The sequence below is a fragment of the Polypterus senegalus genome, chromosome 6 (genome assembly GCF_016835505.1).
Source record: "Polypterus senegalus isolate Bchr_013 chromosome 6, ASM1683550v1, whole genome shotgun sequence".
NCBI lineage: Eukaryota > Metazoa > Chordata > Cladistia > Polypteriformes > Polypteridae > Polypterus > Polypterus senegalus.
Genome location: NC_053159.1, coordinates 134,846,966 through 135,135,323, shown reverse-complemented (window position 1 = coordinate 135,135,323; position 288,358 = coordinate 134,846,966). Strand labels below are relative to the sequence as shown.

Sequence of the window (288,358 nt, the reverse complement as noted above, 5' to 3'; positions counted from 1 at the left end):
ATTTATTGTATTTTTTTCTAAAGTCTTTCTGTCTGCATCTTTTATTTCTTGAGGCAAGGTGGTGCAGTGGTTTGCACTGCTGCCTCACAGCTCAGATTACATTTTTGGCCACAATAATTGGTCCAGCATAGCAGGAAGTCTCTTCACAAGGGGTCTGGAACACAAAAAATAATCCCACTCAAAACTAGTTTCGTTCTTCCTTCCTCTTTGATTTCAATACATTTTGTGAAGTTCAGTTCCCGAACATTTCCATAATTTCACCAAACTCCACAGGGTTCACACAACATGAGTAATGACAGACCACAAATACACAAGTGAAAGGATGAGTATGTTGCAGGAAGACAGGTGCATAATACCAGAGTAGGTAAGAAGAAAATCAGAGTATGCAGTAAAACAAGTCACACTTGGACAGGTAATGAGAGATTTGCACTGTGAAGTAATAAATTTTACACATCTGAGTGAACAGGAGACATCTTTAGGGCTCCTGTAATAGTTATAATACCTTTTATTCCACCCCCTGGATCTTAGGTTGGAGTTGTCTTTTACTCCTTTTCCCATTTTGCCCCCAGATCCTCGTCTGAAATGGTAATCCTGCCTCTTACGCCTCAGGTGCCATATAAGAACTGCCACCAACAGAAGAAGTCACATTCAGGCTCACTTCTGCATAAGATGCTTAGCCATTTTATTCATAATTTTTTTGGCTCTCAATCTGACAATTAAACAGAAGACACCTCTGGTGCCTCAACCCTTAATGTTTTCTTACAACATGTAGGAGAATACTGGCTACTTGGCAACAGAGGTTTTTAAATCTACACAGATATGAGGAGAGTTATTATATGCTGAAATGTAAGAGGAGATTCTGAGTATACAGTAAACGAAATGTAGACTAAGAGCTAAGAGCATGTCAGATTATTGTAATACAACTGGTCAGGGAAGTAGAGAAGCAAAGTACACAAGTAAGAGAAGAGTTATGCTGCGTGTTGACAGATGTGCCACATCCTGGCAGACAAGAGGCGAATTAAAGTGTACACCTGAAATATTTTTGCATCTAGACAGTTGAGAGTAGAGTCAGGCTGTGTGGTAACAGATGAGATACATCCAGAGAAGGAAAGGTCAAATCTATCTTTATAATGACAGGCATGCCATACATTCACAGGTGGGAAAAAAATTCCACCAGCTGTCTTGTAGAATATAATAGATGTGCCCATCTATGCAAAAACCATTACAGCATGCAAATCCCTAGTGATACGTCAGTCTATACATATCAAAAAGACAACAGATGAATGTCACCCATGTAACCTTATCATATGGACCTAACTAACCTCCTGCCAAACTTAAGATGCCAGATAAAGGGATGACATCTTGCCATACAGCTGTGCACCCAGTATCTGAACAGAAGACAACGATAAGGCTGTGACCTCCCCGTAGCTTATTTTCTTCCTTAGCATCAACTGTTTTAGTTTTCAGTCTACTATTTGATTTTAGATCAGGGCTGTCCAGCCCCGGTCAGGTGGGCAGCAGTGACTTCAGGTTTTCATTCTAACCATCTTCTTGATCAGTGAGCAATTTTTGCTGCTGATTAACTTGTTTTGCCTCAGTTTTAATTGCCACGACTCAGGCCCATTAGTGGTTTCTTTTTCCTTAATGAGCAGCCAAACAATAATGAGACACAAAACAAGCCACCACATGATGAGCTAACCTGAAAATAAAGAAAGGTGAAGGTCTCGGACATGTTGGCCTGCTCAGGTCACCAAAACATCTTGATGGTGGTCTTAGAAAATCCACAGTCTGCTGTGGCAGAATGAGAGCAGCAACAAGTCATAATATTCAATAACGGCTTTAATTAGCAGCAACAATTGGCTTCTCATTAAGAACCTGGTTGGAATGAAATTGGCTGGAGTTTGACTTTGAGTTTAGCTGGTCATCTGTTGGCTCGTTTCTCATCTCATTTCTGTTTGGCTGCCATTTAATGAAGAAAAAAAATTAATTCAGAGGATTGAATCCTTAAAACCAGGGCTATTAAAATTAAGGGAAAAGGAGTTAATTAGCAGTGATTAGGAAAAGGGTTAGAATGAAAACCTGCAGCCACTGTAGTCCACCAGGACCTGGAAACCCCTGTTTTAAATGTGTGAGCGGTGGACAGACTGTAAGAGAGCCAGCAAGAATAGGTGAAGCACCAGCCAGGCTACCCCATTTATTCATTGACATGAAATATAGCACAGAAAAATAAAATAAAAACTACATTTTGCACTTTTGCACTCACATGTAACGTCAAAATTACAGCCAAATCACACAACTGAAGAAAGTAAAACACTCATTGTGTTAGAGGGAGCACTGCCTGTTTTACCATTTGGTTCCAGAATGAGCTGCCATTCTCTGGGGGTAATCCGTTTTTATTGTGTCCAGACTGGAAGGGGCGGAGCCATCTCGAGGCTGAAGGCGGGTTCTAGGCATCATCATGAGGCTGCCTATAGTAACTGCAGAAGTGAATAAGACAGTGTTAGTGACAGCACCCCGTCTCGTGCTTACCTTGACAGAGCCAGGAAGATGACCCCCAGGCACACATATGTGACAATGGCTATTTTTGTTAATGTGGAAGACACAATTGGTAAAATATATGAAAACTGTTCATTTAGGTGTGCAGCAAATCAGGCAGAGCAGTTCAGTGCCGCTCCAGTATCTCAAATGAAGTCCTGGAAAAAATTCACAGAGGCATATGCACTACTATCTTGGGCTAGGAATATGTGGGGCTTTGAACATTTCTGTTTTTTTGCAAGTGACGCTCGTCTTTCCCCTTCAAGCAACTCCTGGCATTAGATCATGCAGCCTGTGTGCTCCAGAGAGCCTGATGCATATGGTAAATTTCCTGATTAGAACGTCGTCATAGGCCATTCTGCCAGTGGCAAGTACCATATTGGCCCACTCCCATGAAAGAAATGCTAATTTCAAAGTGTTCTGCCCTGATTCAGAGTGCACCTTGCAATTAAGGTAGCAAAAGCATTAAAAAGGAAAAGAAAAATGCCTTTTGAGTTTCTCTTTCTCCTGCTTTGTGTCATGATAATTTGCAGTAAATTGGCATTTCTGCAGAACAGACTCCAGGCATCCTGCCCAGACTGCTGAGAAAAATAAATAAATAAATAAATAAAATCAATAAATCTTACACCTAATATGTAGAAGGGACACAACCTCAAAACACAACCTCCCTTAGAGGTTTACAGAAATGAATAAAATAGATAGCCCCTCTCAGTTTAGATAACAATTAAAGTAATAAGAGTGAATTAGCAAATGGAAGAAGAAAAAAAAGAAATGAGTGGGAGGATGGCAGATTAACGGGCAAACAGATAAGATAAATGTATTCACTCAATATTTACAATTTCCCCTACTGTGGAGTGAACAGACTCATTAGTGTTGGCAGCAGAGATGGAGCAGCACTCAAAAGTTGTCTTGGCGAAAGTGGCCTTGGGTTTGGATTGGACACGAGACATGTGGCTTTAACTTGAGAGAAATGTTACACTTTAATTATATAAACGTTTTATTTTTACTACTTTAATAACATTATTATTAGGTGTTTTATTGTATATAAAATCTTTTCCTTTTACTCTTGTACCACTTTACTTAGGCCCTATTCCACGTAACATGACCTATATATGCTAGAATTGCCAGATGGCTTATCTGGCCCTGGCTATTAGCAACAGTGACAGTGGCGTGGTGAGTAGATGTATCAGCACTAGCACTGAGGGCAGCAGATGTTTGGAAGCAGCTGTGGTGTGCAGCCTGCTCAGAAGAATAAGCAATGAGGATGAAAAGGAAGAGTACTAGCAATGCCAACTGTGAGAAAAACAGATGTTTTGAGTCAGCTGTGAAATGGACATTCCCAGAAGCACTAGCAGTGAGGGGGATGTGGTAAGGGATATCACATTTAGAAGTACTAGCAGTGAAAGTGTTGATGCTTCTAGGCAATTGTGAGGTAAACAGACTCAAAAGCACTAGAGATGTGGATGTGAGAGGAGGCCAATAGCAGTGCCAACTGTGAAAAATCCAGGGGCCTCATGTATAAACGGTGCGTACACACAGAAATGTTGCGTAAGAACTTTTCCACGTTCAAATCGTGATGTATAAAACTTAAACTTGGCGTAAAGACACGCACTTTTCCACGGTACCTCATACCTTGTCATACGCAAGTTCTCCGCTCGGTTTTGCAGACTGGCAGCATCCAGCGTCAAAGCAGTGCTACTGTTCCTGTGTGGCTACACCGTATTGTCCTGACGCAGCTTTATAAATACACTGAAACTAACCGCATATTGTTTATTAGTGTAACGCATCTGATTGTAATTAACTTGTAACAATATAATGGTCCAGGGAACAACCATAGTATTCCAAATACCATAACTGCTTTAGCGTTGTTACTCTCACTTCTCCTTCTTCTTCTTCTTCTTTCAGTTCTTCCCATTAGGAGTTGCCACAGCGGATCATCTTTTTCCATATTACTCTCACTGCACCACTCGGAGTATTTATATCACTGTATCTGAGTGTGAATCACAGCAGCAGCTGATCGGAAAGAGAATTATCGGTATATAGCTTCAAGGACACGCTGTCTCAGCCACTGCAAAACATTTTAAAGCATTTCCTGTACAGACCTCACGGTTCAAAAACAGTTTCATCCCAAGAACTTTAAATGCACTCAATTAATTGCACCTTGTAGAACTGTTTGTACTTATAAGTACAATCACCCCACTGTAAACTTGCACTACAGTTATAATATCGCACAACCTGAGCCACTTTATAAAGCGAGTATTTACATATGATGACGATATCATTTTTAAGGTGAAATGCAGCAAAATATGTTTATTAAATTATACAGATAAAACTATAACTTCATTTAAATAATCTATATTCTTCACTGGGAGTGTCGTGAAGGACAGAATAATTAAACATGTACTACGAAGATATTTCAATGTTCCTTAAACGTTTTGAAGAATCAGCGCTAAGCTTACAGATGGCTTAACTTCTATTACAGAGCTGATTGTGTGGCGATCGGTTACTTGGGGAAAGAAAAGCAAGGACTGCAGTGGCGGCTACGCTAATATATATTGAATATAAAACAAAAAGAGAAAATAACAACACAGCTAAAAACGCAGCGACAAATTTCGGGAAAAGTTAAATGCTTGTGTCATGAGCACAAGGCGGCTATGCAGTGTCTGTAACGGACGTGGCCATCCGCCGTGCATAAGCTACTTTATTGACATTGGCGGCAAAGGAGCCACCGATTCTTCCTCTGCCCAGTGCCACCACAAGCCTAGAGCCGCCCCTGAGTACTGCTGCAATAAATTATTTCATCGAAGTGAAACACATGTTTAATAACGTGCTTTAACTCCTATCATCATAAACATGATATCACGTATACATCTCAGTATTTTAGTTATTCAGAGAGCTGTAATATCACGAATGTAATGGATTCTGTGTCCAGTTGGAGGAAGAGAGCCGGTTTAAGAAGCAAGTAGTGATTCACACACATAGGCACATAGAAGATCAAAGCATTTAACGTGCTACTTTAATTACGATATGATTTGAGAAACTGATTAATTAAAAGATTTTAAGATGAAGTTTATGATGTTCTACTTTAATGACAAAATAAACTACGTGATTAAAGTGGAAATGTAGAGATTGAAGTTGACATTTCGTGCTTTTTCCCCACTGTGTGCCTTTTTTTCTCTGTACCCTAATAAGCTTTCATATGACACTCAGACAGTGGGCTACAACTCGCCTTTTCATGGCGACTTTGATATGTGACTTCTTTTTTATTTCCGGCACTGTGCGATTTTGTGAACGTGAGCTTTCAAGTTTCTCCAACACGCTATGTCACTCGATCAACTTCCTTTTGTTGACTATACCACGGTTTATTTGAACAAACAGTATGTTTTTCATTTGCCTCCACTTGGTATTCGCTGAAATTCTTATATTTTTCCCCGAAGGCTGAGCTTAAGGGCGATTTATATTGATTTGCATATTCAAAGAGGCGTAATTCTGTGAGGAATTGGAGCGTTACATAAAGCGCGTGCACGAGTGTTAGTTTTCCCGCTGATCGGGATTTATGTAGCGGAAGAACGTGGAAGTTGGAGTACGCACAGATTCCTGCATCTGGATTTTTCTGTGCGTAAGCACATTTCGGCTTTTGTGCTTACGCCATGTTATAGTGCAAGTTCTACGCACGGCGTTATACATGAATTAGATGTACAAACTGTGAAGAATCCAGATGTTTTAGTCAGTTGTGTAGTGGGGTGACCCAGAAGCACTAGCAGTGGGGTGGGGCATGATAAGGGTCATCACATTTAGAACCATTGGCAGTGAAAATGTTGAATACTTCAAAGCAGTTATGAGGTATGCAGACTTGGCAGCACTAGGGATGTGGATGTCAAAGGAGCTTATAGGAGGGTCAACTGTGAAAAATCCAAGTGTCTCAAGTCAATCAAGTGGTGAGCAGGCTGATCACCACTAAAACTAAGGAGATCTTCAGATTTAAATGCACTAGATATATGAATACTACATAGTCCTAAGCATTATCAGTAACATTAGCAGTGAGGACACCAGGCATTTTGAAGCATTCCTGTGTGGTGGAGCAGGCCTAGCAGATTTTCTGATAAGAATGAGAAAACATACATTAACTAGATGTACAACTTTTGAAGAATCTAGATGTTTCTAGTCAATTCTGGGGTGAGCATCTCAGCAGCACTAGTCGTGAGATGGCAGTGGCAATATTTTTTCAGATTTAAATCCCAATACTGACACTATGTGGTTATGAGCAAGTCACTTCACCTTCCTGTGTTCACATTGGAACACCAAAACAAACATAACCAATTGTATCTCAAATGTTGTAAGTCACCGTGTTTAACACATAAGTCAAATACATAAATAATAAAATAAATAAATGCACAAGATATAAGGATTGCCGATACTTCTAAGCAGTTGAGGGGGAAGTGTAAGGTGGTCATATTTGGTTGCACTGGCAGCGAGAGTACCTAGAGGCAGCATAAAGGCAATCAGATTTAGCCATGGCAGCAGTGATGAGGTCAAAGCTGCTCTGCTTGTGCTTTTTGTCCGCTTTCAGGCTGTAGTGTTATCCATCCACAGCTTATATGAATCACATCTAATGGCATATACAGTAATTACATTAATTAGTTGGAAGTCATTTATTTGAATGATGAATCAGTGCATGTGGAGAGGATGTGGGAATCAGCGCATAGCAGATGGGATCATCACAATGGCTTTGTATCCTTGCTAAAAATACTACTTTCTTCTGGCTAATTGGGCTGCACAAATACACCCTTTGAAGTTTTACAACTATTCAGCCAGAAAACTGTAATGAATAACCATCACTGTCCCTCATCAGTGTTTCAAATGGTGACCCAGCTTCAGCTCAGCCATCACTCTATGTGGTCCTCTCATTACGCTTCTCTGTAACCTTAGTAGTTCTGGGAGGAAGGATGTGGAATACTGTTTCGAATTTCAACTGATTATACAGCACCACTTAAAATGAATAAGGTTTTATAGTGCTGGCACCACCCTACTTCTGAAAGTGGGTATTTGTAGGGGAGCTTTCCTTCTCAAGATTTCACAGCAGACCACTAGAGGATTCAAACAACCCACCATGATGATTCACCCTAGGCATCCGTGTAAAAGGCAGTCTACCAAGGTATGAGTTTGGCACTAGTCTACATCTCACAAGGCACCACTTCCCAGTCAAACAGCCATGCCAGACCTATGACAGAAGGGTCTACAATCACAGACCACTAACCAATAACACATGCTAAAAATCTTTGACAGATGGAAAAAAATAACTATTTTATTTCTGCCATTTATTACTCAACCATTATGCAAGGTGTCTATTTCAAATTGCTATTTATAAAGAAAAAATGTAGGATGCAAAAGTAATTTTAGTTATTCACTTACATCTAAATCAAAGTACCCAGAGTTCCACAAGTACATTTGTATAATGGGTTAAGGTAAAATAGAGATATACTGCAATCACCATCATATTTTCACCTCATCTCATGTTTTCAACCTGTTTCATCTGGTGAGGGTTATGGCGCATATTATTATCTTAATACATTGTAAGATGTTTCTTGTTCCCTTTCTTCAAAAAATGCTTTTCTTCGGGTATACCAATTTTCCCTTATACAAGTATGTATGCCCTTGCATCATGCTTCTTCATTGAAAGGCTCTTTTGATACAAGGAATGTTATAATGGTAGTATGGACAGTACTTTCCTCCTCATGTCAGGATATTTGCAATCACCTGCAGCTTTTATAAAGAATATTTTTTTGGATGCACATATAAACAGATTCTAACTGTTGCTGAAATGAGAACATAAAACAACCACACTGGCCCATGTAAGAAACAGCTAGATGTCAGATTATTCTTTACCATTGGCTGGACCTTTTTGTGTGATAATGACATTTACATTTTGCACCTGAACCCCCACAAGAACAACACTATTTTTCAATGGAACATTTGAAAAGGCTTAAAGCCTAGATTTGAAGTTGTATCAACAGTAATACAATATGCTGTTGTGATGCAGCAACACAAGAAGGAAACAAGATGAGACTTTTGAGCAGGCCTGAAAATAGGCCTCACCCCATGCAACCAGACCCCAAACTCAAGAGGTCCAAAATGGGGCACTGTTATCAAGAGTGCAAAAACACTTTTAAATGTCCCATAAACAGGACAGGACATTTAGGACAACACAAAACATGGTATCTTTATAAATAAAGAGGTATTTATTCAAAATAAAAAAAAAAGTCAAAAAGGCCAAAATAACATGAACAAATCCAAATAAATGGTTGCAAAAATGCACAATAAAAGAAGATTCAATAATACTCATTGTAGGCATGGGGATGTATAAAGCGAAGTCAGGCACGGGTAAGACGTGTGTCAAAGAAATCCCACAGTCCAAAAGTTCATTTTAAAATATTTAGTGAAAGTTAAAGCAAATAATCCACACAAGAATAAAAGGAAAAATAGTTACACACATAGAATAAAGGCAAAAAAAAAAGGAACAAATGTATCTTCTATAAACTTAGCTTTTCTTAAGAAGCTTTGGTTATTTCTATACTTAAAGGTTATTTATTTCTTCTTCTGTATGCTTTAAACATACGGTTCAACACTTAAATCTTTTATTTTAAGAGTTACTTGACACTCAACAGGCCCTTAGGCCATTGGCACAGAGACATGCGCCCAGGCACGGTCACGTGCGCGAGCACAAACAAGAACACGGTTAAAAAACTGTATGCCTCTGTACCTTACACAAGGCGAGGCTAAACACTAACTGAAGAACATTGTTTACTCAAAACTGTTAAAAAATAACAGGAAAATACCAACTCAATTCTATTCACGAGGGTGAATATTTTATGCATTATCATCTAATAAATATTCATACATTTTATAGAACTAGGAAAATGGCTTTTACACTCATAATAGATCTTTACTCCACAAACTCCAAAGACACTGTACTGGGACAATCTCCTCCATGCCCCACACCACCAACCACCCTTCCAGATTAACTTCTTGAAAAAACAACATGGGGCCTGATTTTTAAGTTGCTTCAGCTTTATTATACGTGCAAAATTTCATTAAGATTGACTAAACTACTCATTTTGGAGTAATGCACAATTTTTAGGTGAGCGCACCCTATTAAAACAATGCCATATAGCCTGTTTTTTAAATTGAACCAACAGCAACATTTCATGAAAGTTGGTTCAACTGTTTTGGGTTATTGATGAACAAACAAGTCAGGATGTCATCTGAAAAATAAAATGAGGACTCTAGTGTGCAAAATGGATAAATAATATTAAAAGTAGGCAGACCGAGGATATTACAATTTTATTTATACAAAACACTGGTTAGCATTGCTGTTCACAGGTCATTAACCTTGGGTTTGAAAGTTGGCCCTGCCATTTTCCCTTTAGGATAACTTTAGACATATCTCTAACTTACTTTTTTCAGCAAACTTACATAAAATGTGATCGTTCAAATAGCTACTTGAATAAGAATTCAATTCTTTGAAAGTATCAATCAGGTTTTAGATGTAATCGTATAACAGAAACATCTTTGCTCAAGGTAGTTAATGTCTTACAAGGTAAATGTCTTACTAGGGTGTTGCTAGCCATTATGAATGTAGTGTGAGGAATGGCCGGCAGTTTATCCCGGCCAACACCTCCAGGCTGCTAGATGGATTCCCGCAGGGCATCATGGACATTGGAGCTCAACTTCACAGCCCTGCTGGATACTGTGGGGGCCACCAAGGAGCACTGCAGGGATGTGCGAATGTTTCTATTATAGCCCAGAAGAAATTAAGTACTTTCGGGCTGAAGAAAAGAAGTTTTCATCTTACCCGGAATTGCTATGGAATCATGGACTGAAGGACAGCAGCACTTCCGGGTTACGAACTATATAGAGGACTGTGGGAAACCCAGCAGACTGTGACAGAGCTGTATTGTATTGATTTATTGATTATTATTGAGTATTTTTGTGTACTGTGGAGGTGAAGGTGCTTTGTGCACATTATTACAGAAATTAAATTAATTTCTTATATTTTACCTGGTGTTTGGACATGTTGTCTGTGGGTTTGGAGGAGCGACAGCGCCCTCTACTGTCATAGTAGTGAGAAGTCAAGCAAAATGACAATTTTTATTGGCTAATGAAGTGATTAACAGATCACAAACTGCTTTTGATATTATACTGTAGATCACAGTATTTTCATTTTTGCCTTTTCTTGGCCTTTCTGGTGGTGCTTTATACTGGTTTTAACCCTAAACCTGCCCTAGTGTGTGCAACTCAGAAGATAAAACCATAAATGTTTCAGACAAAAGTGCAGAAATTAAAACAAGTCATGGGAAAAGAGAAGGAATGGACATGTGCTGAGTGCTTTTAAGGTTATTCTTTATTCTTTTATTCATCTGTGAGCTATTCCAATGTCCTGAAGTTTTGTGGATTCTGATCTCTGAGAGTGAGCTATCACATACTATCATTCATGCTGCGATCAGTGATAGACGGTTCTTCAAGCCGTTTAGTCCTGCTGTGACTGTGTCCTCTGCTCTTTCAATACAGTGCTGTTTGTTGAAGTGTCGGGTTTACAGATCTCAAATAAACGTCATTGTCTCTTCAGTAGTGCTTTTTCTGTAGATTCACAACTCTTACACACAGAGTGTTTATGGCATAGGAGGATGACATTTCAAATGGCACAGAAAAACAACTACAGTTGTTTTTTGTACTGATCACTTTAATTTTTTTTTTTTAAATTAAACAAACAAAACATTTAAAATTGTGTTTTATATACTGAATATTTACTGAACTTGTTAAGCAACTCACAACTATGCTTACTAATGCATAATTCATTTCACACATGCGTACTGCAATACTACTGCCAGATATACTTCACACATAGATGATGTCATGACTCAGTCCACCCAGACTTACACCCCACATATTAAAAAAAAATAAAACTTGAAATATTTTCATTTATCTAACCATAATGAGGACATTATGAGTAATGCCACTGGATATATTACACTGATTCATGTGCACTCGTTCAGACTCTTGGAGTAACACATAGTCATTTATGGATGTATAATTAGCCATGTGCAGTGAGACCTCCCCAAGTCAGAATGAGACCCTGTGAAATAATAATAACAGAAAAAGATTTATTATTATTTACAAAGTGTTTTTTTCTTCTTGACTGAAGACAAAAATGTGAAGTTACTGCATAGATGGATTGCAAACAAAAAAAGATGTTCCAGCAGCACCCACAGCTGCGACTTCAAACAATAGAATAAGCCATTGTCACTGGCACTTTGATTGGATCTCTGTAAGCATAATGATCAATATTTGTTTAACTTATTGCCAGTTTTTGGCTATTTGTTGTATTTTGTTTGTGGTTATTATTCTTTGTCCATTGTGGCAAACAGCTGGGGTCCCTACCCTGCCAGGACACCTGGACAGGCCACGAGAGGGACAATACCTCCCTTGTGCCACAAGAGGGCAGCTGCCCTGGTCTGCAGGGGGGCCACAGGAACAGAACTTGGAAGCTCATCCCTGTTGGGGCCTGTGGCCACCACCAGGGGGTGCACAGAGAATTAGAGAGCCCTGGAATACAGCACTTCGGCCACAACTGGAAGTGGTGCCGGAACTAATTCCAGGAACACCCAGAGTGCTTCTCGGTGCTAATACGGCACTTCCGCCACACCAGGAAGTGTCGTCAGAGGACTATCAGGAAGCACCTGGAGCACATACGGGGTGTTATAAAAGGGGCCACCACAGTCAGGGGGAAGGAGATGGAACTTGTGAGGAGGAAAATGGAGGCGATTGAAAGAGAAAGACAGAAGTACAAAGGACTGAGCCTTGTGGTTTGTGTACTATCTTGTGGGTGCTGACGTATTTTTACAAAATACAGTCGACCCTTGATACACAACTGGCCTGACATGCGAACAACTTGGTTTACGACCAAAATTTTTGCTTTGAAGTACGACCAACATCTTGAGTTACGACCCGAATGCGGTCACGTGTATCTGCTTGTGCGATTGTAAACAAACAGCCGAGAGCGTTCATGAGCATCAGTCGGAGCCCAGATACGTGTGTTTGTGGACGTAATTTTGGTCAGTGCAGTGATTTATATAATTTATTTCAATAATTGCTATTAAAATGGCCCCAAAAAAACTAGAAAAAAAGCTAAGGAAGGAAGAGAAGGTAACGAACATAAAGAAAGCGATCACAATCGAAACGAAGAAGGAAATTGTGTGGAAATATGAGAGTGGCGTTCGTGTGACCAATGTGGTCATGTGGTGGGTGCAGCATCACCCTGTATCAGTGCATGCTCCCTAATCCGACCTGACCTGGAGGTGGGAGGGGGAAGGGAGTTTTTGTCAGAGAATAGATGCCATTTTGGCAGATGAAGGAGAGTTTTGCGAAAGAGTGGATGGTGCTTGGTCAGGGGAAGGGAGGGAGGGTGGAGTTTTGCTTGTGGGAGGATAGCATTTTTATAAAAGTAGGAGGATGTCCTAACATCAACAGAACAGTCATGATCTTCTTCCACATTACCTTTGCTAAATTAATTTTATTAGTACAATAGTATGTTAAGCCTCTTCTAAGTTGTTCCAAGGATTCCTGTAGGTCTACCATGGTACTAGGTTGTCAGACTGTTTCAAGGTTATGCACTTTCTGTGAAGTCATAAGTTGATGATGACAGGTGAAATCTTCTTGAGAGAAGTGCTCTCCATATGAGTGTCCTAATTCAATTCCTGGACAGGTTGGGAGTCAGATTTATGTATTTATGTATCAGAATAGTCTTCAACCAGAGAAAGACTTGATTCATGTATCCACTTTCGGGAAAGGCATTGGGTGCAAGGCAGAAATCAGCCCAGGGTAGGACTGAACTTCTTCTCACACCTACACACACTTTCATTTAATCGGACACTTAAGACATTTAAACAGACCCTACAACTTGACTGATTCCAAGGTTGTCCTCAAGAAGGTGCTTTTTATTTAAGCAGACTTTTAATTGCATTTTTAATCAATAAAGGTATTGGAATTTTAATTATTAACTTGCATCCTGTTTTATTTTGTTTTGTGGCCAATTTCATATTCTAAGCTCCTATTCCTCTCTGCCTGCCATTGTCTATGACAGCTTTCCAAAAGTAAAAATGTCAAATTGTTTATGAGTGACAGAGCTGGAAATATTCTAAGCCTGCCTGAGCTCAATGAGTTGAATACTTCATGGAGTCTATCAAGCCCCCACATTTGACAGAATTAGGCTCCAGCATGCTTCATCTGTAAATCTACTTCACAGCTGCCACCATCTGTAAATGCAGGAGGCATTAATTATTCAATCAGCAGAACATAAGTTTAAACTAAAAACAAATTGTATCGTACAGGCACCTTAAAAATATGAAATAAAAAATCCCAGCTTTGCTTTTCCTAAAAAGCACATGGATTTCAATTATTAAACATTTACCAATAGAACGGTCAGTACATTAAATCTCAAGAACCTAGGATCTAACTGTAGAAGTCAGCTTTTAAGATGCACTTTGGGTGATAGGAGGTGGGAAGAGTGTCAGAATGACCGGAGCAGCTGGCTTCAGGGATTCAGATTTCAATACAGTTCACTCCCACTTCAAAATTCCTGAAAGATAGAGAGCTTTTTTAATGGAAATAGGATCTCTGTGAGCTGCACCAGCTTCAACTGCCCAAGTAAGTAATTTTAGATCAAACAGCTTACATACAGTAAGCAACTAATGATGCTCCTTTCCACATAATCCATTAAAAGCTATTTCTGAAGGTTTTCTGTGTCCCCTTGCAGCTAAACTGACCTATTTTGTTGACTGTTTTTCCTGTCCTGCATCTAATTGGCATCACTTTCCGTGTGGTAAATCAGAGGTGTGTCTTCTACTGGTTTGGACTATATCTGAGCTGGCAAACTTGTTGAGGGGTAATAAGAAGGCTTTGAGAGGTGTTAATTGGAGTAGTTTCCCTGCCTTTATTCCACTAAACCTGAACTGGCCTGTCTGAATTATTTGAGGCCTCTTCTCTGTTTGATCTCAAAAACTAACTGACATGTAACTAGTAGGTATATATCCTATCCTGAGGTTAAATTTATAAAACTGGCATACACACAAAAAGAGGCTGGAACTATACATATGCAACTTTCCCCAGAAAAGTTGTTAATTATTAAAAAAAAACTTGACGAGAAATCTTATGTTTATTTACAACAAATTTGACCCATCCATATGCAATATTTCAGAGAGAGTGGGAAACAATGGCACCCTTAATCAAGCAGGGAAATGCAGCCAAACCAGCTAAACGATGGTTCATGGATATAATAATGCATATTAGAATGTGTATTGGACATGACAAATACAATGCAATACAATGCAATTTTGTATAGCCTATAATCACACAAGGAGTGCTGCAATGGGCTTTAACAGGCCCTGCCTTTGGACAGCCCCCCAGCCTTGACTCTCTAGGAAGACAAGGAAAAACTCCCCAAAAACAACTCTTGTAGGGAAACAAAATGGAAGACACCTTGGGAAAGGCAGTTCAAATAGAGACCCCTTTCCAGGTAGACTGGGCTTGTAGTGGGTGTTAAAAAAAATTAAGTAAATATAGTACAAACATTTTAAAGCTCATGAATATGATGTACAGACTCTGTTTTAGTTCCCTTTTAAGAGGGCCAATGCTGTGTATTTGGAGTGAAGAGCTTTTTTGTTTTTCCCTCAGTTTAGTGCTTTCACCTTTCAGGCTCAATTTAGTTTCTACCTATGATGTGTGTGAGCACATATAAAACATAAAATACTTTATCCAACATGAAAAGCAATTTGCAGCAGTGTCTGGTTTTCCTAACGTAATCGGAGAAATTGACTGCCTCATATTGCAATAAGGGCACCTAGTGAGAATGAAGCTGCTTTTGTTAACCATAAGCAGTTACATTCCATTAACGTACAGGCCAAGATAAGTCTAGCAAACATCATGGCTTGGTGGCCTGTGTCAACCAATGACTTTATTTTGTAGCAAAGTAGCGTTGGAAGACAACTTGCTGATAGTGCTGTACATGAGGGCTAGCTTGCTAGTAAGGTAACTGGTTGAACCCTCAGCGATACATATAGCCTTTACTATTCAATGTAATATCAATCATGTCCTGCCTGCTGGCACGCTGGCACCTTGCTCCTTTCCCTGAGCCCTCAAATGCAGGGGAGATGTGCTAAATTGCAGTGTATGCTCTTGTGCGCTCAGTTGAGGATCCCATCATAGGACAGTTGGGCGGCTGCTCTACCAGCCACTGAAGGTCCACAGCATCATGATTGCACATGTGTGAGGCTGATTAGCATGGTCCATATATGGTTGTTTCAGGGTGGCATTTGGGTCCAGTCTGAGGCACATTCACGCACACATGACTTAACAGGATGAATTTTTTTGGCCTACACACTCGAACCCACACAAAGTTTAATAAATAAAATAAGCATTTCTTCATCTGTTTCTTTTCATGACTTCTATCTTATTTACATTTTTTCACACTCGCTGATGGGTAATGGAGGTGTTTTGTTTCTTTGGTTTCATCATCATAGATCATTTAATTAATGTTTTTAAATAACCACTTTATATAGGTTGTGGTCATCCAATTAAATGTCAGGCTCAAACAAGAATACATTTTCGGGTAACAATCCAGCTGTCCCTATTTACTTAACTGTATGAACAAAAATTATGCTTGATGCCATGAAAAGGAAACAAAAAGTGGGGCCACAAAAATAACATGGCTGGTATAATAATGGCTGTTTCTCCTGAAGTCAAAAGGTTCATCAGCTCCTTTGCTCAGGTCGCTCGAGCAGTTGTATTGCCCTCGTTGTGCAGTTTTTCTACACTGTGGAGGAAGAAAAAGACAAGACAGCTAGCGGCAGCACCCCCTCTCAGCCCATGCTGGTACCACTTACCTGGGAAGAACTTGAAGGGTGACCCTCTGACACACATGCGTGAGAAGATGTTATAAAGTTGCCTTTTCTGCATCCTTACTGTTATGTTTTCCGTAGTTCTCATTCACTTATTTTGAGTCTTCAGTTAAGAAAAATCTAAATTTACCAGCTTTTTTAATTAATGATTTGTTTCAATGAGCTAAAATAATGCAGGGTTCCCAGTGCAATTTTGTTTTCCTGAGCTGTTGGAAATTTTGTTGCCATTTTGTAAGGGTTGCTACAACACTGATGGGGAAATCACAGAGAAATGTGTAGTAATGTGGCATCCCTGGTACAACATCACCATTACCATATACGTTTGCAGAAAAATCCCTTAAGGTTTGGGCATGCAATTTTAAAAAATATTTTCTCTGTAAAGACACTTCAAAGTTTTTCCTTTGATTTTTGGTTTCATTTTGGAGTTAATGACAGTTCTTTTTGATCTCCAAGTTCGAACCTTGCTTTGATTTTTAGCACATTTCTTTCTTCTGGTCCTTTCATTGAAAACCTCTGCTACTTTTTCCTGCCCTAGCAATACAATTGGAGGCCATTCAGTAAATCTGGGTGGTTAACATATGCAGGGGAACTGCTTCCCTCCATAGCTGCTTCTCTGGTCTAGGTGTAAATTTATAAATGGAAATGCGGGATGCATGCGTATTTTGTTTTGTGTTGTTCCATAAAGCTAATAATCTTTTTCCTTTTTTGAAATATTTTCAATGTTTTTCAATAGGCACTGTAATTTTGGGGCCACTGATATGGAGCGTTCCAGGGCAATGTGTCCCCCATCGGTGTGGTGTGTGTGATGTCAGTACAATTGCATTATAAAAGAAGCAGACTGAATTGTCTAAACATTAACCGTTTCCTTGTGGAACAGCTCACAAAAAAAAGAAACAGTAATTGTATTTTTGGTTTTGAATCTTGAATTGTTAATGACTTTGAATTCCAGTTAGCATTTTGCTTTTGATAAAAGATTTTTCAGCCTTCATTGAAAAATGACCCCTGCTTGTTAAATGATTACTCTGTTTCATCATTTAAGCAATATGTCTGAATTACCTGCTCTGGATGATACTGTAAGTATCTTGAGATTTTACCTTTCCGTGTTTCCATTATATCCGAGATAGGTGGCTACCTGGAAGCCTTTCCTCTCCTGGTACTCTGCAATGGTGTGATTGCCACTTTGAACAAGGTGTAAATAAGACTTGTCATTATCAGATTATTTGTCATGAGGTTCTCTTTTAGTTGTTTTTCATTATAGTTATCATTTTCTGCTGTTGGTTTAACAGTTTCCATGGTGGTCACCATATAGTTTAGACAACAGCACTCCAGTTGCTACCTTGTGATGTGATGTAAGGGGACAGCAAACATTTTTAAGAGGTTCAGGGAATGGAAGAGGAAATCCTTCTCAATAAACCAAAAGTTTAAAACCAGGAAGTTAAAAAAAACATTCACCAAAATCTTAATCACTGGAAAAAAAAAAAACATTTATGTTTCAGAAAAACAGAGTGAGCCAAACCCTAATCAGAAATTCAAGTAACAAGATATGTTTCCAGAAGTCTAATCTAGAAGTCTGCTCAAGGCACACAACACAACTACTTTTAAGAATTATCTGTAATCTTGAAGTGTTATGTTTCAGTCAGGGTTCTTACTCTGGCTGAGATTCAAATTCATGTTTTATGTCTCTTTTTTACTTTCTCGTATATGAAGTATAGGGAAAGTATTGGAATCCTCCAAAAATTCCATTTCGAGATTTTAATGAATCTTGACGTTTTAGACCTCCAAAAATACCATTTTTGAAATTATGTATGTGTGTTTGTCTGTGTGTGTGTGTGTATGTAAACATGATAACTTGAGTACACTTTCACTTAGGTCAACCAAATTTTGTATACAAGTATTAAGTACAAAACGTAGATTTTTATCAACTTTTGGGCTATTTTCGTTAGCCGGAAGTGGTACTTTACCTTTTATTCATTCAGCTGCCGAGTCCGATTTATTCAATTTTACTTTTATAATAATTGTTTAATATATTATTAACTAGCAAAATACCCACGCTTCGCAGCAGCGAAGTACTGCCTTAAAATTTTTATTAAGAAGAAAATTAAACCTTTTTAAACTGAGGGAAAATATACCAATGATTATTTGTTAAGGATCTCTTTGTATACCACATTGTGAGTTCGGCCCTCCGGTTGTAATATGACCAAGAGCTTACTCTTGAGCATGCAACGTACAGTTGGCCATGTGAAAAGTAATCTTGTCTCAGATCTCACAGCTTGGATTGCTGCTGTCATAATCGGTTTGAGTTTCATTGTTTGTTTCAATTAGGACTTGTGTTGAAGTGACATTCGGCATCTGTCAAGCGTTGTAAGCATACAACCAGTTTCATTGATAACTTCACATCCAGCTTTTGAAAGTTTAAACATTCATAAACATCAAAGTGTCCACTACTGAAATCATCACCTGTGAATCTAAGATGTTTAAGAGGCATTGGCGGTTGTCGAAAGGTGTAAAATAATTGGCCATTTCGGTAAACTTGAAAGCGACAACCAAACAATTCAGCGGCAGCCATCAACTCACATGCAGAACCATAGGTGAAGGGCTTAACCATTTCACTCTTCTAGTGCTCCTGTGTAGTATAATTATCTCCTGTACCGTCATCAGTCCACACCTTGAACCTGTCCCAGTCATTCAATACATAAGACACAATGTTCCTCCGGATGTCAAGGGTGAGCCTGATATGGCCATGCAATATGTAACAAAGAGAATGGAAAAGGTGGGTGCCATCTCCAGGCATGGAAACCACTCAGTAAGTGACAGTTCTTTGATCGATGGTGATCACCTCGATAGACATGTTAATGGGGTTACGGCTGGAATGATAAAGGAAATGGGTACCTGAACAATGTAAAGTGAGTCTAAAATACCTACACAATAACTATAATCGTAATAAACGAACAATAAAACAGCAGAGAAGCCATGGATTAAATAAAAAGGCTGTAGTTATCAGCAGGGAGACGTGAATCCCGTGGCGAAGCAAGGAAGGGAATGTAGAGACTGGAGAGACAGACGGCCTTATATAGGCAGGCAGCCAACAACGTGGGAGGCATTGGGATGGGGGACCCAACGGCGCCTCACACGGTGACCGAGCTGCAGGCTATGGATGTATATGTGTACATAAGTAGGATTCAGTTAGTGTTGGGAACCCGCGTACTATATTTCTTGAAGATGGGCCCATAAGTAACAAAGACCGTTGAAAAGTTCAATATGGCGGCCGACAGTGGCATCATACCACCGAAATAAGTGCGTACATTGGTTTCGGTTAGCACAGGGAAGCCGCCTACCAAATTTCGTGAAGATGGGGCCATGGGGCCGTTATGACCGTTACGCGTAGAATTTCGAAACCTGCTTAACTTATTTAAGTAAGCTGTAAGGAATGAGCCTGCCAAATTTCAGCCTTCCACCTATGCAGGAAGTTGAAGAATTAGTGACGTTGGAAAGTTCAATATGGCGGCTGACAGTGGCGTCATACCACCGAAATAAGTACGTACATCGGTTTCGGTTAGCGCAGGGAAGCTGCCTACCAAATTTCGTGAAGATGGGGTCAGCCTTCTACCTACACGGGAAGTTGGAGAATTAGTGACGTTGGAAAGTTCAATATGGCGGCTGACAGTGGCGTCATACCATCGAAATAAGTACATACATCAGTTTCGGTTAGCGAAGGGAAGCCGGCTACCAATTTTCGTGAAGATGGGGCCATAAATAAGAAAGTTCAACATGGTGGACGTTGGCGACCGTTATTGACCATTATGACCGTTACGTGTAGAATTTCGAAATGAAACCTGCTTAACTTTTGTAAGTAAGCTGTAAGGTATAAGCCTGCCAAATTTCAACCTTCTACCTACACGGGAAGTTGGAGAATTAGTGATGAGTGAGTGAGTGAGTCAGTGAGGGCTTTGCCTTTTATTACATGTAGTATAGATTTTATTTGACTTGTTGTTGATGGTTCTTTAATATATATAATGTAATCATTGTCTTGTGGTTTACTCCTCAAATATCCATCCCCGTATCTGAGCATACGATAAAGTCTAGGGGAGACCCCTCCTGATTTTATTACTGATACTTTTCATTTGCATTTTTCATTATTTTGTTTTTTTTTAATGTATATAAGCTGCCTTTGTTATGTTCCATGTGTTTCAAGAGCAGTCCTCCAAAAGGCACCACCTCCTAATCACTGCTAGGAACTGCCCTCTGCCCAGTAAATTCAGAGGTTCTAGCACACTTTCAGGCAGTTCATTGTAATATGCTCAGGAGTTGGTGACTTATTTGGGTTTTGCTGTTTTGGATTCTGTATTGTGACTTCCATTTTGCATTTGTGCTCCACTGAGCTTTATTATGATTGAAATAATTATTTTTTGTGAAAAATAAATCTTTTAATTTGTGTTTGTCCTTATTTACTAGCTGGGGTTTGTCTGTGATATCCCTGTTTAGTGCGAATTATTGTAAGTGTTTGGGACTTTGTGCATTGGAATCTTTAGTTCTCATGACTCCTATTTCACAACATGGATAACCTGGAAATGCACAACATTCATTTTCATATTGTGGCAATAAGCATCATACACTTCCTGTTGTCACGTGGTGTCAACCACAAACTACAGTTGGCTCCAATGTAAAAATAAAATGGTGGAGCATAACAATAGACATATACAGTAACATAAATTGTTTTAAACTAAGTCAAAACCATATCAGAAGCAGAAAATAGTAATGGAATTAAACCCATTTTAGCAACAAACCCCTAATTAATTCACAAATATGTAGTTAAATGAAAAATTAAACATGAAATGAGTAAAAACTCTCCTCAATCATAACAGCTATTTAAGATTGCAGTGCCCATGCTTTGTTATGCTGTATGTGGCCTCAAGATTCTAACAAAAAAGAAAAACAAGCTCAAGTGCAGTTAATAGAAAGATTTCTAAGTTGCTAGCAATATCGTGGTTGATCGATTTGTAGGCTCATTATTGTCATGTGTAAAGTGTACAGTGAATTCTTACTTGCATGTGCTAAATAACATACAACACATAATTTCAGAGCTACCTTTTGGTTTAGTGACTTTGATTTTGGATATGCCTTTTTGTTTGACAGATTATTTTACCTTTACTGGCTTTAAGTCACACCTGTTATTTGACCACACTCTGCCATGTCTCTTCTGCTCTTTCCTCATTTCCTGGTAAAAAAAAATCTCACAAATCACTAATCCAATCCATACTGTGACATCCCATCGAATAAACACACTCAGGAGCCGCTTGTCTGGGGAAGTCTTCCAAATGCAGACTGGCTTTTTATTCAATATGCCGCGTTATAAACAGTGCCCTACAGTCGTCCGTTGTCTGGATCATGGGGACACCTCCAAAATAACAAAGACTAATCACCTTCGTCCTATGTACCTCTCTTAAAAACAGTTACTTCCCTTCTTTACACCTTATGCTGTTCTCCTCACTTTCTCCAGCTTCTCCAACTCACACTTCCGGCCACACCACCCCTTTTTATCACGCCCCATTAATTAACCCGGATCCCTGTCACTCATCTCTCTCCAGGTAGGTGCCCCAAGCCCTTAAAAACAGGGTTCCCCCAAGACTCCACCCCAACACTGCTTCCCTTCCCTATAGCCCATGCAATGGCAAGACACGTCACAATACATTTTAGAAACCAAGAAAGACTGAATAACTAACACAAGCACTTTTAAAGCTTTTAAGTTTGTATCCATTGCCTTAAATAACAAGGAAGTGCATGACCCTGACCTTTAAACCCTCACCGTGGTGACATCACAAGACACAACCTCCACTCATTCCGCATGGCAACATGGTTAGGAGCTCTACACAGAGAAAGCCCAAAATAGTGACACCCACAAAAAAAATAGCATTGCGATAAGACATTATTTTAATGACTGTTTAAATCATAGAATAAACCTTAAATGTATTTTCCATATTCAACAATCCTCAAAGACACACAAAGAACATTCAATAAGCTCTACATTAATTCATAAGAAATCTAATAAAACCGAATCATAACAGACTGGTGTTAGGACAGCAGACAGCAGTGTTAGGAGCAGAACTGGATAAGAAGGTGACGCATAGTGGTTTTTGAAGATGAAAAACAGGCAAAGGTCAGAAGCCAAAAAGTCAACAATCAAGTTTAAGATATTAATTCAAACTAACAAGATATCTGTGATAAGTCAAGTCTGAGGGTCTTTTAAAGGTCTAATTTATGAATTAATTTCAATTGGTTTTAGAGCACTCCCTTGGTGGCTTAACCACTGATAAGCAGCTTGCTTGTCAGTTCTCAGGTTTAGTTAATTATGGGAGGAGAAATGGGGGTAATTAAGAAACACCAGCTGGGGTTGCCATAAAATAAAAGGGAAAAAGGAGATAGATGAGAAACAACAGAGCAAGGATGGAACAGGCAGCATTGGCTTTGTTGAGCTCCAAAAGGGAGCTGACTGATGGCTGGTTTGGAGTTTCCATAGTGTAGTTACATCTGAGTCTGCTGATTTTCAGTGAGAAGATGAGAGTGAAGAGAGCCCGCAGGAACAATAAGCAGACAGGAGAATACACAGTGTAGCGGCAAACATATAGCAGGCCAGACATTATGTAAATTGCTGGGCACCAACTAATGTGTCAGATCAGGACCGGTGGCAATTTGGGTTTATAGGGCACTGACTGAGGTGGCAAATCGAGATGAGGAAGGCGAAGCAATATGAATATGTCATGTTGCCCTGACAAGTGGAAAGTGGAATATCTCATGAAGGACTTCTTGTTGGATTATCTGTTTATTTATTTTTCACCCAAAGACAGTTTTTATGCTCATGATTTTAAAATGACTTTTTATTGAAGCACTGTTGTTTTTAATTTAACTAGGGAAAGAAAATCTAAGCACATCTCTTCAGTTTTTATGTCACTACATTGGTTACCCGTGACATTTAGAATTGAGTTTAAAATACTGCTTATGGTTTACAAAACCTTACATAATCTTGCTCCATCCTATATTGTGGAATGCCTCTCACCTTTCAATCCAAATCATAACCTTAGATCTTCAAAAGAGTGTCTGCTTATAATTTCAAGAGCTAAACTTAAAAGAAGTGGTGAGGGAGCCTTCTGCTGTTATGCACCTAAAATATGGAATAGCTTACCAATAGCCAGGTTAACAAGATGGAGCACTTTAAAAAACTGCTAAAACCCCTTAATATGGCTTTCTTATAGCTTAATTTTAGTGAAACCCTGATATTCTGTATATGCATTTAATTATCATTCTTATCATGGCTCCACAATCCATACTAACTTCTACCTTCTCTGCTGTTCTTTTTCCAGTTTTCTGTGGAGATGATCTATGCTACCACCACCTGATCAAAGCATCAGGATGTCCTTACATTGATGGATTGAAGGCCAGATGTCCACATGACCATCATTATCTAATTCTTCCATGTGAACTCTGAAAACCATTGGTCAGATTGAGATCATTTATGTTAGGTAGAATGCCCAGTGAGGGCTGGATGGTCTCATGGCCTTGGAACCCCTGCAGATTTTGGTTTTTTTTTTCTCCAGCCCTCTGGATTTTTTTTTATTTTTCCTGTCCTCCTGGCTATCAAACCTTACTTTATTCTTTGTTTCTTAGCATTGCCTAATCTTTATAGTTTTTCCTTTTTCTTTTTTCATCTTGTAAAGCACTTTGAGCTACATTATTTGTTTGTTAACATGCTGTACAAATGAATGTTGTTGTTGTTAATAAACTTCTGAATAGAAAGATTTGTCTGCCTCCTGACTTTCTCTGGTCCATCTTTTTCATGAGTATCAGATGTCCAGGGGTTGGTGTCCATTGGCAGCGGGTAATACAGCATCCCAATATCTCCAATTTAGCACACCAACAGTCATTTCATTGCATTGCATTTGGTCATGAAAAATAACAACATGGTGGTGATGTATAATCATTAAAAAAACGTTAAAATTAAACAGTGATACTGTGGTGGGGTGGCGCCCAGCCCAGGGTATGTTTCCTGCCTTGTGCCCTGTGTTGGCTGTGATTGGCTTTGGCAGAGCCCCGTGACCCTGTAGTTAGGATATAGCGGGTTGGATAATGGATGGATGGGTGGATAAAAAGTGATATGAAATACTAAAAATAATAAGAAATAATGTCAAGTTAAATAATTTCAAAATGGGTCTACAACAATGAATAGTATATGGGAGATGTTGCTCTTTCTGTAGTTCTGATTGGGCCAGTGTGGTGTTTCTTCTTCTTCTTGTCTGATAAGCTGAGATGGCTAAGTTGAATATAAAACTCTTTTCCTTTTCTTTACTCCAACACATCTGAGCTGGTAACTAATAAAACTTCCATTCCCTATTAACGCTATTGCACAATGATGTACACTGTGAGATGTATAGGTAGAAGGTGTGATCTCTCCTCATTCATCCATTGTATCTCAGGTTTGTGCATAACAGGGGCAGATTTACTTTTCTTGCTTTTTCAGGTTTAGCTGCATTTCATCTCAATGTTTCCACCATAACAATAATAAGCAATCCACATGAAAGGTTACTAGAAAAATAGTTTTCTAGTGTCATGTAGCCATTTATCATTTGACCACCAGTGGTGATGGATAACTTAAATTGATACCTTCTTGAGTATATAAACCAGGCAAGACAAGTAACTAATCAGTGTTTCTTTTCATTCATATCAATGTAGCTGAATGGAGCAGACAAACTGAAGTGAAACTAAGTATCATTTCCTCTCCCAGCGTTCACCCAAAGCTGAGTTGTTCAATCTGACTGTACAGATATGTCTACTTAATAGACTGTTATCGGAAAACTGTTTCCTATTGTCTCCTTTGCTTCTTTAGTGACTTGTCAAGTATTTGTATGTATGACCTATCAATTTTATAACAACAAAAGACAATAAACTTGAAATTTTACTTCTCTATCGCTCTAGTGTGGAACAGGAATTTGAATGGTGGTCCCAAAGTTCTTATACACCATGTCTATGTGACCAATTGAAGAAGTATGGATTTGCAGCTTGTCTGCTTTCTCTCGCCTGCCTTTGGAAAGAATCCATTTTCTCCTTAAAAATCATTTTAAATAAAAAGGATGCTTCATCAGTCCTTTAGTGACCATTAAACCAAATGAATCCTCTAGGCCATTAAAAGGCTGGAAGCAGATGAAGTGAAAAAAGCAAAAAAAAAAAAAAATCATTCAGTTTAAAAATTTAACAACTTGGGACAAAGATGCGGCTGTTTTCAGAATCAGTTAAAATGTTTCATTTTGTGCTGTCAAGTATGAACACGGGACAAGAATTTTAATAGCGGCTTTGTGTCTGCAGCATGGTGTTTCCTCACACTCATAAAATATTAACAAGCAACTTTGAGAGAACACCATTAATATACCTCTGTCATTGAAGAGGTTTTAACGTTTTACTTGCAAAATCTTTATGGAGCAACCACAAGCCATCTTAAATCTCTGGCATCATTAGATAAGTACAGAATTCTTTATTATTTGCTTATCTGCTTAGATTAGGATTTCAGATAAGGAGCAAATAGAAATGGGAGATGACCTTTCATGAGACAGATGCCTGATCACAGCCACCAGTGCAATGGACAAAAAGAAAGGGGTGAGGACTTAAATGTAGCCAGACCATCATTCTACATTAACACCATTCTCTGGATGGGCACAGTTTTATACAGTAGATGTTTCACCAAAAAGGACAGATAAAGGCACACTTTAAGCTCCAAGTATTACAGACTACTGTGCTGCCTGTCATTTATTTGTGATATTTACTTGTATATACACTCATTTCTTTATTATCCAATTTAAAGCTTGGACATCTTTCATTCACTGGCACCCTGCCTTGGACCCTGTGTTGGCTGGGATTGGCTCCAGCAGACCCCCGTGATCCTGTGTTAGGATATAGCAGATTGGAAAATGACTGACTGACTGACAGTTATTATAGCTATATATAATATAGTAATATAAACTGTATTCTGCTATCTGTATAATATAAGTCAATTTCTACCCACCCTGCAGTTACAATTAAAGGTTTAAAGCAGCTTTTCTGAAATTCAAGGAAACCCACTTTAAAATTAGCACTTCAATCAAATTGTCAAGCATATTTGACCAATCAGTGATGTCAAATGTGAATAAAGATAGTCTAAAAAGCATTGCAGACAGGTGTGCGTCAATCTCAAATTGAATTGCCTGAAAAATGCAAAGCAATATTACGAAGAGAAGATTCAGCGAAGTGTACAAAGTGAGCAACGGTAACTCATGAAGAAATACTGAGTAGAGGTGAAATAGCAGCACATAATCATGAGTCGCAAAAAAATCTGAAGAAAGAAAAACTCACAGAGGTGGGACAGAAGCCACAAGAAAATGAAACAAAAGAGCCAGTGAAACTCTACATGTGTTCAAAACGATTACAATGAGATGCCAGTTATCATCAACTGAGAACATAAAAGTAATTAAATAAAGATCATAGACCCTGAAAAATATGGAGTAATTTGCATTAACAAATGAAAAAATGATTTCAAAGCATTACTGTGATGACATGGATCTCTGTTGTGAATATTGCGTTTATATTAACTTTGCAGATGAGAAGCCCGCTAACAGAAAGTTTACTCTGTGTTATCCGAAAGGACAAGTTCCCCTTGAGAAACTGAAAAAAGGCACAAATTCATTTCATGGAATTAATGAAAAGTTAGGCCAGAGAGAGTAAAAATATTTTAGTTAACATAAGATCAATCTGCAGTTCTTTTGTTTTTGCCTTTATGGGTGTTAAATTTGCTGAACATTCAAAGAATGGACCATACGGCTTTAGAATTAACATTCAGATATAACATGGAAATGCATGCAGGTTGGTGCAGAAGGGGGTCAGCGTATCCTTTCTTGTGAAATTTATTTGAATGAGTTGACATTTATGCACTCAGATTTAAACACTGGACCAATCACCATGAAATATCATGGAGTGGGCCAGCTAGAATGTAATGAAGAGCAATTCATAGAAATTACAAATCAAACCAAAGACACTCAAAAGGTATTAAGTATCAAACAAAACATTACCATAAGTGTGGAGTCCACGATATTGGGACAATTCAGCTATCAGCTACCAGACGTGTTAGATGGACTGTCCTTATGTTGTATATTACTAATATAGACTGACACTGTAGAGTATTAAACTGTTACTTCATGAGGGCGCTCAGATTCCCAGGTGTGGGTGGTACACTTCTGCTTGTGTCCTGTCAGTCTGAGGCTGTAGGTGTGCTATATTTCATAGTAGAATGTTAGGGCAATAACATAAGGGCAGGAGTTGCCAGCAGACTTAACACATTAATTGGGAAGGCTAGCCATTTTCTGGACACTTGCCTGGATTTCTTTGTAGCTAAGCTGCTGGGCAACCTGCCGAGCGCCCTCAACCCATGGCTGATTCTATGACAGTGCTCTAGAAAGTACTGCTGTGTACTAAAATATAACCTCTGGCTAGACTATGTTTTTTGCAGTTTAAATGCTGATTTTAAAGAAATACTCAACCCAGAAACCGCATACTTTTATTTATTACTTACTCTGTGTTGTTCATAGTGATGGCCAAGAAAAAATGTTACTCACATGTTTTTATGGAGGAATGAGATTATAAAATTCCTAATACAAAAAGAGTCAATAAGGACCAATGCCGAACAAATGCAAACAATATTAAAACCTCTTCTTCTTCTTCTTTTGGCTGCTCCCGTTAGGGGTCGCCACAGCAGATCATCTTCTTCCATATCTTTCTGTCCTCTGCATCTTGCTCTGTTACACTCATCACCTGCATGTCTTCTCTCACCACATCCAGAAACCTTCGCTTAGGCCTTCCTCTTTTCCTCTTCCCTGGCACCTCTATCCTTAGCATCCTTCTCCCAATATACCCATCTATCCTCTGCACATGTCCAAACCAAATCAAAACCTCTATGAAAAAAATATCAAATTAAAAGTGTCACATAAAATACCTGTCAGGATTGTGTTTCAGTGACACCAAAATGGCAAAAAGGGTGAGCAGACCTCATTCCAGACAGCCCAAAATGGGGTTCGGGGTTTTAAAGTTCAAAATACTCAACAAATGTTCTTCAGGGGAGAGGATGACCATCAACCTCTGGCCTAAAGGATACAAAACATTTCTCTATACATAAAGAGTTTATTTAAATAATCAAGATTGAAACATTAAAAGGCAAAGCATGGAAAAGTGAGATACAAAAGGGTTTTACCTAAATAGGCAAGCTGAAGCAAAGAACTCCAGTCCATAATCCAAAATGCAAAAGACAGAAACAGTGCAAAAAATTTAGAAAACAGAAATCCAAAGAATACAATAATGATTCTAACTTCACAACCAACAATGACTCTCTGAAGAACCTTAGCTCTCTGCCAGAACAAATAGGTTGAGAATGGTTCTTCAACAGTAACAGCACATTGTACAGAGGATATATGTAAACACAGAATAATTAAACAACACAATGTTAACAAAAATCATCCCACGCAGGGAGTAAACCTGGGTCTCCTAACTGCGAGGCAGCAGCGTTACCCATTGCGCCACCATGCTGCCCGTTCGAAAAGCAAACTAACATAAAAGGAAAAATAATATTTGAAAAATAACAAAAAAAAATTTGAATAAAAGAAAGTCTACTTCAGCCAGGGATCACATTTTTGCCCAAACATAACAGTTATGTATCCTTTTATATGCTTCAAATGTGTATTTGGGAAATATTTTTTTTTCTTGTTATCAAATTTGTATTAAGTAGACAGAAAATAAAAGTTACAGAAAATCAAACCTAACCATGCAAATGTCAGCACTAAAGAAATCATCCATCTCAAGGCACCTGCCCTACCCCACCATTTAGAAAAAGATATTTTTAAATAAGGCACTTTGAGAAAATTGAAGAACTGTCTCCATCCTCATTTGTTGGTCATAAATTTAGCATTTCCAGGGTTTTCCTTAGCTGTTTGGGAAACTGCAATGGTGAACTGATGGTTGAACTCTCTCAGAAAGGCACAAATGTGAGGCATATTTTCGACTTCATAAAGATTTCACAGATCATGTCATTTTCTAACCTGCTTAATCCAGACCAAGGTTAATTGCTGTAGCCTATCACAGCTAACATTGGGTACAAGTCAGGGGCAACCCCTAGACACGTCGTCCATCCATCAGAGATGTTTTCATATGCCCTCCTTAAATTTGTATTCTGCAGCTGTACACGTCTCTCAGACCACACTCTGCATTGTTCATATCAAGTGAGCAGATGGTAGACAATGAATGAGCGATTACTGAACAGGTCTTCTGACCAGTGAATGAGGGGGAGTAGTTGGTCTTCAATTTAAAAGTTTGTTCTCATTCGAGTGTGTTACATTTTCCTTCACAAGACGACTTTTGGGAAATGGTTTATTTAACAACTAGGCTGACCCGCCTTTTAAAGCGACCGACTTTTAAGTTGACCACTTCTTAAGGCAATTCAATATGTAGATCAATTTGATATTTTATACAAACTCATTAATTTGGTTATATTGCATTTGAGCGGTATTACTTTAATACTCGTAGTTTCTGTTATTTTTGTGATGAAATTTAAACTTTTTTTCTATATTGAGGTCGCCCTTTTGAACCCCCCTGATAACCCCCCAGGCATTTGTACTCCATCAACATTAATTATTTCCAGAGACATAATTTTGTCTATTTTTCCAGCGCATTGCGCACAAAAGCAAGGGAACGATGGGAGCACCAGAACTCTGCTCACATCATGTCGCTTCGTACCGCAAGCTGCAAGTAGTAAGTCTTTGATAAGCGGAATACCACTACGCTTTCCACTCACGGGACGGAAGGACAATCCCAACCGCTTTTATATAGTAAGAAAGAAGAAGATATCACACAGTCTGGAGTAGAAAATCATCTTTTACCTGGAAAAACGAAATTACAAATCCCATCGTGCATTGCAAAATGGACAGGGCGTGTGTGAAACTCCGCGCCTGCGTAGCACTCACAGGACGGAAGGACAATCCCGACCGCATTTATATAGAAGAATACCTTAGCAAAAAATCGCACAAGTTTGATATTATGAGCATAGGACCGGATACTTGACATGTGGATTACAGGAAATGAGTCAGTTGTTTGCTATTGTTCACCATTGATGTTTTTTGTATCAAGAATTTTGTAATCTCCATTCTGCATAAAATCATTCGATTAACAATTTTTTGACCATAAATACAAACAACCGTTTTAAAAAATGATAATTTTTGGGTAAAGTATTCTTTTAAATCTTATTGTTTTACTTTGAGTGTATTGTTTTTTGCAATTGTGAGTCTGTCTATCTATCAATTCTATACATTTCTGCAACTAAAAGAAGCTATTTGGAGAAAATGTGTCCAAGATGGATGGGATTTTCTATATCCTGTAGTAGTCCAATGGTAAAATATAGACAGAGTACAAGCAGTAGGGTGTTGTGTCTTCTCTTTTTATCATGTTATTCAAATATCATCTCTATATATATATATATATATAAAATCCAACATCTGTCTGTCTGTATGTCTGTCTGCTTTTCACGAGAGAACTACTTTATGGATTTAGATTTTTTTTTTCAACAATTTGCTTGAGCATTCCGGTTGATTTTTCGACTTCTCTCATCATATCAGTATCATAGTTTGCTTGTGGTAGTGATTTATTTGCGTTTATCTGAGACAGAGGCATGCTGGCTGAGGGGAGGGAGAAGTGTGACGTCAGGAGTGGGGTGCCGGGCAGGCTCTGTTCGAGTCGGTTTACCTCTTGCCACATTTTGAAGTGTACCTTGCCTCTGCTTAGCTAGCAATACTTTTTTTGTTTATTGATTTTTAAAGTTTGTCCTGTTTCACTACTTTGCAGGTGGAGCCACAGGGGACAGCAAGTATACAATAATTACTCCTATCAATTGACCCTTCATTTCCTCCTATTATCCCTTTGAACTGAATATTCTAGAACATTCTTGTTACCTACCGGATGTTATATTTGACTTTGACGTCTTGATTTTAGTTTGTCTGTAGAAGTTTACACTTGAGAAGGACCTCATATAATAGCCTAAAATGTATTTCATTGAATAATTTATATTCCGAGTACAGGCTAAAATACTTTTAAATGTATATGAATGAAAAATGAACCTATGTGTAAATATATAAATATAATAAAAATGAGATATATTTATGAAAAGCCATTTAATGTGTACATCACAGTGGTGTTTTAATTATTCATTATATTTATGGCTAACAACAGACTCTATCCCTGCAGCATGAGGCAAAATGAAAGCAAAAACAAATCCCCAGATGCACATTAGTTCATCACAGGCCACACTTCCAAACACACTCATATCATTCCAGTTTTAAAATTGCCAATAATATGCCATGTATATTTCTAAAAGAAAAAAAAACATAATGGGGTATGGAATCAAGCCTAACATCATGGAGCTGTGAGGTGAAAATACACAGAATAACATTGATGCTAAAAGAAATCATGGCAGCAGAGAATATATGAGGTGAGGTGTTAGCACATTCATATATTTAATTATTAATATTAAAATGTGCAGGAAACATAGAATTGCAAACCATAAAGCCAGTGATAAACACTAGAAAAACCTCCAAATCTTATACATTCTTATATGTATAGAAAAGGAAAAGGACCATTTCAGAGCCCCACCAGATAGTAGTTTGATAAAAAATATACTTCTAAACCTTAAAAAGAAGCCCATTTGAGACTTGGATTCACAAGTATATTATGGTAGATGGTGTATAAAAATGTAATATACTGTAACAAAGCTGTTTCACCAATATATCATCAACACTTGCAAAAGCCACATTAGGTTCTTACTGTGTTCCTTATAGAGAAAGATAAAGACTATTTTTGTTGGCAGTACCAGAAATGTAAACCTATGTATTGGTATTGCAGAAAATGTTTTTGATTGTACACAGTAAGAGACTTCTCTTCATCCCCAAAGTCAAATGTGTCTTTTTGTTCTCCGTTCCCTTCAAAAGACTCAGATCTCAAAATCCTGCCTCTAGTTCCACCAACGTGCCCTGCCATAAAAGTCCTCAGCGGGATGGAGGAGGTTGTTGGGACAGACTCTCCACTAAACAGTGAGAGATAAAAAAAAAACTTTCTGTTTGGTTCAACAATAAATAGGAACCCAACAGGTACACCATAGTTTGAGCAGAATGGAATAACGTGTAAAAAAGAACAAATGTAATGAGTTCACGAGTGGGAGATGAAGACTATAACCCAATGCGCAAAGCACAAAAGTAGTCACTGAAGAGTCAAAAATAAAAAGAAGAAAACACAGACACCACGACCATATGTTTGATTTTTTTAGGATTTTTAATACAAAGCATGTCAGCGTCATAGATTTCTTTTTAGATGGTCCATCTAAAAGCTATGTCACATTAGACATCTTTTCCAGTGATTTTCAGTAGTAGCCTTCATTTACAAAATCCTAGCGAGAAGGAGGCAGTCTGTGGTGTGCCCCTGTGAAGCTGGTTGTGTAATGTGTCATGCCCATAGACTCAGTCCAACTAGTCTATGACTGGCTCTCATTAAATCATTTTGTCTTTAGTTGGAGGGGTGAGCTATGTGTGCATGAGAGCTAACAAGCAATGATTGTTCATCCAGAAGTACAATGTGTATAATGCAGTGACAAAGAATAAGGAATGTGAAAATTTTGACCCACATTAGAGAAGCTTGTCTGTCTGATGTCTCATGTTTTACATACTACTACAGATTGGAAAAAAGGGCACAGATTGTGGCTGAACTCACTATACATACCTATTAATCCTACATAAGATGCACTGGCAGGCAGCATTCAATTGGCTGTCACAAAAAGGTGAGGTGAGTAGGACTCTGCTGGAAGGTCAACATGCAGTTGATAAATGTGGCATGACCTGCGATTTTCAGTCATTTAAACTGACATGGTATGGTGACAATGATCAGCAACTGCAGTTAGCAAGTCTGACATGCCCCACAACTAAAAGTTACTTAATGTTACATTGGCTTAAGTTTGTTTTATTACAGTAGCTCTGTTGTCCTGACTTAACAAAAAAATTCTGGAGCTTATAAAGGCAAAGGTAAGAAATGTACATAGTAACTGCCAGGGAGCAATTAATCATCTTGCAGACTATGGAAAGTGAATTAGAGAATTAGAAATATAAAGTAAATAACTAATCACATGATCAAATCATCACCTTTTTAAGGTGTGTCTCGTAGCAATTCTTTATCACTCAAAAGCAATATATGAGTATACACATATAAAATTAGAAATATTTATTTCACAGTCACCATCTGAAATAATGTTTCCATAATAATGTCATACATACTGTGGTGATAAAGTCAAAACATGTGACCGGCATAAAATAATTGCAAAAATGATTATGTCATTCCATTTCTTTAAGCCATGATTGACCTGAATATTTAACACTGGACACAATTCTATATAGCTGAATAAATGAAGTTTTTTATTCAAAAAGTGTATAGTTTGTTGAAAATAGACCCAATGGCTCAATCCTCAATGACACTCAAAACTGTGTAATGGTAAAACATCTTCATCCTCCTGCCAGTGTAACTTAAAAGATACCTTAAATAACATTGAGCTTCTCCCTACAGAAGAAAGTGGTCACAAATGTTTTAAAGTACAAAGATTAGGAGTGTAAAAAGAAAATTTCAGTATCCATCCGATTTCTAATTCATTTATCAAGTTTAGGGTGGTGGAGTGGCAAGTAACTTCCCAGCAGTAGATAGAAGGCAGTAAAACCAATCCTGGATGAAATCAAGGAGTCAAGGCACAAAGTCACAGTCATGTGTTTAGGATTAGGAAGAAATCCAAAATATAAGCCACACAAGCACGAGGAGAACTCTATGTATGCAGTGCCTAGGCCTGCATCAGAAGCCTTAGTATCTCTGGACTGTAAAACAGCAGGCAAAAATATCAACATCTCTGCAGTGCCATCAGAGGTTTTAACTGGGAAGTATTCACGTATCGATTTATAACTGTCAGTGGGTCTATACTGCCTGCAAGACTTTCAGGGAGTGATATTTTTTCCAGTCTGTCTGACTTTTGACCTTTTGCAAAATAAAATAAGGAACTCTCACCTCAAAATAATGATTCTAGACCTTTTGAATATGTCACAGAAGGAGACTTTAAAGAGCAGTTGGCCAGTAGAGATTACTCTTACAGACCTTTTTTGAAAGAAAAAAAAATGTTCCAGTTAGTTTATCTGGATTTTTTTTCATTTGTATTGTATATTGGCCCTCGTCATTCATTAGACATATGCACAAGACTTAACTGGTCAGAGGAGTGCTGGAACAGCAGCACAGTGGGAAATAAATTAATATTTTACTTTGAAGTGAATTTATATCCAAAGCTAATCAAGGAAAGTCAGTAGCAAAATTCCAACATCAATGTGAAGGACACAGACTGGTCAGGTGTCTTTCTCTGTTTTTCCTTTCTATCACTACATGTACACACACACACATATCTATCTATCTATCTATCTATCTGTATATAGTCCCACACGTGCATCAGAGGGACACCTTCCAGGCTCATCTAAAGTATGCAATAACCTGCTGGGGCAAGAGAGGCACTTCGCTAATGGTATCATCTCTTTTCATCTCCACAGCGTCAAGAAGATGCCATTTGAGGGCAACTAACACCACCCTTTCTGCTCAGAAGACTATACAAAGCAGCACAAGTCAGACCCACTCTTAAGAGCCTGGCTTTTTGTTTAACAGCTGCCATGCAATTAAATGGCTCAAAGTGGCTGGCACCCTAGTATTTCTATAGACTCACCCTGTGTTCCTTCTATCCACTCTCTCTCTCTCTCTCTCTCTCTCACTCTGTACATATACAGTATATATATATACTGTATATACAGTATATATATATATATATACAGTATATATATGTATATATATAGTGAATCTATTCAGACTCCTTCACTTAATGCACAATTTTAAATGGATACATTTTCTGTTTATGCCCATTAATCTACACTCAATTACCCATATTTAATAAGCCAATTGAGGCATTCCTTGTGTGATTTTGGGCTATACAATAAATAAATTGTTGTTGTTGATGTGTTCTCAGACTGGGGTGATGCTTCATCTTTCAGCATGACAATGACCAGAAGTGTACAGCCAAGACAATGCTAGAATGACTTTGGGACAAGTCTGTGACTGTCCTCGAGTGGCCCACCCAAACCCCAAACTTAAATCCCATAGAATATTTCTGGAGAGACCTGAAGATGGCAGTTTACAGGCACTTCCCATTCAGTCTAATGGAGCTTGAGAGGATCTGCCAAAAAGAATGGGATAAAGTCCAGGTGTGCAACACTTGTTTAGACTTTTACAAGATGACTTGAAGTTGTAATGGCAGACAAAGTGGCTTCTACAAAGTACCAAATTAAGGGTATGAATATTTATGTTAGTGAGATTTCAGTTTTTGATATTTAATGAATTTGAAGACCTTTCTGAAAATACATTTTCACTTTGTTATTATGGGTCATTGTGTGTAGATTGAAGGGGGAAAATGTAAAATTTGTCAATTTAAAATTAAGTCTAAACCAAAACAATATATATACGATACAATACAATACAATACAATTTATTTTTGTATAGTCCAAAATCACACAGGAAGAGCCGCAATGTGCTTTAACAGGCCCTGCCTCTTGACAGCCCCCCAGCCTTGACTCTCTAAGAAGACAAGGAAAAACTCCCAAAAAAAACCTTGTAGGGAAAAATGGAAGAAAGGCAGTTCAAAGAGAGACCCCTTTCCAGGTAGGTTGGGTGTGCAGTGGGTGTCAAAAGAAGGGGGTCAATACAATACAATACACAGAACAGAACAAATCCTCAATACATTATAAAAAATAAAAATTTTAGAAGTACGGAGCAGAATTTAACAGTAGATGATATCACATAATAAGATTTGGATATTTTAGAGTCCTGGAGACCTCATCCATCAAGCTGCCTCCCCCATTTGGCAATTCCACGGCTAAAACAGTGTGCTAGGCCAGTCAATCCGATGAAAGGACCCCTCTTTCCCTCAATTCCTGCAATCCTCCATCAGGGATGACTTAGGCAGGCAAAACAACTTGGCAGGTGGGATGTGGCACGAAGTGCCACATTTGAGTACCAAGGAGAGAAACAGAATAGGTGAAGGTTAGTATCAAATTATAACTATCATGTTACTTATGTTTTAGTGCTAATGACTAACAACAGAGATGCAGTCTGTACAGTTAATCAGCAGCTCTAGTCAGGATATGCTAAACTGAAGTAGTGAGTCTTCAGCCGGGATTTAAAAGCTGAGACCAAAGGGGCACCTCTTATAGAAGCAGGCAGACCATTCCACAGTTTAAGGGCCCTGTAACTAAAAGCTCGACCTCCCACTGTTAATTTATTAATCCTTGGAATCATAAGCAGACCGGCATCTTGAGATCTTAATGTGCGCTCAGGTTTGTAAGTCATGATAAGGCCGGACCTTGGCCATTTAATGCTTTATATGTTAAAAGGAGGATTTTGAAATTTTGCCCTAAACTTAACTGGGAGCCAGTGTAAGGATTTAAGAACTGGAGTTATGTGTTCATATTTTCTTGTTCTTGTAATAATTCTTGCAGCCACATTTTGGATTAACTGGAGGCTGTATAAAGAACAGTTTGAACAGCCAGTGAACACCGCATTGCAGTAGTCAATCCTACTAGAAATAAATGCATGAATTAATTTCTCAGAATCCTGTTTATTTAGAAAGCGCCTTAATTTCCTAACATTTTTAAGATGGAAGAAACATGTTTTGGACAGCTTTGTAATATGCGCTTTAAATGACATGCTAGAGTCAAAGATAACTCCTAGATTGCAGGCTGATTCAGTAAAACTAATTGTGATTCCAACTGAGTTAAATAATGACAAAATATTGTTGTGATCAGCATCATTCCCTCCAACAATTAACACCTTTGTTTTATCTGTATTTAAAGACAAGTAGTTCTCATTCATCCACTCCTTTAATTCACTAACACAACTAATTAAAGACAACATCGGAGAAACTTCATTTGATTTAAATGGAAGGTATAACTGGGTGTCATCTGCATACGAGTGAAAATTAACATTATGTTTCCTAATGAGAGATCCCAGTGGAAGCATGTAAAGTGAAAACAGTAAAGGTCCCAGTACTGAGCCCTACGGGACACCATATTGAACTTCTGTGTATAATGATGGAGTACTGTCAGCACATTTCTGTACATATTGGAATCGATTTGATAAATAAGAACTAAACCAAGTGAGCATGGAGCCTGTAAGCCCAACATCGTTTTCTAGCCTGTGCAGTAAAATAGAATGGTCAATGGTGTCAAATGCTGCACTTAAGTCCAACAACATAATTACAGTGGAGTTTCCTTCATCAGAGGGTATCAGAATGTCATTTACAACCCGCGTTAGTGCCGTTTCTGTACTATGACCAGTGCGAAAACCAGACTGGAATTTCTCAAATAAATTGTAACACGTAAGGTGTGACTGAAGCTGACTGGCGACTATATATATATATATATATATATGCCCTGTGGCGGGCTGGCGCCCTGTCTGGGGTTTGTTTCCTGCCTTACACCCTGTGTTGGCTGGGATTGGCTCTAGCCGCTCCCCGTGACCCTGTAGTTAGGATATAGTGGTTGAATAATGGATGGATGTATATATATATATATATATATATATATATATATATATATATATATATATATATATATGTATATAATATAATATAAATATATATATATATATAGTCTTTGTTATAACTCTTAATATGAACATATCAGATAAACAGTCCAAGTCTGCCTGTCTCCAAGAGGCCATTCCTCATTTCCTAAAACTTCTCAGTGCTTATGTATTCTTGTAGTATCACGATTATCCATTAAAGCAATGGCATTCAAAGAAACACTATTTGATGTTTTTGACTTTTGTGTTCACATTAATAGTCTGCATCACCCACTTTTGGCCTATTATTTCTGACTATTGTTTTTAATTTTTTCATAATTTTTAAACAGTCCCCACCTTCAACACACATTCATACTCAACACTAACACCACCAACAACCCAACTCACTCCAAACAAAGACATGCTGTCCCAGTAGATCTGACTGATTTTTAATTAACACTGATTCAGTAATTAAATAACTCAGTGTGTCAGTAACCAACACTCATTGTGCCTGTCAGTGGTAGATGCCTTTGTATTTATCTTTATTCTCAGCAGGGAGTCCCCTATCTAATCTTAAGCATTTTTTGTTTTATTTTTCATTTAGAGTTATTTTAGACATCTCAGATGATGGGCAGGCAGAACTTAATCAGACAGCAGACTTTAGAATATAGAAGCTCATTATAAAATGAGAATGCTTTTGAACAAAAATGTTATGACTTGCCTTCATTTTATTAAGCTTTATTTTTTAACCCATCCTGCATTTGTGGAAAACATGGCAGTACAGTGGTTAGCAATACTGTGAGGATACAGACTGGATTCCCAGGCTTCCATCTGGTTGTGTGGAATCTAAATGCTTCCCCACTCTGGATTCCAACCACATCTGAAAGGCATACATGTTATGTATTTAGGTAATTGGTCTTTCTAAACTGGCCCTATATGTCTGTCTGTTATTGTGTGCCTGACTGGAATCTCATTTAGTTGCGTTTCCTTTCCTGCACCTGATGCTGCCAAGGGTCTAGTTCCCAGTGGCATTCATAGCTGATTAACTTGTGTTTTTAGCTGCTTTACTGCACAAGTCACAAAGACAACTGAGTTCTTTTTATAAACTTGTGATGAATAAAGTAATTTCTGAATCTGGTTGGATGCATTGATCATGATTGGTTCAATGTTTACCTTTCACAATTCCAGCAGCAGCACATTTGATGATTTGCATGAGTTGAAAGATTAAGTTACTATTAGAGCCTACTCCACAATCAACCCACATTCCTTCTTTCACAGGCCTTTGTCCAGCATAAGAAAATGTGTCTTTCATAGTTTTTGCAGAAGCTTGGTATCAGAGTTTAGAAGTGACATGGGTCTATAAGAAGTAGAGTTTATTGAACTATAATTATCAATTTTAGAAAAAGCCTGCTGCATGTTTTTTGGTAAACTATGACATCAGTAGCATTTGTGATGATAATTTGCTGCCAATTTTAATTCATTAAAACAAGGAGAAGCATTGGGAGATGTATAAACAGTGCAAGCACAGTGTATGCCAAAGGGTTGCCTGGAACTGTAGCACTGCTAAGACGCTGCAGCAAATAAACTGCCCCATCAGATACCTCCACAAGAAAGTAAGTACAACACAAGCAGCGATAGGGCAACCCACCATGCCAGTGACATAAAATGGATGCTATTAGTGGTTGTAGAACCTGATACTGTATGTGTGGTGCTCCAGAGTTAAGAATTACCTAAATGCAGAAAGAGACTAGATCAACCAAAGAAGTAACTTCTAGTGCTTTGAGTAGTGAGAAAAGCACTATATAAATGAAAAGAATTATTATTATTAATAGTCTCAAAAGATGCTAAATTGAATGAATTCCTGGTTACATTAGAACGTACCTGACCTTCTAATAAAGAGATGATGTGATCAAAGAATTGCATGAAGCCACAATTCCTCCCAGAAGAACAAAGGCAGTGAATGGCTCACTGCTTGGTCAGATTGTATGCTGCTGCCTAAGATAGAGATGGCAGGTAACTGGGTACCTGCCAGTGAGGCATGGCCCTTTAAGCACTAAGCAAAGCCCAGAAGTGCAGATTCACCAGAAAGAGATAAAATCTCTGTCCAGCAGTACTTGGACTTACCAAGTGGTTTTGGTTCTTGGATGGAAATTGACCAGGAAGTGGTTAAAATTCACCTCAAGATAGAAAAATAATACATTCAGAGTTGAAAGGTGATTTGAGGCGAATGTTCTATGACTGAATGAAGAAATACTATTGTATGAGCAGTGGCAGCTGGTGGCCTTTCAAACAGGGGAAGCACAATTTTAGGCCTACATCACAAAAGCAGTCAATTATTGCATCATGTTATTTATATTTAAATTTAACCATCCTTTGTTTCTGTAGAAAATAGTCTGTAACCCTGTCATACCAACTGGGAGTCTTTTCCAGAAATTTGACCAGTTTCCTCTCAATGGCTAGCAGAACAAGGTTGCTTAAACTGTTTTGGCCCATTCTGTTGTTGCTGTACAACTTGACTCAATTTAAGTAGGAGAAGCTCCTCTCAACACCTGCTGATGTGACTCCAATTGTTGCCACTAAAGACAATAACTTGTATAACTGAGACATTGCACTATCCAACTTCATGTCATTAAAAAACACCAAGAAATCATACAGCTTACCCCTGTTACCCTGCAAGTCACACTTTGAATATAGGACTTGGAGTTCAGGTCTGCCTCTCCCTGAATCAAAGAAATGGCCATAACTTTTTTTTTTTTTTTGGAATGCCTTCTCAGAAAACACCTATCTCATTTCATCAAATTTCCCTGGATTGATTCTTTCTAGGAAGCCTATACTTTGCAAAATTTGAAAACACTGAAAATTCTGCTCCATATGATTTTCTAGGATGACCTTGTACAGATTTTTGAAATGCTCCTGGGGATCAGACACCGATGCTTTCGCCTAGGTTCATTTTGAGGGTTTGATGCGAGACTTGCAGCTTTTGCATAAATAGCTTTGAAAGCCTCCTCTGACCTCTTCTCTTTTTCAAAAGCAAGAAGATTCTCAGTTCTTTGCAAAAAAGAACACCCATAGCTCTCTGCTGCACAATGTCAAAGATTACATCAGTTTCTGAGAATATTTGTTTATACTGTATATGTTCAACATGAAATCAAACTCAGAATCCTCCAGTGTCCTTAAGAAGCCTTTGGCAGCACTGGGTGTGTCATCATCTACTATGGTCTCAACCTTGATAATTGTTTTAGAGGTTTGTAGGAGCCCATCATAGTTGTTCACCACAGTGCCCACTATTCGAGATGTAATGTTCCACTGAGTAGGACCATTTCTGAGCTACCTTGAACACCCAGCAGACTCGAGAAAAGAAAAAAAGAGAGAGAGAGGTGCAAAAAAACATTCCGGATTCATACAAGCATTTTTCCCCTTGAGACATCACCAGGTTGAGTCTTTGTGCATAGCAATGTACAAACATTGCACTGGGGCTATTGCTTTAACTTTAGCCTGTAGTCCATTCAGCGAGGAAGCCATGACAGCAGCCCCATCATAGGTTTTTCTTTGTAATTGTAGCCCTGCATGTTTTCATTTAAACCATTAAACACAGACTGGGCATCTCACCTCCCCCTCGAAACATCAAAAAATCCAACCTGCAGTGTCAACATATGGAACTATGACAGACAGTTGTGCACAACATGAAATGTCAGTTGTCCCATCTACTTGCCATGCAAAAAAGGCAGCAGCTTGAACTTGACTTTTGATTTCATCAACAACAGTGGCTGCAATAGCAGAAATCAAATTATTTTGAATGGAATGGGACAGGCCAAAAACACAGACGATGACTGGAAGTGTGTGGCCAAGACAGAATCATAATTGGATAATGTTTTAGTGAATTCTCTATAATTCCTCTTGTTAGCAGATTCACTGCCCCCATCATGCCCTCCGAACGTCAACTCTTGACAGCCAAGCAGTGAAGTGACATCAATTAGGCAGTTAAGAAAGGCTCTGTTTTTTTTCAGTTTCATCGTGTTTTGCCACCATCATTAATTGCATGTTCTACTCTGACTCTGCCAAGACAGCTTAACTGTGCACATGAACTCACATGTTCACATGTCTTTTGTATGCTCTGACAAAGTTAGCCAGATCCCCAAAACCTAGCTTTGACCAAACAACCTGAGATGGTGTCATTAAGAGGCATGGCCTACAGTACATTCTCTTTGTCACAGCATTTCCACTCAGCCAGCTCACCTTGTCATACCAGGAGAGTTGAAAAGACTGGTTGTTTTACGCTGACTTTTGAACCAAATCAATCTTGGGCATTTATCTGCCCTGCTTTTTAATATTGAGTATCTCACCATAAGGAAGACTATCAAATGGCTTTGCGAAAATTAGGTCAACAATATTAGCACTGTCTGCCATTATGCGACCTTGTTTCAAGTAAACGAACAAACTTTACTAAAAAGAAAAAAAGAGCAAACTCAAGAATGCTATATTTGTGTTTGTATTTACAGTAGGACATGTATAAATGAAAATAGTGTGCTATATCACTAGCAAATAACAGACTACAAGCAGCAGCTTGTCTCACGATTTCACTTGCCAAAAATCCGCATGGGACTGAACTTTAAATGCTCTGATGGCAAAACACTGTCAAGCAAAAAGAGGCCCAGCCACTTTGACAATTCCTCCAATCATCATACAGCTGCCCAGCGCCCTGGCCAGCCCACATCCCCATTCACTTACAGAGGCGCTGCGCTTCCCTGGAAATGATGTTCTGAAGCATTTTTCCAATAAATAGCTAGCTTTGCTGCACTGAAAAAAAAGCATATTCTGAAGTGCCACAGAAGTCCTGCACTTAAATGGGTTTTAATGGATTGTGCTGCCATGTGTATGTATGAGAAAACAAAGCACACTCTTTGTAATAGCAATGTAAATATAACAGTAAATATTTGACAGTTTCTTTGTGACATTTTAGACAAGGCAGATCATCCCATGTAACTTTAGAGCAGTTGCCTCTGCTCATGAAATAGAATGTGGCTCTTGGAAAGAAGGCAGATAGGCAGATGCCTGGATAAAGACGCCTGTGTTAATCAGGCCTGGTGGACCTTCAAGTTCTTCTTATCTAAAAGATGCATTAAACAAATTGGGACAGACAAAAAGCTATGACTGAGTTAGCTCTTTCAAAGCAGACATTTTATTGGCGCTATAAGAAAGGGGTCAGCTATGGAATAAAATGTTCAGGAGATGTAAGACAACATTATAATCAAAAGCAGACCAAGATCAAAACCAGGAGAAGAAAATATCAAATTACCAAAGCCCAATATGCAGAACCAAAAGGAAAGTCAAATAAATGCACTGGAAGTATTTTAGCACTAGCATATTCACTCACCAATTTGTTTGTGATATCCAGAAAGCTTGACACTCAAGATTGCCATTGTGGATAGTAGAGGGTGCTGTTGCTAATCAAACCAGACACAACAGATACATAGGGCACAAGTTAAAAGCAAAATGATCTTATTTATTACGAGAAAAACTCTTAACAAGCGTTTCCCACTACCACAGCCAAAAGGAAATATAGGCACAGCACACAGTTATTCTTCTCTTTCTCCTCCACTCCTCTCAGCAAGTTTCATCCACCTTCCACTCGACTCTGGCTTGTTTCTGTGAGGTTGGGCAAGCCCTCTCATATTGGCCAGGTTAGGCGGAACCCTCATGTCATATGGCTCCTCCACTTTCACAACACCCCTCTTGCGGCACCCACAGCACCCAACAGGGCTGAGATATCGAACTCCAAGTCCCATGGTGCCCTGTGGAAATATGGGGTACCGCTGCAATCCAAGGAAGCTGCCATCTAGCATTCTGGGGGAGGCAGTGCCCTAAAGAAGCTACCTTACCCCATCCTTCCATCTCTTGTGTGTCCAGAAAGGGTTGGGCTGTTGGTCGTCTATTACACCATCAAAAAGATTACAGGATGAGAATAATTTAAAATGTCGCATGATTAGCAGCAGGCATATCAACCTGTGAACAATATTGTCACGACCATGAAGAAACCCACAAAATAGTGTAGTGAGTCTCCAAACAGCAGCACAAAATGGCAGTGGCCATGATCCTAAACAATATACAAAATAGTGATGTAAAAAACATCGTGAACGTACTTGAATATTCTTCAGCAAGGTTAAAAAAAAAGCAAAATCATGGCATGACTTGTTTGAATTACTAGAATGTCTTTAAGGTCTTAGTTGTTAATGCTTCCTGACAGATTTTAACACATGAAAAGCACCTCATAGATCTGAATATCTAGCAGTATAAATACTCGTTCATCTCGTAGTACAACTTTTCATATTGTGAAATGTTTGTTTTCTTTAGTTTCATGCCATTTTTTAAGTTCTTAGTTCTTCTGCTCTTATTTTTCCTGTTTTCACAGCAGCAGGAGTGCAGCATCCCTGTTCACCTGCACACTCACTCATCAGTTTACTTACCTAATAAATAGAAAAGATAGAAAAGGGCTTTGAGAAAGTTGTGAAGCACCGACTCGACAGATGATAAATATTACATGAGCAGGCTTCCCTTCTGGCAGCATGATGTTTGCTGCTGAAATACTAAGCACAGTGATTAAAGCAGGGCAGTAAGATGCTTATCATACTTGAAGAATCTTGACGCTGCTGGCCGTAAGACAGTCTACAGGCTGCTTCACAGAGATTCAACGTTTGAATGAATTCTGTAGCTTTCAAGAGGCACTTATGGCAATGGATTCAGATTATTTCAGCATCAACATTATGAAACTATGGAGCCCAACATGAATGACATTTATGAAGCCCCCACTTTGCCAATGGCAGATCCTTGTGTCACTGCTGAAGTGCCTACAGTCACTTGGCCTGTCATTACCCTTCAAATATTTTTCACTTACTGTTTACAAAAAAAAAAGTTGAAATATAAAAATCCCCAAGGTGTTACTTTGAGGCACACTGTCACTGGAGGTTATTGCTTCTGTGCATCTGGAAATTTCCAGGCAGCAAAAAATCATCTAATACAGTACAATACAATTTATTTTTTGTATAGCCCAAAATCACACAAGAAATGCCGCAATGGGCTTTAACAGGCCCTGCCTCCTGACGGCCCTCCAGCCTTGACTCTCTAAGAAGACAAAAAAACCCTTGTAGGGAAAAAATGGAAGAAACCTTGGGAAAGGCAGTTCAAAGAGAGACCCCTTTACAGGTAGGTTGGGCGTGCAGTGGGTGTCAAAAAGAAGGGGTCAATACAATACAATACACAGAACAGAACAAATCATCAATACAGTATAAAAATAAAAATTTTAGAAATACAGAGTAGAATTTAACAGTAGATTATCTCACATAATATGATTTGGATTTGTTTAGAGTCCTGGAGACTTCATCCATCAAGCTGCCTCCCGCATTTGGTCATTCCACAGCTGAATTAGCGCTAATCCAATGAAAGGACCCATCTACCTGACGATTCCTGCGATCCTCCATCAGGGATGACTTTACCTTAGGCAGGCAAAACAACTTGGCAGGTGGGCCATGGCACGAAGTTCCACATTTGAGTACCGAGAAGAGAAACAGAATAGATGAGGGTTAGTATCCAGTTATAACTAGCATGTTACTTATGTTTTAGTGCTAATGACTAACAACAGAGATGCAGTCTGTACAGTTAATCAGCAGCTCTAGTCAGGGTATGCTAAACTGAAGTAGTGAGTCTTCAGCCGGGATTTAAAAGCTGAGGCCGAAGGGGCATCTCTTATAGTAGCAGGCAGACCAGTCCACAGTTTAGGGGCCCTGTAACTAAAAGCTCGACCTCCCACTGTTATTTTATTAATTCTTGGCATCATAAACAGACCGGCATCTTGAGATCTTAATGTGCGCTAATCTTATCCAGCTTCCATCTGTGCTCTACTGTCACATTCTTGTTTCAAAATAACAACTTGTATCAGCTTTATTTACCTGTACATGCTTTCTCTATGCTTGGTTATTCTTAGTTAAGTTTTCAAGTAACCAATGATTACTCTGCCATTAAACATCACAAGACAGTAACAAGCCATGGCTGGAACACTAATCTGTCACAAGATATGCTTCGTCCAGTACTCCTTCAGATCAAAACTTAACGGAAGCTGAAGTGTTGTCATATGTCAACACTACCTGCTGCTCCATTGTCCAACCTGAATTTTACTGCTTCAGAATTTGAAACACTTAATTCAAGGCTAATGTCAGACTCTGTAGCAGCTCATCCTTGTATTTTCTGTAGTACTTGTATGTCTTTTTCATAATACAGTATAGAGGTCTAAACTGTATGTTGTATTGATTTCAGAAGTATAGAAATACTAGTAGTAGTAATATTGTCACATGTATACTGAAGTTCTTTCTTGCATAAGTGACTAACATGAGGGTTCTGGCTTTGGTTTTACTTTATATCATTTGTGTTGGACTGTTTCTTTTGTTTTGTTTTTGGTAAATTTTGTCTGCCAACTTATTTGTTTTTTGTATTTTTTTGTAATTTCATCTTGGTGCATTCCCCTGTAATTAATCTAATAGGTTCTTTAGTTGTGATCATAAGCCAATGTTACATTATGGGTAACTTCTACTTGTAGGGTATGTCAGATAAGCTAACTTCAGTTTCTGATCAGACCGCATCAGTTTATACCTCTGAGTAATGCCAGGTATGTTATGTTTAGTGATTCCATGATGATTTTCCAGCACAGTCGTGCTCATCCCTTTTTGTGACAGCCAATAATATACAGCCTGATGTAGCAGGTACAAGGTAACATGTATTGCAAGTTCAGCCAAAAGCTTGGCCATGTTTAATTATTTTTTCTATTCTGTCGTAGTACATAAAACATGAGACATCAGACAGAAGAGTCTTTCTTCTATTTGCAAGGGCTAAAACATCTGGAACATTACTTATTCCTCATTGCTGCATTATATGCATTGTCTTTCCAGATCAGCATTCATGGGCTGTCAGCTGTCATGCACACAGAGCCCACCCCTATGACTAAACATAAAATCAAACCTGTTTGATTTTATCAGGATGAGTCATGAACTAGGGCGGCACAGTGGTAGCGCTGCTGCCTCCCAGTAAGGAGACCTGGGTACCCTTTCCCGGGTCCTCCCTGCATGGAGTTTGCATGTTCTTCCCGTGTCTGCGTTGGTTTCCTCCGGGTACTCTGGTTTTCTCCCACAGTCGAAAGACATGCAGGTTAGGTACATTGGCAATACTAAATTATCCTTAGTGTGTGCTTGGTGTGTCTGCGTACACCCTGCCCAGGATTTGTTCCTGCCTTGCACCCTGTGCTGGCTGGGATTGGCTCCAGTAGACCCCGTGACTCTCTGTTAGGATATAGCAGGTTAGATAATGACTGACTGAGTCATGAACTAGTTAGAGTGAGTCATTAAATATGTCATATGAGACAACCATCCTTCATTGGAGTGCACCAACAACTGCCTCACTAAGATTATGTAAATGAAGGCTGCAACTGAAAATTGCTGGAAATGATTGCTATGATTTTAGGGGGCCATTGTTAGAAATACTTGTTGGTCACAGATCAGTGCTAAGGCTTTAGCATTTCCAGCCTTGTACTGTTCAGAATCTCTTTTGAGCTTCCCTTTGCTAATTGTAAGTTTTGTTGGTCTTTTAAACATTTAATAATATTTGGCTTTTTGACTTGCTTGGTTTTACAGATTTAAGCTTTAATTACTATTGGATTTCCTTTTTTTAGTCTATATAGATTTTAGCACATAGCTTTGGTACTTTTGAAATTCATTCTTGTCTTGAAATTTTTATATTTTTTTAAACTTTTGTTACACCTGAAATTTTCTGAGACTTTGGTTTGTTTGTGTTTTAAAGTTATAATGCTGATTAAATCGTTTTGCTATTTTGTGGGCCAGGCGTTTTGTCCAAGATTATGAATTAAAACCTTGAACTACATTCGTTTTGTGGTATTATTGTCTAGTTTTCTGGTTAATGTTTCATAGAATTTAGCTTCTTGCCCCTAGTGACAATCTTCTTCTTTTGTTAACTTCTTGCTTACACTTCATATATGGTTGAGCACTCTGATTATTGGTAAAGGTGGTTCCAGATTTTGACGATGCTCCACAATTCATTGCCACTTAATTTTCATGTTTATTGAAGAACAAAGGAATCTGCCATATTCACATTACATTCTGCCATCCTCAGGCTAATGGGCATATACAGATTCTAAATGGGATAAGAGAGCATTTAACAGATTAATGTCCATAGCCTTTGTCTCTTCTCCAGAAGCCTCTATGCTGCAGAGTCACACAACTCTTCACTACAGACAGTTCACCAGCAGCCCTCATTAATGGCCATAACCTTCAACTTCCTCAAACAACCCTTCATACTTAAGTGATCATAGACAAAAATGTGTCAAACAAGTAGCATAAGTTGAAGAAGCATTTTGATAGATCACACCAGGTCAGAGTGTTAGACATAACTGTTTCCGATTGGGTCAGGGTCTCAAGGCTCTGTTGAATTTATAAACTGAAATGTTTCTGATCTTATAGAGAACAGATAAACTATTAAGAACAAGACTGTGTCATCAGCTGTGCCTATAAAGACAGAAGACGCTGAGGTTTTTCTGTCTCCAAAATTAGCACTTCTCCAGACCTGTATGAGGCTGGATTCTGACAGTTCATTTCAAAGATTTTGATTTTCTCACTTGAACAGAATTGTAAAATGCTTTTTGAAAGAAAAAAAATCCACAATTTTTATACAGTTTGAGTTATTTCTTTAATACTTCAATTGCCATCCTATTCTTCCCTAGGGGCTGTTATGTTTGTAATATTTATAGTTTTGAGCAGGATGTTTGTTTGCCATAAACCATTGGTGTCCTTGGGGAAAGATTTGGCAAGAATGAGGTTAGAAGAATAAATGCCATTGAGTAATAAACTGCTGTTGTCCACAACAGGTGACCTCAGAGTCAGACAAATGAAAGAAATATCTTTTCATATCTTTCTTTGAGTCATAAAATCAAAGCTAGAAAACAAGTTAAAGTAAAATAATGTTTGAATAGGAACATAAAAAAGAATACCACAAAATGAGTTATACATCAAGACTAGGCTTACATTGAAAGTGTTGTTCTGAACTGGAGTCACAAACCTGATAAAAAGTGTGTAACAATCCCAAAAGCATAAGTAAAAATACCACAAAACCAGAAATATCAAAAGAATGCTGTTACGGTCAAGCCAGGCTCATGTTTAGAGTGCTTCTTTTAATCTTCGTTATTCTTTCCTTTTTGATTATCATCCATTGCCTTCTGTTGTTTCAGATAATATTGTTCTGTTCATTTATAATTTGTCTAATTATATAATTTCTGTTAATTTTATTCTATTTAGTTATTATTTAGCTTCTATATATGTTATCTAGTTCTGTCATGTTCCTCGTATTCTGTGGGTGGATTCCCAAAAGACGGGACCACCCTTCAATGAGGGTTAAGGGACTGCCCCCCAAGCCCTACAAAGGCAAACTAGGAATTGAAATCCAAAGTGGTTCATACAAATGCACTCTGGTGTTAGTGGTTTTGTATGTATTGTTCTCTTTGTGATTTCTGTTTTTTTTTTTTAATTTTGGCTTTCGACGTTCTTATTGATTATGTTTTGTTATTGTTTGCTAGAATTGTCTTGTCATCCCTATTTTTTCTCTGTTGAACCTGTTGTTATATTTTCCATTTTATTCAACAGGCTCTCCTTTATAAAGATTTCTTGTGCCCTTCCTATATACAAGACAGGGGTTAACTGTAATCCTCTCCCTTGTGGGGTATTTTAAGAGTGTTTTAAGACTTATGGAATATATTTTTGAGCTTTGAGAGTGAAGTACATTTTTGCTTGGTGTAGGCCAAAGCGAGCCATTCAAGTAGAAGCTATCCTGCCTTTTGATTAAGGTCAACAATTCTTGAGCCAGTTTCAGGATATTGGCTTTGCGAAATTGGGACACAACCAGAAAAAACACATGACTTTTTTATTGGTAAACCAAAATACAAAATAACTTAATGTATGTACAGTACATGTCCCTTCTTGCCATGTCTGATTGTTTTTCAAGTTCCACTCAAGAAAGGACACATTCTTTTCATTTTTCAAATAAAGATTATGTGAACATCATTGCCAGTGATATGTCAAACCATAAAACTAGAAGAAGGTGTATTTTTTTGCATGATAAAGTGGCAGGTTAGCCAATAAATTTCAATGACATTTAGACTAATATCACCTGAAAGTTACCTTAGAAGTCCATCTTGTGAAAAACGTGATAATAAAAAATGTCCCAATATGGTTTCACTCCCTGTTGGGCTCTTTACACATCTCAGTTCATTCTGCACAGAGCACTGGATGACCCAGTGTGTCAGAATTGCCAGTGGATTTGAAAATGATATTCAAATTTGGCCAGGCAAAAACCTAATTTTAACAAGGGTATGTCTCTTAACATAAAATATCGACAATTACTGTGGCCCAATGCAATTTGCTTATTAAAAAAAAATGTAACTCTTTAGAATGAATGTCAAATACCACAATTCACTGATATAGAAAAGAAAGTGTATCAAGCTTGCCAGAAAATGTAATTTGTGTACCTGCATTAGACTGGGCAAAATTCATATACAGTGGAGCCTCGGTTTGCGAGCATAATTCGTTCCGGAAACGTGCTCGCACTCCAAAGCACTCGTATATCGAAGTGAATTTCTCCATACGAAATAATGGAAACTCAGATGATTCGTTCCACAACCCAAAACTATTCATATAGTTGATTAATATGATTAATACAAAATATAAAGTAAAAATACATAAAACAAATTAACCTGCACTTTACCTTTAAAAAGAATCATGGCTGTTGTGAGTGAGTTTCTAAACTCTTGTGGGATTCCACCCAACGGAACGACATGCGGAAGAGTGTCCCAAAGCAATCACAGTCTCCCAGCGCTGTAGCAGTTCGCCATATAAGCACATCCAAAAAGATCGCGGACATGCTATAAGGGCCTGCCATCGATGGGTGATACAAGGAACATTATAAAGATCCTGCTACAATAAATAAACTGCGCTGTTGCTGTTTCAAGCTGAATAAAGCTGGTGTTGTTAAAGTACTGAGACTCAGCTTCGTGTTTTGGGGTGCAAGATGAGGACTCGCACTTCACAGCACACACGTGTGCACACACACACACATTCACAATGCTGTAGTAAACAGTATACGCTCGTACGGCTTTTGACTATATGAGTGAGGCACGCAGACTCAGACAGAGAATAGGAGACGATTGCCCTCAAGAGAAGAGAGAGACACACGCGCGCGCGAGAAGAACAATCTGCTCAGTTGTGATCACATGACGCTCAGCAGATAAAGTGTATCCATACTACCCGTACATTGCTTTTTTTTTTTAAATTTAGCTCATCTTGCAAAACACTTGTAAACCAAGTTACTCGCAAACCGATTTTCCACTGTACAGTCATTTAAATTTCTAATCAAAAGGTGGAATATAAACAGCTCTCATGCTTTGTGTGAATAAGAATCTGGCTGTGAGCTAAAAAGTAATTGCTGGTAATTAGCTAACTAATTTAATTATCTTTTACTACATGGTAGTGCAGTGGTTAGTGCTACTGCTTTACAGACACAACAACCTGGGTTTGAATATATACTTATTTACACTTAACTATATGTATTTTGGTAAAGTGCAACTGTTTATGTTACATCAAACTATTAAGCAATATGTTCTGTTAAAAAAGAAATGTTGTGTGGGTGCACACAATAGCATTTTGTGCTCATCTGAAGGTATTTTGTGCGCGGCTTTTATGTATTAAGTTCGCATGAGATAGCATGTGGTATGCAACAGATTTTTTCCCAGTAAAAAAAAATAATACACAATGTACCCTCAGGAACATGACCACATAAATAATTAAATAAAAATCTTATCTTATTAAAATGTTCAATAATAATAAAGCAAATAACATGTAAAAATAATATGCCTGATCGCTATATTCAGGGCACATTCTCTTTCTTCTGTTACAACTGCATGTCTAACCTGTCTGGCTGGCCCACAGTGTACTCTACTCTACATCAAGGCAGGAGTATGGTGGTAAAGGGAGGGAACTGACATCAAGGCCTTCTTCCACGCTGGCCCACTCCCTGTCCTCTCTTACTCGTCCCTTCACTCTTCTCGTCAGGCTTCTTTCAGTGGGACAATCATGTTATGTGACAAACCAGGACAAATGGCATTCTTCCTAGAGCTCGTTCAGGATCCCTCTATACATAGCTGAAAATCAGGATGTCGCATGAAATTCTGGAAAGTTTCCTCAACCTAGTTTTGGTGAACCTCCTCTGAGAAGGTTGGTTAAATTCTGGCCTGCTCCCCTGGGTGTTTTTGACAGTTTCGCATCACCTTGGCCAGTTGTGAGATACAACATTACAAAAGCAATGTTCACAAAATCTCCAAACACTACCAAATGATCCCCTGCTAGGACCATCTCTCTGACCTCCATATAAAGGTAGAGGGAGGACCTAGTCTAAGTGACATCGGGGTGGCCACATCTTCTGGGATAACACCCAGAAAACATGAAAAATGGCAGAATATTTAAAAATACAAATACATAATAAGCAAACCTAATAGAAATTAAAAATGAACAGCAAGAATTCAAAAACAAGAAAATCAACAATAAAACAGAAAATAAACCCGACTAAAACAGGAGTAACAAATCTCTCTATTAAATAAAAAATCTAGGGACGAGACAAGACTTTTTCAGAGAGTCGAGACAAGACATTTTTAGAGAGACAATTTCACGTGAGACAAGACTTTCTGCCAAGAGATGAATTGAAAATCTAACAGGTACAAGTGGGGGCAGAGATAAAAGACAAACAGTAGAAGAAGAAAAGACAAAGAGTAGAAGACAAAGTAGAACATCATAAAGAGGTTCAAGAACGTTGGCACGATACACATGCAGAGCAGCTTAGAGATTATGAAAGTAGTAAAATTAGATTGTCTCAAAAAACTGATAGTAAAGATCGCATTAGCGCTAACAAACAGAAATTATTACTTGGTGAAATAATGGAACAGGGAAAAGAGATCGAATATATGGACATGATATGACAGAGATACTACAAGTTTAATTTCAAGGAAACCACAATTTGGTCAGGTTTATATTTATGATCACGGAAAAGCGATGCAACATTGAATCAAAAGAGTTAAATGATCGGACGTATTAGAAATTCTAGAGCCAATAATGGATACAAATCCATACGTCCAAAACTAGTGCACTTAACACAAAATTTATCTGAAAAACATGGACAAAGAAATTTTCTTGGATTTCTATATGAATCCGAAAGATCACGCTCGCATATATAATAAGCCAACATGTGATGAACTGTCAGTGGTAATACTGTAGTTTTGAAAGACAGATATCAAAGACAGAGTTGATCTTCATGTTTATCCAAAAGCACAGCACGATTCATCGCAAACGGCAGATCTGGGAAATGACTAGTGCATAGGGACAGCACAGGGTTTGGCAAGCGAAGCGAGCAGAGGGCAGTGCCCCCTAGTACACTATAAAAAAACACACAAGAAGAATGAGCAAGTAAACTTCAACATAGCATGTACAGTAAATGGGATAAGAAGTAAATCAGGAGGTGAAAGTTTATTTGTGTTGTCACACATGTGCGGCTAGGGAGGCAACCGAAGGCTTCATATCAGGGTGTTGACATGCTGGACCTGGGGTTGGACTTGATTACTAATATCTCTGCTTCTCTTCCCACAGACCTCCAGAAGAAAAACCCAACTAAACCTCTCACTTCCGCTTATTCCTGATATTACCTCCGGCCCCAACAGATGACCTCACTTCCAGCACTTTCTTATGACCTCATGCTAATTCCTGCCCTACAACACTCCCTTCCTGCTCTCCTGCTATAAAATCAATTATTCAGTTCACCTATTCACACCGATTGACAAATAGTTTCAGCTTCTAAAATTTTTTAAGTAACAACATACAGGGTGGATCCCAAATGTTTTTCTTGTGTTTTGTGCTTGTTTTACAGTGTTTTCCATTACATGACACAAAATTATGTATTTTAATACATTAGTGTTTATGATTGTACTGGAGCAATCTGTGTTTTTTCGCACCAGCAAAATCTTTAAGGACTTGCTCTCCCAACAGTGAGTCATGTAACCCATAGTCTGATTTATAATCTGGTACACTGTCTGGTTGTGATCAGTAAGAACCCCATTAGAATGTTCATGTCTTCTTCATATACAAATGTACATTTTATGCACACATTAGGGATGACATTATATAATTCAGACCTTGACTTGATGTTATTTTGGACAATCCAGTTGAATAAGATGGACAAGCTGTTGGGCTATATGGCCTGTTCTCATCACAATTGTTCTAATGTTTTAATGTTCTGCAAACTACAACCCAGGACAGTAATCCTTGAAAACCACTATGTGTACATATATTTTACAGTTTATAAGTCCAGACATAGTGTTGGCCATTCAATGTCTAATGACATTGTTACTTTTGAACAGCATCACACAAAGGGGAGCAAAGGTACTAATTAACTAACAGAAATAGAGCTGAAATGCCAGATTAAATGTACAACAACAGAATTTTTTTAGCAGGTGCTCTACTAGCTAGAGGAAAACTGGATTTTACCATTGCCATTTAGTTCGATTTCAGGTTCAATCGCAGCATGTCTTCAGTACTTTGCTCTTTTTTATTGATCATCATATTCTCTTCCTGTGGCATCACTGAGTCTTACAGTTTGAGAATTTCTATACAAGGCCAGCTCCCTAGAGGCTTAAAATGCAGCTGCCAAAAATTTGACTTTCTAATGGCACTATATGATTCATTTTGAATTAATGTATTTTGTTAAAACTGTTCTTCAGAGATTATCCCTCCCAGTCAGTGAAGAGATCAATCTTAGGGCATTTTGCATGACACCAGCAATATTAACAGAAGCGGAATAAGCGGTCGCATAATATTACTGATACTTTCCCCCCTAAGCAGAGAAGAAGAATAACCATACCAATACCTCCATGGATAACAAGGCATTTCTTTCAAAGAATAAAAAAAGCAAATAATCTAAATGATGTTAAGGCAAAGGTGGCAAGTATAAAGATTTTTAAAGGGTAAATAAGAAGAGTAGTCAGGCATAGCAGGATTCTATATACTGAAATGGCAAATACAGAGCAACCAAGATAAAAAGGACAATTCAAACTGGTAATCGAGCAAAACCACACCCTAAAACAGAAATGAAATTGCTTTCCCTTCATTAATTAAAAAACAGCATAGACAATTTTGGAGCCTATATCTTGACCTTTTAAAAATGGTAACCATGAAAATTTCACCATGTTCCTTTAATATCACATGCTCACACATAAGCAGGTTATGATTTTTAACAAACAAATAACCCAAGAAGAAATAATAAAAAAAAAACAAAATTAGCTAGAGTGAAAGGATCAAGAGTGGTGCTCTGAGCAGTTTGAAAACCATGCTTGGATGTTAGTCATGTCTGTTGGTTTTCCAGCTTTCCTCCCACACCGCCAAAGACAGTGTGAGTTTGAGCAGACTGGACTGGTGACCTTTTCAGTGATATTTACTGCCTTGCTCTCAGTGCTGACAGGAAAGGTTTCAGTCCCATGTGATCCAGGACCGACCAACAAAATAGAAGGAATTTGTACTGATTTAAGACCCATTTGTTCATATCAAAATGTAATGACCAATCTATCTGTGTTGCAGTAGATAAAGCAGAGCGTGTTGCAATACCTGCTAACAAAACTACAGTTGTGCTTGAAAGTTTGTGAACCCTTTAGAATTTTCTATATTTCTGCATAAATATGACCTAAAACATCATCAGATTTTCACTCAAGTCCTAAAAGTAGATAAAGAGAAACCAGTTAAGCAAATGAGACAAAAATATTATACTTGGTCATTTATTTATTAAGAAAAATGATCGAATATTACATATTTGTGAGTGGCAAAAGTATGTGAACCTTTGCTTTCAGTATCTCATGTGTGACCCCCCTTTACAGCAATAACTGTAACTAATCATTTCAGGTAACTTTTGATCATTCCTGCACACCGGCTTGGAGGAATTTTAGCCCATTCCTCTGTACAGAACAGCTTCATCTCTGGGTTGTTGGTGGGTTTCCTCAAATTAACTGCTCGCTTCAGGACCTTCCACAACATTTCAGTTGGATTAAGGTCAGGACTTTGACTTGGCCATTTAAGACATTAACTTTATTCTTCTTTAACCATTCTTTGATAGAACGACTTGTGTACTTAGGGTCGTTGTCTTGCTGCATGACCCACCTTCTCTTGAGATTCAGTTCATGGACAGATGTCCTGACATTTTCCTTTAGAATTCTCTGATATAGATTCAGAATTATTTGTTCCATCAATGAAGGCAAGCCATCCTGGCCCAGATGTAGCAAAACAGGCCCAAATCATGATACTACCACCACCATGTTTCACAGATGGGATAAGGTTCTTATGCTGGAATGCAGTGTTTTCCTTTCTCCAAACATAACGCTTTTCATTTAAACCAAAAAGTTCTATTTTGGTCTCATCCATCCACAAAACATTCTTCCAATAGCCTTCTGGTTTGTCCACATGATCTTTAGCAAACTGCAGACAAGCAGAAACTTTTTTTTTGGGAGAGCAGTGGCTTTCTCCTTGCAACCCTGCCATGCACACCATTGTTGTTCAGTGTTCTCCTGATGGTGGACTCATGAACTTGAATATTAGCCAATGTGAGAGAGGCCTTCAGTTGCTTAGAAGTTACCCTGTGGTCCTTTGTGACCTCATCGACTATTACACGCCTTGCTCTTGAAGTGATTTTTGTTGGCCGACCACTCCTAGGGAGGGTAACAATGGTCTTGAATTTCCTCCATTTGTACACAATCTTCTGTCTGTGGATTGGTGGAGTCCAAACTCTTTAGAGATGGTTTTGTAACCTTTTCCAGCCTGATGAGCATCAACAACTCTTTCTGAGGTCCTCAGAAATCTCCTTTGTTCGTGCCATGATACACTTCCACACACATGTGTTGTGAAGAGCAGACTTTGAGAGATCCCTGTTCTTTAAATAACACAGGGTGCCCACTCACACCTGATTGTCATCCCATTGATTGAAAACACCTGACTCTAATATTATCTTAAAACTACAGTAACTGCTAATCCTAGAGGTTCACATACTTTTGCTACTCACAAATATGTAATATTCGATCATTTTCCTCAATAAATAAATGACCAAGTATAATATTTTTGTCTCATTTGTTTAACTGGTTTCTCTTTATCTACTTTTAGGACTTGAGTGAAAATTTGATGATGTTTTAGGTCATATTTATGCAGAAATATAGAAGATTCTAAAGGGTTCACAAACTTTCAAGCACAACTGTAAATGGTGATAGACCTCACAGAGAACAACGACGACATTTATTTATATAGAAAACGGTCATCCAAACAATGTAGCTCAAGGTGCTTTACAAGATGTCAAAGAAGAAGTTGTGTGCACAGAAAAAAATTAAAATTACATAAGAATTAATAATGCATAAACAGCATACAAAAATAATGCACACTTACACAAGATAAATATATAGTTAAGACAAAGAGTCCTCAAATATACATTTTGTAAAATCTTTATTGACAATCTGTTGATAAGGCCAAGGTGGACAGAAATTCCACACAGGTCTGAGCCAAATGTGTAGGCCTCACTTATTTACATTTGCCTAACCCCTAACTCAAGAAAGGATATATTATAAAAAAAAACTTTAACAGCAAAAACAAAACTTAGCACTCAATATCAAAAAGGGTTGTCCACAAAGATTGAAAAATCAAAAGTTCATAATCCTAAAAAAAAAACTTCATAAAGCAGAGAATCATTTCAAAATCCCACAAATCCATAGACAGAAAAGGGCCGGTGCAATGAAACTGTTCCAACAAAAATGGCAAAGCAGTGTTTCTAGGGGCTACTAGCCCTTAAGTAGTGCTGGAGGTGGCTCCCCAGCTGCAATGTCAGCAAGTCCCACCCATCCCCTAGGCCACGGGTGTCAAACTCCCGTCCTGGAGGGCCGCAGTGGCTGCAGGTTTTCATTCTAACCATCTTCTTAATCTGTGACCAGTTTTTGCTGCTAATTACCGTCTTTTGCCTTAATTTTAATTACCTTAACTCAGGCCCCGTAGTTGTTTCCTTTTTCTTAATTAGCAGCCAAACAATAATTAGACACAAAACAAGAATCCGTATGACCAGCTCACCTGTGCCCATAACAAAATATGTAAAAATAAAGAAAGGTGGAGGTCTCAGTAAGGCTGATCTCTCTGCTCACCAAAACATTGTGACGGTGGTCTTAGAAAAAACTGAAAAATCAAAAGTTCTGGAAATGTCCGCTGTGGCAGAATGAGAGCAGCAACAAGCCATGGAATTAAATGAGTTTAATTAGCAAGAATCTGCTTCTCGTTGTGAAACTGGTTGGAGTCTGAAGCCCCAATTTTGCTAGTCATCTGTTGGCTCGTTTCATGCCTCAATTCTGTTTGGCTGCCATTTAATGAAGAAAGGAATCAATTCAGAGGAATGAATCTTTAAGAACAGGGTTATTAAAATGAAGGGAACAGGAGTTAATTAGCAGCGAAAACTGGTCACTGATAAGGAAATGGGTTAGAATGAAAACCTGCAGCCACTGCGGCCCTCCAGGGGCCTCATGTATAAACGGTGCGTACGCACAGAAATGTTGCGTAAGAACTTTTCCACGTTCAAATCGCGATGTATAAAACCTACACTTGGCGTAAAGCCACGCACTTTTCCACGGTACCTCATGCCTTGTCGTACGCAAGTTCTCTGCTCAAAGCAGTGCTACTGTTCCTTTGTGGTTACACCTTATTTTCCTGACACGTTTTATAAATACACCGAAACTAACCGCATATTGTTTATTAGTGTAATGCATCTGATTGTAATTAACTTGTAACAATATAATGGTCCACAGAATGGTCAAACTATTCTAAATACCATAACTGCTTTAGCGTTGTTACTCTCTTCTTCTTCTTCTTCTTTCAGCTCCTCCCGTTAGGAGTTGCCACAGCGGATCATCTTTTTCCATATTTCTCTCACTGCACCACTCGGAGTATTTATATCACTGTATCTGAGTGTGAATTACAACAGCAGCTGATTGGAAAGGGAATTATCGATATACAGTTTTAAGGACACGCTGTCTCAGCGACTGCAAAACGTTTTAAAGCCTTTCCTGTACGGACCTCGCGGTTCAGAAACAGTTTCATCCCAAGAACTGTAAATACATTCAATCAATTGCTCCTTGTAGAACTGTTTGTACTTATAAGTACAATCACCCCACTGTAAACTTGCACTACAGTTATAATATCTCACAACCTGAGCCACTTTATAAAGCGCGTATTTACATATGATGACGATATCATTTTTAAGGTGAAATGCAGCAAAATATGTTTATTAAATTATACAGATAAAACTTTAACTTCATTTAAATAATCTATATTCTTCACTGGGAGTGTCGTTAAGGATAGAATAATTAAACATGTACTACGAAGATATTTCAATGTTCTTTAAACGTTTTGAAGAATCGGCGCTAAGCTTACAGATGGCTTAACTTCTATTACAGAGCTGATTGTATGGCGATCGTTACTTGGGAAAGAAAAGCACTGACTGCAGTGACGGCTATGCCAATATATATTGAATATAAAACAGAAAGAGAAAATAACAACACAGCTAAAAACGCAGCGACAAATTTCGGCAAAAGTTAAATGCTTGTGTCATGAGCACGAGGCGGCTATGCAGTGTCTGCAACGGACGTAGCCATCCACCGTGCATAAGCTACCTTACTGACGGGTGGGCGAAGGAGCCACCGATTCTTCCTCTGCCCAGTGCCACCACAAGCCTAGAGCCACCCCTGAGTACTGCTGCAATAAATTATTTCATCGAAGTGAAACACATGTTTAATAACGTGCTTTAACTCCTATCATCATGAAAATGACATCACGTATACATCTCAGTATTTTAGTTATTCAGAGAGCTGTAATATCACGAATGTAATGGATTCTGTGTCCAGTTGGAGGAAGAGATCCGGTTTAAAAAGCAAGTAGTGATTCACACACATAGAGCACATAGAAGATCAAATACAAAACAAAGCATTTAACGTGCTACTTTAATTACGATGTGATTTGAGAAACTGGTTAATTAAACGATTTTAAGATGAAGTTTATGATGTTCTACTTTAATGACAAAATAAACTACGTGATTAAAGTGGAAATGTCAAGATTGAAGTTGACATTTCGTGCTTTTTCCCCACTGTGTGCCTTTTTTCTCTGTACCCTAATAAACTTTCATATGACACTCAGACAGTGGGCTTACAACTCGGCTTTTCACGGCGACTTTGATATGTGACTTCTTTTTTATTTCCAGCACTGTGCGATTTTGTGGATGTGAGCTTTCAAGTTTCTCCAACACGCTATGTCACTCGATCAACTTTCTTTTGTTGATTATACCACGGTTTATTTGAACAAATACAGTAGTATGTTTTTCCTTTGCCTCCACTTGGTATTTGCTGAAATTCTTATATTTTCCCCGTGCTTTTCCCATTGTCTTTTCACAGAAGGCTGCGCTTAAGGGCGATTTATATTGATTTGCATATTCAAAGAGGCGTAATTCTGGGAGGATTTGGGGCGTTACAAAATGCGCATGCACGAGCGTTAGTTTTCACGCTGATCGTGATTTATGTAGCGGAAGAACGTGGAAGTTGGAGTACGCACAGATTCCTGCATTTGGATTTTTCTGTGCGTAAGCACATTTCGGCTTTTGTGCTTACGCCATGTTATAGTGCGAGTTCTACGCACGCCGTTATACATGAGGCCCCAGGCCTGGAGTTCGACACCCCTGCCCTAGGCTCAACATATAAGGAGAAAGGTCTCTTGACAGATATATAAACATAGGACGATTAAAAAAAAAAAAAAATCATTTTTATAAGGAAGTCAACCACACATTTAAAAAGAACATATATAAAATCATACTCAAAATACAAGAAAAATGTAAACAAAGAACACTTAAGTGAAAGATGAACCTTGTTCTGATTTTCTATATTTTAATTTATTTTGGAATGATTTTTAATCAGCTTTATAACATTACCTTATACCATTACAGGTGCTGACCTCCATAATTCAGAGTCTTTTGGTAGTCTCTGTGTATCCACAATCCCCCCTCCTGCTGCAGAGACTTTCTATAGTTAAAATAATGGCTACAATAACTGGAGTACTGATAGTTTTCCAGATTTATGTGTGATCTTCGTCATATGTATCAAAACATGATGAATGATTACAAGTGACTTTTATTCTATAATTATTGTCTAGTTGTCTGCAAAGCAGAAACAGCAATTCACACTTGGGCAGCAATGTTCAATAATGTCAATAACAGCAGCAGGAGAGGATTTTTTTTAAGTTAAAAGGATAAGCAAATGCAGTCAAGTACAAGCAAGGAGAGAAGCTGCAATTCACACCTGGGTATCAACGTTCAGTAGCAAAGCGTATAACAGTAATTGGGGTATTTTGTGTAAAACATAAGCATTTGAACTGTAGTTATAGAGGGAATTTCAAGACAGAATAGCTGTATGACAACATGAAACAATTAAAAATTCAAACACAACATTCACGTGTAATGTAAACAGTGCTACTACAAACACAACATTTATTAAATAGCACATTTTCATATAAACACTGTAGCTCAAAGTTCTTTACAAGAAGTCACACAGAACGTTACAAGAAAAGAGAAACAAATAAGATAAGGCAATAATATTAAATAATAAGTAACAAAGAAAGGAAAAAAGCAAATGAATGAAGTGGAAGAGTAGTGTCCTTGTATACAGTGTCAGGATGTAAGTCTCTAAGGATGAGCCCAGTGATATGGTCAGAGGGCTGGGAGGACAGAAAAAACAAAAGATACTTCAGTTAGGCGAGAAAAAAAAATCTGCAGGGGCTCCAAGGCCAGAAGACCATGATGGCATAAAGATCAGTTTATGGTAAAATCAAAATAAAAAAGCCCTAGTGTTATTATTAAAGAAATCTCAGGTTGTGAATTCTTCTCAGCTTCTAGACTTTCATTTATGTCTTGCATTTTGGCTTAGGCTATGTGAAATATTTTGATTATTCACTCACTTACTTACCCACTTTTGCCTCACTTCCTTGCTTTCATTCTATTTGATTCCTGCCCTCCCAGTTATAACCTGGCCTTGTTATTACTATTGCAGTCCATCTTCTGATTCCAGCTTTAACTTAAACTGCTTCTGTTGTGTGCAGTAAGTACATCATGAACAGAATCTCAGAAGCTCAAGTCAAAGTGATGGCTTTTGCTTACACCCTTTACATGTAGAGCACTGAAACAAAGCAGACATTTCATGGCAGGGGCCTGTTGCTTAACATCTGGGCTAGACCTAAAAAACAGAGAATGACTATGCTTAGCCAACCCACATCACAATAAGGAGAATTAGAGTGCTGATCATTAAGGGAAGTATGGAGAATCTGAAAAAGTGTTGAAAGACCTGGAAATACAGGACTCTCAGCAGCACTAAGGCCTTAAGACTTTCTGTAGAACTGCCATCGACTTTATAGAAAACTAGGCCTCCATAGACTGGGTCGTTTTCAAGACTGTTTCTACCTTACACTCAATAATGTCAGGAAAGGCACTAGCTTCCCATGCCTCTGAACTGGATAAGCAGGTTAGAAAAAATTGGATATTAAACAAAAAAATTAAAATAAACATCAGTAGGCATGTTCTTCTATTTGTTCTGAGACTTACAGTATCTCTCATCTCTCTAGAGCATTTCAGTTTATTTATTAAAAATAAACTTGCAGTAAAATGTTAATAGAAGGCCTAAGGAACCGCAATCCATGACAGCAGAAATGATTCACTGAGAACAGCTTAAAGTCACTAGGCTGCCTAGATGAGTAAGGGGCTTTTAGGCAGAGGGCTTTGAGCACTACAAAAGAACCCAAAAATTGTATAAATATAGCAAATAAGCCCCACAAAGTAGGCAATGGCCTGTATTACTCACGGTCTGTTTTTTTGCTTTGATTAGACACTGCTTTCCTGGAATCTGTTTCTGGCTCACAGAGCTCATGTTTATTTGTGGCACCTTTTTACCTTCTAGAAGATTCCATCTTAAATAACTCCATATACAGCCCCCCAGGAAATACAGTATATTTAATATTAGGATTCCCCTGTCAGCAGAGTTCACAGAAATATTGTCCTATAATGGACAACCTGTGGATGTCTTGTTTACTTAAACAACATATTGGGCCTGCTCACAGCAGATGTGAATCATGCCAAAGCATCTAAACTATGCCTGACGGCCAAAAAGAGTCACTCATTGAGCTTCTAATTAAAACTGACTTAGGTAAGATATTAGACTTAAAAGAAGACAGAAAAACAAAATTCCCTGATGATCAAACAAAGTTAGACTTTAATGATACATAAGCTTAAAGTAACCTTAAAACACAAACAACATACAATCCCAAGGCTGGTGTAGTGCAGTGTTATGGTTCAGCCAGCATTATTGTCCTGGCTTATTTCATATTAATTTTTATTTCTGTTTTTGCAAATTATTACTTTTCATATTTGTGTTCTGGTTATTTCCTTAATACCCATTCATCCATCCTCTTCCACTTATCCGAGATCAGGTCACAGGGGCAGCAGCTTGAGCAGAGATGCCCAGATTTTCCTCTCCCCGGGCCACTTCGTCTAGCTCTTCTGGGGGAATCCCGAGGCGTTCCCAGGCCAGCCGAGAGACATAGTCCCTCCAGTGTGTCCTGGGTCTTCCCCGGAGCCTCCTCCTGGTTAGACGTGCCCAGAACACCTCACCAGGGAGGCATCCAGGAGACATCCTGATCAGATGCCCGAGCCACCTCATCTGACTCCTCTCAATGTGGAGAAGCAGCAGCTCTACTCTGAGTTTCTCCCAGATGACTGAGCTTCTCACCCTATCTTTAAGGGAAAGCCTAGACACTCTGCAGAGGAAACTCATTTCAGCCGCTTGTATTCGCGATTTCGTTCTTTTGGTCACTACCCTTAGCTCATGACCATAGGTGAGGGTAGGAACGTAGATCGACCAGTAAATTGAGAGCTTTGCCTTATGGCTCAGCTTCTTTTTCACTACTACAGACCGACGCAGAGCCCGCATCACTGTGTGACTTCATCCTCAGAGTCAGCTTAAAGGCAAGGACATTCTATTCTGGATCATCCAATTTTACAATTCCTGTGCACTTATGCATTGTTTTATTCTAATCTCTCTATTCCTTGTTACAAACAAATATTTTTCTGTTTTTCAAGACTTTAATTTCTGGTTTGTGTTTAAAACTTGAGGTTTGATTGTCTGTGACTTCCAGTTACAGCTTTGTCTGTTTTTCAGCTATAGCCCATCTCTCATTCCTATAATTTTAAATAAATCTTTACTACTTGTTCTGTGACAGAATTGTGAATAGAATTGTCAGTGTTGATTTTCTGGTTTCTGGATTTTCTACTTCTGTTTTTGGTTTTAAATTATTGGAATTACTCTTGCCATTTGTTTGTTGTGAGCTGCCTTTTTAGTCAAACCCTTTGTTTTATTTTTCCAATTCACCTTTTCTGCTGTTGTTCTTCTTCTTTTGTTAAGTTCAAAAAAATTCTTTCCTATATAAAGATTCTTAATTTGGACATGCCTCTCATGACATTTAAAAGTCCCTATCCCTTGTGTGGAATTTGTGCTGCATGTTTGTGTATTTAAGATAGTTTTGACAATTTTAAAGCTAGCTCCCCATTTTACACATATACAGGCTGCAGCCTGCTTCTGGAGTTTGGGGTCAGGCTGCCTGAGGTGAGACATCTCATTAACAAGGTCTTTTAAAAGCTTTTCACTGTTTTTGCTATTTGTTCTGCACTTTATCATAACATGCAGACTATTTGAATGCTAGATGAACTAAAGTAAACTAACGTAAATTAAATACACATATGAGATATGAATGGAAACCTCAGTTATGACCTTTAATTGCATTTAAAGATTTGTCAGTTTAACTTCAGTGTCTATCTACACAAAAGTTATGCAAGACACCTTATAGCAGTAAAAATGAACTGCAAAAAACAAATGTAAAAGCAAAATACAAGGCTTATAAAGATGCAGTTCATGATATCTTATAATCAGGACTTCAAACCATCATATTTAGTAATGCTACTGGCCACCCACACCCAATGGAGTTTGTCACACCATATTGGAAACATTTCATAAACTGCAAATCTTTAGATACCTTTCACCTGACAGGATGAACATGAAGGGTAGGGAAAAGTGTAAGTTTCTTATGTGGACTGGATAAATTTCAAAGTTTGGAATTTGGTATGTCTTTTATAAGATAAACCTTCAAAGTTAGTAAGCATACTCGTTTCTCATACAGAATAAGATGAAGCTCAAATTCAATAAAGCCGTATATAATTCACAACTGATGGAAAGTGCCAGTAAAAGGCTGTAAAGATGCAGGTTTCCAGCCTCTAAGCGGATCATACTTAAAGGTAATAATCATAGAGTAAGTTAAACCTCAAAGGTGCTAAAGCTGCAGGTTCTTCTCATCAGATAAGGTAGGCATCATTTATGGGAAAGCTGTAGGATATAATCTTGAAGTTACTAAATTCAAAATTTCTCATATTTCAATTTCTTATATTTCAATTTCAAATTAAAAAGCAGAAGAAGTTAAACATTCTGTTAATTTCTTTATGACCGTACAGCTGCAGGTTTCTAATATTTTGTAAATTTTAATGAGGATAAAGCTGGGGGAATCTATAAATCTGATGAGGTAAACATGAAAGGTAGTAAAGTTTCATCCTTATAGGTTAAACCACATTGACTGTAAAACTTGCATTTTCATGAACCTTAAAGATAGTAGAAATGAAGGCTTAATGTTCATGCCTTTGTAACAAAGATTGTAATGATTTAGGTTCCTTACATCTGAAAGGATAACTTTCAAAGAAAGCACTATTAAACCAATGTTATATTACACAACTACAAGTCAGAAGACATGAAAAATTGATGACTGCAGTTGCTGATTTTGTGGAGTTTATCAGTTGACATGACTAGAAATCAATGATTATGGCAAATTAGATAACTGCATAATGACTTTACAGCATAGTTTCACATTAACCATTGCATGCTCACCTCTTTTTCTGACGGCTAATAACATTCTGCCTGGCAGAGCTGGTGTCCATGCAAATGGCTTACAGGTATGGCCAGTTAAGCCGCAATCTTGGCCCTTTTTTCATTCTACTGTACATAAAACACAATACATCAGATACACAAGCCTTCTTCTGTTTACGTGGTCCAAATTATTTTTCACCGCTCCATTATATACGTTGTAATCATTTAATCATGAGAGTCTGTGAGTCGCTGAGTGGTTGGACCGAGTCACTACTTTGTCACACTACACAACTGGAGGTCATGGCAGTAACTAGCACTAATTTGTCAAGGTTATGTAAATGAAGTCTATGTATGGAAAAACTCTGGAAAAGTTGTGTAATGTGCCATAGAATTTAGGTGAACCAAAAAGGTACTAAACCACTGCTTTCATACATTTTATAAGATTTTATAATTTAGAATTTTACTATATGTATTATGGAGAGCAGGCTGTGTGTTGGTGGTTAGGACTGCAGCGACATCTGAGACTAGTAAGGGGTATTTTAGGAGGATGGACACTGGAGTTTCAGCTAACATTTCTTAACCCAGTTGTGTTTACAAAGGTGTCCACTGAAGTAGTTCCTGACTAGAGTTAAAATAAATCATGGCTAAAGCTGTGAAGTCACATACTGTTGTTCTGACTCTAATACTGGCAGGGGCTATTGACGTGGTAAAAAGCACAAAAATGAACACAGGTCAGTTATCAAATATCACCACGAAACAGAGGATTGATTCCGTAGGCAACAACAAATGGGTAACAATCACTAATAGACTGAAAGAATTGTCTGCTTAAGCATTACAAATGGACGTTGTCATGGAGGGAGAAAAAATGCTCGCATGTTGACTTTTTTCTACATTTGAACGTCAATCATAAGGACAATCTGTGTTGCTGATAACCACCTAGACATGAGACAGCACATGAAATGTTTATCGTTTTGCCTGTGTATTGTTCAAGGGAGAATAATTTGACCAGATGATTGTATGTTGCGCTGATGGAGCAATTACTATGGTAGGTCATCAAGCAGGCTTCGTACACTGATCAGGGATGTCTCACCCTCTGTAATATGGATGAAATGTTTGGTCTGTGCCCTGTCCTTGGTGATGCTTGAGAGCAGGTGACTTTGGTTGTTATGGGAGGTATTTTCTGCAAAAACGGAAGTCTCTCTTTTGCAATTTCATTTTCAAAGTCTGTGGACAAGAATGCTGCAAACATTAAAACTGAAATGAAACAACCCCATTGACAATTTCATTTTCTGCCTGAACTGCAATGAAATTGCAAACATGAAAAGTAACATGCAAATGAACACGGCGCCACCTGCTGCTCATTGAATTTTCATTTTCCCCTTTGCGTTTTCATCTTCAAGTTCTCAACATGTAAATAGTGAAGGTCAATGGGTGTGGCTTGGCGAGTTTCCACAATTTTTTGTCCTTTATAGCTGAAGAGCCACTTCAATTGATAGAATACTTCTCACTTTGACTGTGTTTGATTCACATGATTTTGAACTTTTAACCCCTGTACTGTGAGCTTCACAGCAAAACTGTCTCACAAAATTAAAATTAAAATTCCCATTTTTGCAGAAAATACCTCCCATACCATTGTTAGTTACATTTCATTACATGCATTTGCTTGCAAAACTGTGCCATGTATTGGATGGACTCTGAGCATGAGAATTTATTCCTACACACAACTTTTAAGAAGTAGGTTGTAAGAGTGTTATATTGAGCTGAGGTGTAAGTTTTTACTGTTTGCCATCAACAGAAATTTTACATTTTCTGTGCTTTCTTGTCTATATAACATATATTTTTGGAATGCTTCAAACCTGAACATTAGCATGTAGCAAGAGAGCTTTTTAATGGCCACCTATAGCCCTTTTCCAACCCTCTCAAAATTTCTGAAAGATAAAGGTATCACTTACAACAGCTCCTGAGAGGCATTGAGGAGTACTTTGCCTCTTATTTTCCCTAAGTAGACATGCCAAAGTTTGACTGAGTGAGGAGACAATTCCATTCTGAAGCGGGCAGTGCAGACCTGCCTATCGGCAGCTGGTCGAAGTATCATGTGATAGAACGCTGCTTAAAATGCCCTCCCAGTTGTCCTTGGAGGAAATTTGGTTTGGCTCAAAAAGGGAACACTCAGAATTGTCATTATGTGCCCAAAGTGCATTGGACAGTTTTCCAATCATTTACTTTTGTGAGACAGAATTCATTGCCCCTGTGTGTATCACATCAGAATGCCAGGATAAAGTGTGATGTAGCTTCACAGATAAGGAGAACATTTTTGACTACATCCCCCAAATCTGATAACCCGCACAGTGACATACAAGCTCAGGACACCTCATCAGAAGAGGTGAGTGAAAATGAACAGGTGATAAAGACAGTCCAGTTTCTCTCACTGATTTAATCAGGCAGAGGATTGTTTTAGCAGACATTGAGCTAAAATACTGTATCTTATTAATGTATACCTGAAAAATGTTATAGTAAAATGTTTTGCTACTTTTTGTCTATTACACATTTATGGAAATTGTTTAAAAGCACTTTGTTTGGCAAATATACTGTATACAGTGCTGATAAAAAGTATTCAACCCTTGGAAGTTTGCACATTTTATTTTTATGCAACATTGAAATTCAGTGGATTTAATTTGGCTTTTTTGACTCTGAGCAACAGAAAAAGACTATTTAATGTCAAAGCTAAAACAGATCTCGCAAAGTGGTCTAAATAAAGTAAAGCACAATATATGCCTCACACCTAAATCATCCACTGTTGCTGCCAATTGGTTTTAGAATTCATAAAATTAGTTAAATGGAGCTCACCTGTCTGGTGTCGAGGGGTTTCAATGGGTGGCCTAACCTACACAATGAAGACAAAAGAACACTCTGAGCATTTCAGTGAAAAGGTGATTGCAAAGCATGTGTTAAGGGAATGAGACAAAAAAATATTCAAGCCACTGATCATCCCTGGGGGGGAGACCAGTTAAATCAGTCAAATGAACAAATGACAGTACAAATGAAAAGAGTGTAGCACAGCTGTAAATCTGCCTGGAGCTGACCATCCACAAAACTGAGTGATTGTGCTAGAAGATGACTAGTGAGGGAGGCCACCAAGAGGCCTATGAGACCTCTAAAGGAATTGCAAGCTACAATGGATGAGGCTGTGCAGATAACAACCGACAACTGAGAAAGTAGGAAAGAGAACATAACTGATAAAGAAACGCATATGACAATTTGGCTAGAGTTTGCCAGAAGACACATGGGAAACCCTGAATTCAGCTGGAAGAAGGTTCAATGGTCTGATGAGATATAAACTGAGCTTCTTGGTCATGTTTGACATAAGCCAAAACTGCACATTATCAAGTGAAGCACCACATTATACTGTGGGGATGCTTCTGTAGAGTAGGACTCGGAAAGCTTGTGAAGGTGGAGGGTAAAATAATGCAGCAAAATACAAATACATCCTGGAGGGAAGCCTGATTATGTTCACAAGCAACCTTGGGAGAAGATTTGTTTTGCAGCAGGACAATAACCCCAAGCATAATGACAAAGCTATACTTTGATGGCTTAAAAACAAACTTTAATGTCTAAGAGAGGCCAAGTCAGAGTCCATAATGCCTACCAATTTGTGGCTGAACTTGATAAAGGGTACTCGTACATAATCCTCATGCAACTTGACAGAACGTGAGTAGTTTAGCAAAGAAGAATGAGGAGAAATGTCAGTGTCCAGATGTGCAACACAGATAGAGAGGCCTGTGCACACAGACACAAAGCTGTCATGGTGACTAAAGGTCTATCTACTGTAAAAAAAGAACGAGTCTCAACACACTGAAAATGGTTTGGGGCAGCCACCCATATATTATTCATAGCTGCAAAGGTATGAAGTCAAGACAAAGTTGTTGTTGGTTTGAGTTTCCAGAATGAACTGAACATAGTTTGGCAAATGGAGGATTTATATGCTGTAAACCGGAAGTGATGTCATTTAACCAGAAAAAGAAAGTGACGTCATGCTGGGTGCCGGCGCAGGAAGTGACGTCAGTCTGGGCGCCGGAACAGGACTTGACATCAGTCTGGGTGCCGGCGCAGGAAGTGATGTCAGTCTGGGCACCGGAACAGGACGTGACATCAGTCTGGGTGCCGGAACTGAAAGTGACATTAAATCAGACAGATTTTCCCTTATTTGGTCTGCAGAGATAGCAGAAATAGGTTTAGAGCACCGGCGGGTAATGATCTCCACTTGGTCCTTTCAGTTCGCTCCTAGTCACACGTGTGTGACACGGCCCCCCCCAGCCCAGACCCATCTGTCCGTGAGGTCATGGCACCGGGAAAGGGCATCAGCATTGGCCTGCAGCAGACCTCAACGACAAATGACCGAAAACTTGTAAGGCTGTAGGTCTAAAAACCACCTTGTGACTCGTGGATTGGAATCCTTGTGTTATGTCATCCATTATAAAGGTGCATGGTGAGTTACCAGGGTGAACTCACGTTCCAAGAGGTAGTACTTCAGCTGAGTAATCGCCCATTGGCACCAAGACCTGTGTCTGAAGCATCCGTCTGGAGAACAAAAGGCAAAGAAAAATCAGGTGCTTTCAAAATAGGAGCTGACGTAAGGGCCTGCTAGATGTTGGAAGGTAGCGAGTGCCCCATGTAATCCGAATGGAAGTACACAATACTGCCAATGTCCGCTAGGGGTGCTAAACGCAGTCTTTTCCTTTGCAGAGTCTGTTAAAGGAACCTGCCAGTACCCCTTTGTCATATCAAGAGTAGTCAAAAATTTGGCATGTCCTAGCCACTTGAGGAGGTCATCCACTCGCAGCATAGATTAGGCATCGAATTGGGAGACTTGGTTAAGCTGTTGGAAGTCATTGCAAAACCTCCAACTTCCATCTGGCTTTCGGACCAACACGATGGAACTGGACTATGGACTATAACTCTCCTCTATCACACCTAGATCCAGCATTCATTTGATCTCCAACTCCACTTCTGCCTTTTTTGCTTTAGGAATCCGATAGGGTGTTCTCTGACTATAACCCCTGGTTTTGTCACTATGTCATGCACAACTAGGGAGGTTCGTCCAGGATTTTCACTCACTACCTCTAGGACAGACAGGATAACTGCTTCAAGCTCCTGTCGTTGTTGGCGAGTCAAATCATCACAGAAGTTAAGGTGCAATTTATGAGTGAAGAATGAGCAGGGCTGTCCGGAGGAGGGATAGGGATCCCTTTCCTTCCACAGTTTCAGCAAATTGACATGATAAATCCGCTCTCTGGGTCGATAATTAGGTTGGATAACTAAATAATCGACCAGACCCATCCTTTTCTTAACTTCATATGGGCCTTGCCAATGGGCCAGTAATTTGGAATGTAAGGTAGAAACTAATACCATGGCTCGATCCCCCGGGCGGAACTCCCAAAGAGACATACCACGGTTATAACAACAAGCCTGGGCTGCTTGCGCCTTCTCCATGTGAGATTTTAGGATAAGTCTAATTTTTGCAAATCTATCTATCTATCTATCGTAAATACGTGATATACTCAAATATATTTATAGAGGGGAGGGCCTCCTCCTCCCAACCTTCTTATAATATATTCAATATACCTCAGGGTTGTCGTCCATACAATAATTCAAAGGGTGAGAACCCTGTGGAGGCTTGTGGGACTTCTCGATATGCAAAAAGGACGAGGGGGAGGAGCTGATCCCAGTTCCTTCCATCCTCATTGACTACCTTGCGTAGCATCTGTCTGAGAGTTTGATTAAACCTCTCAACTAGACCATCTGTTTGAGGATGATATACAGAGGTCTTTAAATGCTTTATTTTCAGTCACTTAGCTGTCTCCGTAAAGTCTCCGAGGTAAATGGCATCCCTTGATTTGTCAGGATTTCTTTAGGGATTCCGACTCGCGCAAAGACCCCTACTAACTCCCGTGTGATAACTTTGGAAGTGACTGAGTGTAATGGAACAGCTTCAGGAAATCAGGTGGCATAATCCACCAGGACCATTATATATTTATGACCCCTGGCTGAAGGCTCTAGGGGTCCCACCAGGTCAACCCTAATACATTCAAAAGGGATATCAATCAGGGGTAAAGTGATTACAGGAGCATAGTCCCTCATAGGAATCTGCCGTAATTGACATTCCAGACAGGACATGCAAAAGCGGCAGACCACCTAATTAATCCCAAGCCAAAAAAATCGGAGCTTGATTTGCTCTAAAGGTTTTTTGGGGCCCAGATGGGCTCCCAGGAAGTGGGTATGAGCTAGTTCACAGACTTGTCGCCGGTAGGTCCGTGGAATTAAGAGCAGTGACATCACCCTTCCTTCATGTTTTGCCACTCAATATAAAAGGTCATTATTTAATACTTTGTACAAACTGGGGACCTTGTGGCATGGGATGTGTTGTGCACTAGCCATCTACTAAAACAACTGCATTTTTTGCAAATTTAAGGGAGTCATCGTTCCACTGCTCCCTTTTAAATGAAGCCGGGGTCTGCCTAAACTACAACTACAGATGACTAAGGGGATCAGACTTGACCTCAAGGGGCGTGGTTTCAGTCCGAACCAGCACAGCACTTTCCAAGTCATTCTCCAAGGCCGCATTCTGTTTCCCTACCAGCTGTGTACACGGCGTGGAGGTAGTTGAGGATGCAGAATCAGCGTCCATAACAAGACCTAGTTTCTTTGTAGGGATAGCGAGTGTTATGCCATGGTTTTATCTGACCAGTCTCTACCCAGTATCACAGGGAAATGGAGGATTGTTGTGTACCGCCACTGTCATTTTCCTCAGAATGCCGTTTTGACAGATGTAACAGCAGGCGGACTCGGACGACTGGACATCCCCATGAATACAGGTTAGATGGGTCTTTACTTTTAATCTTTGTCACAGCAACACTAAATGGCGAGCAACAGTGGTAATGTTACTGCCAGAGTCAAATAGAGACGCTACTTTAAGGCCATTGACTAACGCTTCTTCCGTATGTGAAAAGGCCACAGGATTAGCAAAAGTACTCTGCACCCCTCCCTGCGTCTCTCCGCAGACCCTCGTGTCACCTCACGAAGCCCTCCGCCGCACATTGGAGTTTTCCAAAGCATGCTCTGCTATGTAAGAGTACAACAACAACAACAACAACATTTATTTATATAGCACATTTTCATACAAGAAAAAATGTAGCTCAAAGTGCTTTACAAAATGAAGAATAGAAAAATAGAAAACACAATAAGAAATAAAAATAAGTCAACATTAATTAACATAGAATAAGTAAGGTCCGATGGCTAGGGTGGACAGAAAAAACAAAAGAAACTCCAGACGGCTGGAGAAAAAAAATAAAATCTGCAGGGATTCCAGACCAAGAGACCGCCCAGCCCAGAGTAAGACTATAAAGTAGGGACATAACTCCCTCTGGGTTCACAGGGATCCCGTTCTGGTTCTCCCAAGAAGGTTTCCTCCCTCAAGGTGCTTATAATCCCCACGAGGGAAACTATGTCATTATATGAATGTCCCCAGGTCAGCTGGGAGAGTTTATTGGGTTGACCCTTTATTATTATTGCACAGGCCACCTCCTCCACAATCCTTCGGGTGTGTTTATTATTAGGCCGTAGCCAACGCCCGACTTTCTGCCATAGTGTCATGGCCTGTTCTCTGAGGGGCTCTTCTGGGTTGTATTTTCATTTCATTATATCCCCCACCTTTCTCAAAGAATTTTTTCATTGTGGGGATTTTTGGGTCGGTCCCCATTCTCAGGAGCCCATAATATATCTCCACTGTGTTCCTTTCAGAACCCGGCCCTTGTCTGTAGGTCCTCTGCCTACGGTCCCAGGTTCTCTTTAGGGAGAACTGGGTCAGAAGAAGCTCCAGACCCCCCTCGACACACACTGTCAAACCCCAGCTCAGCAACACGAGAACAGTACTCTCCTACCTGATAGTTCTTCAGTTGTTCGGGACAATAGTGTTTTGAGACATGATTTTGGTTTGGCTTCCGATTCCACAAGGATGCAATCCTGCCAACTACGTCACTGTAAAAGAACGAGTCTCAACACACTGAAAAAGGTTTGGGGCAGCCACCCGTATATCGTTCCTAGCTGTAAAGGTTTGAAGTCAAGATAAAGTTGTTGTTGGTTTGAGTTCCCAGAATGAACTGAACTAGTTTGGCAAGGTGGAGGAGTTATATGCTGTAAACCGGAAGTGATGTCATTTGATCAGAACAGGAAGTGATGTCAGTCTGGGTGCCGGAACAGGAAGGGACGTCAGTCTGGGAGCCAGAACAGGAAGTGACGTCAGTCTGGGTGCTGGAACAGGACGTGACGTCAGTCTGGGTGCCTGAACCGGAAGTGAGGTTAAATCAGACAGGTTTTCCCGTATTTGGTCTGCAGAGATAACAGAAATAGGTTTAGAGCACCCCGCCATCCCATGGCCCAGCGGGTAATCACCTCCACTTGGTCCTTTCAGCTCGCTCCTAGTCACACGTGTGTGACACTACTAAATACTGACTTGAACGGGTGAATACATACCAATTATGTTTTTGTTTGTATGTTATGTATGTGTTTTATATTTGTAATTGATATAGATCACTTTCTAGAAATCTATTTTCACTTTGCCATTAAAGAAACTGTTTCTATTGATCAATGTCAAAATAGCCAAGTTAAATTCATTGTGAATCAATGCTGTATCACAATAAAATGTGAAAACCTCTGAAGGGTTGAATACTTTTTATAGGCATTGTATCATTCTTTGGTGGGGCTAATTATGTGGACTTATTAATCAAAGAGTAAAGGCAATTTGAAAATTGCACAGCAACTGCAATGGATAAAAACTGACGCAATACAAGTTTGCGATGGCTTATGGGTAGTTTGAACATGCACAGCACAGCACTCTGCTAGTCTCTTGGAATCAAGGGCAAATGAACATGGACAGTTCATTACGAGTTGAACAATGTGCTGTAGTGAGATTATTTGGGCAGAGGGGTGAAACCTGCTAAATTTCACCAAAGGATGTTAGCTCAGTACAGAAGTGAAAACAGCATTACTCAATGAAACGTTTATGAATGATTATAAAGGTTTAAAGGGGAAAGAACAAGTTTGACCGAATAAGCTCGAACAGATCAACCATGAATAAACCCATATCATGCACACAAACCCGATCGACATGGAGAAGGCTGATGGATTATGTTGTCCACTGTTGCTGCACATTTGGGTATCAGCTATGGATCTGCACATGCCATAATGCATGACAAAGTGCCATAAAGTTTTCACAAGATGAGAACACAATTAGCTCACTGATCTACCCAAGCCAATATCCTTTGATGGGTTTTAGGTGGTTGCACCCCTCTGCCCAAAGAAATCTCACTGCTAAATTTTTGTCGACAAAAATTCAGGTCCAGTCCTTAAATTATACATGATTTTCCCACTGAGCTCACTTGTCAGTTTTATTGTGTAGTCCTGCTTTAAGAGCATATTTGACTCTACAGATTTGGTTACTGGTCACCTAGAGTTGAAAACCATTGCATGAGATACTTGTAAGCTAGAGATTAATCCATTTCACTCCTTTAATGACTTTATTTTTTCTTTTTACTATTCATACAGCAGTATGAACTACACTTATGTATGAAAATGTTCTATGTAAATCAATGCTGTTTTACATGTTGTTCTCCTTAAACAGTGTATTAGAATATAATTATGGCTGCATTAATATTTTTTTTCTTTCCTGGAGCTTGATTCCTGCTTGACACATTCTGCTTAGGGTTCAGCATGTGCAAGTGATTTAGAAGACACTTGGGAGGCTTTTGTGTTTATGTATTGTATTTAAAGCTATTTTATTCTTCCAAGCCTCCTGGGCCACTGCTGCTTTTAATACCGGGGTGGCATTACTTGTTGTGCATTGTTCAAGAATGCCTTTGAGGCATTTATTTATTATACAGACGATTGACAGATTTTGTATTTGTGATGCCTATGAGCTATGCAGCTCAATAAATTTGAGGAACATTGTGGGTCTGCTAAAAGTGTTACTGGGCCCAGAAAAATTATTCATTTTAATTCTGCCTTTCGTTCATCTATGCATCTTCTTACCTGCTTATCTAGCAAGAGTCACAGGAGGCCAGAGTTCTAGTAGAGCTCTAAGGAACCAACACTGCAGAGGCATCAGGGTTAGGATTAGGGTAGGGGATGCTTGCCCCAAGGCAAACGCACGGGGTACACTAGTTTCGTAGATAAAATTTTATTTAAGGGTATATGCCCCTCTACTATTAAATACCTACAAAACACTCTAAAACCCCATAAAAGTTGTCCTAAACATGTCTACTAGCTATTATTTAAATGTTTCTATCAATTCCAATTATTTTTACACTAGAATTTGCAACTTGATTAGTGGGCTCTAAAAAGATGCCCTCCTACTGGTCAAATTAAAAAGTATGTAAAATTTAGAATAAAAAATTAATTAAAATACTACTTAAGTAGACTGTAAAAGGCCATTAAAATTACGGTTATTGGAGAGTTTAAAAGCAGTTAAATAAGACACTAAAGTACATTATAAAAGCAGTTAAACATTGGTTAAAACTAAAAGGCCCTGAAGGCAATTTTTAACATCGGGGCCCAAAATACTGATTAAGATTAGGGCTATGTACTTACAAACTTTAAGATTAGGGTTGTAAAATGGGGAAGGACATAAAGAGCTAGGGTTAAAGGTAAAGTTTAACATAAGGAACCTAAGATGACAATCTATTTAACCTCAGGGCCCTGTTATGGTGAGGTTAAGGTAAGGAAAGGGGATGGGGGATGAACTCCAAAATTAACATCAGGGATCCCAGTAAAAGTAATTTTTTAAAATAAGGGCCCAGTTAGGCCAATTCTATGGTCTGGGTAAGAAATGGGAAAATATTTAAGCTCTGACTGTTTTAACCCAATACTTCAACAGGTCACAAGCCAAATCCATGGTCAGACATTGAGGCTCGTCCAACTCCCCCTCTGCAGAATGAACTTTGGTGCCAACAAAACTTTGGCATTCCGAACCCTCAACATATGCTCATGGAACCGAATTATGGCCAGACGTGTACAGAATCTGTGCAAAATGCACTGTAGCCATGGTAAAAATTGTATTTAAAAGTGAAACCAATGGGTGCAAGTTGATCTTGGCATTCTTAATGTTCACAATGTCCCCATATCCAATTACGATGATGACATTTCGAGTGACTGGAGTAGGTGGCAGGTTTTGCAAGTGTATTAATAAAGCCTGCACCATCATATTCTCAATAACTGTAGTTTGAAATCCCTCATAGCTACAAGATGATAAACCCCCTAAGGTGCTATCTGAGGTAACAACATAAGGATTTAAAATTCAGGGTGCCTTTTAGTTATAAAAGCAACACAAAATAGTCCCAGTCTACCAGACAGCCCTCATAAACCGGAACCAGCACTGGCACCCATCAGTTCCAAATGTCATGTCTTATCTTTTTTAAACTATGCCCTCCCACCCCAGCAATCTTAGGCTTAGAGTTAGGTCGGGTTGGATCATAAATCCATTCTTGAATATCAGTTGATTCCATCCAGATGCCTAACTGAGAAGATAAGGACACAGAACAGTCATACAGGGGACGGGTAGATCACAAAATCACCACACCCACAGAAAAAATAGCCAGATGTTGTAACCTATAATTTTTCATCCGTTCCAGTCCAAAATCACAATAGAATTAGGCTTCTGAATGCATAAAGACCAAAGAAGTTTTCCCACCAGCCTATTCCAGGCACGTCCATTCTCCAACATGAGGTAACACCTCATCTGAAAAGCTGATCGAGCCCATCTCCATAGCCTGTTTTAATTTATTTAATTGAGCTAAACCAGTTCTAGTATCTGATAAACCTGATTGTACCTCATCTTTCCACAAAGATAATCTAGGTACTACTGGAGCCTGCCCAAAATCGACCATTAGGGTTAAAAAAATCACGTCGCTCCCCCCTCTTTTAAGTTCAGGGTTTGGACGGGTTAGATCATCCATATCTGAAAAGGTCCCAAACCATCCAGAAATCATGTTTAAATGAAGAAAAAATTAACCTAATAAGTTATATAAGGGTCCCAGAGAACACAACGATATCACACTCCTAGGGATTAAAGCCAAATGCTGCATATTGCCCTTATCTGTCCTATTTGATTGAAAAAGAGAAAAAGGCCAAACCTTGAAATACACAAATACATCCAAGAATTGCATCCCAGAAAAAATAAGGTCCCTTCCACTTCACAAACATGCCCCCCCAAGACTGGAAAAATGGAAGGATTAGCTCTTTCAACATGAAGATACTTGCCTAACTGATCTAGGATCATCATTAGATCTACCCAACCCGATTGCAACCTACTTTCCAACTCCACCAAGGCTGACACAAATTGGTTTCCACTAAAATAGGTCACGTGTTCTAAAAAAAATCACATCTCCCCCACTAACCTAAAGTTTAGGGTTGGACGAGGTAAGACCATAAACCAATCCAGACAGGAATTTAAAAAAGAATGGAACCTTAAGGTAAGAGGATCGGGTCCACACATAGTCGTACAGGGGTAGGGTGGAACCAGAAAATGCCACACCACCAGACCCAATGTCAAAATGGACAGGAACCAAGGAATTTAAGTTCCAGTTCGTCTTAAAAAAAGAGAAATAACCTAATTTACATAATCTGGTAGTTAAATCTCCATCTACCAATCCAAAATACATCAATCCAGGACACTGTATCTGATACTCCACTACGTCATCCGAAGTCGCAGAAGGTACCAAATCATGCATATCCAGAATGCGTTTCCATATCAAAATCCCTCATTGGTAATTGTAGTCTGCCCACATTTTTATTGATCGGGGATGAAACCTTATATGCATACTGTGAAAATGTTTGTCATATTTCATCCGCAATACCCATAAGGAACCTACAGGAATAATTTCTCTTGTATAGTACTTGAAATAAGGTGTGGATGGCCCTCTCCACATCCTCCAAATAAGAGTTAACCGTATAAAAAGTGAATAATCTGGGATTTCACTATCTCCCTAAAAGTATGTATACTTTTGATAACTTGTTCGAAATAATAGGGCATGTGAGTATGTTGGCTTATAAAAGATTCTAGAATGGAGATGCCTGAAAGAACCCACCGTTGGTGAAAAATAGATTTCCGTATCTAAAAAAGTGACCATAGAAAGATCTAAATTTGCCTGTAATCTGATAGTAGGGTGATATTGGTTCAGAATATTAAGGAAATTCTCAAAATCATCCTTTGAATGGGTCCAGACTTGAAACAATTTAACAAATGCCCCGTCTCCCATTCTGCCATGTAGATGTTCACGTAAGAGGGTGCAAATTATTTGCCCATGGCAGTTTCATGTTTGTAAATAGTATTTGCCATTAAATTCATAGTTATTATAGATTAAATTAATCATAAGCAGTTCTAATAACAAATCATCAGTCCTACCTGGATCAGGGAACCTTTTGAATGCGTCACGTACTGCACTTAAGCCCAAAGAGACATCAACATTCGTATATAAGGAATCTATATCCATCGTAAAGAGTAAGGCATCAGCAGAAACCTTATGTTGCTTAATAATATGAAGAAAATGATACATATCCCTGATGTAGCTATTATGTCTTTGTGAGATGGGGTTCAAGTGGAACTCCATGTATTCACAGATATGATATGACTCGGAGGAACAGTCAGAGACTATCGGCCTTCCAGCCGGTATCTTAAAGGGCACAGGCCAGGACTGAGGTGGCTTATGAATCTTAGGCAGGAAGTAAAATTTACAAACCAATGGAACACTAGGACCTGAGAAGTATTGTTTCTGCTGACATGTAATAAATCCTCTCTCTAAGAGCTGTACCAAGATATCCTCAATCTTTTGTTTCATCTGGTCCTGAATTAATTGAGCCAAGGGCTGATAATGTAATGCATTACTTAGTTGTCGTTCGGCCTCGTGAATACATTGTGCCCTGTCCAGGATAACCATCATAGCCCCCTTGTCCGCCGGTTTAATAATAATGTCCCTGTTTCTATGACGATATTTTAATGAATCTCTCTCTCCCGGTGTCAGGTTATCCAATGGTTGATCTACTGGTGTCATGTCATCAATCACCTACTAATCCACCTTTATTAGATCTAAATCTGGCCGGCTAACCCTAGAGGATCTAGGGACCCAAGTCGATGGTTCCATAAAACGACTGGACTGATCATTCCAATTATACTCAAAGTAATCCAAGAGTTTAAATTTTCTATGGTATCTATGCACATCGAAACGCACCCCTTCCATATCTATATGCAATGGTGTTGGGACAAAAGACAAACCCTTTTGCAATAAGGAAACATCTGCCGATGTTAATTTAAATGTTAACGATAAATTGTAAATGTTATCCTCCAGGGGCGAAACTAGTTCCCTCGGCCCATCAAAAAGTTAAAATTTTCCTGCCATATCAACCACTGTGTGGAATTATATATTTGTGAAAGTGTTTTTTTTATTATATGCACCTTGGTCTCTTTCTAATGATGATGAGATAAAGAAGATATTAAACAAATAATGATGGGCTTTATGTGGGGACATACTGTACATGTCTCATAGGGACTGGGACTTTTATATTCTGGTCACTTAATAATTTAATGAGTGAGCCACATTCACCTGATATCCATAATGATCAGTTGCTGTCACTTCTGTTATTCCCTAACATTTGTCATAACTGAACAGCTTTTTGTTCCATTTTATGAAAATGACTACAGTCAGACATGCTCAAGCAAATAAGAAATTAATTTAAAAAATTAAAGTTTTTTTTCTTTTTATTGTGCATGTGTGTATGTGAGTGAGGATGATCCTATGATGGACTAGCCCATCCAGGCCTGTTTTCAGCCTTATTTCTAGTCTTAGCCTTTTGCCCCCAAAACCCTAACATGGATTAAGAAGGTTTTAGAACCTACCTACTGAATTCAGTCCATTGAGGGCTACATTGCCTGCATAGTCTTCAAACGCACTTGAATAATACACTGTGCGTACATCTTCTAGCTTGTTGTTATGGAGTTACTTGTTAACAGGGGTGTCTCAGAATTTAGGGAATGTGAAGTAGCAGGTGGCACTTATGCACAAAAATTAAATTAGCACTAAATTTTCCTCAATAATCTATTGTATTGTTTCCCATGATATGCTCAATGTTATTTCTTGTCTAAAAAATAATATTTATTCTTGGAGTGTGTTAAATTGTCTTTGTGTCCTTGCCGCTGGCCAGTTTCCAGGTTGCTTGGGCAAGCTCTTACACCCTGCGGTGTTCTTGGCATACCTTTGCCAATGTAGCCTGAAAATTTCAGTTCCTGCTTGTGCCTTGAAGGCTAGAGCCCCTTTAAACAACTCTTTGGTTGATTTTTGTGATGCAGTTTAAAGCTTATGTGAAATTGTAAATCTCATTATTTTGGAGTAGTTCTCGTCATTATCATAATTTAAATTGATTACTTACATTCAGTATAATTTAGCACTTTGCCCACTGAACAAAAATTGGAAATTCATGAATATTCATTTGTGTTTATGTTTTTATTATTGAGTATTTGATGTTGACATATCTTTTAATGCTGTCATTTGGTGGCTGTACTGTATGAAAAAATGATATGTTAATAGATTTTCATTTTTTTGTAATGTTTTATTTTATTATTATTCTGACATTTTATCATCACAGGAGTTGGTAGCCTAATATATTATGAAATGCCTTTTCTCTCTCCTTTCCCAGGGATCCTTCTATGCAGTGTGGATGCTAGAGGCGCTGTTGCCCCGTTGAACCCACCAGACAGATGTCCAAGACACACTTGTAAAAGCACAAAGAAGATTTTAATAATAATATTCTTCAATAACAGTGCACCAAGCACCGCACACTGCACAACTCTTTTAGTAATCAATACAATAATCAATAACAATAATCCACAATCCTCCACTCCCAGCAGCTAAGTCACACACCCTCCCAACTCCGGGTAGTTCTGCTGGGGTTTCCCAAAGTCCTTTTAATGTCCATGACCTGAAAGTATTCCTTCTCCGGGTCAACACCACATCTTTCTTCATCAAGTGTCCCAGAAGTACTGCGGGCTTCCGTCCTCGTGACCCCAAAGTACTTCTGGGTTGGCATAATCGTAAAAGTCCCCAGGTTTTTGGTGAGCTCTTCTTGGCAGCACCCACGGCACCCAACAAGACTGAAGAGATGGACTCCATGTCCCATGCTGCCCTGTGGGAATCTGAGGAACCATTTCCATCCAGAGGAGCTGCCATCTAGCATCCAGGGGATGTAGTGCCCTAAAAAGGCTGTTTTCTTTTGTTGAGGGACGTCCCAGCCGGACTGAAACACCGGCTGTCCATCACAGCAGCACCAATTATATTTTTCCAACTACATTCCCTGCCTAAATTTGATGTGCAGATACATTTGTAGGATGCACTCAGAAGCATCATCATTGGTGTTTTCTGGGGTCATTGGGTGTTTCAGGTTTCATAATATCAGACATCCTTGCCCAAGTGACCCAGTTGAGAGTGATCACTCATCTCTCTTGTATCCCACAAGTGATCCATTTATCCCCCGTCTTTGTCCAGAGTCATCTTTCTGCAGCTTCAGTGATGCATTTAATGGTTTGTCTCTTTGTGAACCCTGTGATGCCAAGCAGAGTGAATGCTCTACAGATTGAGCAGCCAGCAAAAACCGTGCAGCCAACTTCCACAGGAAAGTAGGGAGATTACCATAATTGTCCAAAGATGTGCACAAGAATGTCCCGGTACTTTGCATACTTCCTCTCATAAGATTCTTCCATGCAATCCTCCCAAGACACAGTAAGTTCTGTCATGTTGTTTAGTGGCTTCTGAAAGAACAACTACTGTATATCTGGATGCTGCAGTGTTACTTCAATATGTGCGAGTAACTTACATTGTTTGCTTAGGTCAGCTTTTAGCAGCCAGTCTTGCGCAGTGTGAAGTAGACATGCCTGCAGTTTGGGCTGCCATCATGACTGTTCTCCTGCCCTCACAAAGGTGATGTTCTTGTTAGGGGACTTGATTGTACTTAATGGCCAGGTTTGCTGAGAATACATTGTATGTCACTGCCTTTAAAACTTGGTCATGGTGCCAGCTATATCAACCTTGTCATAGAACTTTTTGGCAGCTACTCAGGATGGTTTGAATCAGGAATTTCATGTGCTAGTGCTCTGCTTGCCAGATGCCAGACCACTTTTCAGCTCCAATGTGTTCTATCATCTAGTCCAGACCTCCAGCTGCATCTACACCTGCTCACAATTCCTCCTGGATGAGTTGGCACTTTTCTTTACACTGGGTCCTGCTGGTGTCTAGGGGAGCTGCCTATCCTACTCACCCTGTTGCCGATGTTCCCAGCAGTGTCCTATATTTTTTCTAAGACTTTTCCAGCTCCAGCTCATTGTGGGTCTTCCACTTCCTGCCTGTCCAAACCTCAGTGCCTGAGAAACCTTAGGGTCTCTGGATTCTCTATACTGCAGTCTATACTTTCTCCAAGAAACTTTAAACTATTCAGAGATGCTAATAAGTGGAGGCTGCAAAATGTTATTCTTCCTGTACTGGGCTGCACTGCTAAAGCTCCATGACAAACCTAACCACCTGCAGAGGAAACTGCTAATCTTCCTCTCCAAAAGTTTGATGCCTGTAATTTGCACCTCATACACCATGAGGTCAGAGAATTTGGGGCAAGATGCCATGATAATATATCTAACATTAAATGTGACCAACTCTGATACATAACACTCCCTTCAAGGTCAAAAGCAAAATGGTCTGTATTTATTTACGCCAGTTCCATGAGTTGAGCTGATCCAAGCTAGGATCCTTCCTGAGATTGCTGGCAGCCACACTCCAAAACAGAACACATCTCGTAAGTTCTTTTCTTGAAATGCTTGATTCTCTCTGTCTCTCCCTCATTCACTCACACTCAAGTACACACACAAATACACAACTCCCTCGGCATGGCATCTCAACATAGTTTTGTCCCTACTAAGAGCATTTCTTGTTCAGGTTTATGTGTTTATGCTAAAAATGTCACTACTGGTTAATAAACCACCTTAATAAAAGGATAAGTGATTGTGTGTCTGTCTGTGTGTCCATTGCTATGTCTAAGTCATTCCAATAGATGGTACAACACAAACATTAACAATGTTTTTAAAAATCCTATATCAAATTGTATATAACAGAGACGTGCATTTCATGGTGCACTGCAAACATTAACAGTGAAGGCTACATTGATTAGTTAGATTTCATCCCATCTATTTCAACCAATATATAAAATGACAAAACATTGTGTGTGAATGCCTATGTGTAATGTCATCCATTGTCGACAAAAGGGCTGGAAATTGGATTGAACAAAGGCAACAAGTTGCACCAAGAAAGAACAACTTAAGAACCAGTATATCTGGTGAACAAATGTTATTTAATGCACAACATGATCAAAACAGACAGACTTAATATTGTACCTGTGTGCCCATTTTACTAAACGGGCATTTCACTGTGCTAAAATTAACAACTAAGTGGTTGAAAGGTAGTCCTAGTGATTACTTAGAATAGTTACCAGTGTTTTTCCATCTCGGTTTTAAATGAATAAGAGATCTCAGTGTCAAAGCCATAGGCAGCAAGTGAAGATCAACCCAAGGGAAGGGTAGTTTTTTTTTAAAAAAATCTGGCAAGATTGCTTGAGATTATATCGTAGTAGTATTAAAACATTTGGATTTTTCCTGCCTATGGCTCTTTCCATATTTCCCTGTTGCTACACAACAATTATAGTGCAGCAGTCAGGCTCAGAGTGACAAATTGGGGAACTCAGAGGCTATTCCGCTTAAGCATTGTTTGGTTTACCTTTGCAGCAGTCTATCTAGAGCATCCCTTCTGGCTACTCTTTTTTGATTTCTTTTCTTGTGTCTTGTCTTCATCTTTTTTCTGCTTTCTGGCTTTGTTTTTAGATTTTTGAGTATTCACTTAGCAGTTGTGTTCTTGTTTTGGTTTCCTGTTGAGCAGTCAAATTTAAGAATTCAAATAATGTAAGATAAATTGTTTTTAAATATTTCATACTTATAAATGCATATTATATATGTATACATTGTATACGACTGTATCTATGTGTTCGATAATAAGTAAAACTTTCATATATTAATTTATTGCATTTATTTTGTTAGCGAAAGGAGAAGACAACAATAAAGAGTTGGGGTACTAGCCTGCTCACCCCATATAATTGACACATTGAGCTCATAACAGAACTGACAAAGATGACGGAGCGCTTCCGGTTTTCAGTCCTTCTGGCAAGAAGAGGCACGTCCAAGTAGATGGACACCGGAAGTGACGGCAGAGGTGTCCATCAATCCCAACTGGCCATCAATCATCTGGTCTGCAGATGGAGGAAAAGAAAAGTTATTAGGAAACAGCGCCATCCCCTGGAGTGGCAGTAGAATTACAGTCATTAGAGCCCTTCAGCTGTTCCCTTTAGACATGCACGTGACAATGTCAACGGTTCTCAGCAGACATTTTATTATTCCATGTACACGTGACAATAAACTGTACTTGACTTGATTTTTCTCTTGTAAATTTGGCTGTTGTGCTTCTCTGCTATTCCATGTATAACATCTTTTGCCTGTTTTTTGGATTTGTGTAAAATTTCTGTAAAATCGTGATGTCATTCATTCCCAAATGTGAGCTCCTCTTGCTCATTCAGATTAAGTGTATGGCGCTTCACAAATACATCTCATGTTCTACTCTTAGGTAGGATATATTCTTACCCTAATCAGTGGTTTAGTGCAATTCCTAGGAGTAATCCTGAGATACTTGATAAATATGGGCAGAGATTTCATAAAAGTACTTAAACTCAAACAGTGAGATGTATTAGCCTCTTCACCTTAAGAGTCATCTACACTAATTTAAAGAATATGGGTAAGTGTGTTTGTGTTAAATTGGTTGTTTGGGGAATGCTGTTTAATGATGATTACCGTTCTCCTGGTGTTAGATATTTGAACTGACATTGTATTTGTGTGTGCTTCCTTATCCAGCCGACCTTGTTTTTGTTAATAAATTATTTTGCTTATTTTACATTAAATTAGAGAAGAGCCAAGCAAAACGACACCTTTTATCGGCTAACTAATAAGATTACAATATGCAAGCTTTCGAGGCAACTCAGGCCCCTTCTTACATCTTGCCTGAAGAAGGGGCCTGAGTTGCCTCGAGAGCTTGCATATTGTAATCTTTTTAGTTAGTCAATAAAAGGCGTCATTTTGCTTGGCTTTTCTCTGCATTCATAATGGCTAACACGGTACAACACCCTAGTACTACTTACATTAAATTAGAAAACATGGGGTGCAACAATCTGTTTGTATGTCTAATTTTTGCAGCCGTGCGGTAAATCAATTTTTCAGAATAGATGATTCAATGTTTTTTTTTTTTTTTTTTTTTGCAGTTAATCCACTCTTTTTTAGTTTCTTTCCAGCAAGGAGAACCATAACTGCAACACAAGAAGCATTCCTTTTAAGTACTGTATTTTTTTCGTTAAAGCTGTGACATTGCATTAGAAAAACAGTTAAGAGCTTCTGGTCTAGTCTTATTATATCAGTGATCCGACACCTTTTGAATATAAATTAATTTATAGTGTGTTATTGACTAAACAAAGCTTACATTCTCAATTGACTGTCACCATTCAGGTGAAGCTACTGAAGGCTTTTCCTCTGCTCTATTACTGTGCTTAACACTGTAGACTCTAGGGGCTTTGAAACCGTAGATTTCTCATATCTAACAAAATGAGTGCTAAATCTAGTAAATGCAGATCCAGTAGGACTGAGCACAGGTGGTAAACCTGCTGGTGTCTGTGATCAGACCAAGTAAAGCGTCCCCAATTTCTGCTGTTTTGCATATTTGTCACCTTGTGCATTATGCATGTTACCCGGCAGCAATATTAAAACAACAGGCTGAAGCAGCTGCTACACACAAAGCGTAATGAGGGAGTCCATCGGGCCTGGTAGTCACTCATGCATCAGCTCTGTGAGAGGTGCCAGGAGCTAGCAGGTATGTAGGTCATGTGCATTTGTGGAAGCTCACACTTTTTGCCTCCCAGCATGCATTGCCCCAGTCTTGTGATGGATAGCATGAGTTTTATTTCACAGTTAATTATTTCAGAACAAGCACATTTCTCTGTGCTTCCTCACATTATGATGCCATTACCATGAGACACAGAAGAGGCATTCTCCACAGAAGCACCGTCAGCTTTCAGGGCAGCCTGCTGTATATCAGACAAGTCTCTTGTGTTTTCAGAAATGTTTGCTTCTTTTATTTTAGAGTTAATGTGCTGGAAGAATCACTCTGGGGCCAAGGGTTACTAACATCAAGAGAGCAGCAGATTCCCTGGCTAGTCGTTAAAATATTACATTTAGCATGGCTCCAGATGGCATAATTCAGGTCAATAACATGAGGTGCTTGAAATAAGTAGAGCACACAAAGGATGCCTTAAGAATGCCATTTTATTTCCACTGGTTATTATGGTAGATTGCACCGCAAGTGCCATTTTGGTTCCAAGCTTTGTGCATAGTGGTACATGTTCATGTGTACCAGTATTCTTTTTGGAACATATTTAAATAGCTGTTAAAGATTTGATGTAATTTACCTCTTTATTTAAGCCTACTGCAGACTCATCAAATTTTAATAAGTGCTGGTGACTGCCATTGTGCATATACTGTAGTTTGTCTCGAGCACATTATTACCTTACTGATGTTGTCTGGAAGGATCTTTTAGCCATGACCATAGCCATGTAAGCCATCCTATCCGAAGAAGCCTGGTCGTCACCAGAAGTTGCCAAAGTTGTCCACAAAACCAACATTATGTTTCTCACAGAAGGAATACCATTATTTTTTCAAGACACAGCCTGCTGTATTCTTCATAGGGTTCCTGTCCCTGACAATCTAAAGAAGGAACAAGAAGGCTCTTATTATACTTCTGATTTACGGTGGTATATGTCATTAACTTCAACGTATAGCACTACAGTTCCAATGCTCCATTACTTTTTAAAGGCTAATGGAGTTTTCCTCATATTATTCATTACATGAGCAGGACATTAAAGCATTGTGGTTAGACAGTGCAAAGTTCAGAATGTGAACAGTGGTGTCCCCCATGTTAACCTGTTGAAGGTTAACTGGCAAGGTAGAAAAAACTGAGCCCTTCAAACCAGTTACTGGATATTAAGTGTGGCTTGGGATGTGGAGGCAATCTGAACTTGGGCCTCTGCTCTTGGAGATAATGTAAGGGTTAAACAGACATGGCCCGTTACTGAGCCACCCACTGGCCCAAACTCTCACTTTGGGGGATGGTGTTACCAAGTTAGATCTGGAGAAAGAAGATGGGTTGTGGATACATGAAGCATCTTGGGTTTTCTCAGCTGCAAATAATGTATGGGGAGCTGCAGAAGGTGCTTCTTCAAAGTCTATAATTCCTTGTTCAATTCCTGTCAATAATCTGATGTGTGCAATACATTAATCAGGTCAAAACAGTAGAAAAGGGTTCTATCCAACAAGGGGCACTAGCTCCCTGGTTGGAATAAGTTCTTTGTAATCGCTCAAATAACCCGAAACTATATAGATATAATATTAAAAGGCGATACCCCTCCTTAGTAATACAGCGGTAAGAAATCACATAAGACAGAATAACTTAGCTTTCTTTAATGACAAATTTACACAGCATGTGAAGTGGGATCTATGTATACAGTCTGCCATTTTCAAGAACAGATGACGTTATCTCCCATCCATCCGTCGGCTTCAAAGGTGTACCGGGCAATGTGCCAAGGCTTTATACTCTTTCTCCATGTGCAGGCCCCCACTTAGGTAAATCATGCAATTCCAAACAAGGCAAAGAGAGTTTTCAATTTCATGCTGACTCTTAACACACAGTGCATGCTGCCCATTTGTCTTTGTCTATCTTGTCCTATGCTTGACGTAGCAGTTCAAAATGCTGAGCCCCTTTGTGCTAAATCTGGCTCAGCTGTGCATGTAGAAAGAAAAGAAAAACAGATTTAAAATATTTGTACATATTTGTGACATATTAAACATATAAGCCTATTACAAGGGTAGAAATTAGATATAGTAAAATTATAAAATAAAAAAAAAATGTATTATGTTAATGAGAGGAAGTCAGGATGGACATCCTTAAGGGATGTGATCACATGGAAGTCAAAAAGGTAGTAGACAGCATGGGAGAATGATCTGTAGAGTAGGACACACAAGTCATACAGGTAAGTGTATTAGAATTACCAAGAAATTCCTCACAAAAGCAAAACATGCAGAATCACACTTCATAATTTCAAAACGATTTCATTTAAGTGTTCATAATTCAGTGCAAAAAATATAGCAACGTGCAGCTAAAATTTACACACAAATTCGATGTGCATATTAAGATGCTTGCATGGGTGCTAATAGTGTCAGATGTATCAAGTAAAGCACATTTAAAGACAGAAACACATGCAGACCATGACCATGCAGATAAGAATAGAGTGCCATTTGTATCGAAGAAATTTCAACGTCACTGGACATTGTTGAAATATGTCCTTGACAGTCACCTTCTCGCACTGAGTTGTGAACATGTAATTGAGACAGGTGGCAATATTTTCATGCAGGGGTGAAACAACAAATCAAATTGCTAGTTGTAATACCACACATTTCAGCAGTCTACGCCATTTCTTGCTACCTGTAATATCACCACTTCTGGCAAAACCATCATGTGGACATTTGAGCTAGAAACATTATACCAGGTAGATGATATTTTGGGCAACTAAAATGACAGGTAGTGTTGGCTTTTGGAAGTTAACGACTTGATGGACCTTCTTGAGATTGATTTTTTTATGACAGTTGGGTCTTACAGTCTGTTACCATCTGTTTTTTTGCCATTTTTTTCAGTGAATAAATGTGTTCTGTTTAGGAGAATTGAAATGTACTTAGGCATGTGAAGGGAAGAGGAAACAGCCTTGGGATTTTTGTGAGCTGACAAGAAGATTATTGTGAGCTGACAAGAAGAGTCCAGGAGATGATCATGTAAGAGAAGGAACAGAGTCAGGGCCAAGCTGGACTCATAACCAGAGAGTCAAAAGGGGATCATATCAACAGTAATAAAAGATTAAAAATGAAACAGAGTAAAGAACAAAGAAAGGTATAAGAATCTGACAGTGGGCCAGCATGTATAGAAGTTAATTATCACTGATAAAGACTTTGATTATTTCTTCCAACAAGAATTATCCAATGTAAATATAAAAACACAAGAACAGATGAAGTATTGGACAATCCTGCATAACTGACTAAAACCAAAAATCTTTAACAAGAATATCAAAGTAATGAATATCTTCTCAGAGGTGAGTCCTGTTGGCAGCCATAATGCAGAACTGGTGTTGGTCATAGGCCATTTCAGGCAGAAAATGAAGGTTCGGGGTGTCTGGACCTGGAATTGACATCAGGCTTCTTCACACAGTCAATCTTCTGGTCTAATGGTAAACAAAGAGGAGAGGCATTAGGTATTAGTGCCAACCGTCGGTTCAGGGTGGAATTACATTTAGGTGAGCCTTGAAGTTGTCTACCAAGTGAACGTAAATAATACCACCCAGGGATGCCAGCACACCAGTCATCGCCATATTTATATTGGAAGTAATGCAGCGTTTCTCAACCTTTAAGTATTTGCGACCCGAGTTTTCATAACAGTTTTAATCGCGCCCCCCCTAAGGTTTTTTGAAAGGAGCCCACTAATACCAATTTGTTTTTTTTTTAATTAATGATATAGATGCATATTTTATTATACCTACTTAACTTTTATCGACATTTATCTAACTCTATATTTATTTTTCTAGTATCAGAATGTAGTTTAAGTTAATTTGTTTTGGTTTCAATAGATGTACTTTCATATTTTCAATTCTTGTTTTCTTTTTTTTCACATCGTCGCACCCCCCTTTTTGTTACTTTGCGCCCCCCTAGGGGGGCCCGCCACAGGTTGAGAACCACTGAAGTAATGCAATGTAGCAGCGGTACCCAAAAATAACATCAGGGAAAACAGATAATGAGAGGTGAATAAAAAGGTATAATGCAAATTAAACTTACAAAACAGACTGCCTCAGAGAGTCAGAATCTGCACAAAATGCATTACAACAATCAACATAGCATAAAAAAGTGTGAAAATTCATAACACAGCATAGCTACAAGGAGTGAAAGTTTTCTATCCATCATCTTCTACTCTACATTCTAAGTTGTCAGGGTCATAAACTGTCTGTCTTGGTGGTTACAGGCAGAAGACAGGAGCTACTCATGATTCAATCAAAAACATCACATCTGTAAAGAGAAACAACTAGATCCAAAGGAAGAAGCCCTGATGAACGTGGATGAAATGTGCAAATTCAAGACAGAAACAAAGAAGAATTCAGGCACTCAGATGTACTAGCATTACATATATGTGCCATCATGACATCCTGCATGGAAATTTTATTTCTGCTATTTTTCAAATGTGTAAGTTTTTTTTTTTGGAAACCTTTTGAAAGCAGTATACAGCAAGAGAATTTCAATGTACACTTTAATCTGTTTTTTCATTGTAGCGCCTCTTATAATAAGAGTTATTTCAATGTACCTTACATTATTAACATTATTTAACAGGGCACTCCCATCATTATTTATGTTTTTCTTATGTTGGTGTGAGTTTTTCTTCTAGCACATTTGCTTTCTTCTCATGTCCACAGTGGCATGCATTTTAAGTTAATTAGCCATTTTAAATTGATCCAGTGTGGGGTGAGCAGGCATGGGTGAGTCTATCAATGGATTGGTACCCCGTTTAGGCTTGGCTTTTGTCCACCACAACAATGAATTGATAAAGCAGTTTTGAGAATTTGAGTTATTTTACATTGAAGATCAACAATGAAAAAAAGCTGAATTAGTGCAGTTCTGCATAGTATGAAAATAGTGAGCCTTAACGACCCTTTAACAGTAAAGCTGCCCTAAAAAATCCACTAATTGTAAAAATGAGACCTACTGTACTGTATATGTCTCACACCCAATCACAAAAAGACAAAATTCAACAGAAAAATATCCCCCACTAGCCCTTCACAAACTAAATATATTACTTTCTAAACCCTTTTGCATCAAAGTGACTTTTTCCTTTCTGCTTTCCAAGATCTGCTGAGCATTCAATAATGCTTCGACAGATTCTCCAAGGGAAGCTGGAATTTACTTAATCGTGTCAGGGCCGGCTGCATATAAGATGTGACAGTGCTGTCACGGTGTCTCAGGGCGTCCAGTTAGAGGAGGTTATTCTTAAATAGGCAATAGGACACTTAGCAGTGTGACAATTTTCCTGCTGGACAGCTGGGAACATGGCCACCTCCCCCTGAGAGAGAAAGAAAAAGAGTGGTGGGGCAGTTTCTGTATCTGCATCTTATTTTCTCAGCTAACAACCTTGGAAATACAAGTCCTTATTTTATTTGTTTTTCGTTATATATGAAAATCATCAAACCAAGTGAGAATCCCACTATGCCTACTATGCTTGCAGCTTGCCCACTCCTGCTATTTTTCTAAAGGGGCACAGACTTGCACTGCTGGCTAAATCTGTCCCAGCCTGGACTCAAATGAAACTAAAGATGATGAAACGTGTTGAGCACAGGCTTTGAGCCATCAAATTTTTACAGAAGTATCCACGCTGTCAAGTGAATTTCAAAGTTTTTCCACACTTTTGCTCTTGTTATGAATTTTTTATTAGTCTGATGGGAAAATATCCTAATCTACTACATAAATCTAATCCAAGATCTAGAATGTTCACGTAAGAAGAATTCTCACAAGGTATGAATAGCCAGATTTAAAAAAAAGGAAAACTGTAATAGCACTTTTTTAGGATAAGTATACCAACCTCAGGGCTCCTACTTTGAGATGTGAGAGAACTGGTGGTGAAGTTAGATTTATACAGAACATCAATACATTCTTAAATCCCTTTTGCGTACACAACAAAGGAACCCCTTAGGTTACCCATCCCAGGAATTCACTGATATTTACTTTTTCATCTGGCAGTTCCCTAGGAAGGAAACATTCACACATGGACTAATCCCAAGTGTAACATGGGACAGCATGGCTAAAAAGAGAAACGGAGCGATTGTTGTGTAATATGACACCTTCATAACTGCAGTGTAGGAATCAGAGGCCTACTTGCTGGCATTACTTCAGCTGGGTAAGCTGCTGCTTTCTCATTTAGAAGTGCCAAGTTCACAGCGTGCCTTTCCACATGTGGACATGATACAGATAGGGGCCATGTCCTCAGCGATTTATTGCCAGTCAAAACAGGCAAGGAGGTAGGGAATTTGAAAGGTGCCCAAAAGGTTTTATCAATAATGGCCCACCCAGCAGTAATTAGTAAAACAGGCAAGTTTTGAGGCGCATAAACTTTTGTAAACGTGACACTAAGTTGGGTTTGTAGGCAATCTCATAATTGTGAATGTTTTTTGGAGGTATTAAGGTTTTGTTTGGGAGGGAGAAAAAGGAATACTACTCCCTAAAGCCTCATTCTCCCTTATGTGTGTTGTTTTCTGCAGATACATAATACACGTAATTTATCACACACTAGTAAAATCAACTCTATTTATGCCTGTCGCTTACATCATTGTGGAGAAGCGGTGTGCGTTTTTAAAAATGTGACGTGCTGCATAATTTCCACATGAAGACAAATCTTCCAAATGCAACACAGTAATTTCTTATTGTGTTTTCTACTCAGGAAAATTTCACTACATGGGAAGACATACCCCCAACCCTGCCATTACCTAACAACCGCCCTTTCCTGTTTCTTGACTCCTGCAGATAAGGTTGAGGACTTGCACTTTCCCAGTCTGTGGAACTTCACGTTTCTCATCTGTCTCTAAAGCAACTTTACAACTGTGACCTCCAAGATTGTCATCATTATTGGCAAAGTGGGATTGTACTACCAAAACATCTGTCAAATTAACAAAATGTCTGTACGTGAGTCCAATGATTTCTTTTTCTGAGATCTTTATTTAAATATTAAATTACAGACAGACGCATGCGGAATGAACACAAGTAAATACTTCCAGACAGGACAGAAATGTAGTTTTTTGTTAAGCAAAACAGTTTTGCTCAACCCTCCTGCTCAGTTAGTATTTTTGTGGTTGAAAGAGAATTTGTTTTTGAGCAGAGGTTGTCTGATTTTTTAGTTATTTAATGCTTTGTTCAGTTTATTCACAAACACATAACACCAACACACCCATGTCTTTGAGATGTAAGTAAAAAACCAGAGCACCTGGGGAAGTACCCACAATGCAGGAGCTGTCAGAGAACAGTGCTAACCTCTGTGCTACTTAAAAATCGATGTCACATTATGTAACTTCTAGTCGGGGGGTAGGTCAGACCTACTGACTGCAGTTGCTAATCTCATCATTGAACCATGTCAGTTTACACGACTAAAAATCTCCGGGCCTGTCAAATTTGCCAGCTGCTTAATGACTTTCCGGTACAGTCATGCTTGCCTTTGCTTCTAATATTCAATAAGTGTGCTGCCTGATGGAGCCAGTGTCATACAAAGGGTTAAGAGGTATGACCAGTTCAGCCGCAATCTCATCCCCTTTTTCTTTTTTCTATTCTGCAATAGTATGTAAAACACAAAATATCAGACAGAAGAGCTTCTCTTCTATTTATTAGGTCCAAGACAGTCCAATTCATTATTCCTTGTCATTGGTCAGGTGCCATGCACACAAACTGTCATGCAGTGCAAATAATTGCTTGTCCTATCTAGAGATAGTACAGTGCATGCCCAAAATAAGATTATGTAAATGATGGCTACGACTGAAAATCGCTGAAAAAGTCATCAAATGTGACATATCCAATGTGTATTAATGAATCAGTTTTCTGTAAATAGATTTTTTTTCAGACATGGAGGTAGGATTACATTAGGGATTGGCTCTGAGACCTTTCTTGTTTGCAATGGTGATGGACAGGTTGACAGACGAGATTAGACAGGAGTGCCTATAGTCTATGATGTTTGCTGATGACATTGTGATCTGTAGCGAGAGTACAGAGCAGGTTGAGGAGACCCTGGAGAGGTGGAGAGATGGAGATATGCTCAAGAGAGTAGAGGAGAGGAATGAAGGTCAGAAGGAACAAGATAGAATGCATGTGTGTGAATGAGAGTGAGGTCAGTGGAATGGGGATGATGCAGGGAGTAGAGTTGGCGAAGGTGGAAATTAACCTAGGACTGTATGCCAGTCAATTGGATGGGCACACTCACTCTGGTCAAATTTTAAGATGATAGCTAGCCTAACCAGCATATGATCAATGTGGGAGAAACAACAAAATCACCAAGGTAAAAAAACAAGAAGGCACAAAGAAAACATGCATATTCTAAATAGCCAGTGACAGAAATTAAAAACAGGTCATTGAGCTGTGAGACATCAGTCTGAATCATTGTGCATCCATCTTCATAGTGTTTCGTGAGGTTAATGCTTTGTAATGCCCAACAACAAGTTGTGTCACCGCTTCTCCTTTGATTCAAAATTTTCTGCAAAAAAAGAAAAGCATTAATAATAATATAACTGTTTTTGAAAAAGAAAACAAAGAAATCTTGTTGAGAGGTTCATGAATATCTTGCTTTGCCCTATTTGACACCATTAAAGTGACCTCCTCCCACCACAATTGCAAATGTTTTGTGAGAGATGTAAAACTGCACCGCATTTGTCGTGAGACACAGGTGCCTCCAGGGCTTCTCTTCTCTCCTTTAGCTTCCCCTTCATGCACCCTCCTGAGAATACTTGTAAGAATTTGAAACATGCCCTGGAGGCAACTTCTGTACTCTGCATTACGTATTAATAAATCAATAATCCCATTATATGCACTTTGTCATTCATATCCTGTGAAAGCTGCAAATCTAAACCCCTACATATCAAGATGCAGTGTTGCCATCTGCCCACCAGTGGTACTACTGGCTCAGCCACTGGTGTTTTTATAATGGACTGAGCAACTACAGATGTGCTGTTATGCCAAGCAGCAGTTCATAGTATCTGCCTTCACTCTGCTGGCTATCAATGAATAATATTCTTCCAACAGTTCTCTTAGCCTTCTTTTTCCAGTTAACAGTCACTGTGCACTACATCTTATCCCAGCAGAAGCAGGTGCAAGGCAGAAACCAACCCTAAGGCCTCATTTATAAAACTTTGCGCAGATTTGAGTGTGAAAACATGCATACGGCAAAAAAAGATTCATAAAACCTGTCGTACACACCAAGGTTATTATAGTTAATGTAAACTAAAATCAAAACTGAAACTATTTTTAAAAAAACATTTTCGAAAACCGAAATAAAAAACTAAAACTAAACAAAACTATTAAAGTAGCTGGAAAGACTAACTGAAATAAAATAATAATTTACTAAAATAATTTTAGTTTTCGTTTTTGAATGAATATTCTTGCTGTTAGTTTTTAACCTTTATAACTTTAAACTCAAAAAGTCATCCACCATGAGCCGCCTGCATATATTCATCCAGTGAATGGCAGCTGGTGAAGGAGGGTGGCTGTTCACACAGCATTTGCGATGATAGAGCAAGCTGAATACAGGCGCGTAAAGCATGTTTAATAGAAAGCAATTTACGTACCGCCTTTCTTTGGACTTATTGTATATCAAGATGTGATTCGAACACCTGAAGCTGGAATGTGGTGATCAACAAAAACTTTTACCATATGAACAGAAAAATCACGAGTGAGTAACGTTTCAGTTTATTTCTCAGGTGCCTGCTTTTTGTTGACAGCAATTCACCTGCCACTTTGAATACGAAGTATAGAGAAAATATAATCATGAAAAAAATTCGACCTCGAGATTTTGATGAATCTTGACGTTTTAGATGTCCCCAAGTCCGAAAATACTGTTTTTTGAAATTATGTGTGCGTATGTGTAAACACGATAACTTAAAAACACAACTAGATAGATGGATGAAATTTGGCATGCTGTTGTTACACCAGAATTGTAGATCTCTATTAACTTTTGGGCCAAATCCATCAACCAGAAGTGGTACTTTACCTGAACGCATACTTGATTTTTTTTTTTTATTCATGTTCGATTTAATCATCTTGACTTTTATAATAATTGTTCAATATATTATTAATTTGATTTGATTTGTTGTTGATGATTCTTTAATGTACATAATATAAAAATATAATCATTGTCTTGTGGTTTACTCCTCAAATATCCATCCCCATATCTGAGTGCACAAGAAAGTCGAGGGGAGACCACTCCCGATTTTTGAAAATAAAATGGCACTGATCGAGAAACTGATTAGGTCGTCACACAAGATCAGCATATTGTTGCTGACCAGTCAGTGTTGCTTTAAAAAAGTTTAACAACGAAGAGATACAACCCTTGTAAAAGTCCTGAGTTGGCAATGTCTCTACTGAACTACAGGTAGGTAGGCCAAGAGAGTTTGCCAAGTGATGAACAGCTAAACACACTAATGTGTTTTTGTATTTATGCTGTATTTATTAATTTATCTTTTTTAGTTAATATTCATCATTATTAATACCAGATATTATGAAAAGAATCCAATAGCAGAATTAAAATTAAAATTCACCTAAAGTTCATTAAAATTGGCCCATCCTAGGCAATAAAAGGAAAAGAAAAAAAGTGCCAACAGTCAGCGCAGATTTGTTCAGCGCAAATGACATAGAAAATATTTTAAAATTTATAAAATTGTGTAAAATTGTTCATATTCAATATCTGATTTTGATTATGCTTGTTTTTAAAAGACAAAAACAAAACCAAATAGTAAACTGTGTCATGTAGTGTAATAAGCTTCCACTAACATTAAACTTATATCCAAACTCGTTAAGTGCACTGCTCTGTCTCATTGTGACACAAAAACTAAACTCCATAGTAGCTCTTTAACCATACTATAATTACTAAAACTGAAACTAATATATATAAAAATAAAACAGAAATGTCTTTGTAAAATAAAAACTAAACTAAAACTAAAAATACACGATGAAGGAAAACTAAAACTAAACTGAATTTCCAAGTAAGGTCAGAAAAAATATAGAAATAAAAACTAATATAAAAAGGCAAAACTATAATAACCTTGGTACACACATTTCTACACAATTTATTCCTTATAAATCACAATCACCCTGTAAAAATACACACACAAGAGCCCTCAAGCACCCATATATGGAGCATGCTAATCAACTGTATACATATGTAATCACAAACTGCACAACTTCATTGGCTGGAAGAGCATGCTCCTACCTTGATGCATCGAGACCCCACTACTTGTATTTAAGAGTACTGTATCTGGCTGCGCTCTGCAACTGGCCATGCAAAATCATTGTTGACATGAAAGTGTTTCTCCTCTGCATTCTGGGGCTCAGGGAAAAGTGTACCTAGCACATGTAATGACATGATTGCAGGCCTTATGAAAAGGTGAGGGTTCAATCAGTTATAAATAAGCCAACCACCAAGTACATCAGTGTCACATCTGTCAAGTTACTTTGCTTCAAAATAAATGAATTACGAGCTAATCTAGGCCATTCAGCCACGATGTTTGGCACTCTCATTTTGACTTTACAGTGTGTTAATGGAATGCCGCCACTCATGGTTAATAAAAGCAGCCTCATTATCGCTAAGTAATCTTATTGCAATATGAGTGCAGTAAATTGCTCTGATTGCTCTGTAGGAATACCAGACACTGCTGGTAATTGCATTTTTATGTTGGCAAAAACATATTATGTTTTATATGTGCACTCACACCATGCAAAAACATGATGTAGCACCTTGGCGGTCAGTTAAAAGTTTCAAGTACAGCAGACATGACAGAATGAATCTTGACTGAGATATTCCTGACGTATCGGCTAGTTCCCTGAGAAGTGACAACAGCTAGCCGATGTAAACTGATGAATAACCAAAAAACGTTCTTCAAACAGTCTGTACATTATATTTATTATGTTTCGGTAATTTGAGGCTGATGACATTCAATAAAAGACACTGAGGCCAGAAGTTATGTTAACTACACAGTATTCTTTTATTAAGGACTTTTTCTGCAACCACTTGTCCAAAGAAATCTCTTAAACCCACCGCGGCGCTCCCTGCTGCTTGGGAATACTACTAATTATTATTATACTAGCAAAATACCCGCGCTTCGCAGCGGAGAAGTAGTGTGTTAAAGAAGTTATGAAAAAGAAAAGGAAACATTTTAAAAATAACGTAACATGATTGTCAATGTAATTGTTTTGTCACTGTTATGAGTGTTGCTGTCATATATATTGTCAGGGATGCCAGGGGCAACTACCCGGCCAGGACGCCGTGAGGGACTGGAAGAGGGTCAAAGCCCACCCTGGATCACGTGGGGGCCGCCTTCCTGGTTGCTCTGGGGACCACGGGTACAGGGCATGGAAGCTCCACCCTGTAGGGGCCCGTGGTCACCGCCAGGAGGCGCCCCAATGCCTTGGGGACCTGTTACCCCAGAACTTCCGCCACACCAGGAAATGCTGGGGGGAAGATTTAGGACGGCACCCGAAGAGCTACTGGGAGGACAGCCGGCACTTCCGCCACGCTGGGGCGTGGCCAAGGGAGGAATACCGGGAACACCTGGGGCTCATCCGCTCATTCATTCAGCGCTGGGGTCGGGTGGAAGCAGGACGAGGCAAGAGAGAGGTGTGGAGGCGGCCCGAAGAAGAGGCATTTGTGTCCAGGACTGAGTGTTTGGGGTATTGTGCACGAACTGGGTCTGAGTGACCATTTATAATTACTGTATATATTTGTAAATAAAATACGTGTGGTGGTGACAAACAACATGTCCGCCTCTCTGTGTCCGGGTCGACTCCACAATATATATATATATATATATATATAGCAAAATACCCGCGCTTCGCAGCGGCGAAGTACTGCATTAAAATTTTTATTAAGAAGAAAATTAAACCTTTTTAAACTGAGGGAAAATATGCCAATAACTATTTGTTAACGATCTCTTTGTATACCATGTTGTCAGTTCGGCCCTCCGGTTGTAACATGACCAAGCTGTGCGCTGAGCTTACTCTTGAGCATGCAACTTACAGTTGGCCATGTGAACAGTAATCTTGTCTCAAATCTCACAGCTTGGATTGCTGCTGTCATAATCGGTTTGAGTTTCATGGTTTGTTTCAATTACGAAAGTATTTGCAGGATTTGTTGTGTTGAAGTGACATTCAGCATCTGTCAAGCGTTGTAAGCACACAACCGGTTTCATCGATAAAATCACATCCAGCTTTTGGGAGTTTAAACATTCATAAACATCAAAGTGTCCACTACTGAAATCGTCACCTGTGAATCTAAGATGTTTAAGAGGCATTGGCTGTTGCCGAAAGGTGTAAAATATTTGGCTATTTCGGTACACTTGAAAGCGACAAACGAACAATTCAGCAGCAGCCATCAACTCACATGCAGAACCATAGGTGAAGGGCTTAAGCATTTCACTCTTATAGTGCTCCTGTGTAGTATAATTATCTCCTGTACCGTCATCAGTCCACACCTTGAACCTGTCCCAGTCATTCAATACATAAGACACAAGTTCCTCCGGATATCAAGAGTGAGCCTGATATGGCCGTGCAATATGTAACAAAGAGAATGGAAAAGGTAGGTGCCATCTTCGGGCATGGAAACCACTTGGTAAGTGAAAGTTCTTTGATCGATGATGATCACCTCGATAGACATGGTAATGGGGGCTGGAATGATAAACGAAATGGGTACCTGAGAAATGTAAATTAATAAGATGAGGCCATAAATAAGAAAGTTCAACATGGCGGACGTTGTTGACCGTTATGACCATTACGCGTAGAATTTCGAAATTAAACCTGCTTAACTTTTGTAAGTAAGCTGTAAGGAATGAGCCTGCCAAATTTCATCCTCCTACCTATACGGAAAGTTAGAGAATTAGTGACGTTGGAAAGTTCAATATGGCGGCTGACAGTGGCGCCATACCACCAAAATAAGTACGTACATCGGTTTTGGGTTAGCTCAGGGAAGCCACCTACCAAATTTCGTGAAGATGGGGTTGTAAATAAGAAGGTTCAACATGGCGGACGTTGTCGACCGTTATGACCATTACGTGTAGAATTTCGAAATTAAACCTGCTTAACTTTTGTAAGTAAGCTGTAAGGAATAAGCCTGCCAAATTTCAGCATTCTACCTACATGGGAAGTTGGAGAATTAGTGATGAGTCAGTCAGTGAGTCAGTCAGTCAGTCAGTCAGTGAGGGCTTTGCCTTTTATTAGTATAGATTTATTTCAATACATAACAGTATTAATCACTTAGGAGATGCTCTTTTGTGATGCCAATGCACATTATAATAGAAGTCTGGTTATTTTATGTGTAAGTCGTCATTCTGCTGGTTCAGCTGCCTTTCCCTAAGTGATCAAGAGTGTTGTAATTTTCCAGTTTCTTTGAAATGTTGCATATGCATGGGTTGGATTTGCCGTAAATATACATGTGTTCACCCATCAAGTTTTCTTTTATAAATCAAAATATTTGTGTGGAAAGATGTGTATGCACATCACATTTTGAGCCTCTTTTTCTGTGTATGCAAGCTTTATAGAGGAGCCCTCTGGACTGGATGAGAGTCCACTATGGGGGGCATTCGCCCTCACAGAGCCATCAACACTCAGTCACACAAGGCCAGCATTAGAGTCACTAATTTAACAAGCATACATATCTTTAGTATCTGGTGGGGAATGGAGCACAGGTCTATAAAGATGTGCAGCAAAATCAATAATCACTGAATTATCAATGGAATAGCTGTGTGTTTTTGGAGCAAGGTAAGTAATCCACATCCAACATGAACATTAGAAGAGTATGTCAACTCAGCACCCCAAAAGGAATCAATTTGTAGTACCAGTACTCAGAGGGAACAACACAAGCCACTACGTTCACTTGTCATTTTCATTCATAAAGTAGCCTTGAATGTTAAATTTCTTTTTGTGTGGTAAACTCCATTCCCAAAATCCCTCTGGAATTCACAGAAAATTCCCTGGGAAATTTAGAGCCATTGCCTCTTATCCCAGCAAGTGTTTTTGGTATTATTGTATGGGCCATATCTGGTTACAGATGGTGAATAGGTGTCCTTAGAGTTATCGCAGTGTCTGCTGTCTTTCTTCAGCCTGCCTTGTGGGTTTTGGAGATGAGTTAGGTCTAGGGAACGTGATGCTAGATCCTCGTCCTGCAGGCTCCCCTGTAGGTTCTGAGTTAAGTTAGATTCTGGGAAGTACCTTCCTTGCCTCTAAGCTCCAGGGTCTGCTCTTTTGGTTTTGTGTGCTGTTATTATTTGGGCTATATCTGGGTACAGATGGTGGATGGAGTTCTTAAGAGTTTTTGGCTTGTGGGTTCCCCAGCTTCCCCTTTGGCATTGTGGGCTTTCAGCTGCAGTATGGGTCTGGCCACTTGTCATTCAAGCTCCCCAATTGGGTTTAGCCCTGGCCACGGAGTTGTATGGCCCTTGTCATCAAGGCTTGCTGCTAGGGTTTGTTCCTGGCCACGGAGTCACTGACCCTTGTCATCCAGGTTTCCCTGGCCCTGTAGGCTTTGAATAAGGTTATAGACTGGGAAGTAGCCTCCTCACCTCTAAGCCCTGAGGGCATCTCCTTTGGCCTTGTTAAGTGGACCATATCTGGGTGCAGACAGTGAATAAGGTCCTTGGAGTTATTGGTTTGTTGCCTTTCTTTCCTTCCCTTGGCCTTCTGGGTTTTAAGTAGAGCTAACTTATCTGTACAGTACTTTCAAAATAAATTAGACACAGTGGTAATAGGCAGGAATCTGAGAGAATGAGAGAGAGAAAAAATGTTAGATGATGTGGAAATAGTGAATCAGGAAGTGCAACTGATTAGCAAGAAAGAAGTAAGGACAGCTATGAAGAGGATGAAAAATGGAAAGGCCGTTGGTACAGGTGACATACCTGTGGAAGCATGGAGTTGTCTAGGAGAGACGGCAGTAGAGTTTTTAACCAGATTGTTTAATTGAATCTTGGAATGTGAGAGGATGCCTGAGGAGTGGAGAAGAAGTGTATTGGTGCCGATATTTAAGAATAAGGGGATGTACAGGACTGCAGTAACTACAGAGGAATAAAATTGATGAGCCACAGAATGAAGTTATGGGAAAGAGTAGTGGAAGCTAGGTTAAGAAGTGAGGTGATGATTAGTGAGCAGCAGTATGGTTTCATGCCAAGAAAGAACACCACAGATGTAATGTTTGCACTGAGGATATTGATGGTGAAGTTAGAGAAGGCCAGAAGGAATTTTATTGCGTCTTTGTGGACCTGGAAAAAGCATATGACAGGGTGCCTTGAGAGGAGTTGTGATATTGTATGAGGAAGTCGGGATCGTAGTACAGAGTAATGGGGATTGTGGAAGAGAGGTGAAAAAGAGAGTGCAGGCAGGATGGAATGGTGGAAAAGAGTGTCAGGAGTAATTTGTGACAGACGGGTGTCAGCAAGTGAAAGTGAAGGTCTACAGGACGGTAGTGAGACCAGCTATGTTATATGGGTTGGTGACGGTGGCACTGACAAAGCAGGAGACAGAGCTGGAGGTGGCAGAGTTAAAGATGTTAAGATTTGCATTGTGTGTGACGAGGATGGATAGGATTAGAAATGAGTACATTAGAGGGTCAGCGCAAGTTGGATGGTTGGGAGACAAAGTCAGAGAGGCAAGATTGCGTTGGTTTGGACATGTGCAGTGGAGATTGCTGGGTATATTGGGAGAAGGATGCTAGGGATAGAGCTGGCAGGGAAGAGGAAAGAGGAAGGCCTAAGCGAAGGTTTATGAATGTGGTGAGAGAGGACATGCAGGTGATGGGTGTAACAGAACAAGAAGCAGAGGACAGAAAGATATGGAAGAAGATGATCCACTGTGGCAACCCATAACAGGAGCAGCCAAAAGAAGAAGAAGCTGTCACTGTCACTGCTTGTGTGAACTTTGCACATTATCCTCCAGGTACTCCAATGATTTTCCACACGCCAAATAAATAAATGTTAACTTAATATTAATTTCTAAACTTGCCTGCTTTGACTGTATACTTGAAAATTCTCTGCAACACACTGGATTCCAAAGCCATTGGGTTAGGCCCTGGTTCTCCATAGGCCTGGGTTCTGTATAATAAAAAGAAAAAAGATAGAGAGGCAAAATTTCAGGGTTTATAAAAATAAAAATGTATATATCCCAGAGTCCTCCTTCATTAGTGAATTGAAGTATCACAAAGACTCATCTCTAACTCAAACAACAATAGCAGATTGCATTGGCATTGCTTATCTTACCTATATTTTAGATTGATTGCTATTGTTTGCTTTGCACTTTCTGATAGTTTTCACTGTGAAACAGATTGATTGATTAAGGCACGGACTTCAGGGTTACAAAGTAGTTAGCAGTCCTGCCTAATGGGCTCAATATCCTGGGTTCAACAGTCTGTGTGGGGCTTGCATGTTCTTGCCCATGTCTGTTTGACATGTATAACATGTGTGTTAGGAGCATGTGTCATCATCCAGTGCCATTCTTCAAGATAGTAGGCAGCGAGCTGGACAATCCTTCATTCCTGCCTGTCTTCCATTCTTCTTACAGTTATGTAGATCTACAAAACATGTACAATCTCTGATATCATCTGTTCTCCTCCCACTCTGTCTTCTACTACTCCTCTTTCAATCTCTATATCCCTGAATAATATCCTTCTCTAAACATATTTCTTTCCTCATCACTTGACCATAATGCCCTGTTTTCAATTTCTGTATGTTAAGCAGTATCTGTCCTCTCTACTGTACTTGTTACTTGCCTTAAAGTCCAAATCACACCTCATTGTGGTTGGGAGGTGAACATCCAGAAGTAGGGGATTACCTGGTGGGGCTATACTGTCAATGGTGAAGGACTTAGTCTGAATTACATCAATCAATCAATCAACATTTATTTATATAGCACATTTTCATACAAAAAAATGTAGCTCAAAGTGCTTTACAAAATGAATAGAAAAATAGAAGACACAATAAAAAATAAACATAAGTCAACATTAATTAACATAGAATAAGTAAGGTCCGATGGCCAGGGTGGAGAGAAAAAGCAAAAAAAAAAAAAACTCCAAATGCTGGAGAAAAAAAATAAAATCTGTAGGGGTTCCAGACCAAGAGACCGCCCAGTCCCCTCTGGGCAAAATGAGGTAGGCAAGTTTATTTGGAACTCAGGAAAGATGGATGGCTAGCATGGGTGGCAGAGACTTAGGCAGCTGTTGGTCTTCTACATCCAATGAGTGGATGACTATAGCATACATCAGCAACAGCCAAACAGGTGACCCTGGGGTTTCAGTACCTGGTGCAGCCAGGATGGAATGACCTGACAGGGAGCTCGAATATGCAATAGGTACATTGGTGAGTCCTAACCAATGTAGATATGAGTATTCATGTGAGTGAGCTCTGTGATGAACTGGCTCCCCACGCAGGGTTGGTTCCTGCTTTGCACCTGATGTTTTTAAGATATTCCCAGGCACCACTGTGATGCTAAACTGGATTATGCAGATTTGAGTATGTTTCATAATTTAGGCATTAATTAGCTGGTAACTCCATTCAGTATTGTTTCATGCTTTTCCACAGAGGCTAACAAGATTTACTTTATGGATTCTTTAGATTCTGGAATGAAATTAGCAATTCAGAAAATGCATGGATGGTGTTAGAGAGGTATACAGCTTGCTACACTATTACCTTTGGCACAGTCCACATGTTGATGCACCAACAAAGCCACTCATCTCCTTGATGCCCCCGCTTGTTGCCCAACCTGTCCTCCTTGTTCTTTACTTCAAACAGAGTTGTCCATTCAGGTTAACACAGCATTCTCAGCTAGAAGCAAAGCAAAAGACAGCTTTGCCCATTATGACAGCATTAATGTGAGTAGAAGCGAGGCAGTTTTGTCAACTTTAACTGAGCTTTCTTGCAGGCAACCCAATCTTTTCCCAAATAAAGAGACTTGAGGTCATCACCCCCTTATCATTGCTATTAGATTACGCCTTTACTCTTTTAGATGCCTTTATTATTCAACTGATTATGCTGATTAAAACATAAAGGTACTAAATAATTTATTGATTTTCCTTCTACAAGATAAAACCAGCCACTTCTTCTGCTAACGCATTTCTAATCGATCCTCCAGCTTTGTAATCCATTTTATTTCCATGATATTTGGCTCTGGTTGTCACAACGATTCTCCCCGCATCACCCCAGATTTCAAATATGAAGCTGATGACTAATTCTGCATGTCTGCATGTCTTTTATCAGCTGAATGCAATGTAGCAACAAGGACATTTACATTAAAACCATAAACCAATTCCATATCTCCCCAGGATATAGGAGGTGCTATCTGACAGGCAGTGTTTGGAATCTGCTCAAAGATCATTAAAAAATAGTTTTTCATCACTCAATGCAAACCCATCATCCAAATCTGAAGTTCAAATGCAAAATAAGCAAATACAAAGAGAAGCAGAAAAAACAGCAGAGTATACAAAAACATTAGGAGCACCACAGTAACTTAAAAAGTACATACTTAGAGGTTGTGGGGTTTGTTCTCTCCCAACACTGCATTTTAAACACATCCAGATTAGATAAACTGGTGAACTTGGCTCATTATGAGTACTTGACAATGCACCCAGTAGTTTGCAGTGGGTTCCAACTTTCCTTGATCCTACTAGAATAGGCTGCAGTTTCCTATTACCATTTAGTGGAAATTGTGAGTTCAGTGCACTAACAAAGTAAATTTCTAGTAGATCTATGCTTGCTCACCACTCAGAGACATCCACACCATAGAGGCTAAACTGTCCATAGAACTGTTCAAGACTGTGGCTGCAACAAGTGAAGTTACAGAGCAGACACCGCTTTTGGATAAAACTACCATTTCAGTCAGTCGATTACAGGATGATTTTCTGTAACCGGAAAGTAAAGAACTTGCTTGAAGCAAAAATACATTTTTACTGAGTCTTCTTAATCCTATTCATGGTCACTAGGACCAAAGAAACATTCCAGATGGATGGAATGCAAGGAAGTAACCAACACTGAATACATAGAGATACAGGGAGAACATGGAAACACCACCTTGACAGAGGCAAGTCTTGTAAATATATCAATAATAGAAATATGTAAGAAATAGTGAGCAGATCTAACAAAACTAAGGAGACATCTGCTGTCTTTCAAATGTTCACTCTGGAACTAAAAGCTTCACCACCTAGGGTCATTTTGTTTATCATTTTTGTTACAAAAAGCTGTTGCTTTATGATTGCTAAAGAAAATGATTCCCTTTTGCAGCCTCTGCTTCAGCAGACTTCATTGTTGCAGACCTGAAATGGCCTCAAGCTATTTTTCTCAAAACCTTCTTTGCCACTTTTATAATCAGATTCATAAGGGAGGCAGGATTTGTTTGCTGATGTCTCTGTTGTACACCACAGGCCACTGGCTCCCCTAAGGACTCATAATATAGCTATCACTTAAACCTTATTTGGTTTTGTGATGGCCACCCCAGCAAAGTTTCTGCCTAAGTTTGTCTATGAACCCTCTTCAGCTTTGGTTCTGACTGATGGTACCGACTAAGCAGCTAGCTGGCAAAATGTTAAGCCAAAGACAGACCATTATCGTAGAATATCCATCCAATCATAACAATTAAAATTTAGGTATAAATTAAAAACAACATGATCGAAACAACCTGTGCATCTTCATGCTGCTTCCTGACAAATACCTTCATGTGTGCCCAACTGACTAAAACAATGGGCTCTTGATCTGTACTGGCACTGCTTGGTTCCTGCTTTGCACTCCCCCATGATCTTGAACTGGATTAATATATTTTGTTAATAGATTGATAGATGATCCATTTTTTTCATTTGCAGTTTCACTAAGTAGTGTTAAGTACATTTTAAACAGGATCTTAGGCCTTTTTGTCTTTATTTTTGCTTTGGCCTTGTGTCTTCTTGTGGCAGACACAATACTGTACTGTTTCATGAGTGGCAAGGCTGTTATAACAGCATCATGGCAGTTCTCATGCTCATATACACCATAATGTTACAGTCTGGGTTGAATCACTGGCCAGTGTATAGTTTCCTTTTTGTTGTTGTTGAATTATTTTTTTCTGCGATTATGTAATTTCTGTTTATTATTTAACTAGCTGTGTAAGCCCATGCTGTAAAAAGCCCAGAGTCTCTCTCGCTCGCTGCACAGGGAATGCATGTGCGGAAATCATCGGCGCACACAAACAGAAAGGGAAACTGGCTTGTTCGTATACCGAGTGTGTGGTCGTGAACAGATGCAAAAGTTTGGCTAACTTTTTGGTCGTAAACCGATTTGTACATGTTTCGAGACATTCGTAAACCGAGGTTCGACTGTATATTTTTAAAGCCAGGGATCCTGTGTAGGCTGCAGCCTTTCTGTGATGATTGGGGCAAGGTGCCTAGGGCGAGACCATATTTGGGCAGGCTAGTGAAAATCCTGGCCTGTTTTCTGGGACTTTCATTAAGTCTCATACCCTTTTGGTCATGTTTAAGACTGCTACTCACAAGACACTCTACAGGACCAAGCATTGAGAAGACAGCAAAAACCTCCACATTACATTTTTTTCCTATAAAAGAAAATCGCAAACACATAAAGATCACCGGTTTACTGATATGTCACAGAGCCAGAGCTTTGCTTGTTACTTTCCAAGACCTGCCTTACTGCTTTCTACTCATTGCCTTTTTGCAAATTATGTTTGAGCTTTACTAAGTTCAATTGAACCTGAATTTTGATTTGTTTCCATTTGCCAGCATCATCACACTTTTTGATCCTCTTCAAGAGCTACTTACATAAACAGGTACCCACACTTGACCACTAGAAGTCCTGCTCTCATCAGATGATCTCTCTGCTCACTTCCACTATTACTATTAGCATGCTGCTGTTGGAGTATGTGAATTTCCCCTTGGGATTAATACAGTATCTATCGATCTATCAAGTAGGAACACAAATGACACGGTGTGGTGTTCATTCGAGAAAACTCCCAAAAGAGAATTGTTGATCTGCATAAAGATGCAAAGAGTTACAAATTAATATCAAAAAGTGTAGATATTCATTGGTCCACAGTTAGACAACCTGTGTTTAAATGGAGATGATTTAGTACTGTGGCTACTCTCCCTAGAAGTGGGCAACCAGTTAAGATGACTTGAAAGACACAATGCAGAAATGAAGTAACAAGTAACAGCTAAAGTCTTAAAGGAATCACTGCAACAGGTTAACATCTCTGTTCATAAATCTACCATAAGCAAAACATTAAACAGGCATGGAGGAAGGCACTGCCATCCAAAAAAGCATCACCCAACAGTCCAAAATGGACTGATGAAACCAAAATATTGTTTGGGAAGAATATGAAGCAGCACATATGGTGTAAAAAGGGCACCACATACTAACAAGAAAACATGACCCCAGTGATGAAGTATGGTGGAGGAAGCATTATGATTTGGGACTGCCTTAATGCCTTTGAGGCCTGGACATCTTGCAATCATCAAGGGAAACATGAATTCTAAAGTGTATTTAGGTATCCTACAGGATAATTTCAGGATGGCAATCAGCCATACACACTAGTGGTTGGGTGATACAGCAAGACAATTACCCTAAACACTGAAGTAAATCTACTACAGCAGTGTTTCTCAATCTTACTTGTGTTGCATGCAATTTTTTTCCCATGTAAGTGTCTTTGCAACAAACTAAGGAGCGGGAGACCTCCTTGGGGAACTGAATATGATCATCAGAGTTCAGCTGTCATTGGAACTGGGGGGTTTTAATCAATCAAAATTGTCAGAGCAGTTTGGCGGGTGAGCGTGATCGTTGGAGCCATTATAAACAATAGCAAAGTGCAACCCACTTCTGGTTGAGAAACACTGTACTATAGAATGGCTTAAAAAACAGAAAGTCTGTCTTTTGGAGTGATGCAGCCAGAACCTGGACATTAACGCAATGGATACACTGTGGAACAAGTCATTTACACCAGACCTTCTAATAACAGGGCTGAGCTGAAATAGTTTTGTAAGGAAGAGTAGTCCAAAAATCTCTTGAATATTGTGCAGGTCTGATCCACAGCTACTTGAAATATTTGTTTGAGATTATTGTTATGAAAGAAGGTTCAATCAGTTAATAAATCCAAGGGTTCACTTACTTTTTCCCCACAGAAAACTGAAGGTTTAATTGGTTTGTTCAATAAAGACATGAAATATTATAATTGTTTGGGTGTAATTAGTGTAAGCATATCATGTTTTTCTATACTTGTGGCTTAGATGAAGATTAGATCACATTTTATGACCAGTTAATTCAGAAAGCCAGGTAGTTCCAAAGCACTCACTTACTTCTTCTTGTCATTGTATTTAATCCAGCTCTAAATAACACTGGAGTCAGGCTGGAATCAACAGGCACCAGACATGCCGTTCATTACTGCTTTATGTGATGCCCGGCTGCCACTGAGTTCACACCAACACTTACATATTTAAAAGCTCTAATTAATCTGTGTCTAAATTGTGAGACTTATACAGCATGAATATGGATAGAAAATACAGACTCTGTAAAGCATCTATGTTATACTTAACTATAATAATAATAAAATAATAATTTGCATTTATAGAGTGCCTTTCACAAACCCAAGGTATGCTATGTTCTTAAAAATATAAAAAAAATAAAATAAAAAAGTAAAATATAGAAAAATATGAAATATAAAAAGTCATAATAAGATATGGTTTTCATAAGAACATAGGAAGTGCGATGTGAAGGATAAGGCATTAGACCCTTAACCTCAAGAGTGCATGTTTAATTTCTTCCTGCAGTTTGCTAATTTTGAAAACTTTACTTCCCTTGCCTGCATTCCCATCCTAGACAAAGTATGTAAATAACTGTAGAGTAGCTTGATCTTGTGAGTCGTTGCATAAAGTTACCAGTCAAATATTTGATAATAATAATCATGGCGTACTGGAGGAAGATGACTTGAGTCTGACTGCCATCTGCTGGTTTGTTGCAAACAAAATAAGATATAGATTCAATTTTCTACACAACTTACTAATAGGTTTATAGGGTCATTGATGTCACATGTAGCACATAAAACATTTTTACTAAGTGTCACAGTCCATTACTTCTCTGAGCTCCTTTTATTCATGAAATAACCGTGGGAAACTGGAAACTATTTTAGCAACAACTGGTGCAAATCAGAAAAAGTCCTGAATGGAAGCACTAGTTCATTACAGGGTACATTCTTGGACACACCTTTATTAATTTCATTAACGTCCTTGTATTCAGTTTAGAAACCTGATTGTATTATTGGATATTTCACAGGAAATCAGACTCTTTAATTCAATTTAGGGTAGATAGAGCCAGGGAATCTTACTGCAGCATTGAGCTTATGGTAAAAACCAGCCCAAGATAGGAAGCCAGTCCATCGTAGAGTCCATTCACAAACTCACCGACACTTGCAGTCAAACAGGACCAATTTAGGGCTGCAATTTAACTTAACACTCACACACCTTTGGGGATGTTAGAGGAAAACACAGATATAAGAAGAAACAGAAACCTCCATATAGGCAATGACTGGTGCCTAGATTCTTACCAAGTGCACGGATCCATGAAGCAGCAGTTCTAACAACTTGGCTATGAGGCCTTTTAAAGGAAACTGAAGTAAGGCTTTAGAAGCAAACATTTCACATAATGAGTTGTGAACGCTGGCCCGGACACGGACAGACGGACATCGTAAGTTCACCCAACACACTTTTATTTACAATATTTACAATTATATTTTCAGTACACTACCCAGTGCCTTCTGCACCGTTCCCCCAAAAGTCCAGGCCTCACAGTCCTTGTGCCGTTCTCCTGGCCGCCTCCAGTCCTCTCTCCGGCTCTGTCTACTACCGCCCGGCATCCACCAATGACTGGAGGGAGGCGGCCCCTCTTATAGGAACCCGGATGGGCTCCAGCTGCTTCCCAGCAATCAGTCTTAGCCACACCCCAGTGTGGCGGAAGTGCCGGCTGCGCACCCGGAAGCCGTCCGGGTGTCCCCCGTCGTCTTCCCCCCAGCACTTCCTGGTGTGGCGGAAGTGCTGGGCTCCAGGGTTCCTCAGGCACCTGGGCGCCGCCTGGCGGTGGCCACGGGCCCCTACAGGATTCGGCTTCCAAGCCCTCTACCCGTGGCCCCCAACATAACCAGGACAGACGCCCCCTTGCGGTCTGGAGGAGGCACAAGCCCTCCTCTGGTCCTCCTGGGCGTCCCGGCCGGGCTCCTGCCCCTGCCGGGGACCACAGAGTTTAATCTTTTGTAAATCAGACTAATCAGACTAAGGACACGGAACTCTTTTAAAGATATTGTCATGTCCTTCTTAGCTCCAGCACGATTGTAGAAGATTTGTACTATTTGACTGGGTAGGGTTTTCACATAATGGTCATAACATTTTGCTATTAGAAAAAAGCAGCAAACTTTTATACCATTCTTTCCTAGACAAAACTCAAATTAGTTTATTTTAGGCAACACAATATTATTTATGCAACTATTAAAAAGGATGGCTTGGTGACACAGTGGTTACTAATGCTTTCTCATAGATCTAGTTTACTAGGTTTGGATTCAAGGTTAAATTGTTATCTGTGTGTACTTTATCCATTTTCATAACCCTAATCCTAATCCCAACCCCAATCACCTTGGAAGGTCTCACATTTTCTAATTATACAATGGATTTAGTTTGTCATTGTTGACATTAATCAACAGATAATACTTTTTAATGTCTATGAGAAAGCAGATCATGGCAAAGTGGTTTAAATTAATTAAAAATATAAAACACAAATGAATGCATAGGTATTCACGCCCTTTAATGTAGCACACCTAAATCATCACTGGTGCAGCCAATCAATTTTAGAAGTCACATAATTAGTTCAATGGAGATCTCCTATCTGTAGTCAGATTTCAGTTGATTGTAGTATTAATTCACCTTCTCTAGAAGAAACCTTCACCTTGAGAAAAGATTTGCATTTCAACAAGACTATAATCCTCAGCATACACAGTACTTAAAAACAACCATGTCAATGTGAGTGACCAAGTCAGAGTTCAGATCTCAAACCATTTGAGAATCTGTGACTGGACTTGACAAAGGCCTGTTCACTCACGATCACAATGCAGCTTGACAGGGACTGAGCAGTTCTGCAGATTTTAAGGAGGACATGGCAATATCCAAATGTACAAAGCTGATAGAGACTTGTCCACACAGACTCAAAAGGCTGTCATGGTGGCCAGAGGTGCTTCTATTAAATACTGACTTGAAGGGCACAAAAATGATCCATTATTTTGTGTTTTATATTAGTAATTAATTTAGATAACGTTGCAAAACCTGTTCACTTTTGTCAGGGTAGTCAAAGACTGATCTAACTGCATGATTGGTGGGCACAAGAGTGCACAGCAGCTGACTCAGAACTGCTAAGACTTTGTAAATGGAGTCTGTGATTGAAAATCATTAGAAAAAAATGTGTAGGGGCCTCTAACTGCCAGATGCTGGTCTCCATGTAGCTTACATACTGAGATGCCCAAAATTTAAGCAGCTTATTGGTTTAGTTTCTCAAGGAATTCATCTTAGTTTTGGAGTGCTGCTTTTAGGTGTGGCTCACAGATTTCAGTTTTGCAGTCTTTAAGCTAATATAAATTTCTAAAGAGTGCAATGTCAATTTGTTGCTACACTAACTGATGCCACCTGCATCCAGCCAGGCTTCAGAATTGTGCTCTAAAATGTTCAAGCACCTCCTTGACAGTCCTTATATTTTATCTTGAGTAGATATGAATGGAAGCAGGTAAACAGTTTAATGGAAAAGGACAAATCTTTGTTTATCAAGTTCTAAATATTGATAGCTAAAACATTTCATACTTCACTTAAAGGCTATCCGGTGCAACCATCTATCTACATTAAGAATATGACTACCAATTTAAATTACTCACTACAGATTCTGTAACAAGTACTAACTGTAAACTGGGCATGAGACAAAACCTAAGCTCATGTGCAGTCCTAATGTGTTCAAGATTTTAAGTACATGCCTTAAAACTGAACAAGAAAACTGGAACCGGCTGAGGAAATCAATATTAACAAATGCAGAACACTCGAAATCCCCAGGTCAGAATAACAATACAGATCCCATGGACTGACCACTAGCAGAAATACAACTGTATATTTATTAAGGATTGAATGTAAAAACTCAATAATCAAAGTAAATGGACAGAAATATTTTAAAAAACATTCAAGTTTAACTGAATGTTTTGATTTACTGATATTTGTACTTGTTTTTTAGTTTCAGCAGGATGAATGACTAACAAAGAAAGATTACGAAGCAGGCATTATCTTCAACAAAACACTTTTCTAACAAACAAATAATTATAGTTAAATCAGAGAAAACTACAAAATATAGCACAATTTAAAAAAAAAACAGGAGTGCATTACTCACATATTTACTGTAATAATAGCAAACAGGGCAAAAACATCTTTTTTTGCTTCACAAGAGGAAGACTAGAACCCAGAATACTGTATATCTAATAAATCAGGCACAGTCATTAACTTTGTGAATCCGCTTCTCTTTACATGTGTTAAGCCTGCAAATCCTAAGGATCTCTTTTCATAATAACATTTTTGTAATAATTGCCCTGTGGGTGTGCTTTTGCAATTTCAAGGACAATAAATTGTAAGTCTGTAAGAGAATGATTTAATTGAATAAAATTTTGAGCAACAGGATTTACATGTAATACGACTCTGGTGTTCAACAATGTGGAGTCTAATGCTTCAGAAAGTTTTTCAAACATATAATAAGCAGATAGCACCTTTTGTGCTACAGTTAGACTTGTGTTAGTGGTGTCTACCTTGAGCACATTATTACAGAATGAGCAATGCACTCAAGTAAGGACCTGGTTTTGAAGAAAGAGGTGGGTTAAGTTTTTGCAGGGAGCATTGATTTGCCCTATAGATTAATACTAACAAAGGCTTTAATATTAGGGCTGGGAGAGAAAATAAAAAGTTAAAGGTTAACCATGTGTTATATATTTCAAAAGGCACCAGCAATAGTGGTTTGCATAATTGGAACATGTAAAAATACACACAATTCTCTTGTTAGTCTTTTTAGTTAGATGGGGAAGGTCATAATTCTCTGTTGGAATGGCTTTACTCTCAATACCAGATGATAACCTCATTCTTGGAAGAAAGATTTCAGTAGCCAAGAGAATCAAAGTTATTCCATTTTGAGCACATTCATTCTAAATGAAACTAATAGTGAAACGGGAGGGTTATTAATGACTGTTCTGGGATGAAAGCTGAAAGCATGTAATAAAGTATTTCAATAAGTATTGTTACAGAACAACATCTTGACCATACATTGTTCTTCTCTCTCTTGTTAAATTAATCTTAGCCTGAATGAACCTATTAATTTTTTACATTTAAGATTTTTCATTTAAAGATTTACCAATGTTGTTTCTTGTCCTAGTGTGTGGATATAAACACAGGGAACTTCAGTTTCTGTATTACATCTTGCCTGAAGAAGGGGCCTGAGTTGCCTCGAAAGCTTGCATATTGTAATCTTCTTAGTTAGCCAATAAAAGGTGTCATTATGCTTGGCTTTTCTCTACAGAACAACATGAAAGGAAAAATGTCATGTTGAAAAAAAACAGTGAAAATATCCAAAAAAAAAAGAAATCTGTTTACAACTATAATTGAGGGTAGTGCTTAAATGCTGACATTAAATCACCACTCCAGGTTAAAATAGCTCAACAATAAATTTGCACCATTTATTAATTTGCTTATAAAGTGCATTATTTGGAAAAATGTTTCAAACAGAAAAACATAAATTAATGATACTGGGTAAGAATGCGACACTTGTCTCTATAACTTTTCTGTTGTGAACAGAAGCAGTTATTAAATGCAAAGTAATTTTAATAAAAAAAAAATTTAATTGATATACTGACACTTAGTAAGGTGGCATGCACTTCTGTGGAGCTTCAGTTCTCAGGAAATGCATATAAATGAATTCAATATCAAAGTTAACTAACAGATAAGTAGGTTTATGTATCAATGTTAGCACCCAACAAATGAAATCTGAAGCATCCCTAATAGAGGATTGTGAGAGAGTAATAAAATCAGAAATATGAAAATCAATAAACTGCCTAGTAGGTTGCAACAAAGATTAGAAGAAACAACTAGATGACCCATTAGGCTAGGTAAATGTTTATGCATATTACGAGAAAGATAAAATAATTGGAATGCTAGCAGACTTACTGAAAAGAAATACCCATAGTTTATCATAACTCGAGCTTTCAAAATGTGTACCGTGTACAATTAATTAAAATTAGAGATCTGTGGAGGAGGATTTTTTAGACACCATGGATTGGCCAATTTTCTCAAACCTTTATGTATGTATTTTGTATTACCCATTATAACAATAGCCCCATCTTTATCAGCCTTTCTAATGGTAATGGAGGAATCGACCTATAGTGCAAGAAGATCAGTGTGCTTGATGTTTTATTTGTTATTCTCAATGTTACTTTGTGCGCTTCCATGTATCAATGGCTATGTAAAAAGGATCTAGTAGACTGAGGGTGGATTTGAAAAGGAAGATTTTGTAAATAGTGCTTATATTATCATTAAGACAGTCATTAACATCATATCTTACAAAAAAACTTACAGTTCAATATGCATCTTATTTTGGAAGATGGTACAAAAGACCCTAAGATGATATGACAAGGGAATCTATAATAATACAAGTTATTACAGTACCTGAAATAACCAGCTCAATGGACTATAAGTACCTATAGCACCTCTAAAGATTTTGCCCTATGGTGATTTATTAGATGTGTTATATTATTTTGCTTTTGAAAAGCTAGGAAAGTTTTTTATACAGTTTATTATTATTACTTTAGGTTTATGAATAACATACTGCTAGCTATTTTCTTTTATCTTAAAACACTTTTATTTGCTCCGATCATAATCAACCTTAATAAAAGGACAAGTGTCTGGTTGCTATGTGTCTGTCATTCCAACAGATGATACATGACAAACATTAACACTGCTGTTACAAATCCATATGAATCCTAACAAAACACCAAATGGCATATATCAGAGACATGCATTGCATTTGTGATTCTAATAGATGGCGCATCACAAACATTTGTAGTAAAGAATTCTATTACCACAAATGTTTGTGATGTGCCAATTGTTGGAATGACAAATGGAATGTATTTTATTAATTACATGCATTACAAGAAATATTCCAATGAACAGTGCACTCTGCTGAGGTCTACTTTGATTACTGAGATTTTAACCTGTCTGAGATGGTTAGCACTGCTAGTAATTAGCATACATTTGCTACTGGAATATTTTGTCAAAGATATTATATACCACTTAACTATCTCAGTTTAGTTATTAGTCACAGAAAATATGGTACACACTGTGCATAAAACATGTTTTTCTCCTCTCCCCAAGTCAAATACAAGAGACAATTGTGCAAAGATGGACTGCTAAAACACTTAAAATAGGTTTATCACATTTCACAATAAGTCAAGTTTCAATAACCCATAAGCTCCTAGAGTCTTTAGGTACTCAAGACAGCCAAAAGAGTGAAATCATCACTCTCTTTAGTCCAAAATCCTTTATTGCTGGAATCAGTATTTTGGAAGAAAAAAAATCATGGTATACTATTCAATTTACACATAATTTTGGAGTAAAAATTAACATCCATCTGTTAATTTTCTGAAGCTCCTAAATGGCTTGATGATACAGCAGTACATGGGGGTTAGATTAATTTAGCATAGCAGAAATTCTTGTGAAATAATTTGCATACTGTCATATTAAGTACCACTGCATGTGTATCCTATAAAGAAAGGGTGCACAAATTAATACCACGTACTTATGGACATGATATTGAATGAAGTTTGCTTCTTCATGATGTATATATTAGGTCTTAGAAAGTTACGGGCTTCACCATGTAGGATGCCTGTTCTACCTGACAGGGAGTGTGGTGTCAAGCCCCATTAAAGTAGCACTGAGCAACCCACTCTTGAAAAGAAAAAGATAGACCTATCTAATTGGACTAAAGCCAGTTCATTTCATCATTGATGGAAGTAGAAGATACTAATAAACTGTCTTTTGAATTGATGTGCAGAGAAAGTCAAGTCACAAATGGGTATCTGGAATAATGTGAAGATGAGTAGTGAGAATTCAAACTTTCAATTCAATTTCTAATAATCAAAATGTTATACACATTCAGGAATATATTTGATATTTAGATAGATATGTGACAGTCATGTGGTAGGCTGGCACCCTGCCCGGGGTTTGTTTCCTGCTTTGCGCCCTGTGTTGGCTGGGATTGGCTCCAGCAGACCACCCTGACCCTGTAGTTAGGATATAGCAGGTTGGATAATGGATGGATGGATGGATGGATGTGACAATCATAATTCATTATGTTTGTTATGCTCCAATTTTCCACAAAAAACCATTCAATGTCAAAACTCACCTTACAGACCCGATAACCACGACACACTCCCCTTCATAACTGTGTTACTTACAAAATGATTTTTTTTGTTTACATATGTATATAACATATATTCTCAAACCAGGTTAATCCAGCTCAAGGCTGGGGATATTTTATTCACTACTTCACAACTGCAATACTTCATATTTACAGTTTAAAACACAGGAAGTAAGAAAATATCAATGCATAATTTGAAATGTGGGTGTGCTATGTGTAACAGACAAATCTATTGGCTTGCATTCTACTAATCTGTTAATATGTTTCTTGTAGATCAATAATAAAAGATGTTGCTTCATCCCATCAAATATGAGTATGAAAGGATGAGCAAGTAATGTAGAGTAACAGCTAAGATATTAGGCTCCCATTTCAATTCCCATGTCCGACTCACTGTGTGACTCTGTACAAGGTACTAATCCAGTTTGTGTGCCAAATGCAAAAAAGCCTTATATAAATAATTGTACTGTACCTTGGTATTGTAAGTCACCTTGGATGAAAGCATCAGCTGAATATATAAAAAGCATGAGAAACTTAAGCTGGCAATAAATAGGCCTTTTTAAGTATAGGCTTTGTTTTGTTTGAAACTACTGACATTTAAAACCATTTTAATGAAATGCATGCATTCAATACACTGTTAATAGCACAGTAAGTCAATTCAATTCTTACAGCACTTTAGACCAATTTGAAAATTGAACATTTAGTGGAGGTGTTTTAGGGTAATCGAAGGAAGCCCTTGCAAATGTCATAATGAGCTTACACTCTCAAGAACATCTCAAAACAGAGCAACTTCTTATTTAAACTACAGTATATGATGGTGCAAATGAAAACCGCATTTATGGTGATGGCCTACAATGGTCATCTTCAATAGTGCCCAACTGTTACACTAGGAGAGATGAAATTCAACAAATATGCACTCCTTACTCAGATAGTTTTATATTTAACCCAACTAGTGTTTTCTGTTAGAAATTCTAAAGTTATAGTTGCTTAAATTGAAATGTTCAAGTATATAAACCAAAAAGACGAACCTCTGTGACTTTACTTCAAGATGGGCAGAATCAACACTTTATAAAAAGTAGCAATGTGACTATCATCAGGAACATGACTCAGGGAATACTGTACTATACCATAACATAGCTTTTCAAAAGCCAGTTAAAAACAAGTCAGGATCATGAAGAGCCAATAATTTCCAGCAGCATTATACATAAGGCATTAACCAACCCAGATCAGTACATTGCTGGACCTGCACCCACACCCACACACACAATCAATCAATTTAAAATCAACCTAACACACTCCTTCTTGGATGCTGGAAGAAAACTGATGTTCCCACATAAAAACGCAGGCTGACATGGAGAGAATGTCTTAGCAATGTGTTTATGTTATTTTCAGAGCATATTCAATAAAAACCAATGTCCAGATGACAGGCAGCTAGGAGAATGCTCTCTAAAATTTCTGGATGATATTTGTCAGGAGATAAATCACCAGACAGGTCTATAGTGACTGTGACCACCCAAAGGGATCCACAGTACACATCTACATATTACTTTTCCCTGAGTGGTAATAGCAGACCACTTGTCCTTAAACAGTTTGGTCGGAAAGCTTTATAGAATAACTTGTATTGTGTTTACAACACCAAGAGAGAGAATTTTATGGCTAGTAGAAAGACATGATATTGATTGATTCCTTCCTCACAGCACACAAATGAAAGAGGATAAATAACAGGATGTATTCCATGTTAAATCCTTGTTCTTGTTGTTAAAATAGCAAGGGTCATGCAGGAGCACCAGTAATATAGATGTGCAATTCCAAACAGGGGAGAATATATAAGGTTAGAATTGAGCATCAAACAAAGTTTGACACCACTTATGATACAAAAAAGTGTTCATAACCTGACTGAATTCCAAAGTTCTGCTATCACTCAAGTTTTTCTTGATTAAAGTTCTGTGTGTGACTGTGCTACAGTGGAAGCATGGATTTCAGAGTTGCCAGGCTTCATGAATACACCCTCCATCACTTTCCAATAGTTGTGCTGGCCCGCTTGTAGCATAGCATGAACTTCTCGCTGTCCATTGATCGGACGACCATACTGTTCTCCTGTTACAGACAAAAGGCCATCTGTAGCAGCATGTTTCAGTCGCACAGCTTCTTCACGCTTCCACTCTGTTCCACCACAAATGATAATCCAGTCATCCAGAGAGTCACCCTCTCCCTCTTCTCCAAATGCACTTACTTCCTACAAAAAACAAAAACATTTCATAAAATAAAACTCAACACTTAGAAGCAATTAAAGAGACTTACACATGACTCCTGCAGTTATTGTCTAAAGCAAGAGTTCCCAAAGTGGTCGATCTGAACTTTCTAGGGGTCGATATTTTCAATAAAAAAACATTTGGGGATCAACAACAGAAAAACTAGACCCCCTTACTACTGCTATTTGTTTGTTACTTCAAAATATCTATGATTCCAATAGGTACATAATTAAGAAGTAAAATAATTCAAAAAACACTTTTTTGATAAAAACACATTACATACCAAACTTGCGAACGAAAAGGTAAAATGTGCCATTAAAAGAGTCACCCGTAAGAATGTATGAAAATGCATGTAGCACAAACATGTCTGTACATTGTCGTATCGAACGTATCAAAGCAAGTGTGGACATGAAAAACCGTTGCATGTCCACACTTGCTCGCGGTGGAATGAGACGATGGATATTCGATATTAGCAGAATCTATCAGTCTTGTACGGTCATCCTTTCATAAAACACTATAAATCGGTTTGTTGGATGTGACATATACTTATTTGCGATTTGAACTTTGAATAAAATTATTTACTGAGGAGCAGTACTACGAAAAAGAAAATCAGAGGACACAGTTTATTTATTCGAGTTTGAACAAAAATCTTCTGTTTCAGGTAAGTACAGGTAGTCCCCAGGTTACGGACATCCAACCCACGACCTACAAATGAGGTCGCAGCTGTGACTCATGCGCCTCAGTAACTGCCGCTCCATCATCTTCGGCCTGGGAACGCTGCAAGCGGTGGCTGGACGGAGGCTGGAGGGGGGCGATTTCGCTGCTCGCACAGTGTAGCGTCTCTCGGGCGGCTACCCGTTCATTTTCGGTGGGCGGCTGGTAATGCTGTAAGCGGTGACCCGGTTGTGACTGAACGGAGTCCATTGAGGGTGAACGGGGCGACGGGGGGGTAAGCATGTGTGCCTCGGATGGCTGCGTGTTGAATGGGGGCGGTGGTGCAGTGGACACTGCAGGCAGCATACTGTAGTGTAGGTGACTGTGAGGTGGGGTGGTGATGAACCGTCCCTTGCTGCCCCCATTCATTCTCAATAGCAAGTCTGCTTGTACTGTTACGCACATAGCAGGAAGTTGTCTCTTGTCAGTACAGTGTGGTCCAGATCTAATTATGTAGATCCAGATTGTCTGGATGACTTTGATTTATGCAAGGACGGTTCCAGTTCGGCGCAAAGACGATTCTTCGTGTCGTCAGTTCACACATTTCTCGATGGTCTGGGATTTTTAGGGGTGATTTTCAATGCAATAAACTGAATATGTTATAGCATAATGAAAACTGCATAATTAGATCTGGTCCACCCTATACATCAGACATGTTGACGTCTGGTGCCTTCCTGCTGTGATAGCGTGGACAGTACTTTACAGAAGAGCTCATCTTAACCTTTTGTCTTCACCCATCAAGAATGTCTCTGAAACACAATTCTGATTCAAGTGCTGGTGATACAGTAAAGAAGAGAAAAAACATCACCATTGAAAATAAAGTAAAAATAATAAAAAGGTCAGAGAGAGGTGAAACTCCATCATTCATTGGCAGAGCACTTGGTTACAGTCGGTCAACAATAGCAATTATTAAAATAATGTACCTGTTCTGACTTACATACAAATTCAACTTAAGTGCAAACCTATAATCCCTATCTCGTATGTAACCCGGGAGCTGCCTGTACATACTTATTGGTTTGTTTTTTTTTAATCACAGGGGCTGTCGAAATTGTTTTTTAATAAAAGTTTTTATTTCATGTAATAATATGACTGAACCAAAAACGAAATGCAGACAGTACAGCTTGGACTATTTGTACTTATTTTGAATTTACATATTTATTTCATACATGTTAAAAATGTAAAAAAACCTCTGCTCGTATTTTTTTGCTTTATTTTCATTAGTGCAGGTTTCGAAATTAAATATTGCACAAGATAATGCCATACTCTGTAGTCCTTTTATTTTTTTCAATCATTATTTACAAGTGATTAAAATGAAAAGTTTGATATCTAGTGAAATATTTAATACTGAGTACTGTACAAATTTATTAATTTGAGTGAGTAAAGTAAATAACTAGGGGGTCGACGGTTTTAAAACTTTTTGGTAAAAGGGTCTGCGGCCAAACAAAGTTTGGGAACTCTTGGTCTAAAGCTATAACAAAAAACAATCATTAAAGAAACCAGTCTGACTACAGTAAAGTGAAAAAGGTTTGAATATATTTTCATTAGAAACCAGAAACTTGAAACGTTTGCTTTGGTTTCTCTCTAACAAATGGTGCATAGGGCTCCAATTTTAAGCACAAGCTACCCACTAGCACACTGAATGTTGTAAATTGTTTCAACATAAATTCTGGATCTACACTTTATAACAAAGAGAAATAATATGTACTCTGGAAAATGTAAGAGGTGTAGCAGTTATCAGGAGCCAACAGCACAACTTTGCTTAGCTTATACAGTATATAAACCTTCACAGATAGTTTTTTGGAAGTATTCATAATTTACTCTTGAATATCCAAAGAAAGGCCAAATACTGTATATGAAATATGAAATATTAATGCATGACTTTGTAGTGTGAACCACAGCTCTAATTATAAATTACATATTTGTTGTCTTCTATCAATTACTTTATTAAATCTGATTGGTTCTATACTGTAAATACTCAGATAAGCCTATAGGTGTTTCTCTTTATTTTCTCTTATGTCCCTAGTTTCTACCTGCAGTCCAAATGCCTTTACATGATTGTAAAACAGCATGTCTGTCACTGTGGTGCTTGTCTTAAGCTTTATACCTTTGGGGGTGGGTTTAGATTTCTATAAGTCTGTAATGGAAAATGTGGCTTCAGAATATGGATGCATGGATGGATGTGCTAATATATTCTCATATTTTAAATAAACTCAATGTACCTAATCTTGATCAAATTTTAAAACTAATTTGTAAACGCTTATCAGGGAAAACAAATATAATGTCACAACAAAAACAATGTCTAAGAGAGATATAAAAGGATATAAAGAGCACTTTGGAAGAATTCATATTTGATGAAAATTATTTTACCATTCATCATATAATTTCACATTAACTTTTTTCCCTTGAGTGTGATGCTACTGAGGCATTTTTATTTTATGGAAGTGTAGTGAGCCCACCCAGTGGACATATCAGGTAACATGAGTTAGCTGAAAATTATGATTCCATACATGCTTTAAAAATGAAGTGGTTCCTGCATATTTTATTTTTAGTTATATCAAGAAAGTGCAACATTCATAAATGAGGTCCACTTTCAAAGTATAGAAGCTCTAGGTTTAGGCTGTTACAATTAGATATCTTTCCAGATTTTTAAAAGACAACAAGCTCAATAGTAATTATGTGCAAAACCAACATCCTTATATATAATTTGATACTATTTGTATGTATGGTGTTCGCGTCAATATCCCGTATGTATGGTGTTCGCGTCAATACCTCGACTTAATACAAGTTAGAACCATGCATTGGGACTCTGCCTCTGTAGTTAGAACATAACATGGCAAACGCGAATGCAGTATTGCATGATTGGCTAAAATTGTTTGAATGCTTCAGTAACACCACTGGATGGCCGAGTATAGTAAGTCGGTGTTGGTTCAAGCAGATAACAGTAAGTTTGGTTGGTTTTTGGAACCATAAGTAATTTAGAACATATCACCGTTTGCTTGGTACATCGAAATCTATCTTTGGGCAGTTCGGTTTTGGAATCCGTCCTTCTGACATCTATTGGCAAACTGAGTAATGACAGCTGCGTATTAACAACAGCCATTGTTTAAATTTTAGCCGATCTCAGATCTAAAATGACCACACCAACATAATTATTATTCCAACTCTGATTAGAGTTGTAAAACACAGTTTGTTTTGAAAATTTGTTTGCGGGATAAAATCAAATGAGGTGTGCCGAAGAACTGAGTTAATGTCAAGCAGCCCCGTTTAAACGGGAAGCTCTACATTACATCGGCCAAAAATGTCTATTTTAAGCACAAATCAGTGCCATGATAACAAAATCATTTCAAGGACTTAAAAAAAAACCAAATAATTCTTTGCAGAGAAAGTATGGATTTCACAAACGTAGTATTTGTAGCCCGATTCGATTGGGCTCCCAGTCACTAGTGTAAAATATATTTTTATAAATAATTTTGGAAATCATAAAATAACTCAGTCCCAGGCATCGCCATTTAGCCATCTGTCTTCTGTATTCTAATCCAATACATGATCAATGTGCTCTTAGTTACATAAGGTGAAAGGCAGGAATCAACATTCGACAGAATGCTTGTCCAATGCACAGCACACACACAAACCTACACTCACTAACAATGAGTCCATTTATCTTAGGAATATGGAAGCAAGCCAGAGTACCTACAGAAGGCCTCACACATACATGGAGAGAACTTGAAAACTCAACACAGAGCGGCATATTCAGGAATTCCACTGAGACACAAAGCAGGGGCACTAGCCACTGTATTAGAGTGCCTGACAAAGCCTTTTCTACTTCAATATATTTTTATATGGCACACTTCATATTTACTAGGTTAGAAAACTTTACACATTTGCAAACACAATATAAACAAAATAACGTTTTAAACACCAATTCAATATCATTGGGTGCAAGAGGGAAAACAACCCTGGACAAGGCATCAGTTCATCACAGAGCACACGTACCACATACACACATTCATACTCATACAGTATCTCATACAGGAGATGGAGTAGTACCTAGAGAAACTAAGTGTAAAAATGTGCAAACTCTTCTTAGAATGTGATTTGACCTGGGATTTTAATAACACCCTCCTGAAACTGTGAGGCATAGAACTAACCACTGTGCTACCCCTACAGGAACTGATCTTAGCCCTAAACTTTACTGGATATTACTTAAGCATCCCTGTATCTCTGCCTTGTTGATGCTACTGCTGCCAAATATTTGGCTTTTTGATCCAACTGAGCTATAAAAAAGAAGAAGAAAAAAAGGAAAAGGAGTTTAAGCAGATTGCTAGTTATTAGCCTATATTCCAAAACCATTTCTGAAGATTTTGGGGCAGGAGCTATTTTACAAGGTGAAAAATGTTAATTTCTCATAAAGTAATACCCACCTCATAATCAATTTCTGATCATAAATAAATAATGCCCAGTTTCAATTTCAAAACAGATAATATAAATACAGAGGCATTTTTTGTGAGAATATATTACAAATCCACTTCATCAAGTCTGTATCATTAGCATAAAGTGATACTTCTCTTCATGTGATTTTTACAGGAGGAATCCCCACATTCAAACACAAAAATAAAAAGTCTACTTTGTACAGATGACAAAAACACTGAACATGAATAAACTTTCTGAATAAATAAAGTATAATAAAGTGCATTCACTCACCTGGTTAGAGGAGAGAGGTGAGGAGAAGTGATGGCTGTGCAGATTGCGGCCAGTGTTGACATGAGTAAGTCTGATTGCCTGACCACATTTTACTGGAGTTCCCCTTTGGCAGACTCCATTGTTCCTTCCTCTTACCATCCAGTAGCTATTACTGTCTTCTACAGAAGTCACACCAGTAACAGACTGCTGACCGCTGCCTAAAATTACAAGATATAAAAATTAAACCTGTATGACAATTAACTACCACTTCTTACACTAACATTTGTATTTCTTCAGGTAATGAAATCGAACACTTATAACTTATACTGGACCACAATTTTTTTTTAAATTTCAGGCTAAAGCCAAGCATTAGCCCAACAATTACAATTGCTAAATGCCAAAAATAAAAGTGGGTTAGAAACTTGTAACAGTACCTCTGGGTTATGCCAGTTTGAATTTTGAAAATCAAAATGAAGTCCATTTCAAGTTTAAGTAGTAAGAATAAATTCACAACTCTCAAATTACATTTAGAAAGAAATATGAAATGAAGCCACCATATAGAGAAATATGAGCAACCACCAGTTTACAGTGACACCAAAAATGTCCAGCACATTAATATCCAAAATTTAACGCTCCATTAAGAGGACAGCTTCAACATATTTTTCTCTTAAAATGATACATTTTCTCAGTTTAAACTTTTGTTCCGTGATTTATGTTCAATTCTGAATAAAATATTAGAAGTTGGCACCTCCACATCATTGCATTCAGTTTTTATTCACGATTTGTATAGTGTCCCAACTTTTTTGGAATCCGGTTTGTAAATTGATAATGACACATTTGTTCAGAGCTTCTTCAGGTAAGAAAGACGGAGGTTTCAAGGTAAGGTTGATTTAATACTTATTAATCATGGTACTAGGGAGTGGCAATGTAAGTAAGAATTTTCACTATGCTCAGTACATGTAACAATAATTACCCTGTAAACCTACCAACAAACTACAAAACCTCTCCCAGGACCACACTGTATTATACTAGCACAGCAACACCCTCTACTGGTATCACCTAGGACTGCAGATTGTTGACACTGGTTTAAAGGAAATTCTGCTCAGGATAATACATTTCCAAATTGGTTAATAAACTAAATACACATGGTGAGGTATTTCTAAAAATGTGCTGTTTTTTTCCCCTTGAAAACTGGGTTTTCAATCAACAGACAGAAACAAACCACTGTTAAATAAATTGATAATAATAGGGCAAGGAAATCCTCATTTAAAGATTGTTAGTGTTTGCTTCCTTATTATCTTGTCTCATCACACTTCTCACTATTTTGCATTAAATGGTATTTTTAATTAAAGTACCTACTTAACTGATAGCCAGCAGTCTGTGTGGCTTAAGAACCATACTGTATATCCAACATGGTCATGAGTAGTGCAGGGGTCCCACAGGGAACTGTGCTGGCTTCCTTTCGATTTATCCTGTAATGCTCAGACTTTAGACACAATACTAAATCACGTCTTTTGCAGAAATTTTAGAATGATGCAGCCATAGTTGGATGCATCAGTGGTGGGCAGGAGAAGGTATACAAAAGTGAAGGACTTTGTTGAATGGTGCAAACTGAATCACCCTCACCTCAACATCATTAAGACAAAGAACATAATTGTGGACTTTAGAAGGTTCAAGCCCCCAAGATGTAGAGGTGGTGAGGCCATACAAGTATCTCTGGGTGCATCTGAGGCTGTATACAAGAAGGGTCAAAGTCGCCTCTATTTCCTAAGGAGGCTAAGGTCGTTTGGTGTATGCAGGTCACTCTTACATTTTTCCTACCAGAATGCAGTGGCCAGTGTAGTTTACAATGCAGTAGTGTACTAACAAAATGACACTTGTGCAGATGATGCCATCAGACTAAACAAACTAATCAAAATGGCTAGTTCAATTTTGGGAGTCAGGCAAGTGATAGAACAGTATCATCCTGGACAATGACACTCACCCCTTGTATGAAATTTTGGCTAATCAGAAAAGCATACTGATTAACAGACTCAATGATTCAAGGAGCACTATGTAAAGTTGTTTCTACCCTCAGTCATCTGGCTCTATGATGAGTCACCCCTCAGCTGAGGAGATATTGTTCCCTGAAGCTGAATGGCACTGAGCTAGGAGGAGATATTGTTCCCTGAAGCTGAATGGCACTGAGCTAGTCTACGAAACATCTTAGAAGACAACGGTGCTATGTGCAATATAAAGTACCAATGACTGATATCCAATACCATAAAATTCCAACTACCTACACTTTGTTAATTTACTCATAGATAATTCTTGTTATATGTGCACTTGTACCTTATAATTATTGTTATGTGATGTCTAAATGAAAGTGGTTATGCCAACTTGTCAGAGGACCCACACTGTTGTATCACCTAAGATGAAGCCTAAAAAAGAACTAATAGAGAACTACTTAGGTACATTTATATTAGACAGAATACCCAGTGGGGCCGGGTGGTATTTTGCCCTGAAAGAAACCCCTGCAGATTTTGGTTTTTACTTCAGATTAATTGGAGTTTTTTTTTTTCTGTCCACCTTGGCCATCTGACCTTGGGCATCAAACTGTCATTTTAAAAATAAAAAAATTCTACATTTTAAAGACGCTATACCTCTTAATTATACAAATTTCTTATACAATTATGTATTATTTATCTTTCATATACTAAATATTCATTACTGTTCTTTTCTAAATTTGTGGGGTTTTTTTTCATATAACTACTTGATTCACATGTTGTAAAGTGCTTTGAGCTTCATCCTTTGTATGAAAATGTACTAAAGAAATAACTGTTATTGTTATAATAATGCCTTTTTTGTCGGCTGTTGTAACCCTGCAATTTTCTTCAAGATTATTGATGTCACATAAGAACAATCTTCTAGCCAAATGTTAAATTCTGATTGTTTTGTACCATAAACGTATACAGCACTTACACTAGTAAATAATGTTGCACAAACACTCCACATAGTAACTGGTATCCACAAAATGCATATACAGCAGACGCGCACATAGTGGTCACATCTTTGTTATGCATTTGGGTACCTTAATACAATCAGAAAAAAGAATGAGTCTGTGAAATTTTTTAAACCGTCTCCTACATATTGTAACGGTTTGGAATGAAAATTTAAGCAACGGTTTTACCATACGTACGCATTAACCAACACGTTTTGCTTAGGTTTGATGTCTGACATCTTTTCTGACTACTTAATACGTTATGAGTCCGCTACATCAACAGACTCTGGTCGGCGCCTGTCAAGCTCAACGTGCGCGCTCTCGCACTCCACGGCCGCGCATCCGCAGGCATGCCACGCTCCTTACCCGACCCGTATCTGACGTCATGGGAATGCAATCGCACATTATGGCGAATGTTGAGCAACTTTAACACTGAGCCACACGTGACGACGCTGAGTTCCTCGGACGCCTCGGCTTTCCAAGCAGAGTTGAGGCTGAATCCAGACAGGGTCATCCACAGCCCCGAACGAAAAAATAAGACTAACACTGCTAAACTGTTGCCGAAGCACTCCATACTCGCCACGCCAGAGAGCAACGACGTGAGGAAGAAAGAAGCCGAGTTGTGGGAAAGAAAATAGGCTGAGCCTCCACCGGTAGCGCCCTCTATAGGACATAAGCGGATCTGTTCCTTTGTTTATTGTGTGTTGTGCTGATATACGCCTATGGAAAAACAACATATCTTGTACTGACAGAAAAGATTAGTTTTGCGATTCCTACACATGTTGTTGGTATTCATTTTGAAACATTACAAATCCAACCGGTAGTCTCAGCTGTCGTCATGAAATACAAAGAAGAAACTAACCCTGGTCAGTACTCTAAACCCAAGTGAAGAGCACTGCCACACTCATTCAAACAGGGTTATTTTATAGCCTTTGTAAATTCAATGCAAGCAACAAGAAGACAGATCCAATTAATTGTATTCTGTTATCTGTATGAAATGTTATATGTGACTGAATATTGGTGCAGTGTGGTAGCACTGCAGCCTGTCAGATCAATGGGCCTTGGTATAATTCCAGCCTAGGTTACTGACTTTTAGAGTTTGCACACACTCCTTGTGTTAGCATAGGTGTTCTCCATTTCATTGTACCTATGTTCTCATACCAATAAACTTTTTAAAAGTCTGTATATACAGTTAATTGGTGAGTGTAAATTGACCTGGACTGTATAATAGTGGGTTTGTAAGTAAGTGTGTCGCCTATGATTTACAAGCATCTTGTCCATGGTTGAATTTAGCCTTGCACTTAATGCTGCCAGAATGTTCTATAACTCCCTGTATAGAAATAATCAGGCTTAGAAAAGTAATAAACATTGCATGTAAGTTGTTCTGATATGAGCGGAGGCTTTTCCAGCTGGAAATGTGTCACGGTTGCTAAAGACATTTGGTTTTAAACCAAATAGTTGTCTTTTTAGTCTCCCTTTCTCAGACTATCTCGTGGCCCTCAGGAAGACTGTAAGAAAGAGATAATTGTGTAGGAGATCTTCTTCTTCTTCTTCTTCTTTTGACTGCTCCTGTTAGGGGTTACCACAGCGGATTATCCTCTTCTATATCTTTCTATCCTCTGCATCTTGTTCTGTTACACTCATCACCTGTATGTCCTCTCTCACCACATCCATAAACCTTCTCTTAGGACTTCCTCTTTTTCTCTTCCCTGGCAGCTCTATCCTTAGCATCCTTCTCCCAATATACTCAGCATCTCTCCCCTGCACATGTCCAAACAACAACAACAACAACATTTATTTATATAGCACATTTTCATACAAATAATGTAGCTCAAAGTGCAAACCAACGCAATCTCGCCTCTCTGACTTTGTCTCCTAACCGCCCAACTTGAGCTGATCCTCTAATGTACTCATTTCTAGTCCTGTCCATCCTTGTCACACCCAGTGCAAATCTTAGTATTTTTAACTCTGCTACCTCCAGTCCTTGTCACACATCACACATCATTACAGAGGGACTTGGACAGCATACAGGCTTGGGCAGATTTGTAACAGATGAAATTTAATGTAAGTAAATGTAATGTATTTCACTTAGGAAGTAAACATGTTATGTTTGAATATACAATTGGAGGTCTGAAAATTGAAAGTACACCTTTTGAGAAGGGTTTAGGAGTTGTCGTGGACACAATACTATTAACAATGTTCAGAAGCCACTACAAAGCCCAATGGAACGTTAGGTTAAATAGCATAATGTGTACAGTACAAGTCCAAGGAGGTTATGCTCAAGCTTTGCAATGAACTAGTGGAGTACTGTGTACAGTTTTGTTCTCCAGACTACAGTACAAAAGGACACATCAGTGCTGGAAAAAGTACAGAAAAGGAGAGACTAGATTTTTCTTATCTAGGTTGTTCTAATGTCTAATGTTCAAATGACAAATCACTTGCTTATTCACACATTCTCTGCTCCCTAACTCAGCTCTCTTGCTACCACAATATTGTCCAACAGCTCAAGTTTACATGTTCTTCCCATGCCTGTGTTAGTTTTCCTCCAGGTAGTCTGATTTTCCTTCTGTAACTTTGCACAAGGAAAATTCCAGGAATTAAACAGAGTTTATGTTATTTGCAGTTACCCTCAACGAGTTAAACGAGTACTCCAGATAGTAACATTTATTAGTCTGACTTATTTTACTGTTAATAGCATTAATAAGGCTGTAACCTGTACTTTTATTAGTTTTCTGTTTATATAATAATGAAAATGTGAGAAGGGGTATTACAAACAAGTGTTAATCTATCATCAAAACTTCAATTCGGATTTAACTGCATTATGCTTAACGCAGCATTGTTCCCGGACGTTTGACCATAGTCTTAATAACAGGCGTGTCTGGCGACGACACTATTGTCGTTGGAGTTCGCTGCTCCAGTTTGATTGGATCACACCGTATCGGATGGCCCGCCTCTTAGCGTCACTCCTCCCAGCCGTTCAGGAGCCTCGTGTTTTAGCTTCGCGGAACCTGAAGCGGCGCTCGTAGGTTGTATGGAAGTAGCGACGGAAGTTACCTTTGCCTCAAAGACTGCTGGCGATTTCGGCGGCCATTTCTGTTGCTTATTAAATCTCCCCAAGAGCGGAACGGTACATTACTAAGCGTAGGTTTGAACAGGCAGCCCGGGATCAGGTAAGATTTTTCTCCGAGTTTGACGGTACACTGGTTGAATTTGCGTCTTGATGGGCTTTGGCGTTCCTCCTACTCGTGTGTATAGCTACTGTCCTAATCGCTCCTCACCGCACCAGTTCTCGATAATTGAAGCGACGCGGTTCTCGGACCTGATGTCAGGCATGGCCACATCGTAGGAGAAAGCTTCATGAAGATTAAATTTAGAGAAGAGTATACGCAAATTGTGAGAAATGCCTTGTAAAGGCAATGTTACTACTCATTACCTTGCCAGCAGCCTTATTCCATTCTTCTGACCTGGGCCTTTTTTCCTTTGGTTATTTGACAGATCAGAGTATTGCACGTTTCTTTAAAGCGAGATGAGATATCCAAAGTGGTACGTTTTGGTCCCCTAAACATATATCGACTATTGTTCTAGGCCGACATCGTTTTGCTAAACTACAACATATTGATCATCACGAGTTTGCTAGAGAAAAAGGGAATGCGTTAACATCACCGCAAAGCACGAGAAAGACAATTATGTAACCATACATACATGTTGTAGTTATATTTACTTATGCCTTTAATAAGAAAAGTTAAATACTCCATTTCAAAGTGAGTGAACATCAAGACAACAACATGGTTAACAGAGAGGATAAAACGAATTAGGCAGGTGTGCAATGTATAGAAACTTCTGAAATATGTTCTCTTATACGTTCGAAATAATTAAGTATGTGGACCTATTTTAGTATATTTTGTATAAAATATGTTGTGCATTTAATATGCTTACGAGATATTCAGTAATAAATTCTTTGTCAATGTGTGCAAGTACCATGTACAATGAAATGCTTGCTTGCATGTGCCCCCCGCAGAAAGTGAACAAAACAAACACAAAATAAATAAAGAAATAAAACCAGAATCCTAGGAAAAAATATGACACATACCCACTTGTGTAACAATACAAAGTCATTAGGTCAGAGTTATCCTTGGAATATTGGATGTTGTGGTCCTTCCTTTTAGGAGTTGGCATTTTGGATGCACAGTATACACAGACCTTGCTTATGTTTCATTGTTTATGATGAGTAGATTCAGTTCACCCATGATTGATTACAATAGAGCCTTCTGTCTTGTGCACCATCCCTTTATGATTTCTTAGCTATGTTTCGCTTCACCATGGGAGCATTTCTTTTGTTGTGGATTGCAAAACTTGACCATACCATTTGTCGTTTTTGGGAGATGTCCTACCACAGTGGAACTCTACAGCCCATACTTGACTGTAGTATGTAGAGGGACTTGTACTGGTACATGTTGATGAGGTAAGAATGAATGTACAAAAGCATATCATTCTGTAGCATAAAACATACAAACTGTTCATTCACATAATTTGGCACAAAGGAGTCATTCTCCAGACAAATCAGCACTGTAGAATACCCCTTTTAGTTTCAGGCCGAACACTTTGAGATCAGCCTTTTATGCTTGGCTTATGTTTTCATAGTTTTTGCTGTGCTAGAGCAGCTGAAATTGTTAATAAAATTAATTTTTGCTTTATGCAGTAAAATATCAAATCTTCCTGTTTTAGGTTATCAACCATAGCAGTGTTGATGGCTGAGAACAAATTTTAATCTTATGTTTTTGTGGAGAATGGAGATCCCAAAAATCCTGATAGAAGGAGCTCCAAGGGAGACCCAGTTTGAACAATGGCCAACATTCCATGAAAATTTTATATTCACTCCTGTTACATAATCCAAATGTCAGTTATCTCTGCTCAAAGCTTCCCAGACGTCTTTATTTTGCCTGAAATATTATGAAGTAAAATCGCAACTGAAAAATGTTCTTGTGTACAACAGAGAAATTTGGTAAATTGGGATCAGACTTTTGAAATTAAGCCATTGTCCTCTCTCTTAATTTCTTGTAACTTAAAAATGTAATTTATGGATGGGGTATTTATATATATATATATATATATATATATATATATATATATATATATATATATATATATATATATATATATAAAAAAATAATCCAAATAAACAGGCAATCCACAAATTATTTTCCCCTTGATTAATTTTATGGTCACCAGGTAAGCTTTTGCTGGTGATATTATGGTACTAATTGAAAACCAAACAACATTTTAACTCTGTTGTGGTCAGCAAGCAGTCAACATTTTTTTTTTTAAACATTTAAAAAATCAAAGCTATCCTTCCTGTAATAAAATATCTCTCTCTCCACACTGGATTTTCTAATTATCAAATTTCTGTTGTCCAAATTTCTGCTGGCTTCCCCTTGTTGTAAATTGCCTTTGTTTTTCTTTGGGGAGTCTCACCTGTTCCCTGCTTTAGTATCCATTCTAAGTGATCAGGGTGCCTTCTGCAGAGATGTGTACATTTTCCTTTAGTGATCTCATTCTGTCAAAAATCAAGGGGCATTAGAAAGAAGGTAATTTCATGCACTATGTTTTGTGAACAGGTGGATAACTGGAATAAGGCCACTTGCAGAAAAGAGATGCTAATGTTCAAAATAAGTGTGCAGAGTATAATAGAGTGTTTGTCAATCAGCCAAGTGTTTTATACAACCAGTTAAAGATATTCTTGTTGTTTAAAGAGCATTAAGTTGTTCATTTTAACATCCCAGATTAACTAACATTTTTGCTTATGTGAGATCATCTGACACTGCCTTCTGTCAGTTTCAGAGAACCATTCTGCAGCAGCATTCAATACAGATTTGTTTCTCCTACTCTGTGGATCCTGCCCTCTAGATTTGTTTGTGGTTCTCCATATGTAGATTTTTTTTTTCTTTTTCAAATCTTGCCTCTTTGTATTTCAGTCAACATTTAGAATAACCATATTCTCATTACTGTATATTCCTAAATAACAATACTGCTAATCCTAATTAATCTACGCCACTCTACTATTCAGTTATCCTTTTCTTATTTTTTCTTTAGCTATTGTAGTAACTTGTAATTGAAAACTGTTATATTTACTGTGTACTTTGAAATGTATCCTCATTTGCTTTTTAAAGCTTTTTGCAGTTATTTATTCTATGTATGAATAAATGTATTGAAAATATTTTAATTCATAAGTAGAAAATTGTGCACAATTACAAAATAGTAAATTAAAGAAGACATTCAGTTTTCTTGCAACAACCAAGAACGATTGCTTACCAAATATATGTATATGGAAAATATGCTCATTAAACATTAGAATTTGCAGGAATTACTTAATTTGTGTGGGATACCCAAAATCCTGCACTGATGTTCAAGTCCAGGATTTTATTATTTTCACCTCTAACTGGTATTGAAGCAGTAATGAAAAGTTCTCCTCTGCTTTTATTTTTGCAAAGCCATTGCAAAATATGAATTATTACCTTATTTATGTCATAGTAAGCAAAGAGTGAATATAATACACCTTTGGTGTTCTTGCTCTCACTGCTCCAGCACAGACACGTCAAGTATAAATAAAGCTTTAGACAGGGGTTATAGGAGTCTGCCATGCTATCAGCAGCTCTCTTTAAAAACAATACCAAAATTAAGATCCTACATGAAGAAGTCGATGTTTTATTTATTTATTTTTTTATCACACTAGTCCATACAATATTTTCATGATTAAAAACAAAAGATCCAAAACATCTGGTAGTCTGCTAGCTTTGCATCTTTGTAGTTTGACTGTCAAGGATTAAAATCTTATAGTTCTGTTGGCCCAAATTACTGATTTGTCCATGTCATGTTTGCTTCTTCTACCTGCATTATCTATACAGACCATTCCTCTTGTCTCTATTTTGTAATTGTTGTCTTTTCTATTTGAAAATATCCACCCATCCATTTTCTGCCTTCACCACCTAAATTTTGATGCAGCACACTACAAATAAGACAATACTTATCCCATGATACAGTTTATATTGTGATTTAGGCATCATGATGCAGTATTCCTACAATTAAAAATTTTCATAAAAGAAATGCACTGTATGTGTAGTGTTACATATTACATAGTTATAAATCAAAGCATCCAAATTCAAAGAAGTTTTTGAAAGTTTTTTTTTTTATTAAATTTTAACATAGAATGTTTGTATCACAGTAACGTGTTGTATTGCATGTTAATTCATTCATGCAAGTAAGAATTTTGCTGTAGTCTGTACTTAAGACAAGTGATGAGTTTGTCGAAATCAAGAACATGTTTGTGAACTTCGCTGAACTCTGCAAACTGCATTAAAATCATTGGGAAAGGACAAACTGAACTAGTTTTGAGTAAATTATAATGGTGCAGTGGTCCTTTGGTTGTTCCTGATGGCTAGGGAAGTGTCTGCCATGCTGGACCGATTACTATGGCCAAAAATGTGACCTGAGCTTTGAATGCTAACCACTGCACTGCCATGCTTCAGACAACAAAAGATACAAAGCAGGTATGCCAAATGGGCACAGACTATCAATAAATAAACATATACAGTGCATCCGGAAAGTATTCACAGCGCATCACTTTTTACACATTTTCTTATGTTACATCCTTATTCCAAAATGGATTAAATTTATTTTTGTCCTCAGAATTCTACACACAACACCCCATAATGACAATGTGAAAAAAGTTTACTTGCGGTTTTTGCAAATTTATTAAAAATAAAAAAATTGAGAAAGCACATGTACATAAGTATTCACAGCCTTTGTCATGAAGCTCAAAATTGAGCTCAGGTGCATCCTGTTTCCCCTGATCATACTTGAGATGTTTCTGCAGCTTAATTGGAGTCCACCTGTGGTAAATTCAGTTGATTGGACATGATTTGGAAAGGCACACACCTGTCTATATAAGGTCCCACAGTTGACAGTTCATGTCAGAGCACAAACCAAGCATGAAGTCAAAGGAATTGTCTGTAGACCTACGAGACAGGATTGTCTCGAGGCACAAATCTGGGGAAGGTTACAGAAAACTTTCTGCTGCTTTGAAGGTCCCAATGAGCACAGTGGCCTCCATCATCCGTAAGTGGAAGAAGTTCGAAACCACTAGGACTCTTCCTAGAGCTGGCTGGCCATCTAAACTGAGTGATTGGGGGAGAAGGGCTTTAGTCAGAAAGGTGACTAAAAACCCGATGGTCACTTTGTCAGAGCTCCAGAGGTCCTCTGTGGAGAGAGGAGAACCTTCCAGAAGGACAACCATCTCTGCAGCAATCCACCAATCAGGCCTGTATGGTAGAGTGGCCAGACGGAAGCCACTCCTTAGTAAAAGGCACATGGCAGTCCGCCTGGAGTTTGCCAAAAGGCACCTGAAGGACTATCAGACCATGAGAAACAAATTTCTCTGGTCTGATGAGACAAAGATTGAACTCTTTGGTGTGAATGCCAGGCGTCACGTTTGGAGGAAACCAAGCACCACTCATCACCAGGTCAATACTATCCCTACTGTGAAGCATGGTGGTGGCAGCATCATGCTGTGGGGATGTTTTTCAGCGGCAGGAACTGGGAGACTAGTCAAGATAAAGGGAAAGATGACTGCAGCAATGTACAGAGACATCCTGGATGAAAACCTGCTCCAGAGCACTCTTGACCTCAGACGGGGGCGACGGTTCATCTTTCAGCAGGACAATGACCCTAAGCACACAGCCAAGATATCAAAGGAGTGGCTTCAGGACAACTCTGTGAATGTCCTTGAGTGGCCCAGCCAGAGCCCAGACTTGAATCCAATTGAACATCTCTGGAGAGATCTTAAAATGGCTGTGCACCGACGCTTCCCATCCAACCTGTTGGAGCTAGAGAGGTGGTGCAAAGTGGAATGGGTGAAACCGGCCAAGAATAGGTGTGCCAAGCTTGTGGCATCATATTCAAAAACACTTGAGGCTGTAATTGTTGCTAAAGGTGCATCGACAAAGTATTGAGCAAAGGCTGTGAATGCTTATGTACATGTGCTTTCTCAGTTTTTTTTATTTTTAATAAATTTGCAAAAACCTCAAGTAAACTTTTTTCACGTCATTATGGGGTGTTGTGTGTAGAATTCTGAGGAAAAAAATTAATTTAATCCATTTTGGAATAAGGCTATAACATAACAAAATGTGAAAAAAGTGATGCACTGTGAATACTTTCCGGATGCACTGTATATATCATTGCATTCACAGAGTTCTAACCTTGAAGCACATATTGGTCATGCCACAGTGTTGGTGTGGGACTGACTCCTTCCATTGTTTGAAGTTGCTCTCCAGGGGCCTCATGCATAACGGCGTGCGTAGAATTCACACTATAACATGGCATACATACAAAAGCGGAAATGTGCGTGCGCACAAAAAAATCCAGATGCATAAATCTGTGCGAACAGCAACATCCACATTCTTCCGCTACATAAATCCTGGTCAGTGTGAAAAGTAACACGCGCGCCTGCTGTCCCGCCCCGGTTCCTCCCAGAATTATGCCTCTTTGAATATGCAAATCAATATAAATAGCCCTTAAGCTCAGCATTCTGTGAAAAGGCAAGGGTACGGAGGGAAGTAGAAGAATTTCAACGAATACCAAATGGAGGCAAGGAAAAATGTACTATTTATTGGTTTAAACAGTGGTATAAACAAAAGGAAGTTGATCGAGTGTCAGAGAGACTCGAAAGCTCAAGTTGACAAAGTCGCACAGTGCCCGAAATAAAAAAAGTTGCCAGATATCAAAGTTGCCGTGAAAAGGCGAGTCGCAGCCTACCATCTGAGTGTCATATGAAAGCTTATTAGGGTACAGAGAAAAAGAATAGGCATACAGTGAGAAAAATGCACAAAATGTCAACTTTAATCTCTAAATTTGCACTTTAATCACGTAGTTTATTTTGTCATTAAAGTAGAACATCATAAACTTCATCTTTAAAATCGTTTAATTTGCTAGTTTCTCAAATCACATTGTAACTAAAGTAGCACGTTAAATGTTTTGTTTTGTATTTGATCTTCTATGTGCTCTATGTGTGTGAATCACTACGTGCTTCTTAAACTGGCTTTCTCTTCCTCCAACAGGAATCCATTACATTCGTGATATTACAGCTCTCTGAATAATTAAAATACTGAGATGTATACTTGATATCATTTTCATGATGATAGGAGTTAAAGCATGTTATTAAATATGGGAACTCGCGTGCATACACACCGTTTATGCATGAAGCCCCAGGTGCCGCTGGAAGATCATGTTGTTTCCTATCTATGTGTGCAGATACTTTGCACTTTTGTTTGTCTTCCATCAAGCAGTTAGAAACATCTTGTAAGTCTTTTTTTATTATTTCACAATGTCTCATTCTGACTTGAGGAGGGGAAGGGTACTTTAAGGCGTTTTTTGACTGGTAAGGGCAGCACATGGCTGATTATACATGCAACTTAGCCATGCCTTGCTGCCCTACGGGTTAGTGCTCTAATTCTGGTGGCACTAGTCATAATAATACTTGTTATGGGCAGCTAATGTACCCCTCAAATGAAAACACTGCAACTTTTTTTTTTTTTTTATTGAAGGAAAACAATATTTGTCTAAAGTCACTAGCGAACATTGCATATTTGCTGAGAAAAACATTTTACTGTATTTTGCCAATCAACAATATGTAAAGAGTAATCAATCCCCCTATAAATCTATTGTAAAGTTACTGCAGTGCCAAACCATCCAAATTTAAAATGATCCTTTTATTGTCTTAAGTTAATATCCAACATACTCCAAAAATGGCAGTCATTTTATTTTCAGCTTGAATGCCCCGCTGACCACAACGATTAGCTGTTGGCTCTGACTATATCTATAAAGAAGTTATAATTTTATATTTACTATGAAGAAAATGAGAACATTAACACTTTACATTAAACTAAGGTCGATTCACTGTGCCCTCTCATTTAAAAACTAGGTACAAATGTGGCTGGGACAGATGCATTGTTTGACTAGAAAAGAAAACGTTGGGATTTTGGCTGCCTTCTCTCTCAACCATGCCAAAGAATTCTTGAGCAATGCAAGATCCAAAATAATTTTAGAATTATTTTCATATCAGTATCAATGAAAGTTGTAATGGTGTATCGAGCACTCATTCTCATCATCCATGACTTGTGTACAGTAAGTGCAGCTTTTTCTCCCAGTAGAGTTTATCATACATTAAAGTAATCTTATTCTAAAGATATGGTTTTAGTTTGCTGGTCCAGATAGAGTTTCGTTTGAAAACTAGCCTGTGGATGCAGTGGTGTATTTATTAAAACAGTATTGCAATTTGCCATACTTGCACGAAGATGCGTCTCACTAAAACCTCACGGTACTATATGTTGATGTCTATGTTGTGCAGAGGGTGAATAACTGGTTGTCATGGTATGCCTTAGTTGTACTTTTTCCAATCAGATTGTTAAATTGCCTGCTTAAGACTGAAGATGATATTCCTCAATAAATAAATGATCAAATATGATATTTTTGTTTTGCTTGTTTAGCTGGGTTCTCTCCATGTATACTTTTAGAACTTGTGTGAAAATCTTTTTTTAAGACATATTTGTGCAGGACTATGAAAAATCTGAAGGGTTCCTCATCTAGGGGATTTAATGGTTGATATTTTCAAAATCATGGACTACATAAAGTGTAATAAGCCACATTAAATTTTAGAGATTGGCGACGTGTTGGGTGTTGATCAGTGCATGTAAGAATTTCACTGTAGTTTGCGTGTGACACTGACCCTATAATCCTGAAAATCATTCACTGTTGCTCTCCTATACATATTTACTGTTTGTTTGTTTTGGGCTTTGATTTCTGTACTTGAACATACAGTGGTGTGAAAAACTATTTGCCCCCTTCCTGATTTCTTATTCTTTTGCATGTTTGTCACACAAAATGTTTCTGATCATCAAACACATTTAACCATTAGTCAAATATAACACAAGTAAACACAAAATGCAGTTTTTAAATGATGGTTTTTATTATTAAGGGAGAAAAAAAATCCAAATCTACATGGCCCTGTGTGAAAAAGTAATTGCCCCCTGAACCTAATAACTGGTTGGGCCACCCTTAGCAGCAATAACTGCAATCAAGCGTTTGCGATAACTTGCAATGAGTCTTTTACAGCGCTCTGGAGGAATTTTGGCCCACTCATCTTTGCAGAATTGTTGTAATTCAGCTTTATTTGAGGGTTTTCTACCATGAACCGCCTTTTTAAGGTCATGCCATAGCATCTCAATTGGTTTCAGGTCAGGACTTTGACTAGGCCACTCCAAAGTCTTCATTTTGTTTTTCTTCAGCCATTCAGAGGTGGATTTGCTGGTGTGTTTTGGGTCATTGTCCTGTTGCAGCACCCAAGATCGCTTCAGCTTGAGTTGACAAACAGATGGCGGACATTCTCCTTCAGGATTTTTTGGTAGACAGTAGAATTCATGGTTCCATCTATCACAGCAAGCCTTCCAGGTCCTGAAGCAGCAAAACAACCCCAGACCATCACACTACCACCACCATATTTTACTGTTGGTATGACGTTCTTTTTCTGAAATGCTGTGTTCCTTTTACGCCAGATGTAACGGACATTTGCCTTCCAAAAAGTTCAACTTTTGTCTCATCAGTCCACAAGGTATTTTCCCAAAAGTCTTGGCAATCATTGAGATGTTTCTTAGCAAAATTGAGACGAGCCCTAATGTTCTTTTGCTTAACAGTGGTTTGTGTCTTGGAAATCTGCCATGCAGGCCGTTTTGCCCAGTCTCTTTCTTATGGTGGAGTCGTGAACACTGACCTTAATTGAGGCAAGTGAGGCCTGCAGTTCTTTAGACGTTGTCCTGGGGTCTTTTGTGACCTCTCGGATGAGTCGTCTCTGCGCTCTTGGGGTAATTTTGGTTGGCCGGCCACTTCTGGGAAGGTTCACCACTGTTCGATGTTTTTGCCATTTGTGGATAATGGCTCTCACTGTGGTTCGCTGGAGTCCCAAAGCTTTAGAAATTGCTTTATAACCTTTACCAGACTGATAGATCTCAATGACTTCTGTTCTCATTTGTTCCTGAATTTCTTTGGATCTTGGCATGATGTCTAGCTTTTGAGGTGCTTTTGGTCTACTTCTCTGTGTCAGGCAGCTCCTATTTAAGTGATTTCTTGATCGAAACAGGTGTGGCAGTAATCAGGCCTGGGGGTGGCTACGGAAATTGAACTCAGGTGTGATACACCACAGTTAGGTTATTTTTTAACAAGGGGGCAATTACTTTTTCACACAAGGCCATGTAGGTTTGGATTTTTTTTCTCCCTAAATAATAAAAACCATCATTTAAAAACTGCATTTTGTGTTTACTTGTGTTATATTTGACTAATGGTTAAATGTGTTTGATGATCAGAAACATTTTGTGTGACAAACATGCAAAAGAATAAGAAATCAGGAAGGGGGCAAATAGTTTTTCACACCACTGTACATATTATAGGGTTGTATGCAGCCTAAAATGGTGATGTTGTTTGCCACAGTTAAAAGCAGTGGCAGTTCTTTTGGTTTTAATATTTTTTTCATTGCAGCAGTGACTAAGATAGGCATACAGTTCTAATTAGATGCCCACAACGAAAATAAAAAATAAGACCATGAGTTCAGATGAAATATGTGTTCATGCAGGTGCTTTAATACATATTTATTTTACTAATTGAAATGCAAAAATGTTTTTTCTTTGGGTTGTTGTAATGCTGAAAGGTGAAGTTCCGTTTTATCTTCAGCTTCTGAGAAGATGCTTAAAGGTTTTGTGCCACAATAGACTGATACTTGGCACTATTCGTGATTCCATCCACCCTGATTTAAACACCAGTTCCAGCTGAAGAAAAGTAGCCCCAAAGCATGATGCTGCCTCTTTTAACAATGTGCTGTTATTTTAGCGTCAAACATACCTGTGCGAATTATGACCAAATATTTCAACCTTGATCTCATCAGACCATAATATATATTTTTTTCTACAAGGTTGTGGGAGACTGGATATACCTTTTTGCAAAGTTTAGCTGGGCTTTGATGGTTTTCTTTGTAAGAAAAGTATTTCATCTTGCTTCCCTACCCCACAACCCAGACATATTAAGAATACAACTGATTGTTGTCACATGTAGGGAACAACCAATACCTGACAGTATATCATGCAGCTTCTTTACTGTTGCCATTGGCCTTCTAGTGGCCTCTCTGACCCGTTTTCTCCTTGCCTTCTCATCTGTCTTGGAGGGATGTCCTGAGGTTGGTAGAGTCACCGTTGAGCCATATTTTCTCTTGTTGTTGACTGTTGTTGGGTATCATTTAGATTTTATCAATTACGTATCTGATTCCGATTCTGTTTAGCGATTCTGGTTCTTATCGATTCTCGGTTCAGATTCTAGCATGAATAAAAATAAAATTCGAAATATTTCGGAAACAAAAAACTGTTTTTATTCTCTTTAAGGAGTTCAACTTTTAATGTTTTAACAACAAAGGTTACTTGAAGCAGTACAACAAAAACAGGGTGTTTCAAGATAAATATAAAATAACACACAGTCAACCGAAATATCACAAATATACAAAGTTAAAAGTGTGTGCATTCACACAGCAATAAAGTCAGCCGTTCTTGTTCAGAAAAACAAGTATATCGTCCTTTTCTGTTATTAAGCCTAGTTAAATGACCTGTAGCTAATTTATTGCTACTGTACATCCATATTAGGAGCATTATCTACAGTAATAGCATTTATTGAAGATGCTAAATTCCTACAGAATATCACAGATTTTTTTTTTTTCAGCCACATCTGGTCCCGTTTGTGCTTTATAAACTGCTTTTGTTTTAAGAACTTTGTCTCAATTTGCCCTTAGTGATGTAATGTGCTGTCACTGTGATATAATGATCTTGTGAAATACTTGTCCAGTTGTCTCTGGATAAAGCTACTTTGCTAACATCATTGAGCTCAGATATTAGGATTGGCTTCTCTGCATCCAAATGATTAGAGCAAATATGTCTAGAAGGGGGAAGCATACTTTGGCTTTAGGGCCTTTGTTATCTCCTTGCAAATAAAAATTCAAAATAAAACTAGAATTGGCTGCAAATACAATTATCAAATTATAGTTTATTATACATTTTATTACTTACTTTTCCTGCATACCCAAATAACAGTGATTCAACGACTGAAAAACAGTGTAGCCCTTTCACCACAAATGCAGTGACTGCTCTGTTGACACTCTTCAGTTCTCTCTGTAGGCATCTTTGCCTTCATTGCTAAACTGAATGGAGTGTCACAGCTTGGGATCCTTACCTGCCCTGGAAGTAAAGCAGAATTGGTGAAACCAAAGCTTTGCGAACAATCATTTAAGAAAAATATTGTCTATTAAATGAGAGTTAAATTGCTGTCTTGCAGTTCAAAATAAGAGTTGCTTATACCATTACCAGTTAGGTTTTATCATGTTACCAGAGTCCGATGAGCTATAGCTAGCTGAGGTACTTGGGCTGGTTGCCCATCAGACATTGAATGCAGTACAATAAACAAGAAATTATCTTGCCAAAGTCGCTGCTTTTTTCTTTGTTGAACTATATATCCACATTTTTTACCATTTTGCTACGATTCACAGTTCACATGCTGAGTGAAACAAATTGACGCACAGTTAATATATGAAGTGGTGCAGCGTTGCACAGGGAAGGTGGGGGGCCGAGAGAGAGAGCGTGTGCAAGCTCAGTTCATGTCACCAGGAGGTGCTTCACTCACACTAGGCAGAAAGTGTCTGTGAGCAGCTGAAATAGCTTAACAATACTTTTCTTTAAAATTTGAGTTGACCTTAACCTTACAAGGCGAGTGTCTCATTTAGCAAAAGCTATAGACCGCTTCTTCAAAGGCAGGGGTTTGCAACTGATCGCTCCACGGTTACCATAGAGTAAATCTTTATGCTGAGATGCTTCATGGTGTGAGTACACGGCATTGTTATATAGCTGTTTGAAAATGATGTGTTGGAATCTAAGTGGAAACGAAATTCAGATGTCTTTTTGATTACTTTGTTCTTGGAAATTTGGAACCCATTCAAGACCCAAACCTATTGATGACTGTCTTCACTGTGCTCCATGGGATGTTTAATGCTTTGTAAACTTTTTTTGTACCCCTGTTCTGATTGATATGTTTCGATAATGAGATCTCGTTCACGTTATAAAAACTCTCTGCAGACCATGGCTTTTGCAACCAAGAGGATATCAAAATAATCCTACAGGAACAGCCTAATTTTATCTGAGCTCAATCAGAGCCACATGAATTGAAGGCAAGTGTATACTAACTACCATTTGACCACTTTTTTCATGATTTATTTTCCCCTTTTTTCACTAAGCAGATTCTGATTTCTTTTCACCGCCTTTGTATATATTGCAGTTTTGCAGTAAAGGTGGCATAAGTTCTGACAAAATTTATCTTGGCTTCCATTTTTTTATTACACCAAATCTGTGGTTTTGACAGGTATGACTTTTTATTTCCACTGTATACAGGTTGACAACAATTTTGGCTTTTTCAAAAGTGTAAGGCTATGAATGACGTAATCTGTTTATCTCATATTTATTGTCACGTGTACAAAGGTTCCAGTTAAGGTGATGGGGATAGGGTGTTAATATATCAAATACCTTTCTTTCTAGATCATCTGTGCAAAAATGCTCAGTGCCACAGCGCCTGGCTGCTTCTTTAAGGTTTGGTGAACTTTGCTCCTTTCACTTTGATTGGTGTGTTAAAATGTTCCACTCACTACAGCATTATTATTGACAAATCAACAAATAAAAAATGTGTCACTTTAATTTAGTTTTTTCTACATCACCAAATTTCAATCAAATCCATCAAGGTATTTTTGAGACGTGGGGGTATTTTGTTTTTCTATGAGTGAAGGGGTGTTACCCATAAATATTGATATATTAAAATATCCTTTTTTAGTGGATGTACCACCCAGTCAAATTTCAGCTTTTTACATAAATAAAAAATAGTGCTATTAACGAGTGAGTGAGTAGGCTAGGTATATGCTATTTATCAGCAAAATGGGTAGTCATAAGGCAAATAAATAGAATATCCTTTTATTTCAATTAACAGTATGTTATGTTTTTTGTTGTTCAGCCAGAAGAATGTCAGATTTCTTGGAGAGTGAAGCTGAAGAATCAGATGAAGAGTATGATGTAGATGGAGAAGTTCAGCCCAAAAAATCTAAAAAATTTGTTGAAGTTGATGATGGTGAGTTAGTCATTTATCTTCTGTAGATGACTGATGGTACATTTTTTCATGTAATTTTGTACTTGTAAACCAGTGATGATGCCAATATTCCTACTGTTTGTCTGGTGCTGCTAACTATTGTATTTTGTTTTTACTTTGACTTCGTATTGTAATAGAGCTTTCTCAGACAGGCACTTTGGAGATGTTGGGAATTTGCTGATGTATAGATTGTTTTAAGCCTTTGTAATTTCTTAGGATGTTCTAGCTTTGGGTACAGTAGAACATAAACTCTAATAAAGCTTATTTTAAATTTAAATGTCAAGTCAAGTACTTCTCAATTAAGAAAATGTTTACTTTACAACACATGAAGTACTATGCATAACATCCAAACAGCCATTCCCTTGTTACATTACTGACCTGAAGACCCTGAAGGTTTGCAATATGATCACTAGCCGGTACATCACCCTTTTACACTGTTAGATAATATACATAGCAAATAGTTAAATTTCTCACTTGTATTTGACTAGGAAATGCACAAATTGAGCAATTTTGAATATTAAAATTATCAAAATTATTAGAATCATACAGGAAACAAATTAATAGCACAGACCAGTGGACAGATTTATTTTGTGTTATCATTATTTATTATTTTTATTTATTTTTATAAACTTTTCATGATGACAGGTGGCTGTGCCTCACTTGCATCCTCTGACTGCACATCCCTGTACTGAAGTGCAGTCATGGTGCCATAGAAGTGCTGGACCTCCACTAAGTACTGATCCAGCTGTTCCTGCACTGAAACTCCAAAACTCTCTTCTTCTTCTCTCACGTTACATTTGCTTTTATTATGATCTGCACTGTAATTAAAGTATTTCCACAGGTTACTTTCTCTCTTTCTACCCGCAAACATCTATGCAAAACTCGCCATCATCAACCATATGTGCTTACTGCTTCAACCAAGTGAGCCAAATGTGCTCAACAAACAACGGTTCTTCTCTTGTCTGTCTGTCTATCTAAAAAAAAAAAAGTCTAAATTCATTAAAGCAGCTTTTCTTGCCATCCAACTGCACATGATGACACCTCCGATTTCTTTTTCTCAGTTTATTTACTCCACTTTCTTTAGCAGAAAGATGAATATTTCAATTGTCTCTCATAAAACAAGCCTTGCCTTCCTGCTCTGTGTATACAATGCAGGAGGTTTACTGCAAAAAAATATATATATCTTTTTTTTAATGGTACGAATAAGCTGGGATTTTCTTTGAGTTAAATAAGTATTACATTAAGTTACGCATTACTGTACTTTATAATTTGACTATGTAATACATGTAAATTTTAGTGCGTCACCTCCAATACTGCAAGAGATATGCTAAATTATGGAGGAGGAGAGAGGCAACAGTGGATCATGTTCAGAGTTTGATGATAGTTTGTGGTTTTGCACTTTAATTTGGGGTGGCTCCTCAGGTGTATGTGGATCATTACAAAGATCATCAAGAATCAACATAGGAAATAATCATGTGCCAGTGACCATCTACTGCTTTTAAAAGACTTAAGGATTTATTTGCTGCCGCTTCATTAATGTGAAATACAGTCAGAATAACCAGATTAAGTTAAAACAGATGTTGCCTTAAAAATGTAATCTCAAGATTTTTTTGTGTTAATTGTACATGTTAATGGTGATTGATTAGCAGCCCTAATTATAAGGCATTATTTGAGGTGAAAGCATACACCATGTGAGTTTTTCCATATTGGTGCACTGAGAGCAACGTAATGCATTCATTTGGCTGTTGTGAGAGGTACAATCTGTTCTTTAAATACAAACCGGATTCCAAAAAAGTTGGGACACTATACAAATCGTGAATAAAAACTGAATGCAATGATGTGGAGGTGCCAACTTCTAATATTTTTTTCAGAATAGAACATAAATCATGGAACAAAAGTTTAAACTGAGAAAAATATGTTGATTCAGAATTTCATGGTGTCAACAAATCCCAAAAAAGTTGGGACAAGGCCATTTTCACCACTGTGTGGCATCTCCCCTTCTTCTTACAACACTCAACAGACGTCTGGGGACCGAGGAGACCAGTTTCTCAAGTTTAGAAATAGGAATGCTCTCCCATTCTTGTCTAATACAGGCCTCTAACTGTTCAATCATCTTCGGCCTTCTTTGTTGCACCTTCCTCTTTATGATCGCCAAATGTTCTCTATAGGTGAAAGATCTGGACTGCAGACTGGCCATTTCAGTACCGGATCCTTCTCCACGCAGCCATGATGTTGTGATTGATGCAGAATGTGGTCTGGCATTATCTTGTTGAAAAATGCAGGGTCTTCCCTGAAAGAGATGATGTCTGGATGGGAGCATATGTTGTTCTAGAACCTGAATATATTTTTCTGCATTGATGGTGCCTTTCCAGACATGCAAGCTGCCCATGCCACACGCACTCATGCAACCCCATACCATCAGAGATGCAGGCTTCTGAACTGGCGTTGATAACAACTTGGGTTGTCCTTGTCCTCTTTGGTCCGGATGACATGGCGTCCCAGATTTCCAAAAGAACTTGAATCGTGACTCGTCTGACCACAGAACAGTCTTCCATTTTGCCACACTCCATTTTAAATGATCCCTGGCCCAGTGACAACGCCTGAGCTTGTGGATCTTGCTTAGAAATGGCTTCTTCTTTGCACTGTAGAGTTTCAGCTGGCAACGGCGGATGGCACGGTGGATTGTGTTCACTGACAATGGTTTCTGGAAGTATTCCTGAGCCCATTCTGTGATTTCCTTTACAGTAGCATTCCTGTTTGTGGTGCAGTGTCGTTTAAGGGCCGGAGATCACGGGCATCCAGTATGGTTTTACGGCCTTGACCCTTACGCACAGAGATTGTTCCAGATTCTCTGAATCTTGGATGATGTTATGCACAGTTGATGATGATAGATGCAAAGTCTTTGCAATTTTTCTGGGTAACACCTTTCTGATATTGCTCCACTATCTTTCTGCACAACATTGTGGGAATTGGTGATCCTCTACCCATCTTGGCTTCTGAGAGACACTGCCACTCTGAGAAGCTCTTTTTATACCCAATCATGTTGCCAATTGACCTAATTAGTGTTTATTGGTCTTCCAGCTCTTCGTTATGCTCAAATTTACTTTTTCCAGCCTCTTATTGCTACTTGTCCCAACTTTTTGGGATTTGTTGACACCGTGAAATTTTGAATCAACATATTTTTCCTTTAAAATGATACATTTACTCGGATTAAACGTTTGATCTGTCATCTACGTTCTATTACAAATAAAATATTGACATTTGCCATCTCCACATCATTGCATTCAGTTTTTTTCACAATTTGTTTAGTGTCCCAACTTTTTGGAATCCGGTTTGTATTTTTTTTTTTTTTTTTTGTCCTGATGCTGCTTGTTTGTTTTTGTGTTTTTACTTTTGTCTAGTTCTTAATTATTACATGTGTGCTGATCAGTAGTAGTTTTTGATTTACTGGCAGTGATCACTAAGCCTTACACTGAAATGTGAAGGCAGTTTGTAATAACATGCAAGAGCCTCTGTGGATAATGCTTCACTGTTAATCATTGTTGTCAATCTCTTCAAATAATGTATCCATTATAGACAGTTGGAATGTTGATCAGCCTTGTTGAAGAGAGCTGGTTGCTTTGTATTTCATTCCTTAGAATTACATAACAGCATTAATGGAAAAAATCTCACTTCATCAGATGAGATTTTCTGCATTATTGTTGCTTTTCAACTGGGCTATCCCAGTTGTGACACATTTCTGTCTGTCTATCTGTCAACCTCTCTCTATTGTAATACTTTGAAAGCCATTGTCCGTCTTGTCCCCTTCAAGACTTGCTTAAAGATAGTGTCTAGCTTTTCCTTAATTGTATTGACTTAGGAAGCTGGCAGCTTGTGCTTCTTGGTAAAACAATCTCTGGTGACCCACACTTAAAACTGTCACGTTGTAAATTTACATCTTCCGATGCCTCAGTCTGGTGTTTCGGGTCTTTCAGCATCATATACTGTATCCACCTCCAGGTGGCCCCACTAGGGTTTGGCTGCTCCCCATCTCTGACAAAGGCAATGGCCTTCTTGGATGGTTGGCACCATTTAGCCTACTCAGGTACTGTTCCAGTTGCTTCAGCAATGGTCTTCAGGATCTGGTCGTAACTCCAGTGATACCTTCCTTTTCCAAGTGCCCTTCTACAGCTGCTGAGGATGTGTTCTAGGGTTGCTTGCTTGGAACACAGCGAGCAGGCATGCTGGTGACCCTGTTATGCCCCAGGTGTGCAGATTTGACAGGCTTGGAACCACATTGTATACTACCTTGATGAGAAATCCAGTGTGGTGAGGCTCAGCTTTCCAGAGCTTAGACCAAGTTACTTTCCTCTCAAATGCATTTTCCCCCATCTAGTCCAAGCTCTCTGCTGCTTCACTCCCATAGCCTTGCAGTATCTCCTTACCTCCACTGCTGTTCTCACCTCCTCCTGCACTAGATGGTGTCATTCCTTTCCTCTGGTACTGTAGTATCTAACAACACCGATCAGCCATCTGTGATGCAGCCTTGCCTCTTCTGCCTCAACTGCATCATCTGGCCTCCAATTCCTGCAAACCCTCATTTGAATCCCTGCATTGGCCACCATCGAATCACTTGAGTCTCTGTACTGTACCACTTCTCTGGCTCTTAATAACTTGAATTCTTCCTCCAAGGATTTGAAGGACAGTTGCAGTTTGTTGTTGTATCTGTAGAATGTGATTCTGCCCAGACTTTTTGGCAGCCCCAGCCCCAATGATATCCTGAAGTGGCTGCTGACCTTTCTCTCCAAGGTCTCAACAACTGAGAGTGGGACTGCGTAGACAAGGAGCGTCCACAGGATTCTAGATACAATCCCATACTGGTAGATCCAGGCTTTGAATTTCCCTGGTAGGCGGGCATTAGCATAATTCCATGACCGTGTTTGGTAGCAATATCCATGAATATACTATAGACTCTACTGATAGTGTATACTAATTTGTAAATGATTCATATTATGCTGTTTTCTGTAATACATGTTGCGCTGAAGTTTTGTATGTATTATATGTTTGGTGTTTGTTTGCATATTTTTTTGTTATTTAATATTGCTTGTTTTTTCTGTATATTTTGACTGGTGTCTGTTTAGAGATGGAAAAATGGCTGTTTCAAAACATAGCATAATGTGTGTTGTATTTGTTTTGCAGGTTTTTCTTATATGTGCTTTTGTTTTGATAGCTTGATTTTAGCAGAATAAAGAAGTCAGATAAAGCACTCTTAAAGTATTAGGGATCAGCCTGTTCAGTATAAGGAAAAAATGCCTGTAGTCTCATATTTATGAAAGAAATGTCACAGCTTTTTAACTTGAACCAGGTTTGCTCTTGGCATGTCGGTCTCTCTTTAGCTTTAGCATACTATGTTGCTTGGGCGTGTTTTATGTGCACAGAAGGGTATAGAACTATCATTAAGAGCTTGCATGAAAATACACCAGACAGTTAAACTTAATGGGTTTTTTTTTTTTTTATACCATTTGCCATTGTCCAGCATTGGTCACTTTTAGTACTTTCCACACAAAGACATGAGGGGTTTTTTTTTGCTTATAACTACAAGCTACATGGAGTTAAGTAAATGTAAAAAAAAAAAAAATTTGGGGGGTGAATTATTCCTTTAACACAGCAGATCTGTTGCACATATACTCATATGGTTATTAAGTCATATTAGCACAGTCACTAAAAAGAAACATTTGAATGTATTTAGCTGCACCCATCCCCTAGAAAACTTGTGTAAGTGGAATACTGCTTTTAAATTGTGATTGGTATATAGCTATGATTATCATGGGCTCATGGAGCAGAGTGATGAAGTTCATGTTGCTGCTTGCTCACTCACATTACCGCAGTATAACTAAACGTAAGTTTCAGATTTCTTGATTTCAGCCAATTTTATTTTAATCTTTTTCTTTTTTTAAGACAATAGTGTTTTCTTCCTCGAATTGCAGTTTAGTTTACAAAATCCATGTCTCTGTATATTTTTTCAGTTTTGTAATCTTCAGTATATAAGTTTACTTTTTATTAATGCATAAATCTTCTCCAATACCAGAGGAAGAAGAGGAGGAGGAGAATTTAGAAGATCAGGATGAGCATGGCAATCTTCGGGGATTGATTGATGATGATGTTGAGGAGGAAGAGGAGGAGGAAGAAGAGGATGAGGAAGAAGGCAGTGACTCTGGAGATGAGGCTGGACATCGTAAAAGAAAACGCAGTATGTATTTTTCCCTTTGCTTATGAGGTTAGTGAATACTTACAATATATGGTTAGCCAAAGAGTACATCTTAAAGACATTCTGAAACTGTGGGTGTTGATGTTTTCAAAATTAGTTTCTTAACATGTATACTATATCATTAAAGATAAAAATGTCAAAAAAACCACTATAACCAGTTTTAACTGGTACTGCTGAACCTTTGGTGCCTTTCAAAACTAAATGTAAACGGTTTGGCCTTTTATTCCCCCCAACATTTCTTATTCAGGATATTAATATTTTCATCTAACTTGAGTCAAGTTTTTAAAAAAAAAAAAAATCATATTTCCTACATTTGCTCTTAATGGATACATTTAAATGCATTATGTTCATTCCATTTAACACTACAGCTTGAGCATCCCTTAATCCAAAATATAAAACCTTTTGAGTGGCAAAAGTGGAAAATTCTGCACCAGGGCTCTCTTTTATAAAATATTTTCTTTAATTTGAGTGTGAAAATGTGTGTCTGCTAAAACACAGAAAAATATGTTTAAAAAAAAAAAATAGATTTATCAAACCTGGTGTACACTGTCATCTTGTAAATGTGCATATGTGAATGCACCTTGAACACTGCATGGTTGGCACCCTGAAACTATACATAGTACCTCAAATAGGACCAAGTACAGTGGTACCTCGGTATACGTCCTTAATCCGTTCCAGATCCTTTGACTTATACCAAACAGGACTATACCAAACGAATTTTTCCCATAAGAAATAAAGGGAAAATGTTGAATCCGTTCCCATGAAAAAAATCCTATTGTTATTGGCATATTATACATGGATGGGGTTGTATAAAATAATTTTAACACTGCTTAATACTAAAATGCATAAATACAAAAGCAATTAGATGAAATAAATGAAAATTTAACCTCACTTTACTTTTTAATAACATCTTTGTTTTTCACATTTGTAGATACCATCGTTCTCAGCATACGGTATGCAGCAGCCAAGTCCCGGATACGCATGCCACCTTCATACTTTTCAACAATCAATTCAAATTTACGCAAAAAAACACAAAATCACGTGAAAATTCAAAGAGAGTTATAGCACGCACTAACGCTCGTGGGCTGTCATGGCTTTGTCTCGAGAGAGGTAAACAAGGGTAGCACAAGGGTTGTTCACTGAATGCTAACAACTGGTGTACTGACGCTCGTGGGCATTCGTGGCTTTGTCTCAAGAGAAGTAAACAAGGGTAGCCCACGGTGTTCTAGCACACGAGTCGTGTTCCAAACAAAGGTCATATACCAAGCAAACTTTTTCACATCCAAACAGGACGTATACCAAGTTGGACTTATTCCAAAGTGGACGTATACCAAGGTACCACTGTACTCTTAAAAAATTACATGGAAGGTGGCTTTTGCTATAAAAGTATGGCAGCACAGAGGAGGATCAGCAATTAATTTATGTTCCAATTGGTCTTCCTAAACAGATTAGTGCCCCTAACTAACACATAGTGTCCCTTCTGCAGTTACCAACATTGTAACCTAAAACCATACTTGTGCAGTACACCTCTCTCACTATCTCTGATCTTTCTGCCAGCAAAATTTTTATTGATTTTCTAACACCCAACTTTAAGTTTACCTTTTTACACCAGTTCTCTTAAGATTTACATAGTTTTTTTTTTGTTTTGTTTTGTTTTAAGCCTCAAAGCTGTAAGCACTTCCAGGGTTACTTCTGGAATTATTGACACCTAGAAGTCTAAAATCTGAAAGAATAATCAATGTGTACATTTCAAATAACATACTGCTATACTGCAAAAGAAAAATGACCTCCACATCGAGAGAAACCACATTTTTGAATCAGGAATGAGCTTTTTAAGTAATGCAGCAATGTGCACCTCAGAGTCTTTGTGACTTTATCTGGTCTTTTGGTCTCCAGGCCTGTTGTCTCCATGGATATTATATCTGCATTCTTGTAAGGTACAGAACTGTCTAAAGATAAGCTCATCCATGACACACTCGCATGTAAAGAGTTATATTGCAACTACCAGTTAGCATGAAATGTTTGGGATGTAAGTGAAGAATGTGGAACTCTCGGACAGAAAACCATTCTGCTATGGGGAGAATATGCAGATTTTACAAGAAAAGTGCCTGAGCTGATTTTCAGTCTTGGGATTTTTCAAGCTCTTCTGCAGTCATGTGCATCATTATAACCACTGCACTACATAATACTAATATAAGCAGAGACAATTTACTCCTAAAACAAAAGCTTTTTTTAAATAAGATTGGTTTAAGGGGTTATTCCGACCCTAATAAACACAAAGTTGTATTAGTTGTATACTTTATTGCCTTTTGGAAGTGGATCTTTTAATTGTTTAAAATGTATTAATAGTCATGTTAATTTCAGCTGCACAAGCCTACTTGATTTGCTCGAAACATGATCACACCAACAGACAATCTGACAAAATTTAGAAACTTGTTCATATAAAAATATTATGCTAAAGTATTTTTCTCTCTTAGTCTTTGATGATCGACTGGACGATGATGATATTGACCTCATTGAGGAAAATTTGGGAGTAAAAGTAAAGAGGGTAAGTACTTATTTTTTACACTCTTATTTACATTTGAAATATTAAATTAACTTGGTTAACTTTCTTTCTTGTACAATATTTTAGCCTATGAGAAAATATTTTTTACCCATTTTAAAATATAAATTGAAATTTCTAATGGTTACATATTTGTGTGCACTATTCCACTTGCTTTAAGTTTAAACACATTTTGAAGATCATCTTCATCAAATTTACTTTTTCTCCAACAGAAAAAATTTCGTCGTGTTCTAAAAGTGTCTGATGATGAAGATGAGGAAGAGGAGGATGGACGTGAGGGTCATGAAAAAGACCTGATTGCGGAAGAGATTTTCCAGGGAGAAGAAGGGGATGAGGGCGAACATATCGAAGTTCCTGTCCATGCTCCTGAAGAGGATGAAGAGGAGGACACTGAAGAATCTGGTGAGTTTGTTATAATTTTTGGAAATTTTTAACTTTAGAATAATGCAGTTGTAACAGTTAAGGACTAAATGGCCAACCTTCATAATAATTTTTATATGTGAAAAGATGCCTATTACTAAATTTTGGAAGTATAGCACATACAGTGGCTTGCAAAAGTATTTGGCCCCCTTGAACTTTTCCAAATTTTGTCACATTACAGCCACAAACATGAATCAGTTTCATTGGAATTCCACGTGAAAGACCAATACAAAATGGTGTACACTTGAGAAGTGGAACGAAAATCATACATGATTCCAAACATTTTTTACAAATAAATAACTGCAAAGTGGGGTGTGTGTAATTATTCAGCCCTTTGGTCTGAGTGCAGTCAGTTGCCCATAGACATTGCCTGATGAGTGCTAATGACTAAATAGATTGCACCTGTGTGTATTCTAATGTCAGTACAAATACAGCTGCTCTGTGACGGCCTCAGAGGTTGTCTAAGAGAATATTGGGAGCAACAACACCATGAAGTCCAAAGAACACACCAGACAGGTCAGGGATAAAGTTATTGAGAAATTTAAAGCAGGCTTAGGCTACAAAAAGATTTCCAAAGCCTTGAACATCCCACAGAGCACTGTTCAAGCAATCATTCAGAAATGGAAGGAGTATGGCACAACTGTAAACCTACCAAGACAAGGCCGTCCACCTAAACTCACAGGCCGAACAAGGAGAGCGCTGATCAGAAATGCAGCCAAGAGGCCCATGGTGACTCTGGACGAGCTGCAGAGATCTACAGCTCAGGTGGGGGAATCTGTCCATAGGACAACTATTAGTCGTGCACTGCACAAAGTTGGCCTTTATGGAAGAGTGGCAAGAAGAAAGCCATTGTTAACAGAAAACCATAAGAAGTCCCATTTGCAGTTTGCCACAAGCCATGTGGGGGACACAGCAAACATGTGGAAGAAGGTGCTCTGGTCAGATGAGACCAAAATGGAACTTTTTGGCCAAAATGCAAAACGCTATGTGTGGCGGAAAACTAACACTGCACATCACTCTGAACACACCATCCCCACTGTCAAATATGGTGGTGGCAGCATCATGCTCTGGGGTGCTTCTCTTCAGCAGGGACAGGGAAGCTGGTCAGAGTTGATGGGAAGATGGATGGAGCCAAATACAGGGCAATCTTGGAAGAAAACCTCTTGGAGTCTGCAAAAGACTTGAGACTGGGGCGGAGGTTCACCTTCCAGCAGGACAACGACCCTAAACATAAAGCAAGGGCAACAATGGAATGGTTTAAAACAAAACATATCCATGTGTTAGAATGGCCCAGTCAAAGTCCAGATCTAAATCCAATCGAGAATCTGTGGCAAGATCTGAAAACTGCAGTTCACAAACGCTATCCATCTAATCTGACTGAGCTGGAGCTGTTTTGCAAAGAAGAATGGGCAAGGATTTCAGTCTCTAGATGTGCAAAGCTGGTAGAGACATACCCTAAAAGACTGGCAGCTGTAATTGCAGACAAAGGTGGTTCTACAAAGTATTGACTCAGGGGGCTGAATAATTACGCACACCCCACTTTTCAGTTATTTGTAAAAAAAATGTTTGGAATCATGTATGAGTTTCGTTCCACTTCTCACATGTACACCACTTTGTATTGGTCTTTCACTCGGAATTCCAATAAAATTGATTCATGTTTGTGGCTGTAATGTGACAAAATGTGGAAAAGTTCAAGGGGGCCCGAATACTTTTGCAAGCCACTGTATATTGCTTAATGATTAGCAGTATTGCACATGAATTGCATCACTAAATGCTATATGTCCATTTTAGCCAAACTGAGAAAAATTCCTTTTTTGTTGTGACCAAATACTTTGGAGAATACTGGCAATATATTATTTTATAAGGTTATTAAACCTATATTGATTCATTTTAGAAATTTTAAAATGTAATATTTTGGAAAAGTATTTTTCCTCAACAAAATACAGCATTCATTATAAATGCTTTTTATTAAACAGTGCATGTCTACATAAGCAGTATATACTCAATGAATGAAGAAATAAAGACCTAGTAGAATGTACATAAAACAGACATAGCTCCGAAAAAATTTTAAGAGGAGTGACTCTGTTTCGTTAATTCAATAAAAGTTGTATATATAGTATATGAGACAAAATGTTAAGTGGGTAGTTGTGTTTAATGGGTTATTATTGAAAGTGACACATGAAATAATTCTGATGCTTAATGATGAGAGAAGTGAGAAATTATGCCATGAAATGGGCAATATAAGTACAGCCATATGAAAAAGTTTGGGAACCCCCCTTAATTCTTTGGATTTTTGTTTATCATTGGCTGAGCTTTCAAAGTGGCAACTTCCTTTTAATATACTGTATGAAATGCCTTATGGAAACAGTAGTATTTCAGCAGTGACATTAAGTTTATTGGATTTACAGAAACTATGCAATATTTTAACAAAATTAGACCGGCGCATAAATTTGGGCACCCCAACAGAGATATTACATCAATACTTAGTTGAGCCTCCTTTTGCAAATATAACAGCCTCTAGATGCCTCCTATAGCCTTTGATGAGTGTCTGGATTCTGGATGGAGGTATTTTTGACCATTCATCCATACAAAATCTCTCCAGCTAAATTTGATGGCTGCCAAGCATGGACAGCCTGCTTCAAATCATCCCATAGATTTTTGATGATATTCAAATCACAGGACTGTGACAGCCATTCCAGAATATTGTACTTCTCCCTCTGCATAAATGTCTTTGTAGATTTCAAACTGTGTTTTGGGTCATTGTCTTGTTGGAATATTCAACCCCTGCGTAACTTCAACTTTGTGACTGATGCTTGAACATTATCCTGAAGAATTTGTTGATATTGGGTTGAATTCATCTGACCCTCAACTTTAACAAGGGCCCAAACCCTGATCTAGCCACACAGCCCCACAGCATGATGGAGCCTCCACCAAATTTGACAGTAGGTAGCAGGTGTTTTTCTTGGAATGCAGTGTTGTTCTTCTGCCATGCAAAGTGCTTTTTGTTATGACAAGAAAACTCAGTTTTTGTCTCATCAGTCCAAAGCACTTTGTTCCAAAATGAATCTGGCTTGTCTAAATGAGCATTTGCATATAACAAGCAACTCTGTTTGTGTTGTGAGTGCAGAAAGGGCTTCTTTCTCATCACCCTGTCATACAGATGTTATTTGTGCAAATTGTGCTGAATTGTTGAATGATGTACAGATACACCATCTGCAACAGGATGTCCTTGCAGGTCTTTGGAGGTGATCTGTGGGTTGTCTGTAACCATTCTCACAATCCTGCACATATGCCGCTCCTGTATTTATCTTGGCCTGCCAGACCTGGGTTTAACAGCAACTGTGCCTGTGGTCTTCCATTTCCTGATTACATTCCTGACAGTTGAAACCTCTGAGACAACTTTTTGTTGCCTTCCCCTAAACCATGATACTGAACAATCTTTGTTTTCAGATCTTTTGAGAGTTGATTTGAGGATCCCATGCAGTCACTCTTCAGAGGAGAGTCAAAGGGAAGCACAACTTGCAACTGACCACCTTAAGTACCTTTTCTCATGATTGGACACACCTGTCTGTGAAGTTCAAGGCTTAACGAACTAACCCAACCAATTTGGTGTTGCAAGTCATCAGTATTGAGCAGTTACATGCATTCAAATCAGCAAAATTACAAGGGTACCCAAATTTTTGCCCAGCCAGTTTTTCACATTTGATTTAATTTCATACAACTAAATACTGCTTCACTAAAAATCTTTGTTTGGAAAGCACCCCAGTACTCAAATGTTCCTAGAAAACGAAAGACAGACCACTGTTATCTTTTTTTGTTGAAAGTAGAGTAAATTATTATGCAGGCTGAGAGGGGAGTTCCCAAAGTTTTTCATATGACTGTATATACAGTGTATACTTTTCAGTATAAACTTAGACAAAATCTCAGTATCGAGTATACAATCCTAGTTTAAAGTTAGTATACAAGTGAAATGTGTTGTTTTTTTTTTTAACATATAAGGAAAAAAAATCAAGATTTGATCTTCATTTACATAGCATCTTTAGATACATTTCATGTAATAACTGAAATATTTATTAACTGGAAAGTGAGCAAATATGCCATTTATGTTTGTGAAAAAAGTTAAATACTCCCTTGGATCTAATAGTTGGTATTGCCCTTTTTGAAACAAACCAGTTTCCTGTAACTCTAGCAGTCACTGACTTCAACTGGGAGAATGCTTCCCCCAATCCACTATTCAGAATTTATTGAGCTGTGCAATATTAGAGTGGTGTTTTGTGTCCATTGCCTGTTTCACATCATTTCCACAGGATCTCGATGGGGGTTCAGATATGGGCTTTAACATGGCCATTCTAAGACCCTCCGTCTCTTTCTTTTCAGCCAGTCCTTGTTGAGTTATTTTTATGTTTAGGGTCTTGTTTTAACATTCACCTTTGGTTATGTATTATTCGTCTGTCAGATAGATGGTCTCACATTATCCGCAAGCACCCTTTAGTACAATTAAGAATTCATAGTGGATTCTATGTTGGTGAGTTGCCCAGGCCCTGATGCAGCAAAGCAGCCCCAAACCATTACATTTCCACCACTATGCTTAACAGTTAGTTTCGGGTTCTTCTGGTCAAATGCTGTTTTTGGTTTTCATCAGACATGTCATCTGATAATATGCCCAAATGTCTTTATCTGCCCAGTGCACACTGCTCTAGAAGTCCTTGCCTCGGCCCATGTATTCATGGGCAAACATTAGTTTTACCATTAAGTTCTTTATAAACAGCAAAGACTTCCTCCTGGTGCACCTCCCATGTAGATCTAATTTCTCAAGCCCCATTTAGAATGGCAAACTCGTACACTTTGAAATCATAAATGACAAGCTACCTGTAGGCACCGTGATGAAGTACTGAGGTTCTTGGATACTTCTTTCAGCATCATGTCACCTCTTTTTCGATAGAACGTGATGGATTGGGGTTGGTCTGTCCTGGAATAGTTAGCAAATGTTTGAAAATGTTCTCCACTTACAGATGATTCTCCTGACAGTGAAATGATTGATTTTTCAATTGTTTTGAAATCTTTTTAAATTCCTTCTCAGACTCATTGGCATCTATAACCTTCTATCTGTATGCCTCATAGAGCTCTTTTGATTTAAGCATGGTGATAAGCACACAATTCAACAACAAGGAGCAAACTGAACTAAATATCTGGCATTTAAATAAGACCTGTTTTTACATGATCCTGTGTAATGTTCTAATCATTTGCACCTCTTCTGGTGCACCTGATTCATATTTTAGGTATTTGAGGTGTATTTTTCCCACATGTCAAATATGCATTCATTTATTTAAATTTATACAATGGATTACAAAATGTAAATATCACATGATGTTTTATATTATCTTTATGTTTTTATACTGTTTAAATAAAGATATGTCAACTTATATTAAAAAGACAAAGCATTTCATGGGGTGTACTTTTTCACATGAGTGTATACTTTTCATTGTATAGAGTTTGTGTTTCAATATAGAATGTTAATATAATTAAGAATGAATTTAGTCGTAAATGGAGCCTAATTACAATAATTGCAATAAATAGCTGAACTATAAGAGTAAATTGAATCTCTTGGGTAACACTGCCAACATTGAAACCACACACTGCCACGCTGAATGTCTGAAAGGCACAGATTGGTTGAGTGACTTGCACTAAAAGGCAAATGGTGTTTATTGCGTTCTGAAATAAAAGCATACATTTTAATATGCTGCAAGGTAAGATGTGTCATGCTTTTCTAAAATGTTATCTCACTATGCCCTGATGAATTTTTCTGTGCAAGTGGTTCTATACATTCAAATCATTGTTTATTACATTTCAATGTTAGTTTCTTGTTATTTGTTTGAGGGTATCAGCAGAATCTTCAGTTTTAAAAATGTTAATATATTTTGATGTTGAGTCAGAGAAGGAAGATACAGTATTTCAATGAATTGTAACACTTTGTTTAAGGCAGTTTTCAAAAGTTGGCGTTGAATGTGTAATAGTTCCTTAGTTTTATTTTCAACAAACTGCACCCTTACTGAATAAATACTGATATTATTTTACCCCACCAATATTTTAGATATTGATGATTTCATAGTGGATGATGATGGTCAACCTTTGAAAAGGCCAAAATGGAGAAAAAAGCTTCCAGGATATACAGATGCGTAAGTAATTTATTTCTTGTGCTGGTTAATCTCCTTATATTCACTTGTGCCCTTTAAACTACTTTTACATAGGTGACCACTATGATCAACATAACAAAGATTTTTATATTGAGCTAACTTATTTCTTACTTTCTATGCCCAGTGTTTTTGCCAGGATCTATGCAATACTCAAAATGAATTTAAATATGCACTGTTCTTTAAAGTCTTGATTTATCTAGATTAGAATTTAAGTTTCTAGCATTGGGTCCTGAGTCACTGTAGTATTTAATGAGATTGGGTCTCGTGTACTTTGCATGCTGTGTCGCAGTGGGTTGCACATGGTTGTTTAAGCGAATTTTTTTTTTGGCTTTAGGCACCAGATAGGTTTTGCAATATTTTAATGTGAATATTTTTTAAGAATTCATGGAGTTGAAAATAATTAAATTCAAGTACAATAGTGAACTTAAGTTTACCAAAGTTTCTTTGCTTGATTTCGGCAAGCTGCGCACTATTCAGAATTTCTTCATAAGGCTTTGTAAACATGCTGTGCATATGCCATCATTATTTGATAGCATATGCAGATGTGCACAGGTCTTTTCAAAAATGAAAAGCAAGTATAGAAGCAAACTAACCAATACAAATCTTTTCACTGAATGAATTGTTGAAGGCCAAGTTGTTAGGTTTGAGCAGAAACAAGCAGTTTGTGACTAGAACAAAGACATAGTGAAATCAATGTCCAGAGGTGGGTAGAGTAGCCAAAACTTGTACTCAAGTAAGAGTAGCATTACTTCAAAATTATATTACTCAAGTAGAAGTAAAAAGTAGTCATCCAAAAAATTACTCAAGTAAGAGTAAAAAAGTATTTGGTGAAAAGACTACTCGAGTACTGAGTAACTGTTTGATCATAGTAAATGATTTATTTTTTAGAAATGTTGTAAATAAACAGACAAAAATACAACCTGTGCAAATTCTGTTTTTTCCCAAATAATAAAATAAAAAATGAGTAAAAATAAATGTCTTTACAAAATAAAGATGCACAAATAACAAAGTTCCAAATCTCAGTTTTTCACAACAAATATTTTGAAGCCAATACCTGCAGTAGGTAACATGTATGTTTGAACAGTGCAAACTACTTAAAAAAACATTAGAACAAGGCAGCTTGTGCACATACAAGAGGTCTCACTTTACCTTGACTGCCTGTGTCTGTACGTGTTTGGTTAAAACGTGCTTGTTCTTTACTCAGTGCCCCAGTGGTTAAGCTTCATCAGGAGTTGGCTCTCATTTTTCATGTACACTGGAACCTTGGTTTGCGAGTGTTTTGCAAGACAACCTAAAGTTTTTTAATTTGATAAACGAGCAAGGTCTTGCAATACGAGTAGTCCTTATATGTTTTGTCTGCTGAGCGTCACGTGATCACAACTGAGCAGATGGCTCTTCTCTCTCTTGCTGCGGGATTGTGAGCAATCGTCAGTTGGCATGCCTCACTCATTTAGTCAACATCCGTATGAGCGTATACTGTTTACTACAGTATTGTGACCACGTGTGTGTGCTGTGACGTGCGAGTCCCTGTCTTGCACCCCAAAACACAAAGCTGAATCTCAATTCTTTAGCTACACCATCTTTATTTATTATAGCGGGATCTGCCACTTTCCTATACACAGACACAGCAATCGGGCAGCATCATGGCCAGGTTAGTGGCCAAGTAATACTGTGCCCCACACGTTTATAATGTTCCTTGCTCCTTGTATCACCCATCAATGGCAGGTGCTTATAGCATGACTGCGGTCTTTTTGGATTCGATTTTACAGCGAACTGCTACAGCGCTGGGTGCCTGTGGTCACTTCGGGACGCTCTTTTGGATGTCGTCCCGTTGGGTAAAAACCCGCAAAAGTTTAGAAACTCACTTACACCAGCCATAATTCTTTTCAAAGGTAAAGTGCAGGTTAATCTGTTTTATGTATTTTTACTTTCTATTTTGTATTAATCATTTTTATATGAATAGTTTTGGAATGAATCATCTGAGTTTCCATTATTTCTTATGGGGAAATTCGCTATGATATACGAGCGCTTTGGATTGCGAGCACATTTCCGGAACAAATTATGCTCGCAAACCGAGGTTCCACTTGTATTCTTTCTTTCCCTGTCTGCTGTCTGTGAGGAGTTTGTGCCGCTATGCCTCCACAGTTTGTGTGGTCATGTGACTGCATGGCTATGTCTGATTTGTGAAATGGAGCCATGCGATTATTGTTGCTACGTCTGATTGGTGAAACGGAGTCTTGTGATTATTATTGCTACATCTGATTGGTGAAACAGTCATGCAGTAGATCCACTGGCATCTTCTCACTGGTAAAAATAATATCTAATGTGTAAATGGGGAAAAAAAGTAACGATTTGAGTGTTGCCCAATGTAGCAGAGTAAGAGTAGTGTTTCTTCTTCACAAATGTACTCAAGTAAAAGTAAAAAGAATGGTGCAGTAAAACTTAGAAGTTCAATGTTTAAAAAAGTTACTCAAGTAAATCTAACAGAAGAAATGTAACTCGTTACTACCCACCTCTGTTAATGTCTCTTAAAAATACCTTTCTTATTGGCATTTGACGATTGCTCTTAGTTTTTAAAGTAAAAAGTATAATTATAATTAAACTATATTTTGGAACAATTTTTTTTTTTTTTTTTTTTAAGTTAATTTCTGTGATTAAAATTTATACTAGATTATCTGGGTTCATAGTCTGAGTTAGATTTTATATATGGCCTGCTGTACAAGTCATTATTGAAAATCTGGCTTGCTACCAAAAAAGTATGACGAACTCTACCATAGATCAAGCATGCTGGGTGAAGTTTATATGTTTTCAGTGTGTCTGCTTGGATTTTCTTCCAGGTACTCCAGGGTTATCCTTCCCACTTTCAGAAAGACATGTATTTTAGGTTAACTGGTGGTTCCAAATGGTTCCTTTTTGAGTGAGGGTGTGGGTTTTTAGATGGATTTTCTTCCGTGTTCAGGACTGTTTCCTCTCTTGCTCTAATTTTGCTATGTTGCCAGAGTAGGCTCTAAGCAACCTAGAATCCTGACTTGGATTAAGTGGGTTTGAGGTAATTGTTGTTTTACTTTATTTGTTACTGAATATTGGGGATCTGAAAAATCTTTACAGAGCTCTTCAAGAAGCCCAGGAAATCTTCGGTGGTGACTTTGACTTTGAAGAATTTGAAAATGAAGCTTATGATGTAGAAGAGGAAGAGGAAGAAGAACCAGATGAAGAGAGCTGGGATCGACCTAAAAAACAAACCAAGAAGAGAGTTGGTCGGCGCAGTATATTTGAAATTTATGAACCAAGTGAGCTAGAGAGCAGCCATCTTACTGACCAGGACAATGAAATCAGGGCCAATGACATACCTGAAAGGTTCCAGGTAGGAAGATTTTTTTTTTTCCTACTGTAGAACTGTGGTAAACTTAAGTTTAAAAAATTTAGTTTTAAATAAATGGTCTGTTGCTTTATTGTTTTTGATTTATGGCAAAAACCAAACAAATAAAACTTGTTACTGAAAAATAAGACCCATGATGCCATAAATATTGTAGAGATGTTCATAGAATTCTGCCAGGGTTTTAGGCCCTTTTCAAGGTTATGTTAGCACCACATGTATGTAAAGTACTAATAGGAAAGTTTTTCATTTTACCTTGACATGTGCATTGTTCAGGTATTAGCAATATGTGTAGTCAGATTATTTTGTTTACTGATATTTTACTGTAAGGGTTTGTGTTGGGTGTGTCAGTTTTCTGCCAATGGTCAACATCTGCTAATTAAACACTGAAGACTAATGTTGAAGTAATTTGTAATTCGAAATAAATGCAACAGGTTACATACATTACTTCTGACTCCCCCTCTACACACATACTGGACACTTGATCAAAATTGAGGAATATTTCTCCTGAAAATTGTCATTTGTATCTGTTACTCCATGTTTTTGGTTATAGCACAGAAATTTTCTTAATCTCATATTTTCATGGAGAACAAAGGCAGTAACATTACTAATGCAATAGGTGTCAACAGGAAGCAACACTGGACAAAAAAAAAAAACTCTTAATTGCTCATGTTACATATTTTACATGTCCAATATCCAGATGTACAGTGCTCTCCATAATATTTGGGACAAAGACACATTTTTCTTTGATTTACCCCTATGTTCCATAGTTTAAAGTTACAAATCAAATTAATTCATATGTGATTAAAGCACACTTTAAGGGTATTTGCATACATTTCGATTACGTCATATAGAAATTTCAACACTTTTTCTAAGTGGCCCCCTAATTTCAGAGAACCATAATGTTTGGGACAATTGGCATCACAGGTGTTTGTGAATACACAGGTGAGTTTCATTAGTGTAAGCAAAAGATACCTAGGCTTGCCTCTACCTAGAGAGTATCTTTTGAATCTGTAGTTGTCATTATTCAACATGAAGACAAGGGTTTTGCCAATTAAAGTCAAAGAAGCCATTGTGAGGCTGAGAAACAAGAATAAAACCATTAGAGACATAGATAAAACCTTAGGAGTACATAAATCGGCTATCTTGAATATCATTAAGAAGAAAGAACACATTGGTGAACTGGAGATCCACAAAGAGACTGATAAGACGGCCACAGAAGCAGAGTGGCTAGATTGCAGTTTGTGAAAAGTACTTAAGAGTCAGCATAATTCTGGACAAAGGTTTTCTGGACAGACAAAGCAAAGATTAACCTATATCAGGATAATGGCAAGAACAAAATATAGAAATGAAAAAGAACCGCCTAAGATCTAAAGCATAACAGCTCATCTGTTAATCCTGGTAATGGGGGTGTTATGGCTTGGGCATGTATGGCTGCCAGAGTTACTGGCACATTACTCTTCACTGATGATGTAACTGCTGACAGTAGTTGCACAATGAATTCTGAGGTGTATAGAAACATCATATCTGTTCAAGTCCCAGTAAATGTCTTCAAATCCTTGAATGGTGCTTCATCCTTAAATTAAAGTCATGGCTAAGATATTACTGACCTGTCAGCCAGTACCCAATTGATGAAAAAAACAAAGTTCTTTGTTGCAAAACACAGTATTGCCCCCCCTTAAAATGGAACTAAAATATGGTCTATAAATCATATTCATCACTTGTAAGGTTTAATGCGTTTGTCATGTCACTGCACATTATAATTGCAGCTCGGTGGTGTGAATTATTATATGGGTAAGTCGTCATTTAGCTGGTTTGGCTGCTTTTCCCTAATTCATCAAGGGTATCTCCTGTTAATGAAAATAATCTGAAATTCAAAAATATTTAAAATATATCTTGTTCCAAGCATTATGGATTAGGGATGCTCAGCCTGTGTATATATAGTTAAATATCTTACAATTTTTATTAGGTAAGACGAACATGTCATTGGTATAGTTCTCCAGATTTAGAAAATTGCCCTGTAAGCTTCTTTTGTAAATTTCTGTTCACAGCTCAGATCTATACCTGTGCATACGGCAGAGGAGGAGGAGCTAGAAGAAGAGGCTGAGTGGATATATAGAAATGCTTTTTCAACACCTACTATTTCCATTCAGGTAAATACATTATTAAATATTTTTGCAATAACTTCAATACTTGAATGTTTTTTTTGGAGTCTAAATTCTTAATACCTGTTTTACATTTAATATTTTTCATGACGCATTGCATTTTGGCCTTGTTGTTAGACAAGTATGTAATTCTCTAAATGTCTGTTTGGACTGCATGATGTTTTTATTACAGCATGTGAAATGTCCAATAAGGGAAATTAAATGAAAGTTGTCATGTTACAACGTTTTTGTTCCTTGATTCAAAAGGAAAACTTGCATGGTTCTCATTTTCCATGACTAATCTATAAGAGGAAAGCTGTCAGATATAAAATAATTTACTCTGATTTAAAGGTTGTTGGATACACTGAGTTTGTTGGTAGTGGGTGATATGCAGACTCTGTATGCACAGCAAACCACCACTCACAATCTTGGCTGAGATTTCTATGGCCGGCTCTAATCACCAGTCCTTTTAATGGCAATCTTGCCAGTCAAATCTGAGTAAAAGTATATTTTTTTTTTTTTATAAAACACAAGATTAGTTGCATCCCACAAAAACCGCCTAATAATACATGTTCAGAAATACACAACATATTAAGTCTGAACACTGTAGTTTTTATTTAAAGAACGCATTTGTTTAGCTCACACACATATAAAAAAAACACCCCAAACAGCCACGTGTACACACATATATATGCATCCTGCCATTCAGTCACTTTTGATGGTGATTATATTTAATATTGTACAGAGATAAATTGGCACATAACTTCCAGACTTCATTTTAAAAAATAACTCACAACATACACATAAAGTGAACCAATGTATGCAAATAAGACCTGTGATGGATGTTACCTATACAGGGTTGGTTCATGTTTTGCATAAGATACTTGCAGAATAAGCTCTACCTTACCGTATCCCTGCTTCCCATGATGCACCACACTCTTAAAGATCCACTCCTAAATTCCAAGTTTTAATGCTCCATCCGCATGTGAAATTTCTGACTCAGCAACTCTTATACACCATTTGTACGAGAGCACATGAATGCAGCAAATGTTGGAGTCCTCCGTGAAGTGATATATCCCCCTGAAAGTGTCAAAGCAAATGAGTCATTCCATACGGATGGCTTGCACTCAAAGTCTTCAGAGTCAAGTCATTTTTCAGCTTTTATCATTATTTGTATTTTTGATGCAGCAGTGCTCCTTTATAAAATACTCCCAATCATTCTAGAATGATGAATTTCTTCCAGATGGAGCTATTGAAGTAATCTGGTGAAAATGATTTATATATTTTTTATTATATTATATAACTCTCATATTTTTTCATATTGAAATATATATTTCATTAAAAAAAATGCAATGTCCGTTTTTTCCAATAGTTTGTAGTCCTGATACAGTATCTGTCATTACTCACTTTCCAGCCAGGTTACCTGGTGAGGGTCAAGATGGTAACAAGATATATAGGATAAACTAGACTTTTTAGTATCCCCAGTAATGATATCTTAGTCCTCATTTGGAATTTTCAGCCAATCCCAAACCATATTAAACATATTCTTCTTTAGTGTCCTTTGTCTGTCAGTCCAGAGGATACTGGTAGACTTTCCTGGATTTTTAAGGTTCCTCACCTTTTCACACAGACAGAGCCCAGTGATAAGAATTAATCTGTTTAGGAAACTGACTTTGGGTACTTGTACTTGTGATCTTATTCATTTAGTCAATACCCACAACTCCTAATCAGAGCTGGGAAATGGTTTGTAGTTGAACTGTTAATTTGAGTGGTTTCTTCATGGGCTTACTTTATATCTAGTTGCATCTTCGCTGTGCAGATCATTAAGACATTGAGAAACTTCAGTTATTCCTATTGGGGAATTGCTGCTTTCTTAACTGCACATGAAAACACCCTTTCTGAGGTACTATTTCTCATCCTACCTTCATCAGCTCAGCTAAGAGGACATCGTCAGCGGTGTATCCCTCATATTCATTGACTGCATTGTAATTTGTTAAACACAAAAGCAGCTAAAGAGAAATTACACAGCATAGGTTAATTTTTACTTCATCATAAGAATTTATGTATGATTATTTGCTGAGAAAGATAAAATTGCACAGAGCATATTCCTCAGATCTCCATTTTCTTCCAGTCATAATCCTCCCTAGTTTGCAGACAGCATGCGGACAAATATTTATTTCACATTGAAACTAAATCTGAAGGGGTCAAAAAGAATAGAGTGAGGTGGTTTGGATTTGTGGGGAGAGGATGACAAAATTTGCCAAAGAGGATGTTGAATACTAAAGTTATTGGTAAAAGATCACGAGTGACCAAGGAAGAGATGGAAGGACTAAATTGAAAATAAACTGAAATTAATAGTACAACTACAGGAGAATGCAGAAGATGGAAATCTCTGGTGAATGAAAATACACTATAATGCCCTTGGGGGTACTACACTATGGGTCTAGTGGAGGAAAACTAGAGTGTAAAAGTATTCATGTAACTCTTCATGATAGATTTATCGCACAGAATTTAATTTTAATTTCATAGAAATAGGTAACCTCCTTATGGTCCCAAATGTCTCTTAATTGAGTGCATAACTGTTTTATACTTAATATGTTAAAAGTCACACTTTGTGGCATTTCTTTTTCTCTAGGACAGCTTGGACTACCTGGAGCGAGGTTCTAGTGGCAGTAACTTCAGTAGGAAAGGCCCCAGTACTATCCAGAAGATCAAAGAAGCACTAAACTTCATGAAGGTCCAACAGTTTGAGGTGAGGATTCACACAGACTTGTTCTTTTAGTAAGCATTTAGAAACTTTATGGAGCTTGGTGTGTGAAATAGCTGTGTCCTTTTTTGAAATGTTCAAGTTTGTTCCAACTAATACTGAGCATTTTGTTTAGATTTCCTACTGGCCTTTTGTAGGCTTAGCTTTGTGCTAAATTAAGGAACCCACTTATTTTGAGATTTGTAATCTTAAATTGCTATTTTTTTTTTTAGATGTTACTACTACAGTAGACTATCCTCTTAAGAGTTAATACCCCACCACACCAAAATAAAATAGATAAACTTCTACATATAGTCCACATTTCTTTTCTAGGATGCATATGAAAGAGCCAGTGCTACATGAATGCTATCTGCAACAATTGTAATTTTTAGGTTTGATTATTCAAGCTGCCTGATGTGCAGTAAAATAAAGGTTTCCACATACTCAAACTGCGAATTCACCTCTTAAATATGAAATAATGATGCGTTGGTTAAAGTCAAGTATTCAACTAAATCTGCATCTTCTGGCTCTGTGATACTGTCTGATGAAGAGCATGTCCTTTCATGCCATTCAAATAGAATGATTTTATGCACATATGTGGTATATTTGTTGTTCACAGTAAATTTATGGACATCGTTTTTAAAGAGAGTGGTATGGTAAAACTGTTGCCCTATAGATCCAATGTCTTGTATTTTAAACCCAAGCCAGTTACCCACCCACATTCCCTAAGACGCCCTGTCTGGGACTTTTGACTGCCTTGTTCCCATTTCTGCTAAGTTGGGTTTTGATTCCCTATCTGCTTTAACTGGATTTAAGTGAGTTGAAGAATATTATGTAGCTTTTAAAGGGAAATGGAAGAAAAAGAAGAAAAATGTACCACTTGCTGGTAGGCACAAACACAAGTCTAGTAAGGAAGTGAGCTTACTTTTCAACCCTTTTTTTCATTTTTGTTTAATTAATTTAGTTGGAAGTAATGCATTGGTAGGATTTCAACAATATTAACAATCCTGTTAAATAATGATATGTTTGATATTGGGATTAATGCAAATGCAAAAAAGTAGTGTTTTAATGCAAATTAATTGATAGGTGTTTCTGTAATAAAGTGACAGAGCTCATGTATCTAAAATCATGTGTATGCACTAATATATCTATCTATCTATCTATCTATCTATCTATATATATATCGTGGTTTTTGTTTGTTTTTATTCATTTTTTTATTCTTTTAAAAGTACAAAACAATAATAAACTACTTGTTTGTGTGTCTAGGTGCCATTTATTGCATTCTATAGAAAAGAGTATGTTGAACCTGAACTCAACATCAATGATCTATGGAAAGTTTGGCAGTGGGATGAAAAGGTAATTCAGTTGAATAAGCCAGAAAATTATGTTGATTTTCATTTGTGTTATATTTACAGTTTGATTCATGCAAGACTGTCATTTGCAGTTCAGGACCAAACTATTAGAATGAAGGCTCAACGAATGTTTCCCCCTTGCACTAAAAATAAACCTGCTATCATAGTGACACAAACTTGTTATATTAGGCTTTATTTAGTCTTGCTTATTCAGTTGGGTTAAATATGTGAATCTGATTTTTACAATTGTTTGTACATTACACCAAACTACAGAGTGATACTTAGGCCTACACTGCTGTAAAGATTGAAATGTATTACATAACCTACTCAAATCTGCTTTATATAAAAAATTAAAATGACATGAACTATCGAAATTAATTTACTATAATTACTCTTAAGACTCTTCAGCAGAATGTAACACTTTTGTGAAATTACAGTACTGAATGGTTTGTACAGGTGCCGGTCATCCAAATTAGAATATCATGACAAAGTTGATTTATTTTAGTAATTCCATTCAAAAAGTGAAACTTGTATATTAGATTCATTCATTACACACAGAGTGATGTATTTCAAATGTTTATTTCTTTCAATTTTGATGATTATAACTGACAACTAATGAAAGTCCCAAATTCAGTCTCTCGGAAAATTAGAATATCAATTAAGACCAATGCAAAAAAGGATTTTTAGAAATGTTGGCCAACTGAAAGGTATGAACGTGAAAAGTATGACATGTACAGCACTAAATATTTAGTTGGGGCTCCTTTGGCCTGGATTACTGCAGCAATGCGGCGCCGCATGGAGTCGATCAGTCTGTGGCCCTGCTCAGGTGTTATGAGAGCCCATGTTGCTCTGATAGTGGCCTTCAGCTCTTCTGAATTGTTGGGTCTGGTGTATTGCATCTTCCTCTTCACAATACCCCATAGATTTTCTATGGGGTTATGGTCAGGCGAGTTTGCTGGCCAATCAAGAACAGGGATACCATGGTCCTTAAACCAGGTACTGGTAGTTTTGGCACTTTGTGCAGGTGCCAGGTCCTGTTGGAAAATGAAATCTGCATCTCCATAAAGTTCCTCAGCAGCAGGAAGCATGAAGTGCTCTAAAACTTCCTGGTAGACAGCTGCATTGACCTTGGACCTCAGAAAACACAATGGACCAACACCAGCAGATGACATGGCACCCCAAACCATCACTGACTGTGGAAACTTTACACTGGACCTCAAGCAACGTGGATTCTGTGCCTCTCCTCTCTTCCTCCAGACTCTGGGACCTTGATTTCCAAAGGAAATGCAAAATTTACTTTCATCAGAGAACATAACTTTGGACCACTCAGCAGCAGTTTTGTCTTTAGCCCAGGTGAGACGCTTCTGACGCTGTCTCTTGTTCAAGAGTGGCTTGACACAAGGAATGCGACAGCTGAAACCCATGTCTTGTATACGTCTGTGCGTGGTGGTTCTTGAAGCACTGACTCCAGCTGCAGTCCACTCTTTGTGAATCTCCCCCACAGTTTTGAATGGGTTTTGTTTCACAATCCTCTCCAGGGTGCGGTTATCCCTATTGCTTGTACACTTTTTTCTACCACATCTTGTCCTTCCCTTCGCCTCTCTATTAATGTGCTTGGACACAGAGCTCTGTGAACAGCCAGCCTCTTTAGCAATGACCTTTTGTGTCTTGCCCTCCTTGTGCAAGGTGTCAATGGTCATCTTTTGGACAACTGTCAAGTCAGCAGTCTTCCCCATGATTGTGTAGCCTACAGAACTAGACTGAGAGACCATTTAAAGGCTTTTGCAGGTGTTTTGAGTTAATTAGCTGATTAGAGTGTGGCACCAGGTGTCTTCAATATTGAACCTTTTCACAATATTCTAATTTTCCGAGATACTGAATTTGGGACTTTCATTAGTTGTCAGTTATAATCATCAAAATTAAAAGAAATAAACATTTGAAATACATCAGTCTGTGTGCAATGAATGAATCTAATATACAAGTTTCACTTTTTGAATGGAATTACTGAAATAAATCAACTTTGTCATGATATTCTAATTTTATGACCGGCACCTGTATGTATGGATATTTTAGAAAGCTTAAATAGCAATGTTTGCTTTGCAGTGGACTCAGCTGAAAACCCGTAAGCAAAACCTAATGCGCTTATTCCAGAAGATGCAGGCATATCAGTTTGAGCAAATTTCCGCAGATCCAGACAAACCTCTAGCAGATGGTATCAGACCTCTGGACACTGCAGACATCGAGAGGTAAATATCATGGTCAACATTGTAAAGGTTTGTGCTTGAGTCACTTCCCAGGTATCTTAATGGGAGCAGCAAATACATAATTGTCAAATTCACCTGTCCAATTAGATTGTTTCAGTTTTTTCTTAGTTTTTTGAAGCCATGAAAGTCTTTATTTCTGAAGGTTAGTATATTTTATTTAATTCTAATTTGTTGATATTACAAATTAAACAGGAGAATAACTACCACTCACTTTAGATGCCTGGCATATTTTTTTTTTTTTTTTTTTTTTTTTTTATTCTTATCACCTAGTCAGCCAGATTCTTGACATGCATCAGTGGGGATTTAGTTGAGTGTCCTTTTGAAATTAAAACTTTTTAATATTTTTTACATTGTCTTACAGTAGTCAACCACTAATGTTGAACTGAAATTTGATATTTTTTCTATATCCCAGTTATACTTAAGATATAAATTAAATATTATTTTAATTATATCTGGACCAGTCACCTTTCCTGGACAAATGTAAAGAGGAATCATGCTCATTTGATCCGAAACTGTAGTGTCATAGTAGATGAATGGTTTTTGAAGAGTCACTTCTTGTAATTTTAAGTAGTCTTCTGACAGTTGGGAAAGCTATGAAAATGAAAGATGGTAACCTCAAATTCTTTTTGGCAGCAACCTATATTTTTTGTGAAATTGCATTACACATGACCAGTGGCAACCTAGGCATCTTTTAAAGTTCAATGTTATGTGTTCAATGACTGTCAAAAAAAACTGACTGTTTTTTATCCAAATAGGAACCCAATGGCACTGAGAGTTTCTGCAATCTAAAAGAGCAGCTAATGAGAAGTAATTGCTCCTGAAAGATTGCTAAGAGTGTGCTGTTCGTTAGAAGGACTTTAGCATCAAGGATAAATAATGAACATGCCTGCCAGATAAATTTTTGCTGGTGTCACTAGAGCTGTTGTCTGAAACAGTAATTGAGATGTATGTATTTCAGATATTTCAAGCTGAAAACATAAACTGATCAGCCACAACCTTAAATCTCACCTCCTGCCTAATGTGATGTATGTCACACTTGTGTAGCCAAAAACAGCTCTGACCAGTTAAGGCATGAACTCCACAAGACCTCTGACATTATCCTGTAATATCTGCCTCCAAGACATTTGCAGCTGATTCCTTTAAGTCATTTAAGTTGCAAGGTGGGACCTTCAAGGATAATTTTTCTAGCACTTGCTTGATTGGAATGAAATCTGTGGAATTTGGAGGCCAGGTCAACATCTTGGACTCTTTGTCATTTTCCTCAAGCCGTATCTAAACAATTTTTGCAGTATGGCACGTCAGGTTGCATTATCTTACTGAAAGCGGCAACTTTCATTAGGGAATACTATTGACATGAAAGAGTGTATGTGGTCTGCAGGTAGTACAAGTCAGAGTAACATTCACATGAATGCCCGTACTCTAGGTTTCCCACCAGAACATTGTCTAGAGCATCACTTTGTCTCCACCTGCTTACCTTCTTCCCATAGTGCATCATGCTATCATCTTTTCCCCAAGTTGTTAATGCATACACACCTGGCCATCCTCATGATGTTAAAGAAAATGTGATTAATCAGACTATGTCACCGTCTTCCATTACTCCATGGTCCTGTTTTGATGCTGAAGTGCATATTGTAGGTACTTTCGGCGATAAACAGTCTCATGGTCAGCATTGTTTTTCAGCAGTTTGTGCTACAGAAAGTCTTCTATGTAACCAGACCAGACAAGCTAGCCTTTGTTTCCCATGTACATCAATGAGCCTTGGGTGACGATGACAGTGTTCCTTACTCTTACCCATTTATTTTTCCTGCTTCCAACTCATCATCTTGCAGATCTGACTGTTCACTTGCTACCTAATAATATCCCACCCCTTAATAGGTGTCATTCTAATGGCATAATCAAAGTATTTCACGTCACCTGTCAGTGGTTTTAGTGTTATGGCTGATTCAGTGTATATTGTCATGAATATATTCATATATTAGTGAACACATTTATAAGTTGCATGTATACACATATAAGAAAGGATACCATTAACTTGTTCTTTTTAGAGTAAAATTACCATTCAAAAAGCCCACATTTTAGTTCTCAATATTGATTGAAGTTTTGTGCTTAAAAAATCCTAAGATGCTCCACATTACTAACATTTAGGGTGCTTTTTCTGTTTCTTTACATTGCCTGTAAAATTTTCTCTTTACACTGGGGTAATGTCTGATTAGAAAGTGGTAATGAAATGGTCATATTTTGAATGTTTCATCAAAGACACATGTGAAACTCTTCAGAGATTCTCAGTCTTATTCATGCTGCTCTATCCCCAGGGTCTCTTTATAGATTAACAAATGTGCTGATCTTGTAGATTGTAGTCTTTAGACTGCTAGTTTTCATCTTTTCCATGGCGTTAAATATAGTACTAAGAGTCTTATGTTCTACTTTATAAATGTAGTTCTCATTATTTTGTTATCTTGGAACTTTTCTGCTAAGTATTCATTTACATTGTGTTTTTATGGCTTTTTTATAATCATAATAATTAACTATTCACAGATGTTAAAACACAATATTTAATACATTCAGTTGTCAAGCTTTTTAAATATGTAAAGATGCATAGCACCTGGGTTTATGTAAAAGAGAAATTGGTGCTGACTATTACAGAGAAGTGTAGCTATAAGAAATGAAGATCATTCTGCATGTGTCTGTTTAAAAGTTGACTCCTAAAATTAAGCATTGGGAGTATGTAATGTTCCAAGGTGAATTGCAAGCTAATAAATTTAAGAAATACCTTAAAACTGAGGGTAAAACATGGGTATATCACTATGAAATAGAATCTAAACGTTAAGGTCTAAGCCTGTGCTGACTTTTTCCAATTGGATTTCTATGCGTCAGCCAAAAACCAATGTTGGCTCTTTGTCTTTTGTTAAATAAATCTTTGGAAACATTTATTCTTCTTGCTTTGTTCTTTTTGTCATCTCTGAGATTGATGCTTGCTTAGAATAGGACCAGCACATGGATCTGTTATTTTTAAGTGATGTCTTAGTCAAACAGTACTCAATAGATATTCTATCTTGTGTTTCTGCTTAAAATCCAGGGAAATGCTTCCACAAGCCAAGTTAACCTTTTGACATTTACCAAGTTTGCTTTTTTCTGAGATTGTAATTGATAGTCCTCCTTTCAGAGCTTTATTTCATTCCCTGACTCATTTGTTTATGAACAGTCCCTGTTTGTAGCTGACTTTCTTTGCTCATGTTATAAACTCCCTATATTCTAGGTAGGCCATTGTGAATTGGTTGAAATTCACTGTCATCGTCTGTATGTATTTGCATTTTTTTATATATCTCACAAACATCTTACAAGTATCTGTTTTTGTAGTCTCAAAATGACAGTTTAAAAATATTTTTGAAAACCAGTGTTGTTCACCGTTTGTGCTTATGTTGAAATAATGAACATTCTTGATATTTAAATTACAAATCAAATGTTTGTGTTTTTTTAATTATAAATGTATGAAGCTTCGATGGACAAAGGATTAGCTGTTCAGTTAGATTTTAATGTAAATGACTGAATATAATCATAGAGCTTAGAATTTCATTTACCAGTTTATATTACATACAAATCAAGGAATATTGGGCCCAGTGTAACAATGGTTTTTCTTATGTTTGTAGTTAGCGTAATCTCCTACCAATAACTGTAAAAGGTTGTTTGCAACCCCCAATTTTAACTGTAGTTTGCCAGAGGAAAAGAAAATAACACTCAATTTATTTCTACAGATTGAAAGATGTTCAGTCTATGGATGAGCTTCGGGATGTGTATAACCATTTCTTGCTGTATTATGGGCGGGACATTCCTAAAATGCAGAATACTGCCAAAGCCAATAAAAAGAAATTAAAAAAAATAAAAGAAATTTCAGAAGAAGATGGTAAGAAACGCCTTGAAATTTTTTGACTTAATATTTGAAAATGTTTTGCTTTCTTCATAATGTTTAGGAGAAACATTTTTGTTACTGTATATTATCACACCTTTTACAGCCTATTAACTTTTACTCCCACATCCCCAGTGGGTTGCAGTTTAGGTTAGTTGGTGATTGCAAAATGATTGCTGTTTGCATGAATGGGCATTTTGATGAACTAGTGCTCTGTCTATGGCTGTTCCCCACCTTCTGTCCGGTACTGCCAGGATTGGCTCAAGCCTATTTTGACTCTGAATTTAAATAAATTGCACAATAAATTGTTTTGAGAATGGTATGGTATTCTCACTAACATTTGTAATGCTGCCCTCTTTATTACATACAGATATAGGAAGATAAATCGGTAACTGTCAAGAAACATTCAGTAATTTAAGAGTGCAACATTTCCCCCAAAATACCATGTTGTGTTACATTATTTATTTGTTTTATATTGTAATTGAAATTGCATGCTGTAATATAAATTTTTCTTATCAGGAGAACAAGATGCTGAGGTAGAGGAACAAGAGGAAGAGGAGAACAAGGGTCCTGATCTGAAGTTGGCTTCACGCAGGGATATGTACTGTATATGTCAGAGTGCAGGGCTGGGTATGTTTACATTGTTTTTTGATGGAGTAATGTAACTATTGTAGTCTTTGTCAGCTTTTTGTCTTGACTTGGCTGAATGAAATTGTTTAATTTTAACAGTAAATTGTACATTTTATTGCTCACTGATACTGTTCCAGTGTTCTCGCCAGCGTCTTTTAGCCGGGCACCCAACTGTCATCTCATATGACATTGTCAGATGAAAGACGAGATCTAATAATCTACAGAGATGGCAAGGGAAGAACGGGCAGGTGGGCAAATATTTTAGAAGTAGGATCGCAAGTTGCGAGGTGCTAAAGCTAGTAGCGGGGACGGGGCGGAGCGTAGTTCACAAGCAAGGAGTATGGGGAGGTTGGCTTTCGAGAGGGGGGTGTACGCAGTAATAGCAGGGGTGGAGCAGTCTAATTATAGTAGCAAAGAGTATGGAGAGGTGGGCAGGCGAGAAGAGGCTGTACATGCTAATGCACTACATTACCTTATGACAGGGTTTGAGAAAATTTAGTAAATTAAACATTGAATGTAAGATGAAGTTTAGTTTACGACATTCTACTTTAATGACAAAATAAACTATGAGAATAAAGTGGAAATGTCGACTTTATTCTCGACATAGGTTTTTTTCTTCAATTTGCCCTTATTTTTTTTTTTTCTTCACCGTGGCCCTAATATGCTTCTGTAGTTTTGTTAAAGTGACCCATCTGCCATTCCTTTTTTGTGTATATATTTTGCCCTGCCGTAGTGCAAGTGTGCATTGGATATCCAACAGGCTCACACTTTCCCACTCAAAAGCCTTATTCATAGGTACTTTAAATTTTTTCCAAACGCTTTACCAACATGAGCAAAAAGTTCAGAAAACAACACTGCTCAGTTATTTCAGAAAAGAGACGCCACAAGCTAATGAAGGTGCAGCGTCAACTCCTCATGTGGCCATTTCAGACAAAGACATTGCAGAGGCTGGTCCATCTGGGGAAATCTCTTCAGCACACACTCTGCCAATTGATAAATCTAAGCACCCCTTATCTGGCATAAACAAACAATGGTTTAAAGATTTTGACTGGCTAATGGTCCAAAGAACGTGGTATGTGGTGCTCATTGTGCATGAAATATTCAAACAAACATCCCCCAAGGAGGGAGCTACTTTGGGTAAATGTGCCATCCACAAGAATTCGAAAAGAAAGCTTGCTGGACCATGAAAAAAGTAAAACGCACATTGAGTCTTCTGCTGACCTTTTAGGAAAGCGTGTACTAGAGCAAACTGGAATCGGTCAAATTGAAAGATCTGTATCTGTGTTAAATAACTTAGAGAGGTGCCTTTGTGGGAGCTTTAAGATCCATGTATTGGTTGGCAAAAAATGAGCTGCCACATACAACGTTGTTTGGAGAGCTGTTGGATCACTGTAAAGAAATGGGTTGTTCATTTTCTAGGAAGAAAACAAAAAATAAATATTTAACTGAAGACACCTTCTGCATATGCAAGTTGGCTTTGAAGAATATTTCATAATTTTTTCATTGTTTTCACTTTTCTTCCCGACAATGACAATACTTGTGCCTCTTGGTTTATGTCATAACAATTGTTATTTAAAATTTTTGTTAGGGTTGCAGGATCCTGAATTGGATACTTCTTAAATTTAATAAAAAAATATTCTGGCACAAGTGTCAAACCTTAAAAAAGGAAGTCATATTGAGCATTGGAAAATCAGAGATGAGATGATTTAGGGGCCAGAATGACCAAGTTTAAGTGGACAGTATATAGAAATATATATGTGTGTGTATGTGTGTGTAAAAACTCTTCTGTCTTCCCCTCCTGTTGTACAGGATTGTATGATTTGATTGGCAGTGCATTAAATTGAATGTTGTTAGTCCTTGGAACATTGACTGTTTTAACGCTAATGACAATAGGAGGAAGTCCGAAATATTTAATCATTCATAACTACTAGAATGTCAAGTTTTTTAGGAATTTTAGAAATATATTTATACGGGTGAATGTTACTACTTATTAATTAAATTTACATTAGTGGTGAATAATGATGTTCATTTCCTGACTGAATAAACACTAATGTTTTATAAATAGATGGTCTTGCCAAGAAGTTTGGTTTAACGCCAGAACAGTTTGGTGAAAATCTCAGAGACAGTTACCAGCGTCATGAAACTGAACAATTTCCAGCTGAACCTCTTGAATTGGCAAAGGATTACATTTGCAGGTAGAGATGTGTACTATCTGGTTGGATCTTCTTGATTCATCGCTATATATATATATATATATAGTGTGTACAAATTTAGCAAATCAGATTTTTCACTATTGTCTATTGTTTCACAGTCAATTTCCAACTGCAGAGGCAGTGCTGGAAGGGTCAAGGTACATGGTAGCAATGCAGATAGCAAGAGAGCCTCTGGTCAGACATGTATTAAGACAGACATTCCAGGAAAGAGCCAAAATTAACATCAAGCCCACAAAGAAAGGCAAAAAGGTGATTACTTTGTTTTTTGTTTTGTTTTTTATTTTGTTAGAGTTGCACAATATTAACTCAATAAGGATAGAAGTCCTTTGTTATCATTTTAAGTACCTTAACTAAGCAAGAACACTAATTCTTCAGTCTGTTTAGTATAATGTGTGGGTTTTAAAACTTTATTTACAATTTTTGTATTACATCCCTTTGAAGGCAACTTTTATTCACCGGTTTTATTTTTATAATCCCTTATTTACTCTGTAAACAGTGTGCCTATAAAAGAATGTGAACAATTGTCTAGCTAAAGACAGTTTTTCTGTTCTCCAAAACTGTAATGGGTGATAATCAAAAAATATGTCAATTTTTTGAGAGGTGTATTAATTTAGAATTAGATTAATAGCTTAAAAGTAACCCTGTGTTAAGATTAATGTATTTAGAGCTTTATATTAGATACAAATTTCAAATTTTTGATACAGTCATTTGTGTGAGTTTGTAATCAAGGGTTTCTCATGTTTTCAGGATGTTGATGAAGCCCACTATGCTTATGCTTTCAAGTATTTGAAGAACAAACCTGTTAAGGAGCTTAGTGGTGACCAGTTTCTAAAAATGTGCCAGGCAGAAGATGAAAAACTCTTGGTTATTGAAATCTGTATTGATATGAAAGGAGTAAAAGGGTAAGTAGTTGAGGTGTAACTGTTCTAGAGTTTTGATCCACAGTCAATTTCACACTTCGATTCACAAAGAGAAATGAATAAATAATTAAACATGAGTTTTGTTAAAGTATATTCTTAAATCATAAATCATTTAATCAAAACCTGTTAACCAAGAAGTCAAAGTATTTTTTTTGGATTTGCAAAGCAGTGCATCAGCTTTTGTGGGCAAAAATGGCAAAGTAATGTAACACTTTAGTTATAGTTACACAATAACACAATAGTTATGTTCATGCTACACTACTTAAGCAATTTTCAAGTTTTCAGTTGTAGCCTCTTACTGTAATTTAAAAAAAATATATAGTCCGCATTTAAGGCACCCTCAGCAACTCAGTCATTGATTTGATTTTATCAGTCACTTCTCTTAGGAATGGCTCTTTTGTCTGAGAGAGTCAACTAGCAGTCAGTACTCAAAAGTAGTATGCATATACAGTGGGATGCAAAAGTTTGGGCAACCTTGTTAATAGTCATTATTTTCCTGTATAAATCGTTGGTTGTTACGATAAAAAATGTCAGTTAAATATATCATATAGGAGACGCACACAGTGATATTTGAGAAGTGAAATGAAGTTTAGTGGATTTACAGAAAGTGTGCAATAATAATAAACGCTTCCTGTAGGTTCCAATGAGAGTCTGGATCTGGTTGAAGGTATTTTGGACCATTCCTCTTTACAAAACATCTCTAGTTCATTCAGGTTTGATGGCTTCCGAGCATGGACAGCTCTCTTTAACTCACACCACAGATTTTCAATTGTATTCAGGTCTGGGGACTGAGATGGCCATTCCAGAACGTTGTACTTGTTCCTCTGCATGAATGCCTTAGTGGATTTTGAGCAGTGTTTCGGGTCGTTGTCTTGTTGAAAAATTCTGCCCCGGCGCAGCTTCAGCTTTGTCACTGATTCCTGGACATTGGTCTCCAGAATCTGCTGATATTGAGTGGAATCCATGCGTCCCTCAACTTTGACAAGATTCCCAGTCCCTGCACTGGCCACACAGCCCCACAGCATGATGGAACCACCACCATATTTTACTGTAGGTAGCAGGTGTTTTTCTTGGAATGCTGTGTTCTTTTTCCTCCATGCATAACGCCCCTTGTTATGCCCAAATAACTCAATTTTAGTTTCATCAGTCCACAGCACCTTATTCCAAAATGAAGCTGGCTTGTCCAAATGTGCTTGAGCAAGCGGCTCTGTTTGTACTGTGGGTGGAGAAAAGGCTTCCTCTGCATCACTCTCGCATACAGCATCTCCTTGTGTAAAGTGCGAATGGTTGAACGATGCACAGTGACTCCATCTGCTGCAAGATGTTGTTGTAGGTCTTTGGTGCTGGTCTGTGGGTTGACTCTGACTGTTCTCACCATTCGTCGCTTCTGTCTATCCGAAATCTTTCTTGGTCTGCCACTTCGAGCCTTAACTTGAACTGAGCCTGTGGTCTTCCATTTCCTCAATATGTTCCTAACTGTGGAAACAGACAGCTTAAATCTCTGGGACAGCTTTCTGTATCCTTCCCTAAACCATGATGGTGAACAATCTTTGTCTTCAGGTCATTTAAGAGTTGTTTTGTGACCCCCATGTTGCTACTCTTCAGAGAAAATTAAAGGAGGAGGGAAACTTGCAATTGACCCCCTTAAATACTCTTTCTCATTATAGGATTCACCTGTGTATGTAGGTCAGGGGTCACTGAGCTTACCAAGCCAATTTGAATTCCAATAATTAGTTCTAAAAGTTTTGGAATCAATAAAATGACAACGGTGCCCAAATTTATGCACCTGCCTGATTTTGTTTGAACAATTATTGCACACTTTCTGTAAATCCAATAAACTTCATTTCACTTCTCAAATATCACTGTGTGTGTCTCCTATATGATATATTTAACTCACATTTTTTATCGTAACAACCAACGATTTATACAGGAAAAAAATGACTATTAACAAGGTTGCCCAAACTTTTGCATCCCACTGTATAATATGTGTGTGTATGTATAATATATGTATAGTTATATGAATATGTGAATATTATTTGCATGTGTGTGGATGTATATGTATATAAACATCAACAATTGCATTAGTATAATTGTTTTATATTCAACTCATAATGTATTTTTTGAGTCTAAGAAATTCATATTTTTCTAAAGGGTATCTAATTGACATATTTTTTCCTCCAACCCTGTGAATATTTGTTTTTTTAAATCAGAAACCATGATTGACTAGCTGCTTATTTTATTTTTATTTTGTGAAAGCTCATAAATGAACAAATGCCATTTTCCTTTGAAACTTGAATTTAAATAAAGTTTATTTTCCTCAAGGTATGGAAGTGACCAGACTTATTTTGATGAGATTAAACAGTTCTATTATCGTGATGAGTTCAGCCACCAAGTACAAGAATGGAACAAACAGCGCACTTTAGCCATTGAGCGTGCCTTGAAACAATTCATCTATCCTCAAATGGCAAAAGAGCTAAGAAACAAACTCATTGCAGAAGCAAAAGAAAGTATCATAAAGGTGATTACAGGTGTTTTCATTTTTTTTTTTTATTCTTATCTGATAAATTTTGTTTTCTTGTTTCCTGGTGCACAGAATTAAATTTTTTTAATTTACTATAGGGTTGTAGCCGGAAGTTATATAACTGGCTAAAGGTGGCCCCGTACCGTCCAGATCAGCAGGTTGAAGAAGATGAAGATTTTATGGAAGAAAATCAAGGAAAGGGAATCCGTGTGATGGGAGTAGCCTATGCCCCAGGCAGGTATGTATGGTTTTTTTTCCTTCTCCTTATTTTTATGGCACTTTTTTAGATCTCACTTAGAATCTCTTTTTTTCATCTTATAAATTGTAGCATTTGAAAATAATGGTGGTTGTCATTTTCATTCACCTTTTTGTTTTTTTTAATAACTTTATGCTAAAGGTCTGAAATGTTGACGGTTTATTACAAGTCAAGTGGTGTTAAAATCATATGTATCTAATGTTGTATTTCCGCTTTCTTTTCATTTTTGTCAGTGTCATAAGATTCTTTAAAATTTGTTTTCTAATACTAGAAGCCATTCTTGGATATCTTTGTACAAAGCAGCAGTATATCTATCTATCTATCTATCTATCTATCTATCTATCTATCTATCTATCTATCTATCTATACATACATATACACAGTAATCCCTCGTTTATCGCGGGAGATAGGTTCCGCCACAATGACTGAATTTCCACGAAGTAGGGACACCATATTTTATTTAATTATTTAACGTGTATTTGGACGTTTTTAAACCCTCCCTATACTGTTTACAACCCACCCTTTACTCTATTAATAACAGGGACAACTGTTAAGCAATATGAAATCGGTAGATAAGTTTACAGTTACTGTATAGCGAAGTACACGTACCTATATATGACGTGATGAATATGCTGTGCAGTAAAAATGATGACGATGAAGGTGATGATGACTTTTACTGCGCAGCCGATGACTGTATTTTACGTCTCTTCAGACGGCAGTGCCATTTCCTGGGGCATCTCTTCCACGGTTTCCAAAGGTATATCTAGTAGTAGTAGGAACTGGCTCTTTTTTGCAAGGCTGCAAAAACATTGTGATCGGCAGTTGCTGCCGCTGCTTCTTTTTCCGGTCGAAGAGCAGCTTGTAGGCGGTCATGACATTGTCGACTTTGTTGCAAAATTGGACTGATTGAGCCATATTGTCGTCCCATTCCTGTGACCGCTCTTGCAGATCCTTAGCCAATCTGCAGCCACAGCCGCGAAAGTTCTCCCTTCCTTCAACATATCCAGAAGTTTCACCTTCTCAGCGGTCGTCATCATTCTTCGTTGGTGTTTAGGCTCAGCACCAGCCTTGGAAGAAGGAGCACGTTTGGGAGCCATTGCAGGAGGTGAAAATTGAAGCGTAGTTCAACACAAAGAAACCACAAAAATCACAGTAAACCGTTCGCAGAAAGCTTGAAGCGAAATGGCCGTGACAGAGAGATCTGGGCATCAGTCAAAGCACCAATCACGGGCCCGATTAGAAAGCGGGAAGCTGTCATTTGTCGTCTCCCTCCCATGTACCAATCACAGCCCCTGTTACAACGCACTTAGTCACTGAACTTGTTTTGTTCTTCTTAGACTAGGAAATACTACTACTATATTTAAAAACCTGCAAAGTCGTGAATCCGTGAAAAGTGAACCGCGAAGTAGCGAGGGATTACTGTATATAAAACAGTTCCATGAATGACTGACGGACAATGCACAGACCAAACTGCTGGACCTAAAGGGCTGAAATTTTGACAGTGCATTCCCATAATGATATGGATAACCGCTAAGAAAGGATTTTTGGAAATTCCATCCCTAAGGGGGTGAATTGGCACACTCCAATACGTTTCTTGCCACTGAGAAGAGGGGCGAACGGCACGGCGTGCATGCGTTGATTTAGGAAGGGGATGCTCAAATACAGAATAAGCCTATAGAATGGTTTTGTGAACGGGCCATTTTGACTCCAAGAAACGATCAAGCTGCGTTCATTAATGACATGTTGCTGAAGTCCTTTGACGGAGAAGAAATGGTCTACAAGTCGATAGACACTGTCTGTAATGCAGATGAAGCCGTTAACTATCCGGTTAAGTTTTTAAATTCCTTAAACCACCGGGTCTTCCATACCATAGTCTTACTCTGCGGAAGGGCACACCCGTAATGCTCCTTCGGAATGTAAAACCACCGAAACTGTGTAATGGCACTAGACTGCAAGTCAAAGCCCTGCATAAAAATTGAATTGAAGCCATTATTTTGACCAGGTGTGCTCAAGGAGAAAAAGTGTTTGTGCCGCGCATTCCTCTAATATCCAATGACTTCCCCTTTGACTTTAAGAGACTGCAATTTCCCCTCAAAGTATGCTTCGCCATGACCATAAATAAGTCTCATGGCCAAACTTTGAAATGCGCTGGCATAGATTTAAGGGAAGATTGTTTCTCCCACAGTCAGTTTTACGTAGCTTGCTCACGCGTAAGTTCGCCCACGAGCCTGGTAATTTTAGTGTCGCCCAATAAAGAAACAAAAAATATTGTTTAAGGAATTCCTCTAAAAAGCAAATAAATATTTACACTCCCACGACGTCAAGTTCCACGCGAAGAAAGTCACGGGCAATAACTCTTAACTTCATATATATATTTCTGAAAAAAAACTGTATTAAAACAGAATCCCGCGCAGACAAAGTCGCGGGTAAAAGCTAGTTGTCCATATGTTTTTTGCTTGTGGGATTTAATAAATTTCATTTAAAAAGGTATCGGCTCTCTTTTATTATAATACTGTAACAAACATTTTTTGTAAAATTTGTAAATTTCTGTTACCATGTGGATGTTCCTGTGTTTCTCACACAATCCAAAATAGTGCATTTTAGTGTGATTGGAATATATCAATTTTGCCCCTTTTGGAATACATATGCCTTTTGATGTGCTGGTGCCCTATCCGGTGTTTGTTTCTACTTTAAATCAAGTGTAGCTGGGATTGGTTTAAGTACTCCTTAACACTACTACTAGAATATGCAAGTTTGAAAAATAAATGCAACCCTAGGTGGAAAAAGTTATTTGAAATAATGCAGTATAGACATTAGGTCATTTTACCATGTTACAAACAGATGGAGCTCATAACTTAATGCATTAATTATATTAAGTAAATTAGTCTAAGGCTTATTTATAAAGTAGTTAGAATATCCATATTTTTTAAGTAGTTTCTCCTCATTGACAGTTGTTAGTGTTGATGCTTTGCAAAAATAGAGTTGTAAGTAAATTGCCAGCTTGGTTACTATCTGGAGGGTGTCTTCATCAACTCTCTCTCTCTCTCTCTCTCTCTCACTCACTCCCTCCAATTTTCTCCCACATTCTAAATCTCTCTCTCTCTTGTATACTCCAATTTTCTCCCACATTCTAAAGATGGCCTTACTAGCTCAATTAGTATCTTTAAATTAGCCTAATTTAAGTAGATACATGAATTTTTCTATATGTAATTGGCATCTAATCCTAATCCAAGATTGCTTTCTGCCTTGTGTCTGTAAACTGAAGAATTTGGCCCTAGTTCCCTGTCAACCAATAGAGAGAAAAATCATCTTGCAAATGATTTAATGTCAAATTGCATTATACTGTTATTTGTCTTTTACTGGTTTCTAATATAGGATTTTCTGCAGTTCTCAGTATGTTAAAATAATTGATTACTTAAAAAAAATGTGGTGCTGACTTTCAAAAAAGTGAAATGTATATGGTTGTCCTGAAGCGCAAATTTTGTTAAATATTTATGATTATTTTTGATAGCTATACACCATACAATTGATGTACTATAGTGTTGCTGCCTCATTTTGATGACTGTGTAATGTTTGCAAGTACCCCATTTTCATGTTTTTCTGCTGGCTCTCTTTTGCTTTCAGTAGTTCAATAATATGTTTTGGAAAGCCTTTTTTGACCCTGGTATTTATAGAAGTGGTTGTTCACATGATTGTTTTCCAATATCATATCCACCGTTGACATCTGTGTTGTGAAAACAGCACTGACTTCTTGGCCACCATACTCATTCTGGTTATATTTTTTTACCCTTTTTCTCAAGCTAACAAATATTTTAGCTTACCTTTATTAAATCTATAGAGAACAATAGTAAACCATCTTTTTATTAGATACCAGTTATTCAAGTGGAACAATGCCCTTTTTATAAATTGAAACTTAAAAGGGTAATGACCTTCCTCTGCTCATTATTAATACATATATTGATTTACACTTGTAATTTGCAGAGACACACCTGTATTTTGCTCACTTATTAATGGTGATGGCGAAGTGACCGATTTCCTTCGTTTACCTTACTTTTTGAAAAGGAGAAATGCTTGGCGCGAGGAGGAGAGAGAGAAGAAGGTAAACACCGTTATCCATGTATTTGACATATTTTTTGGTTAAAGCTATTTTTTTGTGAAAAGGTTAAGTCTGTGCTTTTCAGTGTACTGTATATCTAAATAAAAGTTCAAGGTTGTTTTTATGATGACATTCGTCTGTCATTTGCCCAACCTCTTGTTTTTGAAGCTGAATTTACTAGTTTTATAAAACGGTGTCTCACTATTTACTGTAACTGATAGTTCCCACCTGTGGGAATCTCTATGTAAGAGGAACTGTAAAACTTTTAATGAATAAAGTATATCCACTTTGAAGCAGTAGAGATCTCAGTATAACAGGTTTTTTTTTTTTTTTCACTTTTGCATAATTTAGCTTGGACTGCAAGACGGGGACCCCTGTTAGCTCTTTTCTTGTAAAGCAGAGCATTTCAGAACTTCTTGTGAAATCAGTATGATCTTTTATCTATTAGTCCATTTTGGCAACTGCATAGCTACTTTAGTAACTAGTTTCTACAGACAAGGTCAATATTCAGAGTTTAATCATATCAGTTGATTCATCCTTTTTTTCTTAAACATGGTTTCCAGTTTATTTTTCAAAAATCCAAAAAAAAAAAGAACTTTCAATTGTATATTCAACACTGTTTGAAAGCGAGTCCCAGTCAGAAACGCAAATCATGATTCTGTGAAAAGTTTCAGTGTTCCGGTGATGATGGTAGTGGTAGAAGTAGCAAGGTACTCCCCCTAAAGTTAGGAATTTTTCTTCAGTAAGCATCATTCCATTAGTTGGTAGCTATTTTAAGATAAATAGCAGCATTGTATTTTAAATTTTTCCATTTCATCTCTCACGTTACCATCCTTTTCCATTTTCCATCCTTTTCCAATCTTCAACTATTGTATGTTCACATTGCAATGCTGGGTAATTTAGTTAAGCCTCATCAGTAAAACTGAACATTTAGTGACTTTCCCTTTCTTAGTCAGACATGTTTGTTAATTGCTTACTTGCCTAAATATTTTTAAAAGACACTTAATCATGAAACCCAAATACTAGAGAGGAATTTGCCTATGTTCAGAAATATAAAAAATAGTCAGCTAATCTGGACTCTACTACAGTATTATTGAAAAGTGCTAGATCTTGGTTAAAATAAAAGGTTACAGTTGATTATTTATAAATTCATGAATCATTAGACGAGAACATCACTTCTAAATTGGCATTTTTGGCAGTTATAAGCTTTTTAGTCTTGTTTTTCCTATTCAATTGCAAGTTATAGCTTGGATCAAGAAAATAAGCATCTGGTCAGCATTCCACTGTTGTAAAAATGAATCTGAGGTTTGATAATGGAAAGCTTATGATTTAACTTTTTTTTGTTTTTAGATTCAAGATGTGGAAACTTTAAAAAAATTTATACTGAGTAAAAAGCCGCATGTAGTTGCAGTTTCAGCTGAGAACCGGTAAGATTTTTGAATTTATTATTATATAAATAGTTACATTTAATGCATGATACTTATCTATTTTTTTATCTTTGTTTTCCATGTAAGGCTGTTCAGAGCCACCCAGCTTTCATCCTTTTATTGAACTTGAATACATCTTATATAGCTGTCAACTAGTGATTTTTAGTATGTTTTAAGAATTTCAGAATAAATTAGTGTAAATCTGTTCATACATATTACAAGCACAGTGCACGTTGAAAATGCCCATATAAAGTTAGCTTTATGAGTGGAATTGTTATTTCAAACTTCATTTTATAATATCTGAAATGTTAGGACTGTCAAATGCTATGGCACATTTGTAACTTATCATACTTATTAAACTCCAGAGCAACGAAACATGTATTTAGTAGTTTAAGCCCTAGGAGACCCAACTATGAGTCATCAATAGAATATTTGGCAGAAAAAAAAGTTTAGGTTACAAAAAACTGAAATTCCCTTTTTCAGAGAGCAGGTAATGAGTTAACTTGCAACTTTTCTACAACAACAACATTTATTTATATAGCACATTTTCGTACAAAAAGTAGCTCAAAGTGCTTAACATAATGAGGAGATGAAAAATAAAAGACAAAATAAGAAATTAAAATAAGACCACATTAGTTAACATAGAAAAGGAGTAAGGTCCGATGGCCAGGATGGACAGAAAAAACAAAAATAAAACTCCAGTGCTTGAGGAAGCTCTGCCAGGAACATGTCTGGCAGACTGAAAGCCACAACAGAATCGAAAGACCAGTTTCTAAGAGCTTGCATGAAAGGCACCTCAAAGGGAAACTGCTTCAAGCACTAGTTCCAAGTTTGTACAGTGTCCTTGTCTCCAATTTTGTTCTGTGCTTTTATTTTGTAGTATATTGAGAATGGTGGTTCCTGGCCCAGGTGTGTGCATATGCTTGTGTATGTGTGTATAATGCACATAAAAATAGAGAATAGCAAGCTCTGCCGGGGGTGGGTACTAGGCTCCCACTATCTTGCGGCTCAGCCGCTCAAAGGCCAATGGGGTGCCCTTCCACTAGAGAAAGCGATAGTATTTAAAGAGGTGGTATATAGAAGAGTAAGTGGGGCGCAAGAGGAAGATAAAGATAGTTCGGTCCTTAGTTATTATAGATAGAAAATCAGTTGCTTGAGTATTTCAGTACAACTGTCTATTTTAAATACCAACAAATAATAAAATGTTGCAAAAAGTAAAATGTAAGTAAGTAAAATAAACTGCGGTATCTCAATCTAAAATTTGATGTTCTTGAAGATATAATTTGCTTTTCTGCCTTGCCATTATAACCAACTGCGTTGAAGGGCGAGTTAGCAGCACTGAGAGTGTCGCAGGGTGGTATGGAGAGAGGATTTGTACAGTAAGAGTAATGATTGGGCAAGCGGTATGGAGAGGAGTGGTCAAGGCTGAATAGCTCTGACATAACGGAAAACTTTTTTAATAGAAAGAAAAGTCAAGATCACCATTAAAAATAGCTCCATCTGTTGGATGTCCTTTATTACAAGCTTGAGGGAGCCCCATCAGCAGAGTTCTCTATGACAAGACTGAGTTTTCACCAGTCAGCACTCAGATGAATGGTAAAATCTTTAACATAGATTTCTATGTTATTTAAAGGTCCAAAAATAGAGATTAAAAGTCTTTGAAACATATCGATTTCTAAAGTGGAACTTCTAATATATAAATTCTTACAGGACAAAAGAAAAAGTAGTCATTGTTATTATCTTGTCGTTCCCTTGGAAACTGCGCTGGGTACAAATGGTACAGAATATCTTAGTTAAACAGAACAGGCACGCCGAAAACAAGTTCACATAGATATAATAAAAACATAAAAGGATATATTTTATTTTTCTGCTACACATGCATAATTTATTTCTGCTACATTTGTGCAGGGATGCTCAAATGATTGTGGATGATATCAAGAGAACAGTAGCTGAGCTGGAACAAGAGCAACAAATTCCACCTATTGGTGTTGAACTTGTGGACAATGAGCTTGCTGTGCTGTATATGAACAGCAAAAAATCAGAGGTATGTAAACTTGAACAAATTAAACTTCACAACTTAATCTGCCCTTTCCATGAAACACATTTTGTGATGTCGGCAGCAGTAGTCTAATGTGTATTTGTTGTTTTTCACAGAATGATTTCAGGGACTATCCTCCTTTACTAAGACAAGCAGTTTCAATTGCTCGAAAATTGCAGGATCCCTTAGTTGAATATGCACAAGTCTGCAGTTCTGATGAAGACATCCTGTGTCTTAAGTTGCACCCTCTTCAGGTATTTAATTTTCAATTAGCTCTGTCATCATTATTTAAAATAAGTACACTGTTATGTTAAAGATGTGTAATGCAAAAATAATCTAACTTTAAGAAATGTTAACTAGTAGGTTATGAGCAACTCAAAGAGCCAAGAGTACTTATAAATAAAAGTGTGCATAAAGCTGATTACCTACAAGTCGAGAGATAATCTCTAAATTTCTCTCTATAGTGGCTGCAGGTTATGACAGATTTAGTGGTACGTTTTGCAGTAATGGTTTGTTTTGTATCACTTTTTTATATCATTTGTGTATATATTAAAATGTTTTCTTTATGTACTTTTAGGAGCATGTGGTGAAGGAGGACCTGCTCAGTGCTCTTCAGTGTGAATTTATTAATAGGGTTAATGAAGTTGGTGTTGATGTTAACAGGGCAATTGCTCACCCTTACACACAGAGCTTAGTTCAGTATGTGTGTGGTCTGGGGCCTCGGAAAGGATCACATTTATTGAAGGTATGCATCATTTTTCTCCTCTGCCAAATTTAGCCCTTTTTCCTTGATAAAGTATGTTTATAAAATATGTATTTTTAACTATATTATGTATTAATTTATTTTAACAATTTTATTTGAACCTGAGACATCTTAAATAAAGACAAATATAAAAAAATGTTGCCATAATTTAGTACCTTATTATTTTTGTGTGTTTTGTTTCCTCTAAACTGAATGTTAGTTTAGTGTTTGATTTCTATTCCTTTCTTTAGTTTTTAAATCTGAAGGTTTGTTACTTGTAGAGACTGATATAGGATTCAGCAGCCTCCCCCTGTCTAGCTTAGCTTCATTAACTGCATGTTTTTCAACAGCAAGCAAAAATGTTTAATGTACTAATTTCTTGTGCTAACTTAATTCAATTTGTGATTATGTGTATTGTGATGAAGCAAAGTAAAGGAATGTTGTCACACATTTTTTGAACTGCCTCTTAACAGGCCCAACTTACTTTTAAAATGTGGCAGGCTTTGATCATGCAGGCTTTGACCATTTATACAAAATTATATACCTTTTTTCTTAGTTTCATTCTGGGTGTCAAATGTAAAAACTCTTGAGTCAATAGGTTGACTTCTGAAATAAATCTGAAGATATGCTTATTCATAAGCATTTTATAAGGGTGACACTGCTTTAAAAAAGTCCATTTATTTCATTAATCTTTTAACTAGGCAGTCATCAGCAGAGGCAGTATTATGTACAGTCTTTCTTTATTACAGATTTTGAAACAAAACAACACCCGTCTGGAAAATAGAACCCAGCTTGTGACAATGTGCCATATGGGACCAAAAGTGTTTATCAACTGTGCTGGTTTTATAAAGATAGATACAGCTTCCCTCGGAGACAGGTAGATTTTATTTTAATAATAGCATTTATTTCCCTGCAGCCTTAAAATGTGTTCTTATTAAAACCATTAAAATCCATTAAAACCATATCTTAATTCCTTTTTTCCTGTTTTCTAAAGACATTTTACAACATACATGAGTGCATTTTGAAGGGCTGAAATAAAGTAATGTTACAAAGGGATACTGAAACAATTAGTATTCTATTTAGTATGTGATTTTCATGGAACCATTGCTGAAAAATTTGCCAAACGATTACCTTTTCTTTATGTAAGAATGGAAATCTATGCATAACTTGTCTCATTCCAAAGTATTTTACTTGGTGTTGGGGAAAGCATGTTTTACTCAACTGCAGTTCTGATTAAATTGAAGTACCTTTAAGCATAAAGTGAATATTATCTGTGGCATTCAAATCATTAGATTCCTAACAAGGTTTTATCTTTCACTAAATATTGCTTTTTATCTATGTCCTGCAGCACAGATTCATACATTGAGGTGCTAGATGGCTCTAGAGTCCATCCAGAAACATATGAGTGGGCCCGAAAGATGGCAGTTGATGCTCTGGAGTATGATGAATCAGCAGAGGATGCTAACCCAGCTGGTGCTTTAGAGGAGATCCTGGAAAATCCAGACAGACTTAAGGATCTGGATTTGGATGCTTTTGCCGAGGAACTAGAAAGACAGGTCGGTGCGGTTATTATTATATAGTAACAAAAGGAAAAACGTTTTTTGTTTCTCACTAAACTAAATAATAAATCCAGACAGTGTATCCCAGCTCATCTGTTATTGATTAAAGTTACAGTTACTTAAAGCCAGAACGTTTTTGTTTCTCACTAAACTAAATAATAAATCCAGACAGTGTATCCCAGCTCATCTGTTATTGATTAAAGTTACAGTTACTTAAAGCCAGCAAATTTAGTAATCTAAAGGTGTGACATGAACTTAGTATTTGTGGTGTATAATTTTTATTTTATTTTATTTTTTTTTATACTTGGTCCTTAAGCAGTAGACTGTACTCCTTGTGTCACTTGATTGCAGTTAATGGGAAGATAAGAGCAGATTTGATGGTTTAAAGGGGTAACTTAGAATAGCTTAGGGTCTGTTTATACTTCACATTCAGAATGCCTATGTATCATGGCTGCCCCACGTTCCCAGTGTTCAATTGATGTGTCCTCTGAGCGTATCCTCAGAATTTAACACAACATGTGTATGAGTTGCAGTACTAGCAAAATGTCAGGGGGCACAGTGTGATAAATTTGGAACGTGACATCAGTGTCTCTGTTATCAACGTGACAGAAAGCCGCTTTACAGATCCTACAGGATGAATGAGCGTGCTTCAATGTTTGAGTGGTTCGATGTGGTGAATGAAAATGCCGACTTAAATGCATTTGTGGTGCTTTTATATTAAAGCGTTGCATATTCCTAAAATGAAATGAATGACATGATGTATTTTAAAGGTCTCACATACCATCTTCTGTGCCATCTTTTTTTTTTTTTTCCTTCACAACAGCATCAAAATGTACAGCAGCGTATTTAAACCACTGAGAAAAATTAGGGACACAGTGAAAAGGTCTATTTTTATGATTGCAATATTTTAATTTGCCTCAAAAGAACACATTAAATTTATGATATTTCACCTCTCTGCACATTTAGAATCTTTAGATTTATACTTAATGTCACTTTCATGATGAAATGCATTAAAGTATATATATTACATTTTACAAATAAATTGTTAACTTCATTTAAATAATGAATACTGTTAATAATTACACATATGGGGGCAGCCTGGTGAAGTATAAACCCAGCCTTGTATTTAGAGGTTGTAACAGTAGAGAACCTGAATTTAATGAATGAATTTAATATAACCTTTGGCTCAAACCGCAATGGCTAGGTGAAAGCATCTTTATAGACTCTTCTGCTTAGTAAGATGCCCATTTTATAGTTTTACCAGTAATGGCGCACTGCATGATAACGTGCAGTGAATACATTTGACTTGAGCATTCCTAGTTTTCATACTCTTCCTCTGTACGTTTAGCATTTGTTTGCTCTGAGGTTTACTCTTCTTTTTTCCACCCTAGCGGCCCGCTTCTTCTCATCTTTTGTCAGCATCGTTTCAAATTGAAACTGATTAAGTCAGTGTTTGTGTTGCAATTACTTAGTACGTTTTCCTTAATTTTTTACTTAAGCTGGCACTTAAGTCCTCAATCTGATTTAAGATTTGAAGAGGAAGGTGGTAAGGATGAGAACGGTGCCTGTATGCATGGGCTGCACAGCCGCCCTGCTGGCCACTGCTAAGGGTTGATTCAACAATAAAATAAAAATAAAAACAGGAATAACCTAGGAAGTCAATCATCACGCCAAAAGAGGATAGTAGACGTCACGTAGTATGTGTACCAAATTTCAGGTCAATAGGTCAAACAGTTTGCGAGCTACAAGTGATTTAAAATCCTGGACAGACAAACGAACAGCCACGGTAGCGTATTATATAACAAGATAGACGGAGAATGGCAGCGATTTTACAAATTTGTCTTGGGAGTTATTTGATTATGTTGTTTTTATGCCCAGGAGTTGATTTGTTTGTGTGTAACTGAACTATTGAGAGACATGACAGTTTGAAATTTTTGTTAATTGTGTGCTTGAATCTTATGAAATTCGCACCAGCTGTGAACCTACTATAATTTTACTGTTACTGCTATCCTCCCAGTGTGTTAACACCAAAAAGGCAATAAAATAATTATATAGAAAGCATCAAATGTTTTGAAAATGTATTTCACTTTCAGAAGCCAAAAATGTTTTCATTGCTCAATTATCACTTTTAACAGGGCTATGGCAACAAAGGAATAACACTTTATGATATCCGTGCTGAGCTAAGCTGCAGGTACAAGGATCTTCGAGTTCTTTACCGACACCCAAATAAAGAGGAAGTCTTCAACCTGTTAACAAAGGAAACACCTGAAACCTTTTATATTGGTAAGAGATTATCTGAAATTTAGAGAAATATGTGGATTCCCCATTGTTGCAAACCTTTGTGTTGGTCACATTTTCCCCAAGTGCGGCAAATCCATATGTGGATATAGTTTCTAAAATTACACAAGTGTCTTAGTTCAATCTGTGGCACAATTTGCTTTTGGGAGGATTCTGGAAGGTTGATCACTACTATTATTAGGGGTGTTGGACGACTCTTCACTGCCCCTAGAGAGATTAATCCAATATGATCACACACAAGGTTTTTTTTTTTTTAAGGTGATTTGACTTGGATCCCCATGTCTCCACAGGTAAACTAATCACCAGTGTTGTGACTGGAATAGCCCACAGGCGGCCTCAAGGAGAAAGCTATGACCAAGCTATTCGAAATGAACAAACTGGCCTATGGCAGTGCCCTTTTTGCCACCAGGATAATTTTCCCGAACTCAGTGAGGTAATTAAAGCAACTAATGCATGTTTAAAGGCTGGTCTTTAATAGATAAAGTAACCTCATTTAACAGAACTTCACTGTTTATTATTTCTGTTGTCAGGTCTGGAATCATTTTGATAGTGGCTCATGTCCCGGTCAGGCCATTGGAGTCCGTACTCGCCTTGACAATGGTGTTTCTGGATTCATACCAACAAAATTTCTTAGTGATAAAACAGTGAAACACCCAGAAGAGAGAGTGAAGGTGAGATTTGAGCAAACAAAGGCTAACTTGGTCCACTTTATTTCCTCTCTTTTATGCAGATTACTAATCCTATTAATTATGTATGTCTTTTAATTTGTATAGTTAAATGTGAAGTGCTTAAAGTTTTCCATTTTCATGTATGTTTTATATACTTTGCAATTATCTCTATTACAGCCCAGTTAAGTTGGGAGCTCTCCACCCACATAAACGTGTGTGTGTAACACAGGTCTCGTTATTTTTAGTTGCAAATTTATACGTAGTTTTGGCAGAAGCATTCAAATATTGAGGGAGTCGTTTCTAGAACTCATTTCTGCTAGATATATTCCAAATGATTTTTCCATATACTGCATAGCCTGTGATATTACTTTAAATAAGCTTTTACCACCACTACTGATAATTTCTGTAATGCTTTACGCATCCTTTTTTATGTATAAAAGTTAACAGTATCACATTCTTTACTAAGGAAAAGGTATCAGGATTTTGGTGAAAAGGGTTTTTTTTTTTTTGAAGGCAGACAACGACGACCTGACACACACACTCCAATTCAAAAGCTTGTCTGACAAACAAGTGAAATTCTGACTATGTAGTTTAGAATGCAGAGCCAGACATTGTTAATCATTATTAACTTTATTTACTGTTATTGATCCTTTGGCTGTTCAGCTATGTAAGCAATCAGGGGAATCGATCATATTCATCACTGCCACAAGTACTGTATACTGGTGGAATGCTGTAGGATTTTTTTATTTTATTTTAAATTACTTCAATTAAGAGCCTATTAATTGCAGTGAATATAGTGCACATAGCTTGATCTAGATCAGGGGTCTCCAAACTTTTCAGCCCGAGGGCCGCATTAACTATCAAACAGCAGTTTGGGGGCTGACTACACACTCGAGGTTCAAATAAAAAAGAATCAAAACATAGATGTTGTTTTTAATTATTTATTTAATATTTTATTCAGTTATTTAATAACACATTGATACACTACACATGAACACCTGTATTAGTGAGAATGGTGAAATTGTTTCCTGGATGCCAAAATAGCAGACATTTCTGGCTTTAGACTTGATGTCCCTAACATCAACAGTGACCTGAGAGTATCATCAGACAAGTTTGTTCTCAAATTGTTCTTCACGTATTTCATTCTTGAAAATGTTTGTTCACACAAGTATGTTGTTCCAAAGATTGAAAGGTATCTTGATGCAAAAGTTTTGACATTAGGAAAGTCTTCCTTGGGCAAAAACTGGTAAAAACCCACCAGTCCTTCTTTGAACTTGTCCCTAAGGAAATCATTTGCTTGCAACTCAATGACCTCCAGCTGAAGTTTATCTGGGCAACTGGCCACATCTGCTTCAAATGGGTTTTGAAAGAGTCTCACTTCTTCTGCCTTTGAATCCAAGTCAGTAAAAAAACTGCTCCTGAAACTGCAGCTGGAAGTCTTTGATGATCTTGCATGCAAATGACGTGGGGAACTCGGCTGTTGCTTCAGCCATGAAGACCTTGCTTTGCTGAAAGTGCGTCAAGTTGTTGGCCTGTACTTGTTCCAAAAATAAGACAAGTTTAGATCTGAAGGCCTTTAGGTGGGTGTATAGATCAGAAACTAGATTTTTCATCCCATGACTAGTTATGTTTGCAGCAAAGGCCAATTTCCATACCCACTCTTCATCAGATAGTAATGGCTGTGGCTTGCCTTTACTTTCCAGGAAGTCACCTATTTCCTTTCTTAATTCAAATACTCTGCTCATAACTTTCTCACAACTTAGCCATCTTACTGCTATGTAATATGGTAAATCTTGCAATTCTGTGTCAGTATCTTTCAACCTGTCTCTGAACTGTCTATGGTTGAGCCCATGTGACCTTATTAAATTCACCATCTTCACCACAGGATTCAGTACACTGCTAATGTCCACATATTTAGCACACAAAGCTTGCTGGTGAATAATACAGTGCAGGAACATTGGTTGTGGAATGTTTTTCTCATTACACATCTGCTTCACTTGTCTAACCAAGCCTTTCTTTATGCCACTCATGTTCTTTTCTCCATCAACAGTCAGGCAACTGAGGTTAGTCCAGTCCAAGTTATAATCAGCAAATGTTTTTTTCAATTCATTGAATATATCCTCTCCGGTAACCGTGCCATACATGCTATGTAGGGAAGCCAGCTCTTGTGTTATGTTCATGTCTTCATCCACACCTCTAATCAGTGCAGGATTTACGTATAAGCTACACAAGCTATAGCTTAGGGCCCCTGCCTTCTTGGGGGCCCCCAAAATAAATCATATGTGGCACTTAGATAGAATATCTGGACTTATAAAGGGCCCCATGTCTTAAATAGCTTGGGGCCTTATCAAGTCTAAATCCGGCCCTGCCTCTAATGAACACAAACAGTTGAGAGGTGGAACAGCTGTCCAGCGATTCATCCATTGCAATTGAAAAATGGCGAAAGTTGCTTGCATTTTTCGCTATTTGAGTCACAATGTTTTCACCCATGTCTGCAACACGGCGGGCAATGGTATTTGCACCCAAAGCTACATTTTTAAATTGTTTCGACTTTTCTGGGCAAAGTTCCTCAGCCACCTCCAACAAACATTCCTTCACTACTTCAACATCTGTAAACGGTTTGCCACTTTTAGCCAGGACGTAGGCAACTTTATAACTGGCCTCAGTTAAGGATTCATTTTCATTTGAGGATTTACTAAACAATGCCCTCTGAGATGTGAGTTGATTTTGTAATTTAGAAAATTTTTCGGCACGAACTTTACCCTTCAACTCTGCATATTTCTCCTGATGTTTGCTTCGATGATGACAGCGCAGGTTGTATTCTTTCATCATTGCCACGGTTTCGTTGCAAATCACACACAATGCTTTCTCGCTGGATTTGATGAAGTATTTCAAACTCCATTCTTTTTGAAATTGCCGACACTCATCGTCAGTTTTTCTTTTCCTCTTCTCGCTATCATTGGGCACTAAAATAAAGTGACTTCAACATGAATAAATAGTGAAACTGAAAGTATCTTGCACACAATATTGCTCAAAAAACCTGATTATGCAAACTAATTTCGTCACAATTATAGCTGCAAAAGACTCGAAACAGTTTTTAAAAATTCTTATGATTTCTTAAGTTAAACTTACCTGAATATAGTCTGCAAATATATCCACTTATGGTAGAGAGATTGTTGCTTTTAATGTTTCCTCTTCAGAATATTTAGAAAATCCTTGTTAAACTAACGACATTCCCAATACTTTATACACACTGGTAAGTAATTATGCGAAGGAAATTATCACGAAATAAAATAGAGTGCAACATGTTTTGCAATTAGACGCTAACTGACACCAACACCTCCTCATCGCAGCAGTCAACCGCAACTGGCAAACTGTGATCAAAATAAGTCTTGAACAAGCAGCAAACCATTTAAAAACTCTGCCACTAGATGGCGTTATCATCTCATTGACTGTGAACAGAAGTAGAAAAAGTAAGCAGCGAATACGGTTTTGCAATGTAGTGACCGGTTGAAAAATATAACACATTACTGCGCGCCTCTATTTTAATTCGGTAAAAACGTAACATCCACGTAAGCGGCGGGTGATCTTGGCAGGATACACGTAAATTTCCAGAATTTTTTTCTGTAGATAAAAAAGTCTCCACAGGCCGGATGAGAGGGCCGTAGTTTGGAGACCCCTGATCTTGATCATTTTTCTTTCTGTGCTAAAGGTTCAAATATATGAGTTACAGTTACAAGAGAAGTATCAAACATGATGTTTATAGGTAGTCATCTGAAATTAGCTAAGAGAGTTAATATTGTCGAAGTTAATATATGTTCAAAATTATATATAAGAATAGTTTCTTTTGGGGGGCATTCTTACAGTCCCTAAACTCAAAAATGCAAAGGAAACAAAAAAATAATTGAAGACATTTTTTATTGCAGCTGAATAAACCAACATTATAGGACTTTGGAGGTAGTAAACTAAAATTAAAAGACCCTTCACACCTCCCCTTTTCCTACACCTTCTACTTTTTTCCCTTCTTGCACATTTTGTCTCCACCTTCCATCTGTCAAGTGAACTCTCATCCACACTACGCTTGATTCCAAGTCCTACAGTCCATACACGTGCAGATTAAGTGAATCGGCATTGCTAAATTGTTCTGTGTTCCCCTTGCAATGGAATGGCACCCTGCCCAGGTTGTGTTCCTGTCTTATGTTCAGTGATTACTGGATTTGGTTCCAGCAGCTTCATGACCCTGCCTTAGGTAAAGAAAATGAATGGAAGTTGATATACAGTTAATTTGATTAAGTAGCGAAATGTTAAAAAAAAAACGTGACATTTAGAAAATTTTGGATATTCTTTCAGTTATAAGGTTCTTGGCATTTAAGTCATTAGTCTGATCTAGTTTAGTTCATTAGGTGTTAGCATGGTCAAGATTTGTCATTAGTAATTTTAAGGTTATGACAATTTTAGAGCCTTAATATATTTATTTCTTCAAGCAACTATGGACTCTTCTAGCGGCTAAATGAGGATATGAAAATTAAACTAAATACCTACAAAATAGGAAACTGTTTAAAAATGTACTGTTGTGCTTCCCACCACAAATTTCCACCTTCAGAAAGGTCATTAAGGAAATTTCCAGTTTTACTACTGGATCGTGAATATTCATGCCTTGAGACTGCTGATGTAAGCAGAAAGTAAAATTCTTCGCCCTGTGCATTTACCACTACTAGTTTAACAGTGGTTCATCACTCACTCACTGTGTCTTCTACATTGTTAGCTTATTCAAAGTATAATTACTGTCTTTTGAGGCTGTGAAGAACACCCATTTATTCCAGCCATCCTTAACCTGTATAATTTATGGATAGTATGTGGTATTCAGTCCTTTCAGATCTCTATATTGACTCTGTGTTTCAATCTTTTGAATATTTACATTGTGAACAATCTTCCAGTAACAACATTTTTTCTAGTATGTGCAGGAAATTCTGTTAAAAAAATTAGCTAACATCACTAGACATAATTTATTTTAAGGAGAATGCCAAAAGAATGCCAAAAGATATATAAACTATTTTTAATTAGAAACCCACTTGATCAATGTAATTCAGCCATTACCAAGGTACATTCTTTTACATACGTATAATGCAATTAGCAGAGCCAATTAATTGATACCAAATAACATTTTTAGAAACACCCAAAATTTGCCTTATTTTAATTTAAATATTTAATACTTTTGTTAGTTATGGGAACAGATATAAATAGATTTTACCAAATTTTGTTATTAGTATGTGTTTATCAAATCTGCTAAATATGTTAATATTTGTCCCTTTCAGTATTTAATTATGTCAAATGTATTTCTTTCTTTATAAAAGTCAACTTGTAACTGTACCAAAAAAAAGTGTATGCCTCAAGTCTTTTCTGTCTTTTGTTAAGCGTTATGCATGCCTACTACACAGATTAAGATAATTGTGAATTGCAGCCGTGATTGGAAAGTATGTGCTACTGGCTATAACACATTAAGCAACTAAGCAGTTTGAGAATGTCTGTCTTCATAGTAGGTTACTTTGTGATTTACTGTATGTGTTTTGTTTTTAATCTTGACGTAGTGCCCTGTTGACCTATCTCGAGGCTTGCTGAGCTTTTCTACTTGGTTTTAGCTGTGCATTCCATACCTCTGCTTGTGAAAATAAGGCCTAGGGAAAAGTGCAAAGTTGAAATATGTTTTTTTTTTTTCAAATTAGCTTGTTTGTTTTTTGTATTTTATTTATATTTTTAATTGTATATGTTTAATTTACTTTTCTTGCCTGTATATACTTGCCTGTATATATAGGTTGGGATGACAGTTCACTGCAGAATAATGAAAATAGACATTGAGAAATTTAGTGTGGATCTTACCTGTAGGACTTCAGACTTGATGGACAAAAACAATGAATGGAAACTTCCCAAGGACACACATTACGACTTTGATGCGGAAGCTGAAGATCTTAAACTTGATGAGGAGACAAAAAAGAAACAGCAGAGAACAAGTGAGTACTTTTCTGTTCTAGCTAGCATGATTGATAAAGCCTTTTTCCCCATTAAAACAGACTTACTTTAGTTTGCTCTTAAAAATAATTATAAAAAAAATGTTAGTTTTAGAACTTCATTAGTCTACAGTAATCTTTAGTATAAAGATTAACCTACATTTTCTGGCGTAATGTCTTGTTCTGCAACTTGCTGTGTTCCTACAAGTTCTTTAGCTGTTGGTCTACCCATACCTATACATTTGCCTTTTAAAAATAAGTTAAGTGTCTTCTAACAGAAATTGTGAGTGTAAGTAACTCTGTAGTGATACAGAAACTAATATAGACGTTTTTTTATTTTAATGACCAATACATTTTTTGTTACAAAACGATAAGTCTCATAACAGAACCCTAGCAAAGTTGCCATTTGTACTGTTATGTCGGCAATATGTCTTGACTCGTACTGAAATGCTCAATGCAGAGGCCTGTTCTTTAGATATATCTTCACTTGAGCCTGAGTTTACTTTAAAATTCTTCCCATGGTTTTGAGCTCACAAGCTGTCCTATTTATTTTGTCACTGGGACTCCAAATCTAGAACTGTTCTATTATAAATGGTCCTTGATGGCTTTACATTCCTTTAAAGGTCCGAGCCTTCATGGGCCTTCACTACATGTCCTTTCTCTTAAATGTTCTTAGTCAAACACTAGGAGTTTCGGTGCTGCACAAAGGAATGGTGGCTTCCTTAAATGGTCAATCTGGTCCATGCCTCTATAGTTAACAGACCCCAAGATGCCCAGGTTCATGTTTCCTTAGTAGAGGAATGGGCACCACTGGCACATGATGGGTCATTTATCCTGTAGAAGTTTGGGGTAACCATGTGTGTTAATTCCCTAGATCAGGAACCAGGGCAATGTTCTGATCTGCTTTCCTTTTAAAGGTGCTTTTTCTTGTATATTTGTGTGTAAATTTACTCTAATATGGTATCAAATTTTATGCTGTAATTTTACTTCATAGAGCTACAAATTGTTAGCCTATTAAAAAGCTGCATCAGACCTATTGCTCCTTTTTTGCTTATCTTATTCTTTGACTATCCTAGAAACAATAATATAGGCCAGGAACAAGCACTGTTGATATCATGCATTACAGGTCACATGAAAAAATTGTAGACATGTTTACAATGAGGCTCTTAGGTATAGCATATACTGTATTAGGTTTTGGGAATAAATTCAGTACATTTTTTGACAACAAAATCTACAGTTGGAAAATTCATGCAGATGACAATGTCGCCTGAGAGTACTATAACTGTTGTTTGATTGCTGCCTACTGTACCATCCCAAGATTCTTAAATGTATTAACATACATTATATTTTTACAGCTCCAAACTAATAACAAGTGGCACTCTGTTCACTGGGTATTTGTGTTTTGGCATTCTTTGCAGTATTGTTTAAAGATGAATAAAAATGTAATTTGTGAAGTGTAAGGTATTCTCATTCCTAAGTTTTAATTTGAAAATGTTTTGCATTTACAAGAATTTCAGCATAATTTCTGTTTTGTTCCAGCCTATATTAAGAGAGTTATTGCTCATCCGTCTTTCCACAATATTAACTTTAAGCAAGCTGAAAAAATGATGGAAACAATGGATCAAGGAGATGTTATTATTCGGCCAAGCAGTAAGGGAGAGAATCACTTGACAGTTACATGGAAAGTGGCAGATGGTATTTATCAACATGTGGATGTTCGGGAAGAAGGCAAAGAGAATGCTTTCAGCTTGGGTCATACATTGTGGATAAACAATGAGGTGAGAGGCAACACTTCTACATTGAATGTTTTGCCTTGAAGTGGAAATTCAATACTGTAAGAAATGTACAGAATCATTAAATGCCACGTTTTTCCAAATCTTTTTTTCCCCCATTTTCTGAACCCAGTTGGTCATCCAAGGGATTTCCACCACTTTTGTGTAACCTCTCTGTCATAAATCATATATACATTTAAAACAACATTGTCGGTGGACTGTATATAGTGGATTGTGGAAGTTAGCTAGTGTTACTATCTCAGTAACCCCTTCTATCTCAGTACATAGAATTAATGTTTTTAAACACTGTACAGTTGTTAACCGGTCGAGTATTGAATTGTAAGCGAGTTAATGCTCAAGCTTAATTTACAAGTGTGTGTCCTGGTATAACTACAAATTTTTTAAATAATGTAAAAAATGTTAATACTTCAAGCAATATGTAATCCAAGAAATGTTTAGAAGAAAAAATCATATTTATAGAAACTTTTTTGTTCTTGGCTTTACAGATTAAAAATGATAGAAATCCTGAATCTCTAGTGGGGAATCATAAAAGTAAAGGACATCTCTCTCATTCACTGAAACACTGTTGCAAGTACATAATACATTAAGTTGTCATTTAATTCTGGAATTTTCACAAAAGTAAATACAAAAGATGACATTAATGATGCAGCAAAATCATTTTAAGTAAATACTATGCACACACCAGTAAATGGAAAATACTTTTTTGGCTTATTTTCATTTTTTTCTCTATATATTGTATTTAACAGAATCAGAATGCATCACTTGATATTTAAATGCAGCAGTATTCACACAGAAAATCCATAATGTTTAAACTAGTTCCAAATGCTGTACAAGTGCTCTCAAAATTTTTTCTAAAATTTTAATAAGATCCACTATAAAATTATCAAGTTTACAGTATCAGAATAATCCTTGGTGAGGTATTGCATGAAAGAAATGAATTATTTTATGTTCATTTAACATTTGCTTCCAGTTTTCCAGATTACTCTTTGGATCTTTGGATTGTTGTTTGTGTCATTTGTGTTAAGTAAGGTAGACAGAAATACATACGCGTTTTTATGAGAATTTAATATGCGTAAAATAGTACCCATAAATACTGTAGATTGTAATGTTTGGTTTATGTGTTGGCTTCTTCTAGCGAATAGTTATGGGTGGAGGGGGAGCTGAAAAATCTTTAATGTGTTATATTTCTTTTTGTAATAGGAGTTTGAAGATCTAGATGAAATTACTGCCCGCTATGTACAGCCAATGGCTTCCTTTGCACGGGATCTTCTTAGCCATAAGTATTTTAATGAATGTAATGGTGGTGATAAAAAGGTATTTATTTTTCTTTACTGTTTTGATTTGACAGGTTAATTTCATGAGATGTTTTTTATATAAGAAGATAAGTTAATTTTATTTTGTATTGCAGAAAATGGAGGAACTCTTGATAAAAACCAAAAAGGAAAAGCCTACATTTATTCCATATTTTGTATCTGCATGCAAGGATTTCCCTGGGAAATTCATCCTGGGTTATCAGCCTCGTGGAAAACCAAGGTCAGTGTAGATAACAGTTGTTATAAGGCAATCTTTAGTAAATTTGAGCTGTAACATCCACAATGAATTTTAAAAAGATTTCAAATGGTAATTTCTAAGTTTCATTTTTTCTGCTACAGGGTTGAATTTGTAACAGTCACTCCTGAAGGCTTCAGGTATCGCTCACAAATTTTCCCAACAGTAAATGGACTGTTCCGCTGGTTCAAAGATCATTACCAAGATCCAGTTCCAGGTATTTTTTTTTTTTAGTAGATACTTCATATTAAATGTTCTTTTTCTTTAAATAATTTTAGATATCCCGAGGTCAAATACCTGTGAACTGCTTGGTTAAATAAATATAGTCAGTCTTTGTAATGAGATATTAAACATTACTGTATATTGGCCTTGAAAGTTTGATAAATGAAGAGTTGCAAGTTTTTCACTTTTTAAAACTACTGTATTTATAACTTATAACATGGCTATAAATAGCTATGAAACTAGAAATATTTTGGAATGGTTTGCATATTCATTTTTTTCCTGCTTTACTGTGATGTTTGTAACTGTATTAAATCTATTTGCTAATAATGGAAAGGGTAGCTAACAGGCTTTTTTTATTATTAAGTACAGACTAATGTGACATGTAGCACTTGCTCTTTCTGTTATACTTAATATAAGGGCCTTCAAGAACCTGCTTGGTTGGGTCAATCTGTTTCATGATTATCCTCTTCTTAAATTTTTAGACTAAAATGACCGCTTTATTTATTTATATATTCTTTGAGTCATAGTAATCCTAAATCCTATTTAAAAGCTCTGCTTGGAGCAATACCTGATTGAGCATTACTGCTTAATGAACAGGCTACTGTCATAACTTGTAATACACTGCTAATGCACCTTCTCATTTTGATTTGTCGCCAGGCTACAATAGCACAGTGCATTAAATTTGAAAGCACTTGACACATTGCTATATTTTTTGGATCTTCAGTATTTTCTGTGAAGGAGTATTTGATCTGAATTTTTTGTATTTATTTATAATTTTGTACAGTGCTGTGCAAAAGTTTTAAGCAGGTGTGAAAAAATGCGGAAAACTGAGAATGCTTAAATAGAATAATTGATTTTTATCAATTAACAGTGAAAAAACAGAAGAGAAATCAAAATCAAGTCTATTTTTGTTTTGATGTAACCCTCCTTTGCCTTCAAAATAACATCAATTATTCTATGTACACTTGCACAGAATTTTTGAAGAAACTCTGCAGGTAGGTTGTTCCAAACATTGTGGAGAACTGACCGCAGATCTTCTGTGTATGTAGGCTGCCTCAAATCCTTCTGTCTCCATGTAACTGCAGACGCACTAAATGATGTTGAGATCAGGGCTCTTTAAGGGCCATTCCATCACTTCCCGGCTTCCTTGCTGCTCTTTACGCTGAAGATAGTTCTTAATGACATTGGCTGTATGTTTGGGGTCATTGTCTTGATGCTAAATAAATTTGGAGCCAATCGGATGCCTCCCTGATGATGATATTACATGATGGATAAGTATCTGATTATATTTCTCAGCATTGAGGACACTATTAATCCTCACCAAATCTCCAACTCGGCTTGCAGAAATGCAGCCCCAAACTTGCAAGGAACCTCCACCATGCCTTACTGTTGCCTGCGTACACTCATTATTGTACCGCTCTCCAGTGCTTTGGCAAACAAACTACCTTCTGTTATAGCCAAATATATTATAATATATTCAAATTTTGACTCATCAGTCCAGAGTAGCTTCTGGCAATTTTCTGCACCTCCAGTTATTGCGTTTTCTTGCATAGTTGAGTCGGTTGGCCTGGTTTCCACATCAAAGGTATGGCTTCTTGGCCACAATTTTTCCATAAAGACCTCTTTTTTGCACAGTAGATGATGGGTGTACCTGGGTCCCACAGTTTTCTGCCAGTTCCGAGCTGATGTCTCTGCTAGACATCTTTCGATTTCATAGAGAAGTATGTATGATGTGTTTTTCATCTGCCACACCAAGTTTCCTTGGCCAACCACTGTGTCTATGGTCCTCAACATTGCCCATTTCTTTGTGCTTTTTCAAAAGAGCTTGAACAGCACATCTTGAAACCCTGCTCTGATTTGAAATCTTTGCTTGGAAGAGATCTTTCTGATATAGTATTATTACCTTGTGTATTGTTGCTGTGCTCAGTATGATGTGTGACATGAAATTGTTTTCATTGGCTGATCCTCATCCAGTTTTAATCCTCCTACACAGCTGTTTCTGTTTCAGTTAATGACTGTGTTTCGACCTACATATGAAAATAAGGATCATTAGCACCTGTTTGGTGTAACTGACTATAATCCTACAAAATCCCTGTGCAAGTGTACCTATAACAACTGATGCTGGTTTGAAGGAAAAGGGTAGTCGCACCAAATATTGATTGGATTTAGATTTTTATTCTGTTAGCTCACTTTGCATTTTGCAAATTGATAAAAATAAACAATTAGAGTTTATATTTGTGAAAGCATTCTTATTTAAAGCATTTTTTCACACTTGCCTCAAACTTTTGCTTAGTACTGTTTGTGTATGTGTGTGTGTATATATAGAAATTGTTGAAAGTTTAGGTTGTAATATGTGGAAATTCTGGAAAAATGATGTGCAGTTCCATGTACTTATGCAAACAGAGTACTTATTTCACAACCTACATAAATATTTTAAACACTAGCCAACGCCGGCCTAGTATAGAAAATGGTGAGAAAGGAATTCAGAAATCAACAAGAAACAAATACTTCTTGAAAGACGCAGTTGTGAATAGGTGTTTTGCTGGAGACGACAGATAATAAGTCGAAAGATCTAACCCTAGAAAAAGCCACGTACAACTGACCGTGGCTGAAGACTGGTTGTTGTAGATGAATGCAAATCTTTGCAAACATTTGTCCTTGGGACTTGTTGATAGTCATGGAGAAGGTGAGTCTGAGTGAGAATTGTGTGCGTTTAACTTTAAAAGGGAGATTGGTGTCGGAAGGAAGGAGAGAGATTCTGGGAATGAAGATTGTTTCAGAATTTTGGATAGCGATCAGTTTTCACTCAATAATCTCTTGTATATATTTCTGTTCTGGTTCGTCCTGCTTCCTCTTCAAACCCGGTCCTAATTTCCTAATGGATGCTAAAATGTTGCAAAAAAGTGATGCGAGTGGAGCCTAAATCTTTACAGATGCCTTTCAGAATAAAATTATCGTCATTTAGAGTATTTTCATATTTCAGACCCTCAAGTATTTCTTTATGCAACAAGTAAAAATAACATTAATATAGTATAGTGTCTCGAAACCTTTACACTCGTAAATTGCAGAAGGTGTACTTTATTTAGTGTAAATATCCAGACAGTCTAAAATTCAGCATGGAAAATATTCTCTCACTAAAATAGTGAGAAAAATGCAAAATTGTGATATTTTTCTAGAAAAATATGTAAAGCAGTATAACAGTGCAGGGCACTTTAATATTACAAAATATTAATGTGGATGTCACTTTAGTATTTGAGTGTGCATGGTTTTATAGAGCAAATAAGTATTTTCGTTGTAAAAATCACTCTGTAAACTATTAGCAAGTCAACAGCTCTGGCTCTAGCTAGAATTACCTAACTTGTGCTGAGAGAAATGTTTTCATGATGTGGACAGTACCAGAAGCTTTGTTTCTGTCTGAGAAAATCAAATTTGTGAATAATTTGTTTCTGTTCTTGATTTTTTTTTTTTTTTTTTTGTTTGTTTAGGCATTACTCCTAGTAGCAGCAGTAGAACACGAACTCCAGCATCTATTGGAACAACTCCAGCCAATATCAACATTGCAGGTAATTAACGTAACCACAAAAAAAAAAACTCCTTACTAAGAAGAAAGGCATAACGTAGTTAGAAAGAACCTAAGAACTTGGAATTTTTGAAGAAAGTTTTTTTTTCAAAGTACAGTATTAATCAGAAAATTGTAAACACCATGTTCATCTCATTACAGATACTATAGAATTGCAAGGAATGCTAACATTTTCTCCTCCACTAATTTAAGATGACACATTTCTTTTGTATTAAAGTAATGTATTTTCATGTACAGTCCTAGCAATTTGGGCTTCTCATGTTATCTTATTACTTACTAATTTCTTCCTTTTTCTTTTACTCAGATTTGACCCGAGCTGTGAATGCTCTTCCTCAGAACATGACATCTCAAATGTTCAGTGCTATTGCAGCCGTAACCGGACATGGTCAGAACTCCAACTCTACTCCAGCTCAGTGGGCGTCCAGTCAATATGGATACAGTGGCAGTGGTGGTGGTAGCAGTGCTTATCATGTGCGTGCTTATGTGTACTCTTGATTTGTTATTTTAATGTATTTAAATGTATAATACAGTCTTTATAAATTATGAGAAATCTTAATTAAGTTGGTGGTACTTTACAGTCTAGTTTTTGCTTTCACTTTTTTAGCTGTTTTCTAATTTGATAATGATGCTACCTTATGTTCAGGACTCTGCCATTTTGTCAGATTAATGGATTAGAATTTTTTTATTTTGAAGGCAATGGTGTGCTGCAGTTTATAATGGTTATTACAGCTAGGTTATTTAACCATTGGACCATTGAATCCTGGTCCCGATCAAGAGGTGTTAACAGGCTGTTTTTTGTTTACAGAAAGCAAAAAAAAAAGTTGAACAGAACTGACTGTAATTATTTTTATTTCTGTATCTGCTTTTTGCATTTAATTAGATTAGATTTTCTTTTTTCTGATAGGTGTTTGCTACTCCAGCTCAGCAGCCTGTGGCTACACCACTGATGACACCTAGCTACTCCTACACCACACCTAGTCAGCAGGCAATGACAACACCTCAGTACCCCAGCAGTGCTACCCCTCAGTCCTCACAGGGGCATGCTTCATCATCATCATCTTCAACAAGACAAAGACAGCAGCCCAAGTAAGTCTCTTCCATGTTGTTTTTTTTTTTTTCCCTGCAAAAATGATCCTATTGCTACTCAAAGCTGTTTAGTTTGCAATGTAAAATATTGCAGATTTTTTGCAGAAATGCCACTCCTATACATATCAAAAATACTCCTCATAACCAATTGTAATAAGTTAACTTGAAATTTTTTTCACCCATATGTCGCACAACAATTAATTTAGGTTTGCACAAAAAGAAAAAAAATCAGAAGTTGTACATGTGACAGATAACTATAGAACAGGAATGCCCACACTTTTCGGCTTGCAAGCTACTTTTAAAATGACCAGGTTGAGGGGGGAAAAAAAAAAATTAAAATATACACTGAGTATGCTTTATACATAAAATGTATGTTGTCGTATCTTGCATAACTGAATAACCTTTATGGCACAATAACAATTCAATACATTTATGGTCACTACAGTATTTGGATTTAATAATCGTCATGTGGGAAAAGGCTAACTCGCATAAATAAGTAGAGCCGAATAATGCAGTCAAGGAGCTTTTGAATTCAGCCGAGTGAAAAATGACGGCTGTCCGATTAACTGCGATTTTAGTTCCCTCTCCTTTCTCTTTCTCAGATCGCTTTTGGAAGGATGTCAGTTTCGTAGTTTTTATGAACAGTTCGAAAATGCCTTTCCACATTTTCCTTCCTTGGAATATCAATGATAGATTGACAGATCAGACAAACGCACTTCGATTGTGACATTGTGAGAAAAAAATCCTCTTCCAATTCCACATCCAGCCCATACCCTCCCAAACAATTTTTTAAATCCCTTCTTTAGTCGATATAAATTGGGAAGGCTAACTAGATCACAGCCGGAGTTTTGCAGTAGCTTGCGTGTTTGATTGTGCGTGCAGGATGACCAGTGTGTTAGAAGAGAAGAGATCTCAGACTGGCCTGTATGTCAATCAAGTGGCAAATGCCATAGGAAGGATATATGATAGAGTAACGTTTAAAAAAAAGTTTTTGGAATGCAACGCGATTCTGAGAAATTATGGCTGAATGCATTTGTAATGTGAGTGTCATAGAAGCACAAGCATATCCTCTAACCATAGTGTGTGTTTTTTTTTTTTTTTTTTTTTTTTTGTTTTTTATATACAGAACAACCAGTCATACAGCCGTGGACTGGGGAAAGATGGCCGAACAATGGTTACAGGAGAAAGAAGCAGAGAGGAGGAAGCAGAAAGCTCGATTAACTCCACGTCCTTCTCCAAGCCCCATGATAGAGAGCACACCTATGTCCATTGCAGGAGATGCCACACCTTTATTGGATGAAATGGACCGGTAGACACAAATCAAGGGATTTATCTACTGAACTTGGACAATATCATTGGTGGTTTTGTTATGGATTTTAGCACTCAAGACATTTTTGCTTTTGAGATGGTGGTCCAGCAGGCTACTGATGTTCAAGACTGTTAAAGTAAAATGAATACATCGGTGAATAGCATGCTGGCCTCAGGCATATGGACCTGTGAATTTCATTGGACTAAATGGCTGTTGAGGTTTATTTTTAAGAGAGCCAATTTTTTTAAATGAAAATGTAAAATTCCTAAAGTGTCACAGTAATTAACACTTTGCAATGTAATGCACACCGTTACAATGCTGCATCCTGATATACACGCCACTGAACTTTCAAGATGAAGTTGCTGGTTCCTGTGCACAGTGTAAGCAGTGCTTGAATCACTTGCTGGAATATGCATGCATGCGTCTTGATAAAGCAGTCAATTTCAGAGAAACATTTGGGGATATTAAATTCACTGGCCATATAAACTTTCTAAAATTGTTTCTCCTATTGCAGTTGGTCATTTGTGTTTTCTACTGATCTTCACCAAACTGGAATGATGCAGGATCTTTAGTGCTTTTTTGGCTTCTGGGGAGCATGATTATTTTTTTTGTTTCCTTCTTTTCGTGATGAAAACATGCACTCTTTGCCCTAGACACATTTTAATTTATAAACTCTGAACTCATTTTATTTTGTGTCTTGGTCTGTTTCAGTTTAACATTCAAGGTTCAGGAGAGTAATAAAGGATGTTCAGCACTGTATACAGCATTCCGAATTATAAGGTTTATACAGTTATCAAACTTTCTTGCAGAAGTTTTGCAGTGTTTTCTTTGTAATTTGTGGCCATCATGACAATTGTCTTCTCATATTTGAATCATCCTATTACTTGGATTTTTGAAATTTCCCCCTATCTTGCTAGACCAAATGTCCATTATTTTTTTTCATCAAGCTGTTTCACTTTTATGAACAACTTGGTCCCTGAGCCTTCCTCCATGAACTGAGTTATACACCTCCATTGTTTTGTATTGATAGTCCAAGTGATGGGTTTGTCCTTCAAATGAAGAAGCCTGATTTATTGCAATATTATTTGCATTATCATCAGCTAAACTGTTAAAGTGGCATTTGTACAAATGGTTTTAAGATTTTTTTTTTTGTAATTCACTACAGCTATATATGTACATACACTGGAAGGATCTCTATAAAAAAACATTCATTAAAAAGACTTGAAAATATCAAACATATACTTAGGAACACTTTCAGTCATGAGCAGTTTAGTAGTGTTTGGTTTTGTGTCCTCTTATTTGTCTGTAGATTATCCATTGGTCAAATGTGTGCAATTAAGGTGAGTTAGGGAAGAAAAAGGGACACTGCTACCTGTATGAAATGAAAATTAGGCAGCCCTGAGTGTGTAGTGCCACACTGCCTCAATGTTCTTTTAACCTCGTTCCTTATTTGAACCTCTTTTTTTTTTTTTTTTTATTTGAGAGCTGTTAGCACAACATCTCAGAAATTTGTAGTCAAGAGAATGGCAGCAAAACTGGACGCCATAAAAATACCGCCTTCCCCTCCAGGAGGCACTCTCTTGCTGCACTGTTAGCTTAAGGCTCATTCCGTCATGGTGTTCTAATAATAAGTGCCCTCTTGGGTTCTTTTCTGCTCTTATTTTTCTAATAATGCAAGTATTTTTACATCAATAAAATAAGTATTGTGTTAGGTTATTCATTACTTTTAAATGTAATCTGACTACACAAGGAATGTTTCTTTTAATGTGTTTATTCCCTCAGTGCTGCTCCCAAAACTGTGCACTGAATGTTCAGCTCACAAACATAGATTTTGTGCTTTAAGAGTTTATTCCAACCAGGAGAAGGAAGAATGCAATCGTCCAAACATTTGCTTCAAGAAAATCTTTGTGGGCGCTTCTACATGTCGCTGTTGAAAACATGTGGAACTAACGCATGTGTAGGTAAGTAGACTGCAATCCAGTTAAGGGTTTACATGTTCACATAACCAGGTTATTCTCGTAGAAATCTGTCTGTTAACCAAATTTCTCAAACCCCAATAACCCGTTCCTAGTGGGAATAAGGGTTTACATGGGATTTTAGAAACTGAGTTTCTGTGAATTTTTTTTTTTTTTGTTCGTTCTTTATTTATTTCACCTTATACAATTTCTTGTATTAGGTATTTGTTAGTTTTTGCATACCCCTTGGGGTCAGAGCGCAGGGTCAGCCATTGTACAGCACCCCTGGAGCAATTACAGGTTAAGGGTTTTGCTCAAGGGCCCAGCAGAGTAGGATTTCTTTTGGCAGTGATGGGGATTCAAACTGGCAACCTTCTGGATACCAGCACAGATCCTTTAGTCTCAGAGCCAAAATTACTGGGTTTTTAAAGTGCATGTAAACACGCTCATTGCTTTAAATGATTTTTCATTTCAGTTAATGGTAATTAGGTGTTCACATTATAAAAATTCACAAAGGGGTTTTCAGATAGGAATTAGTTTTGTCCAATGGCGAATTCCTTTGCTTATTTTTTTTATTTTTTAATCAAATGTCCCATCAAACAAATGTAGATAGAACAGCTAATCAGCATCTTTAGTCATGAGATGCTGGACTAAAGTAGTGAGTCTTCAGAGTGGGTTTGAAAGCTGAGACTGAAGGGGCATCTCTTATATAAGAAGGCAGATCGAATTGGCAATCCTAAATTGTGCTTGGTGTTTGTGTGCCCTGTGGTGGGCTGGCGCCCTGCTTGGGGTTTGTTTCCTGTCTTGCACCCTGTGTTGGCTGGGATTGGCTCCAGCAGATCCCCGTGACCCTGTAGTTGGGATATAGCTGGTAGGATACTGGATGGATGGATCAGTCTACAGCTTTGGGACCCTGGAGCTAAAGGTTTAGCCTCCCAGTGTTTGTTTGATCCGTGCAGCCTTTAGTAGTACACTGGCTATTGTTTGTATGTAATGATATGAATTCTGGTAGTTGAGCATATCCTGGGCCATTTCAAGCTGAATATGTAAGATGGAGGATATCGGATCTAATCCATGCTAGAAGTTGGTATAAAGAGCATAAGTGAATGAATGTGTGTGGTCATACATTTTTAGTACATTTAATAATTCTAGCAGCAGCATTTTGAATTGACTGAAAGCTGCATGTAAAATGGTTTGAACAGCCAGTGAATAACACATTTCAGTAGTCAATCCTACTAGGAAGTCCGTTCATTAATTAATTTCTCAGTATCGCCCATATTTAGAAAACATCATCAGTTTCCACTATTTTTAAGATGAAAAGGTTTATTTCAGATAGTGTTGTAATGTGTGTTTTTAAAAAGCAGACTGGTGTCAAAATGCCTCTAGGCTTGATCCTATTTCAGAAAAAATAATGTTTAGACATGCTTGTTTAACAAGCGACATGAGCATGTTGCTGTCCACATCTTTTCCCAGAATTATTGGCATTTGTTTGTTTTTTTTTTTTTTATTATTTTCTGTATTCAGAGATAAATATTGGTCACCCAGTCGTTACGATAGTGTCCTTAATTGTGCCAACAAATTAAAGTGTTCAATTATTATGAAAGAAGCTGTATGTGAGGGAAGGCAAGTGTTTAATAATGTTTTTCTCAGCATAAACATAAAAAAAAAAATGTGCGTACTGACCATATTTAATCGTCTGGCATGAGGTCACTGTAAAGGGGTGTGTGGTGCTCCTGATATCTATGCAAAAGGACGAAGGTCCAAGTCTTTAGAGTTCTGGTGCCTCCTATTTTGCTATATGGTTGCAAGTCATGGATGCTATCCAGTGACCTGAGATGAAGACTGAACTCCTTTGGTTCTGTGTTTCTTCAGAGAATCGTTATGTAACGCTTGTTTGACTGTGTGTGAAATGAGCAGTTGCCCATGGGGTCCCAAATGATGCACATTACCTGCATTGTGAGGAAGCATCAGTTATGACACTATGTCCTTGGGGTGCGATTCCCAGAGGGTGATGTGGCTTGCAGGATCCTCTTTGTTGAGGACTCGAACAGTTGGACCAGACCAAGGGGACGCTCCCGTAACACCTGGCTGCAGCAGATAGATGGTCATTTCTGGAGGACTGCGTGTCTTCCTACGCCAACCAGGTTCCCGATCTGCTTCATCGTGTGGTGGGTGTGGCAACACTCGGTACCAGTGCATGCTCCTCGACCTGACTTGACAGATTCATTTCTTTGTAGGCAAAACAAAATCTGCAAAATTGTCCTCTCAAAATGAAAGTCATAAATTTCTGCAATTATTGGATTGATAGTTGTGGCAAAAATCTCATTCAATTGCTGCACATTCAATTTGTGGACAGCTGTACTGTAGGGTGGTTGCTTATTCAGTTTCAGTTCTTATCCTGTCCATAAAGAATAGTACCAAAACATCCTCCGAGAGCAACTTCTCCTAACCAACCAAGAACAGTTTGATGAAGAACAATGCCTTACCCAGCATGATGGAGCACCCATTCCATTAGACAAAAATGATAACTAAGTGGGCTGCGGAAACAAAACATTGAAATTTTGGGTCCACGGCCAGGAAACTCCCCAGACCTTAATCCCATTGAGAACGAGTGGTGAATCATCAAGAAGAGGGTGGACAAACAAAACCCCACAAATTCTGACAAACTCCAAGCATTGATTATGCAAGAGTGGGCTGCCATCAGTCAGGATTTGGCCCAGAAGTTGACTGACAGCATGTCAGGGCGAATTGCAGAGGTCTTCAAAAAGGAGGGCCAACACTGCAAATATTAACTCTTTCCATAATCTTAATGTAATTGTCATTAAAAGCCTTTGAAACTTATGAAAAGCTTGTAATTAAACTTCAGTATACCATAGAAACATCTGACAAAAAGATTTATAAACACTGAAGCAGCAAAGTTTGTGAAAACCAATACTTGTGTCATTCCTCAAAATTTTTGGCCACGACTTCTAGCTCTGTGAAGAGGATCACTTGTTTGTTGTATTTACCCCATTGTACATCCAGCCTACCTGGAAGGGGGGGGTCTCTCTACGAATGGCCTTTCTCAAGATTTCATCCATTTCCCCCCCATCCCCCACAAGGGTATTTTTTGAGAGTTTTTTCTTGCCTTTTTAGGGAGTCAAGGCTGGCGGGCAGTGCCTGTTAAAGTCCATTGCAGCTCTCCTTGTGTGATTTTAGGCTATACAAAAAATAAGCTGTTGTAATTTTAAGCAACATCATGAATAATTTTATAACAAACACAAATGGAAAACCAAGACCCCTACATTTTCTCTGAAAGTGTTAAGCCCATTTATTTAAAAATGACTGAACGACAGCCATATTACCAGAAAAATCACCACCCTGCTGTTATGGCCACGGGTAACACCTCGTACAGTAAAGTGAAACTAGCCATGGCTATTCCTATACTGCTACTGAAGCTGCATTCACTCTTGCTATTATCTCCCAGAGTCTCAACACATGTCAGCGATCTGCCCTTAGTCTTTTCTGAGGCTCTGCTTATCCAATGCCTTGTCATCTGCGCCTGCCTTCTTGAACTTTCCTGGCTTCTCAGGTGTACAGAGAATGTATCAGGGTTCTTGGAATTCAAAGTTCAGTGTGACATTTCGCTGTCAGTCAACCGTCCAGCTCCACCTCTCCTCAGGGTGATATGCTGGCTACTACAGCACAGGTTGCACCCATGATCACCCATGTGTTGACACTGTGATATCACTTCTGGCTCAAACATACCTGCTCATCCACACTTGGGGCAATGACCTTTAAGTGTGTGCTGATTTGCACGAATGTAGCATTACTTTAACTTTATCGCACGTGGAGTGGTGAGGAAAAATATAATCTGCGTATTACCTTACTTGTAAGAACGATAAAAGTTAATGCAAAAATCTGAGAAATGCTTGGTTGCGGCATATTTAAATTAATGCTGTGGTGCTGTTCTTCAATAAATAATTGTGTCCCGTGAAGTAAGGGCTCCAATCGGGCGCGGGTGTGTGCGAGTGGGATCACTGGGGTGCTTGGCTTATCATGCATATACGTGCAAAGACGAGCAGATCAGTCAGGTGCCTCCTTCACACCTCGGAGGAAGCAGCACATCACATCAAAAAGGAGCCTGGATGGCAGAGAGGGAAGAGAGAGAGAGAAAGAAAAGAGCAAGACGGAGACAGCAGCAGGGGCCTGAGCAAGTTAAAGGGACATTTGTGCCTGTTGGTAAGATGTCTCCTCTGGCTGCAGGATCCCATCAGGGTTAGTGGAGGAGACGTCAGATTTTAAGAAGGTGGCACCAGGGCTCATAAGTTTTTAAAGAACTGTTTCCTGCCCGTGATTTTAACCTCATTTTATGGATACCTAGCTGTGTAAGCCCATGCTGTAAAAAGCCCAGGGTCCTAGAAACTATTGAAATCATCGGGGAAAAAAAAATTGAAACGTAGAGACGTCAGGTAATTGAAAGGACCTACTCCTGGCATCTCTCTGCTAGGAGGTTTCGTTTTGCCGACGTGCTCACATCGCTTGTTCATTAGCGGCTAAGTGAGTGTCTCTTCGTTTGGAGGTTTCATTTTGCCGTTAAAATGGCCTCCCTTGTGTGTCCTCGGAGGTGGAGACCTTACTCCAACTCCACCTCTTACTTCCAGGCCAGACACACACACACACACTTCCACGTGTAGACGTTTATATATAAGATATATTTTTGAGACAATTGATGCACTCAACTTTTGAACACTTATTTTTTCATTTGGTTTTAATAAAAGCACTAACACTTCTTGCACCAATCCTTTGCGGAATGTGTCTGCCCATTTACCCGGCTCATTTCGGTTTATAACTATCAACAGTTACGGGGTTAACGGGCTCCAGTGAGAAGGGAGCATGGAGCTGACCAACACCTTCACAGTTAATAATAATTTAATATAGCACCTTTTCCATGCTCGAGGCGGTTCCAACATGTTAACTTCATCTGGCAGTGCATAGCTTCTCCACGTAGATGAACTGATCACATAACATACAAGAAAATCATTCCATCTGTCAGATCAATATCTTTTTAGGAGCTTCAAGTTCATTGTTGTCCAGCATTTCCAAAAACATTCTGTATTTCTCAGGAGGTCCATGCTGATCTCTGCCTGAACTCCATCTTCTGGCAGCTCCTAATGAGTCAGGACAGCTCACGAGCTCTCCTCGATGTTGGTGAAGTTAGGAGTAAATCACTTAAATCGATCAGATTCTTTTATTGCTATTCCTAAGAGTTGGGAATTTGCACGAACCAGAGATTTTTGCTACTCTGCGATGCTTGATAAATATGGGCCCAGGTTTCTAACTGCCAGGGTACCTCTTACACAGTAGCAGTCTGGCTCAGCTTCTGTGAAGTTTCACAAACCCCATTCTACCTCGGCAATATGTCCTCCCTGGGGCAGTGGGAGGTGAACTCAGGGTCTTCAGATTCCCCCTTTGCCCGAAGGATTCTTTTAGCAATGCTGGATAGGCCTTCACTTTTGTCTCAGAGGCCCTGTGTTTCTCTCCATGTGAAGATGTGAAAGGGAGAAGGCAATGACAAGATCTACCATTAGGGTGACTTGGGTGCACACCCTGGGGTCCTTCTATGTAAAAGGGCCTTAGCATATGAGAAATTAAAATGCCTAACAACAGAAAACGTCCAAGTTATCACCTACAGTACCATCACACGCAGCAATCTGTTACACAGGAAGAAATATAAACCTATCCAATCCGACCTGAATAAGAAGTTTTTAAAAGAGAAATACGAGTCCTGGTTGGTTGATAGAGTTGGGGCATAATCAGGGCAGGTGTCTGATAGGTCAGTTTGATAAGTTTGTACATTTGATGCATTACTGTGTCACAGAAAGAGAAAATGGAGGATAATTCAAAATGAGAGCCAAGTGGTGCAGCAAAAAGAAAAATTCAACAAGAGTGGCAAGCAAAAGATTCTGTTGAGCTGAAAACTAAATCGGACATTGGCAGCTTTTTCAACTGGGGTCAGGGAGGTCCACAGTAGCTGCAGATTTTTGTTTAACCAATTTTTTGCCTTAGTTTTAGTTAACTTGCTTGTTACAATTCAAAACCCTTTATTTGCTATTTTGGATTTAAGCCGCCACATTGAGGTTTGAGTTGTTGCCTGTTTTCTCAACCAGCCATCGGTTATTAATGAGGTGCAAATGACAAAGAAACCAACAGCTCTCCATTAAAACTTGTGCATGTGCAGCATGAAGTATCTGCATTAATACAATGTATTGAAATTAAAGAGAGAGAAGGGAAGGACCAAGAAGTACGAATCTGTTTCAGACTACGAAACATGAGAGATCATTTTCTCAGAAAACAGAAAATCTACAATGTGATAAAGATTTGTCTAAGAAGAATGAAAGCACTAACAAGCCCTAGAATTAAACGCCAAGTTTCATTCGCTGTTAGGCCTGCCTTTTAATTACAAAACTGGCTGCGGAGAAAACCTGCACCCACTGCCGACCTCCAGGACCAGAGTCGAGTACCCCTGAACTAAATCAAAGTGATACTGCAGTGAAGACAAATGCGATTGAAACATTGACACTTGTAGGAGCAAAGTGCAGTCTGCTTCTGTGGAGTCCCCAAACTCCGATGCAGGTGTAAACAACAATGTGGCACTGCAGGAGAGCGACACACCAAACAATGCCAAATCCAAACAAAGGACTCCCCTTATGGTCTTTTATTTGGAGCAAAAATATGCAAACCCAAAAGCTCCACTCCACATTACGTTTTGCCACACTATGGCATAGGGTTTTTAAAAACATTTAATTGATGTTTGTTAACTGCACTATCAGCGTCGTCTTCCTATAGAAGTGATGTTTCACTCATCAATTAGTTTGTTAATTAATTGAACTATACTCATCTATTTCAATCCCTTTAGCTGAATAACTCTTGGCATACATGATGTTCATAATGTTGGAGTACTGAATGGGAGTCTCTTAGGTGAGTGAGGTGGTTGGGGTCTTTTGAGCTTCGACACCCTGAGGCCTGTAGGGGCCTTAATCCTCACCAGTGTCATTGCTGTACTGTTATGGAAAGATACAAAAGTAGACTATTAATGACAATGCTTAACGCTCTAGGCTATTTTTTATATATTTAAAAAAACTGTCTTTATTTTTAAAGAAATTAACAACTTATAAGAAAATCGGAACTACTAGATAAACACAGAAGAGGTATATCTCTCAATACGTATATAAAATCCAATGTCTGTCTGTATGTCTGTCCGATTGGGTTTTTTTTTCTGTAATTTGCTTGAACGTTCCGGTTGATTTTGCGACTTCTCTCAACACGTTAAGTATTACAGTTCGCTTGCAGGAGCGATTTGTTTGCGCTAATCCGAGATGGAGGCTGCGGGCCGAGGGGAGGGGGAAGCGTAGCGTTAGGAGTAGAGAAGCAAGGCGGGGCCCTCCTCACTCATGTGCCATCCTCCATTCAAATCACTCTACCTCTGGACACAATTTGGAGCTGACCTTGCCTCTATTCAGCTAACGATACCCGTTTGTCCCGTTTCACTACTACGCAGGCGGAGCCGTGGGGGATGGCTAGTATAGGGTGGTCCAGATCTAATTATGCAAGTTTCATTACGCTATAACTTAAGTTTATTATATAGAAAATCACCCGAAAAATCCCAGACCAATCGAGAAGTGTGCGACGTGAAGAATCGTGTTCGCGCCGAACTGGAATCGTCCCCCCATAAATGAAAGTCATCTAGACAATCTGGATCTTCATAATTAGATCTGGACTACCCTGTGTGTATATGTATGTATATATATATATATATATATATATATAATCCAATGTCTGTCTGCATGTCTGTCCACTTTTCACAAGAGAACTACTTCACAGATTGATATCTCTTCTTATATAATATGCTACCATGGCTGTTCGTTTGTCTGTCTAGGATTTTACATCACCTGTAGCTCACAAACTGTTTCACCTATTGACTTGAAATTTAGTACACATATACTATGTGACGTCTAATATCCGCTTTTGGGGTGATGATTTTTATTACTCTTTTTATTTTTATTGTAGAATCAACTCTCGGCAGCATGGCCATGCGGCGCATGGGCAGCGTTCTCATCCCTACCACCTTTGCGGTCACTTCTCCTACCTCTTCATATCGTTTATCATTCTTGAGGCAGATTGAAGACTTAAGTTCCAGCTTAAGTGAAAAATTAAAGAAAAGGTACTAAGTAATTGCAACACAAAAACTAACTTAATCAGTTTTAACGCAAAAAGATGCCAACGAAGGAAGAGAAGCAGTGGGCCGGTAGGGTGGAGAAAAGAGCTGCTCAGGAAGCAGCAAGCACATCAACCTCTGAGCAAACGAATGCTAATAGTACAGTGAGAGATTATGAATGCTCAAGTCAACTGTATTCACTGCACGTGAATGCTATTTGGACATGGATTTTTACACACTGAGACTCGTCTATTCAACTAATCAACTTCAAGTGCCGAAAACGAATGCCCACGCCGGTGTGGTTCCCTATTTACCTGATGAGGTAAGAAGGTGGTATTGGGGCAGCAGAGCCGGCGCTAAGATAAAGGCCAAGCGTCTAGCGAGAAAGTGGCGTTATAAACCTTCGGTGCCTTCTGTGATCCTGGGAAATGTGAACTCACTACCAAATAAGATCGATGAACTGGCTGTGCTGGTGAAAAATGTCAGGACCTACAGAGAACAGTTTGCTGTGTTTTAGTGAAACGTGGCAAAAAACTACTATCCCAGATGCTAACGTGGAGCTACCCGGGTTTAGCACAGTTAGAGTGGACAGAGACGTAAATACCTGCGGGAAGCAGAAAGGAGGGGGTGTCGCTCTCTAAGTCAATACAAAGTGATGCAACTCAGGACATGTAAACGTTAAAATCTCCACTTGATGCAGGGACATAGAACTGTTGGCCCTAAGTTTGTGTCCCTATTACTTGCCCAGAGAGTTTGGATACGTCATTGTTGTTATTGTTTACATCCCTCCTTGGGCAAACGTGAAGATAGTGGGTGACATCATCCATTCTGCGGTTGCTGAGTTACAAACACAGTACCCTGAGGCGCTTGTGCTAATCGCTGGAGACTTTAACCATGTAACGCTGGACAAAACATTACCTGCCTTCTCCCAGTATGTGAACTGTTAACACCCAGGGAAATAGGATTATTGACCTACTGTATGCAAACATTAAAGACGCATACAGCGCCACTCCGCTGCCTGCGCTTGGGAAAGAAGATCATAAAAACCTGGTTCTGCTTCAGCCTCACTACAAACCAAGAGTGAGGGAGCTACCTACAACCACACACTCGTTCAGGAAATGGTCCCCTGAGGCAGAGCAAGCTCTGAGAGACTGCTTTGGAACTACGGACCGGGATAACCTACAGGGGTCACATAGTGAGAACATTGAGGAGATTTTTGACTGCACTACTGACTACATCAACTTCTGTATGGACATTGTAGTTCCAGTAAGAACAGTACGCTGCTATGCTAACAACAAGCCATGGATTACAAGTGACATCAAGGGCCTTTTGAACCAGAAGAAAAGGGCCTTATATATATATATATATATATATATATATATATATATATATATATATATATATATATATATATATAGCGGGTTAGAAAATGGATGGATGGATATATATATAATACACACACACTGCCCTCCATAATGTTTGGGACAAATCCACATTTCTCCTTGATTAACCCCTCTGCTTTACAGTTTAAAATTAAAAATTTAATAATGCAGGCGTGATTAAAGTGCACACTGCAAACTTATATTAAAGGGTATTTGTATACATTTCAGTCACCACATGTAGAAATGACAACACCTTTTTTCTACATGGTCCCCCCTTTCTAGGGCACCATAATGTTTGGGATAATTGCCGTCACGAGTATTTGTGATTCCTCGGGTGTGTTTCATTGCCTCACTAGTGCAGCCTCGGCTTGCTTCTACCCTTTGGAGTCTGTAGTTGGCATTGTTCAACATGAGCACAAGAGGTGTGCCAATAAAAGTCAAAGAAGCCATTATGAGGCTGGAAAACGAATAAAATCCTTAGAGACTTCGGTGGATCCTTAGGATTACCTAAACTCAACTATCTGGAATACCATAAAGAAGAAAGAATACACTGTTGAGCTCAGTAATCACAAAGTAACTGGTAGGCCAAGGAAGACCTTGACTGCTGATGACAGAACAATCCTCACTATGCTAAAGAAAAGGCCCCACCTGCCTGTTCTACAGATCAGAAGCAGTCTACAGGAGGCCGATGTGGATGCGTCAGAGACGACGGTTTGCAGAAAACTTCATGAACAGAAATACAGAGGCCACACTGCCGCAAACAAGCCGCAAACCACTACTTAGCCACAAGAACAGGATGGCCAGATTTGTTTGCAAAAAAGGACTTAAAAGAGCTTGCAAAATTCTGAAAAAAGATCTTGTGGACAGATGAGACAAAGATGAAAATGCATCAGAGTGATGGCAAAGACAAAGTGTGGAGATGAAAAGGAACTGCCAAAGCAATGCGTACCATATCATCTGTTAAATATGGTGGTAGGGGGTGTTATTACTTGAGCATATATGGCTGCCGCAGGTACTGGCACACTTCTCTTTATCGATGATGGAACTGCTGATGCAGTCACCCAATGAATTCTGAGATATATAGAAACATCTTATCTGCTCACGTTCCTTTACATTTCTCCAAACTAATTGGACGGTGCTTCACTCTACAATAAGATAATAATCCCAAATACACTCCTAAGGCAACAACAGGAGTTTTTTTCCAAAGCTAAAACAATGGAAAATTCTCAAATAGCCAAACCAGTCTCCCAATTTAAAAGAAACCAAGCATGCCGTCCATATGCTGAAGAGGAAACTTAAGGGGACAAACCCCCCAAAACAAGCAGCAGCTGAAGATGGTCATTCCCAGAAGGTTAAAAGTGACAAATTTCAACCAGAAGAATGTGGGGGAATCGTTTTAGAGAATTTCAAGGTCAGTGATTACTAATATGATGTTACTTTTGATATTTGTTTCTTTACTAGAGATCTAGCCCTCTACAGACCTCTAGCAGAGGAGGCAATATGACAAATTTCTATTACAAATCGAAAATAGAAATTAAACAATTAAATGGAAGTACATCTTAAAATTTCAAACATCTGATGCAACTATTCTTTCTTGTTATGCAAGTCTACCTCATGAAGTAAATCATTACATTCCTTTATGGACACCCCAAATCAGGGAGGCTTATGGTAATTCAGAATTTTTCTTAGTTGGCTTGGGAAATGCTCTGCAAGGTTGGTGGCCCAAACAATTTAAAAGGTATTGGGAAAGCTCAGCTCAACTGATTTTAATTAACAAAACAATCTTACATGGCCTGGACACAGTTGTTCTTGTAACTTGTCAATGTAATTAGATATAAATATAATTTATTTCCATTTCTCTCTGTAAATAAACAAAACTGTCTGTTGAAACATCACAAGATTTAATGTATGTTCATTCCAAAGCGTCTTCTTGAAGGATTCAGTTAGTAAATGTGATCCGTATTGATGTGGGGACTCAAACTCAAAGGGCTGCCGGCACATAGAGATCATGCTTTGAAAGGTGTCGGTACACAATGGCAGTACTGGACATACTGCAACAGCTTCAAGATGGCTTTCCTTGTCTGCTGTTCCACATTCCTTCATGTTAAGAGTCTACATTAAAGAAGTTTGAGGAGTGGCACCATGACGTCATGCCTTCTTTATCCCTCTATCTGGTGTGCTGCACTGCCATGCCCTATTGAAGTGAAGAGGTTGGAGCAACACCCCTGGACCGCTCTCTCTTCTTCCCCCCATTTTTCTTCTTCTGTTGCGTCTTCCTAACTTTCTTTGCTTTGATAGCGATCAGGTCTTCCTTCTCCTTCACTCCAGCTGTTTTAGTCTCAATTGTGGTGCTTTTTAAAGATGTTGGCGGTGGGGTTGATACTTCTCTAACAGGCTCATCATTCATCACCTCATTGTAATGGTGTTGTTCTGTTCCTTCATCCAAAACATTGGCTACAACTGGATCAGCACCCTTCTTGGAATTTTCTTTTCCATTGAGCCACACATTGGCTTCTGTAAAACCAAACTTGCTGTACTTTATAATCTCTGCGACACTACCAGGTGTCACTGCAAGTATCTCCAGTTTTTGTGATGGCTTTGGCAGCTTCTTAAACTTCTTACATTTCTTAGAGTTCTTCTTTTTGTGTGGCTTCTTTTTGTTTCTTCTTTTTTCTGTCTGATGGGAGCAGGGTCTAGAGACCTCTGGCTGAGAGGTGGACACTTTGGGTAGAACTTTGGAATCCGAATCCAAGTTGACCAAAGGTGGTTGATGTGTAACAGAAACTGAAGTAGTGGTTTGGGCTGTGCTGGTTGTGATGGGAGTGGGAGTCACATTTCCGCTGGTGGTTTTGTTTTTCACTTGCCAGGAAGGTGCAATTGTGAGTTCATCGATGACACTCACACCTCCAAAGTCATATGGGATAGACTCCTTGATTTCTGCAACTGGCACCATGCCATACGTCTTGCACCTGTTTTAAGGCAGAATAATGTTACCTGGGTACAATTTGTGAAAATAATGATGGTTATACAAACCACTGATATACTAAATTAATATTTTGACAAGAGGAAAAAAAATTCTAAGCAACTGGTCACCACCCTTTCAGCCATAAAGATCACTTTTAGATAGATACTTTATTAATCCCAAGGGGAAATTCACATAATCCAGCAGCAGTATACTGATACAAAGAAACAATATTAAATTAAATAGTAATAAAAATGAAAAAAAATTTAAATAAAATTAATGTTCGCATTTACTCCCCCGGGTGGAATTGAAGAGTTGCATAGTGTGGGGGAGGAACGATCTCCTCAGTCTGTCAGTGGAACAGGACAGTGACAAAAGTCTGTCACTGAAGCTACTCCTCTGCCTGGAGATGACACTGTTAAGTGGATGCAGTGGATTATTCATGATTGACAGGAGTTTGCTTAGTGCCTGTCGCTCTGCCACAGATGTTAAACTGTCCAACTTTAATCCTACAATGGAGCCTGCCTTCTTAACAAGTTTGTCCAGGCGTGAGGCGTCTTTCATCTTTATGTTGCCACCCCAGCACACCACCGCGTAGAAGAGGGCACTCGCCACAACCGTCTGTTAGAACATCTGCAGCATCATACTGCAGATGTTGAAGGATGCCAACCTTCTCAGAAAGTATAGTCTGCTTTGACCTTTCTTACATAGAGCATCAGTATTGGCAGTCCAGTCCAATTTGTCATCCAGCTGCACTCCCAGATATTTAAAGGTCTGCACCCTCTGCACACAGTCACCTCTGATGATCACAGGGTCCATGAGGGGCCTAGGCCTCCTAAAATCCACCACCAGCTCCTTGGTCTTGCTGGTGTTAAGAATTAGAAATCTAATTAAAAAAAAAATCTATTTCTGCAAATGCTGAACCTAGGCAATCCATGATAGATGCACTTTTCGCTTATTTCCACTTTACTGTAGCTACAAATTACATAAAATTTCACTGATTAGTTTCTTTATTAATGCGCTAAAATGTGTAAACAAAACTTATAGCAACAAATCTTAATAGTGCCAGTCAGGTAATAATCCGTTAGGCCAGTGCTCAGTAATTATTTCTTCTTCTGGCTGCTCCTGTTAGGGGTTGCCGCAGCAGATCATCTTCTTCCATATATTTCTGTCTCCTGCCTCTTGCTCTGTCACATCCACCACCTGCATGTCCTCTCTCACCACATCCATAAACCTTCTCTTAGGCCTTCTCCTTTACCACTTGCCTGGCAGCTCTATCCTTAGCATCCCTTTCCCAATATACCCAGCATTTTTCCAATGCACATGTCCAAAGCAATGCAATCTCTGACTTTGTCTCCAAACTGACCTGACCCTCTAATGTACTCATTTCTAATCCTATCCATCCTCATAACACCCGATGTAAATCTTAGCATCTTTAACTCTGCCACCTCCAGCTTTCTGGTCAGTACCACCGTCTCCAACCCATATAACATAGCTGGTCTCACTGCCGTCCAGTAGGCCTTCCCTTTCACTCTTGCTGGTACCCGTCAGTCACAAATCACTCCGGACACTCTTCCTAACCCATTCCAACCTGCCTGCACTCTGTTCTTCACCTCTCTTCCATACCCCCTGTTACTCTGTACTGTTGATCCCAAATATTTAAACTCTTCCACCTTTGCCAGCTCTACTTACTACATTCCTCTGACCTCCCTCTCATTCACACACACATGAATTCTGTCTTGGCCCTACTGATCTTCATTCCTCTCCTCTCTGGAGCATATCTCCACCTCTCCAGGGTCTCCTCAACCTGCTCCCTACTCTTGTTATAGATAATCCCATTTGCAAACCTAATTCACAGGGGCTCCTGTCTAATCTTCCCAATCAACATGTCCATCACCATTGGAAATAAAGGACTCAGAGCTGATCTCTAATGTAGTCTCACCTCAAAACTTAAACTCCTCCATCACTCCTACCGCAGACCTCACCACAGTCACATTTCCCTCGTACATATCCTGTACAACTCTTACATACTTCTCTGCCACTCCCGACTTCCTCATACAATACCGTAACTCCTCTCGAGTCATATGCTTTCTCCAGGTCCACAAAGACGCAATGCAACTCCTCCTGCCCTTCTCTAAACTTCTCCATCAAATACCCTCAGAGCAAACATTGCATTTGTGGTGCTCTTCCTTGGCAGGAAACCATACTTCTGCTCACTAATCATCACCTTCCTTCTTAACCGAGCTTCTACTACTCTTTAACATAACTTCATGCTGTGGCTGATCAGTTTTATCCCTCTGTACTTACTACACACACCCCCTTAATTCTTAAATATCGGCGCCAGTACACTATTTCTACACTTTTGAGGCATCCTCTCACTTTCCAAGATTCCATTAAACAATCTGGTTAAAAACTTCACTGCCATTTCTCCTTAACATCTCCTTGTTTCCATAGGTATGTCATCTGGACCAACAGCCTTCCCATTCTTCATCCTCTTCATAGCTGTCCATACTTCCTCCTTGCTAATCCATTGCACTTCTGGTTCACCATCTCCACATCACCCAACTTTCTCTCTCATTCTCTTCAATGGACTAATCAATATTGGGTTAGATGTTGTAGGATTGAGCAAAATTTGGCAACCCTGCAGACATATTATACGTCTGGCCCTGCGAAACTCTTCATTGATTAAATAAGGCCCTATTTGTGACCGCCAACGACACACTGCTTGACGGAGCCCATGCCGTGCAAAGGATTAATAGCTATGTGGAGTTCAGGTTAGTCTCATCAAACCCCCCCATTTCTGTTGTTGCGTTAACCACAAGACAGGCAAGCTTATCTACTGTTTGTGAGGAATAAAACACTTTGTCTATTTCAAAATGAGTATTTATTGGTTATTAGCTGTCCTGTACACAAAGCTCACCACTATGACTAAACTCAAAGGTCAAACGGGTCTGATTTTATTGAAACAACTCATGGACAATGTTGAACCGAGTTACTGGGCATGTCACATTACAGGAATTGATTCATGGGAGTGTGCTTTCAACTGCCTCCATCTCCCTAAGATTATTTAAATGAAGGCTACAACTGAACATCTGTGGAAAAGACAAATAATGCGATATAGCCTTAATGTGCTGCCCGATGTGGACAGTGCCTATAGGAAGGCTTTCTAGATATAGCAAGTTCAGTTGCAATCTTTGCCCTTGTATTTATTTTTTACTTTTTTCAGTTATGCCATGATATGATAAATATAAGGCATCAGACAGACAAGCCTCTCTCCAGTTTGTGTGGTACGTAACACGTGTCCCTTATTTCCTTGGGCGCTGCATTCTATGTGCTGCAGTTCCAAGTGAGAATGCATTGGTTGTCAGCTCCTGAACACGCACTTAAGATAACAGGAAACTGAAATCACAGACCATTCTGACCGAGTTGTTGGTAATGGAGGATTTGTTCTATTCTGTGTATTGTGTTGACCCCCTTCTTTTTGATACCCACTGCACGCCCAACCTACCTGGAAAGGGGTCTCTTTTTGAACTGCTTTTCCCAAGGTTTCTTCCATTTTTTCCCCCTACAGGGTTTTTTTTTGTCTTCTTAGAGCATGTGTGTCGAACTCCAGGCCTGGAGGGCCGCAGCGGCTACAGGTTTTCATTCTAACCCTTTTTTTAATCAGTGACAAGTGTTCACTGCTAATTTAGTTTTCTTGCCCTTCATTTTAATAGCCCTGTTAGAAGGATTCAGTCCTCTGAATTGATTTGTTTCCTCATTAAAATGCAGCCAAACGCCAAACAGAAATGAGACGTAAAACGAGGCCACTGATGACTAGCTAAACTGGGGCTTCAAATTCCATCCAGTTTCTTAATGAGAAGCCAGTTCTTGCTGTTAATTAAACTCGTTATTTAATTCCACGGCTTGTTGTTGCTCTCGTTCTGCCACAGCTGACATTTCCAAATCTGTTGATTTTCTGTTTTTTCATAAGAACATCAAAGTGTTTTGGTGAGTTGAGAGATCAACCTTACTAAGACCTTCACCTTTCTTTATTTTCAGATATCGTGTGATGTGGCAGCATGTTTTGTGTCTCATTGTTTGGCTGCTAATTAAGGAAAAACAAACAACTAAAGGTCCCAAGTCAAATTAATTAAAAGTAGTAATTAGCAGCAAAAACTGGTCACTAATTAAGAAGATGGTTAGAATGAAAACCTGCAGCCACTGCGGCCCTCCAGGACTGGAGTTTGACACCCCTGTCTTAGAGAGTCAAAACTGGGGGGCTGTCAAGAAGCAGGGCCTGTTAAAGCCTACTGTGGCGCTTCTTATGTGATTTTGGGCTATACAAAAATAAAATTGTATTGTATTGATGTCTAATAACACAACTGACATTCACTGGACGTGCAGCGACTGTTACCCACTTGTTAAATTATGTAAATGGAATTGTTTCAGATTAATTGCTGGAAAAATCATGCAGTGTGACGAGGCTTGAGCCAACATGACATGTAAATTTCTCAGTCCAGGAGAACTTAAGAAGTCACAGTGCTCCGTTAAAGTATGTGTTGAGACATTTCTGTGAACCATAGATAAACAGTTTCCTTTTGAAAGAATTGTACACGCACACGTTACAGTGCAGATCTTGAGAATCTAAAATCATTCAAATCAGGTTTATTAATGGATAAATAGCAGTAATAAATTGTAACAATATACTTCTAATTAACTTATTTTGTTTTGCACTTTTGAATCATTTGCTCTATCGACTTGTTTATGTTTAATTGCATTCTTGATAAGTTATTTCAAGGATCAACACGTTATGTTTATGTCCGATTTAAATACTATTACAGTAAAAGCAGCAAAGTGAAATGATAAAGCTAAATGTAAAATCTAACAGTTTGATTGAGGTTCTGCATTGGGCTTTAATTTGTTAATACTTTCAAATTTATATCTTGTACTGCTGCCGCACAAATCCAATATCTTGGGTTCTAATCTCTCATCCCATCACTGCTTTGGTTTTTTTTGGTTTTTTTTCTTGTCAGGTATTCAGCTTCTGCGGTGGGCTGGCACCCTGCCTGTGGTTTGTTTCCTGCCTTGCGCCCTGTGTTGGCTGGGATTGGCTCCAGTAGACCCCCGTGACCCCGTAGTTAGGATTTAACGGGTTGGATAATGGATGGATGGGAGGAAAAACTGAATACCATCCATGTGACAAAGACACGCAGGTAGGAATACCGGGGACGCCTAATGATCTGGGAACTAGGAGTGTGCATGAATGCACCTTGTAGCGGACTTGACGCTTTATTCAAGGTTTTCTACCTTCTGCCCAATGCTGCACCAGGATTGGCCCTACCCCCTGAACAGAATAAACAGGATAGAAATATAGACTGATCTACACACACTTTACATACCTGTAAGAGACACGAATATTTAGATACGTTTAAAGTTAACAACGTAATTGGAAATCGTTTGACTAAATGCTTGCCTACTAAACTTCAAACCAAAAAAGTAGACACATGCAGCATCATGTACATTTTTTCTCTATAATACAATAATAAAATAGAAACGCACTGGAATTTAAAAAAGGCATATCCATCATTCCGAATTTCTTTAAAGAACAAAATCTAGCCATTTTACTTCTCCCTTTGCCAATAGTATCTCTTTCCAGGAGTTACAACCAGTGGCGTAGCTCGAGTTCGTGCCGCTCGGGGCGGGGCTTCAATTTGCCGGCCTCCAACATATCTGAATATGTTAAAGTATTTAAATAGAAAATTAAAATAACGTATAGAGAAAAAATAAGAAACATTTTGAATAGATTTATTCATATATAAACAGCAATAATTTCTATACAGGGAGTGCAGAATTATTAGGCAAGTTGTATTTTTGAGGATTAATTTTAATATGGAACAAATACAGTGCTATCAGTCAATCCAAAATGTTAATAAACCTGAAACCTGAATGTTTCACAACGGAAATGTGAGTGTGAACATCATCAGGGGAATACATATGTGCGCACAATTATTAGGCAACTATTAGTGTGCAGATTTATTATGCAACTAAAGGAAAAATGAAAATTTTCCCATCTCACTTGTTTATTTTCATCTGTTATAGTGAGAATAATAAACAAACACCTCAAAATTTACAAATAAACATCTCTGACATTTCAAAAAAAATAAATCAATCAATCAATGACCAATATAGCCACCCTTCTTTCCAATAACAGTCATAAGCCTTTCCATTCATGGAGTCTGTCAGTTTCTTGATCTGTTGACGATCAGCTTTTTGTGGAGCAGTGACTACAGCCTCCCAGACACTCTTCAGAGAGGTGTATTGTTTTTCTCCCCGTAAATCTAGCGTTTAAGAAGTGCCCACAAGTTCTCGATAGGGTTTAGGTCAGATGAGGAAGGGGGGCCATGCCATTATTCCTTCATCTTTAAGGCCTTTACTGGCTGGCCACACAGTGGAGAACTTCGATGCAAGTGATGGAGCATTGGCCTGCATAAAAATCATGGTCTTTTTCCTGTATCACTGCTTGAAGAAAGTGTCTTCGAAAAACTGGCAGTAGGTTTGGGAGTTGATTTTGAGTTCATCTTCAATGCAAAAGGTCCAACTAGCTCATCTTTAAAAATACCAGCTCATACCAGTACCCCACCTCCACGTTGGAGTGGAGCTCTGTGCCCATTACTGATCCACAGGTCCATCCATCTGGTCCATCAAGAGTCACTCTCATCTCATCGGTCCATAAAACCTTTGAAAAAATCTGTCTTCAGATATTTCTTGGCCCAGTTTTGACGTTTCAACTTATGTTTCTTGTTCAGTGGTGGTTGGGTTTCAGCCCTCCTTACCTTGGCCATGTCTTTGAGCACTGAACACCTTGTACTTCTGGGCACTCCAGGTAGGTTGCAGCTCTGGAATATGAAAGTACTGGAGGATAATGGGTTCCTGGTAGCTTCACGTTTGATTCTTCTCAAATCTTTGGCAGCTAATTTGCGTCTTTTGTTCTCAACACGTTTCTTGCGACCCTGTTGACTATTTGCAACAAAATGTTTGATGGTTCTGTGATCACACACCAATATCTTAGTAATTCCAAAAGTGCTGCATCCCTCTGAAAGACTTTTTACAATTTTTGACTTTTCAGAGTCAGTTAAATCTCTTTTTTTGGCCCATTTTGCCTGAGGAAAACTAGCTGCCTAATAATTCTGCACACCTTGATATAGGGTGTTGATCTCCTTAGGCCACACCCTCCCTCATTACACAAATACACATCACCTGACGTGCTTAAATCCAATAAGCATTCAAGTTAATACAGCTTGGAGTTGGAATATACGCATAAAAATGATGATATGGTCAAAATACTCACTTGCCTAATAATTGTGCACACAGTGTACATTTATAAGCAACAACTAGACAAGAATATAGTATAGACGCACTGATAAGCCGTGTTCTAATCACTGTACTAGTTTAATATAATTACGCTACGAAAACCAGAACCAAAGTAAGGTACAAGTGCTAGGTGGGGATGTTTTCTGCGCAGAGCAAGAACGCATTTGGATTAATAACGAAACGAAATTATAAATTGTAAATTAGTTGTTTATCTTCCTAGAAATTATTATTGGTGTAATGTTTATGTTTGTCATTGCCTCATAAATTTCAACTGCTGTGTCTGATGCAGAAGGACAGTCTGGACATTATTTTTCAAGCATTTTCGGTTAAAAATCAGAGAATTTGACTTTTTTCATACATGACTGATATTTTTCCGAACCCTGCTGCTTACACACGAATTGTCCTGAGCCTTTTGGCCAATAATGCCGCCCCCAAAAATGTGCCGCCCGGGGAGGACCACCCCCTCCTAGCTACGCCACTGGTTACAACTGTACGTTGCTGTTCATTGTCTCGCTCATTACCCACCTGCACTGCACACACGCAATTCGTCGATGCCTATTTAACCGTTTAAATCGCACTGAATGCACCGTCCCAGACCGAGCCGCCGATAACACCGATGTAGGTGGCAGCGGATCTCATTCCGTGATAATTTTCTATAAAATGAGCCGTAGCGCGTGGCGTCTTGGCACTTCATTTATTCAGTTCAAAACATTTCTACTTACCAGCCATACCAGAAGCGCTCCACGCACTGCTCTTCGTATCTGAAGTCGAAGCAGGGCACTTCAATTACGTTAAAAAATGCCTGGCCGACCACTCTGGATGATGTGTCGTTCACGTTCCGTAAACATTCTTTTAGCCTATTGATGACAGCACAAAAAAAGTTAAACAAGTTTAAAAGTGAAACCTGCAACATATTCAATAACTATTGAAAACGAATTCACCCCGATAAACCGTGACGATCATAGCTAATTGTAAGAAGTACATGCGGAATAAGAGGCTGTCAAATGTGCATCGCTACAAGTGGAAAAAATAAACCAAAACAATAACCTAATCCAAAGATCAATGTACAAAACCTATCGTTTCCTATATTGACAGAGTATTTGAACCACCTTCGATCGGAGACCGGAATTCTTGCGTCAGATACGTGCGGAAGGCGGAACCTTGGACGGCTCGCCAGTTTCATCATCTACATCGGCACCAGGGTAGGCCCAAGATCGATGCCTTTGCAACGCTGCAATAAAACGTGTATATATATATATATATATATATATATATATATATATATATATATATAAATAATATACAAACACACAGTGGGTACGGAGAGTATTCAGACCCCCTTCAATTTTTCACTCTGTTATATTGCAGCCATTTGCTAAAATCATTTAAATTAATTTTTTCCTCATTAATGTACACACAGCACCCCATATTGACAGACAAAAAAAAGAATTGTTGAAACTGTTGCAGATTTATTAAAAAAGAAAAACTGAAATATCACATGGTCCTAAGTATTCAGACCCTTTGCTCAGTATTTAGTAGAAGCACTCTTTTGAGCTAATACAGCCATGAGTCTTCTTGGAAAAGATGCAACAAGTTTTTCACACCTGGATTTGGGGATCCACTGCCATTCCTCCTTGCAGATCCTCTCCAGTTCTGTCAGGTTGGATGGTAAACGTTGGTGGACAGCCATTTTTAGGTCTCTCCAGAGATGCTCAATTGGGTTTAAGTCAGGGCTCTGGCTGGGCCATTCAAGAACAGTCACAGAGTTGTTGTGAAGCCACTCCTTCCTTATTTTAGCTGTGTGCTTAGGGTCATTGTCTTGTTGGAAGGTAAACCTTCGGCCCAGTCTGAGGTCCTTAGCACTCTGGAGAAGGTTTTTGTTCAGGATATCCCTGTACTTGGCCGCACTCATCTTTCCCTCGATTGCAACCAGTCGTCCTGTCCCTGCAGCTGAAAAACATCCCCACAGCATGATGCTGCCACCGCCATGCTTCACTGTGGGGACTGTATTGGACAAGTGATGAGCAGTGCCTGGTTGTCTCCACACATACGGAGAGGCAAGACATGACAGCCCACATGGAGTTTGCTAAAAGACACCTGAGGACTCTGCGATGGTGAGAAATAAGATTCTCTGGTCTGATGAGACCAAGATAGAACTTTTTGGCCTTAATTCTAAGCGGTATGTGTGGAGACAACCGGGCACTGCTCATCACTTGTCCAATACAGTCCCCACAGTGAAGCATGGCGGTGGCAGCATCATGCTGTAGGGGTGTTTTTCAGCTGTAGAGACAGGACGACTGGGATATCCTGAACAAAAACCTTCTCCAGAGTGCTAAGGACCTCAGACTGGGCCGAAGGTTTACCTTCCAACAAGACAATGACCATAAGCACACAGCTAAAATAATGGAGTGGCTTCACAACAACTCTGTGACTGTTCTTGAATGGCCCAGCCAGAGCCCTGACCTAAACACAATTGAGCATCTCTGGAGAGACCTAAAAATGGCTGTCCACCAACGTTTACCATCCAACCTGACAGAACTGGAGAGGATCCCCAAATCCAGGTGTGAAAAACTTGTTGCATCTTTCCCAAGAAGACTCATGGCTGTATTAGCTCAAAAGGATGCTTCTACTAAATACTGAGAAAAGGGTCTGAATACTTAGGACCATGTGATATTTCAGTTTTTCTTTTTTAATAAATCTACAACAATTTCAAAAATTCTTTTTTTGTCTGTCAATATGGGGTGCTGTGTGTACATTAATGAGGAAAAAAATTTATTAAAATTATTTTAGCAAATGGCTGCAATATAACAGAGTGAAAAATTGAAGGGGGTCTGAATACTTTCCGTACCCACGTGTGTGTGTATATATATATATATATATATATATATATATATATATATAAATATATAAATAAAAAGTTAGGACTCCACTGAGGTAGCTGCATATGCTAAATACTGCGCCACCATGCCACCTGTTGACTACATTAAGTGTTTTTGCAGACTTCCCGACTATGGTGCTAGTGTAAATTTTATAACCGTATAGTCTCAAAATGAACAGGTGTTTGGAGACTTGCTTTAAATTGGCACAAACTTTATAGGTTTCTTTTACTGAATCTATTATTGTGTGGTACACACAACCTTTCCAAAAAAAAATTACAAGGCCGCAGATCTGGGAAATTTCGCACAGGTGCAACTGTTGATTTTACTTTCCCTAAAAAATAAATCGAAAACCCCTCACGAAGAAAAGGGTTTGCAACTAAACAAAAGCTTGTCATTCAATATCTTTACAAAGAACATCTAGCAAGCGCTTAGCGGTCGGCAGCATTGAGCAAGTGTCACGTGATTGCTTGATCAGAACAATTTGGCACTCACTTAGTTTTCCCACAAATCAGAGCGGTTGATATTTTTGTACGAATTGCACCTTACAACAGGTGCACAGGTAGGACTGCACACCCCCCTCCCCCCGGTCATATCTCAGGTAACACTCACGCATTGTCACAATCACAGTGGCAGATAGTGTGCCACCTGAAATTTCGGTATCCGTATTTGGAGGTGAAGGGGTGAATCACAAACTTGCAGTGGTCGTGTTCTCTGCAGCATTTGTCCGTCTCCGCGAAGTCCCCTAAAAGGTGGAATAAAGAAAGGAGATCAGCAGTGAATGGACTCGATGCAGCATCGCAGACAAAGCGCAAACTCCTATTCAGAGCCGGCATTTATATTGTATCCAGGAGTAAGCGCTTACCATTACAAAATCGGCATTCCATATCTACCCGGCGGTACAAAATATGTTATTGACCTTTACACAAAGTATCGCACAGATTTTACTTCGTAAAACAATTCAAAACCAACCCCCTCACTCCTGAAATTTCTTGCACGCGCGACCTTTGGGATCGGGGAACAACAAGCATTAAACACGTCGCATGTACTTACCTAGATGGTCGTAAGTGTCTGCGTTGTTACCTACGCCGCACCACAGCGTGCCAGGATAGGTAAATCCACGCTTGGATCTGCGGAGAATCGGGTTATCCTTTCCCGTCTCTCTGGTCAGGATTTTATTGCGCATCCGAGCGTTGGGTGATCTTTGGAAAGACTGACACTTGGATTTGGCAGTGACCACGTCTGCGGTCAACCAACTTGCTCCCTCAGGCCTTCTATGTCTCTGTCTCCCGACCCCTAGTCTGCACTCGTGCATGAAGGACTTCACATCCATTGGACTGGTAATAACTGAACACTCAACAAGTGCTCCCCCTTTGTCTAGCATCGATCTCACCACCTCCACCCCATCGGACACCTGCTGGACGTATCGGACTCCAGAAGACGAATGGGAGTGCGAATTCTTCGAGCAAAATGTACTGTTAAGCATAAAATATTGTGCTCCTCCCTGCATATCTGCAGATGGGAAGAGTCCAAGAAGTTCACCCTTGACAAAGTTTCTATCCAAGTAGGACAGAAACACGAGGAACACAGACCACATCGCGCGGCGATTTCAGCACCTCGTCGCTTAGACAGCACCCTGACTCCCAGGAATGCGGCGTTTATAAAGCGTCCCCCGAGGTGGTCCGATTACTAATACCGTGACACTTCGGGGAGGTTTACATTGCAGTTTAACTCTTTGCGGCCTGACTTCATCGGATTACTCAGCATTTAAAACATATGGACGGAGCGGTTCATCTTGAGATAACACTTTTGAATGAAAGCTTGCACAGGGGTCAGATGAGGAATTTGCGCAAGGAAAAACGCCCAATTTCAAACTTTCTAGATGTTATAGCGCCTTTCATGTAAACAGTTTTAATTATCCATCGATTTAGAAGTAAATAGACAACACACTAAGTAATAGGACGGAAGAAAAACATCACAGAAATAACCAAATTGAACCAATCAAAGTCAACATAAACGGCTTGAATAGTAAAATGAAGTCAGATGGACTTTAGTACACTGCCGAAAAGACGTGTCTTTACATTGTAATGATTAGGCCTACACCTCAAACCGACATAAAATGACGGAAAAGAATTCAGAAAATAAGTAACACCCTGGGTGCGACTACATGTTTAACCACCATTTGGCTGCCGTCGTACTGTTTTTAATATTTTGTCGCTTTATTTAACTTAACAAACAAACTTTATTCCGTTCAGCTTTTAAACACGTTGGGCGCAATAAAGCATTTGAAACAGCAATTAGTATGTAGCTATTACACGCATCTCATAGCATGATGGTCTCAAAAACATCTAATTTTGAAGTAACTGAAGCCACGTGGTATCGTTTATTCAAATCTCCTCCAGATGGCGATCATCAGAAAAAGGATGTAAATTAAAAATTTAAATAATTGATTTGAAGTTATCAGGTGTTCTGATAAAACTGTAAAGACGTCATCATAAACCTGATTATAAAATTTAAGTAATTTATATATATATATATTACAGATTTCGTTTTGATTTAAAGTGATAAGTGTAGTGTAGGCCTAAATACACCGGACAGTTCCTTTCAATCTGCAATTTAATTGAAATACGTGAATTAACCATTTAGCTAACATATTTGCTTCTGCCCTTACCATCAACAGTAATTATATAGTTAACAGAACCCAATTGACCGATAGTTACCCCTGCAAACAACCCTATGAGCACACATACACAACATACACATACACACACACACACACTCACTCTCACTCTCACTCTCACACACACACACACAGCCTAATTCTTAGCGATCTGAAGGCGGGGCTGCCACTTCCATGGTAACAATGGATGGGGTGATTCCAGGCGCCCAGCAGATTGGGCATCTTCACGAGGGGGATGTTTGAATCTCCGGTTTCCTTGTTTTGACGATACTCTTTCTCTTTTATATTTATGCCGTTTGTTACCATTGCCTTCCTGAGAACTTGCCAATGGGGGCAGAGGCAATGACCTCTTTTAAACCCTCGGTGGGAACAAAAGGCTCTGTCAGTAACTTGTGCGTTGGGATCAACAGTTCTGATATTCAAGCAGAATTATGAAAGAACTCCAGGAGAGTCTGACATTTAAAAAAAAAAAAAAAACAGTTAATTGCAGTCTACTGAATTATTAGTCCGGCTTGGAGTTGCAATCGATTTATGTCCAATCAGATACTGATATATCGAATCATATAAATATATATATGGTTGAATACAATGTATTCCGAATCTATACCACGTTTACTTACTGGAAAAGCTGAAATGCATATAGACCTCATACTGACTTTCTCTTAAAATGTAAAGATTTTACAATTGAGATCACTTTGTCACAGGTACGTTATCCATCCATCCATTTTTCTGCGCCCACTTATTTTATGCACGCGGTTGTGAGATGAGCAAGTGCTGGAGCTCTCCTAAAAAGAGATGCGTTTTCACAACCAACGCTTTGTTCACAAGTATTCCGCAGTCTCGCCTAACTCTAAGTTCCGTTTTCTTAGAATTTTCAAAAATATCTCCAGTTGTCTATTTGTACATCACTATAATAGAGTAGCCTATCTCTTGGTCTATTGCCGAACTCACTCACCCGCACCAGTCAAATGTAAAGCCACTGGTGACCTGACAGTTTAACAAGCAAGCGTTTTCGGCTTTTGGATCAAACGTCCATACACTCTCAAACCCGCTTAAACTAGTTGATTAATCCCAGGCGCACTTGTAAGCACAGCCGCTTCTCGGCTCTGATGCAACGTGCTCGACTGCGAAAGTTCGCGCGTTCTCCCTTTGCCTGTCCGCGATTTCTCAGAATACTCGTTGTTTATTTTTATGACAGTCAAAACTTAATTGACTTCGTGAGAATGTATGCGCACTGAATTTGCTTTCATTCCGGGATTAGTTTTTGGCGTCATTAAAAGTATTTTTTTTTTCATAATTTTGTATTGCATAGAAGTCAGTAATCAGAACTTAAACTATCCCCCATTCATAACGCGAGCGAAAATATGTTTGCAACAAGCATGTGTTTTCCTGTGTACAGTATAGCTAAATTGAAACACTCTGCGCTACTAACATGACCTTACAAATCCTATAGTCTACCTCACCTTAACCATCCCAGAAAAGGAAACTAACTAAATGGTTTGTTTCTGATTCAACGAACTATCTTGCATTTGTCAGTCATATACGTTCCATCTTGGGCGACACGGTGGCGCAGTGGTTGAGCCAGGGTTCACCTCCCGTTCTACACGTGTCTGCATGTAGGTTAAGTGGACTAGCGATACTAAATTGGCTCCAGTGTGTGGCTGGTGTTTGTGTGTATCTGGTGTGTGTGTGTGTGTGTGTGTGTGTGTGTGTGTGTGAGAGAGAGAGAGAGAGTGTTCGCCCTGTGATGGACTAGCGCCCTGTCCAGGGTTGATTCCTGCTTTGCATTCTGTGCTGGCTGGATAGGCGCCACCATCCAAAATTGTGACCCTGTTCAGTACAAAGCGAGCTAAAAAATGGCTGATTGACTGACTCTTCTTTTCACGTGTTCTATAATCGTTAAAACCCAGTGATACCTTAAACCAGTGTAAATGAGTGCGGCATGTTGATTAGCACATGCTAGTAAGAATTTCACTGTACTCGGAACAAGCAACGGTATTGACCCCCATTAACCATATGAACCAAACACTAGTAGGGCACCCTATGAAGGAGTTCACTTGAGGATGGCGTGTATAGGATCCCATTGACGTGAATATGACGCCGGAGTGGTTGAGAACAACACGTGTTTATCCGGTTATTTTTTTCAATCTTATTTTAGTATTTGAAATGAAAACAATATTATGACGAATTTCCAAATGTTCCATTTTCGGCTCCATACGGTTGTTCTTCTCATTATCCAGCCAGTTCCCAAACCCTCTTAATTCAATTCAGAGTGACAATAACTACCAAGCGGATGAGAGAAGCCGGCCTTACAGCGCATGTCCCTACACATACAACCAGAAAGCTCCACGATGGTAGTTAACGTGATTGGATTTGAACACAGTGTCCCGGTGCTGCGCTGACGGCAGCCCTAAACAATGCATCACCATGTTTTATTATTGCAATTATGATTGTAAAATCAGAAGGTGAAAATGACGAATCGGGAATATTATTGTGAGGGTGGCATTTCTTTGCAACGAACTCGTTTTTGACCCGCTATACATTATTATTATTATTATTATTATTGTTATTGTTGTTGTTGTAAATATTACTTGAATTACGGTAAGCGATTCCTTTTATTGCCATTTTTTAAAATTTTGGCTTCAGTCTTAATTTTGGTATCATTCTTCACGTTGGACAGACAAACGCAGCCGAGGTCTTGGGAATACGAGCGGGCATTGTTGGCATCGCGTAAAAAAGAAAAATGATGTAAAATCAGGCGACCGCAGCATTCCTCAGGGGGGCGACGAGGGTGCCATTTCAATTCAGCGTGGCATTTAACCCCCGATTTGCAATTTCGCTTCCAAATGGCGCAGGTTCTTAAATTAAATTAATGTTTAAAATATACCCAGTATACATTTTTTTACATTTACTTATTTAGCTGTTGTCCTTTTTAAAGGCGACTTACAACATTTATGACACAATTGGTTTCACGTCTCCTAGATTTTCATTTTAGTTGAAGGATCACACAGTGTTGGTAAATGGGATTTGAACCCACAATCTCAGTGCTTGAAGTCAAAACCCTAAATCACTACACCACACTGTCTATTATTAAAATACTGCAAAAAGTCCAGTTGTCTTAAATTAAGAATAAATACATTTTACCGTTTTACTCCTCCTCCTCCTCCTCCTCCTCATCATCATCATCATCATCATTATGGTCTGGATGTCATGGTCGCAATTCCAACAGGGTTATTTCAGATGAATAAATATGACAAGACAAAAAAATGCAACTGTAGAACTAACTCCTTTTGTGTAATTGATGAATGAGAGCAGATCGGCAAAGACCAATATAATCCAAAAGCGAGTCATTATGTTGTGTAAGTTGTCCTGGAAATGCGTTGATATGAGTCTAGGTATTTAAAACAATATCGAATTTGACGAGCTTTTATTAAGCGAAATGTAATGCCTTTCAAGATGTTGGGAATGTTGTGTTCTTACAAGAAGCAGTGATAGGAAAAGGAAGCAACACAACACAAAAGAGGAGTTAAAACAATTTATAAAGGAGGTGGCAAAAAAATAAAGAAGTGTGGCTTGTTAAGATTCGTGGAAAGCCCCAGAATCGCATCTTCCACATGCCCAGTGTGCGCATTGCAGCGCTGGGTGAGTTTTGGTCTGCCGGTTGTTCTGCTTCTAATCAGCCGGTTGGGCTTTCAGCGCTGGATTCACGAAGAAGATACCCTCTGTCACCCATTAACCATCCTTCGCCACCTGACACGCTCCAGAGCTGGACTGTGTAATCCCGGGGCCGCTTCGCCTCAAGGTCTGTAAAAATGCTCAACACCTGGACATTTAGCGCCGATATTTCTTTTCGAAAGATATTAATGGGATTCAATAAACTGGCATTGTGAATAGGGATGAGCGTTTCGTCAAATGTACATGCTGGGCATGCCTGGAAAACCAATGTTAGTGGAATGCAAAGTATTGTATTATGTTATTGATTTGACCGAAGTCTTTACCCATTTGATATTTAGTAATTGGTTGCATTGTTTTGTCTTTCCAACTGGAGCAGAGACAGGCGAAGTGACTTGTTCATGGAGCACACAGTGTTGGGATCTGAGCCCAAAACCTCAAGGTTTGATGCAGGTAGTATAATATTCTGTTCCCTGCACTGGACACCGCAACTTAGCAGAAGCCATGCGCATCACTCACGGTCTGCAAAACGGAGGTGTTCCTCTCACCAATGTGTCCTGCACCAGACCAAGGAGGGTTATCATGCCACCCCTGGCAGCTTAAATACTGAGATGGTCCAAAGGGGTTCCTCCTGCAATAAAGTGCATTTACACCAGCAGCTCGACTTCTTGGATGGCGCTTCCTCAAACAGCGTCTCAGGGTGACTTGAACAATTCACACTTTTAGAAGTAAAGGTGCCAAAGCTGTTCTTCAGAGCGATGCCATAAGTCAGGGGTGGGAAATGTTGGTCCTGGAGAGCCACAGTGCCTGCAGGTTTTTGTTCCAACCCAGTTTCCCCAGGTTCCCCAACCTTAATTGCTTATTTCAATCTTAAAGAGCTACAGTCACTGTTTAATGGCTCCTTAGCGATAAGATGTAAATGACAAACCAGCCAGCAGTTCTCCATATAACTTGTTTCCATTTACATCTGCATGTGTTCATCCTGCACGGTCTGATTTAATAAAACATCCATCCATCCTCCAACCCGCTGAATCCGAACACAGGGTCACGGGGGTCTGCTGGAGCCAATCCCAGGGCACAAGGCAGGAACCAATTCCGGGCAGGGTGCCACCCCACCGCAGGACACACACAAACACCAAGCACAATTTAGAATCGCCAATCCACCTAACCTGCATGTCTTTGGACTGTGGGAGGAAACCCACGCAGACACGGGGAGAACATGCAAACTCCACGCAGGGAGGACCCGGAAAATGAACCCGGGTCTCCTAACTGCGTGGCAGCAGCGCTACCACTGCGCCACAGTACATATCAAGGAACAAATCCATGATATAAGTACCTTACATTGCAGATTAGCAAGCCATAAAAGTAAATTTGCTCTGAGATTGGCAAATATTGGTTTCTAATTAAGCAATTGGGTTGGAGTGAAAACCTGTAGCCACTGCAGCTCTCCAGGACCGACATTGCCCATCCTTGTCACAGGTGAACCATTTTTGGTTTTGCAAAAAAAAATCCACGTGGAAGTTCCACAAACAGCCTTTATTTTTTAAATCTGTAAGAAGTACAATAAATAAGCATGAATAGATGATAATTGATTTATGAAATGCCAGTTGATTCCTGATTTTAAAATGAGTCTTTCTGCGTATAACACGGGCTAAGTTCAGGTTCTTTTAATCTGTCTGTATCCTGCTGCTTTGCCCGCATACTAGGCACCTTTCAAAGCCCTAAGAACCAATATAACATGCAGAGAACCCTCTCCGGAATTAAAATGGTTCTGTTTTCAAGCTATGGTTCTAACTACAGAAACCAATAAGGTGCGATTAAAAAACCGTTATTTTTAAGGGTGTAGCTGCCATTGCGGTGCTGTTACTAAGTGGCGCTTCAATTTCCAACTTTAAATGACTTGACTGGTGCGATTTTAATTACTTAAATCATTATCACATTTTCCAGGTGTATTAATGGAACACCGAGTAAATTATAAATTCATTTTCGAACAAAATTACTTACTACTTTATATCCGAAGTGTTTTAGGAAACACACGTTGATTAACGAGTGATCTTAAGTATGAGAACGAAGTGCTTAGCATTTCAAGGCTTTCAGTTAGCGCACCCATGACCGTTTCCTATATGCTTAGAAGTTTCTTTTAAAATCTTTTTATTTAGGTTTGATTGGATAGGTGTAATTGTGAGGCTCGAAGTCAAGTAGGGATGGATGCTGGATATCGGGTTACTATGAGCTCCTGTCAGTGAAAGCTAGCATTTCCCCTGTTATTTAGCATTTGTTCTCGCATAAGCCTTGGTGTGCCCTCGATGCTTCCCAGGGATAGAACAGACGTTAGAGAGCGAGAGGTTTGGAGCATGCGCTGATACAACGAGTTGCCGCACCCTCTCCAGGATCCTAGATTGCGACTTGATTGCAGCCGTGCAACGGGTGACACCTCAGCACCCCACTGGTTCGAATGTAATGGAACAGTGTGAGGTTGTTTTTTTTTTTCTTTTCTTCAGTGGCCGGAGTGCCAGTCCTGCCACTAACCCCAAAGTTTTCCCAGCTAGCTGGCCTGGATGCAGGTTAACGTCATACACAGGACTGAACGATTGCCGGTTAAGGGCCTTGCTCAAGGGCCCGACAGTGGCGTTATATTGGATGGACGGTAAACACGTCGTTCTGAGTTCGAAATTCCACTTGAACGCCACATAAACACGGAACGACGACTATCAGATAATTCGAAGAAAATAATGCTACTCGAATTCTCCGAGTGATGACGTTTTGTTGACCTTTCACTTTAGTAAATTGATAAAAAAAAATAATCTGGTCAGGCAATGCATTTTTGTGATCGATTCCCCTTTGGACCGAAGTGATACGCATTTAATAGGTTTAGTTTGTCTTTTATGTTAACGATAAAAATACAGTTTTAATTGTTTTTTAAGACTTAAGTAACAAATCAATGGCGACCTTTGAGTTTCTCCGAAAAGCCTGACCTTAAATTCACGGAAAGGCACTGAAGTGGGAGGTGAAACGTCACAAATCGGTACTCCGAAAACTCCGAGAGCACGTGAACGTCCGGGATCGGTTCATGCCTTGCATTCACTTAGAAACCGGGTTTGGAATGAAGGGCAGCTTTAGAAAAATAAGGTACAGAAGCGACTACAGACGTTTCTCTGTTGTACTCAGATCATAGGGTTAAATGGTTCGTAATCTATCACGGTATATTTAAACGGATACAATTGCTAGCTGCTCGCGCAGAAATGAGCGGGTGGGGATCGCACTCTTAAGCACTACCGGGGGGCGTTTAAGGGATGTATTTGCTGTTTCCTGTACAAAGGGATGCGATTCTTTTCAGAGGGGGCACGTCGGAGCTGCTAACGCCAGACGGCTTTTTATCCTCGAGCACAATAAGGTTTGCAGCCGCTGCCAAGGGTTACTTGAGTTCATTAAGCCCATTTATCAAGCCAAAGAGACTCCTGTCTTTATTATATTCTGATCAGCTATATGCGAACTGTATAATTATGACGGGTGAAAGAGCCAGTACAATGGATTACTGAGCATTCCCCAAGACTCCAAAATGGGTCACGTCTTAAAGATTACTGCATTTTCTAGTAGGACAAATTCAAAACTGCAACGTGTATAGCGCCTGCATGGGTAAGAACAGTTTACATCTATAGTCTGCTTTATTCCACAGTCATCGTGTCTCAAAATTATTCACAGAGTCTTTTTTTCAGCCGTTTTGTTCATTTGTAACTTCTGGTAAATATTTTATTTTAACTCCTAGCCGTAATAATGCTGCCCATTCATCCATTTTCTAAAATAGGTCTTTTCATTACAATGTTGCAGGGTAGCAGCGCCTACTCCAACAGAATCTCAAAGGGGAACCCAGTCAGACCTTGATGGGATGCCAGTCCAACCTTTCAGCAGTCAAATTATCATGCACATATTTTGGAGGCAACTCACAAAGACACATTGATACCTTGCTAGAAAATGCTAACTGCACACAGCCAGGACCCAGGAAGGGTTTAGAACCCTGATCGCTCTTCCAGTCAGTTCTGAGAGTATCCATCTTGCAAATGATCTTGGCTTACTGTCTTACTTGCTTCCAGCATGCTACGCTTTTCATTCCCTACTATGATTTTTAGTCTGATTTCCGTATTTTAGGTTCAGTATCTATCATTGAAATCTGTGCTTTTCACCAGCCCGGGTCCTATTGTTTACCGTGTTGTTTTGGATTGCATGTTTAAAATTTGACTTGATCCTCCACTCCTTATTGGTAATTAGGATTTTCCTTAACCCAACACTATACTTTATTCTGTTTGTTCTATTATTTAAACATGGCACTGGTGATGAGGCTGTTTGTATCTTCTAATATTCAGGGATATGACATCCAATCTCTTTGACTTTTTGCTTTAATGATATATCCAGATTTTCCCTCAAGCACTTGATTTGAAATTTCCAGTCTTTAAGGAGGCTTTATTATATTCACATGCCAAAGTGCTCTTTATTCACATGGCATTTCATTCTCCACATGGACACATTAACTGTGCTTTACCTGTGGTAAGGGTTTGTTTCATGTTATGGTGTAAGCAGGACGATTAGGCTGTGCTTTTTGTACAATTGCTACTGCAGGCTAATCATTTAGGTCACTGAGCCACAAACTGCTTGGTTATATTTCAGTCTTTCTGATGTTGAAAATTTTGCTCTAGATTTAAACCCACACACACAGATGCATAAGCAGAGGCTTGATGTTTTTCCTAAAGCAAGCAGGCTGTTTTGTGTGAATTCCCAGAATCAGGGCTAATATGTTTAACCACAGAACAAACTTTCTATTTTTTTCTTTCATTGATTCATTAAATAATTCCTCGAGAATGCAGAATAAGCCTTATTGTGCATTAATCCTAAACCAGTGTTATGGAAACAAGGATGGACACAGTTGAGATAATCTCTTAACCTCACTTCCAAGTGCTCAAATCCATTTTAGGCAGAGTTATTAGCTCAGATTTATGGAGGGACAGAGTCGGATGGGGGATAAGGGCAAGGCCTGTGACCAAAGACCAAGAGACCCTCCAAACACAAGGGTTTTGAAGAAGTGAAGTTTGTAGGTTTGGGGGGCCAACACAAATATCATCTCTATTATATAAAAAAAACCTTGGACAAGATGTGACTTTTTCAGAGAGATACTTTCAAATCCTGTAAGACGAGACTTTGTGCCCAGAGATTTAACCACGCCTGGGGCTGGAAATGAAAGACAAAGAGTAGAAGACAAAGTAGAACATCATAAAGAGGTCCCAAAACGGTGTGATACACATGCAGAGCAGGTTAAAGATAATGAAAGTACAGTAGAGTCTCGCTTATCTGACATAAACGGGCCAGCAGAATGGATTTTCGGATAAGCGAAAATGTTGGATAATGGGAGGTGTTAAGAAAAAGCCTATTAAAAGTCAAACTATGTTATAATTTTACACATTACGAACCTAATAATAAAGTTTTACAACAAAACAACAGAATAAATTAGCTGAAAAAATGAACTTACAGTTACAGAATTGTCTGAAGTTAAATACAGTATGTACTGTACTTAGAGTTCAGTCCTGTGATGATTTAAAGACATTTTTGATCGTAGCCTGCTTTCCTGACGAGTTCCGTTTCTTCACTGTCACGTCTCGCCATCTTTGCAGCATCATTATGTCGAATCCTGTAGCTTCTTCTTGTTGCTCAATGTAATTAATTGCAGTTTCTAGAGCCTTAACTCCTTCCTTCACTCATATAGTCAACATCCATACGAGTGTATACTGTTTACCACAGCATTGTGACTGCGTGTGTGTGTGTTTGTGCTGTGACCTGCGAGTCCCCGTCTTGCACCCGAAAACACGAAGCTACGTCTCAGTAATTTAACAACACCAGCTTTATTCAGCTTGAAACAGCAACAGCACGGTTATTTATTGTAGCGGGATTTGCCACTCTCCTATACACAGACACAGCAGTCAGGCAGGGTCGGGGAAAGTAATACTGTGCCCTGCGCATTTATAATGTTCATTGTTCCTTGTATCACCCATCAACGGCATTTTTATATGAATAGTTTTGGGTTGTGGCACGAATCATCCGAGTTTCCATTATTTCTTATGGGGAAATTCGCATTGATATACTGTACGAGTGCTTTGGACTGCGAGCACATTTCCGGAACAAATTATGCTCGCAAACCGAGGTTCCACTGTAATTAGCTGCGGTAGAGTTGGGAGCAACAAAAAATAGACTACGCTCACACTTGCAACTTGCAGTTCTTGTTGCCGATTGATGTGTTTTTTTGTTTTTTTTTTTGCGGTAGGACATTGGATAATATGGAATGTTGGATAAGCGAGACTCTACTGTACTAAAATTCGAAGGTCTCAAAAAATTGATGGTAAAATTCGCCTTAGCACAAACAAACGGAAATTATTACTCGTTTAAATAATGGAACAGCGAAAAGAGATCAAATATACTATATTGTTCAGATTTAAACTTTAAGTCGGAGACTTGTAGATCGTCAAAATTGTATTGCCATCAGGGAAAAGTAGTCTTTCATCCCAATGAAGAGGCATATCCACCAGAATTAAAAGATTTGTTGTTTGGTGAAAGTGAAATCCACATACGCAAATGACAGAAATGTGAAGTGGCTGGTGCATAGTGCAGGCCGGGGGTTGGCGAGCAAAGCCCTCAAGTTAGAAAATAAATTAATGTTTTTTTAGTCAAGAAGACTCTAGACCAGGGGTTGTCCGTGTCGGTCCTGGGGACCCCGTTGTAATGGAAGGATCTTTCTCTGTAAAAAGCAAAGGTAAAATAAAGAGAGGAAGGGAATCAGGAGAGCAGATGGGCGTTGGTCGCTCCAGCGCAAAGCCAGCTGCAAAGACTAATGTTTTGGGAAAAACAGCCGGGAATGTTCTAAAGATACAGCCAAGACTAGGTAAGGAGTTGTTTTTCACTTCGAGAGGCTTTTTTCACATGTAAGCATATTACTGTGTCTTCTAGTAGTAGGCACTGCCTCAGTCAGGGCCAAGTAGAAGAAAAACAATACCGTGTCTCGTGGAAAAGGGTGTGTGCTGAAACTGATCACTTCTGCATACACTGCTTCCATGTAGGCCGCTTTTGGGCAAGGACACCTAATTGGTATATAAGGGAAGGTTCCGCCCTCAGTTTCTTTGGAAGCTCAACCATGGGGAAAGTGCACACCGCCCGGTATTTGGGACTAGGCACACGAGTTGATCCTCTGACGAGACTGACATGTGGGCTCCCTCAGTCTACTGGTCTAGGATGATGGCTCTAGGTCTTTTGATAAGCATAAGTTTGTTTCTTTTGATATACTGTAAGCATAAGTTTGTTTTTATTACTGTAAGCATAAGCATAAGTTTGTTTTTATTACTGTAAACATAAGTTTGTTTCTTTAAATATATTACTGTAAGCATATATTTGTTTCTATAATCTATTGTTACTGCATTATACTATTCATATGTATTTATATGTTATAATTGAATAAGTAAATTTTACTGAAGTATCGGACCTCTTCTCTCTGATTTTTGCCCACTTACTCTAAAGAACCCCTTGAACCATTTTCCCAAATTAAAACACCTGTGTTTCTGTGGGTTTTTGTTCCTGCCAGCTTCTGTTTTTAATTAAGTGAACTATTATTACCCAGATTCTGTGTTTTGGGAACAATATAGACATTAGAAAACTAGGTTTGATAAAAAAAAAAAATATATATATAGTATATATTAAAATGTGCTAAGCAGTTATATGGGAAAATTTTATATTTTCATCTTGATTTTCATTCTGTTTTTCCAGGTGTTCTAATTGTTTAATTAGTCCATTGTTTTCGAATTAGTGGGCCTAATGCTAAAGTAGTTGCAGCCTTTCATGATTCAGTGTCGTTTCTCTGCATGTCTGCTCTGTTCATTTTTGTCATTTTTAAGATACATGAAGGCCAAAATATAATGAAATCAACAAAAGAGAGTTAAGAATTTAAATCTATAGCAAAAATGTCAATATTTCTAAATGTCTTATAAATGTAAAAAGCATGCATCTCTGCTTTCTTAATGTAGAATAAGAGAAGAGAAAAAATATACCAGCTAATTAATTGAGATCAGTGTTATCAGTTGTCACTGATTATGAATGTGGTTGAAGCAAAAACCTGAAGCCACTGTGGGACCCCATGACTGAATTTGAGAACCCCCGCTCTAGACCACGTCTCAGAAATTAGCAAAATATTTTATTTAATAGAGCCCCCTTTTCTGTTGTACACATTATTTCAATATGGTTTACAAATGCAGAGTTAAAGTAAAATTGTTCAACTAGGGTTATAAAAGTCTATATAGCATAAACCTGGTTCTGAACTAAGGGGGACTTGATAATGGATGGGTGAAAACAGATAGATGGAAGCATGTTGTGACCTTTGCAGAGGTACTTGTGAGATGGAATTCCAAAGAAATTGGGACACACTAAAATGTAAATAAAAACAGAATGCAATGATTTGCAAATCTCATAAACCAATATTTAATTCACACTAGAACACAGAAAACATATAAAGTGTTTAAACTGAGAAAATTTACAATTTTAAGAGAAGAATAATGCCATTTTGAATTTGACGGCAGCATCACATCTTAAAAATGTTGGGACGGGGCCATGTTTACCACTGTGTAGCATCAGCTCTTCTTTTAACAACAGTCCGTAAACATCTGAGAACTGAGGAGACCAGTTTCAGGACTTTCCGGAGTGGAAAGTTGTCCTATTCTTGTCTGATATAGGATTCTAGCTGGGTCTACTTTGTCGTATTTTTCGTTTCATGTTTTCAGTTGATGAAAGGTCTGGACTGCAAGAAGGTCAGTTCAGCACTCGGACTCTTTTACTACAAAGCCATGGTGTTGTAACAGATGCAGTTTAGCATTGTCTTGCTAAAATATGCAAGGCCTTCCCTGAAAAAGAGCATGTAAAACCTGTATGTACCTTTCAGAATTGATGTATGTATGTTCCTTTTCAGATGTTCAAGCTGCCCATTCCATAGGCACTAAGGCACCTCCATACCAACAGAGATGCAGGCTTTTGAAATGAGCGCTGATAACAACCTGGATGGCCCCTCTTCTCTTTAGTCCAGAGGATGAGGCACACAGGTTTTCTAAAAAGAGTGTCAAATTTTGATTCATCCGACCACAGAACAGTTTTCCACTTTACCTCAGTCCATTTTAAATGAGCTTTGGCCCAGAGGAGATGGTGGTGTTTCTGGATCATGTTCACATATGGCTTCTTCTTTGCGTGATAGAGCTTTGACCTGCATTTGTGGATGGCACGGCAAAGTGTGTTCACAGACAATGATTTCTGGAAGTGTTTCCGTGCCCATGCATTGATTTCCATGACAGAATGAGGCCTGCTTTTAATGCAGTGCCACATGAGCACTTGAAGATCATGGTCATCCAATATTGATGTTCGGTTTTGTCCCCTGCTCACAGAGATTTCTCCAGATTCTTGAATCTTTAAATAATATAATGTACAATAGATGATGAGATATTTAAAGTCTTCACAATTTTACGTTGAGGATCATTGTTCTGAAATTGCTCCACAATTTGTAGATGCAATCTTTTGCAGATTGGTGAACCGCTGCCCATCTTTACTTCTGAGAGACTCTGCCTCTTTAAGATGCTCTTTTTATACCCAATCATATTGCCAGTTAACCTTAATTAGTTGCAAAATGTTCCTCCAACTGTTTCTTTTTAGTATCAACTTACTTTTATAGTCTTTTGTTGCCCCAGTCCCAGCTTTTTTGAAACCTGTTGCTGCCATTAAATTCATAATGAGCTAATGATGAGCTTGCAACATTTGATGTTTTCTATGTTATATTGTGAATAAAATGAGTTTATGAGGTTTGCAAATCTTTACATTGTGTTTTTATTTACATTTTATACAGCATTCCAACCTTTCTGCAATTGGGGTTGTAAGTTAGTGTACACAAATGACACATTTTATTATACAAAGTAAAACACAAGGATTACACAATGAATGAAATAAACAAACCCTAAAATAAACTCCATAGCACCAATTGGCCTAACTAAAGAGGCTTTAGCCAAAGCAGGTGGGATGCGTAATGCATTTTCTCACTCAAATAAGTCCCCCAAACCTCTTTGTTCATCTTCTATATCTGCTGTGCCAGCCACACTTCCTTGCACCGATCACAACTTAGTCATCCAGGCGCTTAAATACAAGTATCAGTGACATATTGGCCAGAAGGGTTTTTAAGCCTCAGCACTGAACTACTTCAGGGGCACATTAGCAACTATGCCAGACATTGAGAATGGCCTAGCGGCAGACTTCCAAAACTTTGTGATTAAGTCTGCTGAACAGCCAATCAGACTGCATGGTTATGTCACATGATTTACACAGTGACCGTTCTGAGCAGGTCTGGGGTTGGGATCACTATTTAATGCTGCAATTTCACAACACACCTACTCGATAGTCGTCATTACTCTTGAGCAAGAAAGCCCTTCCGTAAACCTAATCTTAACCATACTGTAAGGATGTCTTATGAGAACAATGTGTGACGTACATTTGGAAGCAGGCATGTTGAGAAAGACACAAATGACAAGGCATGTTGTGCAACAAGAGTGATGTGTTCTGTAAAGGCCACTAGATGTCATCAGGTGTGTTTTAATTTGATTGGCTCATCAATAGAGCACAACTCTGGAGGTCCCAAGTTAGACTATTGCTGGTATCAGGACTGTCCTATAAAACCACAGTGTCCCAGCCACCTTTGCAAGGGCTTGTGTAACATCAGTTTTAGTTTGCCACCCATAGGTTAGTTATTAGGAATCTGTTTTTCAGTAAATCTTGTGTCTTTTATAAGCACTAATCTTGTGTTTTTATGATTGCTAAGGGTTTTTTTTTTTTCTAGACCAGGAATCCGATTCTGACATCAGGTTTTTTTTGTGATATATTTTTGAGCTGATTCAACAGCCATGTTAGTTGTTTTTGGTTACCACCATTTTGTTCCTTCCACCATTAGTTGTTATTAGGTGCGTGTCCTTAGAGGTCATGACTTTCTGGTAATGATGCGATGGATTAAAAGATCATTGTTCAAAGCACTTCTTCATCTGAAATTATGGATAACAAAACTCTTTTCCAAACTTAATTGTGTCATTTTCAAATCTTTTTTTTGGTACTTCCTGGCTTTGACTTGAACTTAGTTTTTTGACTCATTTTGGCTTTGGTTATGGTGTTGATTTGACTTTTGTTTTGCTTTCTGACTATGCCCTTTATTCCAGTCACTGTCATTAAATACTCCTTGCTGGTGTGCCTAGCATGCTATTAATAAGCCTCCCTGTCTCCAGCTATAACCACAACACGCCTACAGTACCAGTGCCCCCTACTGGCCTGCCTTATCTTTTTAATTTTTCTCTATCTAGACATTATTACATTGTATATTAACCTTGTAGGAGAATTCTCCTTCCATTGAGGATGCCATAAATCACATTGGTTAAACATGGCTGCCTGTGCATTGGGTCTGTAGAATTTGGGGGTGTGATATGGGAGCTGGTTAGGCTGCTGCTGGTGGTGGCACTTAAGAATGAGAAGGTAAAGAAAAGCTACTCAGCAGATTTTTTTTATAGCTGAGTGGCTAATTCCTTAATACCTTTAATATTTAAAAAGGGCTTATGTTCCAGGCACAGAATAAATCCATCAATTAAATAATGAAGTTCATAAGAGAAACGTTCACATGAGTTAAACCTTTGAAATGAGTCTGGTATGCAGAGACATGAACACAGTTGTTCACTTCAAAGGGCACAGGGCATTGCAGCAGCAGAGGGAGTGCTGATTAAAGAGCCACGTTAAACGGTCAGACCCACAATTTCCTGGCACTCAGACTGAGATATCATATAATTACAATATCATTATTGTTTCATGTTTTATGGTGTTTTATGAGCAAATGATTTTTGCCTCCTTTTATTACGAAAGTCAAAAGATAACAGGAGCATTGTGTAACCAAAATGAAAAGAAAATGTGTAAGGATATTTGCTCATCTGCCCAGTTCATTTACAGTTTTGTGAAAAAGTACACCCCATGAAATAATTTTGTGTTAACATAAGTGGACATATCAAGAGTTGACCTTCATTTAAATAGTATCTTTAAATAAAGATGATGCACATGGGGAAAACAATAAAAATTTGCAATAATTTAATTTAACAAAAATGAACAGGTATACAATTTCCATCTGTGGAACAATTAAGTACACCCTTACCTTTGATAACTGACCTTGCTCTCACTGGCAGAAGCAACCTTTGACAAATGTTACCTATATCTGCCTAGCAGGCTCTGGCATCGACTGGGAGTATGTTCATTCCCACACCTCCATGCCCAGTTGATTCAGCAACCATACCGCATATGCTTCAGAACTGGTCATCCACCTGAAGCTAAGCATGTCAGGGTCTGGACAGTCCTTGGATGGGAAACCATCTAGGAAAAGCTTGGGTTGCTGCTGGAAGAGGTGTTGGTGAGGCCAGTAGGCGATGGTCACCCTGTGGTCTGTGTGAATCCCAATGCCCCAGTGCAGGGACGGGGACACTGTGCTGTAAATATCGTGCCGTTCTTCCGATGAGTTGTAAAACCGAGGTCCTGATTCTCTGTAGTCATAAAAGATTCCTGAGCATCTTTTGAAAAGAGCAGGGTGTATCCTGATGTCCAGGCTAAATTGCCCTACATGGCCTGGGCAATCTGCCCCGCTAATCATCCCTTGTCTGTGATTGGCTGTTTCTTTCACCCCTTCACCACCTAACAGCTAATATGTGGTGAGCATACTGGTATAAAAATTGCTGCTGTCACATCATCCAGGTGGATGCTAGACATTGGTGGTGGTTGAAGTGGTTCCCCACTCGCTATAGCACTTTGAGTAGTGATAAAAGCGCTATACAAATGTTGTTATTATTATTATTATTTAGTTGTGTGATGTTAGAGTGTTGTCCTATGTGCACAGCCAATTTGAAATTCCTCTCCCTCACCATCTCAATTCATTAGGGTTTGACCTGGCCATTCAAACACTCTCCATTTCTTTCTTTTCAGCCATTCCTTGGTGGAGTGGCTGGTATGTTTTGGGTCATTGTAAAGTTTTCTTTCAATCTTACCCTCTGGTTTTTGTACTGTCGTGTTGACCAGGCCATGTTGTAGCAAAGCAAACCCAAATGAAACCATTTCTACCAACATGTTTTACAGCTTTTATCAGGTCCTTTCAGTCATATCTGATCTTTTGATTTCACCAATCATGTCGTCTGGTATTGTGGTGAAGTAACTCTTTCTTTGTATTGTCTGTCCAGAGCACATTGTTCCAGAATTTCTGGTCTTTGCCTAGGTGTGAATGGGCGAACTTCAGTCTAACCGTGAAGTTCTTTCTGGACAGCAAAGATTTTCTCCTGTCACATATCCAATGTAGATCTAATTTGTGCCACCTCTTTCTAATGGTAGACTCATGCACTTTCACATCAACAGTGGCATAAGTTGTCTGTAGGGGCCCTGAGGAAATTCTGATGTTCTTAGAATTACAGCATATTACATTCTTCTTTCGGGATGAACTTGCTGGGGTGGCATGGCCTGGACAAGTTGGAAGTTGCTTGAAATCTTCACCATTTGTAGATCATCTTCTGCTGAGCGAAATTGCTGATTTCCAATTGTTTGGAGATCTTTTTCAACTCCTTCCCAGACTCATGGGCATCTATAACCTGAAGGCCTCAGGCAGCTCTTTCAATTTAGACCTCAACAAAAAATTACAAACCAAAGTAAATGCCTGAGGGTGAAATATGACTGCTTCAGACAAGATTCTCCCTAATGGTATTCTAATCATTTGCCCCTGATCTGGTGTGCCTGGTTTCAATTTTAGATATGTGAGATAGTGATAAAAGTAGGGTTGTACTTACTTTTTAACATGCAATATTTTATGTTTATTTAAATTATACAATGGCCATAAAATGTAACTGTGACACGATGTTTGCTATATTATGTCACCTTTATCTAAAGATACTGTTTAAATGAAGATCAAATCTTGATATGTCCACATATGTTAAGAAAGAAAAAACATTTCATGAGGTATGCTTACTTTCTCACATGATTGTATTTTATTAATCCAGTCAAACTATGGATGCTATGGAACATGTTTTTGAAAAGGTGCATACCACAAATTTGTGGCAAGCAGGTCTGCCCAATCCTCAAACAGACCAGCACTCACATGATGCAGATTTACGCTGCCTGTGTGTTGGTTTGCCTGGTGTGTAAGGGGTGTCCAGACAGTAAATGGTGACAGCCCCACAGAATGTGTCAAGTAGGACGTTAAAGAGAGAGAAGTGAGAGCTAAGATTAACTGGTAATGTTTCTCCAGAAAGCTAGAGGGAAAGTGATCCAGGCAACCTTTCACCTAAAGTAAAAGGGAGGCCATAGAGTGTTGGCAGGAGGTTGAACAACCTTTTGGACAACAGAGGGCAGCATATGTTTCCCAGAGTAAGAAAGATGAATAAGCCAAATACTAAACATCCTCACATAAGGCTTGTAACTTAATAGGCAAGGGCTGTGAAGTACCCTCTGCATTAAGGCGAAGGGGTCAGAATGCAGTCAGCCAAATAAATAGTCAAATTGACAGAAAGATATCATGGCAGACAGAGGCACTTCCCAAACATATGGAGCCCAGTAGCTGCGGTGGCCTGTGTGTATGTGTGTGTCTGTCTGTCTCCACTGTCACAGCACTTAATACAACGTGCAAATTAAATTAGAAAGCTTCAGGAACCTTGTGCTACTGAGCTCCTGAATGGATAACAACAATTTCAGCTTTTTTATTTTCTCTTTTTGTCAAGTCTTTTGTTCAGTATTTTTTGTTCTCTCCCTGAAACCCCAGTGGCAGTTTAAAACACACGGACCGGAGAAATTGGCGGCGGGTGTTTTAGGAAGAAGCCCTCTGAGTGCATGTTTTGCAGTTCATATTTTCATGAATATAGCTTCTGATTCTTTCAAGCTTACATCAACTCCTACACTATCATCATAACGCAACAGGGAGCACGCACAGCACCGGCGACAACATTGAGGCTGTCAAATGGCAATGTATGATCTGGTTTTTCGCTTGCATCAGGTTATGCAATTTGCTCTCTGTACGACACACATTTTTGTGTCTGATTGGATTATTTTAGGACTCTTTGGCTGTACACGGTTCATCGTAAACTACAGCTTGTTGTCTGTCGGACTAGGTTAATGAGAGCACCTCAGTTCAAAATCAACACCCACACTGAGCGTCGCCTTCATGAGGCAGTGGATTTGTTTAGAAATATGACACTCAGTGAGCCATCTAATGGTTTCTACCCAGTTTTAAGCACGATTCACTCAAGGTTGACTCAAGACATATACTGTATATTCTATATCTGGGTTCAGAAAGAATATCTTTGCAGTGCAGGATTTCACCGCTGTTCACTACAAACATTTTAACAGGTTGCTCCCAGAGGTGTATTCTCATTTGAGAATCACATCTGGCCTTGTAAGAATAGGTCAGACATGCAAGTAAGAATTTTATGTGCCAACTCTACTAATGCAGCCACTATTAATACAAACCTTGCATTTAATCCTAGGACCATGGGATATTCATCAGGCCTCTAAGTGCTGTATTATGTTGCACTTTTACATGAATAAACATGATGTTTTCAGTTAGGTGTTGTTGTCTCCAAGCTGCAGGCACTTAGATGGTGTTTGGTTGTTCTTTCTGTGTCCATAAGGTTTTCTCCAACATCTCAAAGTTGTGCACATTAGATTAAGTACTGATTTTCTAAAATGCCCCAAATGTCCTGCAACAACCTAGTATCCTGTAAATAAAAATGAAAAATGTATCCATACTCGAGTACAAAATTTATTTTCACATGAACTCTGATTGTGAGAAATAGAGATCGCAAGGCTGAAAGAGGGTCCAATGCTTTGTCCTTTTTTAAACCGACTATTTTATGTGCATCACCTACTTTCTAACTTGTGCTATTCTTTCTGGTCATTTTATTTCTCTGACTAATTATGGTTACTGAGACAGGAGTCCTCCTTTCTGAGGCCCCATTCCTGGCTGCATTCTGTTGGCAGCAGGCCGTCCTTTCCTTTTCCAGCAGTAATGCATGTCATTCCTACTCCAAGTCCTCTGCTTATGCATTGCCCTCACGCAGATCTGTCTTCAACTGGTATTCAAAACAAGAGTTAGTGATGGCATTTCAGCAGATCACATGGGGAATCAATTCATTCATTCATTTATTCTAATACTGTTTTCAAATTCAATATCTTTTTGTCCTGGGTATCCAGGTACATCATTCACTAATAAAAAAATAAATTATTGATTGCCTTGTGTTTGCTGGAAACTGAAGAAGACTGCACAGTCATAATAGTTAAGCCGACAAAGTGCTGCAATAAACAGAAGAAAAACTTGTTTATTTGAATGACCTCTTCTGTTTTGAAAATTCTCTTTAAAATTTTGTATTGCCAAGTTAATGGTACTTGATTTGCACACACTTTTAAAGAGTTCTTAAAAATTCTATACGGTGTATATTCAGGAGGAATTCATACCCATTCACTTTTTCAGATTTTTCTATATTGCGTCTTGTGCTAAAATCATTTAAATCACACTTTGACACTTCACAGCAGACCCTATATTTAGAGTCCCTTTTTGAGCGATTACAACCTGGAATCTTCTTGGGTATGACTTGACAAGCTTAGCACACCTGGATTTGGGGATTTTCTGTCATTCACATCCGTATATCCTCTCATGTTCTGTCAGGTTGGATGAAGACCGTCAGTGGATAGGTATTTTCAGGTCTCTCCACAGATGTTCAATTGGGTGCAAGGCTGGGCTCTGGCTGGGCTACTCAAGGAAATTCCCAGACTTACCCCAAAGCCACTCCTGTGTTGTCTTTGCTTGTGCTTAGGGTCACTGTCCTGTTGGAAGGTGAACCTTCAGCCCAGTCTGAGTTTCAGAGTGCTCTGGAGCAGGTTTTTATTAAGGATTTTTCTATATTTTTCTCTGTTTAGGTTTCCCTCAACCCTATCTGGTCTTGCAGTTCATTTTGCTGAAAATCAACTCCACAGCATGAACTGCCACCACTATGCTTTGCCATTGGAATGATATTACACAGTGTGACAAGAAGAGACATGAGACTTGGTAAAGGTTTGGGGCAGCCACCCATATAATCTGTATCCTGGCTGCAAAAAGTAAAAGTTGAAAGCAAGTAAAGTTTACAAGACAGAGTCCAAAACAGAACTGAATTCCAGAGGAAGGGAGTGAGGCTTTATAGGAAGTCTGGGGGAAGTGATGTCGTCCTCGGGGCCAGGACCGGAAGTGGCATGTCCCAAGTCGAGGCAGTGGCTCCCAGTGGGATTTCTTGGGAAAGGTCTGCAGGGAACTTTGAAAGAGTGTTAGTGCACCCCGCCTCTCCCTGGGCAGATGTGTTACCATTATTCTCCAAGCCCTTTAGCTGCCTCCTATTCACACGTGTGTGACAAGACTCCCACCTCAGCCCAGACCCGTAGGGTCGGGCGACTTCTCTACCAAGAGGTTGTGAGCCTGAGAGAGGGCATCAGCGTTGGCATAAAGGACCCCTGCCGATGAACGAGTGAAAACTTGTATTGCTGCAGGTCAAGAAACCACCTGGTAACTCACGGATTCAACTCCTTGTGAAGGGCCATCCATTTTAGGGGTGCATAGTCCATCATCAGAGTGAACATCTGACCCAAGAGGTAGTACCGCAACTGCATAATATCCACCGCAGCGTACTTGGTCTAACGGTCCAACAGTTTCTGGCTTAGGTACATTACGGGGTGTTCAACACCCCTAAGCCTGTGTCCGAAGTGTCCGTCTGGAGGACAAATGGAAAAGAAAAGTTAGGGGCTATCAATATAGGTGCTGAAGTTAGAGCCCTTTTCAAGTCACCGAATGCTTCCACCTTGTCAGACCATACCACTAGGTTGGGAGGTCTTTTCTTCGTCAAGTCGGTCAAGGGCACCGCTCTCTTGGAGAAGCGAGGCACAAACTGGCAGTAGTACCCAGACAAACTGAGAAATGATCCGACCTGCTGCTTGTTTCGTGGATGGGGCCATGTTAGTATGGCATTTAATTTGGAACAACACTGTGGCCTCACAGTACCCCAGCCCACCAGGTAGGCCAAGTATTTAGCCTCTCTCAACCCGAAGAAACATTTCTTGGGATTGATTCGAAGCCCGGCCTCTCCTAGTGCCCGCAATACTGCTGTGACCTGCTGTACGTGTGCCTTCCACGTGCTGGAATGGATGTCATCCAGGTAGGCAGCACAATATGTGTTATGGGGTCGGAGCACTTTGTCCAGCAGGTGCCCCATGTAACCTGAATGGAAGGACACGATAGTGCCAGTGCCCGCTAGGGGTGCTAAACGCGGTCTTAGCCTTCGGGGACTCTGTTAAAGGAACCTGTCAGTATCCATTTGTCATATCAAGTGTGGTCAGGAACCTAGCTGGTCCCAGCTTTTTGAGAAGGTCGTCCACGTGAGGCATGGGATAAGCATCGAACTGGGAAAACTAATTAAGCCGATGGAAGTCATTGCAAAACCTCCAACTGCCGTCGGGCTTAGCGATCAAGATGATGGGACTGGACCAGGGACTAAAACTCTCCTCGATCACTTCTAGTTCCAGCATTTGCTTGATTTCCAGTTCCACCTCAGCTTTCTGTGCCTCCGGCAGTCTATAGGGCCACTCTCGGACGATCACCCCCGGGTCAGTCAATATGTCATGCGCAACCAGAGAGGTCCGGCCGGGTCTTTCACTCACCACCTCTGGGACGGAGCTGATAGCTGTTTCCAGCTCCTGCCTCTGGATGACTTTGATTTATGCAGGGACAATTCCAGTTCAGCGCAAAGACGATTCTTCATGTCGTCAGCTCGCATACTTCTCGATGGTCTGGGATTTTTTGGGTGATTTTCTATGTAATAAACTTAATCAGTTACAGTGTAATGAAAATTGCATAATTAGATCTGGACTAGGTCCCCATGCAGTCTTCTCTGCTTGAGAATAAACAGGTTTCATTCCCTGAGTCTATCAGAGTAAGACGCGTCCCTAAGTCCGGGGGGGACTTCAAGTGCTGCTATGTCTTTCTTGTATGAGGGTGACCAAAATAGCCCACAATACTCCAGATGAGGTCTTGTTTCTCAAATTCTGTGAGTCTTTTAGGTGTCTTTTTTGCAAATTCCAAGCAGGCTTCCATTTGTCTTTTATTGGCCACTCTGTCATAAAGCCCTGATCAATAGAATGCTCCATTGATGGTTAACCTTCTGGAAGTTTCTCCCATCTACACACAGGTTCTCTGAAGCTCAGCCAGAGTGACTGTTGTGTTTTTGGACACCTCTCTTTTCAAGGCCTTTCTCCCATGATTACTCAGTCCGGTTGTACGTCCTGTTCTAGTAAGATTCATAATTGCTCGAAAATTCTTCCATTTACGAATTATAAGGGCAACCATACTCTTAAGAACCTTCAGTGCTAAACAATATATTTGTAGCCTTCCCCGGATGTGTGCCTTAACACAATACTGTCTCTTAGCTCTGCAGGCAATTCCTTCAACATTATGGTTTGGTGTTTCTTCTGATACACATTATCTGCTATGGGACCCGCATACAGATAGGTATGTGTCTTTCCTACTCATGTCCAGTCATTTGAATTGACTATTGGTGGACTACAAAGAAAGTGTAGAAACACTCAATGATGAGTAATCAAATGGGTTGTAACACCTAAGCCAAATTTCAAATGTCACAGCAAAAGGTCTGCATAACTGTGTCAATGTGATATTTCAGATTTTTATTTTTCATAAATTGGGAAAAAAAATTTTAGCACAAAATCTGAAAAAAGTGAAGGAGTCTGAATAATTTTTTAACCCACTATAAATGAAGGGGTGGCCTGGCAGTGCAATGTTGAGCATTGCTGCTTCACTGCTTCAGATTCTGAATCCTGTGTGTCATTTTCATAGGTCTGTATGGGTTTAATGTTCATGTACTCTGTTCTTTTTTCCTTCAAATTCTAAAGACATTAGTTTCATGCCAATTGATAATTTTATATTGGCTCAGAGTAAGTATGTTCTATAAGGTAATGATGTCCCTTCTGGGGTTGGGTCTTGAATTCATTAATCTGCCTCCATATAACCATTTAATGGAAAAAGCAGGTATAGAAAATTGATGCCTAGGAGGATGATTCTAATTTTGTGGCATTTTAAATATTTACGTTGTAGTTTATATCAGGTTTTAAAATAAAAATACACTTCTCATCTGTAATGATTAATTGAAGGATTTCAACAGCCAATATATTTTCCAGACAATGTTAAGTGAAATTACTGAAAACTATGTTTGAAATAATATGTTCATTAACTGTAAGCATTTATTTATTGCATTGTAGGCATACAATGTTAAAGAGTGGTTTAAAGGTGCATTTTACATTTTAAATAAATCTTTTTTATATTTTCAGCTTGAGATTTAAAGCTTAGAATTGCATTTTTATAAATGTAACATTTTTTTAATTTGCATTTTTTCCTAGTTAGACCTCTAGTACCCGTTGTCACTCCTTTGTTGGTTACACTCACACTAGACTAATTTAAGTCACTTATCAAACAAACAGCATGTGTTTGGACAGTGGGAGCAATGTCCATGGGGAAAATCCATGGAAACAGGGGAAGAACGTTCAGAGTCCACACAAAAGGAGCTCCCAACCGCTGCAGACAGTAAGTACTACAAAACTCCAAACACAAGCACCAATTTATGTCAGGTTTTTAATGCCAATATTAATTCCAACAGTCTAATTTTGCCACTTCTCTATCTTTTCCTTCTTCCTGTGTCTTTCTTGGTTATGTTTGGCCCTTTATTACATTCTGCAAATGTAATTTTGTTTGACATTTGTGTCTAGGTTTGGTCGACTTTACATACAACAGTGCCGTCCATGACCTTGAAGTTGATAAAGCAGATTTGCAAATGTTATGTTGCTTTTGAGTTGCCATCTATTTGTTGGGAGATTTTTTTGTGGTTGCCTAGAGCTTCTTGGGAATACACCATTTTGTGTTATTTTTTAAAGGGTTGAAAGACTGGCTGTATGTTCTGTCAGGATACTTTTCTTCAGGTCAAACAAGTAAAAAGTTGTTATTCTTGACTTGCACATCTGATTCCTAGTTTTGGTTTTAATTTTAAGTCTGTAGCAAAGATTGATGTTTTGACCCTGGTGATTCTATGTTAAAATGTTGGTAGGTTAAGAATACTGAATATATCTGCTGCTTAGACTGTTGAACCCAAGAGTGCATTCCTGTTATAGCGGGACTCATATTTTTTTAACAGACACCCCACTTTTTACCTGGCAAACCCATTTTCCTCTTGCATTTACACACAAGTGTATATGGTTAGGCAGCACACATTTAAATCTCTTAATGACTTTTCTTCTTGATTCCTAAATCCATCACAAAAAAAACTACTGATTATATACAATAAGAAGTGAAATACATTGGCCACTTTTCATTTCTGAAATAAAAAAATGGAAAAAAAGAGCAATGATGAAAAGATTATCATCCATTATCATTAGCAACATAGGCCTACAGGTGCAAAGTATGCAATGTTTCAATTCTTTTATATTGTATTATATATATATCTTAATTAATCCATTATTATATTTGTTATTTTTGCAAAATAATCCTAATAAAATGTAAATACTTATTTTATTCATTTTACCTTGATCATTTAATGTTTTTCTTTGTGTACAACATTTTACCTAAAAGTTGAACTCCTCCTAACCCCTTTTTCCCAGTATGTAAATATCCAATTAAAATCTCCCAGTGTGTTTATAAACCTTCAGTTTTTGTAAGTCTATGCAGAGTCAGAATTATTTTTAGCCAATGGGGGCTGACTTTAGCCAGAGACGCTCTAATTAAGTGTTGCCTGGACACAAGGCTGCAGTTTCTGCTGTTATGTAATAAAGGGAGAAGAAAATAGCTTGCTCAATAATATTTTAAAGTTAATTAGAATAAAGAAGGATTCATCTTTGGCATTTAGAAGTACAGCACAAGTCAGTGTATTACCTGTTATACTAAGGCTGTCAATTATGCCCATGTGTATTTATTCCCACTACAGGGCACAATTTCAGGACAGAACATGCCAAGGATGTATTGGGTGCTGGTCAATTTCTGGGCACATTCACTCAAACACTTCCTCATAGAACCAATTAACATATCCTGCAGGGCCTTTGGGTAAGTACTACCTGGGGAAAGCCCACAGAGATGGACACATGTACTCCAAACTGATAGTGAGCAGGCTGAAATCTGAACCCAACCTCCTGGGCTATAAAACACTGTGTAGACTTACTACGCAACACCTATAAAACTTTTTGAAAAGCTCCTTGATCACACTGGCTTCCTGATGTTAGCTAGACTCTCTACTTAAATCTGCAGGCACATTTGTAACTGAATTCAGGTTGTAACTTCATGTAGTATCACAGAAAGATGGCTAATCAGAGTTGGATTTGACTCATCAGTGTCCACTGATCTGACTTAATAAAATGAAATCCAGTACAGGTGCATACAGAGAAGAAGAACCACCTGACTGACAGAAGTTCAGAGGGTCAATGTCTAAGTTTAGTGTACAAGTGAAAGTTAAATTTAGTTTATCATGCAGTTTCATGAACTTTGATTATTGTATATGATAGATTTATTATGCACTTCATCTAACAGCATTTACAAGCATATAAAGTGAAAAGCTTTTGAAAATGCAGTTATCACAACAGATAATTGTAAATTTGAAACTGCCATTTGCCTATATCTTGAAAGTCCTCCCTTCTCACTACATTTTGAAGCAGGTTTTTATCTTTTATTCAAGAAATAAATGTAAATATATTAAACAGAAGAAACTTAGTTGCCAGCTAGGACCTCTTTGAGCATTTAAATAATCAATCAACCCAAAGAACCTGGCAGGAAGAAGCTTGTTCACATGATTTTAACTTTGTCTTTATGAAGAGGGATACACTCTGTCACAGCAGCCTGTGAAGGAATGTTCACAGAGCAAAGTTACAGTCCAATATTTATAGACAATTGAGTTTACATAACAGTGCTGAATTAATGCTTACACATTTCACATTTACTCTGGTTGGTTCATTGGCTCACCAACCAAACAAATATATCCAAATAAAAGTCTCATTCCACTATGCTCTTGTCCTTCTCCATAGTTCTTAATTTCAGCTCTTATTCTTTTATGGAAACAATGTATGTGTCAACTATCAGATCTTACTGTGTACATAACATCAGCCAGTTTTTTAAACCAACACCTAGAACATTTAATCTCCTTGTTGCTTGCACACCCTGACTTATTTATCTCTTTGTGCTACTTCTAAGATAAAGCATAAATATATTACCCCTAAATACAGTATAACTACATTACCCCTTGATCTCATCTATTTTCTTTCACATTTTCTATCAGAATCAAACCAACTATTGTAAAATTAAATGGAGAACTTGGGTTAAAAAAAGATAGAACTGAAAAGCCAAATTAGTTGTGATAAAGAAAACAATTAACAGAACTCTTCACGGTGCATGGGGGACAGTTAACTGATACTGTAAAGACAAATGGTACCTGCAGTGTGGTCAGGTCTGCAGTTTTTTGATTGTTGTCCACAGGAAAAAAATCATCTTTCACAGGTTGCCTTTTTAGGGCTACTTTTTTCAAAATTATGCAGTTTTTTTGGACTATTTTTCAACCCCCCTCTACCACATTTTTAGAATTTTGGCACCCCTCCCCTTTCTATTTGCTCTTATATATGTTCTTTACTGTTTTAAAATCTCCTTCCTTCCCTCAGGACCCCCCACTTTGTGTTTGGTGGTATATACCGATTCTGCCTGTCTGAAATATTTCTGAGGGGGGGCACCCTCTGACCATAAACTATTTGTTAGTAATAGGTGATGTTTTAGTTTAGGTGCATATTATAAGCAGCTATTAACAGTCTACATTGTTTGTAACCTGATAGAAAACATTGAAAATTTACAATAGGTTATTGTAAAGGTCTTATTCTGGTGTGTGTTCAGACCATTATCTATCTATCTATCTATCTATCTATCTATCTATCTATCTATCTATCTATCTATCTATTGTCACAAGAATGACAAAGACATTATAAAGGTTTGGTGCAGCCAGGAAGTGACATCATCCGAGGCGCCTGACACCTGTGGTATTTCCTGAGAATGGTCTACAAGGGTGCACCCCACCGCCCCCTGGTCGGACATGGAATTATACTCAGTACATTCTCAGTACTTTAAGTGAATTTTACACAACAGCTCATACAATAGGCAGAACACAAGAGTTAGTCAACAAAAAGCCTGCACTCACACAAAACATTTAAGGTGTATTACAAAAGCAAGCAACTCCTTCAGTTAATTAGTCAGCATCACCAAAACAAAAGGTACATTTAACATCACACAAATCACAACAAACAAAATGTTTAGGCACATTGTTGTAATATCAGACATAAGTGCAACAATGTAACAGTACCAACATAACTTTACAAGCCCCTACATTGTATGTACTGAGCAATAAAGCATTTAACCAAGTACAGTAAATTTCATTAGCAAAAAAAAAAAAAAACAAGAATGTAAAACATTTTTCAGGAACACACTCAAGAAGCAGTACAATGCACCAAAAAGCCAAAAACACTGCATACACAACAGCAACGCAATATCCATAAACAGAAAATCACAATTTAAGAATTTAACAGTTTTCACTGGAAATCTTCACTGGACCTCTTGTCGCTCGTGTCTGTCTCTGCACATATTTTCATCCATTTCACACTTTATATTTTCTCTTGCAATGCAACGTGGAAAGAATCTTTTTGAATGGCACAACCACTACTTACAAGATTCTGCTGTTATGTCCTCACAAGCTGCTTCAATTGCACCTAGCAAGGACATTTGGTTATGAGGCCGATGATCATATACCTGTACTCTTCATCTCCACATTGAAAAGAACTCCTTGGTTGTATTCAAGAATGGAGAATAGGGCGGGAGGAACACCATTTGTATCCTTGAATGGGCTCTGAACCATTCATGGATGGCATTGGTTCTGTGAAAGCTGACATTGTCCCACATAGTTACATAATTTGGCAAGTGTTTTCTGGCCAAGCCTCTCATTTTCTAGAATGAGATTTTTGTACAGAATGTCCAGGAAGATAAGCATGTTGTTGAATGTTGTAAGGCCCAAAAATGACACCATTCTCTGATATGAATGCACAGATTGCAATATTGTCTCCCTGCTGGCCTGGGAAATCTACCATTGCTCACCAACCTATTATATTTTGTCTGTGTCTTCTGCTCCTGATCAAGTTAAAACCAGTTTCAACCATAAACGTTTGAGGGATTTCACTTGATTCTAGTTCCATGACTGTCTGCAACCAAGAATAAATAAAAAGATTAGTGGAGCTGAAAGTTATATAGCTACATCAAAATTGTATTTTTCCATATTCTCTATAGCAGCCACAGTACTTCATGTAGTAAAGATGTGCTATTGCAGGAGTGTACTTTGTCCAGTATAGTACTGTGAAGTACATATCTGTTCTTTACCATGAACATAGTGGTATTGGTGCTCCTCAACTCTTTCATGGTTCCTTTCAAAAGGTAACCTGTACAGTTGTTTCATTGTATTCATGTTTGTTCAACACTCTACTTGTTTTAGGGAGACTGACAGAATTGATATTTTGAAAGATGCTATTATTTCTTATAACGGCTCTCTGGATCACCCGGAGTCTAATAGAATTATTGGAAATCACCATACTGCATATTTTTTCCTCCTGTTGTGGTGCGAAAACTGCTCTCCTTCTACCAGCATGAGGCAGATACACAATCCTGCACCATATATTTATGAATGTATTTACTTTCTTGTAATATAATAGCAGCAAATGTGCAGCATTGAAGTAACAATATAATTGTATGTGATTACACACCTGTTTGCCCTCCGAATTGTTTGAATGATTGAGGGCATGGTCGACCGTCTGACATTAGGCAGTACTCGTTATCCAGCCTCTGCCATTGTAAGGCCATGGTTGATTACATGGTCCACAATTGTTGGTCTCATTTCATTTGTGACAAATTGGTGAGCTTGAACTTTTCTGCCTCTTTGTCTGCCATGTTGTCTTCCCCTCAACCTAACCCTACCATGCATTCTTATTCCCCATCCTCTTCTTCCTCTTCCATGAGCAGATTGTTGTTCCAGTCCAAAATTTTTCTGCACTGATTCTTGCACTGTAACAGCTCTGTTAGAGACCTGCTGCAGAGCGTGAATGTTTTTCAAATTATAGTGTAGTGCATGAAGTACACCTGTGAAGTTGATTGTATGCGCAATGCAATTGGTCAAGCCATGATATGACACACCCCATTCATAATTGGAGTTCATCATTTACTGTGGCTGACGCTGCAATTTCAGACATACCACAAAAACAGTACCACAATACTACAATATTTGCAATATTTTCGTGACTTATTATGAAACTTGAATTATTTTGTATGTGCTGGTTTGAACAATGATTGCATATGTACAGAGTTTGGCTAGTGAGAATAATTCACTGAAAACATACGGGATTCATTTGGATCAACAAGATTTAAGAAACTGAGAGTTATGCCAAATGATATTAATTGTCCAATACCTATTTCATATACTTACTAAACATATTGAAGTTTGTAGGAGACAATGAGAAATAACATTGTTATGCACAAGTGACAGAATGGTGTGGAAGTAAGATGAAATGTTTTGCAAACATTAATTGTCAAGACATATGCCAAGCAATTGTAAAAGACTGTAATGTGCTACAGATATCAACAACAACCAATATTTTGACTTTAATAAGGCTAACAAACCATCAACCACAAACAGGTGGGTCTTACATCCTGCAAATTTACACTGGAGTGCTTGGCATGTGGCAAAGATCCAGATTTAGCAGTTAACTTGTCAATTCACAAATGGTTGAAAAGGTCAATTGCTTTAAATGTGTGTGTCTGTGTGTGTATCGGAGGATATATATATATAGGACTGTAAACTGAAACTGAGCAACACATTTTTACCTCATTACAGGAGACTGCAAAGGTGCTACAATTTATAAATTAATAAACAAATTGGAGTGTCCTTACAGTGACAAGTTCTAAAAATAAGCACCCAATGATTACTATCTATTTTGAAAGTACTGAGAAATTTATTAAACCTCACCAAAGACATTTATAAGCATAGGTTGGCATCTATACTAGAAAGAGTTGACTAATTTTTGGATGTCATTACACATCCCAGATGAATCTACACGTAATGCTGCTACCACCCAGGTCCAGGATACTTGGTTAGAGTTTCCTTGTGCTGTTCTACTCTCTGGGTGGAACCTGTACGTTCTCTTATTGTCTGTGGGGGTTTATCTCTGAAGACTCTCAGGTTTTCCTTTCACGTGTCAAAAATATGTGTCAGTCTTAACTTGCCCAGTAGAAAAAAAACGAGTGTAGATGCTGACCCTGTGATGAACTTGTGTCTCACCCAAGGGTGGTTCTTGCATGCAGTGTGGCAAAGATCATCTGCAAATCCCATGATCCTGAATTGGAAAGAGCAAGTACAGAAAATGGAAGGATGGATTATGCTGCTAGCATAGTTCAATTTTAGAATAAAAAGCCCCATTGTCTGCATATTGTTCCTCCCACTGATAGCTACCAGCTACAAATTATTGAATAAAGTAAATGCAGAAGATGATTCTCAGGGTTGCTTCAGACTGCTTTACATCGGGAAGAAAAGGCTGCTGGTGTCAGACTGGAACAGCTTAACACAAAAATTGAGATAATTAAGGTTAGTAAGACTGCTCAATCTATTTGTATATTTCTCCTGTTGATGTAATGGCTTATTATGTTTTTTGAAATTGCTGTTCTATTAGATGATTTATCTGGTGTTGCCCTGATGAGAAAGTGGATAGGTGGAAATTTAAAAAAATAATTACAAACTTTACAGTAATAATTGCAAATTATACACTATATTACCAAGCCTTATCATCCCTGTGATGAACATAATGCATAGACTGACATCTCGGGTAGGTAACCAATCCTCCTGGCCTTATAACGGAAGGAGAATGTAATGGTTGGTGTTCCCTTTCGCAGTTGCAATGATATTATGGAAGGAGAGTGCATGACTGCCTCCCGAGGCTGTGCGTTCCCCTAGTACACTGAGTGACAGCATCCCTCTGCCATGAACCCCTGGAGGGCTGCATGGAGTTTTGGAGAGCAGCCCTGGTGGGATCCTTGGTGGGTGCTAGAGAGTGCTATTGAGGGGGAAAGCTACCTCATCAGACGGAGGTTACACATGACCCAGATGTGCTTCATCACTACAGTGCTGATGCACTAGAAGTACTCCTGGATCTACCTTAAAAGGAGCCCCCCACCACATCCAGGGGAGTTGGAGTCGAGATATGAGAAGGACAACACTTGTCTGGGGAGGAGCAGAGGAGAAAAAGGAAGAAAACAATTTGTGCTTGTGAACTGTGGAAAAAAAACTGTGACAAGGTATTTTGTGTAATACAAAAATTTATTTGAACCTGGGACTGTTTTTTGTCTGGTTGTAGCTTGGGGTTTGGGGCTCTGTTATGTCCCCTACAGGCTACACTCATAGACATGCAACATTTAATATACAGTTGAAGTCAGAGGTTTACAAACTGTGGCCTGCAGGGGGTGCACCAGCCACCCGAACCCGACACAGACAGTCACCAGACACAAGTTCAGCTCACACCACATGTTTATTTCATGGGGAAGGGCTTCCCCCTCGCTCCCCATAGCAACATAGTACACTCAGTGCCAATAAGTACAAGTAAATACAGTAGTTTCTCTTTCTTTCTCTCTCGTTCCTCTTCACTTCCGCTCCTCCTCCGACAAGCTTTATCTTCTCCCTCCTGACTCTGGTCCTGGAGTAGTGGCAGCTGACTCCTTTTATAGAGCACCCGGAAGTAATCCAGGTGTCCTGTGATCTCCTTTCAGTAGCACTTCTGGATGTGGCGGCATTCCTGCCATAAAAGGCTCTGTCGATTCCATAGCTTCCCCTGGCAGCATCCACGGAACCCAACAGGGCTGCAGAGAACTCCAACTCCCAGCATGCCTTGCGGGACTCTGTGGAGCCACAGCAACCCAAGGGGATTGTCCTCTAGTGTCCCGGGGGAGTTAATGCTTCCACCAGTCCTTCCACCATAAACGTGACCCAACTAGGCAAGGGCCCTGGCCGAACACAACAATACACTCAGGGTGAATTCTTTCCAATGTCTTTATTACACCTCCACAGATTTTATACTAACAAACTATAAATTTGACACATTGTTTAAGACATCTACTTTGTGTGGGGTAAATGTTATTTTTTTCCAACATCGTTCACAGAGTATTTCACATTTTATTGACTATATCACAATTTCAGTGGGTCACAGATTTACATAGACTTACTTAACTGTGTCTTTAAACAGCTGGGAAAATAAAAAAAGATGTGAAGCCTTTAAGCAATTAGACATCAACCTGTGATAGCCAATTAGCCTAATTGGAGTCAACATGTGGATGTATGTTAAGGCCTACCATCAAACTCACTGCCTCTTTGCTTAACGTAATGGGAAAATCACAAGAAATCAGCCAAGACCTCTCGTTCATCCTTGGGAACAATTTCCAAACACCTAAAGGTTCCACGTTCATCTGTACGAACAATAATACGCACGTATAAACACCATGGGACCACACATACCGCTGTCATACCGCTCAGGAAGGAGACGCACTCTGTGTCCTAGAGAAGAATGTACTTTGGCACCAGTGCTGGATTAACCATATAAGCAAAGTAAGCACATGCTTAGGGCATCAAGGGTAAAGAGGGCACCACAAAAATTTTTCATGGCCGAATTTATCACATAAATTATTAAATTAATTAAATTTATAGCCATTTTCAAAATTGAATGAAAAATGAATAATGCCTCCCTGTACCTCCCTACGTTCTGCATACTGGTGCCATCTACGATGGGGAATTCCCGTTAGCTGAATGTGGCCTGGCATTTTTTTTTGGAAAAGAAGAAAGGTTTGGATCATTGCAAAATGGGAATTTTTTAGGACTGCTTGAAGTCATAAGCCAGTTTGATCCATTTTTAGTAGGCCACATTTTGAAGTATGGAAATTCTGGCAAAGGAAATCCTTCTTACCTGTCAAAAACCACCTGCGAGGAACTTATTCAAATAATGGGATGAAAGGTCCAAGCGTTCATTGTTGAAGAAGTTAAATCTTCTGGTTATTTTAGTTTGTCCGTTGATTCAACACCAGATCTATCACATATCGATCAGCTAAGTGTTGTACTTAGGTACTTAAAAGATCGGCAGCCTACTGAATGCTTTTTAACCTTTCTGGAAATAGAAAGCCACACCGGCGAGAAAATGGCAAACCAAGTGTTGCAGTACTTATCTGAAGCTCTGTAGACTTGGTTTTTCAAAATGTAGGGGTCAGTCTTATGACAATGCCACTAACATGTCCGGGCGTTAAAAGGGGATGCAGCAAAAAAAAAGTTTGCTATATATGTGCCATGTGCAGCTCATTCTCTAAATCTGGTTGGCCGAAGCGCTGTTGACTGCTGTTTATTTCTTCTCTACAGTACAATTACTCTATACCTTCTTTTCTGCCTCAACCAGCCAGTGGAAAATTCTTAAAGATCATATTAAAAATGAAAATGTCTTAAAATCCCTCTCTAATACAAGATGGAAGGCACATGCTATGGCAATAACAGCAATTTTAAAATCTTTCTTTTAGAAGCATTAGAATATATAGCCGAAGACCAGTCACACAAGGGAGACGGTAGAATTCGTTTGTATGTTGAATTTTTGGAATGAGATTTTGCATTATTTTCACAGAGTAAGCAAAAGTTCTACAAAATGAGGATGTGAACTTAAAAACATGTGCAGATCTGTATGTATCATTAGCTGATCAACTGTGTACTTTGCGAGATGAATTTGAAAAATATGAAAAAGAAGCAAAGGATATGTTAGCAGATGTCGATTACAAGGCAGCTACAACTCGCAAACGTATCAGAAAGAAGCTACCCAATGATGGAGGTACACCAGAAGTATATCTGCAAGCCAGAGATAAATTTCATATTGGCACCTTTTGCTAATTGTTGACAAACTTGAAACTGAGATGAAAAGGAGAGGAGAGATATACACAGAAATAGCTGAGAGATTTTCTTTTCTAAGTGATCTGCCATATGTCACTTCATCATCTACTAACATTGAAAAGTATTCTAAGTACTGTGAAAAGCTGATTGATGCTTACCCAGAGGACAAAAACAGTAATTTCTGAGCTGAACTTCAGCAGTTTCATTTATATGTGCGCCATAAATTCAGTGCAACAGAAAATGTAAAAACAAGATTCAGGCATGCAGAAGTTTATAAAATAATTTTAGAAGACAATATTGAGTGTGCTTTTCCAAATGTAGACATTGCCTTTTGTATATTTTTAACATTAATGGTCACAAACTGACCGGCTGAGCGCTCATTTTCTCGGTTGAAATATATTAAAAATCCCCTCAGAACAACCATAATTCATGTTTTTTATTTAATCTGCCTATTCCAGTACAGAGTGGCAGGATACCCAAGTCTATCGCAGAAGCATTGGTGCAAGATACAAAACAACCGCCGGCAGAGTAACAATAGCAACATTTATTTATATAGCACATTTTCATACAAATTATGTAGCTCAAAGTGCCTTACAAGATGAAGAAAGAAAAAAGAAAAATATAAAAATAAAATTAGGCAAAACTAAGTAACAAAGAATAAAGTGAGGTCCGATGGCCAGGAGGACAGAAAAAACAAAAATCTGCAGGGGTTCTGAGGCCATGAGACCCCCCCTATCTCCACTCGGCAAGGCAACGTCCATCCCTTAGCATCCTCGCTCACACCAGGCCAATTTTATTTCTTTAACTTGTGAGACAGGAACAAGACCATCAAAGCAAAAACAGACACACAGAGAACCATCAAAACTCAAGCAGGAATTACCAGATTCAGGATTCAAATCCATCTGCCTTATATAAAACCAATTCACACCAAGTTTTTGATAACAAAGGCAGCCAGGGAAAGGATGGAATCAAACTTCAAAAGCTACGTTGTGTGGTGTTGCGGAAAACTTGATCAGTATGTGTTTGCTCATTTGGTTTTTCAATTTCCACTGATATCTGGATCACCGGGGAAGGAAACAAGAGAGTGGATTTCTTGTCTCACCTTGACTGGAATGATACCAGTTCATCTGCATTTGGTAGCACGGTAACAAAACCACAACGTGAAGAAACAATGAGGAAAAGAAGCATCACATTAATGAAGTATCATAAAGGTCATTATGATATGTTTCGCTTTCAAGATTGCTGCTTCTGTAAAATGGCTGGTCCAGCTGTGACAGAGCCTTGCTGATCCTGAGAGTCAATAAATGACACAAAAGGTAGGGGCCACAAGAGAGGCTGTGATGGCTCTGGGGACCTCTGACCCTGACACAAACACCTTCCAGGGGGTTCAATTGTGCCTTTCTTCAAATACCATCTTACAGTTGCCTTCTTTGAAGTATGGTGTGCAGCTACTGATTTTAGTACACTATATATATTAAATTGTGTTTTCTGCATCTCAATTATGCTCAATTATGCAGGTTGTAATCATTACAAAATGTGCAAAGCAGTGATGAGTGAAACATCCATCCATCCATTCTCTTCTGCTTATCCGAGGTCGGGTCACAGGGGCAGCAGCTTGAGCAGAGATGCCCAGACTTGGTGAAACAATTTGTACAAAACTGAATTTGCAGCAAAACTCAAAAGAGTGTTCACTTCACAAAACTACTCATGAATCAAACTGTGCTTTGTAACCAGTTTTCATAAGCACAAGAAGAATTTCAGTGCATTCATTTGTTCATTAATTAAACATGTGTCTGGCTGGAACTTACCTGCAGTGGGCTGGCACCCTGCCCGGGGTTTGATTCCTGCCTTGCGCCCTGTGTATAACTGTGTATAACTGTGTGTAACTATGCATCAAGGCAGGCTGGATGCCTTATCTCTATTATGTATAGAAGCAGATGTGTTACATAAGATTGATTATGAAGATCAAATCAAAGAGTTTGCAAGGAAAAAAGTAGGAGAAATTTATTAAGATAAAAATAAAATGGAAGCATACAAAAATAAATATTTTCCTTCTTACTATAAGTATGTTTTGTTTAATTTCGAATTTTCGATAATGATATAAAATTTTATTTTCTAGTTTCTTATTGTTTTAATATTTTGAATTACTAGTGTTAAGGGGGCACCAAAATTACTTAGTGCTTAGGACATCTAAGGGTCTTAATCCGGCCCTGTTTGGCACGTAAAATGCAAATCAGTCCCAGAGCAACAGCAATGACCCTTGTGAAGATGCTGAAGGAAACAGGTAGACAAGTATCTACTGTATCTACAATAAAACAAGTCCTGTATCAACATAACCTGAAAAGCTGCTCAGCATGAAAGAAGCCACTGCTCCAAAGCCCCCATAAAAAAGCCAGACTGCAGTTTACAGTGGCACATGGAAACAAATATCTTACCTTCTGGAAAAATGTCCCCTGGTCTAATGAATCCAAGATCAAACAGTTTGGTCGTAATGACCATTTTTATGTTTGGAGGAAAAAGGGTGAGACTTGCAAGCCAAGGACACCATCCAAAACGTCAAGCACGGTTGTGGGAGCATCATATTGTAGGGGTGCTTTGCTGCAGGACAGACTGGTACACTTCACAAAATATAGGGTGTCATTAGGAAGGACAATTATGTAGATATTCTGCAGCAACATCTCAAGAGCTCAGTAAAGAAGTTGAAGCTCAGTCGAAAATGGGTCTTCCAACTAGGCAATGACCTCAAGCATATACCTCCAGAGTTATGTGAAAATGGTTTAAGGACAACATGGTCAAGGTATTGGAGTGGCCATCACAAAGCCCTGACCTCAATCTGATTGAGAAATTGTGGGTAGAACACAAAAAGCGAGTGCGAGCAAGGAGGCCTAAGGACCTGTCCCAGTTATACCAGTTCTGTCTGGAGGAATGGGCCAAACTTCCAGCAACTTATTGTAAGGAGCTTGTGGAAGGCTACCCAAAATGTCTGGCTCAAGTTATACACATTAAAGGCAATGCTACTAAATATTAACAAAGTGTATGTTAACTTGAAACCCACTGGAATTGTGATATAGTCAATAAATACTCTGTCTGTGAACTTTGCCCTGAACAAAGTAGATGTCTTAAATGATATGCCAAATGTATAGTTTGTCAATATAAAATCTGTGGAGGGGTTATAAAGTGAGTTTGAAAGAATTCACTCCAAGTGTATGTAAACTTTTTTTTTTTTTTAGATTTATTGAATTTATTAAAATCAAACAACATCCCATACAAGCAAGTCAAATTTTACAAAACTATATTCAAATCAAGTCAACCCCCACCCATGAGAAGAGAGCTAGGCCAACATAGTGAAACTTTAATAGTAGAAAAGATAAGTAAGTAAATAAATAAGATCAAAAGGGGAAAGTGTATGTAAACTTGATGTCAGCAATGAAAAGTGCCTTAGCGTACAATATTCTTAATTATTCATTCTGGTGCAAAGAACCCTAATACTGTAGCTCTGGTGATAATATGGCTACACCTGGGGCAGCATGGGGCTATGACAAAAATAGTGAGGGAAATGCCTGAGAAGAGAAAAAGTTAAACGCAATGGGTTAGACAGGCAATGCCTTAAGTTATATGTATAACACTAGCTTTAGGATGATGAGTACCTCTATGCCACATTTCAAGTCTGTAGCATGAAAAACCAAGCTGTACATACATATCAAGCAAAGACTGTGGTCTACAGCTACAAAGATGATTAGTAATTGTATCGATAGATAGATAGATAGATAGATAGATAGATAGATAGATAGATAGATAGATAGATAGATAGATAGATACTTTATTAATCCCAAGGGGAAATTCACATAATCCAGCAGCAGTATACTGATACAAAGAAACAGTATTAAATTAAATAGTAATAAAAATGAAAGAAATTAAAATAATATGCCTCGCAGTTAGGAGACCCGGGTGGAGTTTGCATGTTCTCCCCGTGTCTGTGTGGGTTTCCTCCGGGCGCTCCGGTTTCCTCCCACAATCCAAAGACATGCAGGTTAGGTGGATTGGTGATTCTAAATTGACCCTAGTGTGTGCTTGGTGTGTGGGAGTGTTTGTGTGTGTCCTGCGGTGGGTTGGCACCCTGCCCGGGATTGGTTCCTGCCTTGTGCCCTGTGTTGGCTGGGATTGGCTCCAGCAGACCCCTGTGACCCTATTCGGATTCAGCGGGTTAGACAATGGATGAATGGATGAAATTAAAATAAAATTAATGTTAGCATTTACTCCCCCGAGTGGAATTGAAGAGTCGCATAGTGTGGGGGAGGAACGATCTCCTCAGTCTGTCAGTGGAACAGGACAGTGACAAAAGTCTGTCACTGAAGCTACTCCTCTGTCTGGAGATGACACTGTTCAGTGGATGCAGTGGATTCTTCATGATTGACAGGAGTTTGCTTAGTGCCCGTCTCTCTGCCACAGATGTTAAACTGTATCCTTTATGTGCATGGCATGCTGGTTCAATACTTCTGCCACACATCCTGGGTCTGAATCCTGTGCACATTTCCTGTTTTGTGGAACTTACATGTTCTTCTGTTTTACTCTTCTGCTGTGTTTTTCCTCATATATTCCAAAGACATACAGTTTATATTACTGTAAGTGAAGACCCTAAATGTGTGAGTGTGGATACAAGCACACCCTGCAATGGACTACTCTTCAGGCTAGTTCCATGTGCCTCTTGCTGCTACAATATGCACAGGCCCCTGAAACTCTGAAATAGGTTTTATAATAGATGGCTAAATAATACTGTCTGATGGTGCAATGGCTAGTGCAGCAGCCTCACATTTCCTGAGACCTGGGTTCAAATCCTAGCCTGGGTGCTGTTTGTGTGTGGTCCCCATGTTCTCTGTATGGGGTTCTTTTCTGGGTATTCTGAACTTCTGCCCACATCCCCGGACACTGAACTGATCCAGTGTCTGGCTGTACAGGATTGATTCCTGCCTTGAGTCTGATGCAGCTGTGATAGGCTTGGTCCCCATGACCCTACAGATTGAGTAGGAGTTAAAAAAAGATTAATATCACATTCTTACAAAAACTTACTTCTCAATTGCAAAATAAGCGTTACAATTACATCATGCCGTGTTTTTCTTTTTTTTCTTTACCGGAATTGTACTTTTTATTATTATTTTTAAAGGAGTTACATGGGCTTCACAGATAAGTCTGAACAACGACATGCGGTCATGTTTATTCATATTCAAAAAAAAATCTTAACTTTGATAACCCGATTTCCAGTTCTGAGCCGTTAAACTATTATGTATAGTCACAGTGAGGGCGGATGATTCCATCTAGGCGGTTAGGAGGGAGAGGGAAGGCGATGGGATCGTAAAATAACAAGTGACGTAAAAAAAACACCCGGTCATTCATTTGCATCCCACTGATCCAGAGATTTAATTTGCCCTGGACAGGGCACCGATCCATTGCGGGACACACGCATACCCGTACAATATAGCGTCTTTTAGATATTTGCCCTCCAGAAAAGACAAGACATGAGAAGGACGACCCAACAAAGCACTGGAAAACATTCGCACCCGCTACTTTTAAAGATACCGTTGTAAACACGACTCAACTCCAGAGTGCGAGGTGTCGCTGAAAGAGTTAGAAAAGGTAAATTGTATAAATAAACTGATGCATCTAGAATGCATTTCTTGTTTAACATCTTACGCCGCGCAAAGAACTCGGCTTCCTCGGATTTCGTACTTGCAGTTTAGGCTCTGTGAGCCACGCAAGGAATTCGGCTTTATCGGATTTCGTGAGTGGTTTCTTCTAACAGGGTGATATCATATAAATACAAACCTTCGGTGAGCTGTCAGGAGATGTCTTAAAGTGAAGCGTGTCTATCCAGCGATGAACCGTGAGAATGCGCTCGTCCCTGGTTTTCTTAAACTTGGGGGTATCGTCATTCCTTTATATAGCTTGCATGCTTACTTATAGTAGCAGTAATCGCTGAGTTTATTAGTTGCCTTAGCGAAAATGTGCATGGGAACGCCTGTGTGTTTATTTGATCTATTTAGAATGTACTTTAAGTTAAAAAAAACGTTTCATGTTACTTTTCTGCACATTTGTCCTGTCCCATTCGCATTTCCGCTTAAAGCCCTTCCAGTGAACTTTGTCCTCCAATGAATGTTACTGCATTTCTCTCTTTGGGTCCCAACAGACATGGACGTGTGGAGTGCACCAGAGGAGCGTCACAAAGGCTGGTACCTAGATTTGATGGCCCCCAACACGAAAGGGCCGAACTACGCATGGCTGGATCCCTCCAGACTGTACTGCAACGCGGAGGTATCGAGGCACTGATGATCAGATAGCAGTGTTTTGTTTTCTTAATATTCTTCTTGATCCAATTTGAAAATTTTATTTGATACAGTCAGTACATGTTTCTTCATAGGTCAAATAGTCACAAGCGAAACCTGATCTTATACTTTTTGAAGGATAGCTAAACTTGCTAAAGTGTTTACTTCTTGAACCCTTTAATATTAAATATTATGTAGTTCTATATTTTGCTTGATGCTTTTCGCCCATGTACCTTCTTAAGTATCTTACAACTTCATCCCATATATTTGATCTCTTCTTTTATCTGTAAAGTTTATAGAGTTAGACATTATCTAAGTGCGTTAGAATTAAAGAAAATATCGAAGCGGACCTTCTGTTCATACCGCAACCGCGGCTACTCCTTTTATTGTACAAGGGGAGGTCTCACGAATTACATTATTTATTTATTTTGGGGCGTGCTTAATTGCGGGGTGTCAAAATGTTCCGTGGTATTAATCGGTTTCGTCTGTCATTCCAGATATTCGAAGATTGTTTGATTCATGAGCGAGAAACGACCCCGTATGGGAGTGTGAGTGATTAGCGCCCCAAACAGGTTTGGTGCTGGCATTGCAACCGGTGATGAATGTATGAATGAAATTTTCTCTTCGTCGAAGCGACGCAACGTTTCCCCTCGAGTGTAGATATTTAAGCGAACTTGGTGCGAGTGAGCGAAGCGGCGTGATCAGCAGCGGTGTTTGTAAATAATGCAAGCCCGTTCAGTGCGGGGATGATTCAGGTTCCTCCGCCACTGGCAAAGTTTATATCCACGCAAGTATCTGACGACCGTTTAATGGTTTAACTTTACTGAAAGATGGGAGGGGCTTGTTTAACTAAACTTGGCTGCCGCCGCGACTTGAGGCTGTAAAGGGCGTGGTTGAGGAATACCACCCAATATTCTAGTATAGGTAAAGAATTGGGACGAACCTTTTGCTAGTGACTCTGGGGGAATTCCCACATGGTTGTAGGCCTGCCAGGGAATATAATCACAGCAGCGTGTCCCGATTTCTCTGCCAGCTGGCAATGTCTCAGGGAGGCGTTCAGGGGGTCCTTTCACAATCTGCCCAACAGGCCACCACAGATTGCTTCGGTGGAGCTACGGAGTGAAGCTGCCACCTGTGCAAACATTATTATACAACAGGTCATAACTGTTTATAGGGTAGCAGTTCATTGTGGGAACACACACACACATTTACAGTGCACTTATAAATAATTGGGGCCCTAAGCAGAATGTTCTTCTTGGACCCCCAACACTTCCCAGCCACCCCTCCTTGCATCCAGTTCATTTCCTAAATGCTTTAATTTGATCAATAAATCAATAAATATAGAATACATAAAAAATAATTAAACTTATTCCTTATAAATGAAGGCATAGTTAGTAATAGTGATAATAAAGATTCAGGGTATCAATGTCCTGTTACACTGTGTTACTTTATATAGCTAATAGAATCACTTGTGACATGTGATAGAACAGGAAAACAATTTTAATACTGCCACTACTACTGCTAATAAAAATTACTACTACTAATAATGCAAAGAGAAATGACATCAAGTTCAAGTTTAAATTAGTTGTCTCATGTACAGTTGTGAAAAGGCAACACATGAAATGTGTTTTTTTGTTAAACATTCACAACCGTTCAAAAGTTTTAGAACCCCAATTTTTCAGTTTTTATGGAAATACATGCAGTATAATGTCATAATGTTTCATGAAATCAGGGCATAGAAAAAATTAACAACGGCAAATAAAAATAAGTGAAGGAAACATTGAGTGTTCAAAATGTTATTCAGATTTTTGATTCATCAAAGTAGCCACCTTTTGCTGATGTAACATCTATAGAAGATTAAATTATGACATGTTCACATATGTTAAAAAAATTTATAGGGTATACTTAGTTTTTCAGATGACTTTACATAGTGCCATGAAATTCTTACTTGCATGACTCTATCTGACAAGGACAATGAATTCAACTCAACGCCACATCAGATGTGTATCCACATAGTTAGAGACAGAGTAGACGTAGCGCCATAGTTAATTTAGATCTGTGTAAGATACGGTAAGCATCCCAGTAAAATGAAACATTTACAACACATCATAAGCAACTCTATGATTTTGTCAAATCACCTTAGGAAATTCTCAGAAGGTAAAATCATATATATGAAAATTTCAAAGAAGCAGTGGCAGATGGGGAGGAGAACAGAAGACTTGGAAGTTTAAGAGAGACTGTTAACCACCATTGAAAAGTACAGTGTAACAATCTAAAGCAGACAGGTGGATGGAAGTAAAGGTGTTAGCAGTACTCACATTTCAACACTAACTATACTTGTACACCTCTTGATGTTTGAGAATACCTTCTGCTTCATAAAATCACTACCTGATCAATTGTGTTCAGCTTGATCTCTAACGGAAGAATACACTGAGTTCTTCTGAAAGGCAAAATACTCAGGCCATGGGCACTAAAGCCACTTCCCACTCTAGATGTTTCTGTAAGGGAAAGGCCAAGTCCACCAATGACCCAACCATAAAGAGTCTTTCTTGGACATAAATTTAATGCAGGCTTGCCAAGTTATCATGTTTGATAGTGAGATGACTTTTTTCTTGTTATACTCATAGTTAGGCTGATCAATAAAATGAAGAGTTGTTTTTCTCTCAACTCATCTGCTCTAAAGTATATTTCATCTCTTAATGCTGCACACAGTCTGTTTTTCAGACAAGCAATGACTAAAACCAATGCCTGGCTGCTATCAAAAGGCGCATTATAAAGCTAATAAGATTACAACACAGCATCAAATGAAAATGCTCAAGAGTACAACAAATGAATCTAGGCCAGGAGTTCACATGACTTTCTCTATACTCTGATCGCTTGTGTTGGCCACACATTTGTGTTTTCCCTTTTTAATTTCTGAACAACAAAATCCACACAAAGGTACTGTAAACATGATACAAATGCTCTATAAGTGCAGGAGACGGTAGATAACTTGAGGTATTACCACAGCTCAGGTCTTCTAGTTGGGAATGTGATGATTTCTTCCATTGCTCAGAATAATTAAATTAATACTTGACTGATGCCTTTATCCAAGGCAGCTTATAACATTTATGATGCATTTGGTTTGGGACACAGGTAAGTCAGCTGACTTGCTCATGGTTGCACAGTGTCAGTAATAGGATTTGAACCCACAACCTTAGCATTGGAAGTCCAAAGCCTTTACCACTACACCATATTACCCACCTAAGTAGACCACCTACTTCAAATAAATATGGTTTATATTTTTATTCTCAACATCATTAATTTTGGAATAGGTTTCTGAAAAAGGAGCTTGTCATACCGTAGATGAAACAACCTTTCCTTCTGGTAAACATAAAATGACAGTAGATAGGGGAAAAACTGGAATCATTGCAAAAATGCTTCAAACAAAATTTGTAGATCTTTTAATTTCCTAAAACTGTAATTCCTGCTGATTGTTGAAATCTTGGGAAGCTGCACCACTGTAGAAAACATTACAGTCAAAGGCAGATGAACAGTTTTAAGATCCAAGAACAGTCAAGATGATTTTGATCAAGTTTGGCATTTGTGTTGTTCTTAATGGTTTTTGAATGGTCACCATTAACTCTGGCTTTTCTGTTCATTTAACTGCAAAACATGTGTCCTCCATTATTTGATTTCTCATGTTTATCGCATCCACCATCCTCACTTACTGATTGCCTTGCTGAGATCAAGTCTTGGTTCTCTTATAACTTCTTGCAGTTGAACTCTAATAAAACTGAGGTGCTTCTTATGGGCACGAAATCTGCAATAGCGAAGGCATCAAAGATCTCAGTATTAATAGACAACACATCTGTTACCTGTACAGATCAGATAAAAAGCCTTGGTGTAATTCTGGACAGCACGTTGTCTTTTCAGTCTCACATTAGTTCTGTTACTCGAGCAGCTTACTTCCACCTGCGTAACATTAATCGCCTGCGTCCATTTTTGTCAAATCACTCTACTGCCATTTTAGTCAACAGTTTGGTCACCTCCCGCCTGGACTATTGCAACTCACTTCTCTTTGGTCTGCCCCAAAAGTTACTACATAAACTTCAACTTGTTCAAAATTCGGCTGCTCGTATAATTACTAAAACACCCTATTCTGATCACATTACACCTGTTATTCAGCAGCGTCATTGGCTGCCAATAAAGTTTAGGGTCAACTACAAAATTTTAGTCCTTACATATAAGGCTATTCATAATCTTGCCCCTACATATCTCTCACAGCTCCTACAAGTCATTAAACCCTCTCGTATGCTCAGATCCTCTTCTTCCATCAACTTAAATAATCCAGCAGCACGTCTTGTCACGATGGGATATCGAGCATTTAGCAGATCGGCACCTTCCTTATGGAACTCATTACCTGCTTATCTTAGGAATATGACTACCCTTCACCAATTTCAGGCTAATCTTAAAACTCATCTGTTCAAAATTGCTTATTCACTGTAATTGTTACTGGTGTTTTATCTAACGGATTTTAAATTTTTTAGCCATTGAATGTTTATTTTTTTATCTGATTGTACAGTGACCTTGAGTTTTTTGAAAGGCGCTTCAAATAAAATGTATTATTATTATCAAAAATTGAGTATAAAAGAAAGCGAGAAGGGAGAGGCTTGTTATTGAATTTTGTTATGCTATGACTCAGATCATGCTCTTTTTCTGCTGTTGATATAGAGATATCACTTGAATACAGTTTAGTTTTGGATCAGTACTAAAAGTTTGACTTCAGTGTCTATACCAGCTTTTGGACCTCTGTACTGCTACCAAAATGGTTTCAAAGAAAATAATGAATAGCTCTAAAACCTCCCATTTTACTCCAGTGTCTCTTGTGCACCGCACAATCGCTTGCCTCCTTGGTGCACCGCACTACACATCACTTCCCTCTTGATAGCTGTGAAGTTGAAGCAATAGGGGACAGGGTCCCCTGTGAAATCCCAGTAGCGTCGAATCAGTAAGGCGGGATTCCCCTGCGAAAATTTGATCCAGTGAAAGGGTATGTCTTTGTTTAATGGACGTTTTTTCAACAAGTGCACTACTGTAGAGAGTGGTGAGGGAAGGATGGTGGGAGGGTTAAGCTGACGTTTACTTCTGTACCATTTTAATATTTGGGTTTTACAATATTTTTCCAGTGTCGGTATACCACACAACCCTAGTGTGGAGGTAGTTGTTTCTTTAAAGACTGACACATCTTATATTAGAACAATTAGGGTTAGGGTTTATCTTTTAATACAATATCTTTTAATCTTTTATTTTTTACATTGACCCTTAATTGGACAAGTAATGCAGAACTTACATGTGTTATATTTCTTCATTCCATTTAATACACAGTCTTGGAGTTTAGCAACTAAGCATTTCACTACATATTGTACTATGTGTATAGTTGTATGTGACAAAGTAAATATTGTTTTTCATTTAGACATGCTGCATGTCATCTCTCCATGAATATGCTTCAGTGTTGTAAGTTATTCATCTGATAGCCCTACTGATAACACCACCAGTTTTGCACATTCTTCTGGTGTCAAGGTGAAGTAGGCCAAATTTTAGACTTGCACCTGCTATTAAATGATTTGGGATAGCAGTTAGCGATGTGAATTTATAGTTTTCTGAATTATTTAGAACTCCAAGTATTATTTGTCATGGTCTATCTTGGTACTGATATAGGTTTGTTGGGTTTACTATAAAATTTAGCATTTATTGACATCTCTTATGTGAATGTTATCTGTAAATATTTCGATTTTCTCTATATCTCTACTTCTTTTTCACCTGATAGGGTTTGCAGGATTGTGTCAAGGACCTTCTACAACCATTCCAGGGAGACTCCATTGATATTGTAGCTGGAATTGATGCCATGGGATTTATCCTAGGTAACAGTATATCCTAATGGAATTAATAGACTAATAGATTAGTCTCATCCAGCTCCTTTTGTGCCTTCCTCCTCTCAGTCTATTTCTTCTTCAGTCAGAATCTCCTTAAACTGATGTTCTTCTGCCAGGAATTCATAATATTGTATTAGTGCTGGGTCAGTTGTACAGCAGCCATGAGTTATGAACTCCTGGAGACATTTTCCATATTCTGAGTTTAAAGGAGTACTTCACCCAAAATGATCTTTTTCAATATGTTACTTATCCTGTGAAATTTGTAGAGATTGGATGATTTAACCTCAAACGAACCCTTGGGTGACAACTTCTGGTCAATCGCAAATGATGTGAACGTCCATGGAAAAAAAAGAATAGAAATTTTCACATAACTTGTGTTGCATGGAAAAAAAAGAATAGAAATTTTCACATAACTTGTGTTGCATAATCCACGTGTCTGTTATCCATTCATATGGTCAAAATGTGTGCATTTATTGGTTAAATATTATAGTGACAGTGTGGGTTAGCTCCACACTACTGGTTCCTTCCAGGAACCTCTTGAACCCACCACTGTCAATAATGTTACTGAGATATGCCAGGCAGATCAAGACAAGAAGATGCATCCAGGCAAGGAGATGCTGCAAATGGGTGCTAAAGAGCTTTTATTAAAACTCCAAAACAGTGTTCAACCAGTGCAGTGCAAAAGTTCTATATATAAACAGTCCATAAAAGTGGAGGTTAAAATCCAATCAATAAATCAATAAAAATGAGGTTAAAACATGGCAGGAATCTACTTATAAAAATCTCAGTCCCCGGTGCTTCCCTTTAAAATTGACGTCTCTTTTGGCTTAGATCTTGCAGCACAGAGAGACATCACCAAGAGGCATAGACAAACTTCAGTCCTGCTGTCCCCACTGCCAATCTCTTGGCGATCCACAGGGAGCAGCTGAGCCACCACTCTTTTGACTCCCACTGCCATTCCCCGGCTTTGTGAGTAATTTTGTTGCTCCTGCTCCCAAGCTCAGCAGGAACAACCCTCAGCCCCCT

The 288,358-nt window shown here is 38.4% G+C and overlaps 4 protein-coding genes across 6 annotated transcripts in view; 2 read left to right on the top strand and 2 right to left on the bottom strand.

The window, feature by feature from the left end:
- Nucleotides 1–118,956: 118,956 nt before the first annotated feature.
- Nucleotides 118,957–130,127, bottom strand: sdf2 (stromal cell-derived factor 2). Its single transcript, XM_039757281.1, has 3 exons — nucleotides 129,862–130,127; nucleotides 126,537–126,733; nucleotides 118,957–121,105 (listed from the first exon to the last, which is right to left on the bottom strand). The coding sequence occupies exons 1-3, from the start codon at nucleotides 130,067–130,069 to the stop codon at nucleotides 120,806–120,808; spliced, it is 705 nt and encodes a 234-aa protein (XP_039613215.1). The 5' UTR covers nucleotides 130,070–130,127; the 3' UTR covers nucleotides 118,957–120,805.
- Nucleotides 130,128–132,529: 2,402 nt separating this feature from the next.
- supt6h (SPT6 homolog, histone chaperone and transcription elongation factor) lies at nucleotides 132,530–213,840 on the top strand. The gene is made up of 37 exons (XM_039757280.1): nucleotides 132,530–132,665; nucleotides 146,623–146,736; nucleotides 152,822–152,983; nucleotides 155,479–155,549; nucleotides 155,777–155,966; nucleotides 162,076–162,160; nucleotides 165,287–165,542; nucleotides 167,606–167,707; nucleotides 170,334–170,450; nucleotides 171,711–171,800; nucleotides 173,900–174,042; nucleotides 177,813–177,961; nucleotides 178,484–178,594; nucleotides 180,660–180,789; nucleotides 180,906–181,056; nucleotides 181,555–181,709; nucleotides 184,050–184,245; nucleotides 184,347–184,486; nucleotides 188,486–188,603; nucleotides 189,951–190,027; nucleotides 191,936–192,071; nucleotides 192,182–192,319; nucleotides 192,643–192,810; nucleotides 193,557–193,684; nucleotides 194,156–194,363; nucleotides 196,502–196,649; nucleotides 196,955–197,097; nucleotides 197,195–197,335; nucleotides 203,145–203,340; nucleotides 204,877–205,115; nucleotides 206,331–206,444; nucleotides 206,539–206,663; nucleotides 206,783–206,895; nucleotides 210,386–210,463; nucleotides 210,785–210,951; nucleotides 211,385–211,566; nucleotides 212,693–213,840. The coding sequence occupies exons 2-37, from the start codon at nucleotides 146,631–146,633 to the stop codon at nucleotides 212,877–212,879; spliced, it is 5,160 nt and encodes a 1,719-aa protein (XP_039613214.1). The 5' UTR covers nucleotides 132,530–132,665; nucleotides 146,623–146,630; the 3' UTR covers nucleotides 212,880–213,840.
- Nucleotides 213,841–226,090: 12,250 nt separating this feature from the next.
- On the bottom strand, nucleotides 226,091–239,933 carry proca1 (protein interacting with cyclin A1). Its single transcript, XM_039757279.1, has 4 exons — nucleotides 238,654–239,933; nucleotides 238,213–238,345; nucleotides 235,447–235,581; nucleotides 226,091–227,378 (listed from the first exon to the last, which is right to left on the bottom strand). The coding sequence occupies exons 1-4, from the start codon at nucleotides 239,195–239,197 to the stop codon at nucleotides 226,604–226,606; spliced, it is 1,587 nt and encodes a 528-aa protein (XP_039613213.1). The 5' UTR covers nucleotides 239,198–239,933; the 3' UTR covers nucleotides 226,091–226,603.
- Nucleotides 239,934–280,474: 40,541 nt separating this feature from the next.
- The window catches only part of zgc:174895 (uncharacterized protein LOC100126024 homolog), a 14,224-nt gene continuing 6,340 nt past the window's right edge, over nucleotides 280,475–288,358 (top strand). The window contains exons 1-3 of one of the 3 annotated variants that reach the window (XM_039757278.1): nucleotides 280,475–280,731; nucleotides 281,282–281,406; nucleotides 287,227–287,320. In XM_039757278.1, coding sequence (XP_039613212.1) covers nucleotides 281,284–281,406; nucleotides 287,227–287,320 — 217 coding nt within the window. In that variant the 5' untranslated portion in view covers nucleotides 280,475–280,731; nucleotides 281,282–281,283. Of the gene's footprint in view, nucleotides 280,732–280,917; nucleotides 281,018–281,281; nucleotides 281,407–287,226; nucleotides 287,321–288,358 lie in introns of those variants that run through there. The other 2 variants (XM_039757276.1, XM_039757277.1) reach the window with 2 other exon arrangements.

Coding starts and splice junctions, on each gene's coding strand:
- supt6h (XM_039757280.1), top strand. CDS start 146,631: ATGTCAGATTTCTTGGAGAGTGAAGCTGAAGAATCAGATGAAGAGTAT. Junction 184,246..184,346: donor CAAAAGAAAGTATCATAAAG/GTGATTACAGGT, acceptor AATTTACTATAG/GGTTGTAGCCGGAAGTTATA. Junction 184,487..188,485: donor GTAGCCTATGCCCCAGGCAG/GTATGTATGGTT, acceptor TGTAATTTGCAG/AGACACACCTGTATTTTGCT.
- sdf2 (XM_039757281.1), bottom strand. CDS start 130,069: ATGGAGTGCTTCGGCAACAGTTTAGCAGTGTTAGTCTTATTTTTTCGT. Junction 126,734..129,861: donor TGACGTCAGATACGGGTCGG/GTAAGGAGCGTG, acceptor TTGTAATTTTAG/GCAGCGGTCAGCAGTCTGTT. Junction 121,106..126,536: donor CACCTCTCTCCTCTAACCAG/GTGAGTGAATGC, acceptor TGTTTTTTGTAG/GAAGTAAGTGCATTTGGAGA.
- proca1 (XM_039757279.1), bottom strand. CDS start 239,197: ATGTGGTCTGTGTTCCTCGTGTTTCTGTCCTACTTGGATAGAAACTTT. Junction 238,346..238,653: donor AGACACTTACGACCATCTAG/GTAAGTACATGC, acceptor TCCACCTTTTAG/GGGACTTCGCGGAGACGGAC. Junction 227,379..235,446: donor GAGCGCTTCTGGTATGGCTG/GTAAGTAGAAAT, acceptor GCCTTAAAACAG/GTGCAAGACGTATGGCATGG.